Source organism: Ovis canadensis, chromosome 3 (assembly GCF_042477335.2).
Source record: "Ovis canadensis isolate MfBH-ARS-UI-01 breed Bighorn chromosome 3, ARS-UI_OviCan_v2, whole genome shotgun sequence".
In the NCBI taxonomy this organism is placed as follows: Eukaryota; Metazoa; Chordata; class Mammalia; order Artiodactyla; family Bovidae; genus Ovis; species Ovis canadensis.
Window position 1 is genome coordinate 103,384,239 of NC_091247.1, and position 288,358 is coordinate 103,672,596.

Sequence of the window (288,358 nt, forward strand, 5' to 3'; positions counted from 1 at the left end):
TGATCTGCAATCTACATGTCTAACAAGTTCCCAGGTGATGCTGGTCTGGGGATGATACATGGAGAATCACAGGTTTAGCTGGTTTTCCCTGATTCTGCCAGCTAAATAGCCTGTCTCCACTTGCCAAATGCCCAGGTCTCTCTAACTCCCCAAAGGGGATTAGGGAGATCTGTTGCTAACTGGAACTTCAGAAAGGTCCTCGGTGATAGTTCCTTCAGTTTCTTTTCTTTCTTTCCTGTTTATGTGTGCACAGCTTGCAGAATCTTAGTTCCCTGACCAGGGATGAACCTGGGGCCCACTGGTGGTGAAGACTCAGAGTCCTACCCACTGGACTGCCAGGGAATTCCCAGTTCCTTCATTCTCTCCTTCTCAAAGAACATGGGTCTGGGGGGAAAGAGAAAGATGAGGTGATGACAACCCCGGGTACTCTCCATTACAGTTTACCAAGTTGTACGGTCAGTTCTTCGTTTATTATTATTCTCCCAGCAGTCTCAATGCCCTTTCCTGGGAACAAACTTCCACCATTACTGCTCTGGCTCTCAAAGTCCATCAGGCACAGGGAGGTTCGGATATGGTAGGCCCTAAATACCTACACAGCTATTGGGGTTTGGGGGCTTAAATAACAAGAAGACGAGCTTATAAACACTGTTAGATGCAGAGACCTGTGGAAGAAACTTGCGCAAGAGAAAGGCCCTAAAGCTTAAGCTTCATTAGCTTCATGGGAATCAGCCTCTGATCAAACAGGTCTGTATATGTCTAAGCTCCAATTACAGACATATGCTTAGTTCCCATGGGGCTCCCGAGCCTCAGGCTAATCAGAGGACTTGGTTGATTCCTGTGTAAGAGAACCTAAGCATTTAATGGTTGAAGAGGCTTGCCTGCCTTGAAACTGGTAATGGGGGAGGAGCTACAGGCTCCTTGCACATTGAAGATAAGTTTTGACCCTGCACTCACATACTTATCTTTGAACTCGATTTCTTCAGTGAGTTGAAAGCCTTCGATCTACAAACATGGAAACGCCCACTTAGAGATGATACTAATTATTCCTATTTAATTACATCAAGAACAAAATTCAATTCTTACTCTAAAAATCAGAAAAGTAAAATTGCTTTTCAAAATCAGGGTAAAAGCTCTTAAAAAATATAAAGTGCTTGCTTGACAAAGAAGACGACTGCAGAGGGTAGTACTTTTGAGTTTCTTTTGCATAGCTTCTTGAAATTTTATTTTTCCCACGTAGTTTGTTTCAGGACGTATTAGCGGTGGACTCGGCTTTAGTACACAGTCACTCGACAAATCCAGCTCAGCGTTAAGTGAACTGCTCTGTAGTTAGGGGAAGTTACTAAGAGAGTTACTAAATTAGGAGTGAAGGGAAGTTACTAATTGATTAAAGAGAAAGTTTGTAGAGAACAGCCACGCCCACGAAGAACCTTGACCTAAGACGAAAAGGGCCTCTAAGAGGCATGAGGTGGCTTCCTGATTTGTGCTGGGCCTTGAAGGAAATAGGTGAATAAAATATATTAAGAATTATTCCAAGTTGGAGAAAGTCAGCCACTGCCACTTTACACACACAGCAAAGGGCTTTCCCACAGCAAACTCGGCACAATCCAAGGGCAGGAGGATTCCACGAAGCGTTCCAGAGTACTGTATCTTCAAGGGTGCAAAGATGAACAGTGCAGGTCCACGTCCCCAAGGCAGCGCCACCGGGAAACTGAAGCAGGTCCCGCGTATTCTCGAAGCGGCTGAGAAGCGGGGGTGCGGCCTGGGGGAGTCACTGGAATGGATTTTCCGCGTTGGACTTCGAGGTCTGGATATGCACTCAGTTCTGTGGAAGGATCTCGCATTGCAGTACAGAGGCTGCAAGGGTTTGTTCCCTGCTTCTCAGCTGCCGCCCTGCCTCCCCCAGAGCCCCGAAACCCCGCCCCACTCCCGCCCCCGCCCCAGGGCGGCTGCGCGGCCAGGCCCCACCCCCCCCGTCCCCACGTGATCGTCGTCCCTGCCTCCGCGAAGCGTGGGCCGCCATCACAAGTTCTGGCGACTGGGCCCCGGCCGGCCTCCCTCCTCCCCCTTGCCTGTGGGGGCATCAGTGACAGGTTGGGTTTGTGTTGACCCGTCCCGTCTGGCGTTTGGAGCCGTGGGCCTCTGAGAGCGGGACGAGGAGTTCGGACCGAACAACTCCGGGGCGGACGGACGGACCGGCGGGCTGCCCAGGTGACGGCACGGCGGGGGCGGTGCCCAGAGCCGCGCCCCGCCCCTCGCAGGCCAGCGCCCAGAGCCCGCGGCCCGTGCCCGTTTCCAGTATGGCCGCCCGCTGTGCTTGACCCGCGGCCTCTCCGCTTCGACTCCCCGTGGGCGATGCTGAGGCGGAGGCCGTGACTGACACGCTCGCTCACACGCACGCACGGACCCAGACCCACGTCCGGAGCCCGAGCCCTGGGCCCGGAACCGCTGTCTCCCCCCGGCGCCGCGGCCAGAGCCCGGACCACGGCTCCCGCGCCGCCGCCGCCTATCCGAGAAGGACCGCGCCGGACCTCGAGCGCGGCGGACCCCGGCCGGCAGGGATGGGGAAGCGGGCCGGAGAAGGAGCAGCGGGATCCGCCTCCGCTGCCTCCACGTCCGCCGTGGCCGGTCTGGAGCCCGCGGCCGGCCGCGGCGGGGGCCCCCGGAGCGCAGCCGCCGGCCTCCTGGGAGCGCTGCACCTGGTGATGACCCTCGTCGTGGCCGCGGCGCGGGCCGAGAAGGAAGGTGGGTGTCAGCCGGCCGGCATCTCCCGGGCCCGGCCCCGCGGCTGTCACCGCGCCCTCGCGGAGGCCGCTGCCGGGCTGCGACCGGGGAGGAAGGGCCGCGGCTCGCGGCTCCGAGGGCGGCCGGGCGCAGGGCTCGGTCCGGCGCGAAGTTGCTCGGTCGACTCTCGTCCCGAGCCGGGAACTCGCAGTTCGGATGCCAACTTGCGGCTTTGACCGCACGGAGTTGCTCTTGTTCTCCGTGATTCTTTCCCCTCGTCTCACCCTCGTCTTCCCCCTTGTCTCCTGTCACTTCCATTTCAAAACTTCCTGAGTTCTCGTGTATTCTTGCCACTTGGCCCACTAGGTAGGAGGGGCATATTTTTAGACTTGATTGTTGTTAATAAGCAAATTTCAGGACACTTTTTTTTTTGGTTGCGGTTTTAATAACGGCGTGCGAACAGAGCTCACTTTAAATTGTAAAAGTAGCGAGACTGGGGGACAGCTTGCCAAATTTTACTTTAGATTTGTTTAAACGTTTTTGGAGGAGGAATCTTCTGTCTTCAGCTTCCCTCTTAAGTATCGGTTTGCAGTATTGATGATTGTTTAGCTAACTGTTCTCTAATATTTTTTACATACGTAACTGGGTGTCATTGTTTTTAATATGAAAAACTTTAAAAACCAATGTCAAGCTTCTAGCTTGCAAACCTTTACCTGTAATTTACAATTAAGGGCTAACTAAGTCTTATTTTTAGAAAACTCTGGTTAGTATTGTAAGACTGTAAACCCGGTGCTTTTCCGGGGTTAAAAATGATTTTGTAACCTAGAAGCCCAGATTCGCAATTTTGTTGGCACTACCTGTTTTTGAACCTGAGGAAATGAGTGACCACAGAGCCTTCATGAAGAAATCACTAAAAGTGAATGGTTTTTAAAAAGCTAAGCAAGATTTGTTAGTTTAGCTTCCATTTCACACTAAACTGCCACTGCAAGGGAAGTAATTTCTTGCCACAGTGAGTTGAGGGTTGACGTTCTACTTTACAACTAAAGTCACTTTTTATTGTTATAGAAGGCAACAGCAAAGCAAAGCAAAGCAAATTCATGTTAAAGTGCCAGGTGCTTCAGTTTACTGGGTTTTTTTTTGTTGTTGTTGTTCAGAACGGTATAATTAACTCTTAAGCAGTTTAGGTTAACATAGGAGGAAGTTATTCAAAGAATTGCTGTCTGTAGAAAGGATTCATCTACAGAGGCAAGATTATTTCTTGAATGAAATATTGCTGCTTTAGGACTAGGCAGGCCTGGGGTTGTCACAGTTCATCTTTGGTTACACATCCGCAGTTGATTGGTTCTCGTGTGGCTGTGGCACCCAGCACATCCTGGCATGTAGTTGGTGTGTCCAGTAAATCTGAAATGGTACAATAAGTTAAGGTCTCCTTGAGTGTAAAGTAGTGCTTGGCAGGTGTCCTGGTTTTTGTCTTCCTTGGATTACCTTGCACAGTGCCACGCACACAATAGGCATTTAACATTTGTTTGAGGGAGTAATTATATTCATGGGTCCGTTAACACAGGGAACTAAAATGATTGAGTCCAGTGAAACATTTAGTTTGTATTGTCCTTCTGCTTATTTTTCCAGCAGCCATTTTTTATGCTAATTCTTGTTGTATACTTAAGAAAAATGCTTTGTTTGAGAAATGTCAGACTAATTCATATTTGCTAGTTTCCCTTTTGTATGGTGTATAAGTCTTGGTACATCTCTCTAATACCCATAATTGTAAGGGTCAGGGGAGGAGAATTTGGGCCCCAGTGTACAAGAACGAAAAGATGGGGCTGAATCAGCCAGTGGTCCTGGCAGAATCAGACACCTTTTGTGGCCTGTGTTGTGTCTGTATGAACAATTTGAACAGAGAAATTATCTATTGAAGATATTGGCAGTACTTAGTTAGAACATAGGACTCTGCCCATTATGAATGGATCTGCTTCTGATGAAATATTCCAGGAAGAAAGCTCCAAAATTGGCCAGTGCTTTCAGTCTCCCGGGTGATCAAATTCTAATAGTTTTTGTTTGAGTAAGTAGGAGAAGTGAGATTGGTTTTCTTACATGAATGTGATACCACAAGTTTGGCCCCGTTTGCCCCCTAAAGGGTGCTGTTTTGAGTTTTTTTCTCAGCAAATCTGAGCAGATTTCTGAAGGTAGCTGAATTCACTCTGTCCATTTACATCCTGAGGATTTTTGGTGTGGTTTTATTTTGGTAGTATAAACTACCTTAAGTTTTTGAAGCTAAGACTTACCTGCAATTTTAATGACGGTTCTTTGGGTATCTTGTATGTTAGTATATTTCTGTTGCAGCCGAATTTCACTGGAAAATCTTCAAAACTAAGTAAAACTCATCATCTAAAGAAAAGCAGCAGAAATTCCTAGATTACCTAATGCAGAGTTCATGTTTGGACCAGGTGGTGTTAATTTTAAGTCAGAAGCATGAGGCAACCTTTGTCTTAACATCCTGTATGTCTTCAGTTCAGTTCAGTCACACAGTTGTGTCCGACTCTTCGTGACCCCATGGACTGCAGCATGCCAGGCTTCCCTGTCCATCACCAACTCCCGGAGCTTGCTCAAACTCATGTCCCTTGAGTTGGTGATGCCATCCAACCATCTCATGCTCTGTCGTTCCCTTCTCCTCCCGCTTTCAGTCTTTCCCAGCATCAGGGTCTATTCCAGAGAGTCAGTTCTTCGCATCAGGTGTCCAAAGTATTGGAGCTTCAGCATCAGTCCTTCCAATGAATATTTAGGACTGATTTTCTTTAGGATTGACTGGTTGGATCTCTTTGCAGTCCAAGAGACTCAAGAGTCTTCTCCAACACCTCTGTTCAAAAGCATCAATTCTTCAGCTCTCAGCTTTCCTATATGTCTTAACACTCCTATATTTTAACATCTGTCTTCACTGATCTGAGGGTGTGTTTCACGAGTCTAGAGAAAAGGGGACCTTTGAGGATGTTTTGGCTGTGCTCTGTATGTAAGGACTTTGAAAGGGTTGTCCAAGGTAGAAGTTACTGTAATTATTACAACTTAATTGCTTGTTCTGGATTGCTGGCAGTTTTCCCTGAATCTAAGATCTAGATATTCAGAAGAGTGCAAATAGGGGGATGGTGTAGTGAAAATATATTAAAAATATAGTGAAAATATGTGTGTATATGTTAAACGTCTAACATTTAGTAGTAGTTTCATTTGTAAGTCTGCCCATTCATTATTACCAACAAATAAAAGCTTTTTAAAAAGGCATCATGCATGCAAAGTCACCTCAGTTGTGTATGACTCTTTGTGGCGCTATGGACTATAGCCCTCCAGGCTCCTGTGTCCTTGGGATTTCCCAGGCAAGAATACTGGAGTGGGTTGCCATGCTCTCCTCAAGAAAAAGCATCATATATCATCTGTGATATAGTTTCATTGTGAAATGTGTTTGGGGGCATGGTTGTCTTTTAACTTTTTATAAATGTCGAGCTACATTGTATGTATCTAGTAAATGTGAAGTTGGGTAAATTCTCAGGAATGTGATTGTTTTAGTCTGGTACAGTTTCACGTTATTACCACTAACCGGCGATTTATGGCAGGGTGGAGTTGGGATAGTCTTTCTTAGCACTTTTAAGTTTGTCTACCAGATACTTTTGTTTCAGGCACAAATTTTTGTTTTAAGCTGTGTTTGTGACAGAAGTGCAGAAGGAGGGTACAGAAGTATTCTGTCTCCAAAGCATATGAACAGAAAGTGCTTAGGAATAAAAGCAGGAAGAAAAGAGATAAAAAACCTAATTTGGTCAGGTTTTTTTGTCTTAGATGGTAGATTGATCAGGAGTGGTATTTACTTTCTTTTTATTGAACTTTTGCTTTATAATATAAACATGTTTTTTAAGAGTGATTTTCTAAAGATGACAAAAAGTGAGATGTTTCCATCCTTTGCATGAGGGTAGAGTGATTACTTTTTAATTTAGAGCCTAATAAGTAGAATATTCGTTCATGTTGTTTAGTCGCTGAGTCTTGTCTGACTCTTTTGCGACCCTGTGGACTGTAGCCCACCAGGTTCCCCTGTCCATGGGATTTCCCAGGCAAGAATAGTGGAATGGGTTCCCATTTCCTTCACCAAGGGATCTTCCCCACCCAGGGGTCAAACCCAGGTCTCCTACATTGTCTGGAGGATTCTTTACGACTGGGCCACCTGGGAAGCCCGTATTCATTCATAGTGCTCCATTAAGGAACTTCAGTCACTTGCTTTTTACTAAAAGCTGTTCATTACTGCTGAGATCTGTGCTGGGCAGCAATGAAATACTGTCATTGAAAACAGTGTGCTCCCTCTTTCTCTTGCTAAGGACTGTTTTCCTCCTCTTTGTAATCCTTGCCACCATCCTCAGAGATCCATGCCCCCCCAAAATCAACTTTTGGGGAGTAGGTATAAAATCATTAATTTGTAATCATCCAGAGTAGAGTCATAAGCTAAGCTACTCTTGGAGAAAAATGAAATCGTTGCCAGGTGCTTGATATTTTTTAAGTTCTCCTTCCTCTGCCTGTGGCTTGAGCTCTCTGATTGGCCCCGTCAGTGGGAGATGCCTTTTTTCTCTGGCTGAGTTTTTCCTTATCTGTGGTAAGCAGCATTGGGCACTGTCGATAGCTTCTTCTTGGAACTTCTCTCCCTTCATTTCTGTGACTTTGTACTTCTTGGTCATCATCCTGCCCCGCTGTCAGTCGCGGCTCTCTGGATGCCCGTTTGGCTATCTTCCCTCTCTTGCATGTCTGGCGACCAATACACACTGCTTGTGTCCAGAGCAGAATTGTCTGATGCCACCTCCAGTTTCCCAGTTTTTATTAATGCCATGATTATTCTGTCTGCCACGTTGGTCTCAAGTGGCATGTTGGAGTGTTAACTTCCTTGGGCAGCTTGCCCACAGCCTCCAGGCTGGGGCACTGCTGGGGATCCTCACCTCCCAGCTGTCTCCACTTCCCTTCATTCTGCCATCCCTTCTCCAAATTTGTATTGTCTTTGTTACTCAGCTGTCATTTATTTTGGTGCTTAATCAGGTACTGCCTCATTGAGCTACCTAAATTCCTTTATGGGGGTCCTTCTTCACCCAGACCAGAATTTCTGTGGGGCAGAACCTCTGTCAACATCTGCAGTGTGGACAGGGCAGGCGTTTAGTTTTAAACAGAAGTTTGCCTCGAATAACCTCATCCTCCTGTTCTCGTATCTGAGTTCTGGATTGAGAGTCCAGAGTACAGGAAACCTATACTTGAACTTGGGTTCAAGTACCATTAGCAGTTCTGCCCTGGTAAGACATAGAGCGATGCCGCATTTTTCTTCCCTGCATGTTGCTTTCCCTTGTAACTAAAATGAGTAACATACACTTACCTAAACCATCACTTTTGTTACTTCTGGATTTTAAGATTTTAGATCCTCATAAAACCCCAATTTACAGATCATGAAACAGGCGCAGAGAAATTAAGGAATGTTTCCAAGGTAACAGAGCTGGTAGGCATTTAAGCTCGGGTTCCTTTGCAGGCCATCTCTGCCTTGAGCCAAGCTATTCAATTCTAAATGGGTATATAAGGTAGTAGGTTTTGTTGTATACCAACTGGTTAGTGAACAGTCCTGGACTTCCCAGTGGTCTGCTGGGTAAGCATCCACCTGCCATTGCAGGGGATGGGGTTCAATTCCTGGTCCAGGAAGATCCCACATGCTGAGGAACAGCTAAGCCCGTGTGCGACAACTACTGAGCCTGTGCTCTAGAGGCTGGGAGCGGCACCTACCTGTGCACCCAAGAGCTTGTGCTCCGAAACAAGAGAAGCCACTGCAATGAGAAGTGAGTGCTCTGCAATGAAGGGTAGCCCCAGCTCTCTTCATCTGAAGTCCTCACACAGCAACAAAGACCCAGAGCAGCCAAAAAAATAAACTAAAAAAAAAAAGAACTGTCCTGCCAGTTTGTGCAAAACCAGCATGTTAAGTATTCAAGTGAGATGCAGCTTTTAAAAAAACAAAACTGTAAACATTCGTAACACTTTCTGTCAACATTAACGTTGAACATCTTTGTGCCAAGCACTGTGCTGATTGCTTCACAAGCCTCATCTCTCTTAATCCTCACATTTAGGCCACGTGGGGGCCACCACAGTTGCTCTTCCTACTTTCCGTGAATCTGTTTGTTCTTGACGACAATTCCTCTGTTGCCGTCATTACTGCTTGGAGTAGGGAAGGGGTGGTGGTGGTGTGTGTGCTTGTTTGTGATAGTATAAAACAGAATTTTAATCTCCAGTAAAATGAGACAGTATAATATGGAATGGTTCTTCTTGTGCATACAATTTAGAGGTCAGTTTGGAAAATTTTTTAATTTCACAAAAAATTTCATGTTGGTTGTAAAAATGAAACATTGTAAAATATGGATGAGCAAGTTGAGAAAGGGCTTCCCTCGTAGCTCAATTGGTAAAGAATCTGCCTGCAATGCAGGAGACCTGGGTTCGATCCCTGGGTCGGGAAGATACCCTGGAGAAGGAAATGGCTACCCACTCCAGTATTCTTGCCTGGGAAATCCCATGGAGAAAGGAGTCTGGTGGGCTGCAGTCCACGGCATCACAGAGAGTTGGACACGATTTAGTGACCACACCACCACCACCAAGTTGAGAAAATTTCTGTCATCTGTCAAGTAGAAAGAAGCAGTATCAGTCACGATCTCTCTTCCTTCTCCCCCCACCTCCCTGCTCCTCAGTTAAACAACAGATACTGCCATGTTGTCTTGGAAGTATCACTTGATGCATCTCAGCAACACCGTGGGAGGGGTGCCAGCTCTCCCGCATTAGCTCCTGTGTGTGTGTTCTGTCATGTCTGACTTTTTGCAGCTCTGGGCTCCTCTGTCCATGGAATTTTCCAGGCGAGAATCCTGCAGTGGGTTAGTTTTCTTCTCCAAGGAAACTTCCTGACCCAGGGATTGAACCTGTGTCTCCTGCATTGGCAGGCGGATTCTTTACCACTGAGCCACTGGGGAAGCCCTTCTTTAAAGTCCTTGCTCACTTGGCAGTAAAAGATGCCCCTTTGTTTAGTTGATTTTTAAATATCGCTCAGTTCAGTTCAGTCACTCTGTCGTGTCCGACTCTTTGCGACCCCATGAATCGCAGCACGCCAGGCCTCCTTGTCCATCACCAACTCCTGAAGTTCACTCAGACTCACGTCCATCGAGTTGGTGATGCCATCCAGCCATCTCATCCTCTGTCATCCCCTTCTCCTCCCGCCCCCAATCCCTCCTGGCATCAGGGTTTTTTCCAGTGCGTCAACTCTTCGCATGAGGTGGCCAAAGTACTGGAGTTTCAGCTTCAGCATCAGTCCTTCCAGTGAACACCCAGGACTGAGCTTCTTTAGAATGGACTGGTTGGATCTCCTTGCAGTCCAAGGGACTCTCAAGAGTCTTCAACACCACAGTTCAACAGCATCAGTTCTTTGGTGCTCAGCTTTCTTCACAGTCCAACTCTCACATCCATACATGACCACTGGAAAAACCATAGCCTTGACTAGATGGACCACTGTTGGCAAAGTAATGTCTCTGTTTTTGAATATGCTGTCTAGATTGGTTATAACTTTTCTTCCAAGGAGTAAGCATCTTTTAATTTCATGGCTGCAATCATCATCTGCAGTGATTTTGGAGCCCAAAAAAATAAAGTCTGACACTGTTTCCACTGTTTCCCCATCTATTTGCCATGAAGTGATGGGACCAGATGCCATGATCTTCGTTTTCTGAATGTTGAGCTTTAAGCCAACTTTTTCACTCTCCTCTTTTACTTTCATCAAGAGTCTTTTGAGTTCCTCTTCACTTTCTGCCGTAAGAGTGGTGTCATCTGCATATCTGAGGTGATTGATATTTCTCCCAGCAATCTTGATTCCAGCTTGTGCTTCTTCCCTGAATGATGGAGTAGGTAAAAGATGTATCTCAGGTTCAGAGAGAGGATGGATAGAGCTCCAGGTGAGATACTAAGATCACATAGGCTTGAAATTCTGGGTGACCCAAGGCAGGATTCTGCTTATGAACCCAAGTTGAAGTGTATCACGAGAAAGGAATTCTGGGAATCACCATTCCACTGTGCATGGCAAGGAGATGGGGTAGGAAGAATATACCAGATTCACTCTGTGAGTTATCTACATTAATGAGGAAGTCCAGAAGAGGTAGAAACAGTGATTCAGAATGTGGCTCTGGTCATCTCCTGCTCTCTGGCTGTGTGACGGCAGGTAAGTAAAGTTAACCTCTGCCTGTCTCAGGTTCACTATCTTTAGGATCGGGGTCGTAAGAGATAATAGTACGTGGAGTTGGACTTCCCAGGTGTCGCTAGTGGTAAAGAATCCGCCTGCCAATGTTAGAGTCTAAGAGACGCGAGTTCCATCCCTGGGTCGGGAAGACCCTCTGGAGGAGGGCACAGCAACCCACTCTAGTATTCTCGCCTGGAGAATCCAATGGACAAGAGCCTGGCAGGCTATAGTCCATGGGCTTGCAAAGGGTCGAACATGGCTGAAGCAACTTAGCATGCATGCTCATGCAGAGATTTACCACAGTACTGGGTGTCAAGCCCTTAGCACAGTGCCCAGCACATGAGGGAAAAAAAAAATTGGTAAGACTGAACACTTTTACACATTTGCTGGCCATTTGTACTTCTTTTCTGTTGTTTGATCACATCTTTGTCAATCTTTCCATTGGTGTTTGAATTTTGCTTTTTGACTGAAATGAACATTTAAGGAGTTCATATTTTTTCCAGTTCCATTAACATTTGGATTATTTGTTTTAATTTTCTATCTATTATTTTTACTTAAAAGTTTATTGACCAAATATGTCACTTTTCCTTCTTGGTTTCTGCTTTTGTTGTTATGTCTAAAAAGCTCTGTGTATAAGGTGATAGATTCACCAGTATTGTATCTTCATGCTTCTACTTTTAAATGCAAATCTCTATTTCTTCACAGTTTGTTGCTATTAGGGAATCTATTTTTCTCAAATACTTAGTTGTCTTAACACCACTCATTGAATTATACACAGGATTTCCTTTTCATGTAAATTGTATTGCATTCATGGATCTGTTTCTTTATTTTCTGGGTTTTTTTTTTTCTTCACAGATACATTTGTATATTTCTATTTTAAATTTAAGTACTACATCTTTCTGCGATGCACCTCCACACTGGCTAGTTTAAATAAAGGGCTGTATCCTGACCCTGACGGGATAATCACAGAAAACTAATCAAGTTGATCACATGGACCACAGCCTTGTCTCACTCAGTGAACCTAAGAGCCCTGCCATGTGGGGCCACCCAGGATGGATGGGTCATGGTGGAGGGTTCTAACAAAACATGGTCCACTAGAGAAGGCAGGGGCAAACCACTCCAGTATTCTTGCCTGGAGAACCCCATGAACAGTATGAAAAGGCAAAAAGATAGGACACTGAATAACTCCCCAGGTCAGTAGCTGCCCAGTATGCTACTGGAGCTCAGTGGAGAACTAACTCCAGAAAGAATGAAAAGACAGAGCGAAAGTGAAAACAATGCCCAGTTGTGGGCGTGACTGGTGATGCAGGGTCTGATGCTGTAAAGGGCAATATTGCATAGGAACCTGGAATGTTAGGTCCATGAATCAAGGTAAGTTGGAAGTGGTCAAACAGGAGATGGCAAGAGTGAACATCGACATTTTAGAAATCGGTGAACTAAATAAAATGGACTGGAATGGGCGAATTTAATTGAGGTGACCATTATATCTACAACTGTGGGCAAGAATCCCTTAGGAGAAATGGAGTAGCCATCACAGTCAACAAGAGTCTGAAAGGCAGTACTTGGATGCAATCTTAAAAATGACACAATGATCTCTGTTAGTTTCCAAGGCAAATCATTCAGTATCACAGTAATTCAAGTCTGTTCTCCAACCAGTAATGCTGAAGAAGCTGAAGTTGAATGGTTCTATGAAGATGTACAAGACCTTCTAGAAGTAACATCCCAAAATATGTCCTTTTCATCATAGGGGACTGGAATACAAAAGTAGGAAGTCTAGAGATACCTGGAGTAACAGGCAAATTTGGCCTTGGAGTACAAAATGAAACAGGGTAAAGGCTAACAGAGTTTTCTCAAGAGAGCGCACTGGTCCTAGCAAACACCCTCTTCCAGCAACACAAGAGAAGACTCTACACATGGACATCACCAGATGGTCAATATCAAAATGAGATTGATTATATTCTTTGCAGCCTGAGATGGAGAAGCTCTGTACAGTCAGCAAAAACAAGACCGGGAGCTGACTGTGGCTCAGATCATGAATTCCTTATTGCCAAATTCAGACTTAAATAGAAGAAAGTAGGGAAAACCACTAGACCATTCAAGTATGACTTACATCAGATCCCTTACAATTATACAGTAGTAGTGATTCAAGGGATTAGCTCTGATAGACACAGTGCCTGAAGAACTATGGATGGAGGTTTGTGACACTGTACAGGAGGCAGTGATCAAGACCGTCCCCATGGAAAAAAAAATGCAAAAAGTCAAATTGGCTGTCTGAGGAGCCCTTACAAATAGCTGAGAAGAGAAGCAGAAGGCAAAGGAGAAAAGGAAGGATATACCCATTTGAATGCAGAGTTCCAAAGAATAGCAAGGAGAGATAAGAAAACCTTCCTCAGTGATCAATGCAAAGAGATAGAGGAAAACAGTAGAATGGGAAAGACTAGAGATCTCTTCAAGAAAATTAGAGATACCAAGGGAACATTTCATGCAAAGATGGGCTCGATAAAGGACAGAAATGGTCTAGACCTAACAGAAGCAGAAGATATCAAGAAGAGGTGGCAAGAATACACAGAAGAACTATACAAAAAAGATCTTCATCACCTAGAAAACCATGATGATGTGATCACTCACCCAGAGCCAGACATCCTGGAATGTGAAGTCAAGTGGGCCTTAGGAAGCATCACTATGAACAAAGCTAGTGGAGGTGATGGAATTCCAGTGGAGCTATTTCAAATCCTAAAAGATGATGCTGTGAAAGTGCTGCACTCAATATGCCAGCAAATTTGGAAAACAGTGGCCACAGGACTGGAAAAGGTCAGTTTTCATTCCAATCCCAGAGAAGAGCAATGCCAAAGAATGCTCAAACTACCACACAATTGCACTCATCTCACATGCTAACAAAGGAATGTTCAAACTTTTCCAAGTCAGGGTTCAACAGTATGTGAACCAAGAACTTCCAGATGTTCAAGCTGGATTTAGAAAAGACAGAGGAGCCAGAAATCAAATTTCCAACATCCATTGGATCATCGAAAAAGCAAGAGAATTCCAGAAAAACATCTACTTCTGTTTCATTGATTATACCAAAGTGTGTGTGTAGATCACAACAAACTGGAAAATTCTTAAAGAGATGGAAATACCAGACCACCTTAGCTGCCTCCTGAGAAATCTGTATTGCATGTCAAGAAACAACAATAAGAACTGGACATGGAACAACAGACTGGTTCCAAATTGGGAAAGGAGTATGTCAAGGCTGTATATTGTCACCCTGCTTATTTAACTTATATGCAGTGTACATCGTGGGAAATGTTGGCTGGATGAAGCACAAGCTGGAATCAAGATTGCCAGGAGAAATATCAATAACCACAGATATGCAGATGACCCCAGCCTTGTGGCAGAAAGTGAAGAAGAACTGAAGAGCCTCTTGATGAAAGTGAAAGAGGAGAGTGAAAAGGCTGGCTTAAAGCTCAACATTGAGAAGACTAAGATCATGGCATCTGGTCCCATCACTTAATGGCAAATAGATGGTGAAACAATGGAAACAGTGAGAGACTTTATTTTCTTGGGCTCCAGAATCACTGCAGATGGTGACTGCAGCCATGAAATTAAAAGACGCTTGCTCCTTGGAAGAAAAGCTATGGCCAACCTAGACAACATATTTAAAGGCAGAGACATTACTTTATCGACAAAGGTCCGTCTAGTCAAAGCTATGGTTTTTCCAGTAGTCATGTGTAGATGTGAGAGTTGGGCCATAAAGAAAACTGAGCACCGAAGAATTGATGCTTTTGAACTGTGGTGTTGGAGAAGACTCTTGAGAGTCCCTTGGACGGCAAGGAGATCAAACCAGTCAGTCCTAAAGGAAATTAGCCCTGAATATTTGTTGGAAGGACTGATGCTGAAGCGCCAGTACTTTGGCCACCTCATGCAAAGAGCTGGCTCATTGGAAAAAGACTCTGATGCTGGGAAAGATTGAAGGCAGGAGAAGGGGACGACAAGATGGTTGGATGGCATCACCAACTGAATGGACGTGAGTTTGAGCAGGCTCCGGGAGTTGTTGATGGACAGGGAATGTGTGCTGCATTCCATGGGGTTGCAAAGAGTCAGACAAGACTGAGTGACTGAACTGAACTAAATTGGTACAGCCACTATGAGAAACCGTACAGAAGTTCCCCAAAAACCTAAAAATAGAGCTGCCATATTATCCAGCAGTTGCACTCTTGACCATGTATCTGCAGAAAACACTAAATGGAAAAGGCACAATACCCCAGTATTCATAGCTTCACTATTTACAGTGGCCAAGATATGGAGACCACCTAATGCCCATCGTCAGATAATGAATAAAGAATGGGTGTGTGTGCGTGTGCGTGTATATGTGTGAATATGTCAGCAGTATTTTGCAGTTTTCAGTGTAAAGGTCTTAACTACCTTTCTTTGGTCAGATGTGTCTCCAAGCATTTTGTATTTTTTTTACCATTCTAAATGGTATTTTAAATTCTGTTTCTGATTGTTTATTGCTAGAATATAGACACAAACTGATTTTCATATATTAATTTTTTTGCACTTTTTATTTTATTTTTAAAAAATTTTTATTTTTACTTTATTTTGCTTTACAATACTGGATTGGTTTTGCCATACATTGACATGAATCAGCCATGGGTGTACATGAGTTCCCAATCCTGAACCCCCCCTCCCACCTCCCACCCCATATCATCTCTCTGGATCATCCCCGGGCACCAGCCCCAAGCATCCTGTATCGAACATAGACTGGCGATTTGTTTCTTGCATGATAGTATACATGTTTCAATGCCATTCTCCCAAATCATCCCACCCTCTCCCTCTCCCTCAGAGTCCAAAAGTCCGTTCTACACCTCTGTGTCTCTTTTGCTGTCTCCCATACAGGGTTATCCTTACTATCTTTCTAAATTCCACATATATGTGTTAGTATACTGTATTGGTGTTTTTCTTTCTGGCTTACTTCACTCTGTATAATCGGCTCCAGTTTCATCCACCTCATTAGAACTGATTCAAATGTATTCTTTTTAATGGCTGAGTAATACTCCATTGTGTATATGTACCACAGCTTTCTTATCCATTCATCTGCTGATGGACATCTAGGTTGCTTCCATGTCCTGGCTTTTATAAACAGTGCTGTGATGAACACGTGTCTCTTTCAATTCTGGTTTCCTCATATATTAATATATACGTTTCCTTTATTCTCTAATCCTTGTAAAAGACTTACTAATTTCAATAGGTCTTTTGTAGATTTCATTGTAACTCTACCTAGATGATTATGTCTGAAAATAAAGGCAGTTCCTCTTTCCCAGTCTGTATACTTTTTATCTTTCTTGCCTGATTGTACTGGCTGTAACCTCCTGTGCAGTGTTTAATAGAAGGAGTGGAAATCCTGATGTCTGGTTAGATGAGGGTTTTATCAGGAATGTACATTGCATTTATCAGCTTTTTATGTAGCTGTTTGGATTTTGTTTTGTTTTTAATAATACAGTGAATCACTAACCTTGAGTTTCTCAACCTAGACCATGATGTATTATCTTTATAATATATTATTGGTTTTTTTGGCTAAAATTTTGTTTAGCATTTTTTATGTCTGTAGTCATGACGAATAGTATTCTATTTTTTTTTTTTTTGTAATATCTTTGCTTTTGGTATCAGAGTAATACTGGCCTCATACAAATAGTTGAGAGGTGTCTTTTCCTTTTTAATTTTTTAAAAGAGTCAGCATAGGATTGGTGATATTTTCTTCATAGTATGTGGTTACCAATCAAATAATACCATTGAAATTGTCTGGGCCTGGAATTTCTTTTCAGGTTTTTTGTTGTTTTTTTTTTTAACCATAATCTCAACTTTTAAGACATAGGGATGTTTAGGTTATCTGTCTTTTTCTACTGAGCTTTGGTAACTAAAATCTTTTAGAGATTTTGTCCACTTCATTTAAGTCGTTAGATTTATTGAAAAAGTTGTATGTCGTGTTCTCCTGTTATCTTTTGAATATTTGTAGAGTCTGTGCTTGTGACACTTCTGTCGTTCTTGATATTTTTAACGTGTGTCTTCAAATTTTTCTTGATCTGTCTGGCTAAAGTTGATCAATTTCAGTATTCTTGTTAAAAATAGATTTCACCTTTTTTCTCTCTCCCTTATTCTTTCATAGTCTATTTCTGCTAAGATTTTATTGTTTCCTTTTTTCAGCTTCATTACTTCTGGTGTTTTAAGGTGGAAACTGAGATCTTTTTTTGATACCTTTGGGGATTTACCAGGGATCTTTTTGTCATAGCAATGCATTGTTACTGTTTTCGATTTTCATTCAAACTGTCGATGATTTTTTAAAAAGATTTGCATATGTATGTGCATGCATATACATACACACATTTATTTGTATATGTTTATTTACATTTAGTTTATATAATTTAATTTCTATGGTTAACCTGTAGTTACCTTTTCTAGTGATTTTCATTCTTTTGTATATTTTCACCAGGTATCATTTTCTTCTGCTTGAAAGATTTCCTGTAACAGTTCTTGAAGTGTATCTGCTAATAATGATTTCTTTGATCTTAGTATGTCTGCAAATGTCCTTACTTTGCTTTTATTTTTAAAAACAATTTTTGCTGTGTATAAAATTATAGGTTGAAATGTTTCTTCCTTTTAGTTCTGTGGAGTGACCTTCACTTTCTTCTCCCTTGTTGTTTCCCATGAGAACCTTGATGTTCGTCTTTTTTTTCCTGCAAAATAATTTTAATACTTTGTGCCTATTGATGTTCCTCTTTATCTTTGTTCCTATGTATGTAATATTTCTTTTCTTTTGATGAATTTAAGATTTCCTTTTTGCAACTTGTTTTAAGCAGTTTGACTTGATGTCCCTTGGTATAGTTTTGTTTTGTTTTTTCCATGTTTGTTGAATTTGTTGATCTCTGGATTTATTTTTCATGAAGTTTTGGGGAAATTTCAGGTATTATTTCTTCAAACATTTTTCCTATGCTTTTGAGGACTCCAGGTATTCACGCATTAGGCAGCTTGAAGTTGTTCCCACAGCTCACTGTACTACAGTTTTTCTGTTTTTCATTGTGTTTCATTTTGGATAGGTACTGTTGGTATGCCTTCAAGTTCATCAGTCTTGTCTTTTCTGCCTTTTATTCCATCCAGTGTATTTTTCATCTCATACATCGTAGTTTTCATCTCTAAAAGTGTTTGTCTTTTTTATATCTTTTACTTCTCTGCTTGTCAACTTTCTGAACATATGGAACACATTTATAATACTTTTCAATGTTGTCAGCTGACTCTAACACCTGTGCCAGTTCTAGGCTGGTTTCAGCTGGTCGCTATCCCGGTAGTTCTTGTTTTCTTCGCTCTTTGTGTGCTTGATAATCTTTAACTGGGTGCCAGACAGTTCAGATTTTACTTTGTTGGGTGTGGTGTTTTGGATTCCGAGGAGTATCCTTGAAAGAGCTTTGTTTTCTGATGCAGTTAACTTATTTGAGAACAGTTTGTGATCTTTCTGTGATCTTGCTTTTAAGATTTGCTAGGTGGGTCATGAGCAGTGTTCAGGCTCCAACTGGTCATCTTCCACAGCTGAGGCGAGACCTTCCTGCGTCCTCAATGCAGAACCCCATGATGTATGGTTTTCCAGTTTGACTGGTGGGAGCAGGCACTGTAAGTGGCTCTGTGAGTTGCCCAGCACTGTTTCAAATACTTTTGGGTGGCTCTTTCCCACCTTAGATGTTGATCCATACTTTACTTAGTATGGAGGGTGGCCCTCTGTAGTTCTTTAGGAGGCTCTCTCCTTCCTGGTATGAACTCATAGAGCCCTATGAACTCTCACTGCCTTGGTTTCCTTGGACTTTCATCTCTGTCTTATCAACTCAGAGAGTCCACCAGGCTCTCACAGATTCCTCTTGCTGTGGCCTAGTAACTCAAGGCAGTGAGCTGGGCCCGTCATAGGGCTCACCTTGTTTGTTTCCCATCTCTTAGAGGTTGTCGTCTCTATTGACTGATACTTAGGGTCTTTTCCTGTGTTTTATCTGAGTCTTTGGTTGTTTCCGGTGAGAGGGTATGGTTCCTGTGACTCCTTCATGCCCAGAGATAGAAGTCTAGACATCTGCTTTAGTTATTCTCCAGTGTAGCCAGTGTTATTACTTTCAGGTGTTATTCCCAAGCCTGTTACTGCAGAAGAAATTTTGATAATTAATGTCAGGTTGCTTAGTGGTGACAAACATGCCTGCCCGTGCAGGAGATGCAGGTTTGATCCCTGGGTCGGGAAGATCTCCTGGAGAAGGAAATGGCAACCTACTGCAGTATTCTTGTCTTCTCCTCATGGACAGAGGAGTCTGGTGGGCATAGTCCATTGGGATCACAAGGAGTAATACACAACCTATCAACTGAACAACAACAATTAATATCAAATCAGATTGTAAAGTCAAAGCTGTGGTTTTTCCAGTTGTCATGTACAGATGTGAGAGTTGGACCATAAAGAAGGCTGAGTGCCAAAGAATTGATGCTTTTGAACTGTGGTGCTGGAAAAGACTCTAGAGAGTCCCTTGGGCAGCAAGGAGATCAAACCAGTCAATCCTAAAGGAAATCAACTCTGAATATTCTTTGGAAGGGTGACGCTGAAGCTGAAGCTCCAGTACGTTGGCCAGCTCATGCGAAGAGCTGGAATCATTGGAAAAGACCCTGAGGCTGGGATGGATTGAAGGCAGGAAGAGAAAGGGATGGCAGAGGATGAGATGGTTGGATGGCATCACCGACTCAATGGACATTGAGTTTGAACAGACTCCAGGAGTTGTTGATGGACAGGGAAGTCTGGCGTGCTGCAGTCCATGGGGTCGCAAAGAGCTGGACATAACTGAACAACAATGGTGTATTAGTTTCCTCTTGCTGCCGTAACAAATAACCACACACTTAGCGTCTTAAAAGAACACTAATTACCCTGCCGTTCTGGAGATCAGAAGTCTAAAATGGACACCACAGGTGAAAATCAGGGTGTCGGCAGGTCTGTGTCTCTTCCAGAGCTTCAAGGGGAGAAACTGTTCGCTTGGCTTTTCAAGCTTCTTAAAGCCACCACAGCCCTTGGCTTCAGCCAGGTCCTTCTTAGGCTGCCGTCTCTCTGTTCCTCCCTTTTCTGCTTCCCTCTTATAATTTTAAGGATGCTGGGCCCACCCAGATAATCCAGAATAACCTTATTATCTTGAAATCGGCTGACTTCATCTTAGTTCTGTCTGCAACCCTATTCCCTGTTGCTTTGTGATCTAACATATTCACGGTTTCCTGAGTAAGGGCATGCGCGTCTGGGACCGGGCAGGGAGTGTGTTATTCTCCCTCCCACAGATAGATGTCTTTCAGCATCCTTCTCTGCCTCACACATTTTTCTTTCTTTTTATGGTGAAGAAAAATCTCCTAGGGATTTTCTTCTTAACCTACATACATTAAAAAAAAAATGATTAGAAATAGTGCCCAGTCATGTCCAACTCTTTGCAACCCCATAGACTGCTGCCTGCCAGGCTCCTCTGTCCATGGGATGTCCCAGGCAAGAATACTTGAGTGGGTTGTCACTTCCTCTTCCAGGGAATCTTCCTGACCCAGAAATCAAACCTGCGTCTCCTGCATTGGCAGGTGGATTCTTTACCTCTTGGTCCACCTGGGAAGAAACAGTGGAACTCCATAAACCTACACTTTTAAAATTGTGTTGGATATAGCTTGTCTAACGTACATAATATTTAAAGGTAATTTAATTTAATTTCAGGTACAATTCATATATTAATTTGTATGGATCCCTTGCTCAAGTTGTGAATTGAGAACTTTTCAGCTCATTGTATGTGGCAATCTATAGAAGCTTCTCAAGTTTGTGAAGTTAATTTCTTGCTACAAATGTAATTTTAGGCAGGTGTCAACATACCTTATACAGCAATGTTTTTTCTCTTAAAATCGTATGATGATATATCTGTCCAACCCCCCCTGCCCAAATACACACTTAACAGTTAACTTCTCATGATGTTGCTTTTTATCACGCAGAGCAGTCTCAATTGGCTGAGCAATCTGTTCTTCCACCTGGCTGGGTTCTTCCTGGGGTCTGGTGCCTGGTAAATAGACAGGATGAAGGCTTTGCAGACGGATGACTTTTCTTCACATATTAGTTTATCATTTACTAGCTGTTTGTGTCCTGGGGACAAATTATTTAATTGTGGACTTTTCTCAGCTATAAAATTGGCACACGCATGCTTAATAGAGTTGCTGAGGCACTTTACGGAGGAACTCAAATGTTAGTTTTTGATATCTTTCCTACTTCCGTACATTTTTTTCTTCTTTTTCTATGCTGTTTCCTTTGGCCCTTTTCTCTGTTTTCCTCTTCCCACCCCTTTCCCCCGTGTACGAAAAAAGAAATTGTGCCTAGAGCTTTTGTCTCTTGGGTCAGATCTTAATTCCGTCTTACTGCTTATTGAGCAGTTCCTTGGTGACAAGGGAAGCCCCAGGATACACCCCGCAGAGGTGGCGATTTCTTTAAGGTGCTGAGTTATATTTTAATGATGTATGCAAATTTTGCATTCCATTTTATGCTGAAAACACCTTTTCCTAAGTGAATGTTCCTGGAAGATGTTTCTTGCTTCCTACTTCTGGTTCACAGCTGTACGTACATTCCTGGAAGCACTTCTTTACTGGCCACAGCAGTGCTATTACAAAGCAATTCTCAGTCAACACAGAGAAAGGAATGGAACATTGCCAGGACCTGGGTTTGCAGTGGGGTCTCATTTGGACCCTTCTGCTTCCTGCACAACTCACCACTCGGCAAGTTGTGAGGGACTCTGAGTAAAGGTTAGAGAAGTGGGCAATTCTGCATCCCTTACGGTCACATCAGGCAGTCCAGTGTTGTGCGACAGACTGTTCTGGAAGTGAAGGCATGTGGTGGCCACCAGCTACTTGTGGGAAAAGGCGTTTGACTTTCAGTTTCGTGGTTCTTTTCTTATAGCTTCTTCCCACATCAGTTTCTGTTTCTCTTTTTTTCAAATCTGAGCAGGTTGTTTACAGTGATATATGGGTGACATTCACCACGTGAGTATGAGTGATATATGGGTGACATTCACCACGTGAGCATGTTGATAGATTTCTGAATCGTCGCATGAGTGCTCCAAGCCGTTTCAATATCTATGCAGAAAGATACATCCAGAAGTATCAGAGAAGGCCTGAAAGCGTCTTTCATCAGATTCTGAAAAGGAAATGTTTTCAGAAACATAAAATAGGCACTTGGGTGTCTACAGACAGAGGGGAAGAAAGAAAGAACAGGCTAGCAGAGGGAGGTCTGTGGAAGGAGTTGGGTGGGTAGCAGAAAGACCGCAACAAGGTGAGCTTGGCCGGGGGCCCGGAAGAAACTGATCACAGAGCAGCAGCTGTCTGTCTAACCTCTCTCCCCCCGCCACAGGCGGGTGCTGATCTTACGGTGTTCGAGGTGATTTCTCTTCATAGCTTTTGAACGATTGAAAATAAAAGTCTTAATTTATGCATACTCTCTGGTCATAACATCAACAAAGTACACTTTATCAAGTTAAGTCCTCTAATTCAGCAGCGTAAGTGTTGTCATTTCCTGTTTGTTCTCATGGGAAGGCTACACGTTGGAAACTGGCCTGGTGGTGAGTTGGGGGAGGGGTCCCATCCCCCCTGGTGGCTGCTGTCTGTCTGCACCGCTTACAGGCCAGTGGAAGCTGTTGGGAGTCATGCTTGCTTTATGCATGCTTTCTCACAGGCACGTGCCAGCACTGCACGGCAGACTTTCTGATTTATGTTTTGGTCTGAACATCTCCCTTCTGGGCTGGAACTCATTCTCCAAGGTCTGGTTGCAGGGAGATAGGAGTGCCCACTGTTATCTGCCTTGTGCATGAACGTAGCATGTGCTTAGTACATGTGACTCAGTGGGAAATTGAATCACAAGCTGACAGGCCAGTTCACAACCCTCTCTGTTCATCTCAGAACTTCATGTTGATCTCTTTAAAGTTGTGGTTGTTGTTCAGTCGCTAAGTCATGTCCAACTTGGTGCCATCCCACAGACTGCAGCACACTAGGCTCCCCTGTCATTCACCGTCTCCCGGAGCTTGCTCAAACTCATGTCCATTGAATCAGTGAAGCCATCCAACCATCTGATCCTCTGTCATCCGCTTCTCCTTTTTCCTTCAGTCTTTCCCAGCATCAGGGTGTTTTCCAGTGAGTCACCTCTTCGCATGAGATGGCCCAAGTATTGGAGCTTCAGCTTCAGCATCAGTCCCGCCAATGAATATGTAGGGTTGATTTCCTTTAGGAATCTGTTAAAAGTTTCATACTTAAAATATTAAAACACCACATTGGTTTGTTTACTTGTTCTTAAACACCGCTTTTACCTGGTAGTCACATCTCAGTTCTTTTTTGATCACCAGATTAGGCTGAACACTGGCACATTCTTTTATTAATTTTTATGCAGTGGGCACCATGTGCTCGGTGTCTAGAAAGATAAAGACACAGTTCTGGCCCTGCAGGAGCCTCCATGTCAGGAGTGAGCAGGCCTGCAGACAGACACACACGTTCCAGGTCACAGGTACTCAGGCCAGGCCAGTTGATTTGGGTAGGTCTGTCCGAGTGTACGTGACAGAGAGCCTCAGCTGGGAACCGTGAGAGAAGATGCTCATGTGGTCCAGTCTACGTGGCTCTCACCAGGACCTCCTCATAAGCAAAGTGTTGGGTTTTGAGTAGAGCTTTGGGCGTCTCTAAATCAACACATTTTGAACTGACCTTGCTTAGAATAAGTAATTTATTTCGGGGTCTTCGGCTTGACACTGTAGCTTTGTTATAGTGTGTCTCCCAAAGGAAGTTGTAGATTGCTCTTTCCTCCTCCCTTCCTTCCAACTTAAAAAAAACAACAACCCTGAAAAATGATGTAAGACATCCCAACGGGATGTTTCATATGGGGACACAGCACGATTTGATGAAAAGCAGTACGGCTCTAGTTCTTACTCTTCCTGTGACTTCGGTCAGATTTCTAACCCTGTTTCCTCTTAGGAGAGGTTGAAGAGATTAAACTTCAGGGGTGAGGTTGCTTAATAGATCTGTCTACCGTCACCTTTCCTCCTCTAATATCAACTGTCCTGAGCAATCCCCATTGCAAGCTTTGGATTAGCGAGTGTACAGTCTTTAATTATAGGTAATTTGTTAATTACCTATTAAAATTCCTTACTTCCATGTGGTCTTTAATACTTTAATTTTTTTATTCCCTTTCCCTTTCTGCCAGTTGGCCTGTACCCAAAAAATATAAGTAAGTGGAGCCCTCTCGAGCCTCCCATCGTGTCATCACACATGTGAACATCCCCACACCGTCCGGTTTTCAGCAGCGCTTCCTTTTCCATCAGTATATATCCGTCATGCAGCCAGCGTTCAGTGAGCCTGCAGCTGGGCTCTGGGAGTGTGTTTGGGAGTAAGACATAGTCATTGGCTTCCAAGGATTTCTTGTTAGAGAGACTGGCATAAAGAAATAAGTACAGTATAAGGTTAAAGCTGCATATCAGGATGGTGTGTTTGACAGGAGGGACTTGGGTGAACCGTGTATATAAGCCTGTGCTGTTCACCATGGGTAGCGGAGAAGACAGTTCCAGAGAGGCTGTCTGGTCTGGAGGACCCAGGCTTACAGTGACTCAGAACACGGCTCTGTAGTTCCGTTCAGCCCACCCTGTCACCTTTGTTGTTTCACGCCATGGGCCGGTGTGGCTGAATTCAGACCTGTAAACACTCCTGGAAGAGTCCGTCACAGCAGGCTCCCGTCTTTCTGGTAAGTGATCAGTCTTGTCATCTTGCCTGAGGAGCCTGGCTGCCTGTGTAGAGACTAGACTTGGAAATACCGCCTTGACCGTGCCCTTGAGAGGATTTTCTAGCCCTCGTGCCTCAACTTCCTGTTCTGCTTCAATGAGAAGGGTTGGTGCACCTCCCTTCTAGGTTTGGTGCGAGGACTGCATTGGGTCATCTTGGCATGGAGTAAGTGCTGGGTGGCTGCTGGCCCTTGTTGGCGCCATACATTCTTGCTACGCACCAGCCTGGACGACTGTAATCCCGAGAGAGCCAGACTGACTCCTTGGTCTGAAGGTATTCCATGTATTCAGCGCAGCAAACATGTATTGAGAGCCAAGGAGTGTGTCAGACACTGGCTTGGTCATTGAGGCTGTGGAGATGAATGAGAGGTGATTTCTAGCCTCAGGTTCTTTACACTTTTCATTAGTGGTGGACTCTGCCAGAGTACTTTTGAGATCAGGACACTCAAAGAATTAGATTCGAAAAGTGGAAGAAATAAGAAAAGTAGAAAAGTGTTCTCTCTTTCAAAGGACAATTCCAAGTAATGTCAGTAAAATTGTTCCTTCCAGACCTTATTCCACCCCAGAAGGACTTCATCTGAGGTGGATGCCAGACACTATGCAGGCTTAAGATCTGCCGAATGAATGTTGCATTGGGCAGAAAATCAGCCAACTTCCTCTGAGGTTTCTGTGTTCAGTGTGTGCATTCTGTCAGCTCAGGTAATCAGGTGGTGTGTCCTACTAGATATCCGTGGCAGAATTTTCTTTTGTGACAAGGGAAGAAAAATACACCCCTGTCAACTTAATGATGACAGGTCCAATTAAAAATCAAATCTTAATAGTCTTGCTTAAAGCTTCTCTTTAGTTTCTAAGTTCACTTTTCTTTTTTTTAGATTCTCTCTCATGCTTTACAGAATTTTCCTTACATGACTCTTCTTTCTCTGCCCGTTTAGATTTTTAGATCCAGTTGAAAAAGCCACACCAGAAAACTTAGTTAATGCTGTCTGTATCTTATCTTTTCAGTTAAAACATTTCTCTGTGGGCAGACTCAAGAAAGGTAGAAACTAGCTTTCAGAGCTAACTAGGTTACAGTCTAAATTCATTGGAGAATTTCTTCAGATTTCCAGAAGCAGGGATTTTCATTACACTAGGGAATATTTAAACAGCCTGTGCTATTTGTGAGATCAGATGAGTTGTTACCCAGTCATAGGGCTTGTCACACCCTCCAGGTTCATTCTTCCTGGTTTCCACCGTGTGCTTAGCTGAATGGCCCCATAAATGGCCCTGAGAGTTGGTGCTTAGTAAGTGGAGGCTATTATGTGCTGGACACTGTACACAGCAGTGCCTGTTTAAACAAAAAATATAAATGCATATTTTATAGATGAGGAAACTGGGTTTTAACGGCCATGAGTCAGTGTTTCCCAAACTTTCTTGATAGTAGTTAATCATGCCTTCCTATTTTAGAGACTGATATCTTCCTTCCCAGGATTTCTTGGGATTAAATAAGGGTAGAGCATGCAGATTTGTCTAGCTCGGTTCTCGGTATGTACACGACATTCAGTAGAAGATGTTGGACGTTTGACTCTGGCTGTTCTTCTCTTCCGGCGGTTTTCTGTCTGGGAGTGGAGGTGTGTAAGGCAGCCCAGTCTGACTGCAGAAGGATTGCTTTCGTCAGGGGCGTTGCTTCTTAAGCATGTGTTTACCAGGCTCCATTCTGAGTTACCTGTGACCTTTGCTTTCCTCGGCAACATGTATGTGACTATTTTAAGGAAATTATGGAAAATATTGACTTCTTCCTTAACTGTAGTCCCCTGTGTGGGACTAAATTTACTCTAAAGGGGAGGTATGTGACTTGCATACCAATGTCAGTAATAGGAAGTGACATGAGCAAAGTTGCGAGGAAATTGAGGTCAGAGATCAGTTGTGAAAAAACTCAGTGTAAAAATAGTGTCATAAAAATTCTCCCAATTTCCTAAATTTAACAGTAGTGTTTTTGAACTTGTCAGCAGTGGTCTCCTTTATTTTCGTTTTTTTTCTGGGGACCTAGGAGTCCTGATTGAGAAAGAAAAAGAAACCTTTGACGCAGCTGTATGTGGTGAGGGTGTGTAAGGATTGCTGCCGTCCCATTGGCAGACCCGTCAGGAGTGTGAGCACTTCGTTTACTGGTGTTCTTGGAAGTAGTTGGAGTATTGCAGAGCATTATTACGCCTGTGTCACTTTTGTGTAAGCCTGTGGGTCAGAAAACTGAATTGAGGAAAATGTTTATTTGGAAAGGACAGCTTATTCTTTCAAACATTAATTCTGTACCTTAACAGCTTGTACTCTTAATAGAAATTTACCACGGTGCACTTGCATAAAATGAACATCTTGTTATACTTGATGTAGTACAAGCATTTAGTTTTTAGTGAAAATCGTATTGTTCTAGCAATCTTAAAACTTTTTAGAGCAGACTGCTTACTGGGACCTTTTAAAAAAAAAGCCATTGAGAAGCAGCACAACTCCTTTTCTCTCCACTTAACACAGAAGAGATTAAGACAGACTGGGTGAAGCTGTGTGCCCTAGGGGCATTGTGGCTGTAGTGACAGGGACTTAAAACAGCCCTGTAAACTTTATTGAACTTTTGTCAGCTTTCCCTTCTTTATGTTTAAGCAGTTATATTGAAGTATAGTTTGCATATAATAAAAGACACCAGTTTTAAGTGATTAGTTTCACAAACATACACAGTCATAACACTTTTTTCGGACTGCATTTTCACATGTATGTTCCATCGTTATCTCAAATCCTGTTATGTCCAAAGTTGGATTAAGCCTTTTCCTTTCATCATACTCCCCTCAGAGCTCGTCATCACTTGGCTTCAGTTGAACAGACATTTCAGTTACCATCCTGCAAAGCTTCTGTGTAATACTATAAAATGCAAAACCCCAGGAATGTGATTCTTCAGAAGTAGGCCCAGGATCTCCATCTTATTGAATATTGAGCCATTTTGATACAGGCATTCAACAATGCCACATTGAGAACCGCTGTTTCAGCGATTAATTTAAAGGTTAATTCTTGTACTAGTTCACCATGGGATTCCTCTACCTTGGTTTTTTTTTTTTTTTAACTTTTTATTTTGCATTGGGGTATAGGGCTTCCGTGGTGGCTCAGATGGCATAGAATCCACCTGCAGTGTGGGAGACCTAGGTTCAGTCCCTGGGTTGGGAAGATCCCCTGGAGAAGGAAACTGCAATCCACTCCAGTATTCTTGCCTGGGAAATCCCATGGACAGAGGAGCCTGGCGGGCTACAGGCCATGGGGTCTGAGAGAGTCTCACACAACTGAAGACTTAGCACACAACTTAGCCGATAAACAAACAATGTTGTGATAGTTTCTACTCACTTCCCGTCCAGGCTGCCACGTAACATTGAGCAGAGTTCCCTGTGCTATACAGTAGGTTCTTCAAGAAGCCGGTCTTACTGAGGGATACCCTGGAAGTGTGGATGGTTGTTGAGAAGCAGCCTGAACTTAAACTCTGCAGACGGGAAGACCTGAGCTCTCAGCTTGACCTTGTCGTTTACCTGCTGTGTGACCTTAGCGATTACTAGACAAATGGAAAAATAGCACGTAACTTTCAGGGCTCAGCATGGGGGTGTGGCTCAGCCTCGCTTCCCTATCCAGCCTCTTCTCTGATTCCTTCCAGTGCTGCCTAAATCCAGACCTATGAAGATGACGTTTTCTGAGAGTACCATAATTTCTTACACGTCTGATGCCTGCACTCTGTGGTGCTCTTTGGTAGGGGGCCCTGCCTTAACCTTCTCTCTCACTGGTTCTTCACACGAAACTGCTACTTGGAGACACTTGCAAAGCCTTGTGGCCGAATTTGGTGCCCCTAGTTCTTGGTTTGCTTGTGTTCCCTCTGAGTCTAAAGCTCCTTGAACATATGCAGTGTGTAGCCCTCCCCCTTGCACAGTGCCTGAGTGTAGTAGTTTCCTGTTAACAGTTGTCTTGTTTCTTTTTTTTTTTTTAATAAATTGTCATAGTATCGCATTAACTCATTTGTATTTTGGAGGCCCTGTTCTGAAATTTTCTTCCTCATTTGATTGTCAACATACTTGGCAGCCTTGTGAACAGGCAGAAAACTTTCCAGTACATTTTCGAAACAGAAAATGTATGTCCTTTTGGAATACAAGTTTTAGCAACTAAAGCACATTTCCCCCCTAGTTTTGAAGAGTTAACTTGTTTCTTGTTTGAGTCTGTAATTGACTCATCCCACAAGGAGATCATAAATTAACCTTGCCCCTCCCCATCCTAGGAGTTAGTTGGTATTTTCTGTTTATGGCCAGTAGTTAAAATGCCAAAAATGGTATCCCTAGCTTAGAAGCAAGCTGGGCAGAGTAGAGGCAAATTAAGATTTGTGCTTGGTGACTTGAGAGGAGAAAGTAGGCATAATGACATTTCTATATTCATGTAATCAAAAGTAAAACATACATGAATAAATATAAAAATATATAAAAATTCATCGTAATATTAAAGTTTATATTTAAGTAATATATAGAATACTTGGGTACAATAAGATTTTTTTTTTTTAAAATTTGGAACCTGCCAAATTGGTGTCTTAATTTTTACTCTTGTAAAAAGCTTCACATTTATTCAAACATCCAATTTTATTTTAAAGTTAATTTTTTTTGTTGGTCAATTTTTTAAACTTAGAATATAAATTGGAGGTAGGCAGTAAGCTATTAAAGACTGTGTACGTGCGTGCTCAGTTGTATCTCTTTGTGACTCCAGCCAGGTTCCTCTTTCCATGGGATTTCTCAGGCAGGAATACTAGAGTGGGTTGGCAGTTCCTGTTCCAGAGGATATTCTCAACCCAGGGATTGAACCCAAGTCTCTTGAATCTCCTGCAGGAGATTCTTTACCACTGTACTGCCTGGGAAGCCCTATCAAAGACTAATAAAATTATTGAACCTTACATTTACAAAAGATCCTAAGTTGTGAAACCTTCTGATCTGCAAAACCTGGACCCATTTCTTCCCTTTGGTATATGCTGCAAGAGAGACTCGTGCACATGCAGAACAGAAGACATGTCTGAGAATGATCCTGGCAGTACTGTATGTAACAGCACACATAGTCAAAGGCTGGTGTGTCTATGGGCAGAAGTGTAGGTAAAAACGACACATTCATATATTTGAGTACAATATATGTTATAATGCGTAAGCTTCAGCTGCATGGATAAATTTCAAAACATGCTGTTAAGAGAGTGAGTTGGAAAAATAAATATTGCTGCAAGATACTATTTATGAAAACTATAGAAATGGGAAAAACTAAAAATGATATATTTTTAGAGCTATATATATATGTTAAAACTATAAAGAATAGCAGGGTAATGGGAAACATAAAATACAGGATAGCTATTACCTTGGTGGTGCAGGTAGGAAGGAGTATCAGTGGGAGAGACCACCTGGGTGACGGCAAAGTCGTTTTTAATACTTCATTTCTGAAGCTGGATGGTGGGTATACTGATGGCTTTGTTAATAATCTTTAAACCATTCATGTTGTTTCATAATGAAAATTTCTAAGAGTTGTAAAAACCTACAGCTAAAACTCAGTAACCTCATTAAGGGCAGTGACTGGTGAAATAGCCCTGTTCTCATATCATGCATTCCCCTTGCTGATGGTGAGACAATCACATTAATGAATGTTATTTAAACTATTCTGACTTAAATCAAGTTAATTTCTGGAGCCTAATAGAGTAGGAGTGGGTTGCAGCCCTTGAAATAGTCACAGTTATTTTGAATATATCTTAAATTTCTGTTAAGATTGTCAGGTCTTAAGGGCCTGAGGTATGAAAAGAGAAGCTGTTTCAGAGAAGTTACTTAACATGTCTGTGTCCCAGTTTTCTCAAAAATGTTTACTGTGTATGTCCCTTGACTTCCTGATGTCCGAATCTGTTCCTCTTTCCTTGCTTAGGATAGAAGACACGGCGGGCGCACAGAAAGGATAACTGTGGTCCGGGAGAGGTCATCATCGTTGCATCCACAATAGGCTGCAACTACCTGGAGCAGAAACGTGCTCTCAGAGAGTCACTCAGGCCGCTGTCACCTCTGGTGAAAGTCTTAAGCATGCCTGGGTCCCTAAGCATACCTGGATCCCTGACGCCGTTCATGCTGGGGCTAGAGACAGAGGACCTCATGTCCTCCTTAGCTTTCCTTTTGGCTCAGCATCTGATCAGTGAACTTCTTGCCTTCAAGAACCTACCAGTTTCTAATGCTGAATTTGTTAAAAAATTTTTTTAAATAATTTTAGTTACTTAGATTTGGTTGCTCTCGGTCTTTGTTGCTGCACTGGCCTTTCCCGAGTTTTGGTGAGCAGTCTTCTCAATTGTGGTGGCCTCTCTTGTTGTGGAGCCCAGGCTCCAGGGTGTGTGGGCCTCGGTAGTTGCGGCTCCTGGGCTCAGTGATTGTGGCACACAGGCTTAGTTACTCCCCGGCATGTGGGATCTTCCAGAATCGAACCCATGTATCCTGCATTGGCAGGCAGGTTCTTTACTACTGAGCCACCATGGAAGCCCCATGATGCTTAACTTAATAACAAGTGGACTAGGATACATATGTATTTTTAAGCAAATCCGTATAATCCATTCTGCAGAAACTTGCCAGGAATGCCATAGAATGAATCAGACCTGTCTGTGACTTTCCTGCCCTCTATCAGAACATTAAGGAACATCCCAGAATCAGATTTAGAAGTAGAGCTCTTAAATGTCTGCCATACTTCTCTCCCATGAAATGTTATTAAAACTTTTTAACTTGTTGAAAACAGATTATTTCCCCTCTCCCACCTTAACTATTTCTGTGGCTTTTGGTGAGTGAATTAGTCTCTTTGGGCATACTTTTTTTCACATAAATTGAAGCAGTTGCATTATAATTCTCTACACATTCAGGTAAATAGAAACACTCCCTCTGATCGTAAACGGAATTAATATAAAATTTAATGTTTCTCTTGCTTTATTAGCAAACTTACTTTACCATGGTATGTTTGTTTGTATGATAGACTATTTCAGGAAAATATATCATCTGTTTTCTAAGGCCTTTGGCTAACATTAGCTCAAACTACTTTTTACTTTGCTCTTGAAATAAGTTCACTTAAATAATATTTTCCTCGCTAACCTCAACAGCCTGACATAGTATTTCTTTTTGAGTCTCAGTCCTCCTTTTCATTTCCAGTATTTTCTTAGCTATACATTTAAGAAAAGCCTTTTGTGTAAATCCACTTGGAACACCACTAGCTCTTTATTTTCTTTTCTTTGGAAATTGTAAGTATTGTAGTTAAATTATGGGGCTCTTATTCTTGCCCCAGAGACTTGATTCCATCCATATTCATTTCCTTTTTTCCTCTTCTCAACTCTAGTAGATTCTTTTTAAAACTGTGGGTGTCCAGTTTAAAAACCCATTTGGTTAATTTTTCCTTATCTGGTTCTGATAGATAAAGCCTTGATGTTCCCCCTTAGCAGCTGAGCTAATGGAAGCATGAGCAGGACTGCAGGCCAGATGATCTTGAGAGAGAGGAGTGGCGGGAAAACCTAGAAAAAAGTGTCTTTAAAACAAGAAGATGGCTCTGGTTGTTTGCTGGATAACAAAAATATCAGTGTTCATGAGTTTTAATTTTAAAGAGTAGTATAAATTAAATTTTAATGAAAAAACATTACTTAGATATACCTTCTCCAAAAACGAAATTATTCATCTCCTAGAAGATTACACTCTAAGACCAACGTGCAAGATAGATAACTATTGACATTTTATATATAAACAAGTTCTTTTATGTGGATTAACTCTTCTAACTCCAGTGCTCATCGGTGAAGTGTACACCCCCTTCTTGGCTTAAATGACCTGGAAGATGGGAGGAAATCCAGTCTTATAGAAATCTGAAAGAAAAATAGCAACCAGCAGCAATGATAATGATAAAATAATTATAAGGTTAATATCATAAATCCTTACTCTGTGCTTGAAACTTAGCATTTTGTGTGCACTGCTGTACTTAATACTTACAGAAACCTAAGGATATACACTGTGTCCTTGTGTGCATATTATAGAGGAGGAAACCGAGGTTTGCAGGGGGTTTTGCACATTTTTAAGATCACATACACAATGGGGAAACTAGAATTTTATGCAAATTATTGTCCCGGAAAACAGACATTTAATCAGTTCTCTGTCTTGTAAAGAAAGAAACAAAAGGCTGTATCTTGAAAGGCAATTGACAGAAGATGTTTGGATATAAAGAAAAAATAATATGTGAATCTATACAGACAATAGACAGCATTTAGGAAAGTGGATTGGGACTTCCCCGGCTGTCCAGCGGTTCAGACTTTGCCTTCCAGTGCAGGGGATGCAGGTTCCATCCCTGGTCGGGGAACCAAGATCCCACATGCCCTGGGGCCAAAAAATGCAAAACATACCAGAAGCAATATTATAACAAATCCAATAAAGACTTTAAAAATGGTCCACACCCAAAAATCTTAAAAAAATAGAAAAGTGGGTAATTTTTCACTTTTGTTCACAACTCTGGATAATGATACTTAAGAATAGATTTTTACTAGTCTAGTATGCTTATTGAAGATGAAAAATTTAATGCTGTATGAGAGTCTTGAGTAAATGAAACTCATCAGTTCCATTGATCAACTAGGATCAGCTTTCCACTGGCATGGAGAATTTTCGTGCTATCTCTTTCATGAATTGTTTCTGTAGTCTACAGAAAACCTTAGCTGAGTTTAAACCTAACAGATTTCTAGTTTCTAAAGTCTCTTAATTCCCACTCTTGCCAGAAGATACACTTTTCTTCTCAGTGCCCCAATCTAATTTAGTTGGTGCTCTGATCCTGAGCCACTCCAGTGTTTTTGCCTGGAGAATCCCAGGGACGGGGGAGCCTGGTGGCCTGCCGACTATGGGGTCGCACAGAGTCGGACACGACTGAGCGACTTAGCAGCAGCAGCAGCTCTGATCCTGGAGCCTAAAATAGAAGGCAGAACATTCAAGTAGTAAATAGATGAATCCATAGAAACAAAGTGAGAAAATGATGACAATGAGATCTCAGAGCAAAAATGTGAAGAAAAATTTAACTGACTTGGGGCTTCTTTATAAAGAATGAGGAAGCAAACCATGAAGCAAAATAGAAGAAAACGGTTCTGAATATAGCAGATATTTCTTAAGAAATACCGTACAACCAGAGGATGAGTTAAATCTCGGTAGCATAAGACAAAGATTCTAGATTAAAATATACCTGAGAAATGAGATAGAGGAAAAGAACAATTGACTTGAGCATTTTTTAAAATACGTTTTATTTATTTATTTTTGACTGTGCTGGGTCTTCATTGCTGCAAATTTTTTCTAGTTCCAGCAAGAGTGGAACTCTTCATTGTGGTGTGCAGGCTCGTCATTGCAGTGGCTTCTCTTGCTGTGGAGCGCAGACTTCATAGTTGCGGTTCACGGGCTTAGTTGTTCTGGAGCATATGGTATCTTCCCGGGCCACAGATTGAACCCGAATCTCCTACATCGGCAGGAGGATTCCTTACCACTGAACCACCAGGGAAGCCCCCGATCACTCTTAATGGAGATGAGTCTGCTGAAAAGGGCAATAGAGGACACCCACTGTCTGCAGCAGAAGGGTGTGATACATGTCAGCCCAGGAGGACCAGGGTTTTCATCCCCACTCCCAGAGTCTGGAGAGAACATAAGGATAGGAGAGAGAATAAAGATCTGAGTCCTGCAAAAACTAGAGTGTACCTGCCCAAAGTGTGGAGTCATCTTGATGTTTACAAACAGAAAAGCTGTTAACTATAAAGTTAATCACAACATACAGGTAAGAAACCCTGTTCTTCTGTTAGCCAGCTGTTTCTCTCAGGCAGCTTTGGGATACAGACATCTAACACCACATTGTCAAGGATTCTGACCATTGGGAAACAGTGATTATTGGATGGGATGTCAGATAGACAGGAAGCGAAATTAGCTAAAATATTTATAGGATCAGAGTCTGCAACAGAGATAGAGAATCTGTATTCCCCTTCTGCTTACTAATTGCTTCTAAAACGAGTTTACTTGTTTCTACATGCAGGTATTGGATACAACTATTAAAAACATGCAGTTTTAAATCACTGCAGTCTCGAGAGTGTGCTAGGAGTATTTTTGGAATAAAGATCTCTATTATGTGTCTGTTAAAATAGTCCTCTCATACAGAGATATCTGATTGATTCTTCTTTTTCTCCTCTTCCCCGCCTTCCTTTTTTCCTTCTCTTCCCCGCTTTCCTTTTTTTCTTCTCCATTTGATACTTAAAATTGATTATATTTTTTAAGTTTTTATTAAAATTGATTATAAATTAATGTCTACTATCTCCTTTCTCCAACTATGACACTACTCTAAAATAAGATTTGAGGAGTATTTTAGAAAATGGAAGGTGTATACTTACATAAAGTTACAATTTTGGAGAACGCACAAATGTTTGTCATTAAAAGGGCTAGTTTAAATGTATTAAGATTACCGTCTTTTCCTCTATATTCAGAGTAAGGATCAATCTTAAACATTATAAAAATTAATTAAAATAAAACTTGAAGAAATAAATGTGTTACTTTTAATGGAATTCTTGCTATAGTTACCTTTGCAGACTAGTATTAATGAAACTTTAGATATAGTGAATGGGTTTGGGGAATTGAGATATCTATTTTCTTATCTAAGATGCCAGGATAATCATCTTAGTAAAATAAAGAGCCCAGTTAGGGGCGTTCTCATTTGTAGATACTGATGAAGTTTACATAGACTGCTACGATTTTTAACGTCAGAATGCACTAAACAAGGTCAGTGAGTGAGAAAGGGAAGTGCCTCTTTGTGTTTCAAAAGCCTTTCACCTATGGAGCCAGGTTCTGCTCCTGCCCTGACCTGGCTTGTGGTAGCTTTCCCAGTTTGGTATCTCTAGGTATTGCCAGGCTCTAAATTGCCCTAGAGAAGGGAAAAGCTGCTTCAAATGTTACTCATTTTTTGTGTGTTCATCTTATATCCTGCTACCATGCTGAACTCACTTATTCTAGGAGTTTGATGATTTTTCTTTTTCCTTTTTTTTCCCCTGTAGATCCCTTTGGGTTTTGTACATAAACTATCATGTCATCTGCAATAGGAACCATTTTATTCTTCCTTCCTGATCTGTATGCATTTTACTGATTTTTTTAATTGCAGTGGCTGTAATTTCTAGTACTGTGCTCTAATAAGATTCGTGAAAGCAATATCCTCACTTTTTCCCCATTCTTCAAGGGAAACCATTGATTCTTTCACCATTAAGTACTGATGTTAGCCATGGATTCTTGCAGATGCTCTTTATCAAGTGGAGAAAGTTCCACTCTGTTGCTAGTTTACTGAGAATTTGTGTCATGACTAGGTGTTGGAGTTTGTCACATGCTTTTCCTGCATCAGTTATTTTGATCATATGATTTTCTTTTCTTTTTAACTTTGTTAGCATTATTTTTTACTTTACAATATTGCATTGGTTTTGCCATACATCAACATGAATCTGCCACGGGTGATTTTCTTATTCAACTTTTGGTATGGTGAATTTTCTTGACTGATTTTCAAATGTTTCGCATATGTGAAATCTCATTTGTTCATGGTATATAGTTATTTTTACATATTGCTAGACTCAGATTGCTAGTATTTGTTGAGAGTTGTTCTAAGTTAATTAGGGATATTGGGCTGTGATTTAGAATTTTTTAATCTGTATATTTGTATGGTTTTGGTATCAGGGTAATATTAGCCTTTATAGCATGAATTGGGAAGTATTCCCACTTCTTTTTTTTTTTTTTTTTTGGAATAGATTATGTAAAACTGATGCTAACTCTTCTTTAAATGTTTGATAAAATTATCCAGTAAAGCCATCTGTGCTTGAGAATTTCTTTTTTGAGGGAATCTCTATTGCCGAATTCAGTGTGTTTAGTAGCTACAAGCGTATGTGGGCCTTCTATTTCATCTTAGCTGAGTTTGGGTAGCTTGTGGGTTTTGAGAAATTGGTCCTTGTTTGCTGCTGTTGATTTTATAAGCACAGAGTTCCTAGCATTCTCTTATTAATCTTCTAGTGGCTGCAGCAGTCACAGTGCCATGCCCTGCTCTGTTCCGGTTGTGGGTGACTTGTGTTTTCTCTTTGTTTCACTCTTGCTACAGGCTTGTCAGTTCTGTTGATTTTTGTTTCATTCAGTTTGTGTTATTTTCCTATTTTCAGTCTCATTGATTTCTGCTCTTCTTTTTATTATTTCCTTCCTTGTATTTCCTTCGCGCTTATTTGCTCCGCTTTTTCTGGTCTCTTGAGGTGGGAATGCAGAGTATTAATTTGAGACCTTCTCTTTTCTAATGTGAGCATTTTAATGCCATAAACATGTTCTCTTTTTTTTTTTCTCCTGTTTTTGATGTATTACGTTTTTGTTTTTATTCATTTCTCTGTATTTTTAAAGTTCTGTTCCTTTTTGGCCCATGATTTATTTAAAAGTATATTGTATATTGTTTTTGATCTATTACGTTTTTGTTTTTATTCATTTCTCTGTATTTTTAAAGTTCTGTTCCTTTTTGGCCCATGATTTATTTAAAAGTATATTGTTGAATGTAGAAGTGTTAGGGTGTTTTTATGTTGCACTTTTGTTATTGATTTGTTGTCTGATTCCACTGTGATTGGAGAACATAATCTGATTTCAGTGCTTTTGAAGTTGTAAATGTTTGTTTTCTGACCCAGGAGTTGTCCAAGAAATTGTCCTGTCTTGAGGACTTCTCCAAGGTATCTTGAAAGGAATGTGTATTGTGTTGGCAAAGGCTGTGTGGCCTATGAATGTCAGATCCTGTTGGTTGATGGTGTTCGGGTTTTTTAGTATCTTTTCCTTATATGTATGTATGTTCTTTTATATCTTATGTATCTCTTAGTTTTACCAGTGAGATGTTTGATGGGAGTGAGATGTTGAAGTCCTTGAATATAACTGAATTTGTCTATTTTTCCTTTTGGCTTTTCCAGTATTTGTTTCATTTTGCAACTCTGTTCTTTGGTGCATACACATTTGGGCACAGTATTTATTCATGGTGAATTGATTCCTTTATCTGATGTCACTCTTTGTCCCTGCTCTGAAGTCTCTTATATCTGATATTTACATAGCAATACCTTTAAAAAAAAAGTTAGCATGATAAATCTCTTTTTAACCTTTACATAATACAAAATCTGTTTCTGTTGTGTTGAAGTATATGGTTGGATAATCATTTTAATCATTCTGTCACTTCCTGCCTTTTAATTGATGCATTTAAACTGTTAATTTTAAAGTGATTTTTTATGTCAGTGCTTAATTCTTCTTTTGTTTCTTATTTTTCTGTTTCTTTTTGTCTTTCTCTGAGTTACTTCAACATTTTTTAGAATCCATCTTGTTAAATATATTTAATATGTCACTTTGTGTACTTTTAAGTGGTTGCTAACATTAAATTGTGTATTTTAACTTAACACAGCCCCCTGATATCAATGTTTTACAACTTTGACTGCAGTATTAAAACCTTGATTTCATTGAGATTCCATGGCCCGTAGCACTTTTTTTCCCTTTAAATAACACCTTTACCACTTTAAAAAATATAATTTCCTAAAGTATTTCTTCTCTATACATTCTGCTCAACTGATGTCATGATAATTTTATCTCAACCATCAAGTATGATTTAGGAGATTATTATTTTAATGTTTGGTGGGTTTTTTTGTTTGTCTTTGTTTTTTTAGTTTTATAGGTTGGATTTCCACCCCCCCTTTTTGAATGTTAAAGAACTGTTGCATTCCTTGGATAAACCCTATATGGTAATGGTGTATTTATCCTTTTTATACATATGGGGTCGCACAGAGTCGGACACGACTGAAGCGGCTTAGCAGCAGCAGCAGCAGCAGCAGCATACATTAATAGGTTAAGTTTGCTGAAATGTTAATGAGAATTCTTGCATCTGTACTACTGAAGAAAGTTGATCTGTAGTTTTTCCCTTCTTTTAATGTCTCTGTTTTTGGTATCAGAGTAATGTTGGCTTCCTAAAATGAGTGTGGAAGTTTCTCCTCATGTGTGTTTGGAGAGACTTTGTGTTGAATTGGTACTTTTTTCTTCCTTAAGTATTTGGGAGAATTCATCAATTTCTGTGAATGGGCCTAGAGTTCTCTTTGTGAGATTTTTAACTACAGAGTAAACGGTTCTATGATGACCTACAAGACCTTTTAGAACTAACACCCAAAAAAGATGTCCTTTTCATTATAGGGGACTGGAATGCTAAAGTAGGAAGTCAAGAAACACCTGGAGTAACAGGCAAATTTGGCCTTGGAATATGGAATGAAACAGGGCAAAGGCTAATAGAGTTTTGCCAAGAGAATGCACTGGTCATAGCAAACACCCTCTTTCAACAACACAAGAGAAGACTCTACACATGGACATGACCAGATGGTCAACACTGAAATCAGATTGATTCTATTCTTTGCAGCCAAAGATGGAGAAGCTCTATACAGTCAGCAAAAACAAGACCAGGAGCTGACTGTGGCTCAGATCATGAACTCCTTATTACCAAATTCAGACTTAAATTGAAGAAAGTAGGGAAAACCGCTAGACCATTCAGGTATGACCTAAATCAAATCCCTTATGATTATACAGTGGAAGTGAGAAACAGATTTAAGGGCCTAGATCTGATAGATAGAGTGCCTGATGAACTATGGAATGAGGTTCGTGACATTGTACAGGAGACAGGGATCAAGACCATCCCCATGGAAAAGAAATGCAAAAAAGCAAAATGGCTGTCTGGGGAGGCCTTACAAATAGCTGTGAAAAGAAGAGAGGCGAAAAGCAAAGGAGAAAAGGAAAGATATAAGCATCTGAATGCAGAGTTCCAAAGAATAGCAAGAAGAGATAAGAAGGCCTTCTTCAGCGATCAATGCAAAGAAATAGAGGAAAAGAACAGAATGGAAAAGACTACAGATCTCTTCAAGAAAATTAGAGATACCAAGAGAACATTTCATGCAAAGATGGGCTAGATAAAAGACAGAAATGATATGGACCTGACAGAAGCAGAAGATATTAAGAAGAGGTGGCAAGCATACACAGAAGAACTGTACAAAAAAGATCTTCACGACCCAGATAATCATGATGGTGTGATCACTAATCTAGAGCCAGACATCCTGGAATGTGAAGTTAAGTGGGCCTTAGACAGCATCACTATGAACAAAGCTAGTAGAGGTGATGGAATTCCAGTTGAGCTGTTTCAAATCCTGAAAGATGATGCTGTGAAAGTGCTGCACTCAATATGCCAGCTAATTTGGACAACTCAGCAGTGGCCACAGGACTGGAAAAGGTCAGTTTTCATTCCAATTCCAAAGAAAGGCAATGCCAAAGAATGCTCAAACTACCGCACAATTGCACTCATCTCACATGCTAGTAAAGTAATGCTCAAAATTCTCCAAGCCAAGCTTCAGCAATACGTGAACCGTGAACTCCCTGATATTCAAGCTGGTTTTAGAAAAGGCAGAGGAACCAGAGATCAAATTGCCAACATCTGCTGGATCATGGAAAAAGCAAGAGAGTTCCCGAAAAACATCGATTTCTTCTTTATTGACTATGCCAAAGCCTTTGACTGTGTGGATCACAAGAAACTGTGGAAAATTCTGAAAGAGATGGGAATACCAGACCACCTGACCTGCCTCTTGAGAAATCTGTATGCAGGTCAGGAAGCAACAGTTAGAACTGGACATGGAACAACAGACTGGTTCCAAACAGGAAAAGGAGTACGTCAAGGCTGTATATTGTCACCCTGCTTATTTAACTTATATGCAGAGTACATCATGAGAAACGCTGGACTGGAAGAAACACAAGCTGGATTCAAGATTGCCGGGAGAAATATCAATCACCTCAGATATGCAGACGACACCACCCTTATGGCAGAAAGTGAAGAGGAACTCAAAAGCCTCTTGATGAAAGTGAAAGAGGAGAGTGAAAAAGTTGGCTTAAAGCTCAACATTCAGAAAACGAAGATCATGGCATCTGGTCCCATCACTTCATAGGAAATAGATGGGGAAACAGTGGAAACAGTGTCAGACTTTATTTTTTGGGGCTCCAAAATCACTGCAGTTGCTGACTGCAGCCATTAAATTAAAAGACGCTTGCTCCTTGGAAGAAAAGTTATGAGAAACCTAGATAGCATTTTCAAAAGCAGAGACAGTACTTTGCTGACTAAGGTCCATGTCTAGTCAAGGCTATGGTTTTTCCTGTGGTCATGTATGGATGTGAGAGTTGGACTGTGAAGAAGGCTGAGCGCCGAAGAATTGATGCGTTTGAAGTGTGGTGTTGGAGAAGACTCTTGAGAGTCCCTTGGACTGCAAGGAGATCCAACCAGTCCATTCTGAAGGAGATCAGCCCTGGGATTTCTTTGGAGGGAATGATGCTAAAGCTGAAACTCCAGTACTTTGGCCACCTCATGAGAGTTGACTCATTGGGAAAGACTCTGATGCTGGGAGGGATTGGGGGCAGGAGGAGAAGGGGACGACAGAGGATGAGATGGCTGGATGGCATCACGGACTCGATGGACGTGAGTCTGAGTGAAGTCCGGGAGTTGGTGATGGACAGGGAGGCCTGGCGTGCTGCGATTCATGGGGTCGCAAAGAGTCGGACACGACTGAGCGACTGGACTGAACTGAACTTATTTAGTATATATAGGGCTATTCACGTTAACTGTTAATTTTTTTAAAAACTGATCTTTGGCATTTTGAGTCTTTAAAGAAATTATCCATATTACAATCTGAATTGTTGACTGTATTGACAGAATTTTTAGTGATGTTCCCTACTGGCTTTATAGGAAGTGTAGTTGAGTCTAGTCTTTCATTTCTTGCATTTCTAATATGTGACTCCTCTTCACTGTCAAGTCTGACTAGAGGTATATCAATTTAATCCATCTTCTCAAACAAAACTTTGATTTCTTTGATTTTTCTTTATTTGCTGCTATTTTGTTGATTTACATTTATTTTAGGTTTAATTTGCTCTTCATTTTCTAATTTCTTACATTGGTCACTTCTTTGGGCATGTGGAATAAGAATTATATTGATAAGGCATGGATGATTCTTACCTAATACTTAGAATGTAATATGTACTGTATACATATCTGCAGTGCAGGTATCACATGTATACACCATAAATCTCTTAGTATGTGATTGCATGTTGGACATTCTCACAAGGTAAAAATCCCTGCACAATAGTTGAGTTTGCATGTTGATTGACAGTTTTAAGATGGCTACAATATCACTTTCGTCACAGACACTTAAGCAGTTTATTATTTTTGTCCCAATCTGTGGCAGCAGTTGGTATACCAAATGCCTCTACAACCAATATTTCCAATGGGTATAAGTAACAAGATTTACTTACTTTTATTTTATTGTGGTTTTATTTAAAAGTGAATATGTTTAAACATTCAAATTTTTATAAATCTTGTATAAATTACTTCCTTTTTTGTAGACTTTTTATTTGGAATGTTTTCAAACGTTCAAGAAATTCCTAAGGATCAAAATAGAATTAAAAAAATATATACCTTTATGGTGCTTCACCTGTTGCTGACAGTTTGCCCCATTTGCTTTTTCATTTGCTATGTATTCTCCCCTCCCACACACACATGTGTACATCAGAAAATGGATTTCTATACATGAAAGGACTACAGAGCTTCAAGCTCTCCTGGAGTAGGATTGTGTCCCATGGCTCCACAATATTTGAAATGCCATTCAGGCAATCTGTTAAGCAGGACATTAGGGAATAGCACCAGAGCCATGCACTGCCCTTTTGCTGCGTTGTTTTAAAATATTGAGATATAGTTCTTTGAGACAGAATCCCATATCATAAATTCATGCTTTTAGAGTATACCATTGAGCATTTTAGTATAGTCACATTTTGTACAGCCATCCCCACGATCTAATTCAAAATATTTTCAACACCCCCAAAGAGAAACCTCGTACACATTAGATTCACACCCCATTTCCTCCTGGCCCCTAGCAACTGTTAAATCTACCTTTATTTCTATGGATTTTCCTATTCTGGACATTTCCTGTAATACATGGGGTCTTTTGTATGTGGCTTCGCTCATTTAGCGTTACGTTTTCAGGGGTCACCCATGTGGTGGCGTGTGCCGGTAGCTCATTGTGTGTGTGCGGCTGTGTGGCTGAGAAATACTCTGTTACGTGGGCTCACCACGTTTTGTCTGCCGTTCCTCTGGCAGTGGACGCTTGGGGTGCTTCTCCTCTCTGGCTATCATGAAGAGTACTGGTGGGACACTGGTGGGTGAGTTTTTGTACATATGTTTCTAGTTCTCTAGTTTATGGATGAGTAGAATGGCTTTGTCTGTGGTAACGCTGTATTTACCTTTTTGAATAACTGCCAAACTGTTCTCCACAGTGGCTATTCCACTTTTTACTCCAGCCAGCAACTTAGAGCTTTGCAATTTATCCACACCCTCACCAATACTTACCATTGTCTGTCTTTAATTATTGCTGTCTTAGTGTGTGTGAAGTGGTACCTTGTTTTGGTTTTGATTTGTATTTCCCTGAGGACTGATTTTGAACATTTTATGTGCTTATTGGCAATTTGTCTTCTTTTAGAGAAATGTTTATTCAGATCTCGTCTTTTTTTTTTATTTTTAAAGTTGAAATATTTGTCTTTGCGAGGAGGGGTTGAGTTCCATATATTCTGTGTACATAACCCTTAATGGGTAAATAATTTGCAAAAATCCTCTGTCCTCTGGGTTGTCTTTACACTTTCTTGATAGTGCCCTTTGAAGCACAAGAATTTTAATTTTGATGAGGTCCAAGTTATGTGTTTTTCTTCGCTTAGCTATCCTAGCTTCAGAAACATTGCCTAATTCAAGGTTATGAAGATTTACCCATATTATCTTCTAAGAGTTTTAGAACTTTAGCTCATACACCAAGGTCTTTGCTCCTTTCGAGTTAATTTTTACATACAGTATGGGGTAGGGTCCAGCTTCCTCCTTTCACCTGTAGATCCCGGTTGCTCTAACACTACTTAACTGTCCATTCTTCTTGGTGCCATAAATGAATTGATCGTAAACATGAGGGTTTCTTTCTGGGTTCTCACTTCTGTTGATATCCTTGTTTATCTTTATTCCTAGTAGCGCACTGTCTTGATTACTGTAGCTTTGTAGTAACTTTTGAAATCATGAAGTAAGAGTTCTCCACTGTGTTCTTCTTTGTCAAGGTTGTTTTGGCTATTAAGGATTTCTCTCAGTTTCTTAAGAGCTTTAGGATCAATTTGGGGGAAAAGTGGGATTTTGATAATGATTGCATTGAATCTAAGATAGGGAGTATTACAGTCTTTACATTGTTAAGTATTCCAGCCTGTGTCTTTTCTATTTATTTAGGTTTTTAATTTCTTTCATTGAAGCTTTGCAGTGTAAAGTATATTAGTCTTACACTTCATCATGATGTATAAGCCTCTATATATGTTGTTAGAAGCATATTTTGTATTTTCTTGAGGACTTGATATCCATATGTATAAGGGATATTGAGCTATAGTTTTCCCTTTTTTGTGATAACTTTATCTGATTCTGGTATCAGTATTAAGGCCTCAGAATATGTTGGGAAGTGTTTTCCCCATCTGCTCGATTTTGGAAGTTTGTGAATCCTTGGTATAACTTCTTCTTTGAACATTTGGTGAAATGAAACCATTTGTCCCTAGGCTTTACTTTGTAGGAAGACTTTTAATTAGAAATTCAGTCTCTTGTTACAGGTCCATTCAGGTTTATTCTTGACTTAATTTCAGTAGTTTGTGTTTTTCCAGGTGTTTGTCCACGCATCTAATTCATTGGTGCACAATTGTTCCTAGTTATTCTCTTATTTATAATCTGTTTCTATAAGATTGGTAGGTGCCTTTTATTTCTGTAAAGTCGATAGCTGTTCAGTCGCTCAATTGTGTCAGACCCTTTGCAACCCCTTGGACTGCAGCATGCCAGGCTGCACTGTCCTTCACTGTCTTTCAGAGTTTGCTCAAACTTGTATGCATTGAGTTGCTTATGCCATCCAGCCGTCTCATGACATATTTCTACCAGTTATTTACAACATTCATTGTTTTCATGACTTAAAGAAGATGTCTGGAAACAAGCTCTGTATCTAGTCATCATTTGCCATATTCAGAAAAAAGAATCTCTACCTAAAAGGAAAAAAAATTATATTATAAATTATCCCTAATTATAGTGGAGAAAGATTACCTTTAAAGTGAAGATATTTTTGTCTTATTCTTTACTAAAGTGCAGTGGGGAAGTAAACTCAGTTTCTGATTTTGAGTATAATGATTAAATAACTGACGCACTGAGATTTTTTTCCACAGAAAGTAAATGTCTTTGTTACTCTCAGACATCATAGTGATGTAAGTGAATATGAGAAGCTTAAAGTACATCCTACTGAGCTCAATTTCATAGAGTAAATCTAGTAGAATCCTAAAAGCCAGAAGTTAAGCCCCCTGTGTTTATGCATCCTGCTTTCCTCCCTTTGTATAGGAATATATGCCTGATTTTAAAACTGAGGTTGCTTGAAGGTACTGCTGGTGCGAGCATTAGCATCACTTTATGTTGAAAGTAAACAGTTCTTGGTGTAGAAGCTTAGGTTCTGAGGTCCCATGGTTGAAATTTATGGCCCCTCTCAAGCCACTTTCTTGCTGAGTGACCCTGAGCCTAACCTCACTGAGCCTTTATCTTCAAATGGAGTCCATAATATCTGTATCATGAAACTGGTTTGGCGTTTAGTGACACAGTGATCGATAATCATCAGCTATTTTCCTTCTGCACGAGGTCTTCGCTGTGGCACTCGGGCTTTCTCTAGTTGCAGCGCACACGGTCGCTCTAGCTGCAGTGTGGCTTAGTTGCCATGCGCCATGTGGGGTCTTAGTTCCCCAGCCAGGGAGCAAACCCACATCCCTGCTTTGGAAGGCAGATTCTTAACCACTGAACCGCCAGGAAAGTCCCCTAGACATCATTCTTTCTTCTACATCTGGTTGCTGCTCTAACTGGAAAACACTGGGACAGCTTAGAATTCCATTAGTGTATAAAATAAGGGACAGAAATTCTCAGGAGAGGAAGTAACTGTCCTTTGTGGTTTCCAATCTAGAGATGTGGCAATATGGGGATTTGAGTTGCTTGGGTTCCTTTTTATAATTTATACCTTAATAACTGTTAACACATTAAATGACTAAGTACATATCTAGTGTCACTTCTGCTTTTCTAGACATATAAAGTTATTAAGATCGATCACTTAGAGTAAAATACTCTAATTTATTTTATGCCAGAGTTGAATCCTGTTCATTCCTACATGCTTCAAGGAAAGCTGTTGATGTATAACACAATATTCTCCTTTCAGGACTTTATAATAGCTGCTGATCTTTTTTTTTTTTTTCCCCACCTAAGGTATCTCATGTATTTTTTCTTAAAGCTCCTAATTATATTATTAAATTAGGTATTATATACCCAAGTTATATTACTACTTTTCTATATTTAGGAAAGCTCTCATCAGTTAGATAAAGGTCTGACCTTGATTGTTGATGGAATCTTACGTGATGGTTGTTGTATCATAACTAATGTTGTTTGGTCACTAAGTTGTGTCTGACTGTTTGTGACCCTGTGGACTACAGCACGCCAGGCTTCCCAGTCCTTCACTATCTCCTGGAGTTTGCACAAACTCATGTCCATTGAGTCAGTGATGCCGTCCAACCATCTAATACTCTGTCGCCCCCTTCTTCTCCTGCCCTCAATCTTTCACAGCATCAGAGTCTTTTCCAGTGAGTTGGCTTTTGGCAGCAGGTGGCCAGAGTATTGGAGCTTCAGCATCAGTCCTTCCAATGAATATTCAGGGTTGATTTTCTTTAGGATTGACTGGTTTGATCTCTTGCTGCGCATGGGACTCTCAAGAGTTTTCTCCAGCACCACAATTCAAAGGCATCAGTTCTTCGGCTCTCAGCATTCTTTATGGTCCAACTCTCACATCTGTACATGACTACTGGAAAACCATAGCTCTAATAGCAGCCACCAAATGCAGCACATTTCTGTTACTTTGTTTGTTTGTTTTCTCTGCTAGCTAATGGAAAGCTTCTAACTGGGAGTTAGTCAGTGTACTCACACAGACATCTCAGAACTAGCAGTAACTTTTTGTCTGCCACATTGTGAGTGTCTGGCTGTTTCAGTTAATTCTTGTTAGGTCATTGTGTCCTTGCATCAGTATACCTGTTTGCAACAAGAGCATAACAAAGCTTTTCTGGATCATCTAAAATGTCACTTTATGTTAAAAGGAGGGGGAAGTGATGAGAAATGAATGGGTATGCTGGGCATAGCCTTTTATTTCACAGTCCTTTTTTCTTAATAGTCTGTTGCTTTATTTGGATATATTTTTGTGTACTCCACATGTGCTCTATGTCAGTAATTCCCTTGTAGCCATTAGCTCTGATCTTAGTTTGGAAATTCAACCTTAAGCTAGGACTAGAGAGAATCAGAAGTAATTCATTTGTATCAGTGGATGCAAATAATCAGTACTTGTGCCTGAGCAGAAAGATGAAATTTCATTCACACACAGAATTGTTGAATGTTCTCTGTATATGAAGAACTGGTGAGGAACCCTTGCTCCTCAGGGTAGAGCAAGTTGGCACTGAGGTTGAAGAGAAACACGAGAAATGGAGGGACAGGGCTTTCCACAAAATAAAATCAGGGTGCTATTATTAGAGTAGGAAGAAATGGATGCTCAGCAGGCAGCAAAGACATCATCCAAGTAGGTAAAGTGATGTAATTATTTCACTGGCATCTTGGCTGCCCCATGACTTTCAGCTTTGGTCATACTGGAAAAGCCAGGTACATGGGTTAGACAGTAGGCTTCTTCCTGAATACACAAAGACCAACAAAGAGGACTCAGGGAGGGTCATATTAAAACAAGTAAAACACCACTGTTTTGTGGGTTTAAAAAAATAGGCTTTCATTTTAGAACAATTTCAGATTTACATAAAAATTCCAAATATAGTACAGAGTTGCCATATACCCCTTGCCCAATTTGGCCTATTATTAACATCTCATACTTATATGGTCCTTTTTTTTTTTTTTTTTTGCAATTGAACCAGTTTTAGTACATTATTATTAAATTCATATTTTATTCAAGTTTCCTCAGTTCTTACCTAAATGAAAAGTTTTTCCCTTTTCTTTTTAAGAATGCCATCCAAAATACAGCATTACATTTAGTAATCATGTCTCCTTAGGCTCCTTTGATCTGTGACCGTTTCTCAGACCTTTCCTGTGTTTGATGACCTCAACAGTTTTCAGGAGTGTGCTGATCGGGTGTTTTTCTAGAATGTCCCTCAGCTGAGATTTGTCTGATGCTTTTCTCACGATGAGTGTGGAGCTACGTGATTTGGGGAGGAAGACCTTAGAGACAGAGTGCCATTTTCGCTTCAGCATATCAAGGTGCTGTCCCCGTGGCTTTTACTCTGGATGTTGATCTCGATCATCTGACTGAGGTAGCATTTGTCAGCTTTCTCCATTGTAAAGTTACTCTTTCTTTCCTCTTTTCCATACTGTTTTCTTTGGAAGGGGCCACCATGGGCGTTCATGCTTAAGGAATGGGCAGTTATGTTCCACCTTCTAAGGAAAAGAGCTTCTACATAAATTATTTAGAATTCTTCTCCCCCATTATTTACTTATTTATTCATTCATTTATTTATACCAGTATAGACTGATAAATACTTATTTTATACTTTGGGTCTTAATCCAGTACTACTTGACTTTATTGCTCAAGTTGTTGCAGCTTTGGCCATTTGGGAACTCTTCCTATTTACTCTTACATCTCTCTGACATAGCAGCATCAATGGAGGGTTTTTTGTTTTGTCTTTTTTTTTTTTAAGTACTTTCTTTCTGGCACAAGTTTCACCTTTTGTATCTCTCCCCCCAACCCAAGTCCTAGATTCAGCCATTTCTGTAAGAAGCCCCCATTCCTTTTATTGGAGAATGGTATTAGGACCCAAGATCTGTGTGCTATATATATGCTTTTTGCTGTTAGGTTGTAATATATGTATGTGTACTATCAGTGTATAGGCACATCAGTAAATGTTTCTATAGGTAACCATCTGTATCTTTGTTATGCTCAACATCAGTTTGTGCAATGTTGTTAACTCTAATCCGTTACCAGGTGGATCACTCTAGCCTCCTTCCCTTGCTTTTTTGTGAACTCTTATTCAAACAGTAAGAATTCTTGACAATCACCATCCACCATTCATATATTTAATGGTTGAATTCAAGAATACACGTAGAGCAGCGTCAGGATGGTTAACCCAAACCATAGGGGAAATCCCAGGGCTGATCTCCTTCAGAATGGACTGGTTGGATCTCCTTGCAGTCCAAGGGACTCTCAAGAGTCTTCTCCAACACCACAGTTCAAAAGCATCAGTTCTTCGGCGCTCAGCTTTCTTCGCAGTCCAACTCTCACATCCGTACATGACCGTCTTACTGATTCTACTCATTTTCAAATTACTTAGGTCAGCACCTTTCACCTCACCCATTTCCGCGAGATGGTTTCGTACTTTTAGAATAGAAATAAGTGGTTTTGTCACATGCTGCAGTCTGCCCTGGGATCCCGGATCTCCTAAAATGATTTTTTTTTATTGCTTACACTAGGTTCACTATGTTGTAAAGTTCTGTTTTTAATAAATGCATAGGGTCATATGCATCTCACTTTACAGTATCATATAGAAGGCTGCTTTGAAAAATTCCAGATAGTTTCCTTATTTCACCCTTCCTTTCTCTCCAAACCCCTCATAACCACTGATCTGATTACCATCTTCCAGAATGTCATATACTTAAAATCATAGAGCATTCAGCCCTTTCTTTTACTTTTTATCACTGAGTAAATACTCTAACAACAAACTGGTTCCAAATAGGAAAAGGAGTACGGCAAGGCTGTATATTGTCACCCTGATTATTTAACTTATGTGCAGAGTACATCATGAGAAACGCTGGGCTGGAAGAAGTGCAAGCTGGAATCAAGATTGCCAGGAGAAATATCAATAACCTCAGATATGCAGATGACACCACCCTTATGGCAGAAAGTGAAGAGGAACTCAAAAGCCTCTTGATGAAAGTGAAAGAGGAGAGTGAAAAAGTTGGCTTAAAGCTCAACATTCAGAAAATGAAGATCATGGCATCTGGTCCCATCACTTCATGGCAAATAGATGGGGAAACAGTGTCAGACTTTATTTTTCTGGGCTCCAGAATCACTGCATATGGTGATTGCAGCCATGAAATTAAAAGAGGCTTACTCCTTGGAAGGAAAGTTATGACCAACCTAGATAGCATATTGAAAAGCAGAGAGATTACTTTGCCAACAAGGGTCCGTCTAGTCAAGGCTGTGGTTTTTCCAGTGGCCATGTATGGATGTGAGAGTTGGACTGTGAAGAAAACCGAGTGCAGAAGAATTGATGCTTTTGAACTGTGGTGTTGGAGAAGACTCTGAGAATCCTTTGGACTGCAAGGAGATCCAACCAGTCCATCCTAAAGGAGACCAGTCCTGTGTGTTCATTGGAAGGACTGATGCTGAGGCTGAAACTCCAGTACTTTGGCCATCTCATGTGAAGAGTTGACTCATTGGAAAAGACCTTGATGCTGGGAGGGATTGCGGGCAGGAGAGGAAGGGGACGATAGGGGATGAGATGGCTGGATGGCATCACTGACTCAATGCACATGAGTCTGAGTGAACTCCAGGAGTTGGTGATGGACAGGGAGGCCTGGTGTGCTGCGATTCATGGGGTCGCAAAGAGTTGGATACGAGTGAGAGACTGAGCTGAACTGAATACTCCATTGTATGGATAATCTACATTTGTCTCTGTTGTTGTTATTTAGTTGCTAAATTGTGTCTGACTGTTTGTGACCCCAAGGACTGCAGCATGCCAAGCTCTTCTATCCTCCACCGTCTCCCATAATTTGCTTATATTCACGTCCATTGAGTAGGTGATGCTGTCTAACCTATGCTAGCTCATCCTCTGCTAGCCCCTTCTCCTTTTGCCTTCAGTCTTTCCCAGCATCAGGATCTTTTCCAGTGAGTTAGCGCTTTGCATCAGGTTACCAAAGTATTGGAGCTTCAGCTTCAGTATCAGTCCTTCCAACGAATATTCAGGACTAATTTCCTTTACGATTGACTGGTTTGATAGCCTTGCAGTGCAAGGAACTCTCAGGAGTCTTCTCAGCACCACAATTAAAAAGCATAAATTCTTCAGCACCTAGCCTTCTTAGGTCATCCAGCTCTCACATCTGTAAATGACTACTGGAAAGCCATAGCTTTGACTATATAGTCTTCTCGGCACCACAGTTAGAAAGCATCAGTTCTTCAGCACCTAGCCTTCTCTTCCAGCTCTCACATCTGTACGTGACTACTGGAAAACCATAGCTTTGATTATATGGATCTTTGTCGGCAAAGTGATGTCTCTGCTTTTTAATATGCTGTCTAGATTTGTCATAGCTTTCCTTCCAAGGAGCAAAACGTCTTTTAATTTCATCACTGTAGTTAACCATCTGCAGTGATTTTTGGAGCCCCTTAAAACAAAATCTGTCATTGCTTCCGCTTTTTCCCCTTCTATTTGCCCTTAAGTGATGGGACCAGATGCCATGATCTTAGTTCTTTTGATGTTAAATTTCAAGTCAGCTTTTTCTTTACTCACCTATTAAAGGACATCTTGATTGTGTCCAGTTTTCAAAGGTTATGAACAAACCTGCTTATAAGGAGTTGCTTGCAGATTTTTGTGTGGACATAAGTTTTCAAATCATTAGGTAAATACTTGGAGCACAGTTACTGCAGCTAGTTGAACTTTATTTCATGCTTTCTGGCAGTATAGCAGGAATAAATATTTTGTGAGTGGCTTACATAGTTTGTAGGTTGTTAAAACCACTTTCTAACTGGATTGTTTTAGTTCAAGCATTTCATAGTTACTAAAATCCTGAAGTGTTAGTTATATTTTCCTCTTTAACCATTACCATCAAGCAGTAGTATGTTTTAAAAGTGTTAACTTGTAGCAATTAATTTTAAATTAAAAGATTTTATTTACATGAAATTTCTTTTCCTGTTAAGTGACAATCTGTTTTGTTTCCATCACAGCATTTATTCAGTCGGAGAGCATAATAGAAGTGCTGCGTTTTGATGATGGAGGGCTTCTACAGGTAATTTTATTTTAAGTTTGAAGAATTATTCAAGGCTCATTGTCAAGCCTTGAATAAAATCTGATTATTATTTTTCTTTTAAAATGTACTTGGTTCAAATGCAATATATTGTATGAGCTTTATATGCAGGCAGGTCAGTAGAGTCTTGGGTAATAATACAAACCTTCTTAGCTGTGTGAATTATCTTTAAATTAAATATTTGTAGGGGATGTTGGGAGGATAGGTGGCGAGTGTCAGATCAAGAGCAGTGGAATTGCTGGTAAACTCTATTGAGTATGGAGCCACTGAGGAAAACACATGAATTCGGATGTTGGACCTTAGATGCTTATCTGGAGGAGAACTCCAGAGGGTATATGTACTGTGGATTTACATTTATGTCATCCTTCCCCTAGCCATCCTAAGCCATGTCTTTAAATACATTGTGCATAAAATTAGAAGGTGTAATCTGATAAAAATCCTATCCTTCCTTTCAGATCTAGCTCACATATCACCATGAAGCCTATTTTAGTCTTCCCAGCTCAAAAATCAGTTCTAGGATTTCAGAGCTGAATGAGACAATAAATGACATTTTAACCACTCCTGATTTTCATGGCTGCTTTTCCCCTTTCTTCAAAACTTTTAAACCATATTCTGTGCTTATCCTATAGTATCACCACCTTCACAATAATAACATGTGTTTTCAAGTGTCATGTTATTTGGTAACATGACTGATAATTTGTTACTTTTTATATTCAAGGGAAACCAAGGTTTAAAAGATTTAGAAAATTGCTCAAAATGTCATGACTTTGCAGTAATGGGACTGGTATTGGAATTCTGTTCTTCTCACTTCGGGTGTGGAAGAAATACATTTGTGATTGTTCATACCGCTACTACATGATAGTGCCAATCATGTATTTGTTTACTTAATTATAAACTAAATACATGACTTAAATATGGTTCTGAAAAAAACATTTCCTGAAGCTCATAATGAGGGCAGGAAAGTAAAAATTAAGTTTGATCAAGGCAACAAATAATTCTGCTAGGGGCTTGGAGTAAGATTTCTGTTTGTGTTGTGGTGTAAATTTAGGTTTTAGGCACCAAGCCAGACAAAGAAGCAAGAAAAAAGGTGATGGGTCGTAAGGTTCTTTTTCTCTGACAGTGAAGCAAATAGATGCTTTGGACAACAACTGTTTCCCTGCTTCTAAACTTCTAGATAAACTTACTCTGCTTTTACCTAAGAGACGTTAAGAGACACGTACATCAGGCACTGGCTGCACTGTGCCTACAGAATGTCTTTTTGTGGCTTTTTATATTTTAAAAGTGAATAAAACAAGATATATAATGATCTCTGGGTTTGTAAAGCCACCTCGTGAGAAAGTGGTCTTAGTCTCTTTTTTCAGTGCTTTAATCTCTTGCAGGGTAAGAACTTGGAGAGCCTGTAGGAGTGACCATTTAAAATATCTCCTTTCTGGTGATTTGTAGGATCTAGAGAGCAGGCGACTCAGTACTGAATTTCTGAAAACAATTTTCCAAATGTAGTTATTTATTACTGATTAAAGGTGGATTTATGTCTTTTAGGAACTAGACATATGGGTTGCAAGTGGAAAATTCTGAAAGCTTGACGTGTTTTGCTGGTGGTGGGCTGTCAATCCATACCTAAAAGGACTTGGGTATGGAAGAGCTTGTCACCTGGGATGTCATTTGCTCATACTCTTTGGATCTGCTGCTATGCTTGGACCAGAGCTTGGGGGTGACCTCAGAGTTCTATACCAAAGATAAGATAATTTTAGACTGCAATGTTAAGGGCAGGTAGTACTAAAGTGCTAGACTCAGCCACAGTGAAACCGCATGGAGACTCCAGCAGAGTGCCTGGTGTTGGGGTGCTATACATAACGGATCATATATCTTCAACTAACAGAATATTAGACCCTTTGAATAGAAATGTGTAAGAATCATTCATTTTAATGTTGAAGGATGTTTCCTAGGAACAGCAGTTTTGATTTTGACACAATGTCATTCTTTCTGGCAATAACTTGCCATTAAGTTCAGCTGTTTCTTAAACAGCTCCTGGTTTCTTGTGATTAGAACAACAGTATGTACACGTAGTATTTCTGTGGCAGGATACATATCAGGTTTCTCCAAATTAAATTAAAGCTAAAGCAAGAAGAGAGTCAAAGCAGCAGCTTTGTTTGACATGATTGAAAATTAGAATTTTGCCTGAGAGCGTTCCCTCCCAGATTGTGGAATTTATGTTATATTTTTGTGTTTTGGCTCACAGTGATTTTTTAAGTCCTAAAAATTAATTGATGGTAAGTCAATAAAAATTGTTCCAACTCATAAAAAATTTGCTAGAAAAATGGACTTGATTTTCTTGTTTTCCAAAGATAAGGAAGACGAGGCTCATAAAAGTTAAATAATTTGCTCAGTGTTGAGTTGTTAGAGCAAGAACCTGGCATCTAGTAATTACGCAGCTTCCTGGTATCAGAGCTCGTTCCACAGTAGGACACGTGGGCAGTTCTTTCCAGTGCATCCCTTGTGTTACCACTGGTGATGCCAGGGTATGATGAGAAATCGTGGCAGTGTTCTTAGCCAGTGTGTTCTGTAAGTGGTGCTTTGGCATTGTCATTCCCGGTTGACAGGGCTGCTAAGCTTTGGTACATAGAACAAGGAAGCTGAATTCATTTCTTAGATGAGAACAAGATGAGCACAAATACTTGAGGATTCTTCCTCAGGATCTTGCTGAGAACCCCAGCTGACACATAATCATAGAAAAAATCTGTTGAGGAGCAGTGTGGAGAAAATTATAGTAGAGAACATAGTTGACAGTGAAATGCTACAAGTTTTATCTCTGAGATGAAGACTGGGTTAGAGATGCCCACTAAATACCACTGATACTCAACATCATCCTAGTTGTAGCCAGTAAGGCAAGAAAAATAATCAGAAACTTAAAATGATTAGAAAGGAGTAAATAAAATGTTATTCACCTCAGATTAGGATAAGTTTATGAAGGTAATCCAAAGTCTGGAGATAAGTTATTAGATTCAGTAAGCACTTTAGCAAGTTTTCTGGTTAACAGTTGATATGTAAAATACAAGCACATCTTTACATTTTATGTTGAACCATATGAATTAAACCCCTTTTATAGATCAGAAAAGGCGACAGAGTCCAGCCCAACTCATACATATATGGATACTTAAGTTATGAATCACTGAAGAATGTTGGGGAACACTCAGTAAAGGGTGCTGGAACAAGTGAACATCTGTATGGTAGAAACATCTATGTTTCTCCCATATAGATGACAGAAATACTGTAACTGTTTTGGAGCTCTGGAGTCTTTTGAAGGCTTATAACTTCAAGGGGAAGGCTTGAAGTAAATTAAAGTGGAATATAGTCCATTTCAGCTCTTAGCATAAAAGCAGTTACCCATCCTCCCCCGCTGGCCCCATGGCAGGCAGCTCTGCAGTGTTTGTCAAACAGCTTGCCCACACCTTGCAGGAGCCTGGGTGGCCAAAAAAGGACTCTGTCCTCCAGGTATTGGGGATCCCTGTCCTGACTGCTGCTTTTGATCTCAGAGGTTAGACAAAGAGGCAGGTGGCCATTGTTGTTGCAACTCCCCCACTGTTAAAAAGTTCCTCATCCTTAAGTGACCTTCCAAAGCTATTGCATAATTGGCAGAAATGAGAAAAATCATTTTGAATGTTCAGGGAAGGGCCTGGGTTCATAAAAGACCTGAGAAGACCTTAAGATTAGGCCTCAGGCTTATCTTTGCATAGATACAGCCTGCAATAATTATAAAACCAAAAACAATAAACAGAAACAAGCAGGTGGCAAACTCTGGAAAAGGAGGAGAATCTGACATCCAGAGTCATTACATTATTGGATTCAGATATCCAGGTTTAAACAAAAATCACAGTGTGTTAAAAAAAAAAAAAACATGAAAAATGACTCATTCAAACAAAAAATTAATCAACAGAAACCATCTCTGAAAAAGACCTGATAGCAGGTCTACTTACAAATTTAAGCTAGATATACTTTAAAAACAGTCATTTTAAGGATGCTCAAAGAGCTAAAGGGAGATGTGGAGAAAATCAAGAAAACAACATATGAACAAAATGAAAATACCAATAGAAATATAGAAAGCCTAAAAAGGAAAAGAGGGGCACGCTATCACGATGGCAGCACTGGCAGCCCTAGCTCTCGTTCTTGTTCAGAAACACTGACATGACAGCAACTGTTGATGCCAAACCCTTGAAGAGAAGTTAGAATCCACGTAAGAAGCACAAGTACCCCTAGAAGGGCACAACCAAGAGCAGTCGGGTTTTTCTGGTAAGAATAATACTGGCTTTCCTTTAATCATTCATCTTTTTGTTCCTCAGAATCAAGAATTTCCATAGTCTTATCTTCCAGTTTGATGATTCTTTCTTCTGCTTGCTCAAATCTGCCTTTGCATCTCTCTAATGAAGTTTTCATTTCAGTTATTGTACAACATTTAAGTTTTGTGAGATGAGTAAGTTCAGGAGATTTAGTGTACAATATGGCTGTAATAATACTGTGTTATATGCTTGAAATTTGCTCGGCTAGTAGTTCTTAATCATTCTCACAAAAGAAAATTTTATAAAGTGATCATTTCACAATATATATGTATATTAAAACATCACATTGTATGCCTTAAATGTAAATAATTTTTGTTTTCCAATTATACCTCAGTGAAGCTGGGGAAAATAGAAATCAAAAAGAAAATTGAACTGGAAGTACAGTAACTGAAATGAAGAACTCTTGATTCTGAGGAACAGAAAGATGAAGAATTAAAGAAAAGTCACTGGATCCTGTGACCATCAAGTGGACCAACATATGCAGTGTCCTAAAAAAATAAAAAGACAGAACACTTGAAGAAATAATGGCTGAAAATGCCACAAATTGATGTGAATGTAAGCATCCAAGAAGCTCAGTGAACTCCAAGTAAGATGAACTCAGAGGTGCACACTGGGACATGTTAAATCAGACCTTTAAAAGACAAAATCTTGAAAGCAACAAGAGAAAAGGGACTCATCACATGAAAAAGATCCTCAATAAGTTATCAAGAGATTTCTTATCACAAACTTTGGAGACCCGAAGGCAGTGGGCCCCATATTCAAAGTGCTATAAGGAAAAGACTATCAACCAAGAATCCTATTTCTGGCAAACCCGCTCTTCAGAAGTGAGGGAGAAATTAAGACATTTCCAGATAAATGAAAGCTGAGGAAGCTCATTACCATTAGACCTAACTCTTGGCAGAAATGCTGAAGAGAGTCCTGCAGGTAAAAATGAAAGAACACTAAACGACGTAAAGCCATGTGAAGAAATGAAGATCACAGTAGAAGTAAAAACATGGGCAGCTTACAAGCTGGTATTATTGGAACGGTGGTTTCAAACTCCACATCTGGTTTTCTACATTATTTAAGAAAAGAAAACCTAATAGTCTAAAAGCAATGATTAGTGCCACTTTGGTTTGTAACTTCTAACTTCACGTTTTGGTTTCTACATAAAGAATAATATACTTAAAATAATTATTTGGTTTTGGATACAAAGTATATAAAGAATAAATTTTGTGACATCACCAACTGAAAGAAGTAGGGATGGAGCTGAAAAGAAGGACAGATTGAGTGTGACTGAGTTAAAGCTGATAAAAATTCAAATAAAAGTGTTACAACTTTAGGATATTTGATTAATCCACATGGTAACCACAAAGAAAATAATATAGGAAATACACACAAAAAAATTTAAACATTTCACTTCGAAAAAGTCACCTGAGACAAAAGATGACAGGATTGAAGGAAATGAGGGATGAAAACAGTGTAGGGCATGAAGAAAACAAATAGCAGAATGACAGAATTGAAGCGACCATTGAGGCTAAGCTGGTATTAGTTCAAACAAGTCTGTTGTAAATTTAACGTACAAATTACAGTCTCCACTTAGGGTAATGCTAAGAAAATAACATAAAATATGTGTAAGAGGAGATGCGTGGCCAGCTTCAGCACAAGCTGAACAATTAAGCTAAAAGAAGTCAGTTTTAGACATACAGAGTCTTACCAAGGATATGTTGGAAATTCCCTGGAAGTCCAGTGGTTAAGACTCTGCACTTCCACTGCAAGGATGCCTGGTCAAGCAACCAAGACCCTACATGCCACCTGGCACAGCCAGAAAAATGAAGTCTCTGAATGTTGCCAAATGCCCCTGGAAGACAAAAATTGTCCCCAGTTGAGAACCACTAGGTTACAGGGATAAACATATATTATTTTTGTGATCAGCGAATTTAGTAATATTTGAAAACATTGCACATATATATGTTTGCTATATACACATATACAAGATAAGCACATATACAAGGCTTCCCTTGTAGCTCAGTCGGCAAAGAGTCTGCCTGCAGTGCAGGAGACCCGGGTTCGATCCCTGGGTTGGGAAGATCCCCTGGAGAAGGAAATGGCAACCCACTCCAGTATCCTTGCCTGGAAAATCTCATGGACAGAGGAACCTGGTGGCTTGCAGTCCATGGGGTCACAGAGTCAGGCACGACTGAGTGACTAACACAACACACATATATGTTTGCAGAGTCTTTTCCATTTGTTTGGAAGAGTTTCCTCTCTGTATCCCTGTGGGATGCTCTCTGAGAGAGAAACAGGGCTCAGACTCCTCTGGAATTGGGGCCTAACAGTGAGGTAGGCTGAGGTCGGAGCCCTTAAATGCTGTGGAAGGGTGGAGTCTGAATGGTGGGCAGGAAGGAGTCTGTGCTTACCTTTGTGGATAGACACAGTGCAAAGATCATCATCAGCATGTCAGGCGTCACCAGCTTCATGTATTTGTGATTCAGTGAAGTTTACTTTGCAGTATTCTAAGTATGTCTTCTGTTTGATAGAAGATACAGAAAGACACGGCACAGGCGTTTTCTGGGGCCCTGAGTACTCCTGACAGACCCTTATCTCTGAGCATGAAGCTCAGAGGTTTCTGCTAGTCACATGGGGAAATAGGAAATCTGAGTTTCTTGTAGGGATTGCTTCACAGTTTAGAGAGCTAGCCATCTTTTTCATATGATTACTGGCCATTTGTTTTTCTTTAAGTGAATTGCCTCTTGCTCTTGTTTCAGTTACAATATTCTTTCCCCCAGTTTCTTTATTTTTCTTTCTTTTTACTGTTATAAAAATACTTGCAAGATCTTTTCATTGTTGCTAGTATAACGCTTGTTTGCTTGATTTTTCTTTTTTGGGGAGAGAGGGTGGATGTATTTACCCTGTTTATTTTTGCCCATTCTTCAGCTTTTGCATCATTTTGTATTATATTTGCAGTTCATAGTTGAGACTTTGCTTTTTTGACACGATCCTTTTGGTTTTCTTAATAGAGAAGTTTATCTCATTTAATCATACTGTATATGTGTTTAATCTAGTCCATCTAATTTTTATACTTGCCTTTTTATCTCTTGATTTAGAGGCTTAATTTTGATATGTATTTAAGATGTTTTTAAACCTTTATTTCTTAAGTTACTTCATACACACAGTAGTGACTATTATGATTTTCCCTTTTCTCTCAATATTTAGAGTTTTATTATTGGCATGTGCTGAGATCTTTATTCTTGTTTGTTATAGTTAAACAACTTTACTATTTTGTGGCTTATGCCTCAAAAACAATATTTACTTTCGGCTTTGCAAACCATATTTCCACAGTTCCTTTACTGTATCTGCTTATCTTTCACAAGACAGCTTCCTTATTTGCAATTCTTCATGAGTAATCTTCTTGGCCAGATTTTCTTCATGAAGATATTTTTTTCCCCTTCAGAAAGTATACATGGATGATACACTTCTTAAGTCTCCTTTCTGTCAACTCCAGATGGGGGCCACAGACCTGGAATTCTTAGATAGTACTTTTTTATTCAAGTAAAGTGACATACAGAAAACTGTTTAAAGTGTACAGTTTGGAAAGTTTGACTATACCCCTGTGAAAGCATTACTACAATCACAATAATAAATATATGTATCGATGGCCCCCAAAGTTTACTTGTGACCCTTGGTAATCACTTCACCTTCACTCAGCTTCAGTCATCAAGGCATGGTGACCTACAATAATGTTCAACATGGGAAAACTGTCCATACTAAGGGTTTGCAAGAACGTGCAATAATAGACTTTCATACACTGCTGGGGGGAATGTAAAACAGAATCATCATTATAGAAGAGGCTTGGCAATTTCTAAAGTTAAACTTAAAACACCTACAAATGTGACCAACCCACTCCACTCCTAGATAACTGCCCAAGGGAAACAAAAGCATATGTCCAAGTACAAGAATGTTTGTAGCATCTTCATTCAGAGTAGGTCCAATATTGGAACAATCCAGATTTCCTTCAACAGATGAACTGACACAGTCATCAAGACAGTGTGGTACTGGCACAAAGACGGAGACATAGATCAGTGGGACAAAATAGAAGGCCCAGAGATAAGGCCACACACCTGTGGGCACCTTACATTCGACAGAGGAGGCAAGAAGATACAGTGGATTAAAGACAATCTCTTTAACGAGTGGTGCTGGGAAAACTGGTCAACCATTTGTAAAAGAATGAAACTAGAACACTGTCTAACACCATACACAAAAATAAACTCAAAATGGATTAAAGATCTAAATGTAAGACCAGAAACTATAAAACTCCTAGAGGAGAACATAGGCAAAACACTCTCCGACATAAATCACAGCAGGGTCCTCTATGAGCCACCTCCTGGAATACTGGAAATAAAAGCAAAAATAAACAAATGGGATCTAATTAAAATTAAAAGCTTCTGTACAACAGAGGAAACTATAAGCAAGGTGAAAAGACAGCCTTCGGAATGGGAGAAAATAATAGCAAATGAAGCAACTGACAGACAACTAATCTCAAAAATATAGAAGCACCTCCGGCAGCTCAATTCCAGAAAAATAAACAACCCAGTCAAAAAGTGGGCCAAAGAACTAAACAGACATTTCTCCAAAGAAGACATATGGATGGCTAACAAACACATGAAAAGATGCTCAACATCACTCATTATCAGAGAAATGCAAGTCAAAACCACAATGAGGTACCATTTCACACCAGTCAGAATGGCTGCGATCCAAAAGTCTGCAAGCAATAAATGCTGGAGAGGGTGTGGAGAAAAGGGAACCCTCTTACACTGTTGGTGGGAATGCACACTAGTACAGCCACTATGGAGAACAGTGTGGAGATTCCTTTAAAAAACTGGAAATAGAACTGCCATATGACCCAGCAATCCCACTGCTGGGCATACACACTGAGGAAACCAGAATTGAAAGAGACACATGTACCCCAATGTTCATTGCAGCACTATTTATAATAGCCAGGACATGGAAGCAACCTAGATGTCCATCAGCAGATGAATGGATAAGAAAGCTGTGGTACATATACACAATGGAGTATTACTCGGCCATTAAAAAGAATACATTTAAATCCGTTCTAATGAGGTGGATGAAACTGGAGCCTATTATCCAGAGTGAAGTAAGCCAGAAAGAAAAACACCAATACAGTATACTCACACATGTATATGGAATTTAGAAAGACGGTAATGATAACCCTGTATGCGAGACAGCAAAAGAGACACAGATGTATAGAACAGACTTTTGGACTCTGTGGGAGAGGGCGAGGGTGGGATGATTTGGGAGAATGGCATTAAAACATGTATACTATCACGTAAGAAACAAATCACTAGTCTGGGTTTGATGCAGGATACAGGATGCTTGGGGCTGGTGAACTGGGATGACCCAGAGAGATGGTATAGGGAGGGAGGTGGGAGCGGGGTTCAGGATTGGGAACTCATGTACACCCGTGGCAGATTCATGTTGATGTATGGCAAAACCAATCCAGTATTGTAAAGGAAAATAAAGTAAAATTTTTTTAAAAATGAAAAATAAAATAAAAATATTGAGTAGTTTTCTTATTATTCAGCTTCATAAGTTCGCCATATGTTCAGGATACAAGTCCTTCATCAAATAGGTGGTTTGCAAATATTTTCTCTTCAGTATGTGAATTGCTTTTTCATTTTTGTAACAGTGTCTCTTGGTGAGCATATTTTCACTGAAGTCCAATGTGTAATTTTTTTTCTTTGATGACTAGTGTTGTTTTTTTATACTATTCAGAAAATCTTTGTCTATTAGAATGGTGCAAAGATAATCTCCTGTTTTTCTGTTAAAGCTTTATAATTTTATGCTTAGAACTGTGATTTATCTAAAATTAATCTGAATGCATGGTCTGATACAAGGATAGTGAAAAGTGACAGTCATGTCTGACTCTTTGTGACCCCATGGATTATAATCTGGCAGGCTCCTCTGTCCAGGGAATTCTCTCAGCAAGACGACTGGATTGGGTTGCCATTTCCTTCTCTTGGGGATCTTCCCAACCCAGGGATCAAACCCAGGTCTCCTTCATTGCAGGCAAATTCTTTACCATCTGAGCCACAGGGAAGCCCAATACAAGGCTATAAAGCTCATTTTCTTCCACACAGCTTTGTCCATCTGTTCCAGCACCATTTGTTGCAAAAATATATGTTTCTCTGTTGAATTACATTGATTCCTTTGTTGAAAACCAAGTTGACCATAAATGTGTGAGCTCACTTCTGACCCTTCTCCAGTTCCATTGAACTGTTTGTCTTTCTGCCGGTGCCACACTGGTTTGATTACTGCAGCTTTTTTTATTTTGGCAGTAAAATATACGTAACATAAAATTACAGTGTTAACCATGTTTAGGTGTATATGTCAGCGTTGTTAAGTATGCATGTGTTTGTTTCTGCATCAGCACCGTCTAGCTCCAAAACTTTCTTGTTCATTCTGCACTGAAACTGTGCCCATTAAATGATTCCCCGTTCCCTTTACTGCAGCCCCTGGCAGCCAGCATTCCACTGTCTGTCTCTGACTTTGATTGCTCTGAGGATCTCATGGAAGTGGAATCATGTCGTTTTTGTCCTGGCTTATTTCATGCAGCCTAAGTGTCAACTTAGTCTTCAGGGTTCATCCAGGTAGTAGTGTGTATCAGAGTTGCCTTCCTTTCCAAGGCTGAACAGTGTTCTTCTGTATGTGTAAGCCACCTTGTGTTTTTTTTCATGCATCCGTCGATAGACACATGGGCTGCTTCCATGTGCTGTAGTTGTGAATAATGCTGCTGACCATGGGCGTCTAAATGCCTGCTCAGTCCCTGCTCTCTGGTGTTCAGTTCTTTGGGGTATGCACCTAGAATTGTGATTGCTGGCTCTTCTAATCTATTTCCTACACTACAGCCAGAGTAATGTCTTTAGCACTGAGGTCGTCTGGACCATGTCTGTCTCTGTCTCCTACAACTTCAGACCCCTTGTACTGCATTTAGAGGACAACACGACCCAGACTTCTTACCAGGGCACAACATAACCGGGTGCCGCCTTGCCTGCAGCCTCATTGCTGCTTCTCTCCCTCTTCTCTCTGAGCTCCAGCCGGATGAATCTGCCATCTGTCTTGCGCACCCATGCTCTTCCTGCACCAGGACCCTTGCAGGTGCAGTGTTCTCCACTGCCACACAATCCCGCTCTTCAGTATAAATGTTATCTCTTGGAGACAGGCCTTCCCTTGTGACATATTTAAGCATGTTACCTATTTATTTTCTTTCATAGTGTCTTTCCAGATGCACAGCAACTTTCTGAAGTCCTTGATTCAGTGTACAAATATGTATTTTGTTTAGTTTTAAAATGACTGACTCCCCCGATACCTCGCGCTCCATGGTGGCAGGAACCGTAGTACACCAGTCCCTAAGTACAGCTGGGAAGCGGTGAACTGTGAGAGTCGCATGCAGCCTCACAGGGGTCTCTTCTCATAGAATGTACTGGTTTGGCAAACTTCTAAAAATCAAATATCGGTACTTTGTATTATTTCCATGTCTGTTTAAAATTTAATCCAAATTGTTCTCTCATTTGAATAATAATGGCGTGACAGTTCATTTCACATGATTTAGGGATCAGATGTAACCTGAAAGTGAGTATAAAATCAAAGCTGAAGCTGTAATAAAATATGTGGATATTCTGTATGTCTGCAGTATAAACATTTGGTTTCTGTGTTTTCACCATCATTTTCTTCCTTCACAGACTGAGACAACACTTGGACTCAGTTCATACCAACAGAAAAGGTAAGGAAGTAATATACATGTATTTCTTTTTCCTCTTTTATAAGATTTATTTTTAATTGGATGATAACTGCTTTTTAAATATATAAAGTTTCATATATTCACTAAGATACCGACATACTTTTAGTTCTTTCTGGGAGGATTCCTGCTGTCCTTTTCTCTCATACTTGTTTGGTGAAGAAAGAAAAGCAGATTATAAATCACATCATATCATGTATTTCAAGTATTGCATATGGAAAACCAGATTTAAATCTGAGCTTGCATGTCATCACATACAGAGTGGTTTACTTGTAGCTGAAACACCCCTTGCTTTGGAAGAGGCTCAGCTTTACAGCTCTCTAATGACGTCTCCTGTGGTCCAGCCACTTTTTATGGACTGTGCTTCTGTCTTCAGTTATCATCAAGGGTCTGCCTGCAGGCCCCTAGAGGAGGAGGTTGTCCTGTAGTGAGAGAGGGTTCTCATCTCAGGAGACCCTAACTGGTTGTCTTGTTGAGCCCCCTTGTTTGATACATGAGGACTCTAAGTCTTAGAACCAAGAGATGTGCTAACCAAGGTTAGACTGGCAGAGTTTCAGACAGAATTCCTTATCTTCTGATTACTAGCCCTGTATTGCATTCTCTTTGATATTCTTATAACGGAATCCTTCAGCATTCACTGTTTTCTCTTTTAGCGGGAAGAGAAATATAGTGTTAGTTCAGAATTAGAGGGGGAAGTGCTTTGAAAGAGGAGCAGAGGAGCCAGGGAAGGCAAGCTGTCACAAGGGAGCTTATACCGTAGGGAGGCGGGGGGAGCATCTACATGGCCGGCTATTAGTCTGCCCTGTGCTGGGGCTGAGGATACACTCCCTTCCTCGAGACGTCTTGAAGGACAGTGGAGACACCGCTTCCGATGAGCTTATAAAGCACAGGTATGGATGAAATGACAAAATGCATTCTCTTTGTGAAAGAAGGCAGCTTACTTGAAGAGTATATTATAATCAGATGATAGAAGCCTCAGGGCTTAGTTGTAGGGAATCAGGGGGCCTAAGACGCAATTGTGTGCCTCACGTGGTATCTTACTCTCATCATCAAATCAGTCCACAAGGCCCAGGTCACAGCTGAGGTGAAGTTAGCTTCTGACTGCAGCTTCTGGTCTCCAGCCTGGGGTGCTGCTTCCCCCAGGTTCTCCTTGGGGGAACCCACCAGTTTCCACTTGGCAGAGAGATTGCTGAGATGAACACTGTGTCTTTTGACCTCCTGTAGTCATTTCTGCGGCTTTTCCTGATGGTTCAGTGGTAAAGAATCCACCTGCCAATGCAAGAGACGTGGGTTTGATCCCTGGGCAGTAAGATCCCTGAGCAGTGAGATCCCCTGGAGGAGGATCCCACCCCATTATTCTTGTCTGGAAAGTCCCATGGACAGAGGAGCCTGGGGTCGCAAAGAGCCGGACGCGATTTAGCAATTAAACAGCAGCAGCCATTTCTGTGCTGACCTCTCTCTTTTTGTGTCCCAGCCGTTAGCCCATGCGCTGCTCGGTGACTTCTCTAGTGAGCCGAGAGCTTCAGCCCCATCCTTCCTTGTGATGTCCTGAGTGAAAACCCTCAGTCTGGAAGTGAAACGGAACCCCTGCTCCAGGGAGGTTTATCCCATGAAAAGCTTAGTCCCCCTTCCTGCCTTCATCTGCTTCAGCCCCAAGGACTTGCAGGATCTTCTGCAAAGACATGAGCTCTGCTTTCTTGATCTCAGCATCATGGGAAGTAGAATTATGAAAGACAGAATTTTCCAACATACCTTTATTTATATTTTTCTCCTTCCTGACTCACCCTTTTGTTTTAATACAGTTATCAATTACTTGATAATGTTTTGTTTAAAAACGTGCTGACTGCATAATAGAATGGTGGGTAATGTGCCTGTAGTGTTCTGTCAGTGTTTTTCTGCTGAACACCAGAACGTTGTGATGAGTATCAGTAATGGTTTAATATTGTTAACATGAGGCCACCTTTTATAATGCCTTCTCCTAGGATTGTGGAGCCATGTGTTGGGAGATTAGACATCAAGAGCCTTGAGTTCTATATTCACCAGCTGTGTAGCCTTGAGAGAAACTACTCAAGTTCTGAGCACAACTTTCATTTGCAAACTAGGGAAGATCATTTCTTGGCCTGATCTATCTTATATGTGATGTAAGGTTATGCTTTATGTAAGGTTGCTGTAGGGATCAAATGAGAAGACTTACTCGGCATCAGCAATTGCAAACATGAAAACGTTATATGAATGTAGGTTGTGGGTGTTTGCTAACGTATTTTTTCAGTCATTCAGCAAATATTTACTGGGATCTTTACATACACCAGGCATTATAGTAAGAATTGATATGGGTGAATTTAACTCAGATGACCATTCTATATACTACTGTGGGCAAGAAGCCCTTAGAAGAAATGGAGTAGTCAACGAATAGTCGACAAAAGAGTCTCAAATGCAGTACTTGAATGCAGTGTCAAAAATGACAAAATGATCTCCATTTGTTTCCAAGGCAAACCGTTTAATATCACAGTAATCCAACTCTATGCCCGACCAGTAATGCTAAAGAAGCTGAACGGTTCTATGTAGACCTACAAGACCTTATAGAACTAACACCCAAAAAAGATGTCCTTTTCATTAGAGGGGACTGGAATGCAAAAGTAGGAAGTCAAGAAATACCTGGGGTAACAGGCAAATTTGGCCTTGGAGTACGGAATGAAGCAGGGCAAAGGCTAATAGAGTTTGGCAGAGAGAACGCACTGGTCATAGCAAACACCCTCTTCCAACAACACAAGAGAAGGCTCTATACATGGACATCACCAGATGGTCAACACCGAAATCAGATTGATTGTATCCTTTGCCGCCAAAGATAGAGACGCTCTATACAGTCAGCAAAAACAAGACCGGGAGCTGACTGTGGCTCAGCTCATGAACTCCTTATTACCAAATTCAGACTTAAATTGAAGAAAGTAGGGAAAACCACTAGACCATTCAGGTATGACTTACATCAAATCCCTTAAGATTATACAGTGAAAGTGAGAAATAGATTCAGGGGATTAGATCTGATAGACAGAGTGCCTGATGAACTATGGAATGAGGTTTGTGACATTGTACAGGAGACAGGGATCAAGACCATCCCCAGGAAAGAGAAATGGAAAAAATCAAGTTGGTTGTCTGAGGAGGCCTTACAAATAGCTGAGAAAAGAGAAGCAAAAGGCAAAGGAGAAAAGGAAAGATACACCCATTTGAATGCAGAGTTCCAAAGAATAGTAAGAAGAGATAAGAAAGCCTTCCTCAGTGATCAATGCAGAGAGATAGAGGAAAACAATAGAATGGGAAAGACTAGAGATCTCTTCAAGAAAATGAGAGATACCAAGGGAACATTTCATGCAAAGATGGGCTCAATAAAGGACAAAAATGGTCTGGACCTAACAGAACCAGAAGATATTAAGAAGAGGTGGCAAGAATACACAGAACTATACAAAAAAGATCTTCACTACCCAGATAATCACAATGGTGTGATCACTCACCTAAAGCCAGACATCCTGGAATGCAAAGTCAAGTGGGCCTTAGGAAGCATCACTACAAACAAAGCTAGTGGAGGTGATGGAATTCCAGTTGAGCTATTTCAAATCCTGAAAGATGATGCTATGAAAGGGCTGCACTCAATATGCCAGCAAATTAGGAAAACTCAGCAGTGGCCACAGGACTGGAAAAGGTCAGTTTTCATTCCAATCCAAAAGAAAAGCAATGCCAAAAAATGCTCAAACTACCACACAATTGCACTCATCCCATTCACTAGTAAAGTAATGCTCAAAATTCTCCAAGCCCAGCTTCAATAATATGCGAACCGTGAACTTCCAGATGTTCAAGCTGGTTTTAGAAAAGGCAGAGGAACCAGAGATCATATTGCCAACATCCGCTGGATCATCAAAAAAGCAAGAGAGTTCCAGAAAAACATCCCTTTCTGCTTCATTGACTGTGCCAAAGCCTTTGACTGTGTGGATCACAACAAACTGTGGAAAATTCTTGAAGAGGTGAGAAAACCAGACCACCTGACCTGCCTCCTGAGAAATCTGTATGCAGGTCAGGAAGCAACAGTTAGAACTGGACATGGAACAACAGAATGGTTCCAAATCAAGAAAGGAGTACGTCAAGGCTGTATATTGTCACCCTGCTTATTTAACTTCTATGCAGAGTACATCATGAGAAATGCTGGACTGGAGGAAGCACAAGCTGCAATCAGGATTGCCAGGAGAATATCAGTAACCTCAGATATGCAGATGACACCACCCTTATGGCAGAAAGTGAAGAGGAACTCAAAAGCCTCTTGATGAAAGTGAAAGAGGAGAGTGAAGAAGTTGGCTTAAAGCTCAACATTCAGAAAACAAAGATCATGGCATCCGGTCCCATCACTTCATGGCAAACAGATGGTGAAACAATGGAAACAGTGACAGACTTTGTTTTTGGTCTCCAGAATCACTGCAGATGGTGATTGCTGCCATGAAATTAAAAGACGCTTGCTCCTTGGAAGAAAAGTTATGACCAACTTAGACAGCATATTCAAAAGCAGAGACATTACTTTGCCATCGAAGGTCCATCTAGTCAAAGCTATGATTTTTCCAGTAGTCATGTATGGATGTGAGAGTTGGACCATAAAGAAAGCTGAGCACCCAAGAATTGATGGTTTTGAACTGTGGTGTTGGAGAAGACTCTTGAGAGTGCCTTGGACTGCAAGGAGATCCAACCAGTCCATCATAAAGGAAATCAGTCCTGAATATTCATTGGAAGGACTGATGTGGAAGCTAAAATTCCAATACTTTTGCCACCTGATGTGAAGAACTGACTCATTTGAAAAGACCCTGATGCTGGAAAAGATTGAAGGCAGGAGCAGAAGGGGACAACAAAGGATGAGATGGTTGGATGGCATCACCAACTCAGTGGACATGAGTTTGGTAAACTCCAGGAGTTGGTGATGGACAGAGAGACCTGGCGTGCTGCATTCCATGGGGTCGCAAAGAGTCGGAAATGACTGAGTGACTGAACTGAACTGTGTGTGTTTGTTAACACCCACCGTTTTGTTGGTCATTCAGCAAATTTGTTCAGTCATTCAGCAAACATTTCCTGGGATCTTTACATACACCAGGCATTATAGTAAGAATTGATGATTCAGTCATTGTGTGTGTTGTCTGTTGCTTTGTAATAAATTACCTCCAAACCTAGAAGCTTAAAGCGGCAGACGTTTATTACCTTTCTATTTCTGTGAATAAGAAACTTGAGAACAATTCTGGCTGAGTAGTTGGGGATCTTCATGAGGGTCTCTCCTGTGATTTCAGCCAAGACATCATTTGGAGTTGCAGGCATATGAAGATGTAGGCCCAGTGGGTCCTCTGCAAGATGGCTCACTCACGAAACATTAGCAAAAGGCCCCAGTTCCTTGCTGGCTGTTGGCAAGAGACCTTCATTCTTTACTCTGGGGACCTCTGTGTCATGTGTCACAGCAGCTGACGACGCTAGAGCAGATCAAAGAGAGAACACAAGGAGAAAGCCACGGTGTCTTTTCTAACTGAGTCCTGGAAGTCACACACAGTCACCTCCACCATGTTTCATTCATGGGAAGTTACCCCCAGGGAAAGCAGAACTAAGCCCCCACTACTTGAAGAGAGGCCTATCAGAGAATCTGTGATCATATTTTAAAACTACCGCAGAGCTGAATAGACCAGGTAGTCAAGACACCTGCCCTGGTACAACCTGTGTGCTAATGGGGAAAACCGTAAGCCACCAAGTAAATGAACAAAACGTCAGCTCAAGAAAAGTCTGGGACAGACAAGACTCTATTACTTCTTCAGATTTGACCATGAGGAGGGTCTCTCTGAAGTGATGTTTCAGCTTATCTGGTGAAGTCTTAGGGCAGAGCGTTTCAACAGATGAAGAGCTAGTGCAGGTGTCTGATGTTGGCCGCAGTGTTGATGTTATTATATTGTGTTGTTACAACAGCTGGAATTGTTACTGTGTGCAGTTAGGTAGGAAGAAATACATGTGTGTATCTGTGTGTGTATGTATATATGCAGTGTCCACAAGAAGAGCCAGAGTCTTCTGATCTTTAAGTTTCCTGGTGTCTCTAGGATAAAAGCCAAAGACACTGGACTAGGGAGTACTTTTCAAATTTAGGATGGTTCAGTTCAGTTCAGACGCTCAGTCGTGTCCGACTCTTTGCGACCCTGTAAATCGCAGCACGCCAGGCCTCCCTGTCCATCACCAACTCCTGGAGTTCACTCAAACTCATGTCCATCGAGTCCATGATGCCATCCAGCCATCCTCGGTCGTCCCCTTCTCCTCCTGCCCCCAATCCCTCCCAGCATCAGAGTCTTTCCCAATGAGTCAACTCTTCGCATGAGGTGGCCAAAGTACTGGAGTTTCAGCTTTAGCATCATTCCTTCCATAGAATGGTTGAGGCTCTTTAATTGTATCGTTTGCTTTTCACTAATACTAACTACAGCCATTTTGGTTGCTTGCGGTTAACCATCAGCATCTAGAAGATTGTAGTCAGATCCAGAACTTGCTAATATCTGTTTTAAATTCTGTGAAAAAGTTAATGTTCTAAAATTGTTTCTCAAGATTTCATTTGGGTGTGTACTTAACGTTTATTTTATAGCTCTGGAGCTTTTAGCTGTACATGAAATGACATATATGCAAAAAATAGTACCACTTTGCATACATCTTGAAGACTGTAGTAATTTGATGGTAGACTTAATCCCAACCATATCAAATATTACAATAACTCTGAGTGGTTTCAACACTAATTGTCAGACTATATTAAGGAAAGATCTAAGCATATATTGTCTACAAGACATGTAGTGTAGTTTTCAGTTTAATTTTTTAACGATTTGTTTTGAAATAACTTTAGAAAGTAAATACAAAAATAGTACAAAGAGTTGTGCTGCTGACCTAGATTGATTCCCCTAGTAACGTTTTACCACATTTGCTTGATCATTCATCATCTCCCTCTCCCCCACGTCTTTCCTCATCTCTCTTTCCCCGTCTCTCTCTCTGTATATGTATATGTGTAATTATTTTTCTGAATCTTTTCAGACTCAGTTGTAGCCATGATGCTCTTTTACCCCTGAAAACTTCAATATATATTTCTTATAAATAGGTGCATTATTTTGTAAATAACAGTAAAATCAGGAAATTAGCATTTAAATATACTAGTATTTAATCTACAGACCTTACTTTAATTTTTTCAATTGGTCTGTTTATGACTTTTATTTTAAAAAGTAAAGAAATATTTAATAGAAGAGGCTAGAGTGAACTACTCCCCCCGCCCAAATTTTGTTTGTTCAGTGAAGTCTATCCTTCATTTCTGAATGATGGCTTTGCTGGGTATTGTATTGTTGTTTGATAGTTATTTTCTTTCAACATTTTGAATATGTCATTCCATTGTCTCTCTGCTTACAAAATTTCTCTTGGGAAAGCCACTTGAGCGGTAGCCCCTCCTTATCTGTGGGACATACATTTCAAACACTGCTCTGTTCCTGCAGGTGGTACTGAACACTGAATATACTCCATTTTTTCCTATACTGACACTGGGTCACATGTACAAAAGGGTACAAGGGACAAAGGGGAGTCACGTCTCAGGGCAGAGCCAGGCAGCACGAAGTTGCATCATGTTCCTCAGAGAGGTGTGCAGTTTAAAACTTAAGCATTCTTTATTTCTGGAATTTTTCATTTAGTGTTTTCAGACTGCAGTTGGATGCACGTAACTGAAACTGCAGAAAATGAAGCCACAGCTGAGGGGCTACTGGAGCCGTATGTGGTGGGGTGTGCTCCTTGTATGTGATGTGTTGCTTTTGCTGCTTCCAAGATTCTCTCTTTGACTTTTGACAAGTTAATCATAATGTGCCTTTTCAAGTTCAACCTGTGTGGGGTTCTTTGGGCCTCAGAACCCTGGATGTCCTTTCATCTCCCCACAGCACTAGGGGAGGTCAGTGTCTCCCTTGGGCTCTCCCCTGCCCTAGAGAAACTGCGGTACAGGGGCCCTCTCAGTGCAGCGCTGCCGCAGCCCGGCAATAAGGAGGCAATATGAGCAGATTACAGCCTTTTCTCTTACTGTTCTAATACACTGGGGGTTTTGTTTGCTTTTGAGTTTTTCTTTCTTTTTTCCTCTGTGGTCCAGAGATGTTCTCTGGGCTCCATACTAGAAGTAACCAATCATATTCCAGAGGTGCAGAGCCCTGGAATCTGCATTTCTACAAGCATCCTAGATGATTAAGATTTAGGTAGACCACAAATCATTCATTAAGAAATACTGGGCCAAAGAGTACCCTTGGTTTAGGTAGTAATTACCCCTAGGAAAACATTTTAAATTTCATAGTTCACGCACATTCCCAAAGCTCTCAGAAGGTACTATATGCTTTATTTAGGAAGGTCTTGTATGCAAATAATCACAATGGTGTGATCACTCACCTAGAGCCAGACATCCTGGAATTTGAAGTCAAATGGGCCTTAGAAAGCATCACTATGAACAAAGCTAGTGGAGGTGATGGAATTCCATTTCAGCTATTTCAGATCCTAAAGATAGATACTGTGAAAGTGCTGCACTCAATATGCCAGCTAACTTGGAAAACTCAGCAGTGGCCACAGGACTGGAAAAGGTCAGTTTTCATTCCAATCCCAAAGAAAAGCAATGCCAAAGAATGCTCAAACTACCACACAATTGCACTCATCTCACATGCTAGTAAAGTAATGCTCAAAATTCTCCAAGCCAGGCTTCAACAATACACGAACTGTGAACTTCCATATGTTCAAGCTGGTTTTACAAAAGGCAGAGGACCCAGAGATCAAATTGTCAACATATGTTGGATCATGGAAAAAGCAAGAGAGTTCCAAAAAACATCAATTTCTGCTTTATTGACTATGCCAAAGCCTTTGACTGTGTGGATCACAATAAACTGTGGAAAGAGATGGGAATACCAGACCACCTGACCTGCCTCTTGAGAAATCTGTATGCAGGTCAGGAAGCAACAGTTAGAACTGGACATGGAACAACAGACTGGTTCCAAATAGGAAAAGGAGTACGTCAAGGCTGTATATTGTCACCCTGCTTATTTAACTTCTTTGCAGAGTACATCATGAGAAATGCTGGACTGGAAGAAACACAAGCTGGAATCAAGATTGCTGGGAGAAATATCAATCACCTCAGATATGCAAATAACACCACCCTTATGTCAAAAAGTGAAGAACTAAAGAGCCTCTTGATGAAAGTGAGAGAGGAGAGTGAAAAAGTTGGCTTAAAGCTCAACATTCAGAAAACTAAGATCATGACATCTGGTCCCATCACTTCATGGCAAATAGATGGGGAAACAGTGGGAACAGTAGCTGACTTTATTTTGGGGGGCTCCAGAATCACTGCAGATGGTGACTGTAGCCATAAAATTACAAGACATTTATTCCTTGGAAGTATGATCAACCTAGATAGCATATTCAAAAGCAGAGACATTCCTTTGCCAACAAAGGTCCGTCTAGTCAAGGCTATGGTTTTTCCAGTGGTCCTGTATGGATGTGAGAGTTGGACTGTGAAGAAAGCTGAGCGCTGAAGAATTGATGCTTTTGAACTGTGGTGTTGGAGAAGAGTCTAGAGAGTCCCTTGGACTGCAAGGAGATCCAACCAGTCCATCCTAAAGGAGATCAGTACTGGATGTTCATTGGAAGGAATGATGTGGAAGCTGAAACTCCAATACTTTGACCACCTAATGCGAAGAGCTGACTCACTTGAAAAGACCCTGATGCTGGGAAGGATTGAAGGCAGGAGCGTAAGTGGACGACAGAGGATGAGATGTTTGGATGGGATCACCGACTCAATGGACACGAGTTTGGGTAAACTCTGGGAGTTGGTGATGGACGGGAAGGCCTGGCGTGCTGCAGCCCATGAGGTCGCAAAGAGTCGGACATGACTGAGCGACTGAACTGAACTGTGTGGTTAACTTTGACCTTGACAGTTCACCAAGAAACATAGATTTCTTGTATCTCTCCAGTTGTTCTCTCACTTGAAGTCAGAAAATAGCCCTTATTCATCTCCTTATCTCGAAATAAGCAGTTAATAGTTTCATGAAAATAAAAAATTTTATTGTGGCTTCCAAAACAAGTGCAATCACTGCAGAAAGCATAAGATCATGTTTTACTTTTTTAATGTCTCCGATTCTGTTTCTTTGGAAGTGACAAAGGGCACCATTTTTCATACTGCTTCTCCAGTTTATTTTTCAACCTTATAGATTTGTAGACACTTGCTTTTTAAAGCGCTCAACAGTGTCATGGCCATTCTAAATAAACAGTAGCAACCATTTCAGTCAACTGTGGGTACACAACAGCTGTGTTGTTGGATTTTTGGTTTTGTTAAAATAAGTTTATATGCCTGTGACAATTCGTGTTGTACCCACTCAACTGTTAAATTGTTCCTTAGATAGAGATCTGCTGTTGTCTTGAAAATACACATTTATTTATGAGGTAATCGTCTGTTATATATTGTTCCCTCTACCTCATATTCCGGGAGCACCCTATAAATGTCACAGTAACAGTTGCTGGACACCACCTCTTTGGAACATTTTATGGTAGGTCTTAGTCCACATGAGGCATAACAAAGGAAAACAAGGTCCGAGGATTTAAAAGGGAGAAATAGAATTGTTGTTACTTCCAGGTGATTTGTATATAGAGATAATCCAAGATAGTGGTCATTTTAGCAACACCACATACAATGGCAGGGGAAGGTCTAAGAGAATGTGTGGATTGTTAGAATTGACTCACCAGAATGACTAGATTTAAGATCAGTTCCCTCAGTCAGTAACTGTTTAGTATAAAGCAGTAACCATGTGTATCTATTAATATCTGCGTACTTGACATATCCATCTAGATAAGTGTAAATGTCTGAAACAATACTCCTGAATGCCTACCCACTGCCCTTCCCGGCTTCCAGCCCACTCTCTCGTGTCATGGCTGAGGATCCAGTGTCTCCAGCCAGAATCTTAGTCATCCTGATGCCTGTCTCCTTTCCCTTACTCTTCACAGTCAGTCCCTCAGCATGACACTTGCAGCGTCCACCGCCGCCTCTTGCCGTCACCCTCGGGCACAGTGACCATCCCCCCCTTCTCTGAACAACTGCAGGGCTTCCCTCTTGGGCTCCTGCAGTCTTCTTCACACAGCAGCCGGAATTAACCTTTTAAATGTGTTAGTTTAAAGGTCATGTTACTTCCTTGCTTCAAGCATGTAGAGGCTTACTGTTAAACTGAGAATAGAATCCAAATTCCTACAATGAGACCTGGCCTCTGTAGCTCTCTGATCTCAATTCTGGTCTCTTCTGCCTGCTTCCAGCACTGCAGCCGCGTCAGCCTCCCTGTTCCTCAGTACTCCAAGGACACCCCTGCTTTCTTCCTCCGGTCTTTACCTCTCCGGTCTCAACGCGTGTCCCTCGTCAGAGAGACCATCTCTGTTTCCTGCTGCGTTCGATTTGTCTTTATATGTTGGGCATCGTCACGTGATAGGTTCCACTTTTGTTTTCCCTACTGGGATGTTAGTGCCATGAGAACAGGCTCTGTGCCGTGTTCCCATAGCCCCAGCCACTAGACGGCCCCTGACATTCAGGCTATTTGTGTCAAGTGAACGGGTTGTGCACTTTTCTGCCCCCCTTCCCTGACCACTTTAGACATTTCCACTTGCAGTTCTCGGTTCTGTGAGAGGAAAAAAAAAATGTCTTAATCTCCTTTGTATCTCTAGCTTCTAACAGTGTTAATATATATGAATTAATGACTTACACATAGTTACTTTTTACATTGCAATTTTTTCTTGATTGGATGGAGATTACGTAAGTTTGAGGTTCATACTGTTAAAACTGGTGAACTGATCAGTATCATTATTTTAAGGGAGCAGAAGAGTATTCTTGTTACAGTATGTTTTCTAAGAAGGGCAGAAATCAACAGGGAATAGATTTTGTGCCTCTGGCTATAAGGTGGCAACTGTCTTGTGAGGACTTGTGCTCTCATTGTCCCAGTGTCTTTAGTTTTGTGCTCTCAGTTCAGTTCAGTTCAGTTCAGTTGCTCAGTCGTGTCCGACTCTTTGCGACCCCATGAATCGCAGCACACCAGGCCTCCCTGTCCATCACCATCTCCCGGAGTTCACTCAGACTCATGTCCATCGAGTCCGTGATGCCATCCAGCCATCTCATCCTCTGTCGTCCCCTTCTCCTCCTGCCCCCAATCCCTCCCAGCATCAGTCTTTCCCAATGAGTCAGCTCTTCACACGAGGTGGCCAAAGTACTGGAGTTTCAGCTTTAGCATCATTCCTTCCAAAGAAATCCCAGGGCTGATCTCCTTCAGAATGGACTGGGTGGATCTCCTTGCAGTCCACGGGACTCTCAAGAGTCTTCTCCAACATCACAGTTCAAAAGCATCAATTCTTCGGCACTCATCCTTCTTCACAGTCCAACTCTTACATCCATACATGACCACAGGAAAAACCATAGCCTTGACTAGACGGACCTTAGTCGGCAAAGTAATGTCTCTGCTTTTGAATATACTATCTAGGTTGGTCATAACTTTTCTTCCAAGGAGCAAGCGTCTTTTAATTTCATGGCTGCAGTCACCATCTGCAGCGATTTTGGAGCCCCAAAAAATAAAGTCTGGCACTGTTTCCACTGGTTCCCCATCTGTTTCCCATGAAGTGATGGGACTGGATGCCATGATCTTCGTTTTCTGAATGTTGAGCTTTACGCCAACTTTTTCACTCTCCTCTTTCACTTTCATCAAGAGTCTTTTTAGTTCCTCTTCACTTTCTGCCATAAGGGTGGCGTCATCTGCATATCTGAGGTTATTGATATTTCTCCCAGCAATCTTGATTCCAGCTAGTGCTTCTTCCAGTCCAGCATTTCTCATGATGTACTCTGTATATAAGTTAAATAAGCAGGGTGACAGTATACAGCCTTGACATACTCCTTTTCCTATTTGGAACCAGTCTGTTGTTCCATGTCCAGTTCTAACTGCTGCTTCCTGACCTGCATACAGATTTCTCAAGAGGCAGGTTAGGTGGTCTGGTATTCCCATCTCTTTCAGAATTTTCCACAGTTTATTGTGATCCACACAGTCAGAGGCTTTGGCATAGTCAATAAAGAAGAAATCGATGTTTTTCGGGAACTCTCTTGCTTTTTCCATGATCCAGCGGATGTTGGCAATTTGATCTCTGGTTCCTCTGCCTTTTCTAAAACCAGCTTGAACATCAGGGAGTTCACGGTTCACATATTGCTTAAGTCTGGCTTGGAGAATTTTGAGCATTACTTTACTAGCATGTGAGATGAGTGCAATTGTGCGGTAGTTTGAGCATTCTTTGGCATTGCCTTCCTTTGGAATTGGAATGAAAACTGACCTTTTCCAGTCCTGTGGCCACTGCTGAGTTTTCCAAATGTGCTGGCATATTGAGTGCAGCACTTTCACAGCATCATCTTTCAGGATTTGAAACAGCTCAACTGGAATTCCATCACCTCCACTAGCTTTGTTCATAGTGATGCTTTCTAAGGCCCACTTGACTTCACATTCCAAGATGTCTGGCTCTAGATTAGTGATCACATCATCATGATTATCTGGGTCGTGAAGATCTTTTTTGTACAGTTCTTCTGTGTATTCTTGCCACCTCTTCTTAATATCTTCTGCTTCTGTTAGGTCCAGACCATTTCTGTCCTTTATCAAGCACATCTTTGCATGAAATGTTCCCTTGGTATCTCTAATTTTCTTGAAGAGATCTCTAGTCTTTCCCATTCTGTTCTTTTTTTCTATTTCTTTGCATTGATCGCTGAAGAAGGCTTTCTTATCTCTTCTTGCTATTCTTTGGAACTCTGCATTCAGATGCTTATATCTTTCCTTTTCTCCTTTGCTTTTGTGCTCTAGTAAAGTATAATCTTACATTTGATCTTTTCCTTCTTGTGTTTGTCATCTTTAATGCTCAACACATGTAGAAGATTATCAAGCAGCACAGAGTAATGGTCTTTTTTGGTGAGACTGAAAACATCTTTAACCTTATTTCTTTAAGCTCAGTTATTCCACCAGTTAGAATATTTAATCTTTATTGAATTGAATTAAAGCTAGATTTCCTACATTTTCTGTATGTCCTTGTTAATTTCTAATGTATTTCCAAATGAAATTGCTCTATCATTTGAAGCTTGTGTTCTTCTGAATTATGGAGGTAATGAAATAAAGTAGTCTCACAAAAATAAGTTTTGCCCTTCCATCATTTCTTAAAATGCAACAGAAAGATAATCTACTATTTAGAAACTTCAGTGGCCAACTTTCTCACTTTCTTAGTTTGTAAACAGATAACTTTAGGTACCTGGATCACCCCCACCAAAGTCATTTATACTTTGCATCAATGTTTGGTTGTGGTAATGTCTAATAGGTTTGCTAGTCAGGGATCTGTTTTAGTGAGAAGTTCTAATATCAAGTGGAATAGTTAGAAATGATACTCAAATATTTAGGCCAAGATGTCATAGATCAGTATGTCCTGAACTCTCAGATTAAAGATTTATTTCAGTTCCTAGGAACTTCTTTCCCCAAATTGATTTTTGTTTAGTTCTTTGCCACTTTAGTTAAAATGGGATCGCAGGGTTTTTTCTATTTGTATTGCCTCCAGGTACAGTTAGTTGTGTTAACTATTGTTCGTTGTACCTCTATCAGAAAATCCAAATGAACATATAAGGTATATAGTTACCCGTTACATCAGCCAAATAAATTTTAGCAGTCTACTGGAGTATTTTCTGTTTCCATATTCCTTTGAATAGGAAAGATACTTTAAAAACGTGCATTTATTTATTTATTCTAATATAAAAAGCACATATTTCTAATACATTAGACTCCAGTTTTCTAGATATTCTGTCATGAAAACTCAAGTGTCTGACTTTGGTTTGGGGAAATACATAGTTTGCAAAATTGCTTCTTAACGCTGTTTTCTTTTTACTTACAGTATATCTCTGTACCGGGGTAACTGCAGACCTATACGATTTGAGCCGCCAATGCTGGATTTCCATGAACAGTAAGTTCAAAGTTTTTTTTTTAACCACAGTTTTCCATGAAACCATTATATGTATTTTATGCATGTATGTGTCTTGCCTTTTGCCTGTGATATCTTGAATGATAAAGTTACATGTTCATCAGGAAAGTAAATAACCTCGAATACAGTTGAACATGGGAAGGACCTATTATGAGTCTAGCATATACTCTTCACTTTTGAAGTTCAAAAAAATTTACACTTCGGAGTCTCTGGTTCAGAGGATCCTATCTTTAGAAGCAACATTAAACTTAGGGTTACCTTTCTGATTAGCACTTAATTTCCATCTTTATTATTTAACATTTTTTCCTTGTGGATATAGAAGAATATATTAATTTGTTTGATACATATACTTTTGAGGTACAAACTTTTATATGTCTTCAAATAAATAATACTATCACCAACCCAGGAAGCCAAACAAAAGCAGGTCCTAAAGGAAGCTGTGATTCAACCAAAGCTGTTCAAACATGGTTCTGCTTACCTTCTACCCCTGGGTCTCAGGTTTTGCACATCTCAGGTACCCTGAGGGGAAGACAGGTCTTCAACCCATATTTGGTTCCAACTCAGTTTAGCAGTTGGGAAAAGAGAACATCTTAAATGATATGACTACTAGAGTAATGCTACTCTGATAAGCAAAAGAAGATGATGATCATTTTTAACTTAAATTTTTTTGTTTGCCTTTTTTTTATAATTTTTATTAGAGTAAGATTGATTTACAATGTTGTGTTAGTTTCAAGTGTACAGCCAAGTGAATCAGTTACACATGTACATACATCCTTTCTTTTTTAGATTGTTTGCTCTTTTAGGCCATTACAGAGTATCGAGTAGAGTTCCCTGTGCTCTACAGTTCAGTCCAGTTCAGTCGCTCAGTCTTGTCCGACTCTTTGCTACCCCATGAAGCGCAGCACGCCAGGCCTCCCTGTCCATCACCAACTCCCAGAGTCCACCCAAACCCATGTCCATCGAGTCGGTGATGTCATCCAGCCATCTCATCCTCTGTCGTCCCCTTCTCCTCCTGCCCCCAATCCCTCCCAGCATCAGGGTCTTTTCAAGTGAGTCAGCTCTTCACATCAGATGGCCAAAGTACTGGAGTTTCAGCTTCCACATCAGCCCTTCCAATGAACACCCTGGACTGGTCTCCTTTAGGATGGACTGGTTGGATCTCCTTCCAGTCCAAGGGACTCTCAAGACTCTTCTCCAACACCACAGTTCAAAAGCATCAATTCTTTGGCACTCAGCTTTCTTTATAGGCCAACTCTCAAATCCATACATGACCACAGGAAAAACCATAGCCTTGACTAGACATGGACCTTAGTCGGCAAAGTAATGTCTCTGCTTTTGAATATGCTATCTAGGTTGGTCATAACTTTTCTTCCAAGGAGTAAGCATCTTTTAATTTCATGGGTGCAGTCACCATCTGCAGCGATTTTGGAGCCCCCAAAAAATAAAGTCTGACACTGTTTTCACTGTTTACGCATCTATTTGCCATGAAGTGATGGGACTGGATGCCATGATCTTCGTTTTCTGAATGTTGAGCTTTAAGCCAACTTTTTCACTCTCCTCTCTCACTTTCATCAAGAGGCTTTTTTTAGTTCCTCTTCACTTTCTGCCATAAGGGTGGTGTCATCTGCATATCTGAGGTAATTGATATTTCTCCCAGCAAAATTGATTCCAGCTAGTGCTTCTTCCAGTCCAGCGTTTCTCATGATGTACTCTGTATATAAGTTAAATAAGCAGGGTGACAGTATATAGCCTTGACATACTCCTTTTCCTATCTGGAACCAGTCTGTTGTTCCATGTCCAGTTCTAACTGTTGCTTCCTGACCTGCAAACAGGTTTCTCAAGAGGCAGGTCAGGTGGTCTGGTATTCCCATCTCTTTCAGAATTTTCCAGTTTCTTGTGATCCACACAGTCAAAGGCTTTGGCATAGTCAATAAAGCAGAAATCGATGTTTTTCTGGAACTCTCTTGCTTTTTCCATGATCCAACATATGTTGGCAATTTGATCTCTGGTTTTTCTGCCTTTTCTAAAACCAGCTTGAACATATGGAAGTTCATGGTTCGTGTACTGTTGAAGCCTGGCTTGGAGAATTTTGAGCATTACTTTACTAGCATGTGAGATGAGTGCAATTGTGTGATAGTTTGAGCATTCTTTGGCATTGCCTTTCTTTGGGATTGGAATGAAAACTGACCTTTTCCAGTCCTGTGGCCACTGCTGAGTTTTCCAAATTAGCTGGCATATTGAGTGCAGCACTTTCACAGCATCATCTTTCATTTTTATCGAGAGACTTTTTAGCTCCTCTTCACTTTCTGCCATAAGGGTGGTGTCATCTGTATATCTGAGGTTATTGATATTGAGTGAAAAAGAGTGAAAGGAGAGTGAAAAAGTAGGTCCTTATTAATTCCTTATCATCTGTTTTATATATAGCAGTGTGTATGCCTCAGTCCCAATCTCCCAATTTACCCTAAGCCCTCTTTTCCCCCTGGTGATTGTAAATTTTTCTTCTACATCTGTTGCTCTGTTTCTGTTTTGTGAATAAGTTCATTTGTACCATTTTTTTCAGATTCCACATATGAGGGATTCCATATGATAATCTGTCTTTCTCAGACGTCACACAGTGTGGCGATCTGTAGTCTCTAGGTCCATCCCTGTTGCTGCAAATGGCATTGTTGGCTTTTTTATGACCGAGTGATGTGCCGTGTGTATATGTTCCGCATGTTCTCTAGCCGCTCCTCTGCTGATGGACGTTTAGGTTGCTTCCAGGTCTTGGATATTGTAAACGGTGCTTCAGTGAACATTGGGGTGCAAATATCTTTATGAATTATGGTTTTCTCTGGATATATGCCCAGGAATGGACTTGCTGGATCGTATGGTAGATCTACTTTTAGTTTTTTAAGGAGCCTACTAGTAGCTATACTAATTTACATTTCCACCAGCAGTGTAAGTGGCCTCCCTTTCCTCTATACACTCTCCAGCATTTATGAGAAGAAAATAATTTAAAGGGAAAGGTAGTAGGAACTGTATGCAGAACTATTGAGTCAATAAATGAAAACTGTCATTTCTTTTTAATGTTGTCAGTGTTGTCGTTAACCATTTTCTAGTAGTAAAGACATTAAATTTAAATAATTTCTTAGCAATCTCAAACCTAGAATACTTGAATATATCGGTCATACTTGTATAGAACCATGGTAGAGCAGTTGGCAGAAGAGCTGTCTGCTAGCAACTCCATCTTCTCAGGTGTTTACATTCTTACAAAGATCATGGGTTTAGGAGGGGATAAAGAGAAGTTTGTGTGCTTCCTTCTGTACTGTTAGATGGAATCAATGTTTGCAAATAGTCGTCATATGAAGAGTTAAACTGACTTGTGGGTATTGGATTTAAAGACCATAATGTTCAGATAGGAAATACATCACTCTTGTTCTTGTCCTGTAAAAAGGTTGAGGTACAATGTTGAGGCAAGAAAACATAGGGTTCCTAATGTGATACAGTCTCCTTCTGTCAAATGCAAGATATTTAATGAAACATGCCATGCACTTTGATCTTCAGCAAGAAAGTTCATTATTTTAAAAACAATGATGAGTAAAATTGTCTTTAAGTTTGTTCTCATCCTGAGTGAATCAGAAGAGGGGTTGATATTTATGATGATACCGTGAGCCTGGGGTCAGAGGAGATCAATGGACAGTAGCAAAACTTAAAATCTAATGTAGTGAGTTTTCTTACTTTGAAAAGCTTAGCAATAACCATTCTAGAGAGATTGTTTCAGAAGTTAGACCCAGTGTTTTTCACTTCATTTTTTAAAAGGGAGTTTTAAAAATTTCACGAATCCTTTAAGATAAAGAAGTGTTCAGGTATACTAAATATCTGAATCGGAATTGGTAATGCCTGTTTCAAATTATCTGTCACCCAGCACTTTAAAAAATGCACCATCCTCCAAATAGAAGAAATTGAGATAAAGTCAAGCAAAATTCTAGACTAGTTTTAACCCTTTTTGGATCATGGTTTTGTTGTTGTTTTTTTTTTAAAGAACGGATGAAAGCTGTGGCAACCTCTTCCTTCCTTTCCCCAATGCTTACATACACACAAAGTAATATTTTACACACACGTTCAAGGGTTTTATAGCCATCCCTCTCGAAGTCCATATCTGGATCCTTAAGAGCCAGTGAATTCCTGTTCTAGACCACAGAGTATTAAATCACTACTACAGAATTTGTTGGGGTTTTGCCTGATGGGCTGGCCATACATGTTCACTGTAGTAAACTTGGAAAATGCTTATTAAGAGAAGGAAGAAAAAAATTACCAGTAATCCAGCCACTCAGAAACATTAACACTGAACTTTTATCCTTTAAGTCCTATTTCTGTGTATCTGTATTTATTTATTGAGTTACAGAAGTATAATATTTTCTGAACAACTATTTTATAAGCTGCTTTCTAAACATAATATACCATGCCTTTTTTGATTCCATCAAATTTTATTTTATAGTATGTATGCATTTTGAAAATTGCATAAATAGCAAATTGTATGTATGCATTTAAAAAATTCGTTTATTGTTTTAAACTTTTTGTTTTGTAATCAGTACTGAAACTAATGCTTTAAACACAGCCATGACTTTCAGAAGACAGTCCAAAATTATGAGATGAAAAGATACGCAAAATGTGAAACCTTTTTAGTTAAGATTTAGTCTAGAGAATAATTGAGTGTCATGCTCAAAGAGAACTGATAGGAATCAGTGAATTGATGTATAGCCAGAGAGGAAATAAATGAGATTTCTTTAAGAGACTGGTGCTGACCCCAGAGAACTGGAAATGTCCTGAGCTGAGAGCAGCTGTTGATGCTCTGGTGAGCATGTGCGGACAGACAGATGAACCCCAGGACAGACAAGCGTCGGGTCATACAGTGAGGAAGAGTGCGAGAAGCCGCACGTGCGCCCTTAGGGACAGCACAGCCACACTGGGCTGCTTCCCAAAGCAGCACCTTTATATGCTGCTGCCAGAAGTCAAAGTGAAAAACAAATTCCATCCTTAATTTAGACTTTTCTGTGTCCAACCTGAGAGCCCTGAGCAGAGTTTGTTTTTATCTTGTAAAGTGGATCTCACAGAAGTGAATCAGTGCAAGTAGGAGTTAGGAGCAAATGTGAACAGGTGTATTAGGATTCAGTCAGAGGAGTAGATCCAGTCAGAGATTTTTATATGTGTGTGTGTGTGAGAGAGAGAGAGTATATGACTGTATGTGTTTATGTATGCAGAGTTTTTGAGGAATTGACTTACATTAATATAATTGCAGGAGCTGGTTAAGCAGGCCCACAGTGTCCAAGGGCAGGTACCCAGGAAGAGACAGTTGCCTTGGACTGGATTCCAAGGAAGCAGGGCAGTCACAGATCCAGCTGTTGTTGGGAGTCTCTTAGCGAACGCAAGGGCCAAACTCTCTTTGAAAGCTCCAGGTGTGTTATGCATACTTTAAGAGGCTCCTTTCTCGGAAAGGAATTTTTCATGGATGGTTTCATGCAACCATACAGAAAAGTAGAACAGATAGCAAATATATTCTTAAACTAAATTCTGTAATTAAAACCTTTCATATGTTCATTTTTTTATTGATTTTTAAAAATCACTTGTAGCAGACCTAATATTTCATTCCTGTAGGTTTTGGCAAACATCTCCACATATAAGGGCATTCTTCATAACCATAGCACCAAGCTTGCCAGGCTCCTCTGTCCATGAGGGTTCTCCAGGCAAGACACTGGAGTGGGTTGCCATGCCCTACTCCAGGGGATCTTCCCAACCCAGGTCTTCCACACTGCAGGCATATTCTTTACCACCTGAGCCACCAGGAAAGCTCATTATTGGTGTTCTAAGAAAATGAACAATAATTACCGAGTGCCGTAATTCCTCTGTTTTGGTCAGCTACGGTGCTGTAGTTGTTTGGTTTGAAGTGGTAGAAATTTAACTGCAACGAGTTGAGGCAAAGATGAGGATATACTAGAAGGAATTCCAAGGACCGCAATTTATTTGTAGAAAGTTCAGAGTCGCAGTGGCATCTGGGAACAACAGGATGCACGGTATCCAGTACCCAGCCCCTTCTCCCTGTCTCTCATCTGTCCTCGCTTGCAGTCGGCTGCTTCTGTCTCACCGCCTGTATCCTTTTCCTACAATGAACAAATCAACTGACTGCTCTTCTCGTAGCCTCCCTCCATCAGGGAATAATAAAGCTGCTTTTACTTTAGTTTGAAAAATCTCAGAGTAGAACAGTCATCACCCTGGCACAGGTGAAGTAGCCACCCACCCTACCTCTCAGACAAGGACAGTGTTTGGTAGTGGATGTATCTTCCAGGGGGTGTCTCTGTAATTATCAGGGTTTCACTCAGAGAAAGAATAGTCCACTGTGGGCAGCAGCTCCAGCTGAAGTCCATCACAACTTCCCTGGCCTGGCGAGCCGCTGATGACCTTCTGAAGGCATCCTCTCTAAAGCATGCCTTCCCCAGCCTGCCTAGCAGAGGCAGGCACTGCCCCCCTCACTGCTTCTGCGCTGTTGTGTTCACTCCACTGAGCTGGGTTGGATCCCCACCCCAAAGCTGGTTTAGTGTCCAGGCTAATTCACCAGGTGGCTCAGTGGTAAAGAATCCGCCTGCCAATGCAAAAGACATGGGTTCCATCCCTGGTTTGGAAAGATCCCCTGGAGGAGGAAGTGGCAACCCACTCTAGTAATCCTGCCTAGGGAATTCCATGGACAGAGGAGCCTCACAGACTACCATCCTAGGGGTTGTGAAGAGTTGGATACAACTTAGTGACTGACATGCAGTAAAACTTTCTGGGGAGAGCAAGGTAGGCGCCCAAGGTCTGAAAAATGGCTGAGAAAGGAGACTGGCTTGAATCCTGCGGTTAGGGGGTGAGGCTGGGTAGATTTACATGGTCTGAATTTCTCAGTAGATCCGAGAGAGAAACTATACAGGCTTTCCTCTAGGCCTACCCAGATGTGGGGCATAAGGTGAAGGGACATTGTGGGGCTTGAAGACTATTTGTAGTCAGGCATCAAAACTAGAGTGGGATTCTTCATTGTACTCGACATCCTCTCCTAACTTCTGTCAAAGCATTGGTTATTGTTCTGATTGTTTCTTTTGATGTCTGTTCTCCTCCTAGACCAGACTATCAAGATGAATTTGTTGTTGGTCAGTTGCTAAGTTGTATCTGACTCTTTGTGACCCCATGGGACTATAACCTGCCAGGCTCCTCTGTCCTCCACTGTCTCCCAGAGTTTGCTCAAATTCGTGATACACACTATTTATCTTTATTTATTTAGCCTATATTTCATACTTAATACATGCCATACATTATCTTCAAGTCCAACAAGATTGTCTGCTGATTTCTTCTGTTACAGTTAAATTTGTTTTGTTTTTAAGTGCTTTTGCTGGACTTCAGTAAACATTTGCTATACTTTTTCTTCTTGATCCAGCTATGTGCAGATTTAATTAATGCCCGTGCTGTAAATGTTTCATTAGCTTCATATGTCTGAGTAACTTTAAGACTTGAGAAGTACCCTTAACCGAACATTTTTTGTTTTCCCAGAAATTGTTAAGTAATCAGAAATCATTGCTCACTATACTGTACTTTTACTTATGCACTAAAGTTTTTGCCTTATGTTTTCTGTGAACTATTTCTACTGCTGTGGTCATTTTTGCTAAACCAGAAGTCACTCTTCATTTCAAAACACCCTTTACGGTATCTGGAAGAACTTGTGAATTGGATGAAATTTACCACTCCAGGTTGTCAACCAGGGTCTCCAAGATGGTTTCCTGTCCTTCAGCAAAGACACAACTCTAGTTCTGTGGCCGCTGACTAGCCCTCCAGGGCCTGAGTCCTCTCATTACCCTGCCCATCCCTGCTGTCCTCTAGGTCTTTGATGCTTGATCAAATTAACGTTCTTCAAAAGTAGGCTCTCTTTGTTTTCATCCATTTTGTTTAAATGTATTCTTTCATTCTGCCTTTTTCCCCCTTTTCCTTTACCTTTCTCTCCCCTTCTTTTCTTTCCCCTTTTTCTTCTCTGTCTGTAACAGTTAGCCTGGAGAAATCTTGGACATGACCACCCTCCCCTTTACTCACCCCGCTAGTTACATATGCCAGTGCTGTTAAATATTTTTCTGTTTCCATAACAACTCCTTTTTTCAAACATTGACTGTAGTTTTAAAAGATCTTTGGGTGAGGACTTGTTTCATTGAGTTCTTTGGTTTATGTAATTAAGTGCAGAAAATCTTGTTTTCAAGTCTAAAGTTTAAAGTAGAGACTTAGTGGCTTTCTAAAAATGTGTAAATTGAATAAACTTGCTATAAATGGAGGTCTTTACTGTCAAGTTAAAGTCAGTTTATGAGAGCCATTTCTCCCTAATCACTTTCTGGTATTCCGAGAAAATCAAATAGGCCGTCTCTTCTAAAGGGCTGTTTGGTGCTTTTTAGCTTTCCTATTTCCCACTGTTCTACCAACACGCCAGTTCAGCCTGAGGGTGCTATGCTCAGATGTTCAGTCGTGTCCAAGTCTTTGTGATCTCATAGACTGTAGCCCACCGGGCTCCTCTGTCCCTGGGATTCTCTCAGCAAGAACACTGGAGTGGAATGCCATTTACTCCTCCAGGGGATCTTCCTGACCCAGGGATCAAATCTGCATCTCTTGCGTCTCCCCTGCCCGGCAGTCTCTTTCCCAGATACGCTCGAGGCGCTGGTCGGGTTCTGCGGTGGCTGAGTGGTGCAGAGCACTGCATGCTGATTCAGCGCAGCTTCCTGCCAGAAGTGCCGCTGATGGACCTCTCTGCCACTGCCACTCATAAAGTGTGTCTGAGGGCAGCTGCTCAGCCATCTCTTCAGCTATTCTGTGGCATTGCATTGTCATCTTTCTGTGGCTAGAAAAATTGCCATTGACCGCAAAATTGCAGCTTACTCTCCAAGCTCGCCTCTAATTCATGAATGCCTCTTCCTAGTTCTTTTGGGTCTCAGACTCTTGTAAAATACGGGCAGCTAGTCAGAAGCTCTGCCCTGTCAGCCCAGAGAACAGCTGTAAAATCTGCTTGATTTATCTCTCAATAATTCACAGTAACCCTCTTGGCCCTACTTTGAAGCACCTGATAATAGAAACAAGCAGGACCAGCACCAGCAAAGCTTTGAGAACCTTCGTCTTGTTTTCACGTCTTACCTGTCTCGCCAAGCAGTAGCACGGGATGTCTGTGACAGGAGGAGTCTTACGGTGGCCTCCAGGTTCCTCGTTCCTAAGGAGCACATACACCTCCTCCCAATCATATTCAAGCAAACACTAATCTAGACGTTGCTGTAAAGAATTTTGAAAGTGTAATTGAAGTCCCAAATCAGTTGACCTTTAAGATTGGGGAGGTAATCTGGGTACTTGACCTCATCACACGAGCCCTCTAAATCTGGCTGTAGCAGTCAGAGACAGAAATGTCAGAGGTATTTGATGCAAGGGAGTTTCCTTCTGTTGGTTTTGAAAATGAAGGGGCCATATGGCCAGATACTGAGAGCAGCCCAGACTCTGCCAGCAGCCTGCATGAACTTTGAGCTCTGATGCCCGAGACCCCAAGTAGATCCACCTGTCATGCTCTGCCTCGACCTGTGCCTGACAGAGTTGTCAGATGATAGGTGGGTGTCACTTTCACCCTCTTAGTTTGTGGTACTTCGTTAGGCAACATAAAAAACTGACGCACTGCCTATTTATTTACAAGTAAATTTGTATTAGTACTTGACCATAGTTTTCCACGGTTTTAGTGTGGCCTCTCTCCTTAGTCTCCTACTTTATCGAGGAACCTGAGGCGATGGAGAGGCAGGGAGAGCTGTTTGTATGAGTTCTGTAGGCAGGTCCATCCAAGGAGTACAGCCTCTGCTTCCATGGTGTGGACCTATAGCTGCAGAAATCCTGCTCCCATGCGATGTGTGACTGAAATAGCCTGCTGACGTACTCCGGATGTCTCTGAGCAGCATAAGGAGATGACTCTTCTCCCCTGAGCAAGGGTTCATTTCTGGAGGGTGTGGTCCAGGGCCTCCCCTCTTTGATCGCTAGAAAAAGAGCACGGCCAACTTCAGCAGCACTGCAAAGCATGCTTTCTGACCCACCCCCACTTCCAGGCTCCTGGCACCTCTAGCCTTGTTTCCTTACCCACGTCCTCTCCTGTAGCTGGCCATCTTCAGTCCAGTCTTCTTCAAGGATGCTCCATGTTACCTGTCTGTCTTACACCATGTCTATCTCATCTAAACTGAGATTGATTGCACTGGCATCGCAGGAGGGAAAACATTAAGAACAAATTCATAGGAGAAACACTGGTTACCAGGTAGTGTATAAAACACTTGACTTTTAAGAGCACGTCTGTTGAAAGGGCTTCCTTGATGGCTCCGACAGTAAAGAATCTGCCTTCAATGCAGGAGACCCAGGTTCAGTCCCTGGTTTGGAAAGGTCCCCTGGAAAAGGAAATGGCTGCTCACTCCAGTATTCTTGCCTGGACAATCCCATGAATAGAGGAGCCTGGAGGGCTGCAGTCAATGGAATCACAGAGTTGGACATGATTGAGCGACTAACACACACACAAACACATTTGCTGAAAAAAGCATAATTGGTGAACTTACAGGGTGTGAGGAAGACATGGTTATTTCTCTGCATTTTCATTTCACTTACATGTGTGCATAAGGCTGGAGGAAGGAGAGTTTTCCCTTCCATGTTGTCTTTGTAAAGCTTCTCCTTGTCGCAACAAGGCCAAAGTTTGAAGCCCCAGCTGGATCTGTACCTGCTCTTATTCTGTGGTTCTGTGACCCCTGCCTGAGATGAGTGAGCCTGTTGGTTAAGAGGTCTGGTTCCTGAGGCAGGAGGAGGCCCATGAACTGGGGATCCTCAGGACACTCGGCCTCCTTCTTCCTCACCATAATGCATTGTTCCAGACCCTCCTCTGGGTGCCCTCTATCCCCGCCTCAGCAACAAACCTTGGTTCATCTTCGGATCTTTCCCTCGTGGCTGAGGTTTAAACTACAGAAAGATTCAGGGCCTCATGAGGGCTGGCCTGTAAGCCATGGAGCAGTTCTGGACCAGGTTTCTGCTTCCCTGCAAAGCAGGAAACTCTTCTGTGGGAACCCACCTCTCAAGGGCCATCTGTGGCACAGCCTCCTAGGGACTGCTAATGGAGTACATCTTCTCCACAGCCTTCTCACTTTGGGCAAGAGCTGGCAGCATCTGCAGTGCTGAGCGCTGAGAGTGGGGAGTCTATCTAGGTTTAAGCTTCAGAGACACCAGAAGGCATTTAACATCAACAGCAACAAAACCTCATGTCAGCATTATAAAGAAATTCTCAGTGGTGTGTAAAATGAAAAGCAGCACAAACCATCATCAGACCCTTAGAAACTGTGCTAAATGTTGACAAAAGACAGTGAAGAGTTCTTATTTATATAATTTGTGGACCATACGCATATGAACCTGACTTTTTAGGGTGGCATGGGAAGACTCTTTGCCATTGAGCCACCAGCAAAGCCCTGACATGGAAAGAAGGTGGTGCTCTCCCGCCCGGGGAGAGGCGCACTGTGTAGAGCGGCCCGAGTCAGCCGTAGGTGAAGCTGCAGAAGAGATGAGTAAAGCGGCGGCCTGTCACATTTCATGTCAGCTTGAGTGACACAGAATACGAGAGTAGCTCAGAGTACGAGAGTAGCTGAAATGTGACTTAACGCGCAACTTTAGATGCAGTGATCACTGTTGATATTATGCCCTCTCCTTTTTCTTTCTTAGTTTTGCCAGGTAGCTAATAATTTATTAGTCTGCCCCCAAAATGGTAATTTTTGACTTCATATATCATCTCTGTTTTATGTGTTTTACTTCATTGATTTCCACTCTTATTTCTGTTATTTCTTTTCTTCAACTTCTATTGTTTAATATGCTATTCTTTTTCTAATGACATGGATGCTTAATTTTTAGGCTTTCTTCTTTTTAAATGTGTATATTTACACATGTGAATTTTCCTTTAAGCACAACTTGAACTGTATACCACAAAATTTTAATAGTTAATGTCTTCATTTCGATTCATTTGCAAGTGATTTTTAATTTTTATTCAGACTTCATCTTTGATGCATGCGTTGCTTACACATGTTGCTCTCTTTATTTGTAGAGAATCTGTTTATCTGATTTCTAGTTTAATTGGGCCAGGACTAGAAAATTCTGCATGTAAAGAATTATGGGGGCTTCCTTGGCTCAGTGGTAAAAAGAATTTGCCTGCCAATGCAGGAAACTTGGGTTTGACGCCTGGTCTGGGAAGATCCCACGTGCTACAGAGTAACTATTGACCCTGTGCTCTAGAGTCTATTGACCCTGTGCTCTAGAGCCGGAGGGCCGCAACTAGTGAGCCCACGTGCCTTAGAGCCCGTGCTCTGCAACAGACCGCCGCAGTGCGAAGCCTGCACCGCATGAAGACCCGGCACAGCCAGGGATGCATAAAAAGTATTAAAAAAAAAAAAAAAGTAAAACAAAGAAATATAACAAAACAGAAACAGACTCAAGGACGCAAAAAAATTAACAGTTGCCAGAGGGGAAGGGATATGAGTAGGGGAAAAATATGTGAATGGGATTAAAAGGTACAAACTAACATTTATAAACTAAAAGAAGTCACAGGCTTTATTCTATGTAATGTACATCACAGAGAATATGCTCAATATTTTATAATAAAATTATGAACAAAGAAGAGAAACGACAAATAGGAAATAACTAGCAAGGTGATAGACTTTAATCATAAAAAATTGCATTTAATATAAATAGTCTAAACACACCAGTTAAAAGACCAAGATTGTCAGATTAAAAAAGCAAGACAAAACTAAACATACAACAGAAATCCAAAATACAGGAAACAAAATTGACAGAACTAAAGGGGAAAACAGACAGTTCGGTAGTAATAGTTGGGGACTTAGATACCCCACTTTTGATAATGGCATTTGGAAAGAAGTAAACTATCTATTTTTAGATATTATCTCCTTATATATACAGAATCCTAAGCAGTCCTCTTTTTAAAAATATGGAATAAATGAATTCAGGGAGGTTGTAGGATATCAGATCAAAATGTTGTTATTGTTCTGTTGCTAAGTCATGTCTGACTCTTTGCAACCCCATGGACTGTAGAATGCCAGGCTCCTCTGTCCTCAACTATCTCTCAGAGATTGCTCAAATTCATGTCCTTTGAATCAGTGATGCTACTAAACCATCTCATTCTCTGCTACTGCCTTCTCCTTTTGCCTTCCATCTTTCCCAGCATCAGAGTTTTCTCTAGTTAGTCAGCTCTTCACATTAGGTGGCCAAAGTGTTGGAGCTTCAGCCACAGTCCTCCCAAGTGAATGTTCAGTGTTGATTTCCTTTAGAATTGACTAGTTTGATTTCCTTGCAGTCCAAGGGACTCTCAGGAGTCTTCTCCAGCACCACAATTCTGAAGTATCCGTGTTTTGACTCTCTGCCTTCTTTATGGTCCAGCTCTCCCATGCCTACATGACTGCTGGAAAAACCATAGCTTTGACTATACAAATGTTTGCTGGCAAAGTGATGTCTCTGCTTTTTAACACCTGGTCTAGATTTGTCACAGTGTTCCTTCCTAGGAGCAGGCGTCCTTTAATTTCATGGCTGCAGTCACCATCTGCAGGGATTCTGGAGCTCAAGCAAAGAGAATCTGTTACTGCTTGTATTTTCTCCCCTTCCCGTGATAAGACTGGATACCATGATCTTCGTTTTTTTTTCAGTGTCAAGTTTCACACCAGCTTTTCCACTCTCCCCTTCCACATTCATCAAGAAGCTCTTTAGTTCCTCTTCACTTTCTGCCATTAGAGTGGTATCATCTGCATGTCTGAGGTTGTTGATATTTCTCCCAGAAATCTTGATTCCAGCTTCTGATTCATCCAGCCCAGCATTTCATATGATGTACTCTGCACAGAAGTTAAATAAGCAGGGTGACAGCGTACAGCCTGGTCGTACTCCGTTACCAGTTTTGAACCAGACCATTGTTCCGTGTCTGGTTCTAACTATTCCTTCTTGAACTGCATACAGGTTTCATCAGGAGACAAGTAAGGTGTTTCGATACTCACATCTCTTAAGAATTTTCCGCAGTTTGTTGTGACCCACACAGTCAAAGGCTTTAGTGTAATCAGTGAAGCAGAATTATATGTTTTTTTCTGGAATGCCCTTGCTTTCTCCATGATTCAGTGAATATTGGTAATTTAATCTCTGGTTTCCCTGCCTCTTCAAAAGCCAGCTGAAACATCTGAAAGCTGAAACATCTGAAAGTTCTCAATTCACATACTGTTGAAGCCTTGCTTGAAGGATTTTGAGCATACCCTTGCTAGCATGTGCAATGAGTGCAATTGTATGATAGTTTGAACATTGTGGCTCAGTGGTAAAGAATCCTCTTGCCAATGCAGGAGACTTGGGTTTACTCTCTGGGTTAGCAAGATCCCCTGGAAATCCAGTGTTCTTGTCTGTGAAGTCCTATGGACAGAGGAGCCTGGCAAGCTACAGTCCATGGGGTCTCAAGAGTCAGACACAACTTAGTAACTAAGCATCAGATACAAAAATATTTTATTTCTATGTACTAACAATGAACAGTCTTAAAATTAAGGCAATTTCATTTATAATAGCATCAAAAAAAATAAACTATTTAATACTTATATATAAACTTAACAGAAGTAATACTATAAACTAAAAATGACAAATCATTATCAAAAGAAAAAAGAAATTAAAGGACTAAGTGTGTGTGACCTGTCCCATACTCATAAGTCAGAAAACACAGATGAGAATGGCGGTGCTCCCTAGCCTGATCTGTGGGTTCAGCACGGTCTCCATCAAAATCAGTCTACTTTTTTGCAGAAATTAGCAAGCTGGTCTTAAAATTCACATGGAAATAAAAAGGATCCAAAATAACCAAACAGTCTCAATGTTTTAAAAGGAGACCAGCATTGGAAGACTGACAGTTCCTAATATCAAAAACTTTCTACAAAGCTTTAGTAATCAAGACCCTGTAACTCCAGAAATAGAACTTTACATGTATTGTAAATTGGTTTTGACAAGGGTGCCAAGACTGTTAAATGAAGAAAGAATAATCTTTGCAACAGATGGTGATGCTAAGACAGCTAGATATCCACATGCAGAAGAATTGAGTTGGATCTCCACCTCATACCCTACACAAAAATTGATACAGAGTGTGCCCTAGAGCTGAATGTAGATGTGGCAGAGCTGAACTAGGAAGCGTCAGAGGAAAACACTGGAACATGTCTCCATCGTGCAGGGGTTTCTTAGGTACGGCTCCAGAAGTAAAAGTGACAAAAAAATAAAACATACAGATTGGATTACATAAAAAAAACTTTCATGCTGCAGATGATACCATCAAGAAAATGAAAAGATAGCCCACAGAATGGAAGAAAATATTTGCAACTCTCTCCTAAGAAACTTACATCCATCATATATGAAGAATTCTTACAGCTTCTTAAATTTTATTGTGTGCATAATTGCAGGGTTTCCTTATCTCTCCTAGTTGACATTTCATTATCAAGAATTAGTTCTTTTTTTAAAATTTGGGTTTTGCCCATTTTTTGTCCATATTCCTCAGATATTCCTACACTATTTTCCAAATATTGCCACTTCTATTTATGGCCTACATATCTGTTTTTCTTTTGATTTTTATACTCTGTCTTTTAAAATGTTCTAAATATGTATTCTTTCTTGCCGAATTCTGAGCTAAATTGTCAATCTCATCTTCTCAGCCATGAAGAGATTTTTGTCTCCGTAGCCAATCTGTTACCTATGTTTATTGCTAATATTTTCTCTTGTTTTCTATGTGATTATCTCATTTTGCTAGTATCTTGCCATATTTCTCTATGTATGCTCCATTATGCTTATTTTTAATTCTTGGTTTAACTTTTCCAGCTTGAGGAATGCACTGTTCCACATATAAAGCAATTCTAGCTCTGCCGCCTACTTAAAATTTGAGATTTATACAGATAAAATAAAATTTCAGAAAACATAGGCCAAAACAATTGTATAAGAGGATGTTGTAAAAGTGTAATTGAATTAGAACATGAGGGTTTTGTTTCGCACAGCGGATAGGCAGGAAAGCAGAGCAGAGACATTGGTAAAGGTGTGGCGGTCGAACACGGAGCCAGCCTGGCCCAAGCGGCGGAGACGTGAGGAGCCATTGTTTAGGCTGACGCCAAGTGACAGGGACCTTTATAATCCTGAGGTCAAGATTGGGGCAGAGTGGGCAGGCTCTCCCACACACACTTTCACCACGCGCCTGGTTCTGTGCTAGGCTATATGAGGATACACAGTGTGTGTATAACATAACCTTTGTTGTTAGAGTACTGATAATCTTGTTGAGGAAATAAGACAGGTGTCAGGTAGGGAGCACTCTGGAAAAAAATGTAATTTATATTACATTAGAATTCTCTTAAGCTGTCGAGTGAGACAGCCTGTACAAACATGATTAGCAATGGAAGTACCTAAAGGACTACATACCGAGGAGGTTTCACTTTTAAGACAAACTATACCTTGGATCCTAAGGAGAACATTGCAAAAATCTATGGATATCAGATCTTGAGTGCGTGCTTTTTATTGTTAGAGCAGGGACCAGAGCCAAATGACTTGGATTCAAATGAGGTTCCAAGTATGGCTTTAGGCATGTTATTGTGCTGTCTGTGCCTCGGTGTCCTCGCCTGTAAAATGAAGATAATAGCTCCTAACTCATGAGGCAGGTCTACTCACATACCTTTGCCACTAAAGTTTGCCTTCTAAATTGAAGAGCATTTATCAGTGGAATTTGGGGAGAGAAGGAGAGGATTCAGAATTAGAGAGGCAGGTAGTGTTGCAGGAAGAAAGAGATCTGACCATTTGGTTCCTTGCCTGCTTCCCCCTCGACTGTAAGCTTTATCCGAGTGGAGACTTGCCCCCTTACCTCCCAGTACCTGGCTCAGTGTGGCACATACACTTGGCACTCAGAAATTTTATTTGCTGAATAGCTAATGAATGCATTTTATGTGTAATTTTAGATATAAATCAGTGTAATAAGTCTGCATTTTTGGGTATGTATTTGTCTAAATAATTTTGATGATTAATTTTTTAACACTCAGAAATTAACTCTAGCACTGTAGCTTGTCTTTGAATATTTGTAACCATTTTCTTTTTGTTTTTACAGACCAGTTGGAATGCCAAAAATGGAAAAAGTTTACTTACATAATCCTAGTTCTGAAGAAACTATTACTTTAGTATCAATATCTGCTACAACATCACATTTTCATGCATCATTTTTTCAAAATAGGGTAAGTTTCTCCACTACATTTGATGTTTCTTGAGTTTGAAAGTGAAATGTCTAAATCTTTTTTATATAATTTTATCTTATTGTAACTAAAATCTGATTTGAATATTTCATATTTATTCTGGACTTCAGTTTGTCCCATTTCCTGAAAATTACCACGTCTGCTCTTCAGCACACATTGTTTTCTTAACATGAAACAGCCTGACAAATCAGCTTTGAAATGTAAGCACACTGGAAAATGTAGCGTTCACGTCTTCAGCTGGTTTTCTTTCCCTTACTGCTGCTGCTGCTAAGTCGCTTCAGTCGTGTCCGACTCTGTGCGACCCCATAGACGGCAGCCCACCAGGCTCTCCTGTCCCTGGGATTCTACAGGCAAGAATGCTGGAGTGGGTTGCCATTTCCTTCTCCAGGGCATGAAAGTGAAAAGTGAAAGTGAAGTCGCTCAGTCGTGTCCGACTCTTGGCGACCCCATGGACTGCAGCACACCAGGCTCCTCCATCCATGGGGTTTTCCAGGCAAGAGTACTGGAGTGGGGTGCCATCGCCTTCTCCGTTTCCTTCCTAATAATAGGTAAATCCTCAGCACTTGTTGGTTCTCTTTTTCTGAGTGATAAAGCATCAGAAACACCCACTCATTAGCTTGTGGTTCTGTAAGTCACCTTTCAGTTGGTTCTTTGCTCCAGGTTTCGTAAGGTTTTCATTAAGATGTCAGCTGGCCTGAGTCCTTGACTTGAGACTCAGGGGAAATCCACTTCCGGATTCGTTCACATTGTCGGCAGAAACCGGCTCCTTGTGCTTGTAGGACTGAGGTCTTGTTGCTGGCTGCTGACCAGAGGCCTCTCCTGGCTCCCTGAGGCACCCACTCTCCTCGTCTCCGGCTTCAGACCAGCACTTGTGCGTCACGTCTCGCTCATGCTTCGGAAATCTCTGGCTTCCTCTTCCACCACCAGTGGAGAAAGCTCTGCTTTCACCGTGTCATTGGGTCAGGATCACCTGGCAGTCTCCTTACTTTATTAACTTAGAGTGAGCTGACTAATAATCTCATTGTATCTGCAGAATCCTTTTTATCAAATAACGCAAACCACAGGTGTGATATCTCCTCATATTCACAGTCACAAAGTGAGGGCAGGAAATTTGGGGGCCTGTTTAGGATTCTGTCTACACACGTATCCTCTAAAATTTTACTTATAATCATTTTTATAGATACTGTGCAAACTTGTTTCTATAAAAAAAACTTTGACAAAAAATCGATCTGAATAAATTTTGAATTTGAGAGACTGCATTAAGCTTTAATATGTAGACTTCCAAAATAATTACCTAAATAACAAATATCAGAGGAAAGTAAATTAACACAGTCTAATTTCATCTTCCCAGGATTTTCCCTGATGCCTTTGAAGAGATATAACTAAATAATTAATTTTTAGTGTATAAATTTTCATCAGTTATTTCAATTTTTGCATTTCTTCTTTCTAAAATCCTGTTTTCATCACATATTGTTAAGTAGCACCTTCTAGTGTAAAAACAAGGCATATAATCTTGACATTTTTAAAATTGAAAACTATCTTGTAAGCAAGGAATGGATAAGTCAGCATATTTTGATGATAAAGTTTTAACTTGCTTATTGTGCTGAGTTGTTCTTTATTTTTGTAAATGTACTGATGGTCTCAGCAGTTGGATCCCAGTGCTAGGGGAGATGTGTGTGTATGTTCACCTAGCCTGGTACCCTCGTTCTGCCGATGAAGAGCTGAACCCTGATGGCCTTGCCTGTCGTCGTGCAGTTAGTGACAGGAACCAAGGTGAAGGCCTAGGCATGCTGTTGGCGTCCCCAGGGCTTTGTGTCACATGAAGCTATGGTGTCAGTGGCTCCTGTACGTTAGTCTGTGTATGGAGACTTAGGAAAAATGGAATCATCCAGCTTGCAGGCATTGCCAGAGTGGAGAGACATGTTGGGTTAAAAGGCAGACCAGTAAAGTGACATGAAAACAGTTTAAAAGTAGTTTACAACTACACGACAGATTTTATTTTTATCTTGTTAACTTAATTTGCTAATTCAAGCAGTGTTTTGTTGTTTTTAGCATCAAGCTTCATCCTTGTTAAAGGCCAGGGTTTTTACGTTTTTAATGTTCCTGTCACAATACACAGCAGACCAAATAGATAGCAGAGTTACAGATAGCTTCTTACAGGGGCTGTGTAGACAGTGCAGACCGAGTGGACTGCGAGGTGGCCTGCGGAGCACACGGCCCCTCCAGAGGACCAGCCTCTATTCCCCTCCAGCCAGGGGTGGCCACATGGGAATGTAAGCTCATGCAGTCATGATTTTCCAAGAAGAGTCAGAAACAGGGGCTTGTATATGATAATCTTCCGATATTTACGAATGATAAATGAAGTCAATTTTGAAAGACAGTGTAGACCAAAGAAAACAAGTAAAGGTCACCAATTTGACATTTCTGGACTGGCTCTCTTAGGGACTTACTTCAACACATGAATCTTACGCAAACGGAATAGTCTCTCTGAAGGTTCTTTAAAAGATAAACCCACTGTGTACGCAGTCAAAGAACAAGGTAAAAGCCAGTCTGTGTGTTCCACTGTCAGGAGGTGGGATTAAACAATGAAATAATTCACACCTATCAGAATTTACGTGGAGGTGCTCTAGATTTAGCTTGAAGCAGATAGCCAAAATCTGTGCTGTCTTAAGTTGTTATTTTCTTATTCTCCTTGATTTTCATCTTTATTCCCTACAGTAAGATATTGACTTCAGAAGCTCAAGAAGTGGAGAGGTGGAATTAACTCTTGAGAAGAGGGAACCTTATTTCTCTTCCACTTAATTTTATGCCTGTCATCGGAGCCTTTGGGGAAAAATAAGAGTTTCTCGTGTCCAAGAGAGCAGGCCCTTTCTATACATTTATCCTCAGTCTAGTTGTCTTGTCATCTTAGAATTCCTGGTCAGATCATATTTCTTTGAGAATAAAACATTTTTGTAAGTCACTTAGGTTTTTGACTTTTTACCAGTATCATACATGCATTAACTAACCAGTAGGAAGCACAAAAAGGAGTAGTCATTATTTAAAAGGCCAAGTGTTACATAACCATTTTTTTTAACCACATAATACATATTACCTGGAAGTCAAGAACAAGGGTAACAAAAGGAATGTGGTTGCATGACAATTTATTTTTCTATATATAACTCCTAATAATTATTTGTGGTTATAATTATGTTGATTAACTATAATTGTCTACAATTAAAATTACATAATATTAAAACTGCAGTTTAGACCTATTCATCTCCATGGCTAGACTGCATATTGGCCATAAAATACATAATGTATGGCTTGTTATAAAGAATACAGAGACTTTTAATACTCTGTAATAGTCAAATTTTGATTAAGATGAGATTTGGGTCCCTTATTAGTAAGCAAAGAAAAAGTATTTTTCCTTGGTCATATAGAACCTTTTGTTTGATTACCTTTTTGAGTTAATTGAAGATTAACTAGGATAACTTTGCTTCGACCCATGGCTAAAATGAAGTTTTTACTCGTTTATTTTAGTATGCGTAATAATCTCTTCTCATGGGTTGAAGGTCATTATTGGCTATTAATGATAATTTTTAATTATATATAAAGACCTGGATATTTTTAATTCTGTTTCAGGTTAAATTCTGATATCCATGCATGTTATTAGAAATTGAACAAAACATGGTAGAGCCAGTAATATGCAAATATTATTATACAGATAATAAAAAGAATCAGATTTGTAACTGTTTATATGGAATAATATGTTAATATGTAAAAAAAGCACATTGTAGAATAGAATATGATGCCATTTTTTATAAAATGTACAAAATCTTCCCTCAAACAGCATTCATCCCCTTAAACAACATCTCTCCAATTTCGCCACCACCCAGAGTCTGGTAACCACCATTCTGCTCTGCTTTCATAAGTTCTGTGTTTTTAGATTCCACATGGAAGTGATTGTTTTTCACTATCTCACTTAGCATAATGTCCTCACAGCCCTCCGTATCACAAATGGCAGGATATTTTGTTATGGCCAAATAATACTCCATTGGATATGCATACACAGCACAACTTCTTTATCTATTCGTGTGTTGCCAGACACTTAAGTTGTTCCCATACCTTAACTATGGTGAATAACGCTGCAGGAAACGTGAAAGTGCATGTATCTCTTCAGTATCCTGTTTTCATTTCCTTTGGCTTTATACGCAAGTGGGATTATTAGATTATATAGTGATTCCAATTTTCATTTTTTGAGGATCTCTATACTGTTTTCCATGGTGGCTGAAACAACAATTACAGTCTTACCAGCAGTGTGAAAGGACTGCCTTATATCCACATCCTCACCAGGACTTTTCTGTTGATGACAGTTGTGAGCTGATATCTCATTGTGGTTTTGATTTGCATTTCCCTGGTAATCAGTGATATTGAACATCATTACATGTATCTGTTGGCTATTTAGATGTCTTCTTTGGAAAAATGGCAGTTTAGTTCCTCTGTGCATTTTAAAATCAGATTGGTTTTTTGTTATTGAGTTGTGTAAGTTCTTTATATATTGTGGGTATTAACCTCTTATCCATTATATGGTTTGCACATATTTTTGTTTATTTATTTTTGGCTGTGCTGGGTCTTTGTTCCTGCACATGGGCTTTCTCTAGTTGCAGCAAGTAGGGGCTACTCTCTAGTTGTGGTGCACAGGCCTCTCACTGAGATGGCTTCTCTTGTTGCAGAGCACAGGCTCTTGAGTGTTCAGTTCAGTCGCTCAGTCATGTCCGACTCTTGGTGACCCCATGGACTGCAGCTCGCCAGGCCTTCCTGTCCATCACCCACTCCCAGAGTTTAGCCAAACTCATGTCCATTGAGTCGGTGATGCCATCCAACCATCTCATCCTCTGCCATCCCCTTCTCCTCCTGCCTTCAATCTTCCCCAGCATCAGGGTCTTTTCAGATGAGTCAGTTCTTTGCTTTGGTGGCCAAAGTATTGGAGTTTCAGCTTCCACATCAGTCCTTCCAATGAACACCCCGGACTGATCTCCTTTAGGATGGGCTGGTTGGATCTCCTTGCAGTCCAAGGGACTCTCAACAGTCTTCTCCAACACCACAGTTCAAAAGCATCAATTCTACAGTGCTCAGCTTTCTTCACAGTCCAACTCTCACATCCGTACATGACCACTGGAAAAACCATAGCCTTGACTAGATGGACCTTTGTTGGCAAAGTAATGTCTCTGCTTTTGAATATGCTGTCTAGGTTGGTCATAACTTTCCTTCCAAGGAGTAAGCGTCTTTTAATTTCCTGGCTGCAGTCAGCATCTGCAGTGATTTTGGAGCCCAAAAAAATAAAACCAGCCACTGTTTCCACTGTTTCACATCTATTATAAAGTGATGGGACTGGATGCCATGATCTTCGTTTTCTGAATGTTGAGCTTTAAGCCAACTTTTTCACTCTCCTCTTTCACTTTCATCAAGAGGCTCTTCTTTACTTTCTGCCATAAGGGTGGTATCATCTGCATATCTGAGATTATTGATATTTGTCCCGGCAATCTTGATTCCAGCTTGTGCTTCTTCCAGCCCAGCATTTCTCCTGATGTCCTCTGCATATAAGTTAAATAAGCAGGGTGACAATATACAGCCTTGTTGTACTCCTTTCCTATTTGGAACCAGTCTGTTGTTCCATGTCCAGTTCTGACTGTTGCTTCCTGACCTGCATATAGGTTTCTCAAGAGGCAGGTCAGGTGGTCTGGTATTCCCACCTCTTTCAGAATTTTACACAGTTCATTGTGATTCACACAGTCAAAGGCTTTGGCATAGTCAATAAAGCTAGAGTGTTCAGGTTTTGGTAATTTTGGTGCATGGACTCAGTAGTTGGGACTAGAGCATGGGCTCAGTAGTTGTGATACAAGGGTTAATTTGCCCCACGGCATGTGGAATCTTTCTGGACCAGGGATTGAACCTGTGTCCCCTGCATTGGCAAGTGGATTCTTAACCACTGGACCATTGGGGAAGTCCAGTTTACAAATATTTTTTCCCATTCCATAGGTTGCCTTTTCATTTCATTGATGATTTCTTTTGCTATGTAGAAGCTTTTTAATGCATTCTCTTACTGATTTTTTGCTTTTGTTCCTCTGCTTTTGATAGCATATTGTAATCATAAGGAGTTTTTTCCCTATATTCTTCTAGGAGTTTTATCCCTGTGTTTTCTTTTAGGAGTTTAGTGGTATGAGGTTATATATTTTAAATCTTTAATCCATTTTGAGTTATTTTGGAGAGTGCTGTAAAATAGGGGTCCAATTTCATTTTTCTATGTATGGTTATCCAGTTTTCCTAACATCATTTATTGAAGATACAATGTTTCCCTATCGAGTATTCTTGGCTCCCATGTCAAATATTAGATAAACAGTATATGCAAGGGCTTATTTCTGGACTCTCTATTTGTTCCATTGATCTACATGTCTACCTTTTTTCGGAAGCATACTGTTTTAATTTCTTTAGCTTTAGGGTGTGCTTTGAAAGCAGGAAGTATGATGCCTTCAACTTTGATATTCTTACTATTGTTTTCTATTTCTCTGCAAATTTTAGGATTGTTTATCTATTTCTGTTTAAACTGTCATTGGTTTTGATAAAGATTTCATTGAATCTGTAGATGGGTTTGCTTAGTATGGAAAGTTTTAAAATATTAACTTTTCTGAGCCACAAAGGTTATCTTCCCATTTGTTTGTCTCTTACAGTTTCTTTTATCAAGGTCTTACAGTTTTCATCATACAGATCTTTCACCTCCTTGGATAAATTTATTACTAAGTATTATTTTTGATACTACTGTGAATAGAAAAGGTTTTTTTTCTTCGTCAGATGTTTCATTATTGGTGTGTAGCCTATACACCAGTTTACCAGTACAGTGGTTTCTATGTATTGATTTTATCTCCTACATCTTTATAGAATTTGTTGGTTAGTTTTAGTAGTTTTTTGTTGAGTCTTCAGGATGTTCTCTATGTAATATTGTATCATCTGCAAATAACAACTTTTTCTCTTATTTTCCACTTCTGATGCCTTTTGTTGTCTTGCCTTAATTGCTTTAACTTAGGCCTTCCAGTACTGTGTTGAATAAGACTAAGAGTGGGCACCCTTGTCTTGTTTCTGATCTTAAAGAAAAACTCAAATTTTCATCACTGAGTGTGATGTTAGCTTTGGGTGTTTGTATATGGTCTTTATTATATCAGAGTATGCTTCTTCTGTACTCAGTTGAAGGTTTTTATCATGAAGAGATATATTTTTGTCAAGTGCTTTTTTGTTGTGTGGCTGGATTTACTTGGCTAATAATTTTTGAGAATTTCTACATCTGTATTCATCAGGGATATTGTTTATAGTTTTCTTGTAGTGTCTTTGTCTGGCTTTGGTATCAAGGTAATGCTGGCCTCATAAAATGAGTTTGGAAATGTTCCCTTGTCTTAATTTTTGAAGAGTTTGAGAAAGATTGGCATCAATTCTTCTTCAAGTATTTGATAAAATATCAGAGAAGCCATCTGGTCCTGGAGTTTTCTGTTTGGGGAGGTTTTTGATTACTTATTTGATTTCCTTACTTATTGTTCTATTGAGATTTTCTATTTCTTCCTGATTCAGTCTTGATAGGTTGTATGTTTCTAGGAATTAATCCACCAGGCTGCTCTCTTACCCCGAACCCAGGAGAGGTCACTGTCTCATGCAGTGTTGCCTTAGCATGGGTTGGGGAGTTGACCCTGGGAAAATGCCTCTTACTATCTCCACTGCAACCACATTCTTTTTTTTTTTTTTTTTTTTTTTGCTTCCAGTGGCGTGCTGGAATACGTCCTTGGGAAAGGTAGACTCTGCAAGCCATCTCTTGTCCAGTGTTACCTTCCCAGGTCAGGTTCTCTCCCAGCTGCAACTAGACAGGATGCGGTGGGCTCATTGGTTCCGCAGCCTGTGCAGAAGTCTGTTTGTGTCCAGATACGCAGGTGGGCAGGATGGCTCCCAGGTCTTCAGGTATATGGCACCGGATCCCACAAGTCCCACAGAGGCACTTCTGCTGTGGATGGATATCTAATATGTTGTTTTAAAGGGAACGAAAGGGAGGAATGTCTTACACCACCAGATTTAAATAGGAGAGTCAGGGAAGGCTTCATTCAGAAGGTGACAGTTGAAGACTGAATGAGATGTATACAGGGAAGTGGAATATATGGAAGACATTTCATACACAGGACTCAGTCAGTGAAGTCTCTGATATGAAAGCATGACTAGTGTGCAAAGAGGACAGTGTGGCTAGACCAGAGTGAGCAAGGGTGAGAGAAGTAAAGGGGTTGTGGTAGGGGGCAGACTGCTAAGGGCCTTACAAGGTGTAATAAGGATTTGCGCTCTGATCCTGAATGACATAGGAAGCTATCACAGGTTTTGAGCAGAGGAATGAACGATAGCTTTATGTTTTATAAAGGATCACTGTTTATCAGAAATAGACTCAAGAAGGGCAAGGGGAGAATAAAGGACACTAGTTATCTTGGCTGTTGCAGAATATCAGGGTTATTATTAGTTTTAGATTATTATTATTATAAACTAATATCAAGATTGCTCTAAGCAGAGAGAAGAAATGAAGAAAGCTGTGCGATTTGGGATGTATTTTGAAGACAGCAGCAGAATTTTCTGAGGTGGAATTGAGAGGAAGAGAAGCGTCAAGAGTGACTCCAGAGATTTTGTCTTGAGCGGCTGGAAGGACGGAGTTGCCATCAACTGAGATGGGAAAGGCTGAGAGCAGGGCAGGTTTCCAGAGTGTAGCCAGTAGTTCAGTTTTGGACGGATTAGATTTGGCGTGTCTCCTAGATGTCCAGGTGGAGGTGCCAAGTAAGCAACTGGTATTTAAGTTTCGTGTGTGAGGGAAAGGACTAGGCTTAAAACAGAAGTGTAGGCAACATATAAGTGTAAATCAACTATATTTCAATTTAAAAATAAATTTTAAAAAAGAGTAGCTTAACAGTGACCCCCTCTCCCCACGGCAGCCACCACTCTCAAAGGAAAAGAAGAAGCATTCACTGGAGGGAGGACTATTCAGAGGCTTTTATTTGTTGGTTTGTTTTCACATTCTGGTTTGAGTTTTTCCAATTAAAATAAAATAAGAAATCTGAAGAAAAAAGTAGGAGTCACCGGTAAAGATGGGAAGCCCGGACCTAGGTGAGATCACCAAGGGAGCAGGTGGTCAGGGACTGATGTGGTACAAAGATGGAAAACTTCACTGCAAATAATTTAAAACCGAAGTTAGCACATGTTGTGCTGCCTTCGTTATCTTTTCCTACTGTTTTCTTTTTTCTTTAGTCATACTGAATGTATTTTAAAGTTTGCAGCAAAGGGAACAAAAAGATAAATTGCAGCAAATCTGATGAATTTCTACAGGAAGATTACATTCCTGAGCCTGAGTTTATTCTGTTTCATCACCGTTCTGTTACATCCTTAAGTGTCTTTTGGAAGTAGATTTTCCCTGTTATTTAGAAAATGAAAAAAAAAAAAAGGAAATAATTGCTCTGTGTGTTTCTTGAGGCATCTTTTTTTTTTCTTTAGTTGAAGGATAATTGGTTTACAATATTGTGTTGGTTTCTGCCATATATCATCCAAATCAGCCGTAGAAATGCACGTGTCCTCTCTCTCAAGCCTCCCTCCACCTTCCACCCCATCCCACCCCTCTGGGTTGTCTCAGAGCAGCAGGTGGGAGCGCCCTGCGTCATACAGGAGATCCCCACTGGCTGGCTGTTTCACGTACGGTAGTGTATATGTCTCAATTCATCCCCCCTCTGCTTCCTCCGTTGTGTCCAGTTTTCAAGTCTTTAAGTAATAAAGAGTTGATTGGATAGTGGGAACTGTCAGCGAACCTGTACTCTTGTATCCAGGCTTCTTTTCCCCCTAGGATATAAATGACATTGTGAAGTAAAAGCTTCATCTTCCTTTTTACTCTTGGTCATTCTATCTGGGGTTTTACCAGTTTTGCAGACCTTTTTGAAGCATCAGCTTTCAGTTTTCCTGATTTTTCCATTTTCTATTCCATTATTTTCAGCTCTTGTCTGTTTTAGTCTTCTTTTGCTTATTTTGGGTTTAATTTATTCTTTTTCTAGTATTTCAGGGTGGAAACATAGACTATTGATTTGAGACATTTCTTTTCAAGATAAGCGTGTAATGCTATAATTTTCCTCCCGAGTATTTCCTTTAGCTCAGCTCCCAAATTTTGATATGCTGTGTTTTCATTTCCAGTTGACTTTGAATGTTTTAAAATTTCCTTTGTGACTACTACTTTAACCAGCGGGTTATTTAGAAGTGTATTGTTTCATTTCGAACTGCTTAGGGGTTTGCCATATATCTTCCTGTTACTGATTTTCGGCAAGTGTGGCCTCCATCTGCATCTACAAACTCCAAAGCTTCTATGTACCATGTTGTGTAGCCCACACTCAATGTTTAGCAATGCATAAAAATTTTAGCTGAATTCATTTTACTGTCTTGAATGCTAACCTCATCTTCTTCCCATTATCTGCCTTACTGATGTTCCCATCTCTTCTTGAAGGTGTTTGTCTTTCCTTAAATTGGGGGCTGGTTGATACACAAGAAAGGTTACCATTTTTCAGATGATTTTTGATTTTATAATACAGGAAACATGCTCTTCCCAGCTTTCTACATCCAAAGCAGAAGACAGAAGTCTCAGTGCCATAGATTTTAAGCTATAATTTGGGAGCATTTAGAGTTCTAGCCACAGAGGCAGAAAGAGAGAAGTTAAGGACTTTGCATATTAAAATGCAGGCTTCATTGCAGGCAGAACTGCATTCATAGTCTCAGAGACTTTGTGAAGCAGCCCTATCGTCTGCTGTAATAATTTTTTTTTTTTTTTTTTGCTTTACAATACTGTATTGGTTTTGCCATACATTGACATGAATCCGCCACGGGTGTACATGAGTTCCCAATCCTGAACCCCCCTCCCACCTCTCTCCCCATATCATCCCTCTGGGTCATCCCAGTGCACCAGCCCCAAGCATCCTGCATCCTGTATTGAACCTAGACTGGCGATTCATTTCTTATATGATGTTATACATGTTTCAATGCCATTCTCCCAAATCATCCCACCCTCTCCCTCTCCCACAGAGTCCAAAAGTCTGTTCTATACATCTGTGTCTCTTTTGCTGTATTTGCAAACCACAGTGACATTTTCAGTTTGCTGAAGGTCAGAGGAGGGGTCTCCTCTCTTCTCCTTTCTTTTATAATGTGCATTGCTGGCACTTTTTGTGCCTTGTGTGAATGGGTGACGGAGGTCAAAGGGTTGAGGCTGGGCTTGTTTACTTATTAGAATAGCACAAGTGGCTGCTTAGTAGTAGAGTAGAACATCTATATAAAAAGCTCGGCTTCAGCTCATCTCCTCCTTGATCGTCTGATGTTGAAAGAGCCTGTAATTAGGCACTTCATTCCAGCCTGATGATTACTGAATGAACAGAATCCAAAGGAACCATCTGTTGTACAGGGTTTTAGAATTGTGATTGACAAAGATATGTGAAAGCCGATATGAAGACATCTTTTTTTCCATTGCAAAATAGTTTGGCTAATTTAAAACGTAAACTTTGGGGAGGAAAATGCTAGTTTATGGAAATGATTCTAAGATGTTTTAGAGAACTTGAGCTGTCTACATGTAGACACTATGATCTGATACTTTTTTTTTTTTTTTACTAATTTAACTTACTGCTTTTCTTTTTCAGAAAATTCTTCCAGGAGGAAATACATCATTTGATGTAGTTTTTCTTGCAAGAGTAGTGGGAAATGTAGAAAATACTTTATTTATTAATACATCTAATCATGGGGTATTCACTTACCAGGTAAGAATCCGAATGAAATCTTTATTATTTATAAAATACAGTTTTCATCTTCATCCTATCATACAACAACATCTTAGGAACTCTTTTCAAAAACTCATGATCAGGGAAAATGTAAGAGTTTAGAGTTAGAGCATTTTTATGCTTTACAACTGCATTTGTGAATATCCCTATTCAAACCAGACTGAACAAATGATCTTTAAGAGCTACAGCTAAAGTGTTCATATAAGATTGGTTGGCAGAAGAACAGGTAAAAATATTTTCACAGTGCCTCTAGATTTTTTAAAATTTTTACTTTTTGCACACTTATGAAGTGATAACAGTTTCAGGATTAAAAGATGTGTCCCTGTTTTTCTTTGGTAACTGTTTAAATTTTTCATCTTCCCTCGTGGCTCAATTGGTAAAGAAACTGCCTGCAATGCAGGAGACCCAGGTTCAATCCCTGGGTCAGGAAGATTCCCTGGAGAAAGGAGGGGTAACCCACTCCAGTATTCTTGCCTAGGAAATCCCATGGGCAGAGGAGCCTGTCGGGCTACAGTCCATGGAATCTCAAAGAGTCGGAGACGACTGAGCAACTAACACTCTATGTGTATAATCATCGTTTGGATTATTAAAGAAAGTTAGTGTTTTTCTAATCAATTTTTTTTATATAGCAAGATTACAAAGAAATAATTTATTTGGCACTGTTCTACACACTTTACATGCACTTCTGTCTGCATTACAGATACTGTCCTTCTCATTTTTTTAGATGAGGAAGGTGAAATTTAGAAAGGGTAAGCAGTTACACTTATGCTACCGGTAAGTTGTTGAGCAGGGATTCAAATCCATGTCTTTATAGCTACAAAGACTATCCTATTAACCACTGAGCTGTACTGCCCATGGAACTCAGATCCTTCCTGAGCTAATATCTTACTTTGCAGTTTTTATGCTTGTTTTTGAACATTTCTTCTCAGCTACCCAGAATGCTTCATGTATTTTGTAAATTATTTGTGTATTTTGGAAATCACTGTCAGAGTAAACATTCATATTAGTCAGACATCATGTCTTATGCTTATTTATGGTGAGTAAGTCTTTAATAGTCATTTGGTAGGCATTCAGTAAACTTTGGAAGCCTTTATGGATGAGTGACTTTGACGTGCTCTACAGAGCACTTGGCATATACTTGCTGAATAAATGGAAAGAGCTCCATGAGACTGGAGAGACCTGTGCCCTCCAGAGGCACCCCCAACTGACCTTGGGCGACCTGAGGTCGTGGTCGGGTGGTTCTCAGGGTGCGCCTCACTGCGCACATCTTCACCTCCCCACACCGAGTCTTTCACCACATCTTGCTCTTAAATGTCTTTCTCCTCTCCAGCGCCGCTGCTGTCTCCCAGGCCGGCCCGCCCTCCCTTTCCCTGGGTGACACAGAGCCTCCTGACCGTCTTTCCTCTCCTCCACAGCCCCTGCCACAGTCCATTGTTCATGCTGTAGCCATTGATGGTCTTCTCTGAACATAAACCACATCTAGTCAGCCCCTCACGTAAATCCTATGCTTTGACACTGCTCTTAGAGCAAAATGCACGCTCCTGAGCAAAGCCAGCAAGGCTCTAAGGGTCTGACTCCCATATTAGCTCTCCCATCTCATCCCATTTGACCATGGTTCTCATCTTTTCCTTTGTCTCCCGACAAGCCAGGCCTTTTCCTGCCTCCAGCGCTTTGCCTATATACTTCTCCTTGCTGAAGATTCACTGTTGCTTCTTTTTGTCTTTCAGCTGACATCAGCTCACGTCACCTCCCCAGCCACCCTCTCTGAAAGAATTTTCCTATCCTCACTCCAGCTAGCTGCTGTGTATCACATTATCCTTTTTTAAAAAGCTTTTTACTGTTATCTGCCCCTCATACTAGAATTTAAGTTCCATAAGGACAGGCACATTGTACATCTTGTTACTGTTGAATTATTCACAACTGTACATGCTTGTGCCCAGCACATCATAGGCACTTAATAAGTGTTTGTCATTTGAGTGACTGGCTCACCCTGTTGGTCAGCCCACATTCCTATGTAGGAATGACCTGGGACTGGGCTTGGTCCTTGAGAGATTGTCTGGGCCCTAGAGCCATCTTCAGGTGATTGAAACAGGGAAATCTTAGGATTCTCTGTTTTTCTTCTGTCTCTCCATCACTTCATGAAGGACTGCTAGCAGGTTAATTTCTAATATATTATAGAAATCATTCCAAATGTATATATATGTTAGCGACATGTATATAAATATGAATATATATATTCTTGAGATATATGTATATCTCATATCAGCTGATAAGTCAAGTACAGAAACTACATGTCCTTTTTAAAAGAATTAAGATTTTGCCATAAGTAAATTCACCAGTTTTCCCTAAATCAATCAGTTGTAACTCTAAAAATGTAATCTAAAACTATAAAAGCTACTCAGATTGCTTTTTTTTTTTTCCCACTTGGAAACAGGTATTTGGTGTTGGAGTTCCAAATCCATACCGATTGAGGCCATTCCTTGGGGCCAGAGTCCCTGTGAATAGCAGTTTCTCACCTATAATAAACATACACAATCCTCACAGTGAGCCTTTACAGGTGAGTTTATGACAGTGACTTTTTAACATGTTTCACTTCAGTGGAAATTAATGCTTAGCGTGAAATCTCAGTCTTTTACAGTTTTTAAGATTACCTAAAACAGGTTTTTAAAATGTATGCCAGTATGTAGTAATGAAGCAAGATATTCTTTTAATGCTGCTTGTAATCTGAGATTATATCAGTCTGGTTATTGAATGTTTGGAACCATTTTTTAAATGACTGGTTTCTCTGGTGTTAGTTTTAAGTGGCTCTACATTTAATTTAAAGAGAGTTTTCATCTATATGAGGCCCCCTACTTTTCTTGCTTGAGCTCCTTCTGGCCCAGTTTAAAATTTTAAATCCACTATTTGTATTTATTTCTAGTAATACTAAATTTTGGATGATGGCAGCCTGGAAATTAAAATCCAAGGAAAGGATAATGTAGAACCATTGATTAAAAGCCAGCTTATTTTTTTACTTTGAAAAATCCAACTCCTTTTCTTGCCCAGTCTTTCAGTAATCATATTTCCACCTTTGAAATCCCTCCTCACTCAGCCCTTGTCTCTAACACGGTGGCAGTGCCTGGTGTTGCTCCTTCAGGTATTTCCGCAGATCCCCGCCCCAGCTCCCCAGTGACTTCTAGCCATGGACGTTTGTTGCCATTGTAGCTTCTAGCTGTGCTGTCTGTGTGGAAGGATATGTGGATAATTTGCAGAATAATGTTTACTCCCAGGGCCCGTGGGGTTCTTCGGGACCAACACTGAAGAGCTGAGCATATAGCTTGAAAATAGCAGGTGGAGAATAAGCACTGCATGTTGTGTGAGCCGCTGAGCTCTGACGACGAAAGTGGGTTTTGTCATTCTGGCACTCCCTGGTAGAAAGGCTCATAAATGGTGAAGAGGAAAACGAGGAAGAATACAATGAGATATTCAGATCTGGGTTTGTGAAATGTCTGGAAATTGTATGCTGAGGTAGCAAAAAAGGGTTCCCTGCAAAATCAACTGCCATTGGGTGAGGATAGCCATTGATGAAAACACTCCCCCCACATTTTGGTTATATGTGCTGAGTATCTTCATCGTGAAAGAGGAAAGTGCCTTGTCTCCTGCTTTTACAAGTGAGAAAGAGTTCCTCTCCATCATCGGTCTTCGTTTATATCCTTTTGCTGCTTTGGGGAATGGTGTTCTTTCCCTGTTTCAGCTAACTTTTATCACAAAACTATACAGAAACCTCGTAAATTCGTGCTGCTCTCTTTTCTTGACTGTTTTTGAGTCCAAGAAATAAGGATTGTCCTCTGGTTCTCTCAGGCCCTGCTGTGTGAGCTGACACGCACAGCTGCAGCACCAGTGTTACAGAGCCCCAGGGGTATACCGCTGCCGTGGCTGCCCCACCGCGGGCTGAGGGTCTTGCTTTCTGCTGGGAAAGATGGAGGTCACCCTAGTTACCATACTTAAGTAGCCTTACAGTCTGTGTCTTTGCTCCTCAGCCTTTTGAGGCATCAGACTACCTTCGAGAACAACTCTCTCTGAGTTCAGTACGGAATTTTTTCCCTTGGCTTGTCTAGTCCTTTTCCAGTCATGTAACATTTCAGTTGAGTGTCTATCTCAGTGCACTTCTCATCAGCACACAGGAGAGCACATGGAAAGCCAGGGTTGCTCTCTCAGAACCAGCAGATTGGGATCTCCTGGCAGTTCAGTGGTTGAGACATAGCTTCCAGTGCAGGGGCACTGGTTCAATCCCTGATCTGGGAACTAAGATCCCACATGCCACAGGGTCCTGTCAAAAAAAAAGAAGAACCAATAGATTGTCTCTGGAAAGCAGTTTTATTTTTGTTTTTGAGAGAAAAACTCCAAGTCCCTTCCTGATGGACACTGTTTACTTGAGGTGTAATTGCCATATAACACTGTGTTAAATTCAGGTGAACAGCGTAGTGACTCAGTATCTGTATCTATCACAGAATGATCGCCACAGTAAGTCTCGTTAGCAACATCACCACACGTGATTATAAAAATTTTTTTTCTTAGGATGAGAAATTTTAAGATCTGTTCTTTTAGTAACTTTCAAATGTACAGTTACAGTGTTATTATTAATTATAGTCACTGTCCTATCACACTCCGCTGACTTAATTGCTTTTAAAACTGGAAGGTTGTGTGGAAGACACTCTTAACCCGATAGTCCTGTGTGTCATGAACGTGTCCTCAAATTTAAGAAAGTATTGCAAAGCAAGAAATTACACCTCATTTGTTCTTTATACAACACTAGCACACAAGTATGTTCTCACTGAAAACTATTAACAGTTCCCATGTGTGAGGCAGAAGTCCCCTTGAACTTGCTGCCTTCCAGTCCAGTACTGTCCAGCAGAACTTTCTGGTGCAGTGGGAGCGTTCTGTATCTGCTCTGTCCAGTACTGGAACCACCAGCCACTGGGCCTGCTGAGCACGTGAACTTGTGGCTAGGGTGGCTGAGGGCCTGAACCTTCAGTTTTATATCCAGTGATTTAAATGTAAATAACTAAGGCAACAACCTTGTCTAACTCAATGAAACCAAGCCATGCCTGCGGGGCAACCAAAGACGGGCGGGTCATGGTGGAGACGTCTGACAGGTTGTGGTCCACTGGAGAAGGGAATGGCAAACCACTTCAGTATTCTTGCCTTGAAAACCCCATAAACAGTATGAAAAGGTAAAATGATAGGATACTGAAAGAGGAACTCCCCAGGTCAGAAGATGCCCGGTATGCTACTGAAGATCAGTGGAGAAATAACTCCAGAAAGAATGAAGGGATGGAGCCAAAGCAAAAACAACACTCAGTTGTGGATGTGACTGGTGATAGAAGCAAGGTCCGATGCTGTAAAGAGCAGCATTGCAGAGGAACCTGGAATGTCAGGTCCATGAATCAAGGCAAATTGGAAGTGGTCAAACAAGAGATGGCAAGAGTGAACATCGACATTCTAAGAATCAGCAAACTAAAATGGACTGGAATGGGTGAATTTAACTCAGATGACCATTATATCTACTACTGCAGGCAGGAATCCCTCAGAAGAAATGGAGTAGCCATCATGGTCAACAAAAGAGTTTGAAATGCAGTACTTGGATGCAATCTCAAAAACGACAGAATGATCTCTGTTCATCTCAAAGGCAAACCGTTCAGTATCACAGTTATCCAAGTCTATGCCCCAACCAGTAATGCTGAAGAAGCTGAAGTTGAACGGTTTTATGAAGACCTATGAGACCTTTTAGAACTAACACCCCAAAAAGATGTCCTTTTCATTATAGGGGACTGGAATGCAAAAGTAGGAAGTCAAGAAATACCTGGAATAACAGGCAAATTTGGCCTTGGAATGCGGAATGAAGCAGGGCAAAGACTAATCGAGTTTTGCCAAGAAAATGCACTGGTCATAGCAAACACCCTCTTCCAACAACACAAGAGAAGACTCTACACATGGACATGACCAGATGGTCAACACCGAAATCAGACTGATTATATTCTTTGCAGCCAAAGATGGAGAAGCTCTATACAGTCAACAAAAACAAGACCAGGAGCTGACTGTGGCTCAGATCATGAACTCCTTATTACCAAATTCAGACTCAAATTGAAGAAAGTAGGGAAAACCGCTAGACCATTCAGGTATGACCTACATCAAATCCCTTATGATTATACAGCGGACGTGAGAAACAGATTTAAGGGCCTAGATCTGATAGATAGAGTGCCTGATGAACTATGGAATGAGGTTCGTGACATTGTACAGGAAACAGGGATCAAGACCATCCCCATGGAAAAGAAATGCAAAAAGGCAAAATGGCTGTCTGGGGAGGCCTTACAAATAGCTGTGAAAAGAAGAGAGGCGAAAAGCAAAGGAGAAAAGGAAAGATATAAGCATCTGAATGCAGAGTTCAAAAAAATAGCAAGAAGAGATAAGAAGGCCGCCTTCAGTGATCAATGCAAAGAAATAGAGGAACAGAATGGGAGAGACTAGAGGTCTCTTCAAGAAGATTAGAGATACCAAGGGAACATTTCATGCAAAGATGGGCTCAAAGGACAGAAATGGTCTGGACCTAACAGAAGCAGAAGATATTAAGAAGAGGTGGCAAGAATACACGGAAGAACTGTACAAAAAAGATCTTCATGACCCAGATAATTACGATGGTGTGATCAATCACCTAGAGCCAGACATCCTGGAATGTGAAGTCAAGTGGGCCTTGGAAAGCATCACTACGAACAAAGCTAGTGGAGGTGATGGAATTCTAGTTGAGCTATTTCAAATCCTGAAAGATGATGCTGTGAAAGTGCTGCACTCAATATGCCAGCACGTTTGGAAAACTCAGCAGTGGCCACAGGACTGGAAAAGGTCAGTTTTCATTCCAGTTCCAAAGAAAGGCAATGCCACAGAATGCTCAAACTACCGCCCAGTTGCACTCATCTCACATGCTAGTAAAGTAATGCTCAAAATTCTCCAAGCCAGACTTAAGCAATACACGAACCGTGAACTCCCTGATGTTCAAGCTGGTTTTAGAAAAGGCAGAGGAACCAGAGATCAAATTGCCAACATCCACTGGATCATGGAAAAAGCAAGAGAGTTCTAGAAAAACATTGATTTCTGCTTTATTGACTATGCCAAAGCCTTTTACTGTGGATCACAATAAACTGGAAAATTCTGAAAGAGATGGGAATATCAGACCACCTGACCTGCCTCTTGAGAAATCTGTATGCAGGTCAGGAAGCAGCAGTTAGAACTGGACATGGAACAACAGACTGGTTCCAAATAGGAAAAGGAGTACGTCAAGGCTGTATGTTGTCACCCTGCTTATTTAACTTCTATGCAGAGTCCATCATAAGAAACGCTGGACTGGAAGAAGCACAAGCTGGAATCAAGATTGCTGGGAGAAATATCAATCACCTCAGATATGCAGATGACACCACCCTTATGGCAGAAAGTGAAGAGGAACTCAAAAGACTCTTGATGAAAGTGAAAGAGGAGAGTGAAAAAGTTGGCCTAAAGCTCAACATTCAGAAAACGAAGATCATGGCATCCGGTCCCATCACTTCATGGGAAATAGATGGGGAAACAGTGGAAACAGTGTCAGACTTTATTTTTTTGGGCCCCCAAATCACTGCAGATGGTGATTGCAGGCATGAAATTAAAAGACACTTATTCCTTGGAAGGAAAGTTATGACCAACCTAGATAGTATATTCAAAAGCAGAGACATTACTTTGCCGACTAAGGTCCGTCTAGTCAAGGCTATGGTTTTTCCTGTGGTCATGTATGGATGTGAGAGTTGAACTATGAAGAAGGCTGAGTGCTGAAGAATTTATGCTTTTGAACTGTGGTGTTGGAGAAGACTCTTGAGAGTCCCTTGGACTGCAAGGAGATCCACCCAGTCCATTCTGAAGGAGATCAGCCCTGGGATTTCTTTGGAAGGAATGATGCTAAAGCTGAAACTCCAGTACTTTGGCCACCTCATGAGACGAGTTGACTCATTGGAAAAGACTCTGATGCTGGGAGGGATTGGGGGCAGGAGGAGAAGGGGACGACAGAGGATGAGATGGCAGGATGGCATCACTGACTCAATGGACGTGAGTCTGTGTGAACTCCAGGATTTGGTGATGGACAGGGAGGCCTGGCGTGCTGTGATTCATGGGGTCGCAAAGAATAGGACACGACTGAGTGACTGAACTGAACCACATGTAACTAATAACTGTTGTTATCACCGCTCCTGCCCTGAAAAGCTTCGTGTAACCTCGGTGTGTCTCCTCAGGCCTTTCTCTGTGTGCTTGTGTACAGATACAGGGGCACACTGAACTTAATGTTCCTTGTGAGGTTTTTTTTTTTTTTACATAAATTATCATTTGTATATATCATTGGCATCCTTTTTCCCCTAAACTTTATTAGAAATAGCTAGCAGTAGACTGAAGGTCAGGAGTCTGTTGTTCTAGTTTAAAGGTTATCTTCCCTTTGATTTTGTATTTAGCCTTTATCTGTCCCTGTTTCCATATTCCCTTCCCTCTTGTCAGGACTCAACCTTTTAATCTTGTTTCAAACATTGTTAGGCTTGTTTCCTGAATACCTTGGAAGATTTCTAAATGAAATAACACGTGGTGTTTTCTGGTTTTACAGAAAAAGTCCTATAAGTCACCCCATCAGTTAAGGCGCTGTTCGTGTTAGCCCAGTCAGTACTGAAGGGGAACAGTAATACATTGGAAGGCAAGTAATAATATGCAGACAAGATCATAGCTCCTTAGTCTTGGGTAAATCATGACTGTAACAACACCACACACCAAAACCAAAAGCCTTTCAGCATACACTAAAGTATTGCTCTTTGTCCTGCTTTGTCCTTTTTTATGTACTCCTGGTTTGTGATAAAGACAAGTAAAGGTTTTCCACCCATTCTCATTCTTCACCCTAGATTTGCGTTTAATTAAATATACTCTTTATTTTTAAGAGGCAGGATAACCTTCCTTTAAACAAAAGGCTCCTTTTTTTTATACGGGCAAAGAGGCATATGACCCTTCTGTTCCTTGCTGTTTACCCAAGAGAAAGAAAAACAGATGTCCACACAAAAACGTAGTGTTCAAAACAGCTTTATCTGTAACGACCAAAAACTGGAAACAACCCAGATGTTCATCAGCAAGTGAATGGATCTAGAATTGTGGCATATCCATAAAATAAAAAAAGAAATGAACTGTTAGTAACAAAACAGTGTAATAGATCTCAAGATAATTACACTGAGTAAAAGCAGCCAGACATAAGAGTATACACTGTGTGCTCCCATTTATATAAAATGCTAGGAAACAGACTAATTTTGAGTGGCCAAGAGCAGCTCAGCGGTGCCTGGGGATGGGAAAGGGCCGAGAGTGGCAGGTGGATTGCAGAGGGTGTGAGGAAACTTTGGGAGGTAAAGGGTTTATTTAATATCATAATTATGATGGTAGCTTCATTCCATCTTCATGTACATGTCAGAATCTATCTCGTTGTACACTTTCAAAATGTAGAGTTTTATTGGACATGAATCATACCTCAATACGGCTCTTTTTTAAAAATATGTATTGTTACGGCTGATTTGCATTGTTGTATGGCAGAAACCAGTGCAACACTGTAAAAAAAAAAAATTAAGAAATTAATCAGCTAAAAAAGAAGCATGGGTGTAGGTACACGCCTGCGCGCATTAATGTCTCCACAGAGATACTAGTGGTCCCTGTGATTTTGCTCCCAGAGGACATCAGATCGTTTGATCCTGCATTGATGCTGTTGCCTGTCGATACGATACGCTCCTCACTGTGTCACAGTTAGGATTTCCCGGGTGGCTTGGTGGTAGACAATCTGCCTGCCCATGCAGGAGACACAGGTTCAATCCCTGGGTCGGGAGTACACCCTGGAGTAGGAAATGACAACCCACTCCAGTATTCTTGCCTGGAAAATCCCATGGACAGAGGAGCCTGGCAGGTAGGCTGCAGTCCATGTGGTCGCAAAGAGTCAGACACGACTGAGCGACTGAGCGCGTGTCGCAGTTGCAGCGGCTATTAGATCTGCTACTGGGTCTTGTTGTAGATGTGCGGATAAAGAAGAACTTGCGTTACTATAAGAAATACAGAATGTGTGTTTCTAAAATTTGATCCTTTCTAGAAACTGTTTCCTTGGGAAAATACAAAAATATATGTCCTCCAGATGGATTTTCTAAAATCCAGTCTCTGAAACAGCTACACTATTTCTGAGTTTGATATTTCAAAGCTACCTGTTTTAATTAAATATTACACCATTGCTTATACATACGGGCACTACCTCTGATGCTGCGACACCATACTTATCCTACCAATACTTATCCTTTGTATCTATAAGCATCTTTTAAATTTTTTCTGATAGATGCAATTAAGCCATCAAACATTTCTGCATAACAGCAAATCACTTGCATCAAGAATATGATTTTAACTTAACCATTGTGTACTCTTCTGTCTCAGGTTGTAGAAATGTACTCTAGTGGAGGAGACCTTCACCTTGAACTTCCCACAGGGCAGCAGGGAGGCACCAGGAAACTGTGGGTGAGTGCAGACATGTTCTCGCGTGAGATCGCTTGAAACCAGTTATTTCCTTACATGCACCAGAAAACACGCAACTGCTCCTCACCCAAAGAAATATGGGTGATGTTTCCATAGTTACTGTCTTAGCATTAAATGTGTATCAAATGTATTTGAAAACTGGAGAGACTGAGAGAGTAGAGTGGTATTAGTCATTTTTGGAAAGAGCAGTGAACAAAATTGGTGGAACCTTTAAACCCCTGTGTGGAAAGGAAGAGATTTTAACTATTCTTCTGCAGAATAATATTGGTAAAGCTGTCTCTGAATCTAATGATTTATAATATGCTTTACACTAAAACTGAAAAAAAAAAAAACACAAAAACTGTGGAAGGGATTCATGGTATTTTTGAAGGTACATAATTGAACATTCAAACTTATTGTTGATGGTGGAGATGGCATTTGCAGAGGGAACATAGGCCCTTGTGATGACTTAGAAACTAAATTCTTAGGTGATCTCTCAATACATCGACATTTAATGCTGTTGAAGATGTATCAGTAGTTTGTGTAAGTGGTGAGAGAACCACTTTCTCTTGGAGAATATTGGCAAATGTTAACCAGATTAATGAATATGTAGCGATTACCTCATTTGCAAAGGTTGCTGCCATAGGAGGATTGTTTTTATTCTTTAATGTTGTCTGCTGCTGCTGCTAAGTCGCTTCAGTCGTGTCCAACTCTGTGCGACCCCATAGACGGCAGCCCACCAGGCTCTCCCGTCCCTGGGATTCTCCAGGCAAGAACACTGGAGTGAGGTGCCATTTCCTTCTCCAATGCATGCGCGTGTGCTAAGTAGCTTCAGTCGTGTCCAACTCTGTGTGACCCTATGGACAGCAGCCCTCCAGGCTCCTCTGGCCACAGGATTCTCTAGGCAAGATTACTGGAGTGGAGTGCCATTGCCTTCTCCGTTAATGTTGTCTACTCAGCTTTAATCAGAGAAGGGAAAGGCATAGAGTATGCAGTGCTTGTCGCTAAAATCACTGCTTATCCATAATTGAAGACACGTAGACTTGACCGCATGAATAAGTTCTGAAGATCAAAGTTTCTCTGTTAATTGCTCTGTTAATTTGAAAACACGCCGCCTCTTGTTTCTGTCATCTGACCAGTCTCAACCAGGGAAGGAAGGGATGTGCAGGGGACATTTTTTAGGATGTTAACTTGCACATTTAGAAACCAAATTGTCAGTGACTAAGTTAACTCCTAAGACATAGAAACGCTCTAGCTGATAGAAAGGTATGTAATGGACAGCCTTTTGATATCCTTTCACAAAAGTGTTTTGCCTTGAAATTATGATTTTGTTTGAAAAAACTTTAGGAGAAATTGTGTATAAAGCAATGCTTTATATAATTAATTATAAGGTATTAAATTCGTGTTATAATTCTAAATAGAAGAACTAAGAATTTACTGTGATGAGCTTCCCAGGTGGCGCTAGTGGTAAAGAACCCACCTGCTAATGCAGGGGACATAAGAAACGCAGGTTCAATCCCTGGGTTGGGAAAATCCCCTGGAGGAGGACATGGCAACTCACTCCAGTATTTTTGCCTGGAGAATCCCATGGACAGAGGAGCCTGGCAGATACGGTTCATAGAGTCACAAAGAGTTGGACATGACTGAAGCAACTTGGCACACACGCTGAAGTGGATTCCAATAAACATTAGAGAATTCAGATTTCTAGTTAAGAACTGTAATGTAGCAGACATGGAAAATTGTTTTAATATTCTTAGCAGCTACAAGAAAAAATAGTGATTCTTATTCCTACAAATCTAGAGTAAGATTGGCCTAGAGAAGGCAGCTGGCCTTGACCTCACTCCCAGCCTGTTTCAGTGAGCAAAGCCCAGAGACCAGTCAGCTCCTGGAGATGAGGATGTGGGTGATCCGTTTCTCATGGCCCCGAGAGGGTTCCAGTCACCTCTTTTCTACTTTGAGTCTAGAAAGTTAAGAGAATGGGGGCAAATGAAGACCAATACATTCTGAACCACAGGGATTTCCTACGATATGCCAAAAGGTGTATGCAGAGAAACTCTGGAACTCTGCCCAGTGAAGCCAGTTTATTATAAAACCAGGAAAAGATTTGTACCTCAAAAAATTTTTTTTCCAGTGATTCTTCCTTCTAGTGTATATGCTGCATTCTCTTCCTTCTAGTATACATGGATGTTTTTACGAACCTACTACTGTGGGCAGGAATCCCTCAGAAGAAATGGAGTAGCCATCATGGTCAACAAACGAGTCCGAAATGCAGTACTTGGATGCAATCTCAAAAACGACAGAATGATCTCTGTTCGTCTCAAAGGCAAACCATTCAGTATCACAGTTATCCAAGTCTATGCCCCAACCAGTAACGCTGAAAAAGCTGAAGTTGAACGGTTTTATGAAGACCTATGAGACCTTTTAGAACTAACACCCCAAAAAGATGTCCTTTTCATTATAGGGGACTGGAATGCAAAAGTAGGAAGTCAAGAAATACCTGGAATAACAGGCAAATTTGGCCTTGGAATGCGGAATGAAGCAGGGCAAAGACTAATCGAGTTTTGCCAAGAAAATGCACTGGTCATAGCAAACACCCTCTTCCAACAACACAAGAGAAGACTCTACACATGGACATGACCAGATGGTCAACACCGAAATCAGATTGATTATATTCTTTGCAGCCAAAGATGGAGAAGCTGTATAGAGTCAACACAAACAAGACCAGGAGCTGACTGTGGCTCAGATCATGAACTCCTTATTACCAAATTCAGTCTTAAATTGAAGAAAGTAGGGAAAACCGCTAGACCATTCAGGTATGACCTACATCAAATCCCTTATGATTATACAGTGGAAGTGAGAAACAGATTTAAGGGCCTAGATCTGATAGAGTGCCTGATGAACTATGGAATGAGGTTCATGACATTGTACAGGAAACGGGGATCAAGACCATCCTCATGGAAAAGAAATGCAAAAAAGCAAAGTGGCTGTCTGGGGAGGCCTTACAAATAGCTGTGAAAAGAAGAGAGGCGAAAAGCAAAGGAGAAAAGGAAAGATATAAGCATCTGAATGCAGAGTTCCAAAGAATAGCAAGAAGTGATAAGAAGGCCTTCCTCAGTTATCAATGCAAAGAAATAGAGGAAAAGAACAGAATGGGAAACACTAGAGGTCTCTTCAAGAAAATTAGAGATACCAAGGGAACATTTCATGCAAAGATGGGCTCGATAAAGGACAGAAATGGTCTGGACCTAACAGAAGCAGAAGATATTAAGAAGAGGTGGCAGGCATACACAGAAGAACTGTTCAAAAAAGATCTTCATGACCCAGATAATTACGATGGTGTGATCAATCACCTAGAGCCAGACATCCTGGAATGTGAAGTTAAGTGGGCCTTAGAAAGCATCACTATGAATAAAGCTAGTGGAAGTGATGGAGTTCCAGTTGAGCTATTTCAAATCCTGAAAGATGATGCTGTGAAAGTGCTGCACTCAATATGCCAACAAATTTGGAAAATTCAGCAGTGGCCACAGGACTGGAAAAGGTCAGTTTTCATTCCAGTTCCAAAGAAAGGCAAGGCCAAAGAATACTCAAACTACCGCCCAATGGCACTCATCTCACGTGTTAGTAAAGTAATGCTCAAAATTCTCCAAGCCAGGCTTCAGCAATACATGAACCGTGAACTCCCTGATGTTCAAGCTGGTTTTAGAAAAGGCAGAGGAACCAGAGATCAAATTGCCAACATCCACTGGATCATGGAAAAAGCAAGAGAGTTCCAGAAAAAACATTGATTTCTGCTTTATTGACTATGCCAAAGCCTTTGACTGTGTAGATCACAATAAACTGGAAAATTCTGAAAGAGATGGGAATATCAGACCACCTGACCTGCCTCTTGAGAAATCTGTATGCAGGTCAGGAAGCAGCAGTTAGAACTGGACATGGAACAACAGACTGGTTCCAAATAGGAAAAGGAGTACATCAAGGCTGTATAGTGTCACCCTGCTTATTTAACTTCTATGCAGAGTACATCATGAGAAACGCTGGACTGGGAGAAACACAAGCTGGAATCAAGATTGCCAGGAGAAATAGCAATCACCTCAGATATGCAGATGACACCACCCTTATGGCAGAAAGTGAAGAGGAGCTAGAAAGCCTCTTGATGAAAGTGAAAGAGGAGAGTGAAAAAGTTGGCTTAAAGCTCAACATTGAGAAAACGAAGATCATGGCATCTGGTCCCATCACTTCATGGGAAATAGATGGGGAAACAGTGGAAACAGTGTCAGACTTTATTTTTTTGGGCCCCAAAATCACTGCAGATGGTGATTGCAGCCATGAAATTAGAAGACACTCCTTGGAAGGAAAGTTATGACCAACCTAGATAGTATATTCAAAAGCAGAGACATTACTTTGCCAAGAAATGTCCGTCTAGTCAAGGCTATGGTTTTTCCTGTGGTCATGTATGGATGTGAGAGTTGGACTGTGAAGAAGGCTGAGCGCCGAAGAATTGATGCATTTGAACTGTGGTGTTGGAGAAGACTCTTGAGAGTCCCTTGGACTGCAAGGAGATCCAACCAGTCCATTCTGAAGGAGATAACCCTGGGATTTCTTTGGAAGGAATGATGCTAAAGCTGAAACTCCAGTACTTCGGCCACCTGATGGGAAGAGTTGACTCATTGGAAAAGACTCTGATGTTGGGAAGGATTGGGGGCAGGAGGAGAAGGGGACGACAGAGGATGAGATGGCTGGATGGCATCACGGACTCGATGGACGTGAGTCTGAGTGAACTCCGGGAGATGGTGATGGACAGGGAGGCCTGGTGTGCTGCGATTCATGGGATCACAAAGAGTCGGACACGACTGAGCGACTGAACTGGAAAAGTTATGCTACTTACGTGCTAAGAGCGTTACTGAACACATTTGTTGAACTGTGGATTTGCGTGGGAAGCTTGTTCTGTTATGTTTTAAACTAAAGGAGAGCCAAATCTGTGTTCCCTTAGTTATCATTTAAAGAGAATCCTGTGAACTTCTAGAAAAGTGGTTTCTCTTTGATGGTGATGTGTTTATTGTTTAGAGGATTTGGACTGAAATCCTCCAAACAAGCACACCAATCCAGCAAAAAAGTTGGACTCTACCTTTTAACAGTGACTTTGCAGCTGACAGTTTGTGTTCATATAATTTTATCTCTTTTTTGTTTTGCTCAATTTTATATACCAAACTTCATCAATTTTATGATACACATGTTTTTATCATTTATCCTCCAAAATTGGACTGTGCAGTATAACCAGTGAAATGAATGTGTTTGTTTAATTGGCAGTATTTTTTTCTATATAAAATAATAATGCATCTTCTGGGTGATGTCATCTTATTCAGTAACTGTAGTGGTTTTGCTACATTCTGGTCTGTTAACTTGTCAGGAAATTCCTCCTTATGAAACCAAGGGAGTGATGAGAGCCAGTTTTTCATCTAGAGAAGCAGATAATCACACAGCATTCATAAGAATAAAGACAAATGCTTCAGACAGCACAGAGTTTATCATCCTTCCGGTTGAAGTGGAAGTTACAACAGGTGAGTGGATGACTAAAGGAGCATAGTTTGTCTTCAGCACATCTTACTCTGGCAAAATGAAATATAATTGTTTACTCTTCTTTTTTCCAAGCCCCTGGAATTTATTCCTCAACTGAAATGTTAGATTTTGGCACACTGCGAACACAAGGTAAAAAAAAGAGATAGTGTCATTATAAGTCTTTTTAAAAAATCCCTGTATTCATCGCTAAATGGCTCTCCTTTAACTCCTCTGTAGTTAGTTCAGCTTTGAAAGTTATTTCTCAGTGTATTACATGATCTTGTAGAAGTCTTCTTCTGGGAAGTCAGAGCCCTTAGGGGTTTACACCCCATTCTTCTGAGGGATGCCATTGCTTACCAGATAGGAAAACAGTGTCATGGATAACTTAAGTCAAGTCTTCTAAACGGAAGATTGAGGCAGAAAGTAGTTTCTTAATCCAGTTTCTCACTTATGTAGTTATGCTAAATCTTTTAATTGTAAAATAAAGGAAATAAAAAGATTTACTTCTGAATTTTTGTTTAGATATGGATTAATTCAGTTGCATTATAATAATGTAATGTTAGAAATCAATCCCTGAGGTCAGAGAACGAATTCAAATTCTAAAACTGAAAATGACCAAAAAGGATTTATTAAAAAAAGAAGGCATGTAATTACAGGCTTCCTCCTGTGGGGCCATATGTAATTGAAATTTGGTTGTTTACGATTGAAGACCCATTCTTGAAGGTTAGATTTGGTTTTAATATAATAATTTCATATTGTACTTTATTGAATTGCTTCATTGTGCTTTGCTGGAAAACTAAAAGATTGATGATTATGTCAATTTGTTTTTTTGATCTGATTGTTTACTTCTTATAGTACTCACTGTCCTTAAAAGTAAGGCAGTTCCTGTCTAGGAATGTGCTTGTCATTCTACTTCACATTCTAAAATATATTTAAACTGATATAAGAGAAAGTTTCTAACTTGTTATAGAAAACATACCACTTTAAGAATGTTTCTTTTCCTCAATTTTAACAGATCTACCAAAAGTTTTAAATCTTCATTTATTAAATTCAGGAACAAAAGATGTACCAATAACAGTAAGTTTTTGCTTATATTTTTTCCTAATTTGCATATTCTTTGTTTTTAAACTTATAACAAAGTTATAAAATAAACTTCTGCTCTAAAGGATATCTATTTTGTGGTGACCTGGTGACACTTTGGTTCAAAATAGAGTATAGGAAACCTGTTCTGCCTGTCTGATCAGATTTGAAGGATGAGAAGGGCATGTGAACAGTCTTCTCCAAGGACTCTGAACTAGAGTTCATGAGGTTCCTATTTAGACCTGTGGATTCTGATGAATCCTAGGATCTGTGTGCTGTGTATAAAGAAAATTAGGTTTTTAGACTTAAGGTATGGTTAAGTAAAAAAAGAGATATATGATTCAGATGAGTTGGAAGGAGAAATCAGGAAGCAGAGAAATGTGATAGGTAGTGGTCGAGTGCTGTTAACCCGTGACACAGGGGCCCCTTCTGACTAGCATCTGCCATAGTTATCCTCGGTAGCACCCTGGAACCAGGTCCTCTCACTGTCTCACGCATACGCGTGGAACAAATGACTTTGATGCCTTGTAGTAGAATTGGCGTGCCATGCGGTGGTTTGAGGGAGCTAGAGTATCCAGATTTTGCTTTAGCCCATGACCTCACCTGAGCTGAGGTCCCCAAGTTACACAGAGAATAATGGAAGAGGAAAGCATCTTTTTATTATAACCTGTGCTGGTTGGTGTCAGAAAACGTATATTCAGAGAACTCTGATAAAAGTGAGATAGATCAGATGGGCTTTGAGACTTAGAGACCATTGTCCATTTCCACCCAAACCCAGAATTTTCCACCAACTGGTGGTTAGAGACCAAGGAGAAGAGGGTATACAAACCCCAAGTAATAGGAGAGATGGTCACCCCAGGCAGCCACATTTTAATGCACAGTGACCTTGCTTACTGGGAGAGTTTTGTCAGACATATGACCTAGTATTTCTTGCTTGGTAGGAGACTTGGGAGTGAGTTAGGGGAATGGAGTCTGTAAGGAGCTTCCCCTAGGATACAGTGGAGCTGAAACTGCCCCAGCCTGAGGCTCCTGCCACTCCAGTGTTAGGCCTGCTACGTATACTGGGGTCATGCCCCTGCTCCCTGCCTCAGGGAGGTCTTCCATAGATGACAAGGAACAGCTCCTTTGACCCTGCCATCCTGATAATCTATTTTTCTTTAAAAAACAAACAGTGCTGACTATTGTTGCTATATTGAGAGGTTAGGGATTAGTTTTGGCTCTTTAATCTGTCTTGAAGTTTTCACGAGTCTATAGAAAAATGAGCAATGTGAATGTTTATAAAAATATGAGTGTGTGTATATGTTAACATAATTAACATGAAGTTGTGAACACCCTTTCTGGATAAGGACCATTCTAAGATAATATTCTTACTTTGACATTAAAATATTTGTTGTTTTATAAATAAAGGTAATACATAGTTGGAGAGAATTGTTTGGATTTTGTTTTTTTAATAGAATGAGTGGGAAAGTATTCTTTCCTCTTCTGTTTTTGGGGAGAGTTTGCGAAGGATTGGTGCTAATTCTTCTTTAAATATTTGGTAGAATTCACCAGTGAAGTCGTCTGGACCTGAACTTTTGTTCATGGGATGTTTTAAAATTACTAATTCAGTCTCTTTACTTGCTATAGGCCTATTCAGATTTTCTATTTCTTCTGGAGCCAGGGTCAGTAGCTTCTGTCTTTCTAGGAATTTTTTCATTTCATCTAAGTTACCTAATTTGTTGGCATACCATTGTTCAGTGTTTGCTTGTAATACTTTTAGTTTCTGTGAGGTAGATAGTAATGGTCCATCTTCCATTCTTGATTTTAGCAATTGTAGTCTCCTCTCTATTTAAAAAAAATTTTCAGTCAGTCTTCACTAAAGGTTTGTCAGTTTTGTTGACCCTTTCAGAGGACCAAGCTTTGGTTTTGTTAAATTCCTCTATTATTTTTTGGTTGAACATTAAACTACCCTTTGTTTTATGAATAAAGGTAGAAGAGAGTAGGAATTTCTCCTTTTTCCCCTCATCCCCAACATCCTCACATTTGCAAAAATAAAGTTAGACTTCCTTACACACACAGTCACACATTTTGGGTTTTACCAGTGAAATGAAAAGGCCTAAGAATCACCACTCTATTATAACATTTCAGAGTCTCACTTTATACTCGGAGTTGTGATTCTTTTTGTTCAGACTTTTCCAGTTCAGTGTATCAGAGTTTCCTCCGTCATGGGGTGTGACTCTTTCCGCTCAGTCTATCCAGGTTGCTTTGACTACAACCTGCTTCTGGAGCCCGACTGACAGCAAGGACCGCAGTTACCACATGGTGATGCTGTGCACATACCTCCCTTTCCTGCCCACATGCTAGAGGCCTGGCCTCTGGAGAACCTCCTGAAACTCACCATCTGGCTTCATGCTAGGAGTCCCCTTTAAAGTCAGTCGTGCACATGCGTATAGGTCAGACTCTAGGCTGTGGGTGGATGGCCTGTGTTGCCTCAGTTTGAGGCATCAGATAATTATTATTTTGTGTGTGTTCTGCCTGCTGTATATCTCTTACTGGTTTCTTTGATCCTGTGGATTGTCTTGCACAGAGCAGGAGTTCTCATGCCTGTTGGGCAGATTTCAGGCCTGAAGTCCTGTCTCCATCTGTACAGGCTTGGGAGCTTCCCTGGTAGCTCAAATGGTAAAAGAATAAGTATAAATAGGCCCACGTTCCTACTTTTTTATTAAGGAGTTTTAGAATACATTGTAAGTGAACATTTTTTCTCTCACCATGAGTTAGGCTTTGTGCTAAGTTCTTTACATGGATTATCTTTTGATGCAACTCTCCTGTAAGATACACAGGTCCTTCTTTTCCAAATAGGGAAAATGAGTCCGACCTTTTAAAGTAACTGAATTCAGCTATTTAAATGCAAAAGTTCAGTTCATTCAGTTGTGTCCAACTCTTTGCGACCCCGTGGACTGCAGCACGCCAGGCTTCCCTGTCCATCACAAACTCCCAAAGCTTGCTCAAATTCATGTCCTTTGAATCAGTAATGCCATCCAACCATCTCATTCTCTGTCGTCCCCTTCTCCTCATGCCTTCAATCTTTCCTAGCATCTGGGTCTTTTCCAGTGAATCAATTTTTGCATCAGGTGGCCAAAGTATTGGGAGTTTTAGCTTCAGCATCAGTCCTTCCAGTGAATATTCAGGACTGATTTCCTTTAAACATTGACTGGTTGACTGATTGACTAGTTGGCTCTCCATGCAGTCCAAGGGACTCTCAAGAGTCTTCTCCAACAACACAATTCAAAAGCATCAATTCTTTGGCTTTCAGCTTTCTTTATAGTCCAACTCTCACATCCGTCCGTGACCACTGGAAAAACCGTAGCTTTGACTAGATGGACCTTTGTTGGCAAAGTAATGTCTCTGCTTTTTATTATGCTGTCTAGGTTGGTCATAACTTTTCTTCCAAGGAGTAAGCGTCTTTTAATGTCTTGGCTGCAGTCACCATCTGCAGTGATCTAAAAAATAAAGTCTGTCAGTGTTTCCATTGTTTTCCCATCTATTTGCCATAAAGTGATGAGACTAGATACCATGATCTTAGTTTTCTGAATGTTGAGTTTTAAGCCTACTTTTTAACTCCTCTCTTTCACTTTGATCAAGAGGCTCTTAAGTTCTCCTTTGCTTTCTGCCGTAAGGGCAGTATCATCTGCGTATCTGAGGTTATTGATATTTCTCCCAGCAATCTTGATTCCAGCTTGTGCTTCTTCCAGCTCAGCGTTTCTCATGATGTACTCTGCATATAAGTTAAATAAGCAGGGTGACAATAGACGTACTCCTTTCCCAGTTTGGAACCAGTCAGTTGTTCCATGTCCAGTTCTAACTGTTGCTTCTTGACCTGCATTCAGATTTCTTAGGAGGCAGGTCAGGTGGTCTGGTATTCCCATCTGTTTAGGAATTTTCCAGAGTTTGTTGTGATCCACACAAAGGCTTTGGCGTAGTCAATAAAGCAGATGGTTTTTTTTGGAACTCTCTTTTTGATGATCCAACAGATGTTGGCAATCATCTGCCTTTTCTAAAACCAGCTTGAACATCTGGAAGTTCACGGTTCATATACTGTTGAAGCCTGGCTTGGAGAATTTTGAGCATTGCTTTGCCAGCATGTGAGATGAGTGCAATTGTGTGGTAGTTTGAGCATTCTTTGGCATTGCCTTTCTTTGGGATTGGAATGAAAACTGACCTTTTCCAGTCCTGTGGCCACTGCTGAGTTTTCCAAATGTGCTGGCATACTGAATGCAAAAGTTACATGAAAGTATACTAGGTATGCTCATCAATCAAGTTTTTATGACTGCGTCATTTTAATTCTGTATTCAGTATTCCTATTAAAAACCTATTGGTTTATGTCCTAGATCTACATCTGTGCCTGCCTATATATGTTTTCTTCTAACACCTGAAGCCTATACTCTTGCTTGTGTTTTGGTAGATTTGTTTCCTCATTCATTCATTCATTCCCTCATCCACTCATTCAGTAAATATTCAGTAAGTATCAGCTGTATGCCAGCTTCTGTGCTGAGTGCTGAGGATACAGCAGGGACGCAGAGAACCAAGGTCTTGCCCTTACTGAGCTCATCTTTTTTTAGCTGGGAGACAGACAGACAGGTATGCAACATTATTGTAAACTGAGAAATAAACTGAATGGCGTGTAAGTTAAGGAAGGAGTTGGTTTAGGTAGCGCTGTCTCTGAGGAGCTGACATTTGAGGTAATAACTGAAGAATGAGAAAGCAGGCACCTGTAAGGAAAGCAGAGCTGGTGGACAAGTGTTCCATCACAGGGATGAGCAAGTGCAAAGACCTGAGGGGCTGCTGTAAATGTTGAAACTCACTGGGCTCAGATACAAAAGACGGGCTGGAGGGTCGAGCAGGGTTTCCTGGACTCTTGGGAGGGGTTTTAGTTTTACTATAAGGGCAATGGAAAATTACGGAACTTTAAGCAAGGGTGTGATATCATTTGATCTATGTGTTATTAAAGTCACTGTAGCTGCTTTTTAGAGAATGAACTGAAGAAGGTTAAAAATCTATTGCAGTGGTCCACTTGAGAGATGATGATAGCTTGGACTTCTTGCCTTATCAGCCAGGGGATGAACCCGTCTGCCATGGAAACTGAGTATTAAGAGAGCTTCCCAACGTTTTTCTGTAGTATGCCAGACCTACAGACTGGTGCATATTAGAAAGGTCCCTGCCTCCTTCCCTTCAGGGAATTCAGTGTCTCTTCATTTTTCAAGATATAAGACTACTTCCCAGGTGGTGCAGTGGTAAAGATTCCACCTGCCAGTGCAGGAGATGTGGGTTGGGAAGACCCCCTGGAGAAGGAAATGGCAGCCCACTCCAGTACTCTTGCCTGGAGAATCCCGTGGACAGAGGATTCTGATGGGCTACAGTCCACGGGGTCACAAAGAGTCTGACATGACTGACCACACACACACACTATAGTAAGCAGTTCCTGATATAAGCTCCTCACCATCAGTAAGCAAGACACCCAGGTTCAAGCCTTCCTGACTCAGCTTGTCTGTGGTGCAACTTTGAAAATAAAGGTTTCCTCAACATTTATAAAACATTAATGCTATATAAATAATGGAGCAGGTTTGCTTGAGGTGTCTTAAAACACCTTTGTATGACATTTCCTTGCTAATTAATAAGAAATCACAGGTGCCCTTAAATTTATCTCTGTCAGCTTGACATAAGTCTTAGAAAATCTGTGCACCTACTGTTGAAAATACAATCACTGTACACCAGAAGGTTATTATTATTATTGTTATTTTTGCTTGCTTAAAGCAGCTGAGTCGTTTCAGAATGTCCTGAGCCTGGTGTCTCACTTGAGACTTACTGAGCATAGTTGGGTATGAATGTCGTGAGAAAGACTGGAACTAAATTTAGAGCCTGTGCAGGCTGCCTTTCCTGGGAATCTTGCCACATTTTTTCCGCTTCTCAATTATCTTTAAGTAAACAACAGTTAGTGACTGATGCTGAAATATATCGTTAGTATAAATATGCTTATTACAAGTTTCTGATTATTTATTACTTTTCATTTAAAGCCACCAGAATGAGCCAACTGTTTTAAGTCTTTCATTTATTTTGCTTTGTTTTTGTTTCGGGTTTTAACTGATTGGGGTATTTTTTTCTTTTAATGGTAGTAAGTGAACACTTCAGACCATTTGTATAAAACATGAGTCAATTGAATATTATTTTACTATTAGTGTAAATAATATTACTATTAGTAATACTACTATTGAGGTAATATTAATAATATGGATATAAACTTGTCCTCTGGTAAGGAAAGTCTGAAAGTGTGTTTCATATAAGAAAAACATTTTTTATCATCAGCTAAGTTCTTACTACTTAACAGTGACTATATGTAAGAAATACCATTGCTTAGCTGTTTCTGGCATGGGCTCATGCTTATTACTGATGAACCGCAGCTTACAGTCTTTAAGCGTGTTTGAAAATGGTCAAGGTTCCATTGCTGCTGTATCACAGTCAACAGAGCAAGTGAAAGAATTAGGGACCGAATGTGTCCTCTGTAAACTGCAAAGCTTTACGTGATCATCTCTCAAAATAAATCCTGACCTTGGGATAAATATGACTAATTTGAAGAAAAACAGCAAAATTAACAGAATCACATTTTTTAGATAGATGAAAACCTTGTTGTTGTTTAGTTGCTAAGTCATGTCCAACTCTTTTGCTGCCCCGTGGACTCTAGCCCCGCGTGGATTTCTCAGGCAGGAATACTGGAGTGGGTTGTCATTTTCTTCTCCAGGGTATATTCCTGACCCAGGAATTGAACCTACAGCTGCATTGGCAAGTGGATTCTTTACCACTGAACCACCAGGGAAGCCCCTGATGGAAGCTTAGAAAATACCTAATCCAGTCCCCTACGATTCTACAGGTGGAAGAAACATGGCCCAGAGTAAATTGCAGCCTACAGAAATTTACACTGCAGGTTAAATAGTTAAAATCCTTTTGTTGTAAACTCATCACTCTGGGTTTCTGTACTGCTTTCCTTTCCTTAAGAAAAAATACAGTAGCATAGTATGATGAAACCAAATGAACTTTCTCCAGTTACCTTATAGTCAGGCTGCTTTGTTTAACTGTTAAAAATACATATCAATATATATACACATGCATACCCTTCAAGGAAGGAAAAGATTCATACTTTTAAATGACTGCTAATAACAGCAGGATTATTGATAGCAAATATATTGATATGAACCCATCAGCCCCCCCCATCCCCCCATTAGAGATTCAGAAGCAAAGTAAGAGTTCTCAAAGAAGAAAAAAGATAGATAAAATGCTGGGAAAGCCTGCAGCCAAGAGCTAAGCCAATTAAGATTTCCAGCACAGAAAACCACAGGGTCCTCCTGAGGACCGTCATCCCAGGCCCAGTAAAGACACCCTGACAGCTGAGTCACTAACCAGCAATGGGAGGGGCTAGCTGGAACTAGGAAGCAGTATCTGCCATCTCTCTGTAGGTAACCAACTTTGTTCCCTGTGATTGAAACGGTGCAGGGGAGCATTTCCTCTCGCTCTCCTAAGATGCTTCTTGTGCCTTCGAAGGACTGTCCTTCTTTCTCTTTAGGCACATTTGTTGTTTAGTCACTAAGTCATCTCCAACTCTTCTGCAGACCACAGGGAATCTTTCTGACGCAGGGATTGAACCTGTGTTTCTTGAATCTTGTGCACTGGCAAGCCGATTCTTTACCACTGAGCCACCTGGGAAGCCTAGCTTTTTTAATAGAAAATTCAAACTCTTTTAAATTCAGCTCTTTTAAGTTGAAAGCATTCTGACCTGTTTTAGGTTGCACATTCCTGCCATCCACTTCACCATTCAGCCCCTCAGCCCTTGTAAACCCTGAAGGTCCTCTCTTCTTAGATGTGAATTAGACATTCATTTAGAAAAGAAATACCTTTTTTCTTTATTATGTATTTATACTCATTGCCCTAGTTTGACTTTAGAGTTTTTAATACTCACTTGTCTATCACACATTTTTCCTTCTGGTCATCATTTTATTTCATAAAGACTGTCCAGTGAAATTGAGATTGTATCATTTAGCCTACTCCATTTAAAGTGACCACTTAAACTTTTCAGATTTTGATTCTGCTTCACTTTTCCAGTATACTTTTCAGTATAAACTGGACCACTAAACTAAAATAATGCAGTGTAAATTTTTCTCTTTGCAGAGTGTTCGACCTACACCACAAAATGATGCTATCACTGTACACTTTAAACCAATTACATTAAAAGCTTCAGAAAGTAAATATACCAAGGTAGCAAGTATTAGTTTTGATGGTAAGTATTTAACTTTTTCTAATAGAGTGGTCTTATTTTGATAACTTAGACGACATCTGTGTTGACATCTTAATATAAAAACCCAGGCCATTTTACAGTTAGATTTTATAATACTAGTCAGATTGGTTTTTCTTGTAATCATGAACTCTTATTTGATTGTTTCTTGAAAGTAAATATTATAATTTCATAAACCTGAATTAGTATTAGCAAATACATTAGGATTGCAATTAAATTTTTGTTAATCTAGGCTCTTTCATATACATATTTATTAAGCTTTGTCTTAATTATGAAGTCATTAATTTTTGTAATTGAGTGATACATATTTGAATTTCAGAAGCACATTTGAATTTTAGAGCAGAAGTGAAGTATTTTCTATAACATTTCCATATTTTGGCTTTTATAAACAAGGCAGGCAGTCCCATCTAAATTAAAATGACAACCTTTATCATAGAATTGTCAAGTTAGATAACAGTTATTTCAAGCATGTATGTTGTGTATTTTGACTTCTGAAATGTTAACTCAGCCTTTAGCTTGTTTTAATAGCATGTTTTTATTCAGTTCTGCCTACTTAATTAGGAGATGTACTGCATTTACTATCATAAAATGTTTTGAGTAGTAACTTAATGGCTGTCTAAATGTGTGATTAAATTTAATAAAAGCTGAAACTCCAAATGGGGCTTTTCTCATAATGGCCTAGCCAAGTGAGGAGCCCTGAAGCTTGAGCTTTGGCCTCATGATAAAGCCATCTTTGCTCATAATCCACATTTTATAGCTAAGCTTCTCATCAGGAGAGAATGTTTGGCCACTGCGGACCCCCCTGAGTGGGGCCCAATGTCTGTGAGGCGTCTGCGCTCACTCCTCTCACATGGAAGGCCTGGAGCAGCTGCACACTTGGCTGCCAACACAGCATTCATCCTACGAGCTCAGAGAAAACGCCTGAAGAAATTGAGATTATACACATGGCGCACTTTCAAAAACCAGCTGTCAAAAAATAATCAGTATTGCAGAAGGCCTGATGGCACAGATATTTCCGCATGTGTGATGAGTGGTCTTCTGTGTTGCTAAGACACCAGCCATGACCGCCAGTTACCAGTGTCAGTATCAGCAGGTACATTGTCTTCCCTTACTGAGAAAGAGTTTCTGGCCCTCAGAGCAGACAGGTCTGGTAGGTCCAAGAAGGCAGGGCGCACGCTAGGGCAGTGCAGCGGTGCTCCTGTGCTGACAGCTGGTAGCTGCTCCCACAGGGAAATGGACGTCAGGAGTGGCACTTCTTCTGAGGTCACAGAGTCTAAAATAAGTGTTTCTTAAAGAGACTATGTAAAATTTAGCACAGAGACAAGAGAAGGCATCTTTTAAAGTAAGTGCTACATTTCTTAAAAGTGCTTTTTATTTATTTACTATAAAAACTGGCAGATTTATTCTGCAAGGGCCCATTTTTCAAGAAGCTCAAGGTGAAGGTGGGAGAGGAGAGGTTTCCTCCGCTTCTCCTCCCCCTCATCTTTGAAAGTAGTTTTCATTATCATGGAGAAATCCCTCCACTTCCCACTTGCTCCCTCCTCCCCCACCATCACCCCTAGATTACAATACAAATGGTTTTACCACTGAGATTCCTGTGAAAATCATCCATCAAGAAATGCACTTTTTACTTAACTTTGAAAATGTTCAGGGGGAATTCCCTGGCGGTCCAGTGGTTAGGATTCAGCACTTTCACTGCCATAGCCCTGGTTCAGTCCTGGTTGGGAAGCTAAGATTCCACAAGCCCCACAGCACAGCCAAATTAATTAACTAATTATAAAAATAAAAAACATAAACATTTCAGAAGGTGCCATGAATATTCACTCTGCAGTGTTGACTTACCATGTAATCATTTGACTCATGAAGTCATGATTCCTTATGATTTTTAACTGAATCTTCTTGACACTTTGACCACTTCATTTGCTAAAATATAACTTGATAAGGTACTATGAAATGCCTAAATTATGACCCTTGTTATCAGCCTTATGTCAAAATAAAGAACAAAAAAAAAAAAGCATCCAGAAATGGCTGTACAGTAAAAGAAAGAAATGGGGCTTAATGGGAGGTTTAAAAATCTGAATTCACACTGTCTGTACGTAGCCACATACTAGATGTCATATCATTATTTTGTTCCTTTTTTATGCTAAAGTTGGATAACACACATTTGCAGAACCTACATATAAAATTCTTCTCATAAGTGGAAGTGTTCCTGAAGTACTTTAAAGGAGATAAACATAAACAGCGTCTTTATTTGCTTTGAAAGGAACATCTATTGGGTACCCAGATTGAATCCAACTATTTCTGTAATTCCAGAAGGAAAATCAGAAGTGATCCAAAATTTAAAGGTTTTAACTTCATCTGTGAGAACAGTATGATGGCAGGGAGAGTATATATCTCATAACTCTTGGCATTTCTTGCACCAGGCTACTTTATCGGTATTTATAGCAAGATTCTGACCACACAAGAAATGTCATTTCTTAATCAGCTGTGAACCAGCAGTTCTCAATTTGGAGACATTTGGCAACATCTGCAGACACTTTTGGGTAATGCAGCTGATGTCTCGCAGATAGAGGCTGTCTTGACGGCACTGCCCAACATCCCGCAGTACACAGGACAGCCACCCCACCACCCACCGCACCTCCCACCCCGCCAGCAGAGAAATAGCACCAAGGTTGAGAATCCCTGTTGTGTGTAAAGCCAAAACTTATGGTAATAGAGAAATAGCTCAGATTATAGTGTTTTCCCTCCTGAATGGTGTTCACTTGCTAGTTCCTTACCTATTTATCCCATTACAGGAAAATTGAAATATCTTTCCATTTTTGAATGGAAAATGTGATATTTGACTTAAAATGTTGTCACTGTATTCTGTGTGCCAGTTTGAAAGCTCACCGTCTTTTTAAGATTTTGATCCGTCCACGCAGAGTCACCCTCCTTCTCCTCTATGTAAACGCGTTGGTAGTGGAAGGTGGCAGATTATCTTCTGTGCTTCCTTTCAGCATCAAAGGCAAAAAAACCATCTCAGTTTTCTGGGAAAATCACTGTGAAAGCAAAGGAAAAGAGTTATTCTAAACTTGAAATACCTTATCAAGCAGAGGTTTTAGATGGGTGAGTTTCTCTTCTAAATAAACTTTGTAACTTTTTTTTACTAATCAGTAAATTCTGTTTTCCTGCTCTCTGACTTTAGCAGAAGCAGTAGGCAAATTCACATAAACTCCATGGAATGAAGTATTTAAAAAACTTCAGCCGTAAAGGAGAAAAATCTTCTGTATTTTGTTCATTTTTTATTTTATTTTTTTACTTTAAGAAGAAAGTAAATGGGATGATATGATTTGGGCTTAAATGAAATCCTAATGATTCCATAATACAATAGAAAAGTGAATCTGTGATTTTTAAATCACTTGAAGCATTTTGTTTCTGTAATTATTTTTGTAACATGCAAATGACTATAGCTTGTTTATTAAAGTATATTGTCACTTGAAACAAAATCATTTTTATTCTTTTATAAACCTGTTAAACACTGTTCTAAAATTATAGCTTTTTACAAACAGGTAATAATATATGTAGTTCACTTTCTACTTTAACCAGTAATAGTTTCATGGCCAGCTTAGTAGGGACTTGTCTTAACAAAGCTGGTTGCAACTGAATGATAAACATGGTTTTTCTTTTAAATAGCTTAAAACTTTTTTTTGTTAGTACATTCTTGATGTTCATTGTTTGGTCACATATAATGTAGTAGCAAATAGTTCTTTTTATTACACTGTAATGAATTTTCTTTTAAATCATATGGTCAATCACTAAAATATTTATAGTCTGAATCCTCTAACAACAGTCCTTACTGCTAAATGTAAATTATTACTCACCACTAAAGAACTTGCATTATAAATTCACATGTGAAAATGAACATGATTTGTTTCTGTTTTTTTCAAATAGTTATTTGGGATTTGATCACGCTGCAACATTATTTCACATTCGAGACAGTCCTGCTGATCCTGTGGAAAGGCCAATTTACCTTACTAACACTTTCAGCTTTGCGATCCTCATTCATGATGTGTTGCTACCAGAAGAAGCCAAAACAATGTTTAAAGTATGTTTCTGACCCCTCATACTTTGGATTTTACCAGTCTACCAAGCAAATGGTACTGACATGCTTTTTTTCTCTCCCATCATCCCCTAGGTTCACAACTTCAGCAAACCAGTCTTAATTCTTCCCAGCGGATCAGGCTACATTTTTACTCTCTTTTTTATGCCGTCCACATCATCCATGCACATAGATAACAACATTTTACTTATTACCAATGCCTCTAAGTTTCACTTACCTGTGCGGGTATATACAGGTTTTTTAGACGTAAGTATGTTATCTACCTTTTAAAATTTAAACTCCCTCCACATCTTTGTTTTTTTCAGCTACTATTAAGTAGTTTTATTGCAGACACTTAAATTTTGCTGTTTTTTTGTACTTAACAAGTTGTTCTAATTCCTCCCTAGTCTGTGCTTCCAAGATGTTCACCCTCCCAGCAGCCATATCTCCTCATGACACAGTTGACTTCCCTAGCTACACCTCTGTTTAGATCAGGTCTACTCCTCTTGATTTTGCTTTTAAATTGTTACAGTCATGGGCAAGCTAAAAACAAACTAAGCAGAAGGAACATAATAAGCAAAAAAAAATTAAAAAATACTACAGGGCAAGTGAAAGGGAATTATGTAGGGAAGAGGTGACCAAAACTGAAAACACAAGCCTGAAGAGAAGAATCAGATAAGAAAGAGGGAATCTGGTAGAAAGACACAGATGGAATAGTCATCTAAGTAACAGCAGGAAAGGAAACAGAAGTCTTTCTAATATAGAAAATAAGCCAAGCGGGGCGGGGGAAATCCAAGCAAAGCTGTCCTTAGGGTAATCCATGAAAGAAGCTTGGGAAAGAAAGAAAACTGAGGTAAAAGATGAAAAGAAAGCAAAAAGATAGAAGTGTGGTCCTCCAAAAACCTAGCATCAGTAAGAACTTTAGAACCAAAGGGACCTTCGGTATCATACCACTGACACTCCGTCTATATTTCTTCTGCTTAAATGATCACTGGCTTAAAACTGCTTTCATGAACGCGTGAAGTTTGCAGAGACTGGGGACTTTTTGCCTAAATCTCCTGGGCTCCACTTAATCTTACCTAGTACTCAAAATACTTCCATTATACAAAGTTCTTAATTATGTATTATGTACGTGTATATTTACATAAAATGTAGGAACCCTAGTGTACCTTAATACAGTTACTTTTTCTTGAAGTGTTACTGTTACATAAGTGTAACTTTACATCTAATCTAGTTCTTTTCTGTCTTTCCAGTACTTTGTATTACCCCCCAAAATAGAAGAGCGTTTCATAGATTTTGGTATACTGAGTGCGACGGAAGCAAGTAATATTTTATTTGCCATTATAAACAGCAACCCAATTGAGGTAAGAAAAATCTGTTGTTATTCTGAGTCACATGTAGAGATTTTATGCTAGTGCTGCAATAATTGCTTCCATATCTTTCTCTTTTAAGTTGGCTGTAAAAAGCTGGCATATTATAGGAGATGGTTTATCAATAGAACTCGTAGCCACTGAAAGAGGCAATAGAACTACAGTCATCTCAAGCCTTCCAGAGTTTGAAAAATCCTCTCTATCAGACCAGTCATCAGTAAGTAAGCTTTTCTATTGTTTCCTTAAACTTAGGTGTGTGTCTAAATCTCAAGTAGAAGACTATTCCTCATGATATTATTTTTAATATTAATTTATTTATTTGACTGTGCTGGGTCTTAGTGGCAGCATGTGAACTCTTAGCTGTGGCAAGTGGGATCTAGTTCCCTGACCAGGGATCAAACCCAGGCCCCCTGCATTGGGAGCACAGAGTCTTAGCCACTGGATGACCAGGGAGGTCCCTCCTCAGAATATTATGAGGTTCATAACAGCATTGGCTATTTGATGTGGAGAGGACCCCATAGGTAATCTGCTCAGACTCACTCCTTTCATAATAGCACTTGAGACTCGAAGGAGTTAAGAAACAGCACAGTTACCATTAGACAGGAGCAGTTTCCATGGGTGCTCAACGAACTCTGCTCATTCAGTTCTCTAGGCGAAAGAAAGACCCCTGCACGTGAGTAGAAGTTGTTTTCAGTTCTGCAGTGATATTTCTGTTCAGTTCTCTGTATTGACTGGAGGAGAGTATCAGTGAGACAAACATCATTTGTTTGATCTCTGTGTGGCTCTCCTCGTACATTCTTACTCTGTTACGTACGGTTGGTCATAAAAGTACGCGAGACAAGAGCAAGTGAATGTATCAGTCTAGGCCCTCACCACTGCTGAAAAGGAATCTCAGAGTTTAAACTTACTCAGAGCAGAGTTAGTAGGATCACCTGTGCGACTTGGAAGGAACAGAATATAACCTCCTCTGAAGGTTAGGGTACAGCTTCTCATGGCAGTTTTACAGAAGGAAAAGCAGATGTCCTTATGCACAGGGATTGTTGACAAAGACCTTTCCGTGCAACGCCATAGGCCATAAAGATGGATATAAACATTTTGTATGAGAAAGATTCCCCAAAACAGGTTTTTTAGAGAATAATTTGGCAATGTATACCACTCCTGGAACTTCTTCCTGTGGAAGTCATTTAAAGAGCCAGAAGCGGTGAGAATACAGATGTTTGTGATAGCAGTATTAATAATTCCAGATAACCAGAAACAACCAAATGTATAAAGTCGCGATTTTATGATTACATATTAAAACAGATAAGCTGTAAGTAGGATTGTATGTAAAAAATTTGAAAAAGGATTTATGAAAAAGTGGGAAACAGTACTGGATAATGTGTATACTGGATAATGTCTATTTTAATCGCACCTGTGTGGCATTCAAGCTCCATAATCAGATACTGTGATGGATACATGGGTGTTGGGTATTTGCATTTTAATAATTTATAATGTTTTAAATTTGACTCATAAATAAAGTCTCCTTTTAAAACAAAAAAGAATATGCCCATGACAAGTAATATTTGTCACTCCAGCTGAGGTTTTATTTTTAATACAAATAGAATGCTGAAAAAGGATAATAATGAGACCAGCTATTAATGTGTTCATTTCAACAATGAGGTTAAAGTAGATCTAATGTATGTAGATTTAATCCGAGATGGCTGAATTATACTGTTTTTCATAATACAGGATAAATTAATACTCTCAGGACTCCGGATCATTTCCTCCTACAATAGCACATGTTAACACTTATTTAAATTTGAGGGGTCCACTCAGTAACATGGAACCTGCTGGCAACTTTGGGGTTTTAAAATTCACTTTTATATAAAACTATATAAATATAAGAGATGGGCATGTACACACTGCTATATTTAAAGTGGATAACCGCCAAGGGCCTGCTGTAGAGCAAGGGAACTCTGCTCTCTGTTTTGTAGCAGCCTGGCTGGGAGGGGAGTTTGATGAGGATACATGTATGTGCGTGGCTGAGTCCCTTCTCTGTGCACCTGAAACTCTCTCAGCATTGTTAATGGGCTGTACCCCAGTACAAGATAAAAACTTAAAAAGAAACTACATAAATATAAGAACCAAGGGATAGAAAGATGAGATCATTTTTATGAACCCTTCCTTACTTAAAATAGGAAGTTGTAGTGAGTTGCCAGCTTCAAAATAACAACTCCGCAAAATGTAGATTTTTTTTAAGTTTGTAATTTGTAAAGTTTAAGTTGTAAACTTTCAACTGTTGTCCAGCTGTTTTCCAAAAAGCCAAACAGATGAAATAAATTAGCGTCCTATTCCTTATGGAACACACACTGTCAACAACTCTCCATGCTCTTCAGACACATGCTCTGATTGGGGTGGTCAGAGTCACGATGAAAACAGTAGACTTGCACAAAACCAACCTAGAAATGCTTCTGAAGGGGGAAAGTGGGTGCGTTCGGTGCACCCGCATTTGTTATTTGGTGGTCAATGTAAATTCCAGGTAAAGTATAACTACTGCTGACTAAAGGACAACTTCACAAAATGAATTTCACGGTTTTTCGGAAGTTTCTCGATTGAAAAGATTAAGCACCGGAAATATCAGCAGATAGCTTGAGAAAATAAGTGAGATCCACGTTCTACGTTCTGCTTTCTTTCAAAATTGCATTGCTTAACTTTTCCTTCTTTCCTTGATCTTTTGATGTTTTCGTGTGACCCAGTCTCAGTTGATCTGAAGACATGGGTATTAACACGCCAAAACTGAATTCAGAACTGGGAGCAGGACCAGCTTTGCATGTACTTGTGCCCTGGTGTGGCTTCTGAAAGGGGGGGAGGCTGCATCCTGCTGCTGTAGCCTGCGCCCGCTTTGACCATGCAGGTACATGACTGGGGGTGAGGCCCACACACCCCGCCCCCGCAGCTTAGCAGCTGAGAATTCAGCTGCTCCTCGGGGAACCAGCTTTCTCAGTAGCCCATGGAGTAAGTATAATAGGTAAACATCCAGAGATGGGCGTTATTTATTTTGAGATATTTGTACATGATGGTGTGTTAATTCTGTGTTAGCTTGTTAGGATTTTGAATTCCTAACCTGTATGAGTTAACACTGATTTAAAACTGAAGGGTTTTTGTAGCTTTCTTTTCCATTTTAATAGAAAACTTCAATTAGCAAGGCTAATGAGGGATGTACTTTCTACTCCATACAGGTAATACTAGCTTCAGGATACTTTGCAGTGTTCAGAGTCAAACTTACTGCAAAAAAACTGGAAGGAATTCATGATGGGGCTATACAGATCACGACAGACTACGAGGTAAGGAATGTATTTACAGGGATTCAGGTCAGTGGGGTCTTTCTGAAAAAGTCAGTCCTTTTTTTTGTTTTTATAGAAACAGAGAACCAAGTTTATTCAAAAAGTTATAGTTTACCACTTTGATACTTTTAAAAGCTTAAGCTTCTGGGAATAGTTTACAAAATAATGGTTTTCACTAGCTCATAGTTTTCTGATAAAACCTGAATCTCTTGACTAAAAGCAACTTCAGAAAAATGCGTTTGGCACTTTTAGATTTGCTGTTAGAATGGCTTACAAATGGCTGTAGCATTACATGGACCCTGGCTGAAATTCTTGAGGTTAGCTCTCTCTCTTTCTGCGGTCATAAATATCCTGCTGTGTAACATTGCCAAAAAGGAAGATACAATCAGGAAATCATATCTTAATTTGAGTTCGCACAATTATGTTTACATGAGTCATTCTAAGTCAGGAACCAAATGAAAATCAGTGAACTTTTTAAAGACTTTGTGGGATTGACATGTTGCATTCAATGAGATTTTTGAAGGGATGTGTTTCTGCCAAGTCTAAATATTTTTATGTGTTCTTTTAAAGTTCTTGGGAAGTTGAGCACTGCTGAATTCAGCAAGCTACCTTTGTTCTCCTGCCTGTTTTCAGCACAGACAACCCCTGCCCCCCATGAAAGCAGACTCATTCAGAATAAATAGAATTGGTCTTTTAGTAATAAATGATATGTTGGGAATATGTAAAATTAATTATCTCTGAAAGTGAGGAATCGCATTTATCACTTTTGATAAAAATAAGTACATTTCCTTAGCAAAGTATTCTTGTGAGTTCCAAATAGGGTGTGAGTTGAGAAAAACCTGGAATATTCAGCTCGTTTTTTAAAAAAATCAGGTTGACATTAATTTATTGCTACGTACAAAAAAGTAGAGAGCTATGTAGCTTTTAAAAATGCTGGATTTTTCATGCATTGTTTTAAGAGTATAGTTGGACTTTCCTTTTTAAATTAATGATCTGCAAAATCACCCGTATTATGAAAAATCTGTTCTTCATTCCTTCCCCGTTGTTTGGTCTTGTTTACCTTGTTTGCAGTGAACCACTGAGAAGCACATGGAAAGGTATTTCAGTGCATTTTGTGCAGTACATGGATAGATTAAACAGTATCCATGGGTGATTTTAATTTTGCTTACCAGTTGGTTATTGCTCATGTAAGTCCCAAGATTGGTTGTTTTAAATCTCCTAAAATAGTGCAACAACTGCCAGGTCAGTCTAGGACTTACACACTTATTTCTCTGTGGTTTGTTTCTTCCCTCCACAGATCCTAACAATTCCCGTGAAGGCTGTGATCGCAGTGGGTTCTCTGACTTGCTTCCCAAAGCACATGGTTCTTCCACCTTCCTTTCCAGTAAGACAGTTAATTTGTAGATTTGTTAATTATCTTTCTTTCTACTGCGTTTTACTCTGGTTAAACTGTATATAATAAGAGTTAGACTTAATCTCACCACATTCCCTGATAGCTCAGTTGGTAAAGAATCCGCCTACAAATGCAGGAGACCCCGGTTTGATCCTTGGTCAGGAAGATTCACTACAGAAGGAACAGGCTATGCACTCCAGTATTCTTGGGCTTCCCTTGTGGCTCCGCTGGTAAAGAATCCACCTGCAGTGCGGGAGACCTGGGTTCAATCCCTGGATTGGGAAGATCCCCTGGAGAAGGGAAAGGCTACCCACTCCAGTATTCTGACCTGGAGAATTCCATCGGCTATATAGTCCATGGGGTCACAAAGAGTCAGATACAGCCCAGCGACTTTCGCTTTCACTTTTCACCATCATTGATCTCTTTTTACTATGCATTCTCTTAATTTCTTTGTCTTTTAATACCAAATTTTAGACCAGTGGGTCTGATCATTTTAGGCGCTCAGGCTCCTCTGTCCAAGGGATTCTCCAGGCAAGAATACTGGAGTGGGTTGCCATTTCCTCCTCCAGTGAATCTTTCCCCCCCAGGGGCCAGTCTGTTGCATCTCTGGTATTGGCAAGCAGATTAGTTACCACTGGTGCCACCTGGGAAGCCCTGATCGTTTCAGACTTCTCTAAAAATCTAGGAATCAGGCTATAAGATTCTGGTTCTGTATTCAACAAAAAAAAGGAAAAGGTTATAATATGATTCTTATTGATGATTATTTCAATCACATATATATTTTTTAATCTGGCACCCTGGGACTTCCCTGACAGTCCAGTGGTTAAGACTCAATACTCCCAATGCAGGGGCATGCGTTTGATCCCTGGTCAGGGAACATGGTGTGCTCCATGACAAAAAAATAAATCTCTCTATTAAAAAAAAGTAAAATTGGTACCCTGTCACAGGAAGAGATAAGCACGGTCATTGGTAATGTAATGATTTAATCTGTGTGCTTCATTTTAATACGATGCCAGCTAACCTATGTTTTTAAAAGATGTCTAATTTCTCTTTGGCACAGATAGTATTTTTTTTATATAAAGAAAATACTTTTTCTGAGAAAAATCTGATTTTTTTTTTTGTTTCTCGTTTAGCTTTGGATTTTTAGAATTCAGTGATTTTATAATTATTTCATCCTGAATTTGGTAACTTTTAAGGGAGCCTGGCCTTGGTATAAACAAACCTTTCTTAACAAACTGATAGTGACTGTTTCCTTCATTCAAAGCTAGTTCTGCACCTTTGTTATGTGAGCACTTTTACTTTAATTCATTTTTACCTAATTGCAGAGATTTGACCTGCCAGTTTCTCTGTAACAGGCCTTAAAAACAACAATGAAATACATATATTCAGAGGAGGGCCTCTGATTACAGATTTAAAGCTTATCAACTTTTGAATGTTCTAAGGGTCCTTTGAGCTTTGGTCTTCCGTAAATATGTCTGTCTGTTGTAAAGTGTGTGTTCTGAAGAAAATCCAGCCATTTACAAATGAATTTGTTTGTTTTCTTCCTTCAGGGGAAAATAGTTCATCAGAGTTTAAATATTATGAATTCCTTCTCACAGAAGGTAAAGATCCAACAGATACGATCTTTGTCAGAAGATGTGCGTTTTTACTACAAACGATTGCGGGGTAATAAGGAAGACTTGGAGCCAGGGAAAAAATCAAAGGTTTGAACGCATTGTATTTGCAGATTCCCATCTTTTTGTCCTTTGTTATTGTGACCTTCCATGGATTGGGGATTCATGGTTCTCCTGTGCCCCTTTATAGATTGCAAACATTTACTTTGATCCTGGATTGCAGTGCGGGGATCATTGCTATGTCGGCTTGCCTTTTCTGTCCAAATGTAAGTCATCTTACTGTTCTCTCACGCCTTCACTCCCTCCCCAAGGTACTCCCGTTAATGATAGGCTGCTGCTTCTAAAGCCCACCCCTACATCTCGATGCTGTAGAAATCATTTGAGGGGCAGAGTATGTCATACCATTTGTCCCTGTGTTTTAGCTGAACCCAAAGTCCAGCCTGGCATAGCCATGCAGGAAGATGCCTGGGACACTGACTGGGATTTGCATCAAAGCCTGTTCAAGGGATGGATGGGAATAAAGGAAAACTCAGGTCACAGGTAAGCGGTTTTGCTGTATGTAAGTGTTTGAGCTGCCTTTACCAGTTTGAAACATGATTATCTAAAGTTATTCCCGTATTTGGTTATTTTATTTCTCTGTAGTGCCAAAAATGTGCCTAATCTTCAGAAAACCATACTGAAACATCTTGAATGGCCATTGTGATTGTGTATTTCTCAGAAGGACACACACTACCATTTTTGTCTTTATTTCCAGTGCTCTAGATGGAAAGTCACAGAAACTCGACGAAGTTGTCCTTGTGTAGGATGAGTTCTGTGTTGTGCTTAGTGGATCAGTCATGTTCAACTCTGCAACCCCATGGACTGTAGCCTGCCAGGCTCTTCTGTTCATGGGATTCTCTAAACAAGAATACTGGAGTAGGTAGCGATTCCCTTCTCCAGGGAATCTTCCATACCCAGGGACTGACCCTGGGTCTCCTCATGCAGGTGGATTCTTTAGCATCTGAGCCACCAGGAAAGCCCAGCTTCCATAGCAGACAGCTATTTGCATAAGAAAGAGTCTACCTGCCTCTGACCTCTGTTCAAAGCAAGGAAAGACTTTAAAAGTTGAACCTCACCATAGGAGGAGTGTCTCTGCTCCTTATGCAAAGAACTGCCTCCTCCCTTTCGAGTGCTGAATCTGCTAGGGTTCAGGTGGAGAGTGTTCACATTGACAGATCAGTACCATACCTGGATTCAGAAGCAAAGACACATTTATACGTAGCAATTTAGGAATTTGACCTTTCTGTGTACTTCCAAAGACAATTTGACTTGAAAACTGATGAACACTGTTCTTCTCCATTGGCTAATTTGAAATATATTTGTCAGCATCATCAAAATCTTCCAGTTTATTCTAACATAGTATTTTCAAGCCATGAACAGTCAGATCTGCAGGTTTCTGTGTATCTGGACTACCTGCTGTGAAGGGTTTTCTTAAGGCAAAAAGAGAGGTAAATTTTACCTTTAAAATGGTTAAAATTAGTACAAAGAGACTTCTTCTAATGAACTCACTGCTACTGCTGCTGCTGCTAAGTCACTTCAGTCGTGTCCGACTCTGTGCGACCCCATAGACGGCAGCCCACCAGGCTCCCCCGTCCCTGGGATTCTCCAGGCGAGAACACTGGAGTGGGTTGCTGTTTCCTTCTCCAGTGCATGAAAGTGAAAAGTGAAAGTGAAGTCGCGCAGTCCTGTCCGACTCTTAGTGACCCCGTGGACTGCAGCCTACCAGGCTCCTCCATCCATGGGATTTTCCAGGCAAGAGTACTGGAGTGGGGTGCCATTACCTTCTCCATTAAGAGAACACTAATTCAGACACTCCTTGGCTCTCCAGTTTCCATGATAGACATGGAATATAGGTCGCCTCTGTATTTTAACACCCAGTTATGAATAAATGACTGGTAGTGCTGCCCTTGGCTCACCTGCCAAGGAACCTCTTCACCTCCCAACCACCGAAACCCCTGCCTTTGTCTCTGTGAGCCTAGTGTTCCCCACTGAAGACCCAGGCTCCCGGCCTGCCCTGAGCTACCAGGTCACAGCTGCATAGTGAACGTGGCATTCTCCCCACTCCTGCCTCTGTGTTAACTTGTCAACAGGCATATCACAGAAAATTCAGTACCAGTATTCTTATAAAACTGGTACTCTCACCAACATTATGGTACCATAATTCAGTGCTCTTACAGTATAAAATAGGCTTCAGTGTTTAGCCCCCTCTGTAGTACTGTTTCCATAGGGAATGTGTTCTGAGTTCTAAACAGCTGGTTTATAAACACTTCTAAGTAGAGAAATAGTCAGATGAGGTCCTGAATATTGCTTCATATATATGTCTACACAAAACCCTCATATATATTATCGTTTCAACTGACATCTTCATTGCAGAGTAAGACTTTGTGGGTTTTTTTCTCAAGTGGGAAAGGAGCCATATGCCAAGCAGTGTGCTGCCTTCTCATTAGTTCAACTGAAATATTTAGCTGCTGTTGGTATCTAGATCTTTCCACTAAACATGCAGGATCTTTAGGATCCCCATTATATCCTGTCATCTGGATATGCCTGGCTGGTCACTTGCACATTCAGTATGGAAACAGTGCAGGTGATCGGTGATAGATGGTTTGCTCTCTGTGCCGAAATAGAGACCTCTTCATATGTGTCTGTGAAAACAGAGTAGAATGTTAGGAGCAGGTAAACCTGTGTTTATTCAAGGCCAGAATAAAATTTCTCAAGTACACAAGCCTAATAGAATCGCCTGTATTGAGAAAACTCAGGCATTTCCATTTGATACAGTGACTTACAAATTGTGTCTTCTAGATTGAGCGCTACGTTTGAAGTAAATACAGACCTTCAGAAAAACATCCTGTCAAAAGTTTCCGCCGAGCTCTCCTGGCCATCCCTCCTCAGCTCCCCCCGGCTCGTGAGGTTTCCCCTCACTAATACAAACTGCTCTTCAGTGAGTATCCAGAGTGCCATGGGCCTTTGGAAATGTGTCATAGTGTGATGAAGTATCTGCTCTTCTTTCTAATGGGGCAGATCTTTCACTTACCACCTCTTTATTTTGTTTAAGGAAGAAGAGATTATGTTAGAAAACCCTGCAGATGTTCCCGTCTATATTCAGTTTATCCCCCTGGCTTTATATTCCAGCCCTTCCATCTTTATAGATAAGTTAATATCAAGGTAAGCATTACTTCATATCATCAAAATGTTTCCATGTGAACAGTGAATGATCATTTACACATTTAAAACTTGGTTGTTGTTCAGTTGCTAAGTCTTTCGGACTCTTTGTGACCGCATGGACTACAGGTATATTATTGTCTATAAAGTAGAAACGTCAGGATGTTCTTAAATTAATGATTACACAGGATTGACTCCTTTGTGGCCACAGCACTCTGGATTGTCTGTATCCCACAGAAGGTGTTCTGGAGTCTCACGAGCATTTACCTCCAAATCTTTTGTCTGATAGAAAGTTGTCAGTGTTGTTCAGTCACTAACTCGTGTCTGACTTTTTGCAACCCCATGAACAGCAGCACACCAGGCTTCCCTGTCCTTCACTATTACCAGAGTTTGCTCAAACTCACGTCCATTGAGTTGGTGATGCCATCCAGCCATCTCATCCTCTGTCTCCTGCTTCTCCTGCCCTCAATCTTTCCAGACATCAGGGTCTTTTCTACTGAGTTGGCTCTTTGCATTGGGTGGCCAAAGTATTGGAGCTTTATTGCAGCTCATAAACAGTAGATTTGCTTAGAGAAATCTTGCATCTATAATTGAAGTTGAGAGAACGTTCTAGGGAAAGAACGAGATATTACATTAAGCATCTGGAAGAGCTTCCAGTTTAAGACAAGAAGGAATCATGTAGAACTCCTTCCTACAACAATATAAAGAGGAAGCAGGTGGAGCCTTTCAAAATATTTTAGTTTTAAAACTGAAGAATCAACTGTAAGTTGTAGCTGCTTTTTGAAGGCTGTTAATCTGATAATATTGATCTCAAAATCTGCTGAAAGGTAAACACAGTCTTGGTAATTATTCTGCAGCCGCTTTAACTATGATGCTATTCACAAAGAATTATGTGTGTTTTTTAATTTCAGGTTTAACTTAAGTAAGGTGGCAAAGATCGATTTAAGAACACAAGAATTCCAAGTCTTCAGAAACAGTGTAAGTATTCAAACTTCATACGATTGCAAAGAAGTAATTTTATGATATGACCGATGCAATGTGGAAGGAAAACATTGACCATCCTTAAACTGCCTGAAAGGCAGGTTACTGAAGAAGTTCTGAAGAGTCCAGTAATTCTTCTAGAGGCATAAAGTCCAGGAGGAGTGGGTGGGATTTAGACCACCAGGAGGCATGCTGTGTAGAAGGTCCTCTTTGTGGGCATTAAACGTTAAGCCCATAATAATGGCTGCCAGGACCTCTGAGAGGATGCCAGTGAGGTGTACAGACTAATGCCTGATTGCTTCTTATTAAGCCTCAAATATTGAGCTTGGTCATTTAAATTTTTACTTTGGAAACTTTGTAATAAAACTGTAAACTCCGTGAAGGCCAGACCCATGGCTGGCTGTATTCATACTTAGCACAGTAGCACTTACAGTTTTCCCTCAACAGATGCTTTTGAACTGCTGAGTGCATACACAGGCTGGTTTGTTCTAGGACCAGATAGTCTCTGTCACGCAGGCCAGGCTGAGCAGCCACTAACCCACCCATGATTATGTAGGAACTTAGAACTTCCTCGTGTCAGTCAGGAATCGGCACTCGGAACTAACGCCGCTTGCGAGTCAGCCCAAGTCCCTTGGCCTTTGTGCGCTTCCTCCTGCCCAGCTCGTCTCGTCCAGCCTGGACAGCCTGTGCACGCGGCCCCGCTGGCTGTGAGCTCCCCCGGGTCCAGCCCCCTGATTTCCCTGACTCCTCACTCACACCCATGTTAACTTTGGCTTCTGTTTTGTTTTCCATGTGTGGTGCCTTGTTTCCCAAATCCGGGTATAGGCTCCTAGAGGACTTGTCTTCTGCTTATCTTAGTTTTTCTCACATTTATAAAACGAAAGGTGTTGAATGAATAAGAGTGAGAGTCTAGTTAATCTTCCACCATCTGAGTGACTTTGATGGAAACAGTCGTCTGCCCCTCCCTTCTCTCCTCGCTGTGGGCCCTCGCCGTGCACAGGTCCCAGTCTGTCAAGGAGCTGTGACTTGGCTGCTTCCCATTTGGAGCAAGGGAGGTCGGCCTCTGGGGCCATCATGCCTGTGTACCTCCTAGCTTGGTCACCTCACCAAGTGTGTCAGCCTTTCCAAACTTGAGCCTCTGTTGCAATGTGAACTTAATAATCTGGATGTTACAGGGGTTTTTAACAGATAAACCAACATGGAAGCCCTTAGATGAGTCGCTTGGCAAATAGGAAGCCCTTGGGGAATGTGGACTGCATGAGTCAGCCTGGGCTCACAGGCGAGAATGGAAGGTTTTCAGCATTCCCCAAGTACCTAGTGCGTGTCAGCATCATGTGGGGCGCATTCACGCTTGTAATTTCACATAACCATTACAGCAGACTGGCTGAGCTGTCACTAACCACCCTAAGAGATCAGTACTTCACATGGTCTGCTGGTGGCGGAGGAACGGAGCTCAGGGAGAGGAAGTGGCTTGGCCGAGTTCATACCTGCGACGGCTGGCAGGGCCAAGTTCACATGTAGCGCCCCCAGAGTCAGGGAGCCCTTGCCCAGGCTTCTTTGGCACATGGGCGTTGCTGGTTAGGAATCACTGACTGCTCTCCAGCCACATGTTCTATGGTTTTTGAAGTATTTGTGTTCTTTCCCATAATTTTATGTTTTAATCTATAAAACATATATTAGCCAGACCTTTATCGGATACTTTTTATAGATCTATTTTTAAGTCAGTCTTATATAAGAAAGTTATTTTTCTAAGTAATTTTCAATTTTTTTTTCTGCTGAGTAATAGGTAGAACACTAGGCTGAAATTTAGAGTTTCATATTCTAATCCATGCCATTCTCTTAGAATCATTTTTATTTTCTTTGTTTCCATCCATAAAGATACCATAAAATAATGCCATAAAAATAATAAGTTCAGGGTTATCCAAATATCTAGATATTATCCAGATATCTAAATGATAATATCTGGAAAGTTCAGTAACCACAAATTCCGTTCACTCTGCTTTTATAAGGAGAGAAAATACACATAAGAAGTAAATGACCTAGAATTTGCGTTTCTTATCTTACCAAATCTTTGGTGGTACCTGTAAGATGTAGGTACTATAAGAGGTAGGAAGATGAATGAGAATGCCCTAGATCCCAGAAATTTATTCTAAATAAGAAATTCTGGAGGAGGTCTTTGGGTCAGCTTCAAATAAATTCTCTCACAGTTCTCTACGGTGCTGTAAAACTGTGGATCTAAAATTATTTGATCTCAAGATTCCTTTACAGTCTGAAAAATAATTTAGGACTTCTGCTTTATCTCAGTTTTTAAAAATTATTAAGGACTCCAGAGAGGTTTTTTGTTTGTGCGGGTAATATCCGTCAGTATTGACCGTATTAGAAATGAAAACTGAGATCCTTAAAATAGTGATTTAATTCATTTAAAATAATGATAAGCCCATTCTGTTCGATAGATAATATAAAAACAAAAAAACGGTTTTGCAATAAGAACAGATCGTTTTACATTTTTACAGAGCTCTTCAGTGGCTCTCAGACTTAATATACAGATAGATTCTCATGTCTGCTTCTGCATTCAGCCTCTTATGATATGTTGTTTTGGTTGAAGTATATGATAAAGATCTGACCTGACCTGACCTGACACATTCATGTAATTGCAGAAAGGATGTCTTAATTGTCTTTTTAGCTACCATAACACTATATACACCAATCATTTGGGACATATTGGTTCACTAACATATGCAGAGCTTCCAAATGTTGATACAATTCACTCTGAAGTATGCAAAAGATCATGTTCATCCCTATAACTGTGAATCTCATCAGGGAATTCTTTAACTGTTGGGAAGCTCTCAAGTTCACAAGGCCAAAATTCTAAATTACCCTCAAACAGTCGAATTTTACCATTGGCGACAAATGCTTCAGTTGCTTTCCTTAAAGGAACAGATGGACTTCATTTTTATGAAAACGTCTGCTAATTACTCCAGTCTGAATAGTCATATATTGACTCTCAGTCATTTTTCAAATAGAAATGGAGCCCCTTGAGGAAGGAGCTAGTTCTCTTGGCATCTCAAACAATAACTCTTCCAGACAGCATGGTTCAGCATGCTGCAGGGGGCGCTGCAGGCATACTTTGTTCTATCACACAGTATTAAAAAACCTCATGCTCAAGGGTTGAGATTTAAGATTAATATTTATTATGAATCAGTCACAGGTTTTGGCTTTTGTTTTTGTTAGCTGTAAGTACCTGGCAGTGAAACCGTGGCTACCAGGGAGGTTTGATAAGGCTACCTTGCTTCTAGCTAAAGGGTCAGCAATTTTACTTACCCACCATTGCTTTTGCGTTTGCTGGTCATCAGTGCCAATGTTAACACAGTGAAAAGGCAAAGAAGTTTGGTCTGTGTTGTGAAAGTAGTTTTGACACGCCTAAAGAGACCTCTCAGATCCCCAAGGGACTACGCATCCCTCTTCACGAACCACCACTATGAAAATTACTGAGTGTTAGCCCAGAGGTATCACAAAATCCTAAAGTATTTTCCATGTCATCAGAATTTGTTTGTTGGGAATATAGGTATAGTGTATAATGTGTTTGTCAGTTACTCAGAACAGTTTATTTAAAGGGAACCTATTCACCAACCATTTGGGAGCAGTTAGAACATTGTTGTCCTAGTAGACATTGACAGAGAAGAATTTTCGATGCAGGAAAAAAATAGCCACCTCAGAAGAGAGAGTTGAAAAGTAGTGTGCTTCACAGAGTTTATTAGCTATGAAATTATGTCCATAGAATCATGCTGTTGAAATAGATCTGTATATAATAGAAAATCATAGAAAATTCACTCTCCTCCCACAGGTTAGCAGGTAGATAGAGTGCCATGGACATTTATACCCAAGTACTACCAGCCCTTCCACCCCCAAAAAAGTTTAATGTTACTTGAAATCAGAGCAGTGTTAACTATGATTTTTTTTTTTAGTAAAAAGCAAATCTTTTTAATCTTATCTGTAACTGTCAAGAAGTCATATTTTGATTATTAAACTGAACTTATTATTTGAACTTAAAATCATCAAGTGTTTATGAAACAATAATAAGGGGCTTAGCTTTCAAAATAAAATTGAAAGAGAGATTGATATGAATTGGAAATACCATCATAAATAAAATGATGCGGCCTTAAGACTGTGCAGCCAATACCCTTCTGAGGGGAGAGGCAGGAAAACCATGACTGACAGGTGAGGGGCAGCACCAGTAGGCCTTCAGGGCGCTGGGCGCTGGCCACACAGCTGCTCGCTTTGTGCTAAAGCGTTGAGCTGCTCATCTCTCAGGTGTGTGTCCTTTTCTGTTTTTTTGTCATGTTTCAGAACCTTTAAAGTTAAAAGATCTGTACACAAAAACAAATGGTTAGTACAAACATGAAGACTCTGGTGACCTGGGGAATAAAACCCCTTTTGGGACTTAATGCAGAATATGAAGTTGTCATCATCAGTTGCTCTGCTTGCCAGCTATCCAGGATCTAAATCAGAAGGGATAAATTTGTTTTTATAGTTAGTCATTTTGAGAAACTAATACTCGGCTGTGGATGGGGTAAAGGGAAAAATAATTTTCCAGAAAATATGCTAATGACTCTTGTTTGTTTGCCCAATGATTCAAGGCTCACCCACTGCAGAGTTCAACAGGATTCACAGAGGGCCTCTCCCGACATTTAGTTTTAAACTTAATTTTAAAACCTGGAGAAAAGAAATCTGTCAAAGTAAAGTTTACTCCAGTTCACAATAGAACTGTTTCCTCCCTAATCATAATCAGGTATGTTCTGTGATTTAAGTGTGGGTTGACCTCTAGTACTTACATAAGAGTCCTTTCTTGATTTGTTTCAGTATTAATATTTGCATTAATTTATTTATGAAACAGGGTATTCATTTTGTCAAAAATATGCACACACACGCACACCACGCCTCATGAAACATAATGTTGTGATTGTATTTTTAGCTAAAAGACACGAATAGTATCTTACTATACCATGTGTGACTCTTGAAAATGTAAAACGCTTGCTCTTCGTCATGTAAACATTTTTAAATTTTTAAAGTGCCAATGTTTGACCGTTTAATGTGTTAATCTTCACATTGTTTATAAAGTAGCAGTAAAATTCAAGATCAAGAGATTATGCAAATTTAAGGGGAGCACAATCTGGGCTTCTTCTTCTTATGTAGAAATAACCTGACTGTGATGGATGCTGTGATGGTCCAAGGACAGGGGACGACCGAGAACTTGAGGGTGGCAGGCAAGCTTCCGGGCCCAGGGAGCTCCTTACGCTTCAAAATCACAGAAGCACTGTTGAAAGACTGTACGGAGGGTGAGTGTTCTTGTCATAGGTACGTGCACAGATTCCAGCGTTCCTTTTCAACAGTAAGTAATTCCAGAAACAGGAACACTGTTTCTACATGGGCATGTGCATGTATGACTGATGAGTACTTGAGACTTCAGGGGAGAGCATCCGGACTCGCTTTCAGAGTTGTTGCATTTGGATCTTACAAGCTTTGAAGTATCAGTCTTCATTGCATACCTTAGCTGATTTACTCTGAATGTGAAATATAAAGCCTAGTTAAACTTCCACCATCTAAAATGACTTAACAAAGAAGAGAACTTCCTGATGGAACCTGGGTAGTGGCTCATCCCTTTGGCCTGAGGAGCTCCGTCATAATCTCTGGGATACATTTGTGAAGGATGTGTTATCGTCACTTGGACCTGGTGCACAGGACAGCAAGATTTATACCCCTCATTTTTTTCCTTTAGGTATGAGACTAAGGGAACCCAATTTCACATTGAAAAGAACATTTAAAGTAGAGAACACAGGACAACTTCCAATTCACATAGAAACCATTGAAGTCAGTGGGTACTCCTGTGAGGGATATGGCTTTAAGGTCGTCAATTGTCAAGAGTTTGCACTAAGCGCCAATGCCTCTAAAGACATAGTCATTCTGTAAGTATTTTCTCGTAAGATGATGAATCACTAAATCTTCTTTTTTTCCCCACTTAGTCTTTGGTTATTTCTCCATTTCTTTGTTTTCAAAATTGTGGAAACTCCAAAGTAGATCAGATAATCTTAGAAACCAGTTCCAAAATTATTTTCGATTTTTGCACCTTATTTTATGTCCCTGGATATGTTCCAGTGTCTCCTGGTTCATTGTCTATGGAAAATTGAATAGAATTTGTATCCTGCTAGTGTGTAAAAGTTGTATAAATTTTAAATATGTTGAATTAGTTCATAGTGCCTTTCAGGTCTCCTATATCCTTCTGCTTTTTTGCCTATTCTTTCTATTAATTTTTGAGCACTTGATACTGAAACTCCAACTAAAAAGCTTATCTACTTAAATAATTATATAGTGGAACTATAAGTATGTGTGTGTGTGTGTGTGTGTGTGTGTGTATAGTGGAACTGTATGTAACTTTATTTGAAGTCTCCTGTAAATGTGTTATCATGCTTTCATAATTTAAAAAATACTTAATTTTAAAAATGTTCAAGGTTTTGTAGAGAAGCAACTGTAAGAGCGTTCTCTGTGTAGAGCAGACACCTGTATCACACACGTGCAGGTTTTCCACGTGTGTGATAGTTTGGTCAGAAAACAGTGTTAATGCCTACATGCGTAATAGTTGCAGCATGTTTTAACAGTTGATAACCTGTTATAAAGTTTTACAAAGTAAAGTGTAACCACTGTCCCTTAGTTGAATGATAATTTCATGGTCTTCAGTGGACCTTTACTTTGTTAGCGCCTCTGTCACTCCATGTAAGGCATAACACTTTGCACCTGAAGGAACAGTGGGGAGTAAGACACCTCTCCTCAAGGTGCAGATCATGTGGTTGGAGAGCATACAGTTAACACAAAAAGAAAATCATTAGGACAGAAAGCGGTGCTTGAGGAGATGAACATCAGTAGGGCTAGGATGGGTTTCTTAGGGGGAAAAAAGGCATTATTGCGAGTGTATCATGGGAGAGGAGAGTGAATTAAATACAGAAAAAAGAAAGGAAAGAAGCTCAGAGACTTCTCTCTGAATTAATAATTATGGAAAGTCAACCAGTGTTCTCTTTCTATATAGTTTCTCTATCCACAAAATAAAGTTGTTTTGGTTGTTTAACCTCATAGGACAATACTTTGTCCATCTGAAAATGAGAAAGTTGAATAAAAGTGCTAGTCTCTAAAATTCAGTGCTGTTTCAGAGGTATTATGTTTAAGCTGGTTGCAGCATATTTTTAAGAACCTAGCCTCACTGCCACCTTTGTGTTTCAGGTTTACTCCTGATTTCACAGCTTCTAGAGTCATCCGTGAACTGAAGTTTATAACAGCCAGTGGCTCTGAGTTCGTGTTTGTATTGAATGCATCCCTTCCTTACCATATGTTAGCAACCTGTGCAGAAGCCCTGCCCAGGCCCAACTGGGAGCTGGCTCTGTACATCATCATCTCAGGAATAATGAGGTACTCATGTCTTCTTTCGAGGTTGGTGTGTATGTATCACCTGACGCTGTTGATCATGGCTCCACCTGTGTGCCAGGCGCTGCTCTGATTGCCAGGGATCCACCCAACGAACAAAAGAGGCAGCCCTCGAGTCAGGCTTACAGACACCAGTGGGAGCAGTCAGACCCAAATAAACCCTTCTCGGGCGACATATACAATAAACCAGAGCCTTTTCTACCTATAACATTTGTTACACACATACAGTACAGCTTAATTTCTTAAAAAAAAAAAAAAGCCTCATAATTTACCAGGAAATTACTTGATTTGGGCATATAAAATGTACTCAAACATAATAGTTTATTCTAATTGAGTCATATACCTAAACAACATAAAACTGATGAGAAATATTTTTTAAACCCTCAGCATCCTCATCTTTTTTCCAGTCTGTTTCTTTATTTTTTAAGAACGAGATATACTCGCCTCTCAATTAACTCACATGTTTACCTAACACATCCTTCAAGGGAAGAGAGTTGGCCTAGAGAACTAAAGAGCTGCTTCTTGGCAGAAGGAAAGGTCCCCTCCAGTGTCCATTCTGATTCAAGTGGTTACTTCCTCCACACAAGCCTCCCTGCACATTGGGACACTAGAGAAGTCTGTGGGCAGACTTTCATCCAAAATGCCTTTGTCTTGTCATAGGCATTTTGTGTTTTTTATATTGTTTTGTACTTTACCAAGAAACTGTGCCCTTAGTATCAAGTCCTGTTGCTCTTGCGCTAACACAGGAATCCGGATTCTCCCCTCTTCTCCCCCTGCAGTGCGCTGTTTCTTCTGGTGATTGGAACAGCCTATTTAGAAGCTCAAGGAATTTGGGAGCCCTTCCGAAGGCGGCTGTCCTTTGAGGCCTCGAACCCACCCTTTGATGTGGGGAGACCATTTGATCTCAGGAGAATCGTTGGTATTTCATCTGAAGGAAAGTATGTGTACCTGCTGGGGATAAATTCTCTAATATGCATAGATTTGGCTGATGTAATTAAAAGAAAAAAAATGTTTCTTCTTTTCGTCTTTGCTCGGGGGAAGAAATTGTAATACCCTATGTGTCACTCTCAGTTACTAAGAACTCTTAGAAGATACCAGGTTTTTATTATATTGATGAGGGTTAAAATATTCTACCTGAGGTCAGTGACTTGCTGCCCGAGTTTTCAGATAGAGCAGACCCAGTAGAGTTGTGGAAAGTATCCTGTTTCCTGTCATGAGTAGAACTGCCCAAGGGTCATTCGTATATGCAGTGGCTCCACTGATGAAGTACGTGTGATTTTTTTTTTTTTAATTTACTTCTGTACTTCGATGTACCGGGTCTTAGTTGTGGCACATGGAAGCTTCATTCGTCCCTGAAGGCATGCAGGATCTGTGCTTGTGGCATGCAAACTCTGAGCTGTAGCACGTGGGATCTAGTTCCCCGACCAGGGAACAAACCTGGGCCCCTTCTGTGCGTTGGGAGCGTGGAGACTTAGCCACTCGACCACCATGAACATCCTATAATTGTCTTTTGGTCTTAGATCTCATAGGTTGCTCTTCCTGATCCTTTTTTTTCAGCTTGAACACACTCAGCTGTGACTCCAGTCACAGTCGGGGCTTCTGTGGAGCAGGTGGCTCGGCCTCCCGGCCCGGCGCAGGGAGTCATAAGCAGTGTAGCCCGTCGGTCCACCCGCACAGCAGTCACAGCAATAGAAACTCGGCTGACGTGGAAAACGTCAGAGCCAAAAACAGTGCGAGTGCCTCTGGCAGGACTAATGCCCAGGCGGCGAGCAAAGCCAGCCCGCTGGTCTTGGAGTCCCACGGCGTGGCCCAGGGTCACACCGCAGGCCGGAAGTCCAAGGGGGCCCGACAGGGCCAGCACAGCGGCCAGCACCACGGCCACAGCCCCCTGGAGCAGCACGCGCCCCCGCCGCTGCCGCCAGTGCCTCAGCAGCAGGAGCCGCAGCCCGAGAGGCTGTCCCCTGCGCCCCTCGCGCCCCCGCCCCGCCCAGAGCTCCCCGGCAGCACCCGGCACAGCTCCGAGGACTCGGACATCACCAGTCTCATCGAAGCCATGGACAAAGACTTCGAGCACCACGACGCCCCGCCCCTAGACGTGTTTACAGAGCAGCCGCCTTCACCCTTGTCGAAAAGCAAAGGTAACCATACCTCCTCACTTCTGGGACAGCGTGACACTCAAGGGGACAGCCACTGCGTGTGTAGGGAGCTATCTCAGTCGTAATTGTGGTGAGCAGCTAATTTAGCAGGTGTTCTTCTGGCTCACATTCATCTCTGCCCTTGGACTTCAGCTCTTTCGCATCAAGATGCAAATAGAAGTATCCGAGTGTCATAAAAGACACCCATATCTCTTTTACCAAAGTACTAAACACTTAGCAAATTCAGGAATTTGTTGGACATCTACTGTTTTCATTTTCATTGCCTGTGATGACTATGTTACAGTGGTAGGTTGAGTTTTTTTTTTTCCCATCATTAAAATGGTTTTTAACACAGTGGTAAAATGGCAGTCATCTTCCTTTTGACCCAAAAATAGGATTTCTGTACAACCTGCGCTTTAGAGCAGGGATTGGCAAACCACAGCCCGTGGACAGAGTCATCACCTGTCCTCGGGACCAGTGTGCCTGTTCTTCACACATTGTCTGTGCGGCTTTCGTGCCGCAGCAGCAGAGGCTGTAAGGGCGGAAACCTGAAAGTGCTTACCGTCCGGCTCTTCCCAGAAAAAGCGTGCTCGCTCCTGCTTTAGAGCGCCTCGTGCTGTTTTCACCCCAGGCGGCTCAGTGGTAAAGAACCCGCCTGCCAGTGCAGGAGACGTGAGTTCCATCCTTGGGTCGGGAAGATCCCCTGGGGGAGGAGATGGCAGCCCACTCCAGTATTCTTTCCTGGAGAATCCCGCGGACAGAGAAGCCTGGCGAGCTATAGTCCATGGGTCACAGAGCGCCGCACATGACTGAGCATGCATACGTGCGTGCTGTATTAATCATCTGTCTCTAAGCAACAGATTGCCCCAAAACCCAGTGGCTTAACCCCCATCATTTACTAACACAGTTTCTGGGGGTCAGGCCTCTGGGCACAGCTTCGCCAGGCTCTCACCAGTCAAGGTGTCGCCTGGGGCTAAGGCTGGTGGACCTGCCTCCAGGCTCACTTGGGCGGCTGAGAGCAGGATTCAGTTCCTCGTGGCCTGTTGGACTGCTGGTCTCAGTTCTTTGCTGACCACGGCCAGCAGCCTGTTGGGTCCTCTCTGTAGGGCAGCTCAGTGCAGGTGGCTTTACCAGAGCAAGCAGGCAAACATTCGAGAGAGAGAATAGGCTGGCAGACAGGAGTCTCCATCTTCTGTGACCTACTCTTGGAAGTGACCTCCCATCACTTCTGCGGCGTCCTCATGAGGAGTGAGCTCAGCCACGCTGAGAGAGTTCCACGCGAGCGTGGCGTTGGGCTGCCTTCATAGAAGCCTACACACCACACATGCACAGGCGGGCTTCTTTGTAACTTCCGGAGTCCATATGTGAAAAACGGTGAACGGCCTCTGGCTGTATCTCAGTGTATTCCCTTTACAGCCTGAGCTTTTTCGTGGTTTACTCTCTTCTGTGGCAGCCATGCTAATGTTATTCTAAGCCTATTTCAGTACCCCCTCACTGATGTACCAAGAATTGGTTTGAACAGGGTACTTGGCAGCCCTGAGAGGCCAAAAGAAACCTGACCCTACAGAGTCCAGGAGTTTTAGAAAATCTCTTAATTCCAGTTCTGTACAGTCTTCATAGAATTACTTGCATTTGGGTTTATAAAATAGTCAAAAGTCTTGAATAATATTTAACTTCTTACACAGAAATCGTCTTTGTTGTTGTCTCATTTTCCTAACACATTATTGACCAGAAATGTTTCCGTATTCACTTACATAAGAAATTGCCAGCCACTGGCATTCATTTCTGCAAAAATTCCCTGGTCGATAATGAGTAAATAGAGCTTACATATTTTAGGGTAATTTTTACAGTAATATTAAATGGATGCTTAAGGTTCCTCTTTTGAAAATTAGATCTGGTTACATAATGTGTTTTTCCCTTATCCGGAGCATAAGTAAAATAAATATATATTATCTTTTCTTAGCACGAAGAGAGGCTCTGGCAAAGTGAACCCCTTGTTCCTTGGTCTAAGACAGCCCTCTGACACCAATACAATGGGCCTGTCTTTTCTTTTCAGGGTCATTCATCTAGAACATAAACTTTATTTTATTTTATTTTATTTTTTCATCTAGAACATAAACTTTAAAATTAAAAAAATGTTCTTTACGTTTCACAGTGGTCCTAGGGTTGACCTACTAAAAGCTATTCAATGATGGAGGTGATTCTTGAGGCCACAAAGAGACAGTGACTTCTGGCTTCACATGAGCAGCCACCCCTTTTGATATCCTTCCCAGCACTGCTGTTGGGAAAGAAGGAATGAGCCAGGTCTTCGTGTTGTTTTTTTCTTCAATAAGTGTTTTTATTGAAGCTCAACATACATGTAGAAAATCAGTCTTTTAAATGAACTTTAAAAGACGGGCATTGATCTTGGGGTTGCAGAATAGTGCCATAGTGCTCATTTGCTCAGTCGTGTCCAGCTCTTTGCAACCCCATGGGCTGTAGCCCACCAGGCGCCTCTGTCCATGGGATTCTCCAGGCAGGAATATTGGAGTGGGTTGTCGTTTCCTCCTCCAGGGGATCTTCCCGACCCAGGGATTGAACCTGCATCTCTGGCGTCTCCTACATTGGCAGGCGGATTCTTTACCAGTAGTGCCGCCTGGATGCTCTTGTGGAACAGTGGTATTAATATATCATAAAACCATCAGCTGGTGGAATCTTTATCATCTCTCTAAAGCTTACCCAACACCCCTGCCAAATAGCCTGTGTGTTTACATTAAATATGTAATGTTTCTTTCCATTCTTCGGCACTTCTCTTTGCAGAAGTGCCCTGTTCTCTCCCCTGCCCTCCCCAAAATCTCAAAGAAATCTTGTAACGAGCTTCAGGGAAGTCTGGCTTTTTTAGACTGTTGAGAATGACCCCTTGTCATAGGAACAGGGTCTCCCCAGCCCTCGCCTTCTCTGGGTTAGACAGCTTGGAGTTAGACATCCAAGTTACGAGTTATGAATTAGACACCCTGTCTCTTCTCTATCACCCCTGCAGTCACTGCCCCTCATGGAAGAGGGCCCCCAGAAATACGCTCCTTTCATGGCTGGCCTGAGCAGGGCCTCTGCAGCCGGACAGCCTAGATTCTGTATTTCTCTGGTTTTTCCTCCCGTAACATGTGAGCCCTGGGGACTGGCTGGGCGCATTGCTGGAATGAGGGTTAAAACCCGAGAATGCACTGAGCCAGGTGCGGCTGCTTGCAGTGTCTGCATTCACTGCAGAAACCGCGGGATCTGTCGCCACCCTGGTGTCTGTCTGCCATTGGCAGTCTGAGGGGCGGCCTTATCGCAGGTGGGGGGCGCCAAGTGCCATGGGGTGGCGAGGCCAGGCTCTGCCACTTACTGTAACTCTGTGATTTGGAGAAAATTAATTCAAAAGTTTGAGTCTCTGGCGTCCATCAACAGTCACCGTAAGGCATCAGGGTTTTAAAGAACATATATTAAGGAGACGCATTTTTAAGTGACATAGAATGGGTTCAACAGTGGCAGATGTGGCTTCTGCAGCTGTGCCCAGCCCGCCTGCCCAGGTGGCTTCATGGGCGTAGTCCAGGGGGTTGGCATCCTCCCGTGGATTTCTCTGCTGCTCTGTTCCGGTTAGGGTGGACGCTCCTTGAGGGCAGGGATTATGCTGCTGGTTTTCACTGCCGCATTCCCAGGACACACAGCGCTATAGTGCAGCAGGCACTCAGATGTTGTGGGCTGTTTTCTTGTCTGTCTTAGGAGTGTCCATATTAGTTAAAATAATAGGCCTTTTGCCCCTCTGTTTTACCCTCTGCCCATACATAGCAGTGGCTGGACACTGTCCAGTGGCTTCCTGTAATTCCTCCTCACAGGACTGTGAGGTCCTCTCCCCGAATCTGCAGATGAGAGGGCAAGGTCAAGGAGCTACCAACGGGAGGGCCGGAATTTGTACTCGGCCGCCAGGGTTCTCGGCACCCCACAAGTGACACACGTGGCAGCTCGTGCCGTGTCAGCGCCAAGCTCCCGTCTCCAGAGAGGCTTGACGGGATCTCTGGTTCCCACTTCCCTGACTTCTCAAAACCGTATCATCTCGGGGATGTAAGAGTACAGGTGACCCTTGAGCAGCAAGGGCTTGAACTGCATAGGTCCACTTTTACGTGGATTTTTTCCAGCAGTAGAAGCTACAATACCACGGGGTTCCCTGTTGGGTGAGTCTGGTTGCAGAGGAGCCACCGATGTCAAGGGCCGGCTGTAACCTGCGTGCGGATTAACCCCCTGTTGTTCACGGATCAGCTGTCTTCTAGAGACACACAGATTTGTGAAAACTAGCGAGTTGACAAAACTCATTGAACTGTACACTTAAAATGGGTGTATCTTATTGTATATCACTTATGTCTCAAAAATTGTTGATCTTGTAAAATATTGTTATCAGAAAGTCAAATGTTAATTTGAGAAGCTTTAGAAGAGAAACAGAGAAACCGTTACTAATCAGAGTTCAGCTGCTTCAAAAAAACCGTTTGAACAGCTGTGTTTTCCAAGCTGTTTTAATATCAAGGGTTCTTTTACTTTGACTCTCACCCCCAGGGAAAGGAAAGCCTCCTCAGCGCAAGGTGAAGCCCCCCAAGAAGCAGGAGGAGAAGGAGAAGAAGGGAAAGGGGAGGGCCCTGGAGGACGAGCTGAAGGACTCCTTGGCCGACGATGACAGCTCCTCCACCACCACAGAGACCTCCAACCCAGACACAGAGCCTCTCCTCAAGGAGGTAGGCCAGCCTCGTGGGGCGGGCTGGGCGCAGAGTGGCCGGCGAGAATGTGTTCCTTTCCCCCGGGGACGAGTCAGGAAGCCTGCTGATAAGGTCGAAGAGTTAGGAATCGGAAAGTTAGGGCCTGTCTGGACTAGTGACCACTCTGGCTCATGAAAACTGTCCCAGATGTTAAGCATCAAAAAAGGATGGGAAGGAATCACACTGCTTTGCTTTGATTATATTGGCTGGGTCCTGTTGTACCACCACTGCTACCAAGTAAGCCCTGGGAGCAGGTAGAGCGGTGGCTGTGACCCAGGCCCCAGGGGTCCCCACGCTCCGAGCACTCTCCCAGCACACCAGGATGGCGTCCTCACTCCCCACGCTCAGCTCCAAGGGCGTTGTGGGCATCAGGGGTCATACTGCCAAATGCCTGGACACCGTGGCCGTGCGGTAGATGGAGGGTGATGTTACTGCTGTGATTGCGTCGGAGAGCATGTGTTATAAGGTATGAGGAAAAGTAAGGGTGTAATTCCCTTTGGGCCTTTTTATTTCTAAACAACCATATTTCAAATTTAGAATGAGCCAAATAGAGCCTTTAATATTGTGGGGCTGCATTTCTGTTTCAGTCTTAATCTGGTGGCTTAAGGAATCGTTTCTTACAGACCTCCAGCAGTGTCATCCTCACCTGTTAACTTTTAAAGTCGAGTCTGCACGTAACACTTCCTGTCGCTGCCCTCACCTGTGCAACCCTGAGGCCTGGCAGCTGCTCTGGGCCCGCTCAGCGCTGTCTATGGCTGGAGCTGGCACTCTGTGCCAGCTGCTGCAGAGGAGCAGACGGCCAGCTCGTGGTCCTCAAGTGGGGTCTCAGCCCCTTGAGACAGGAACCTGGCCTTTCTGTCCTCGGCGGTTTCTCAAGCACCCAGCACGCAGATTCTCAACACGTGTTTGCTGAGTGCATGGGGAGAAGAGGGCTGGAAGAGACACGCGAGCAAATGACCTGCCAGGTTCGTAATCTAGTTGGGAAGAAACTAGAGTGTGTGTTTCACACACAAAACAGGCGAATGCATCAGTAACCAAGAAGGAAGAGCAGAGGCACTTTAAGCATCCGGACAGCGTTCTCAGCACAGACTTGCTCCCCAGCTTTGCTGCCCCTTCTCTCTGCCTCTCCAGCATCTGCCTGAGCACTCCTCCAGAGCGCCTCTCCAGCACTCTGCCCCCACCCCCGCCAACACTCTCCCTTCTCTGAGCTCATCTCTGCTGGTCTCTCTTGCCCCGTCATGCGCTTTCTCATAGACGCTGCTCAGGACCGGCCACCTCCATGCCTGTTGCCATTCTCCCTGCTGAGCAGTTTTTATTCCTCCCCCTCAGCGCTCGTTGCTGCTGCTGCTGTTGCTTTCAGTCACATGCGGGATTTACTTCCCCGTCCAGGGATTGAACCGGTGCCCCCTGCAGTGGAAGCTCAGTCTTAACCGCTAGACCGCTGGGAACGTGCCCCTTCAGCACTCTGGCCTCCAGTGTCTGCACTCTCGTTTCTTTGTGACTGATGCATTCGCCTGTTGTGTGTGCTTTCTTCCCAGGTAGATTACAAACCTGGCAGGTCATTTGCTCTTGCACATGTGTCTTTTCCAGCCCTCTTCTCCCCATGCACTCAGCAAACACGTGTTGGGAACCTACATAATGGGCATTTAAGAAACAGCCATGAACATAAGAAGAAACAGCCGTGGACAAAAAGGCCAGGTTCCTGTCCTCAGGGGGCTCACGGTCTGCAAAGTTCCCGATGAGTCAAGTGGTCCGGGAACACTTCCTGCATGACTCAGCGTAGTCTCAGAAGGTGCTGGGGCAGGAGGGCGTTGTACCCCTCTCTGCCATTAGGTGGATGGGTCTGTGTGACCTGTGAAAATCCAGGCTGCCTGAGTTGCAGCCTGACCCTGTCGCGTGGACACTCACCTGCCCTTTGGTGGGAGCTCTCCACCGCTCCCAGCAGCTCTGCCCTTCAGCCGAGGGTGTCTCCCCGCAGTTGGCCCTGTGCGCCCTGACACAGCACCAGGTTTCTGGTTTTCTTTTTTCACTTCCTGCCCATGCTGTGTGTGGTCTCTGCACGTGAGCAGTGCACGCCCGCTTTCCAGGTGGCTCCAGGCGGGGTCACCGGTGCCTGAATGGTGCCTGCCCTGCTCAGAGACCAGCCCCTGGGCTCATGTGTGGGCGTAGCGGCAGCTTCCCCTTAGTCGGGAGCGCCAGGTGCAGTTCCCCTGCGCGCCTGAACTAGGACCCAGGGGCAGCGTTGCGGGGCTCGTCGAGCAGCACAGCGCTGAGCAGCACCTGGGCTGTGGCCTTCTCAGCTGACGGGACAGCTCCTCTAGGCTCCAGTCCCAGCCAGTGAACATTTCTGCATGAAGATGCAAGTTGATCTGTGTCTGGTGTCTCCCTCCTGTTAGACTCTACCATCCTTGAGGGAAGGAACTGGGCCCTCCTGGTAACCCTGTTGCCTGACACCAGCGGGGTGACCAGGGAAGGATGGTTGAACGAGTGAGTGAATAGCTGGGCCCCCTGGATGGTGAGCCTCTGTTGGCATCCCAGCTACTGTTGGTGCTGTTGACAGTCGTGTGTTACCGTGAACACCTGGGCACGCTGACGCCTGTGCTGTCTGCCCCCCCTGGGGCTTCCTCCTGCACAGGATGTGGAGCATCAGCAGGAGCGTGTCCCTTTCTCCTGCAGTCCTGCCTTAACTTTCCTGTGAAAAGGACAAGGTTTTGCTCCCCAGTGCTTAAAAACAGGCTGTCAATCTGTTGCTCCCGCCGCCACCTTCTACTCTAGTCAGGATGTGAGTATAATTCTAAGTGACATGCCTTATAATTCAGACCCAGTAAAACATAATTATTCTAAATCAAAGGCTGGAAAATTGACAGAACCACAGTTGAGAGCAATTTGAAGAAACGAGCTTATCCTTTGTATACTTGTGATATATGTATCTTCTCCATCTTTGGTGTTGTGTCTCTGCCTTCAAATAGGACTATATCAGGCATTCTTAATCTTACTCAGCAATTAAGTATCCTTTTTTTTTACAGGACACAGAAAAGCAAAAGGGAAAACAAGCCATGCCTGAAAAACAGGAAAACGAAATGTCTCAAGTGAAACAGAAGAGCAAAAAACTCTTAAATGTTAAGAAAGAAATCCCAGCAGATGTGAAACCCAGGTGAGAAAAGTGTATGATTCCAGAGAAGTGAGGTATAAGTAAGAGAAGTTACTGGGGAGAACTCAGTACCGGTTTTGTCTGCTTGATTGGCTTTTCTGGGGTTTTTTGCAACAAAAGCTGTGTTCCTCTGGGTTTTTTCTGCTGCCCAGAGTTCACTGTCACTGGGGAGGGACAGGCACATGCTTCTGAGGTCAGACGTACAAAAGCCAGAGTTAAAACTTGTTAAAAAAAAAAAAAAAGAGGAGGACCAGTGGTTAAAACATATGCTTCTACTGCGAGGGGCATGGGTTCAACCCCTGGACAGGAAACTTAAGATCTCACATGCCACGTGGCTCAGCCAAAATAGGGGCGGGTGGGAAGGAATGGAGGAGAAAAATACAGTTGGTGATTTGCTCCCAGGCAGAGAGCCATTTCACTTCTGCCCAGAATGGACTTGATGTTCCAGCCGCAGGTATGAGCGTAATTTCTCTCATAGGAGCTCTGGGTCTGCTCACTCACCCAGGGCTGTCATGGGGATCTGGGCTCCAGGGCTGTAAAACTTGGAAAAATTCATTCTTAGCCTGTGATTCCCAGGTGGCACTAGTGGTAAAGAACCTGCCTGCCAATGCAGGAGACGCAAGAGGCATCAGGAAGATCCCCTGGAGAAGGGCATGGCAACCCACTCCAGTATTCTTGCCGGAAGAACTCCACGGACAATCTAAAGGGTCGCAAAGAGCCAGATACAACTGAAGCAGCTTAATACATGGCACGTACATCCTTACCTTTAAAAAAAACAAAGTGCTCAGGGCAGATATTACCACCAGACAGTTGCCATGAAGTAGCTCCCGTCCAGTCCCCTGGGCCAGGGTCCTTGGGCCCCACAGGGAGGGCGCCCACAAAATGTTTCCCCAAGGAAATGAATGATTTGAACTGTTGGGTTATTATTTCCTAAGGTTACTTCATACTTTCATTAAACTTTGGGTCTAATAAACTAATCCTGGTTTTAGAGCTGTTAACAAAGATGGCCTTCTGCAGGGAAGCCAGTATTGACCTTCCTCTCTGATAAGTGGACATCAACCCAGGAAGTGGGAGGGGATTATGTATAAATTAATAAAGGAAGACATGGTTTGTTGTCATCAGAACTGACCGTAGCTTTGCAGAAAGTCTGTTCTTACTCGGATTCTAGGAATAAAGCTTGAACTCTGCAAAAACACCAGTAAACTGGACTCTGTCCCTAGATGATACAGCTTAACTCGACAGGGCCAGCTTGTCCTGTAGAACCGGAACCTAATCAGAAATTAGTGATTACTGCATAAAAATTTAACCTTGTCCCTGAATTTAAGAAGCAACACAGTACATGGCAATATTAGTAATGGAGTATTTATACTTAAAGTTACCCTTTTGTGCAAAATGTTAGTTGAAGTGGCCTAGCTACACAGTTTGTTGAGAACAATCTGACCTGGTTAGAAGCAGTGTCAAGTGGAATAATGGCTCATGCACTTGACTCTGCCCTGAGGGGAAATCAGCCTGAGACACTTTGATGCTAATACTCTGGCGCCCCAAGACAGGAATAACAGCCCTAGCCAAGTGGCTAGAGATTATTCTTCTGGGCCTTTTTCAGGCTTAGTTGACTGATGATATGTTTCAAAGCGTTGTTGCTCAGTTGCTGAATCATGTCCGGCTCTGCGACCCCATGAGCTGCACCACGCCAGGCTTCCCTGTCCTCACTATGTGTTGAAAGTAGAAAAATGCAAATTATGAAACACCCTAATTTTTACATATCCTGAGATCTTGTGAGAATGGAATGTTGTGCTGTCATTGTTAGGATCATAAGTTTAAAAGCCCAGCTTCTGAGGATTATCTTAGTGAAACCAGTCCATAGGTGACTGTCCCCATAGGGACACCATTCATTCTCCTTGATGCCCGAGCTCAGTACATTTAAAACAGATTGTACAAATGCATGAATCCTCTCATCCTTCTTCCAGTGACTTCTGTTGTATCTGATCTTCTTAGGAAGTCAGTTGACTGTTAGCAGATTTGACTTTGAGGATTTGTGAGACTCTGCTTGATACCACAACTCTGCAGGGGGTATTGAGGGAGTTTGCTGGTATTCCCAGACCTAGAGCTGCCTACTCCCCAGCCCCCAGTCAGGAGGCAGAGTGAGAACTCACATTTTTTTTAAAGATTTCATTTATTTATTTGGCAGCACCAGGTCTTAGTTGCAGCATGTGGGATCTGGTTCCCCGACCAGGGATCAAACCCGGGCCCCCTGCATTGGAGCACAGGGTCTTAGCCACTGGATCACCAGGGGAATCTCAACTCATGTCCTCTTGATGTATGTAGTTAACAGAGATCATTACCAGAAGACAGTTTAACCAATAGGCTCTAAAGGGTCTTTTTAAATTCTCTTTGTCAATCATAAGTAGAAAGCCAGATTTATAAAACTGTAGCCTTAATAGTCTCACCCATAAACAGTGCATTTTTTCATGTCAGTTCGTTAGCCCACCTAAAATTCTACTCATTTGGGTGGACCGAGCCCTTTGGATTTTTGCCTTTATACTAATTCCAAATGTAACAACAATTTATGATAGAAAATTTGTGAAATATAAAGAAAGAATGAAAAGAAAATGATTGTGACCAACTACCTTATATAACGTTTATAAAACACCTCTGTTAAAATTTATGAAATCATGCTTTATATACCACTCTTCTGTCATCTGCTTACCTTTTTGAAAGGAGGGGGCGCATGCTAGTGATGGACTCTGGGGTGCCATTGGAAAGTCTGAGCTGTCCTCACGTTTGCAGTCTGGTGTGAACTAGCTTGGTGGACGGTGCTGGGCCCAGAGCCCAGCAGAGATCTGCTACCCGCTAGGAGGGTGAACTCGGAGGGGTAGTGGAAGGAGGCTGTGGCGCTTTAAGAACCTGAAGGGCGGGACTGTGAGGGAGTCGGGGGCAGAGTGCTGGGTCGGAGTGACACCCCTGGAGGCTAGGGCAGCAAGTGCACTAGGTGGGAAATGTCAGACACTGCCCACTTTAAGAACCTTTGCATTGATCCGTGAACTCTGTGAAGTTTTTTAGTGGAAAGCCAGCTGTCAGCTCAGCCTTGAACCGACAGCTTTGTGGCCGTCACCAGAGCCCACTGATGATTTTTAGAGTAATTCTTGTAAGGGGCCACTGGATTCCCTCAGCTGAAAGGCGTCCTTCTGTTGGGCCACATCAGTCTAGCTCCTCTCAACAGAGAGGCCTCCTTGATCTTGGTGGGCAGCACGGAGGCAACTTTGTGGAGAAGGGTTTTATGGTTCATGGTTTCCATTGTTCACCATACTGCCTTATGTGGGCCGTCTCCCCAGGTCATTTCTCCTAAAGATCACTTCTCTCTCAGCAGACTTCGGTGTTTTCTTCATCAGGCTGTGGAAACTTAAAAATAGCCCTTAAAACTTAAAGTTGTCTCCCATTTTACCTTGCTGACAGGAAGTTCAGAGCCAATTAATTGTCCTATTTATACATGTTTATTATGTTAAGCTTACCTCTTAATATTTTAGAAGTAATATACTCTAAATAGATCAGTGAAAATAATATTTAAGTTTTGGCCTAAGATGAACCCTGAGTTCAAGAATAGAGAAGAATATTTACCCTACCCACTCGGCCTAGACCTTAGGCAAATAAGAGAGTCCTGCCGCCCTGCCGTGGGCTTTAGGGGATTTGTGGGTCACCCAGGAACTAGGCCTGGTCCGCTTAGCCCTGGCTCACTGCATGGGTTCCATGGGAAAGTGGGTTCAGAGTTTGGAGTCACGGAGCCTTTGACAGCTCTAAGTCTGAGACCTTTCAGAGTCCCCATATTCAAGAGTGCTGCGGGCAGCCCACACACTGGGTGAGGAGGCTCCGGGGGGTGAGACTCGCTCATGAGCAGAATGACTGTGGCTAGCAGCTCCTACAAGGCTAGTTTGTGCGAACAGCTTCCTACACCTTGTCTGAGGTCGGCGCTCCGACCCGTTGCATGCCATTAAATGATGGACCTCGTTCCCTGTCTGTTGTCAGAATAGCAGAGGATAAGTCTGTCCATGTCTTCTGAGCTGTATTAGAAGTGCTTGGAAGGCGGCCAGCCCTCAGGACAGTGGGTGGATAATGCATCAGGAGGCCAAATGAGTCAAAGAAGCTGTTGAAATTGTAGCCGGATCAGTGACTTCTCCCCTCAGCTCTGAAACAAAGCGCTGTGTTTGAATGTCCCATCCACGGTTGTCTTTCAGTTCTTTAGAGCTCCCGTATACTGCCCCCTTGGAGAGCAAACAGCGCCGGAATCTCCCAACCAAGATTCCTCTTCCAACTACGTTGACCAGTGGATCCAAACCGCGAAGCTCCCAGAAAATGAAAGGTACTTTCCTTTCTCATCGTACAGGTGGTCTGACGATTCGTTGTATGAGTAGTAGTTGGTTGTGAGTTCACAGTATTCAGAAGTCGTCAGGCATAGATGGATTCTTGTTCTCATCAGAACATTTTTTGAAATTGGCCTGAAAGAAAGGGATGGTCCTCCGTCATGGCTTTCTTTTCTGAATTCTGGACAGGTACAAGTAAGTTAGTGGAGAGCAGGCCACCTGCCCTCGCAAAGTTTCTCCCAAACAGTCAAGAACTAGGCAACACCAGCAGCTCAGAAGGTGAAAAAGACTCTCCACCGCCAGAGTGGGATTCCGTGCCTGTTCACAAGCCCGGCAGCTGTAAGTACAGTGCTCCCCACACCCACAGCGCGTCCGGGTCTGGGCGGGAACACTGCAGGGAGACCAACAGAGGAGACCCAGGGTCTGTGTGCTGGAGCCAGTTCGTAGCAGCCAGCAGACACATTGGTAAAGAGCCTGCGAGTAGTTAAGTGTGATCGGCCGTAGAGTAAGTGTTCATAGCAGAGCAGTCAGGCAGTTCAGGGAGCTGCTTCACCACCCCCGTGCTTCCCTCTGCACGACACGGAAAGTTCCAATAGAGCAGTGAACCATCCCGAGAAGGGCTGGGCATCCCGGCACCTGGTTACTTTCTCGTATGTTTCCAGCGTAACCCCTTGTGTAAGAAGGTTCCCGCTTTACCACATCTTCTCCGAAGACAGCCTGTGTGAAGGCGTTAGTTTTCTCACCAGCTTCCTGACCTTGTTCCCTGGGTCTAGCCTGCAGGAAATCGTGGCAGGAGCACTGTCTCCTAGAATAGGGTGGAAGCCCTCAAGCTCTAGATATATAGGACCTGGAGGAGGAGAGACCAGCACAGCCAGGGCCTGGGGGCAGGGCACTGGTGATCAGTCCTGTAAAGCTGATCAGTCTGCACTCAGCCACCGTATCAGAGTGCCTCCATTGGGCCCATGTGCAAAGGGAAAATCAGGGGTGAGTACCAGGTTTGAGGTCACAGGGGTTTAGAGAAGAGGGGTGATTGGAGGCCAGTGAGTTGAATGAGGGCAAACAACTTGGGTGAGGTAGGCGTTGAGCACAAGCCTGAGTAAATACGCCCTGGAGAGAGACACTCCCTGGGTTAAAACCTGCAGCCCCGTATTTGCTATGAAACTTTCTGGAGCCTTTTTAGTACTTTCTTCTTGCCTGAGATGAGGGAGAGACTCCGAAATCCCTGGTCATTCAAGAAATGAGTTGAACGAGTCTCTGGGTCATCCCGGGGTCCAGGCTGCTGTTTTCAGGCCCTTAGATCCCCTCCGAGGTTTCAACAGGACACTGGTGCTCGGTTTGTACCCTGTGATGGGGGCCGTTTCCCCACAGAGGAAGTTGCGTTTCAGTGTAGGGAGTAAACTCCGTGTTCCCAGGGAGCCGTTTCACTGGGCTGTGTGAAGCCCAGCGAAGCCTGGGGGTGTTATGCAGGGAGGCGACGTGCGCGTCAGGTCAGCAGACGTTCAGGCAGGCGAGGAGCGGAGATTCTTCCAGCGAGCAAGGGTGAGGGGACAGGTGGAAACGGTGGGTGAATAGGGGCCGGCCCCATGGCGGAAGCGTGGGGAGAGCTTTTGGGGCAGGTGCACAGCTGAAGATGGGAAAACTAACTTGGGCTTTGAAGAGGGGGGGCCTGGACACAGCCAGGATCACGTGAGCTCACCTGGTCCCCAGCCCCTTGCCTGTTGGGAGAGGCACGCAATGCTGGAAGGAAGGGGAACCACCCACAGAGCCAGCTTGATTCTGAAAGTGAGGGGTACAGGCCCTACCGGGTGGGCAGAGAGCAGAGCAGCCCATCCTTGCTCTGCAGGCTCGAAGGCCGGCCAGAGGGACCGGAGGAGCAACACACTGAGCTGGGCAAAGCCTCCCGGGCTGGGGGAGGAGACTAGTGGCATGCTAGGCCAGGGGTCGTGCCAGGGCAGCTGGGTGAGTAGGGTCCCCCAGAGACGGAGCCTGTGGAGGCCAAGCCCTCTCCTCGCACCTCGTGCCACAGCACCAGGGCACACGTGACGGATGTGCAGGGTGGCACTTGTTCCTGATAAGTTATGTGTTTCCATTGAGTGAGTGCAGAATCTCTTATTTTCTGTTTTAAATTTTTGAAACAGCTGTGCTTTAAAGGGCAGCAGGAATAGAGTATCCTTGTAAAACAGGGACCAGGCAGGCCCACAGAGCGCAAGGGTCCCCCTGGGGGAGCTGGGGTGCTCCCGGCCCCACACCTGTGAGGTTGGGACTGTGTAGTAGTCCAGGGTCTTCAGGTCCAGGCAGAGACTCCACCTGCCCGTTCCTGCCAGTCTGAGGCGGGAGGGGACCTCACCCCCTAGGAAGGGCCTGCAGAGCTGGGTCACAGTGGGGATTCCGCAGAAGGCAGAGAAACAACACATGTGAAGGCTGTAGGTTTTTTCTTGGGAGAAGCACTTCCGTTACTGTCTTTAATGTTAGAATATCAAAAGCAACTGTTTTTTAAGACTAAAAATCCAAATGTCACAATTGAGACTTTTTCATTTTAATTTGCAGCTACAGACAGTCTTTATAAACTCTCTCTGCAAACCCTCAACGCAGACATCTTCCTGAAACAACGCCAGACCTCGCCGCCGCCCGCCTCCCCCTCACCGCCCGCTGCACCCTGCCCGTTCACGTCCCGGGGCAGCTACAGCAGCATCGTCCATGGCAGCCCGGGCAGGTGGGCTCGCGGCCCCTCCCGCGCCGAGCTGGGGCCGGTCGGGGGGACCCTCAGAGGCTGCAGACGGCCATCCTGCCCTGTGCAGGCTCAGCCCCGCTCCCCAACCCTCACCTCAGGGTGGCCCCGTAGAGTCACGGTCTGGTGCAGGAGCCAGAAAGCACATCCTTCCTGAATGAAGTCCCACGAGCTGGGCTGAGAGTCGAGGAAGCAGGTTTATGGGCCGTTTGCTCTGAGCCTGTGGCGGGTGAAGGTCGCAGTGACAGGGCAGGGCCTGCAAGAGCCGAGCACACGGGAGGCACAGCCCGACTGTTAGTGAGGCCGTGACCTGGACGGGGGCGCGGCTCACAGACTGAGGGCCTGTGCTGCTCCCCGCCCTGCGTCCTCCCGGCCGGGCTCCTCACCCGCGCCCGGCGCAGGGACGCGGCAGCGGTGGTCGGCCCCTCCTGCCTGGTGGCCCGCTCCTTGTTCCCTCCAGAAGGGGCTGCCCCGCCTCTTTTCCTCCCCTTCTCTGCACAGCCCTGACTTTCCACCTGACCGCAGTCTCGGGCCTGGGCACCCAGCCCTGCTGGAGCCCCAGCCCCTGGGCCACGAGTCTCCGGGGCCAAGGGGGCAGTGCCAGCAGGACTGAGGGGCTCTCGCCTCGCTTCTTCCCTCCAGCGACTCTAAAGCAAAGCAGCCAAGCGGCAGCAAACACAAACTGACAAAAGCCGCTTCTCTCCCGGGCAAGAATGGCAACCCCACTTTCGCCGCGGTCACGGCTGGGTATGACAAGAGCCCAGGTGAGTGGCTTGGCACCAGAGACCAGGCACCACTGGGCCTTGGGCCTGGGCACATATCTGTGGCCCGGCTGCCTCCTGCTGACTCGGAGCCCATTATTACAGGTGGGAACGGCTTTGCCAAAGTCTCTTCAAGCAAAACAGATTTTTCTAGCAGCCTTGGCATTTCACACACTCCTGTTGACAGCGATGGCTCAGACAGGTATGGTGGCCCGTCGCAGTTGGGGTGGAGGCAAGCGGGCTTCTCAGGCCAGGTGCGTGTGCCCTGAGGCCCCTAGATGACAAGCAGATGTTTGGTGGGGGTCTCTGCTCCCTCCTGGGCCCCCTGACAGGGGGGGAGGTGCCCGCAACACAGCCCACCCCCTCGGAGGGGGGCAGGTGTGTGCCCGCCTTCTGAGGCTCTTCTCGTCCCTCTCCGTCATCACAGTCATTGTGGAAAGGCTGTGGCCTCACCATGAGAGACAGGAACCAGACTGTGAGAGGGAGGGCACGGGAGCAGACCCCCGGCAGTCATTGCGCGCTGCCGCTCTTGGAGCAGAGCAGCCACGGGGGCCTGGTGGCATGCAGGCGCCGCCCCGGTTCACTTTCCTGGATAGAACTCCCGCAGTGAAATAATAAAAACTTCAAGTAGACGCCCCGTTCTACCTGCTTGATACTAACAAGGAAACGAATCCTAGATTTGAAACAGTTTAATAAATCTTCCATCGCTAAAAGGTAGACAAGGAAGAAATACCTCTTTTCTCCACAGAATACTTGCTCTGAGCCGGGCTCCCAGCCTGTGGCAGAGTGGCCTGAGCTCTGGGCCCTCCGTGGCATGGAGCGGCCTGCAGTTCTCCCTGCTGTCTGTAACATGCGAGCGCCCGCTGAAGCAGGGCCTGCCGTGTGTGCAGCTGTGGGCGACGGCTCTGTCTCCATGGGCCGTCACATTCTTGTGTGCTGTGTTTCTCTCTCCCAACATTCAGCTCAGGTCTGTGGAGCCCCGTGAGCAACCCCAGCAGCCCTGACTTCACACCCCTCAACTCGTTCTCAGCCTTTGGGAATTCTTTTAACCTAACTGGTGGTGAGTGTTTAAACCCTGGACCATGACTAATGAGCCATGGACAGATGGAGGGAGGAGACTGTGGTGGCCGTCTGGTGGCCGTGTTGGAAAGATGCGTTTCCCTCGCGCGCTGTCGGGCAGCCGTGGGCGTGGCCGTGGGGCTGACTCCAGGAGGTGGGTGTGCCTCTGCTGCCCTGCCCTGGGCGGGCCCCTCCCCACACCCCAGCCTGAAGGTGCAGTGGGTCTGTTCCATGCAGTGGAGGTCCCCGCTGGCTTATGTTCTGCAGAACTGACTTAAGAGCTGCAAGAAAGTTATGTGTCTGAGAGGTGGCTCCTGGCTACGCTGGAGCTCCTTATTTTTCTTGCTGTTGAGAATTAGAGGCAGTGATGGGTTTCCTATTAGCTGTGATGGTGTTTGCACGTGACGGTCCAGTGAAAGACGTGGGTGAGGTTCTGAGGTCACGGGCAGGGGTCTGGGGCGCCCCCCCACCCCACCGTGAGTGGTGGGGGCTGCTGGAGTGGGTGCGATGTAGACCCCTGAGAGGACACCCGACCTGCCCTGGGAGCATGGCCGGATCCAGCGCACACTTGCCTTTGCTTCCTCTCTTCCAGAAGTGTTCAGCAAGCTCGGGTTATCGCGATCGTGCAATCAGGCCTCGCAGAGGAGCTGGAATGAGCTGAGCAGCGGCCCCTCCTACCTCTGGGACTCGCCAGCCACAGAGCCCAGCCCTTCCTGGCCAGCCAGTTCCGGCTCCCCGACCCACACGGCCACAGTGAGTCCTGGGCTTGCTCGGCCTGCCTGCTCAGGCAGCATCACAGCTGCCGCTGCCCCTGGGGTGATGCTGACAGATAAACGGTAACAGCAGCGTGAAGGCGCGGGGGCACGCTCCCCCGTCCACTGCTGCGTCCTCATTTCTGCCAAAGTGACCGTCAGTTCTCTTCAGAGCCGAGATGGTCCAGAAGTTACAGGAGGAAGGCTGAAACGCTGAGGCTTGATCTCTGAATTCTCTCATTTCAGCCTCTCCCAACCTGTAAGTTAGACTGCAGGGTGACTGGGGGCCCATCTCGGGTCCCGCCACCTCCAGGTCAGACGGTGCCTGAGCATGGCACATACTGGGTCCTGAGAGGCCCATGGCTCGAGCTATTTCTAGGTGCGTCTGTTTATTTCTCAGCTAAATGGTTCTGCAAAGGTCATGCGCCACAAAAAATAAATGATTCCTGGTTTCAGCTTTGACAAAATCATGACAGAAAAATAGGATCCCATTGTGATTACTTCTTCATCCTCAGGAAAACTCAATTAGATGTACAAGGTTTAACCAGTAGGTATCTTAACTCCCCCAGTTCCAAAGTTTGTCTTTACTCGTAACCATTCTGGCTTCAGTTTTACAAGCATCTTAACCGTTCTTTTAAAATGGGTAGAACCCTTTGAGACCTTGCAGGCCATTATTGATGGGTCTTCCCTGGTGGCTCAGAGGGCAAAAGAATCCACCTGCAGTGCAGGAGACTTGGGTTCTGTCCCTGGGTCGGGAAGATCCCCTGGAGGAGGAAATGGCAACCCCCTTCAGTATTCTTGCCTGGAGAATCCCACGGGCAGAGGAGCCTGGCCAGCTCCAGTCCATGGGATCATAAAAGAGTCTAAGCAGCTAACACTGTCGCTTTCTTTTCATTGCTGGTGCAGCCTGTCCAGCAGCTCCATGTGGTGCAAAGGTGGCCGGGCGGCTCACAGCCCCGTAAACTTCACCTTCCGAAACGGGCAGGCTGCACTCAGCCCACCGGCTGTGGTGGGCGCCCCTTTAGAATTTCAGAACCATCCGCTCGGGCGCTGAGGTGGCTGTGTGCATAGAGCATTCATTTAGAGTGAGCAGTGAGGGGGGCCTGTGTTCTAGCCCGTCTTTAGCGTCACCTTCACCGCTTTGCCATCTGCCCCCTTCACATCTGATGCTCAGCGTCGTCTGTTTTGTCTCGTCAGCCCATCCTTGGCAGCACCAGCAGCCTGTGGTCGTCCACTCCGTTCAGCAGCTCCATCTGGTCCAGCAGCCTGCACAGCACCCTGCCCTTCACCAGCCCCACCAGCGCGTTGCCGGGCATCAGCCTCATGGGCCCCGAGAGCACCCCGGCAGCTCACACGTCCTCTGCCGCCAGCCCCACCGACGACCTGGGCCAGACCTACAACCCCTGGCGGATATGGAGCCCCACCATCGGACGGAGGAGCTCAGACCCCTGGTCGAATTCGCACTTCCCTCACGAGAATTGAAATTAGGCAAAAAAAGAAAAATAAAACAGTGGTGGCCCCTGTCTAGACCATGATGTGCCCATTTCCAAGACATCTCGAAGGCTCTCCCCGCTGTTGCTGCCCACTCCCCACCCTCCTCATCTCTGCAGGGCAGGCTTATACCACTCGCTTCTTTCAGATCTTTCTTGCAATTATGATAATACGAGATTTGCTGTTGTGCTTTTAGAGAAAAGCCTGGACTCAGCCACAAACTCCAGTAAGACCTGTACATCTGAAAACCTTACCTGTTATCAGCTGTCCACCACCTGTCTTCCTCCCACCTTATCTATCTGTGTGAACACCAATTTGATATTACAGCTAAGGGGACAACTCAAGTTGATTTCAGAAGTCCTGGCATGTGACAATTTTATTAAATTACCAAGGTTGGTTTTTTAATAATTTCACAATATTATATGCCAAGATCTAATTTTAAAAATGTATGAGGACTTTGTGCTGAAAAATACAGAGTATTTTTTTAAAATAAGGCTGTCTCGGTTTAAAAGCAGATTACAGAGATGTTAAGTCAACTTTAAGAACAGTGAATGAATGTTAAAACATTCGGCTGAGACCATCTGCATTTTCTGTGCTGTTTGTACTTGAGGTATGTAACCTTTGTATACCTGGATTTATTTTCAAGATGAACTGAAGTGCACATCGCCAAGTCTTGAGATACAAGATTGAAGGTGTATTTCTTAAAAATACAACTTTATGTTGTACTTTGAAATAAATGATGCTTTTTTCAAAAGCCTTGAATTTGTTGTGTGTCTTTTTTTTTTTAAACACAGACTATGCATATGTTGGAGCTGTCTCACCCTAAAGTCAGTCATGCTATCAGCGCCTCATTCCATGGAGTTGGACTTGCTGTGGCTGGAAGCTCGGTGGCCTAATTAAATTCTGAGTATTTCCATAGTATTCCCTCAAGGCCCTTGAGAGGAAAAAAGCTCACACATCTAAAAAGAAGTGTTCGACCCTTTTCCAGTTTTCATATTCCCACAGCTCCTCCAGGTGGTGCCTGTAAAGACCACACAGTTACCGGGCAAGTTCCACAGGCCGTAACACATGAGTTTGGTTTAATCTCTCAGAAAGTGCTGCCTGCTTCAGCAGGCTTCTCCTGTCGTCCTTTTCCTGGCCTGTGAAGCTAGCCTCTGCTGGGATAACTGGAGATGCTAGACGTGAACGTTCTGTGTGGGGTCAGTCACGCCACAGAGAAATCCAGCCTTCCCTTGGAGGGCAGCATGGTGAGCTGAGACACCGTCCGGAGAGATTCTGAGCCTGGCCTTGTCTGTGCTCTGCCTGAGACTCCGGACACCAGCTTCCTGTCCGTTCAGAGCTCAGGCGTGCCAGGCTCACGGGAGACCTGGGCCTTGGACCTGCGTCTGCCTAGCAGGCACTTCTGTGTGCAAGCGCAAAATCTCAGGAATCCTAAACTTGCATCTTTGGAAGAATCACCTGAAACTCCCAAATGCCGCCTTTGACCCCTCAGCATCCTCATCCTCAGGCTTGAGAATCACGTGGAAAGGGGAAAAGCACAAGAGTTCGCTGTTACCTGGGTTTTTCAGAGAGGCAGGTATTTGAGAGGCAACCTACTCATCAACCAAACCAAAGCTTTTGACCAGATGCAGCCTAACATTTAGCTGCAAAACTGGGCAGCATAGTAGCTTGCTTTGTGCCAGGCCAAGGCTGAGTTTAAAAGTTTGTAACGTGGGTTTCCGTGGTGGCTCGGATGGTAAAAGAGTCCACCTGTACATGCAGGAGACGTGAGTTCAATCCCTGGGTTGGGAAGATCCCCCCCCAGAGGAGGAAGTGTCAGCCCACCCCCAGTACTCTTGCCTGGAGAATTCCATGGACAGAGGAGCCTGGCAGGCTACAGTCCATGCGGTCACAAAAAGCTGGACACGACTGAGTGACACTTTCACTTCAAATGTAACAATAACATTGGTTATAAATTTTTATATATTACTGCAATTCCTGAAAATATGTTAACAAAATATCCAGATTAACCTTAAAAACAGACTGAAATTAATCTTTAAATGTTGTTAGTTTCTGAAAAACTGATAGAGTTTTAATTTGCCCTTATTTTATGTCAGTGGGGAACTAAATATGCAGATAGTTTTGGACGATAGTATGTTTTGCCATCTCAAAATCTGAGAGTAATTGAAATAAGTACTCATAAAATATTAACTTCCAGTTTTTACACTTCTGTCTAGAAGGAAGTCTTATGTCTGAAGGAAAAAGTACAGGTTGATTACTATTATGAGTCATAATGTAGATGGTGATGCTAGGTGCAGTAATGCAGAAACTTCACATATGCACAGGGTAATAGATGTGATTGTCTTGATTTTTTTAAAGTTAAAATTCATCTTAATAATTCAATGTGAAACAGTGCTAATACTGAAAGGTTAATATTTTAAAGCTACAGAAAAGCTCTAAATCATCTCCTTTATGCTGTGTGTGCTCAGATGCCCAGTCGTGTCCGACTCTGTGACCCCGTGGAGTGTAGCCCACCAGGCTCCTCTGTCTGTGGGCTTTCCCAGGCAAGCATACAGGCGTGGGTTGCCGTTTCCTCTCCAGGGGATATTCCCCACCCAGGAATTGAACCCGAGTCCCTCACAGCTCCTGCACTAGCAGGCAGAGTCTGTGTTTTTTCTTGATTGTTTATTTGGAGGATAATTACTTCACAACATTGTGATGGCCCCTGCCATGCACTAACAGGAATCGGTCCTATGCAAACGTGTTCCCCACTTCCTGAACCTCCCTTCCGCGTCCCTCCCCACCCCATCCCAAGTTGTCCCAGAGCACTGGCTTTGGGCATCCTGCTCCATGCATCGAACGCACACTGGTCATCTGCCTCACAAATGGTCGTGTATATGAAAGGGAGAGTCACTCAGTCACGTCCCACTCTCTTCGACCATGTGGACTGTAGCCCGCCAGGCTTCTCTGTCCGTGGAATTCTCCAGGCCAGAATACTGGAGTGGGTAGCTGTTCTCTCCTCCAGGGGATCTTCCCGACCCAAGGATCAGACCCAGGACTCCTGCGTTGCAGGCGGATTCTTTACCAGCTGAGCCACAAGGGAAGCGGGAAGGTATCTGTTTCAATACTATTTTCTCAAATCATCCCACCCTCAGGCAGGCACATTCCTTACCAATAGTATTTATATATCTATATACACTTAAATGCATACAAATAAATGCATATTAATCCTTTTTACATTTGTTTTATGTAAATAATGTACCAAAGGAGTAAAATTAGTATTTGGGTTTTTTTTTAATGTGAGATGAGTGGGTAAGTATACCAAATAAAGAGACAAAATTGTTAACTCTGAGTACTTTTTTTACGTACACTTAATAATTTTGTTGGGCTTCCCAGGTGGCTCTGTGGTAAAGACTCCACCTACCAGTACAGGAGATGCAGGTTCAATCCCTGGGTTGGGAAAATCTCCTGGAGGAAATGGCAGCCCACTCCAGTATTCTTGCCGGGAGAACCTCACGGACAGAGGAAACTGGCAAGCTACTGTCCATGAGGTCTCAAGAGAGTTGGCCACGTCTTGGCAACCAAACAATATCTAATTTTGTTAGAGTCCTTTGAACAGCCCTGACTTAATTTTATTTGTTCTTAAAAGAAAAGGCTATCACAGACTTAAATTCACTCTTAAAATATAGACTATCCAAGAAATTAAATCATACTCTAATGACTGAAATATTTGCCTGTACCTGGATAAGTTGGCAAAAAAACCCTAAAAGCAAATATTTATACGAGTCGTTTAAATAAACGGAGGTGGGGATGAGAGGGTGTCAATCCACCAAATTTGAATGGTTTAGAAACAAGGAGGCTGATTTTCTTTTTGCCTGTACCACATGGCTTGCCGGATCTTAGTTCCCTGAACAAGGGACCAAACCAGGACCCCTGCAGTGAAAGCGCTTAGTCCCGACCACTGCTGCGTCAGGTAACCCACAGAGAAGCCTCTAAGTTCGGCGAAGCCTATTAAACTTGTGTCAGCTACAAACTGGTACTTGCCTGGGTGCTTGCCATCTACCTGTCTGCCTCTACAAAGATTAAATGATAGGCTGCTGCAGCTGCTGACCTTCAACATCCCCTGCAGGAATTCAGGGTGCAGAGCAGAAATGAGGCCTCCGTGCTAAGGGGGAAAACTGGCAGGATAGGTCTTCAGATAGATTTTTTTCGGGAGCTGATTTTATGAGCCCAATTCTTGTATCTCCCCATATATAGAAAAGCACTAAAGTCCCTCATGGTGACAATTATTCCTCGTGACTAGCAAAGCCTCACGAGACCAGTAGAAACTTTAGCAAACTTTGTGCTTGACTACATGTACTCCCCCTTCACCAGACTCACATAAATACTGACCTTCCGCCCCTGCCACTTTGGAGCAGTGTCTCAGAGCCGTCTGAGGTGCTGTCTCCTAGGCTAAAGTCCTCATTTTGCCCCAGATAAAACGAGCTCACAACTCTCACATCGTGCATTTTCTTTTAAGTCAACAGTTGAATGACAAAAACATTTTAGATACTTTCCTGCTTTTTAAGAAAATGCCTATAGCGACAGTAAAAGAGGGCTTTCTAGGTGGCTCAGTGGTATAAAGAACCCACCTGCAATGCGGAGATGCAGGTTCCATCCCTGGGCCGGGAAGATCCCCTGGAGGAGGAAACGGCAACCCACTCCAGTGCTCTTGCCTGGGGAATCCCATGGACAGAGGAAGCCGGTGGGCTAGTCCACGGGGCCCCGAGAGTCAGACACGACTGTGACAAACAACAGTAAAAGTCACAAAGAGCTGATAAGGCTTGGGCTGGCCACCACGCTAAAGGGAAACACGCCAGTCATCTTGCTGGCGAGGAAAGCTGGAGAATTTCAGAGATGCTGTGTACCAACTGTCAGAGCAGAAGAGATTAGAAAAAAAAGATGGGAGAAGTCACAATGCACGTTATATCTTAGGATAGCTGACTTACGCACCAAAAATATTTACAATGGAGTTGAATAAAATTTTTCATGATATAATCCATAAGAGCAGAGATAGATTAACAATATTCATCCATCACTCACAGGATAATGTTAGAGGTATTACCAAGGATGTCTCCAAACTATATCCTCCCCCAAAACAAACAATCCTGACAAAATGTAAAGGAGACCAGGGGCAAAACCAGAAGCTTGAAGGTACTTTACACACCTCCAAGGGGATGTCAAACACGTGCCTCCTGCCAGGGACTACAAATGCATTCTGACTGGTGTTTATTTTCAACTGTAGATTGAAATTTTCCTTGTGAGGGCACCATAGACCTAACTAAGGCCAAAGAAACCCGAGACAGTGCTTAATTGTTTCCCAACCTGGAAAATTCCTGGTTACCTCTCTGATAACAGAGTATCTTTTTTCTAGTACTGTTACTAGAAACACTGTTTTGCCTTTAATCCAGAAACTTCACTCTCTTCATGTTGACAGTCCTCTAAAAAAAACAGAACTAATGATATTTTAAACTAATAAATACCAAACCGCTCAGAAACCTTAAAAACATTTTAATGTAAAAAGATTACACTAAGATTTTGCTGGTGATGCAGTGGATAAGAATCTGCCCGCTGATGCACAGGACACAGGTTCGATCCCTGGTCCGGGAAGATCCCGCATGCCACAGAGCCGCTAAGCCTGTGCTCCGCAACAAGAGAAGGCCCACAGTGAGAAGCCCAAGCACGGCGAAGAAAGAGTAGCCCCCGCTCTCCACAACTAGAGAAAGCCCGCAGAAAGCAACAAGGACCCAGCGCAGCCAAAAATAAATAAAATCATTTTTTTAATTAAGAAAAAAGTTTAAAGATCACCAGTAGCATAGTTTATAAAATTGATCACCTCCAGGGCCCAAGCTAGCTCCCTATGAATTAATAACATGCCACCTCAGGGACTTCACTGGCAGCCCGATAGTTAAGACTCCATGCTTCCATTGCAGGGCCACAGGTTCAATCTCTGGTCGGGAACTAAGATCCCGCATGCTGCAAGACTGAGAACAGGAGGAGAAGGAGACGACAGAGGAAGAGATGGTTGGATGGCATCACTGACTCAGCGGACACGAGTTTGAGCAAACTCCAGGATACAGTGAAAGACAGGGAGGCCTGGCGTGCTAGTCTTTGGGGTTGCCAAGAGTCGGGCCACAATGCGCTCTGCAGCTCTTATTACAAAAGTGAAGACAGAAACAGCAAATCTTCACAAACAGATCAAAGCTTAAACAAGATGCCCTACATCTATATGGCGGATTGTTACCCAGTCATTAGAGACCAGCACCGAGGTTAGGAAATGATGCCGCTGGTGCCACAGGGATGGATCTTGAAGGGTCAGCACTAAGGGAGCTCTGCCAGACACAGGAACATAACAGCATATGGCGTCCTTTCTGGGCAAAAGAGACAGAGAAACAAAGGAACAGATTTATAGCCCAGAGAAAACCTGAGAATTCGAACAGCTCAAACAAGGGTCCCCCAAAAGAAAACAGGGCCAGGTGTCAGTTACAAGTGGGGACTACCACGGACGCAGAGGTCTGATCTGCACTAGATGATGCTCACAGATTACCAGCATCCTTCCTCCTGTCCTTCACCCGTATACAGAAATGTGGGTCTCCAAGGGATCACGCATGAGGATATCTGTTCCGTCCTTCCGCATATACACCGAAAACTGCCTGTGAGACAGAAAATTCGCAAGGGCCTAATATTCAGCACCGTGTTTGACCTTGTACAATAAACTCTCCCACCAGAGAATCCAGGAAAGAGGAGATCCTCTCCATGGTTGCTTCCCTGCGGAATCAGGGGCTGTGCATGGACCAGGAGCACAGCATGGCCCACGGACGATACTCCAACATGCTATCAGTGTATTGTTACAGAAAAGGAAAGGAAGGTGGTGCTTTGTGTATCCCTCGAATGTCCCTGAATTGATTTCAATAACATGCCAGGAACCTGAGCAGGGTTGGGTTCAAAGGCTGGACTGGGGAGGGCTAGAGACAGCCTGGCAGCGTGCCCTCAATTAAGCCCCTTTTAAATCTATACGATCTGCTTGTCTCTGGCTGGGACCAGACTCCCAAGAGGGACAGAGGCCCTGGGGACCTTGGAGGCAACAGTCAGCTAGCCTGCAAGGGTGCTGGTGCTGGAGTTCCCAACGCAAGCCTCCTCCTGACAGTCTAACCCCCTAGGCACCAGAGCACCCTCACCTGCGAGCTGTGGCCGGCGCTTACATTAGTCTAACGGTTCGGGATGTGAAGCATTAATGGAAGGAATGGTGAGACGCAAGTCCATAAATGTTTGCTCAGGTATATTTCACTCGAATTCAAAACCCAGGAAGCTGGCTTTGCCTAAGGCTCTGTTTGACCCAGGAACCAGAGGTGGGTGGGACTAGTGCTGCCACCTTGTGGACACTGCCTGTAACTACACCGGCACCACAGTAGCTTACTGCAGCTACTGCTACCGGAGAAGGCAATGGCACCCCACTCCAGGAGCTTACACGCGCCTCTAATTCACAAGGCCGAGCGGGCTGTGAATGACAACAGCCGCCCTCAGGACCTGTTCTGCAGCGTATATTGCAAAGATACATTCCAAACACAATGGACATTCTGGTGGCTAGTGGCGCAGGTACACCCACACAAACTTTAAGGAATGACAGCAAGCACAGTACCACACTCAGGACAAAACGCTCCGTATCCCTAATGACAAGGAATGCCAGTCACATGGGCAATGAGACATCAAATCCTCCCAGTCAGATTAGGCGTCCGCATGAGGCTACAAGCAATAAATGCAGGAGAGAGGCTGGAAAAAAGGGAATCTCCTACACTGTCAGTGTGACCGTACCCTGGCAACTCCCAGTAAAATGGACAGTCTCCAAATGCCTGCAAAAAAGCTATCACGAAGGGCAAAGCCTAGGACCTAGCATTCCCACCCCTGGGCCTGGATCCCCAGAAATCCATCATGTAAACACGTCAACACGCACCGCAGCAGCATTCACAGAAGCCGAGAGAGAGAAACAGCACAACCCTCACCGACACATTAAAGTTCAACAAGATGTGCTACACACACAGGATGGACCATTACTCAGCCACAGAAAACCGCTCCTGAAAGATACGACGCCCCCTGGTGGCCACAGGGGTGGAATGGAAGGATCGTGCCCTAAAGGGACTCGGCCAGACAGCGGAGACCACAGGACCACACGACGTCCCTTCTGGGCAGAAGAAAAACCAGAAACATAGGATCGAATTTACACCCAAAGAGAGACCCTGAGAATTCTAACTCATAGCGAAGGTTCCAGAGAAAACAAAAGTGAAGGGATGGGGACATCTTAAGGGGTTGAGGCTAGCATAAACTGAGAACTCTGTATCTGTCACAGATAATCCACCAGGACTATCAGCTTTCTTACTTTAATCTTTCATTCATTTTTCAGCACACACACAGAGACCTCTGTCTCTGACTCATCCACAGAAATGTCAGTCTCTAAAGATAATCCACAGAGATAATCTCTTTCCTTCCTCATAGACACTGAAAACTGGGGCTGAGATAGGTAATCCCCAAGGACCTTGAGCTCAGCAGTTGCTCAGCCTTCTGAAATAAGCTCTAACACATAAATATACAAATAAAAAATATTAGATACACCCTATGGTTGCCTCATACCTGAGTCGGGCGTCTGGGCACTGACAAGCACAGAATGACCACTCAAGTATACCGCAACACAGCAGGGCATGATGTTAAAGGAAAAGAAGGGAAAGCAACACCCATTTTATTCCCTGGAACCTCTCTTATTGGGCATTTATCCTACAACAGGAGTGTGGACTGGCTTGTGTCCTACGTCTGGACAGGATGGAGTCGAGACACCCTGGCAGGGTGCCCTTCACTGAGACCCTTTCTAAACCTCTTGTGTCTGTCTGGCTCCGGCTGGGACCAGAATCTGGAGTGGGATCAAGGCCTGAGGGATCTTGGAGGCAATACTCAACCAACCTCCACCTCTCCTGGTGCCAAGTTTCCCAGCCTCCTTCCCAGCGTGCAGCCTGCTAATCACCTTAGTATCTAGAGCTGGGTGCACTGGCCCCACTGGAATTAGTTAAAATTCAGGGGTGCAAAGCTTTCACTTGAATGCGCAGCCCAGGAGCCTGTGAATCCCTAAGGCTCTGGCTGCAGGAGGATACGTAAGTGGATATGGGAAAGTGCTGCCACCTTGTGGACATGTCCTGTAATTACACCTGGACCACCCGTGCTTATGGGCACCGGGCGCACATAAGGCCTAGGGGGCTGTTTATGATAACGGCTGCCCCTAGGATATGTCCTGGGAGCGGCTATTGCAGAAATACACGTTGACCAAAATGTAATTTCAGGAAGCCAAGTGCCACAGAAATTATGCTCACACCACTTAAGAAAAAAGGAAAACAAAACCTAAACTTCAACAACAAACCAAGATGATCTGCATTCCTGATGACTGCAGGCCTGTCCATCAGAAGCACAACGGGAAATCAGATCCCATAGTCCAGTGGGCATCCTCACAGGACTGCAAACAATAACTGTGGGAGAGAGCCTGGAGGAAAGGAAATCCCCTACACTGTCCGTGGGAATATACAGTCGACACTATAAGGACAGCCTCTGAACACCTGCCAAAAAAACCATCAATAGAGGCTGTGCCGAGGGTCTGACATCCCTACACCTGGTTCTAGACTCCGAGAAATCCATCAATGAAAAAAACACCAACATCCCAACATGCACTGCAGCTCTAATTACGAAAGGCAAGGCAGGGATAAAGCGGAATCCTCGACAACAGATGAAAGCTTAAGCTGGATGTGGTGCACCTATACGATGGATTGCTATGCAGTCGTAAGAAACCGGCACTGAAATTAGGAAATGATGCCACTGCTGCCGCAGGGATGGACCGAGAAGGATCATACGCTAAGGGAACTCAGCCAGACACAGGAAGACTACAGCATATGATGTCCTTTCTAGACGAGAGAAATACAGAGGAACAAAGGAACAGATTCACAGCCCAAAGAGAGATCCTGAGAATTCAAACTGAAAGTTAGGGCCTCCCAGAAAGAAAACAGTTAAGGAAGGACCAAAGATTAATTACAAGTTCGGGACTAACCCTGACCCCTAACCCTAACCCCAACCCCTAACCCCAACCCTAACCCTATGTGTTTGTAACACATAAACCTCAAACATTATCAGCTTCCTTCCTTCCTTCCTCCCACCTTCCTTCTATACCCACAGAGCTTCCTGCCTTCACCTATACACAGAAATGTGGATGTCTAAGGGATCGTGCACAGAAATTATCTCTTTTGTCCTTTCACATATACATCAAAAATTGCACGTGAGATAAAAAATTCACAAGGACGTGACGCTCAGCACATTGTTTTTTACCTTCTGCCATAAATTCTCTGACAAAAGAATCCAGAAGAGAGGAGATATACTCCACGGTTAGGTCAGTCCCGAATCAGGGGTCTGTACATGGCCAACAAGCACAGCGTGGTTCATGGACTGTAACATAGCTTCGGCTCCTTCTTAAAGAAAAGGAAAGGGAAGCAATGCCTTGTGTATTCCCTTGGATGTCCCTGGATTGATTGCAACCACATGCCAGGAACCTGAGCAGGCTTGGGTTCCAGGGCTGGACTTGGGTGGGGTGGAGACAGCCCATTAATCCCATTTTAAAATCTATGCTGCCTGCTTGTCTGTGGCTGGGACAAGGCTCCCTAGAGGGACAGAGGCCTTGGGACCTTGGCGGCAACAGTCAGCGAGTCTGCAAGTGTGCTGGTGCTGGAGTCCCCAGAGCAAGCCTCCCTCCTGACAGTGCACCCTCCTGGGCAAAGTATACGCTCATTGGGTGCTGCGGCGGGGCTGAGCTTGCTCCTGCAGTCCAGCATATGAAGCATTTGGAGGATTAATACTGAGACACACGCCTGTAAATGTTTTACTCAGGCATACTCCACTCAAATTCACAACACAGGAAGCTGAATTTGTAAGCAACTGTTTGACTCAGGGACCAGAGGTGGACAGGAATAGTGCTGCCACCTTGTGGACGCTGCCTGTAACTAAATGACACCGCACGTGTGTGTGTGCGCGTGCGTGTGTGTGCGTGTGTGTGCACGCACGCGCTTAGTCGTTCAGTCCTTCCGACTCTTTGTGGCATCATGGACTATATAGCCCACCAGACAAGAATACTGGAGTGGGTTGCCATGCTTTCCTCCAGGGGATCTTCCCAATCCCGGGATAGAACCTAGGTCTCCCGCATTGCATGTGGATTCTTTACCATCTCAACCACCAGGGTACTTGTATACGGGCAGCTCTAATTCACAAGGCATAGGGGGCTATAAATGATAACAGCTGCCCTCAGGACCCATCCTGCGGTGGGTATTGCAAAGATCAATTCTGAGCACAATGGACTTTCAGGTGACCAACTGGACAGGTAAATTTTCCAAGACAAATTTTAAGGAAAAACAGAAAAAACACATAATAGGAAGCTCGGGACAAAATGTTTAGTCTCCCTAATGACTGAAGGAATGCCAATCAAATGGACACGGAGAAATCAAAACCCACCAGTCAGGTTAGCCATCCTCATGAGGCTACAAGCAATAAATGCCGGAGAAGGTCTGGGATAAAAGGGAGCCCCCTACAGTATGGCTGTGAATGTACACTGGCAACTCCCAGTTATTAAATGGACAGTCTCCAAACACCTGCAAAAAAGCTATCAAGAAAGGCTAAGCTGCTAGGACCTGACATTCCCACACCTGGGCCTATATCCCCAGAAATCCATCATTCAAAAAGAGGCATGCACTCCAGTAACATTCACAGGAGCCAGGACACAGAACAGCACAACCCTCACCCACGCATTAAAGCTTCAACAAGACGAGCTACATATGCAGGAGGGACCATTACTCAGCCGCAGAAAACCGCCCCTGAAAGATGGATATTACGCCCCTGGTGGCCACAGGGATGGAAACAGAAGGATCCTATACCAAAGGGACTCAGCCAGGCAGCAGAGACCACAGGACCACTCGAGGTCCCTTCTGGGCAAGAGAAACACCAGAAACACAGGATCGAATTTACACCCAAAGAGAGACCCTGAGAACTCTAACTCATAGCAAGGGTTCAGAAAAAAAATAACACAAGTGAAAGGATGGGTAAGAATTAGGGGGTCGAGGCTAGAGAAATCTGTGTCTGGCATAGATGACCCACCAGGATGATCAGCCTTCTTGTTTTCTTCTCTCGTTTGCTTTTCTATGTACACACAGAAACCTCTGTCTCTGAACCATCCACGGAAATGTTGATCTCGAAAGATAATCCACAGAGACTCTCTTCCTTGCTCATAAACTCTAAAAACTGGGTCTGAGATAGATAATCCCCAAGGACCTCGTGCTCGGCAGGTTGCCCGACCCTCTGCAATAAGCCCTCTGACAAAAACAAAAGACAAACAACAAACAACAACAACAAAAACCGAACAAACAGAAATACAGATACACCCCATGGCTACGTCATACCTGAGTCAGACATCTGTACACTGACAAGAAGTACAGAATGGCCGATTGGTTCTCCTGCGACATAACAAGAGCCTGATGTTAAAGGAAAAGAAAGAAGAGCAATGCCTATTTTATTCCCTCGAACCTGCCTTATTCAGCATTCGCCCTATACCTGGAGTCTGCACAGGCTTGTTCCTACCTTTGGATGGAGTACGGTTAAGACAGCCTGGCAGGTTGCCCTTCACTGAGACACTTTTGAAACCTCCAGTGTCTGCTTGGCTCTGGCTGAGACCAGAGTCAGGAGTGGGATCAGACCTGGAGGATCTTGGAGGCAACAGTCAACTAATCTCTGCCTCTCCTGGCGCTGAGGTTCCCAGCACAAGCCTCCTTCCTGAGAGTACAGCCTCCTAGGCACCTTAGCATCTAGAGCTGGGTGCTTGGCCCTGTTGGGATTTATTAAAATTCGGGGATGTAAAACTTTAGGGGGAGTGAATAGTGGGACACAAGACCTTTGGTGTTTGCTCACACACATTCCACTCCAGTGCACAACCGAGGAACTTGACATTCCCTAAGGCTCTGGTTGCAGGAGAAACCAAAGGAGGGTATGGGAAAGTGCCGCCGCCTTCTGGACATATCCTGTAACTATGACTGGATCACCAGGGCTTATGGCCCCCTGGAGTACACGAGGCATTGCTAAGTCGCTTCAGTCGTGTCCGACTCTGTGCGACCCCATAGACCGGCAGCCCACCAGGCTCCGCCGCCCCTGGGATTCTTCAGGCAAGAACACTGGAGTGGGTTGCCATTTCCTTCTCCAGTGCATGAAAGTGAAACGTGAAAGTAAGGTTGCTCAGTCGTGTACGACTCTTTGCAACCCCATAGACTGCAGCCCACCAGGCCCCTCCATCCATGGGACTTTCCAGGCAAGAGTACTGGAGTGGAGTGCCATTGCCTTCTCCAACACAAGGCATAGGGGGCTGTCAATGATAACAGCTGCGCTTAGGCCTAGTGCTGGGGTGATTATTGCAGGAATAAATTTTAACCAGAATGGAATTTCAGGAAGCCAAGTGCCATGGTAAATTATCCTCTTACCTTTGAAGAAGAAAAAAAAAACTAAATCTAACCCTCAACTACAAACCAAGATGCTCCTCATTCCTGATGAATGCAGGCATGTCCATCAGAAGGACAACGAGAAACAAATCCCATTAGTCGAGCTGTCATCCTCACGGGAATACAGACAATAACTGCACTACACTGTTGGAGGTAATAGACACTCTTGCCACTCGATATTAAGGATCAGTTCAGTCGCTCAGTCGTGTCCGACTCTTTGCAACCTCATGAATCACAGCACACCAGGCCTCCCTGTCCATCACCATCTCCTGGAGTTCATTCAGACTCACGTCCATCGAGTCCGTGATGCCATCCAGCCACCTCATCCTCGGTCGTCCCCTTCTCCTCCTGCAAAATAAACTATCAAGAGAGACTAGGCCAAGGACATTCCTACCCCTGGCTCTAGATTCCAGGAACTCCATCGTTCATTGTGCCCTATATCCTTCTACTTCCCTGTATATTTATTCTATTAATTTTGGGGAGTTTGACAGCCAACTAAAAATCAATTTGTCTTCCTAAAAATAATTGTAATATATAGTGGAATTTTGTTCTGTATTTTCCAAGTCTCCTGTAAATGTATTAACATATTTTCATAATTTCAAAGGGAAAAAAGTTGTCTACCCAGACAACACCACAGTGCTACAATAACAAAGCAGTGTGGTACTGCACACAAACACAGTCCTACAGATCAACGGGCAGGATAGTGTGCCAAGGAACAAACCCACACACCCACAGTCAATTACTCTTTTTCTCTAGTTTTTCTTTTCATTTTTAGTCAATTAACCTTTGACAAAGGAGGCAAGAATATACAATAGAGAAGACAGTCCACAAATAACAAATGCTGGAGAGGGTGTTAAAAAAGAAGACACGCAGTACGCTGTTAGTGGGAGTGTAGATCGATACGGCCACTGTGAGGAACGGTGCGAAAGTTCCCTAAAAACTAAAAGCAGAGCTGCTGTTCGATCTAGCCATCCCATTATTGTGCATATATCCAGAAGACAAAAACTTGAATTATAAAACATATATGCACCCCAGTGTTCACTGTGGCACCATTTACAATAGCCAGGGCATGGAATACGCTATCATATATAAAATAGACAAGCAACAAGGATTTACTATACAGCACAGGGAACAACAACCAATATCTTATAATAACCTATAGTGGAAAACAATTTTTAAAAAGAGACTATATTTTTCTGAAATTGAGCTGCGTGAATTGCTTGTACATTTTTGAGATTAATTCTTTGTCAGTTGCTTCATTTGCTATTATTTTCTCCCATTCCAAAGGCTGTCTTTTCACCTTGCTTATAGTTTCCTTTGTTGTGCAGAAGCTTTTAATTTTAATTAGGTCCCATTTGTTTATTTTTGCTTTTATTTCCAATATTCTGGGAGGTGGGTCATAGAGGATCCTACTGTGATTTATGTTGGAGAGTGTTTTGCCTATGTTCTCCTCTAAGAGTTTTATAGTTTCTGGTCTTACGTTTAGATCTTTAATCCATTTTATTTTTGTGTATGGTGTTAGAAAGTGTTCTAGTTTCATTCTCTTACAAGTGGTTGACCAGTTTTCCCAGCACCGCTTGTTAAAGAGATTGTCTTTTCTCCATTGTATATTCTTGCCTCCTTTGACAAAGATAAGGTGTCCATAGGTACATGGATTTATCTCTGGGCTATTTTGTTCCATTGATCTATATTTCTGTCTTTGTGCCAGTACCATACTGTCTTGATAACTGTGGCTTTGTAATAGAGCCTGAAGCCAGGCAGGTTGATTCCTCCAGTTCCATCCTTGTTTCTCAAGATTGCTTTGGCTATTTGAGGTTTTTTGTATTTCCATACAAACTGTGAAATTATTTGTTCTAGCTCTGTGAAAAATACTGTTGGTAGCTTGATAGGGATTGCATTGAATCTATAGGTTGCTTTGGGTAGTATACTCATTTTCACTATATTGATTCTTCTGATCCATGAACATGGTATATTTCTCCATCTATTAGTGTCCTCTTTGATTTCTTTCACCAGTGTTTTATAGTTTTCTGTATATAGGTCTTTAGTTTCTTTAGGTAGATATATTCCTAAGTATTTTATTCTTTTCGTTGCTATGGTGAATGGAATTGTTTCCTTAATTTCTCTTTCTATTTTCTCACTATTAGTGTATAGGAATGCAAGGGATTTCTGTGTTGATTTTATATCCTGCAACTTTACTATATTCATTGATTAGCTCTAGTAATTTTCTAGTGGAGTCTTTAGGGTTTTCCATGTAGAGGATCATGTCATCTGCAAACAGTGAGAGTTTTACTTCTTCTTTTCCAATTTGGATTCCTTTTATTTCTTTTTCTGCTCTGATTGCTGTGGCCAAAACTTCCCAAACTATGTTGAATAGTAGTGGTGAAAGCGGGCACCCTTGTCTTGTTCCTGACTTAGGGGAAATGCTTTCAATTTTTCACCATTGAGGATAATGTTTGCTGTGGGTTTGTCATATACAGCTTTTATTATGTTGAGGTATGTTCCTTCTATTCCTGCTTTCTGGAGAGTTTTTATCATAAATGGATGTTGAATTTTGTTAAAGGCTTTCTCTGCATCTATTGAGATAATCATAAGGCTTTTATTTTTCAATTTGTTAATGTGGTGTATTACATTGATTGATTTGTGGATATTGAAGAATCCTTGCATCCCTGGGATAAAGCCCACTTGGTAGAAAAATAAACAACCCAATCAAAAAATGGGCCAAAGAACTAAACAGACATTTCTCCAAAGAAGACATACAGATGGCTAACAAACACATGAAAAGATGCTCAACATCACTCATTATCAAAGAAATGCAAATCAAAACCACAATGAGGTACCATTTCACGTCAGTCAGAATGGCTGCTATCCAAAAGTTCACAAGCAATAAATGCTGGAGAGGGTGTGGAGAAAAGGGAACTTTCTTACACTGTTGGTGGGGATGCAAACTAGTACAGCCACTATGGAGAACAGTGTGGAGATTCCTTTAAAAACTGGAAAATAGAACTGCCGTACGACCCAGCAATCCCACTGCTGGGCATACACACTGAGGAAACCAGAATTGAAAGAGACACATGTACCCCAATGTTCATCGCAGCACTGTTTATAATAGCCAAGACATGGAAGCAACCTAGATGTCCATCAGCAGATGAATGGATAAGAAAGCTGTGGTACATATACACAATGGGGTATTACTCAGCCATTAAAAAGAATACATTTAAATCAGTTATGATGAGATGGATGAAACTGGAGCCGATTATACAGAGTGAAGTAAGCCAGAAAGAAATACACCAATACAGTATACTAACACATATATATGGAATTTAGAAAGATGGTAAGGATAACCCTGTATGCGAGACAGCAAAAGAGACATAGATGTATAGAACAGACTTTTGGACTCTGTGGGAGAGGGCAAGGGTGGGATGATTTGGGAGAATGGCATTGAAACATGTATAATATCATATGTGAAACAAATCACCAGTCCAGGTTTGATGCAGGACACAGGATGCTTGGGGCTGGTGTGCTGGGATGACCCAGAGGGATGGTACGGGCAGGGAGGTGGGAAGGGGGTTCAGGATGAGGAACACATGTACACCCGTGGTGGATTCATGTTGATGTATGGCAAAACCAATACAATATTGTAAAGTAATTAGCCTCCAATTAAAATAAATAAATTTATATTAAAAAATAAATAAAATAAAAAGAGACTGTATACACACCAAGGGAACATTTCATGCAAAGGTAGGCATAATAAACGGCAGAAACAGTAAGGACTAACAGAAACAGAAAAGATTAAGAAGAGGTGGCAAGAATACACAGAAGAACTGTACAAAAAAGGTCTTAATGACCCAAATAATAATGAAGGTGCGGTTCCAAACTTAGACCTGACATCCTGGACTGTGCAGTCAAGAGGGCCTTAGGAAGCATCACTATGAACAAAGCTAGCAGAGGTGACAGAACTCCAGCTGAGCTATTTCAAATCCTAAAAGACGATGCTGTTAAATTGCTGCACTTAATATGCCACCAAATCTGGAAAACTCAGCACTGGTCACAGGATTGGAAAAGGTCAGTTTTCATTCCAATCCCAGAGAAGCACAATCCCAAAGAACATTCAAACTGCTGCACAACTGCACTCATCTCATATGCTAGCAAAGTAATGCTCAAAATCCTTCAAGCTAGGCTTCAATGGTATATGAACCGAAAACTTCCAGATGTCCAAGCTGGATTTAGAAAAGGCAGAGGAACCAGAGATCAAATCACCAACATCCATTGGATCATAGAAAAAGCAAGGGAATTCCAGAAAAACACCTGCTTCATTGACTTCGCTAAAGCCTTTGACTGTGTGGATCACAACAAATTGTGAAAAATTCTTAAAGAGATGGGAATAACGTACCACCTTACCTGCCTCCTGAGAAATCTGTGCACAAGTCAAGAAGCAGCAGTTAGAACTGGACAAGGAACAATAGACTGGTTCCAAACTGGGAAAGGAGTATGTCAAAGCTGTATATTGTCACTCTGCTTATTTAACTTATATGCAGAGTATATCATGAGAAATGCTGATCTGGATGAAGCACAAGCTGGAATCAGGATTGATGGGAGAAATATCAATAACCTCAGATATGCAGATGACACCAACCTTATGGCAGAAAGCAAAGAGGAACTGAAGAGCCTCTTGATGAAAGTGGAAAAGGAGAGTGGAAAAGTTGGCTTCAAACTCAACATTCAAAAAACTAAGATGAGGGCACCTGGTTCCATAACTTCACGGCAAATAGATGGGGAAACAATGGAAACCATGACAGACTTTATTTTCTTGTGTTCCAAAACCTCTATGGATTGTGACTGCACCCATGAAATTAAAAGATCCTGGAAAGCAAGCTATAACAAACCTAGACAGCAAAGACGTCACTTTGCCAACAAAGGTCTGTACAGTCAAAGCTACGGTTTTTCCAGTAGTCATATATGGACGTGAGAGGTAGACCATAAAGGAGGCCGAGCGCTGAAGAACTGATGCTTTCAAATTGTGGTGTTGGAGAAGACTCTTGAGAGTCCCTCAGACAGCCAGAAGACAAAACCAGACAATCCTAAAGGAAATCAACCCTGAATATTCACCGGAAAGACTGATGCTGAAGCTCCAATACTTTGGCCCCCTGATGTGAAGAGCTGACTCACTGCAAAATACCCTCCTGGGAAAGATTGAAGACAGGAGGAGAAGGTGATGACAGAGAACAATATGGTTGGATAGCATCAACCATATGGGTTGGGACATGAGTATGAGCAAACTCTGGGAGATAGTGAAGGACAGGAAGCCTGGCAGGCTGCAGTCCATGGGGTCGCAAAGAGATGGACATGATTGAACACCAACCAATGCACACACACATACCCACACCTATAACTGAATCGCTTTGCCATAAGTCTGAAACTAACATAATATTATGAATCAACCACATTTCACATTTAAAAAAATCAATTGGCCATAGATGAATGGGCTTATTTCTGAACTCTCTTTGAGTGATGGAGAGCTCATTTCCTCTAAAATCAACTCCTTTCAGATCAGGTAAACTCTCATCATTTTCCCAAAATGGAGCTGAAGTCTGGCTTCCCTGGACCCTCCCCTGATCGTCTCTATTCTGTCTTTGGAGAACCTCTCCTCCCTTGTACTCTCAAAACCCTGAGGGATTTAATAGATCAGCTGCCCCAGTCCAGAGCTTTCCTCCATGGGAGGAAGACATATTTATTAGGCAGCTACTGTGTTCCAAACACATGCATTTTCACCACTTCACACTCATCACCACCCAGAGAGATAAGTGTGATTATTATCCCCATGTTACAGATGAGAAAACTGAGGCTCCAAGAAGTTAAGTGACCTACTTGAGGTCAGACTCCAGACTTCATACCTTTTCCTATGTACCAGGTTAAACCTTGTCAGTTTTCATTTCACTTCTGCCAAGGACATAGTTTTGAGTTTGTTCTGCATGCTGAAGGTGAGAGGTCAGTCTCCAGCTCACAGAGCAAAAAACAAAAAAGTGTCTACAGAACACACTGCCAGCAATGAATCAGAGCTGAGGTGAGCACTGAGGCCACCAGATGCAGAGGAGTGGAGAGGATTAAACATGATTATAATCCTCCTTTCCAGCCCTGTGTGCTTGAGCAGGTCACGCTAGCTCCCTGGGCTTCCATTTCCTCACCTGTGAATCGTCTACAGATGATGCAATTGAACTTTCATTCAAAGTAGCCAACCAAGTACACACTGAAGACTACCTGTTCCACTCCGAACACTCAGGAATGACAGGAAACACTGAGATGAACAAAGACCATAGCAGGGGTGCCCAATGGCAAGGGCTGAGGCCCCCACCCACCCATGGGAGGCTGGGACCAGTGCAGGAGCGCCTCATACATGGGGCCAAGGACACATGCTCCCAAACCACCATGCCTGGTGCACGTGAGAGGCTGCCCAGAAGCGATGTATTCACAGCCAGCTCATGGAGTTTCCCCCACTCCTCAACTGGAGGAATTGACATCTGAGGAAGCAGAGAAAAAGAACAGTCCACAAGGGGCTCAACACTGCTGGGCACACACCAGAGAACCACAGCCCCAAAGACACATGCGCCCCAACGCTCACTGCAGCACCGCTGGCAATATCCAGGACAAGGGAGCAGCCCAGATGCCCGTCTATGGAAGAATGGGCAAAAGATGTCCACATGCATACAGCGGAATAGCACTCAGCCAGAAAAGGGACAAAACGGGGCCATCTGTAGAGACACGGATAGACCCAGAGACTGCCACACAGTGAAGTAAGTCAGAAAGAGAAACGCAAATATCACATATTAACACATACGTGTGGGATCTAGAAAAATGGTAGAGATGACCTTATTTGCAGAAATAGAGACACAGACATAGAGAACAGACGTATGGACCCCAAGGAGGGGATGGATGGTGGGGTGAAATTGGGAGGCTGGGACTGACGCGTGTACACATTTGATACTCACATAGAGTAGATAGAGAAAGTGTTAGTCACTCAGTTGTGTCTGACTCTTTGTGGCCCCATGCACTATTGCCCACCAGGCTGCTCTGTCCATGGGATTCTCCAGGCAAGAAGACTGGAGCGGGCTGCCATGCCCTCCTCCAGGGGGTCTTCCCGACCCAGGGATCCAACCCCGGGCTCCTGTGTCTCCTGTGGTTCCTGCACTGGCAGACAGATTCTTTACCACTGAGTCACCTGGGAACCCCTTTAAAGCAACCATACTCCAATAAATTCAATAACTGAAAAGGGCTTAACATCAACTATATTTAAATCACTCAAAGAGATAAAGGATGGAGTAAGCGTCATGAGAGAATAGGAGACTATGAAATAGAAACAGGCAGATACAGAAGACCCAGAGTTAGACATAAAAAGTATAATTGATGGAATAGACACTCAGTAGACGGGGAATGGACGCGGAGCTGGGGAGGAGCTCAGCCAGGTCTCATCAGGGTTCGGCGGCAGATACGGAACTAGAGCCGAGACTGGATTCTGGGAGGGAGGGTCTCTGAGGAGGGCAGGTGTTGTTTTCCTCTCTCTTCTTTCTCATTTCTCTTTTCTCTCCTTGAATTGTAAGGCTGGTGTAAGGGCTGAACTCCATAGCCCCTTTCTAGTTGAGAGACAGGGCTTCTGTTCCCAGACTGGGCCGGGGAGACAATAGGTTTCCCTTCGGGGTGGAGAGTTAGCAGCCCCCTCCCCTGGAACTTGAGTTAAATCAAACAGAACTCTTAATTTCTGAAGAGAAGTTGGTTAAAAGCCTAGAAAAGCCACTAACAGAATTGCCTCTTTGAAAGGCAAATACTGTACGGTATCACTTACATGTGAAATCTGAAATACAGCACAAAGGAACCCAGCTATGAAGCAGAAACAGGCTCACAGACGTAGAAAGCAGACTCATGGTTGCCGACGGGCGGAGGAGGGACTGACTGGGACCTGCAGATGCAAACGACGCGCATAGGATGAAAGGACAGGGTCCTACTGTACAGCGCAGGGAACTATTTCAGTGTCCTGGGAAAAACCATAATGGAAAATATAAAAAAGAATGTATATAAATATAAAACTGAGTCACTCTGCTATACAGCAGAAATTAACACATCATAAATAAAAAAAAATTTTTTTTTTTAAAAGTCTCTTCTGTATTGGCCATTGGATGCTGGGTTTGTATCTTAACCTCCCCGAGCCTCGGTGTCCTCATCGTAAAATGGGTATGAGGGTCACCACTATCATGAAAATTAAATGGGGATGTATCAGACATTCCCCACATCAAGCTTTCTCACACAGAACATCTCCTGGGGCTTCACAGCTCTGTCCTTTGAGCTCAAAGACCCACCCCCAGACCCTAAGAACAGAGCTACAGGCACCGAGAGACCCCAGCCTCCAACATAGAAGAGAAGTATTTAAAACTGCAAAGGGACATAAAAGGAGAAGAAAAAATAAGAATCAAAAGAGGGCAGGGAGACTGCCGCACAGCTTCCCCACCCATGGGGCCAGAGCACAGAGCTTTGCTTTTGCTCCTGAGATGACGCACATTTTCTGCTCGGTTTGAGGCCTCATAATACAGGCATCTCTGAAATCATTGTCTGACCATGCCACAGACACAAGAAATGTTGATTTGTCTTCGTTTACACAATACAACATAATCTTTCCCATCTGAAGTTCAAGAAGATTTCTAAAATTATAAAACCCATGCTAGGAAGGACGCGGCCACATGGAAATGGCAAGGAGCAGAGAATCGCGTAGGAGGGGTTGGGGGAGGGTGGAGTAAGGAGCCTCCGGGCACAGCAACTAGAAAATACGAAAGTCCCTTGTGTCCCGTGAGGGCACCTGCTCCAAGGAATGGAAGAAAATATTTGCAAATTGTATGACCAGTAAGGGATTGATATTCAACATATATAAACAGCTCGTACAACTCACCATCAAAAAAACAAACAACCTGATTTTAAAATGGGCAGAAGAACTGAATAGATAATTTTCCAAATAGGAAAGGCAGATGGCCAGCGGTGAAAAGGTGCTCAACATCACTAATCAGGGAAATGCAAGTTAAAACCACAATGAGATATCACCTCACACCTGTCAGAATGGCTATCATCAAAAAGAACCCAAATCACAAGTGTTGGTGAGGATGTGGAGAAAGGAAGCCCTGTGTGCTGTGGATGGAATGTAAATTGGCACAAACAGTATGGAGAACAATACGCAGGTTTCTTGGAAAACTGAAAACAGAACCACCACATGACCCAGCCTTTCCACTCCTAGGTGGAGCTGAAAACCAGATTTAAAAAGATGCGTGCATCCCAGTGTTCACAGCAACACTGTTCACAATCGCCACCTAAGTATCTATCACTATTTATAACTGCCACCTGAGCATTCACCAAAAGCAACCTAAGTATCCATCAGCGGATGAATGGATAAAGAAGACGGGCTTTAGCCACAATGGGCTTCCCAGGTGGCTGTGGTAAAGAATCCGCCTGCAATGCAGGAGACATGGGTTCAGTCCCTGGGTCAGGAGGATCTTCTGGAGGAAGAAATGGCAACCCACTGCAGTACTCTTGCCTGGAAAATTCCATGGACAGAGGAGCCTGGCAGCCTACAGTCTGTCAACTACAAACTGGCGCTTGCCAAGGGCATTTGCCAGCTGCCTCTGCGGAGACTGAACTCTGTGCTGCGGCAGCTACTGACCTTCAGCATTCCTGAGGGGGCTCAGGGTGGAGAGCGAGGCGCTCTGGGCGTCAGGGAATCTGGTGGGACAGGTCTTTGGATAGTTCGATATTTCCAGGAACTGATCTCATGACCCCAGTCCTTGCACCTCTTTGCATCTAGAAAAGCCCTGCGTCCCTTCCTTCGTGGCGACATCAGCTCCTCGTGACTAGCAGAAAACCTGTTGTATAGTAAGCACTTGATTGCACTGAGCTCCCCTCCACCAAAGCCTTATACCCTGACCTTCCCCCACCACCTCTAGGGAGCAGTCTCTCCGAGCTGTTGAGGTGCTCTATCCCGGGCTGCAGTTCGTTTTGCCCCACATAAAACTCTCAAGTTGTGTTTTTTTAGTCGACAAGTCCATAGGGTCACAAACAGTTGGACACACCTAGCACGCGCACACACACATACACACACACAGTGAAAGAGCACTAAGCCACGGGGAAAAAGAGAAACCTTGCCATTTCCAACATCATGGATGGACCTGGTGGGCATTATCAGTGAAACAATTAATGCAGAGAAAGACAGATACTGTGCAATATGACACACGTGAGATCTAAAACCTACAGCAAACTGGGAACACAACAAAAAGCAGCAGCCTCGAGGACATAGAGAGCAAACCAGCAGTGACCAGTGGGGAGAGCAAAGCAGGGAGCAGCGAGACAGGGGGAGGGGAAAGAGGCTCTTAAGCACAAAATGAGCTAAAAGGACACACTGCACAATACAGGGAATATAGCCAACACTTTAAAAATGGAGGGTAACCTTGAAAAATTGTGAATCACTATTGTACAACTGTAACATATTATTACACATTGACTATACTTCAATTTCAAAAAAGAAGAAAAAATTATATAATTCATGCACCATGGGAGGGTGGGGGAAGACGGAGAATAAGTTGCTTTCTGGCAGAGAAACTAGGAAATACAAAAGAAAAGGTCACTTGTCTCCCAAGGGGTCACAGTTCCAGCATGATCCCTTGGCTGGCCTCGGCATCCCTCCTCAAACACAATGTTCCAGCCATTCTAAACCTCTTTGGGTTCCCAAAAGGATGTTCTCTGCCTTCCACATGCTGTTCCTTGTGCCTGGAACACTCTTTCCTCACCTCTTCCACAGCCAGATTTCACTCATCCTACAGGGGACTCAGGTTAGACGTTACTTCCTACATGGAGTCCACCAGGCTGACCTCCTCTCAACTAGGTCAGGAGCCACTTCTGGACTCCCGGGGTCACACGGCCTTCCACCATCACTGCAGCTGACCTTGAGTCTGTGTACCAGGGACACATATCGCCACAGCAGGCATGGGATAAATACTAGAGGAGTGAAATATCTGGAGAAAGAGGTGAGCTTGGTGTGGTCAGGGGACTGCGGGGAGAGGGGTGGAGGTCCAGGTTGGGGTCAGCATTTGAAAGGACATTCTAGCTCACAGGCCAGCCTGGCCGCCTGGGTAGGTAATGAGCTGCTCATCACAGGACGTTACACAAGGAGGTGTCAGCCACTGCCTCCCACAGCCTCTCTCCTTCCCCCCCAAGGAGCCTTAGCCAAAGGCCAGCCCCCTCCAGGCTCTGTCCAGCGCCCTCTGCTCCCAGCTGCTCCATGGGCCTTGGACCCCCTCCTCTTGTGAAGAAGGCCACAAGGGATCACAGGGGCTGTTCCCACAGCTTTGGGCAGCCCAGCCATTCCTCAAAAGGCCTCGAGAGCCCTGACTCATGATGAGAAGGTTCCCACGCATGAAAGCCTTAGAATGAGTCCCACCTGGGCCCAGCCAAGCCCATATCCACCAAGACAGCGGGCATTACATGGGAGCCACGTTTGCAGACTGAGCTAGTCCGTGCTCAGAGCCTTGTGTGTGCCCAACCCCAGAGCTTCCCGCCTCAGCTGGAGTGAAGGCAAAATTCCGCACACTCTGTCCCCACCTTCCACCTGACCCACTCTGCTTAGCCGCACTGGCCTCCTTGTGCCCCAGGGCCTTTGCACGAGCTCTTCCCTCCCCCGGAACACTCTTCTCCCACCCTACCCGCCCAGATATCAGCGTGGCTAGGGTCTCCCCTGATGCTCACAGTCCTCTCGGTCCCCAGGGGAGAGTCCCTGCACCTGCCCAAAGTCTGTGGCTGAGACCCCTGACCCCATACACCCAAGGCCAGTCCAAGCACCCCCTGGACTCAGCCTTAAGGTTCAAAGGAAGGAGCTTGATCAAGGGTTCTCTGGCACACAGCATCCAGCTCTTTCACCCCACATAAACCTATGACTTCAGTCCAAGGACCAGGCTTCCTGGCAGGGGTCCCACCTCTTCCCCTGTGAGCAGGGTCCAGAGCCCTGCTATAGCTGGTCCACGTATACAGTAAGCGCTCAGCACGTGTGAGTGGAGAGGAGAAGTGCAGGTGGGGAGATGGAAACAGAAATGTGGGCAGAACAGAGAGAAAAACAGAGAGAAGGAAAGACGGGGGGAGCTGATCTCCACTAACTGCACCCCCAAGACAACACACACAACACCCAGACTGCAGCAGATAGCAGCCAGAGACCTGTAAGGGAGACTGCCCACAACACACACTCAGCCGCTCACTCAGCAGCTGGAACTCCCCAGGACCCCCTAGACCCACCACCAGCCATGGGGGGAAAAGGCCCAGCAGCAGCCAGGCTCCCCACACCAAAGACGAGGAATGAACACCCAGCGGCCAAGGACAAACACTGACCTCCCAAAGCTGGAGACAGCCACCGACCTCCCAAAGCCAAGAGCAAACGCTGACCTCCCAAAGCTGGAGACAGCCACCGACCTCCCAAAGCCAAGAGCAAACGCTGACCTCCCAAAGCTGGAGACAGCCACCGACCTCCCAAAGCCAAGAGCAAACGCTGACCTCCCAAAGCCAAGGACAAACGCTGACCTCCCAAAGCCAAGGACAGCCACCGACCTCCCAAAGCCAAGGACAACTGACCTCCCAAAGCCAAGGACAGCTTCTGACCTCCCAAAGCAGAGCAAACGCTGACCTCCCAAAGCCAAGGACAGCCACTGACCTCCCAGAGCAGAGCAAACACTGACCTCCCCAAACCAAGGACAGCCACTGACCTCCCAGAGCCAAGAGCAAACGCTGACCTCCCCAAACTGATGACAACCACTGACTCAACAGCCAGGGAACCACCCCACACAGCAACCAGAGCTTTGTACCAGCACAGTTACCCTGGATCTTTACAACTGCTTCCCCAGGACAGTCAGCCCTCCACAGCAATGCCAGGCTCCCCATTAAGAAGCCCCACATCCTCTACAGCCAAGCCCAGGAACAACTACCCCAGAGCCATTCAACAGCCAGACCCTCCCTGGCCTCCAACACGCTCTCTTCTGAGCCCTCGAGCACAGCCCCAGCCCAGCCACACTGCACAGCCCGCCCCCAGCCAGTGGTCGTGTAAGGACCCAAGATAACAGAGCATTAGCAGAGCTGCTCGTAGCCTAGGACTGGCCTTTGGTCAGTGTCAGGGCCACGGTCCTGAATGACAGGAAAGCCCAGAGGCTGCGGCACGCAGACAGCTGAGCTGTGGGTGGGGGTCAGGGGGTGGGGGTGACACCCACAGAAGGAGCAAAGAAAGAGGACAGAAAGAGGTCAGAGCCTGGTGATGAGAAAGGGCGAGAAGAGGGAAGAGGTGGCCCGTGCTGATCAGGGGGTCACAGCTGAGGCCCTTCCAAAGAGGAGCTCAGACTCCACACAGCAGCTGTGCTCGCCCCTGCCCCTTCCCTGGGCAGCCCCTTCCCTCTCCTCCCAGGGCACTGAGGTCAGAGGAAGGAGAACCCAAGAGGAGAGAGGGGGGGACCTTCAGGGTTGAGAAGCCCAAAGATGGGAATCAACAGAGACCACAGTGGACAGAGAGATGGGGCAGAAAGAGAAGGGGGACGGCTGTAAGGGACTTAAGACAGAAGCTGAGACGGAGCCGAGGGGACGGAGTGCAGAGGACAGAGAGACAGACATAGGCAGACAGTGCCGGATGCCACCCCAAGAGCAACCAGCAGCCCCCAGGATGCCGGCGGGCTCAGCCAGGCCCGTGCCTACACACGGGACTTCGCTCCCGGCTGTGTCCCACTGAATCCTGAGAGCCTTTTGTGGCCTCTGAGCGCCTCTGTATTGGAGGGCGTCACCACACTTCCAGAAAGGTGACACCCAGGTCCCACCTGCAGCTGGCAGCTTCCCCAGCGACCCCACATACACACCTGGTGTCTTCCCAGGGACCAGAGGCCGGCTCAGGCCCAGAGGAGGTCACCAGAGGGCAAACAGCCCCACGGGGGAAGGCAAAGAGCGAGGAAGGTCCTCTGGGCCAGACACTTGGGTGGACCCACAGAAGAGGCCTGGGTTGACCAGGGCTCCCTACATTTGAAGGGCTGGAGGAAGGGGAGGCCTTTCTCTCTTTTTTATTTCCCAGGACTCTCCCCTGCTCAAGCACCCTCTGTGTCTCCCCACTGCCATTCAGGGTTTCTAATTCTTCAACCTGGATTTACCTTCCCTTTCTGGCCAAACCAGAGAGATTAAGTAACGTCCCCTAGTAACTTACTCATATTTTAAATACAGTAAGAGTTTTGTGGACATTAGTAAAATACTGAAAACCATTCAGGCAGAAGGAACAGGAATTACAAAGGCCCAGAGGCAAGCACTGACATCAATGTTTGGGGAACCCTGGAAGAGGTCAGAGCTGCTCACAGGAAAGACTCTTCAAGTGGTTGTGGAGGGAATGGATTGCAGGGCACAGGACTAGGGGCTGTGAGACCAGGCGGGGAGTTGTGAGTTCTGCTCCAGGCAAAAGATAACTCAAATAGGGCAGCAGGTGAGAGCCCGGTTTCAGAAGCTGAGCCACCGAGGCTTGGGGAACACCGCCATCTCGTGGTATCTTTGTGAAACTGCACCTTCTGTCACTGGCTCCAACTGTCATTTATTGCGAGCACAACAGCGCTCTCCAGCCTCACCCACTCAGTGCACGAGTCTGAGCAATCTCTGGAAAATACTGAAGGACAGGGGAGCCTGGCCTGCTGCAGTCCATGCGGTCACAAAGAGTCAGACACGACTCAGCAACTGAACAACAGCATTGTCCAGTGTATTTGACACCCAGGGTGATCACTTGTTTCTCCCCATAAAGTATTTTCAGCAATAATTACAACATGAAACAATAATAATGACCATAAAAGAAATGCAGACAGCGAAAATGTTTTCCCTTGTGATATAATACTTTATGTAACAATGTAAATAATTATCCAGGAATAACAAGTAAACAAATAGTAAAACTAAAATACCTGCAAACAGTATAACTTGGGAAGCCACAAAACAGTACTATTGATGTAACTTGATTTGTTCATTCATTTGAAAAGTTAAAAAACAATTTTTGCATTTTAATGGTGTTAAAGTCAGTAATACAGTTTATGAACTAATATATACATTTACCAAATAAAAGAATATATCGCATGGTTTGCAAGCCTTCACGGCTTTAAATTTTAAAGACAAAAATCTCCAAGTGGGTGCACAAAATGGAGGTAATTCAAGTCTGTGTCTTTATCTTTACAATTGCTGTGCTCTCCTTGCCTGTTGTCAATCTTTGCAGGAAGATACAGTCTGGCAGGGCTTGGAAACCCTCAAACAATTCCAAACGATGACAGATTTACTCTCCAAACAAACACAGAGCTGAGAGTTTGTGTGTCTGGGGTTGACTGTAAAACTGGGAGTTCTCTCAACTACCTTGCAGGTAGAATGCAAAGTTCATGAAAGAATATGCTAACATGAAGCTTACACGTAATCATTACAACTCCATAAGCGGTAAAAATCAGAGTGAGGTCTATACCTAAGTTAATAATCCCAACCTCAATTTCCTGGTTTCGACAATGCACCCACATCACCAAGGTTCCGGGGCCGCCTCCTGGGTGCCCCCTGCCCGCCCCCGCCCACCCAGGTCTCGGGCTAAGCCTCCACACAATCCTGAAGCCCCAGTACCCCCACCCGCACCCTATAGTTCTACAAAAAATCCTCTGACTTTCTAGAGCTCCACAAACAGAAAGAAAGAAAATCTATCTTCCCCGAAGCCGCAGAAAATCTCCCTGGTATTGAGGGGGATTCATGGCCGCCCTGGAGCCCTCCGTTCTTTGAGGCCAGGGAACTGAGCCCGGGGCCAACTGCAGCTGAGGATGAGGGGGAGTGAGTCCAGAAAAGACATGCAGGGACCTGGCTTGGTTTCACCCACTGGGTGGATTCTGAGCTCCAGCACCCCAAATTTCCGCGTGAGGAAGCTGAGGCAGCAAGGGCCTGGAGATGGCCTTCTCTGGAGCAGGATTGAGCTGGGACTGAGTCGGCAAATGGGGCATCAGGTTGATAAAGATTCCCAGCTGCGACTGCCTGGCCCCAGGGAAGAGAGGAGGCAGCTGAGTAGGCGGGACAGAATGCTGGAATCACCTGAAGTGAAGTCGCTCAGTCGTGTCCGACTCTTTGCGACCCTGTGGACTGTAGCCCACCAGGCTCCTCCGTCCATGGGATTCTCTGGACAAGAATACTGGAGTGGGTTGCCATTTCCTTCTCCAGGAATCACCTGAAGAGACTTTAGAAGCGCGGGTTGGGGCGTGGCTGGGGGAGGTGCCAGCAAGGTGTTTAAGTCTCTGCAGGTGATGGCTCACATGCAGTGAACACGGGCAGCGCCTATTTCACGCCGTCCATGAAGGTCAGCAGTGCCCCGGCCCCTCAGCCCCTAGGCTCACCTCCCACAAACCCCCAACTCACAGGAACATGTTCCCAGGGCAGAGGGGTGGGAAAACCAGCCCCCCAGACCCACACAAAAACAGCTGCTTCAGGCAATTCTCAAGGACCCCTTGCATTGACCCTTTCCTGGTCCTCCCAGCCCCACCCCAGAAAGAGGAGGGATCCCAGACAAGGGAGAAGCTGGAGTTTATTCCAATGATTCCAGGTCTTGCAGCCTGAGGACTCCCAGAGTCTGTCTTTCTGGACCCAGAGGAAGGAGGGTCCCGGCTGTAAGCAACAACCCCTCAGCTCAGGGATCCCCGTAGATCCCAGGCCAGGACCATCTTCCCCAGGTCTTGTTTCCTCCCCCAGCCAGAGGGGCCAGGTGACCGGGCTGGGAATACTGGACCAGCGTGGGCCAGAGAGAAGCTGAGCCGGGCCCAGCCTGGAGGTCCTGGGAGAGAGCTGAGGGCACAGGAGAAGAAGCTGGGGGTGTGGGGGCCTCAGGCCCTGGGCCGGGTGGCGCTCAGGGACACACAGCCTGAACCCCATTTGCACAAGCGGCGGGCTCCTCTGCCTTGCTGGCCAAGCTGTAGTAGTAGTTGCGCATGCGCTGTTCAACGGTGGCGAAGTCCGGGCGGTCCTCCCACCTGTGAGGGGTAGCGGAGATCCAGGTGGCTGGCCACACCCCCAGAACCCAACTTCAGCTTGTGGGTGGGCATGCAAGAGGTTCAGAAAGCACTGGGGCAGGGGTTATTGGGGGGTGGGGGGCGGGGGGAAGTCTGCGTGAAGACGATTCAGGGGTTGCCCTCTGGCATGAGAGGACTGACATCTGACATACAGGATGGACAGGAAGCGTCCTGACTGCTGAAGACTTAGAAATGAGAGCTCACGGAGTGTTGGGGTGACAACCTGACTCCAGGAAGCTGGGACACTGAGTGCATGTGTATTGGGGCAGGGTGCTTGGGTGCTAGGTGTGGGCTCACGTGGATGCAAGTATGCTGCCCGGCATGGAAAGGAATACTGGAGTGTGGAGGGGGGTGGGTTCATCTAGTGGAGATTCCAGGTATTAATGTGTGAAATTTCCATGAATTGTGTTGGAGTGTTAGACACTAGCCTCTTTGGATATTGAGGTGTTGGTGTATAGAGCATTTCCTGATAGAGGCTGGCTTAATATATATTGGAGTAGGAATGGTCTAATCCTTTCTTATTAATTTATCATAATTTTGTTGTTCAGTCGCACAGTCCTGCCCAACTCTTTGCAACCCCATGGACTGCAGCACGCCAGGTTTCCCTGTCCTTTACCATCACCCAACATAAATAGGGATCTACTTATTGGACTGGCCGAGAGGAGCTACCCCATGTCGAAGGAGTGGCGGCTGTGTGGGCGCAGGAGGGCTGAGAGGAGCTACTCCATGTTTAAGGTCAGGAGGGGCGGCCGTGAGGAGATACCCCTCGTCCAAGGTAAGGAGCAGCGGCTGTGCTTTGCTGGAGCAGCCGTGAAGAGATACCCTACGCCCAAGGTAAGAGAAACCCAAGTAAGACAGTAGGTGTTGGGAGAGGGCATCAGAGAGCAGACACACTGAAACCATAATCACAGAAAACTAGTCTATCTGATCACACGGACCACAGCCTTGTCTAATTCAATGGAACTAAGCCATGCTGTGTGGGGCCACCAGATGGGTCATGGTGGAGAGGTCTGACAGAATGTGGTCCACTGGAGAAGGGAATGGCAAACCACTTCAGTATTCTTGCCTTGAGAACCCCATGCTGCTGCTGCTGCTAAGTCACTTTAGCTGTGTCCAACTCTGTGCGACCCCATAGACGGCAGCTCAACAGGCTCCCCCATCCCTGGGATTCTCCAGGCAAGAACACTGGAGTGGGTTGCCATTTCCTTCTCCAATGCATGAAAGTGAAAAGTGAAAGTGAAGTCACTCAGTTGTGTCCGACTCTTCGCAACCCCATGGACTGCAGTCTACCAGCCTCCTCCATCCATGGGGTTTTCCAGGCAAGAGTACTGGAGTGGGGTGCCATCGCCTTCTCCAGAGAACCCCATTAACAGTATGAAAAGGCAAAATGATAGGATACTGAAAGAGGAACTCCCCAGGTCAGTACTCCAGAAAGAATGAAGGGATGGAGCCAAAGCAAAAACAGTACCCAGCTGTGGATGTGACTGGTGACAGAAGCAAGGTCTGATGCTGTAAAGAGCAATACTGCATAGGAACCTGGAATGTTAGGTCCATGAATCAAGGCAAATCGTAAGTGGTCAAACAGGGGATGGCAAGAGTGAACGTCAACATTCTAGGAATCAGTGAACTAAGATGGACTGGAATGGGTGAATTTAACTCAGATGACCATTATATCTACTACTGTGGGCAGGAATCCCTTAGGAGAAATGGAGTAGCCATCATGGTCAACAAAAGGGTTCGAAATGCAGTCCTTGGATACAATCTCAAAAATGACAGAATAATCTCTGTTCATTTCTAAGGCAAACCATTCAATATCACAGTAATCAAGCCTATGCCCCAACCAGTAACACTGAAGAAGCTGAAGTTGAATGGTTCTATGATGACCTACAAGACCTTTTAGAACTAACAGACAAGAAAGATGTTCTTTTCATTATAGGGGACTGGAATGCAAAAGTAGGAAGTCAGGAAACACCTGAAGTAACAGGCAAATTTGGCCTTGAAGTAAAGAATGAAGCAGGGCAGAGGCTAAGAGTTTTGCCAAGAGAACGCACTGGTCATAGCAAACACCCTCTTCCAACAACACAAGAGAAGACTCTACACATGGACATCACCAGATGGTCAACACCGAAATCAGATTGATTATATTCTTTGCAGCAAAAGATGGAGAAGCTCTATACAGTCAGCAAAAACAAGACTGGGAGCTGACTGTGGCTTAGATCATGAACTCCTTATTGCCAAATGCAGACTTGGTTGAAGAAAGTAGGGAAAACCGCTAGACCATTCAGGTATGACCTAAATCAAATCCCTTATGATTATACAGTGGAAGTGAGAAATAGATTTAAGGGACTAGATCTGATAGAGTAAAGAAATAGAAGAAAACAACAGAATGGGAAAGACTAGAGATCTCTTCAAGAAAATTAGAGATACCAAGGGAACATTGCATGCAAAGATGGGCTTGATAAAGGACAGAAATGGTATGGACCTAACAGAAGCAGAAGATATTAAGAAGAGGTGGCAAGAATACACAGAAGAACCGTACAAAAAAGATCTTCATGACCCAGATAATCACGATGGTATGATCACTCACCTAGAGCCAGACATCCTGGAATGTGAAGTCAAGTGGGCCTTGGAAAGCATCACTATCAACAAAGCTAGTGGAGGTGATGGAATTCCAGTTGAGCTATTTCAAATCCTAAAAGATGATGCTGTGAAAGTGCTGCACTCAATATGCCAGTAAATTTGGAAACCTCAGCAGCGGCCACAGGACTGGAAAAGGTCAGTTTTCATTCCAATCCCAAAGAAAGGCAATGCCAAAGAATGCTCAAACTACCGCACAATTGCACTCATCTTACACGCTAGTAAAGTAATGCTCAAAATTATCCAAGCCAGGCTTCAGCAATACGTGAACCATGAACTTCTAGATGATCAAGCTGGTTTTAGAAAAGGCAGAGGAACCAGAGATCAAATTGCCAACATCCGCTGGATCATGGAAAAAGCAAGAGAGTTCAAAAAAAACATCTATTTTATGGACTATGCCAAAGCCTTTGACTGTGTGGATGACTATAAACTGTGGAAAATTCTGAAAGAGATGGGAATACCAGACCACCTGACCTGCCTCTTGAGAAACCTGTATGCAGGTCAAGAAGCAACAGTTAGAACTAGACATGGAACAACAGACTGGTTCCAAATAGGAAAAGGAGTACGTCAAGGCTCTATATTGTCACCCTGCTTATTTAACTTATATGCAGAGTACATCATGAGAAATGCTGGGCTGGAGGAAGCACAAGCTGGAATCAAGATTGCTGGGAGAAATATCAATAACCTCAGATATGCAGATGACACCACCCTTATAGCAGAAAGTGAAGAGGAACTCAAAAGCCTCTTGATGAACATGAAAGAGGAGAGTGAAAAAGTTGGCTTAAAGCTCAGCATTCAGAAAACGAAGATCATGGCATCTGGTCCCATCACTTCATGGGAAATAGATGGGGAAACAGTGGAAACAGTGTCAGACCTTACTTTGAGGGGCTCCAAAATCACTGAAGATGGTGATTGCAGCCAGAAAATTAAAAGACGCTTACTCCTTGGAAAGAAAGTTATGACCAACCTAGATAGCATATTCAAAAGCAGAGACATTACTTTGCCGACTAAGGTCCATCTAGTCAAGGCTATGGTTTTTCCCGTGGTCATGTATGGATGTGAGAGTCGGACTGTGAAGAAAGCTCAGTGCAGAAGAACTGTGGTGTTGGAGAAGACTCGAGAGTCCCTTGGACTGCAAGGAGATCCAACCAGTCCATCCTAAACAAAATCAGTCCTGGATGTTCATTTCATTGGAAGGACTGATGTGGAAGATGAAACTCCAATACTTTGGCAACTTCATGTGAAGAGATGACTCATTAGAAAAGACCTTGATGCTGGGAAGGATTGGGGGCAGGAGGAGAAGGGGACAACAGAGGATGAGATGGCTGGATGGCATCACTGACTCAGTGGACATGAGTTTGGGTAGGCTCCAGGAGTTGGTGTTGGACATGGGAGGCCTGGCGTGCTGCGATTCATGGGGTCGCAAAGAGTCGGACACGACTGAGCGACTGAACTGATTTATTGGATTGCTTGGATGTCTGGGTGTTTCAGTGTGACAGGTGTTGTCCTGTGGAATAATTGACGTTGGGGCAGTAAAGGTATCAAATATTGGAATGCCTAAGCACTGCATGATTAGTGAAGGGTGACAGCTTGTTTGGATGCATGTTACTTGTGCTTGGAAGTGGAGATACTGATGATGTTAGGGATTAGGGTGTTCAAGCACTGGACTTCAACCAGATGGAGGTGGGGGATATTGAATATTTGGGGGCTTCAGTGTTGACCTGAATGGGCAACTATGTGTTGGCTGATGGGGAAGAGGAATTATATTATACAATGGAACATTACCCCATGCCCTGAGTATTGGTGTCATATTTTGGGTAATAGTACTGACTTGTTTGAATCTTGCAGGCTTGCTTGAGTGCTGGCTGAGGGGGACTGAGGTTTTAGATGCTGGAGCCCTGGGTGTCCACAGGTAGGGTGTTGGGGTGCTAGAGCATTTTAGGGTCTATGTGTTGAAGAGCTGAACATAAACGCAGGGGAGTAAAGGTACTGTGGGTTGGAAAGGCCAAGAACTGTGTGGGTCTTTGGCTGGGAAGAGTGATACTTGACTGTTGGACACCACAACCTCCTGCCCCAGGCCCAGGTGTCAGTTCAGCCAGGTACCCTCCCACCCGCTGGCACTCACTTGTAGGTCCAGCAATCGCTCATGAGCTTGTACATCTCAGGGGGACACTCTGGTGGGCACTCCATCCGCTTGCCCTGCTCGATGAAGGCCATGACCTCCGGGCCCTTCATCTTCTGCTCAAGCCAAAGTCAAGTGCACGTGTGAGTAATCAGGGCTCCCTCCCCCAGGCCCCCTTCCCACCCAGCCAACCACCCGCCTCTGCCCACGCCTGCCTTGTAGGGCTTCTGCCCGTAGGAGAAGGCCTCCCACATGGTGACTCCATAGCTCCAGACGTCGCTGCGGCTGGAGAACTTGCGGAAGTTGATACACTCGGGCGCATACCACTTGAGCGGCCACTTCCCGGCTGAGCGGGCCTGGGAGCCAGGAGATAATGCTGAGCGAGGGCTCGGGGGCCCGCCACCCCCAAGCCCCCTCCACCTGGGCATCCCAGGGCTGGGGGCTCACGGTGTAGTAGCTGTCGTCGGCACCCAGGGCCTTGGAGAGCCCGAAGTCACTGATCTTGGCGTAGTGCCGGTTGACCAGCAGGACGTTGCGGGCCGCCAGGTCACGATGCACAAAGTTCTTCTCTTCCAGGTACTTCATCCCCATAGACACCTGGTGCAGCAGCTCTGCCACATTGCTGACGGGGATCTCCTCCCTAATGAGGGGAAGAAGGGAGCAGCTGGGAGAGGACGCCCAGTCCCCAAGGGGGCGAAGCCCAAGTCTGAGCCTCTGTTCAACAGGAGCTTCTTGTGCACCCACTCTGTGCTAAACATGGGGCGGGGACACACCCAGTGTGTGAACAAAACGGGCACAAACTTTTGCCCTCATTCAGGCTTTAAATTCTACCCACCATGATCCCCAAACTTAATACATTTGCCTGCATACCCTGTGTGCCCTCAGGGAGTCTCCTGGGCATCTCTAAAATAATAAAGTCAAGCTCCTAATTGTTCACAGGTGCACACACACACACACACACGCACACACACCCCTTTCATCTTTTCATGTACTCAAGCCTTGCCCTCAGCTCCTCTTCTTCACACACAATAGTCAATCTATCAGCAAACCCTTGCTGCTCTGCCTTCAGAATTCCCCCAGTATTCCCCAACTTCTCTCCACGTCTGCTTCTGCCACCTGGACCAGCCCCCATCATCACCAGCCTAGACCTGAACAGCCCCCTCTGTCCTCACCCACCACGGCCTGTCCCTCACACACTGGACTCAGGCCCTGCCTCTCCTCCTCTGCTCACAGCCCCCACAGCTCCCACCTCACTCAGGGTAAATGTCTGAGTCCTCCCCATAGCCAACAAGGTCATGCATCATCCACCTTGTCACACCTCCGCCCATATCACCTCCCCGCTCTCCTGCACTCCTCTGCTTCACCCTCAGGGCCCAAACTCATGGTTCCTCCACCACCCCAGGCGCCTCAGGGCCTTTGCACCAGCCGCCCACTCTTCCCCTACAGCTGCACTTGGCTGCCTCCCTCAGTTTGCAGAAACCTCGCATTCTCACTTCTCACCTCTCAGCCTGACACTATATACTTTATTATAATTATTATTAAAGCCTCTCTTCCTCAACCAGAATAAGGGCAAAGAACTTTGTCTCTCTCTTCAGTGATAATCCCAAGTGTTGGTAATAGTCCCCGACACAGAGAAATTGCCCAGAAACACCTGTGGAATAACTGAGTACCTGAGCTGGGACCCGTGAAGGCATGTGCTCCAGCGAGAGTGCGGTTTAAAGGTCACATGCCTCCATGAATGTAAAAGATTCTGTCCTAAGGGTAAGAGTTTGAGGCATGAGGAAACCAAATGAAACTGCAATTCCTTTGTATTAGAGGTTGGCCAAATTTTTTTCTCTAAAAGACCAGAGAGCAAGTATTTCAGCCTTTGCAGGACACATACAGTCTCTGTCACATAGTCCTTTTTTTTCCTCTGGAGACCTTTGAAAATGCAAAACCAGGCTATACAAAACAAACCTGGCTGCAGTTTTCTGACCCTGCTTTTCGGTCAAAGACAATCCGCCATCACAGTGGATCTTGAATTGGCGGAGAGAGCTGGGGTGGCTGAAGCAACAGAGCTAATACTCACAAAGCTCCTACAAGGAGTGCTAGGCCCTGTTCTGAGCACTTTATAAATATCAACTCATCTGATTTCAAGGGCCCCTGGAGGGGGCATCGCAGGTTTTCAAACAACGAAACTGAGAGACAGAAGAATTCAGAGGCCTGCCTGGAGTCACAAGAGCGAGTGGCGCGCTGAGACTCAAACCTGAGACCTGTCAGGGGCATAAGTGTGAGCGGCAGGTGCAAACGTGTCTACGAACGTGGGGAAATGAGTGTGGAGCACACCTCTGGGTGGACAGGCTCAGCCCCCAGTCCCAGACGCCCGCCAGCCCAGGGGCTCACTTCTTCCCGACCAGGAACTTGTGCAGGGGCCCACCGCCGGCCATCTCCATGACCAGCATGAGGGCCTCGGCCTGGCAGACCCCGATGAGCCGCACGATGTAGGGGTTGTCCAGCTGGTGCATGATCTGCGCCTCCCGCATCATCTCGTCCTTGTCCCCCTTCTCTGTGCTCTGTTTCAGCACTTTGATGGCCACGTCGATCTGCTTCCTGCCGCGGCACAGGGAGGGGCACCGCCTGAGCCCGCACGGGCCTGGACCACTCACTCCCTCATCCCCACCGGACCTGCCTCTCTTCTCCCCAGACTCGTGTAGTGGCTGCTGTGCTCTGCCGCCTAGACCTCCCCGTCACTCAGAGCTCACAGCCTAGCCCCTCACCAAAAAGAACCGGTTCAGTTTCACCCTCCCCAGGGGCAGCCTATATCCAATGACCTGCATGTATCCAATGGCTGATCAATGGAGGACGCGAGGGTTGGCCCCTCTGCAGCTCCCCTGCGATCAGCCAAGGACTCCACTGTGACTGCAGCTAGCCCAAACTCCCTCTGCCCCTAGCCAGCTCCTCTCACTCCCTCTCGGGACTGTCCTGAACTCTCCCAGGTAAGGCCCCCTCACAGTCAGTCTGAAGCCTCATCCTGGCTCCACCCCACAAGGCCTGGAGAGGCCAAGCCCCTCTGCCCCACCCACAGTGGTTCCCCAGCCTAGGCGGGGAGCTCACTTGCGCATACGGTAGACGCCCTGGCGAACTGAACCAAAGTTGCCGCAGCCAAGTTCGATGTCAGCCATGAGGAGGTTCTCACGCTTCAGGAAGAGCTTCTTGTTTTTGAGCTCCTCGGGGTCGCTGTAGGGGCTCTCATAGACACTGGTGTCCATGGGCATCGTTCGCGGCTTCTCTGAGGACACTAACCGCGCTGGGCACACACACAGGTACTCCCAAGTCAGGAGCAGGGGAAGGGACGGGGTGGGAGGGGGACAGGACAGCCTTGGCGGGCCCCAGGCACACGTCGCACCGTGCACATGTGTGTGCTCCTGGTCGCACCAACTGTGAAGCCACATCTAATGTGCGCATGTAATGTGTGCACTGGCTAGCGTGTGCACAGATACGTGGCCCTGTGTGTTCACACACGTGCACCCACAAACTCTCTCACCCATGCCTCGGTGTGTGACAGGGGTCCTAAAGTGTGTCTACACAAGCGACCATTAGTGTGCCAGCTGCAGTGTGCACATCGTGTGTGTGTGTGCACTGACATGTGTGCACGTGTCGTGCCCACCCTTGTCTACGTATGAACCACACAGCCATACAGACAAGGACTCCAGGTGAATCTCTGTGTGCACAGGCTCGCATCCGTACGTGAAACACACGAGCGTCTGTGGCAGGCATGTTAGGTATGTGGGCTGTGGCGTCTGTCTTCCTCGGTTCAGAGCCCAGCTCCACCCTGGCCCGCTGTGGGACCTGACAGTCCCTGCCCTCCTCTCTCTTCTGGAAAATGAGAATAATGACTATGACCGCCTCTCGTGGTTTGTTAGAGGATTCCGCAAAGCTCATGCACTCAGTGTGCTAGAGCATGGATGGCACAGAGTGGGTGCTGAATGGATGTGTTTCTATACCCGAGGCTGCCTGGGCACAGCCAGGTGTATCCCTCTGTGAGTCAGCATGCCCCCGGGCACATGCACACAGGTGGGCGTGATGCGTATGCCCACGTGGACACCTGCAGGCACGCTCTGTGCCCAGGGCAACCCAGCCCACTGCCAGAGGTCAGGCCTGGCCTAGGCCCCTCCCTTTACACACCCCAGGGCCTAGCCAGGATCCCGATCTCAGCCTGACACGAACGCCCACACACCCTCACCTCTGCCGGCTCACCTGGTTCAGGGGTGTATCCATCTGAGTTGAGAGTGTCGATCCGTCTCTGAGGCTGAAGGCCATGGGGTCAGCAGGGCCTGAGCTGAGGGCACCCAGCCCCTCTCATGGGCCCACATCCTCTGAGGACTCCCAGGGACAGTGCTGGGGGGCCCTCTTCTGTTCCATGGCAGCCCCACTCTTCCCTGCCACACCCCACCCTGGGAACAGGACCCATTGCCCACTGTGCTCCATCCCCAAGGCCCCAACCCTGGGAGGCCCCTGACTCACCTGGGTGAATGTGGACGGGTGGGCGGGGAGTGTAGGAGCAGCGGCCCCTGGGGGAGCCGAAGGGACAGTGAGGAGGTGGACTGTGGTCTCCCGGCCCCCGCCCCCCACCACTGCCGCCCCACTCACCTGAGCTGGCACTGCTGTTGGGACAGGCCTCCTTCAGGCAGTAGATGAGCCCATCAGCCTTCAGCTTCAGGTACTCCACCAGCTATGGGGGGGTGGGGTCAGGGCTGGGATTCCCCTCTTCCCCAGGAGCCTGAGCACCCCCAAATAGCCTCTCCCCTACAATAGGGCGGGTGAGTGGCTTACCTGCCACAGTGTGTCAAATTTGGTCCCCTCGGGAATGCAGTATTTGCCCGCCTTGTCCTGGCTGATGAGGTAGTGGTACACAGTTTTCCCATAGATCAGAGACAGCGCGTACGTGCCTGGCTCTTTCCGGGGTCTCAGCCTGGCAGGAGGAGGAGGGGGTGTCACCCCGACAACCAGCCAGGCCCCTGGTGGTTCCCTCCTAATGGAACTCAGTTCCCACACATACACCGTAAGGGCTCTGCAGCCCAGAGCCTCATGGAGAAGTGGCAGGGGTTGTGGGAACCAAGGTCAGGCCCCACTTGACCTCCAGAGCTACTGGTAAGAGACTCTGGGTGGGGCTGGGGGAGGGGCACCGGGGCGACCAGAGAAGAGAACCATGCTCATAGTCATCCAAGCACAGGCAGCGGGCCACCCGCAGGGGAACACTGGACGCCCGTGGTGGATTTTCAGCCCTACATAGCCTAATACCCAGCCACCCCAGCTGGATACTTGGCCATTCAGGGGGCAACACTTGGCTATACACTGGGGACGCCTGGTTCTCGGTGGCCCAACATCTCGCCACCCGTGGCCACAAGTGGGTGGGGGAAGACAGCTGGCCACTCATGGTGGGATATTTTTCCATCTGTAGCGGACACAGAGTCACTCATGGGGGACACACAGCCTTAAGACCATTCTCCTGGGGAGGCAAAGCTATTTCTATACATTGAGCGATAAAGGTAAGCACAGGTCCCTGGCTAGGTCATAGGGCAGCTGCTGCTGCTGTTGCTAAGTCGCTTCAGTCGTGTCCAACTCTGTGCAACCCCACAGACAGAACCCCATGTCCCTGGGATTCTCCAGGCAAGAATACTGGAGTGGGTTGCCATTTCCTTCTCCAATGCATGAAAGTGAAAAGTGAAAGTGAAGTCACTCAGTCATGCCCGACTCTTAGTGACCCCATGGACTGCAGCCTACCAGGCTCCTCCGTCCATGAGATTTTCCAGGCAAGAGTACTAGAGTAGGGTGCCATTGCCTTCTCCAGATCACAGGGCACCTTCATACAAATCAGAACAAGTCACCTCATCATCACAATAGACTCATCAATTATAACAGATGGCCTTTAACAGAAGGAGACCCTTGATTGTACTCTTCTGGAAGTTTGCCAAAATAAATGTTAAAATCTTCCATGTCTATGAATGGGAATGGAGCCCGTCAAAGAAGGGGTCTTCATGCAGTAAGAACCTGTCCAACCACACACGTGTGGATGTGCATGGACGAACACAGACGCACAGGCCAGTTTAGGGTGCCCTGCACCCTCCCATCCCGTGGTAAAACTAGTCAGCATCCTGGCACAAGGTTAAGTGTAGGTTTCCAGCAGAGGAGGGAGGGCAGCCGTTCCTGGGGTCTCTGGCACTGTGGAAGTTGTGGACAACTGACGAATAATCTAGAGGATTGAGCTGAGTTACACAAGAGTCGGCCAGCAGCACGCAACAGGAAACAGTCATGGGATAACCCATGTGGGTACCCTCAGACTGCACACTCCCAGGGCTTGGGTCCTGCCCGTGGACAGCCATTCAGGGGACAAATATTTACTAAGTGTTGAGCACATGCCAGACACCGTTCTAAGGGCAGGAGTCCAGTGGTGAACAAGACAGATGCGAGTTCACCTTGCAACCCTTTCTTAGGCCAAAGGGACAGAGAAATATCCCTTAAATCCCCATGGCAAAACCTGAGGGAAGAATGGAGGGGTGACTGTGAATATCCCATCCATTCCCAGATAGTAAGTTCCCAAAAGAACAATTCAATGAAGGCTGACATGGTTCCCAGGCCAGCTCACAACACTCGGGGACACCTGGAGAGACAGGAAACAGGTATGTTGGGGGGAGCAGGGGGGGACCAAAGTCAAGGAAGAGAACCCTACAACAAACTGAGAAATGCAAGTGTCCCACAGAAACAAAGGAGCTTCCATAATTAGACTGGCAGGCTGGCCTGGAGGTAATGGCCTCTAATTTCTACTGCTCTCCGTTTGAGAAGTGAAAATACGTCATAAGTCCAAACTCTTAAGATTTTTGAACTGACAACAAACTCAATGCCCAGCCACTGACCTGCAAACGTGTGTGGAATATTGGGGAAAAAAAAAATACAGCCACAATATTGCGCATTTCTTCCCATCAACAGATGGACTCTAGTTCTGTATGTTTTGAATCAGGGCTTGACCACATGACTTGCTGTGGCCAATAAAATATTAGTAAACAGGACACAGGAAGAGGCTTGAAAAGTGGTTGAGCACTGGGGCTTGCCTGCCCTTTCTTGCTTTTCCTGTTAACCCTGCAACCACCACTGGAATGAGTCCATGCTAGCCTGTTGGGGGAGCCACACAAAGAAGAACCAAGGCACCCCAGCCTGCCAACTGCCAGACTTGTGAGTGAGGCCGTCCCACACCTTCCAGCGCCAGTCAACCCTCCAGTTGTGACCACACAAACAAGTGCAAAAGAAACCAGCTGAAGAACCACCCAGCTGGACTAAGCCCAAAGAGCCAACCCACTGAATCAAAGATGAATAAACAACTAGTGTTTTAAGCTACAGCACTTTAGGTTGGTTAACAAACACAGCAAAGGCTGACTGATACACTGTCTTTGGGACAAGACATGAGCGTTCACAAAAGAGCAGCTGCCAGTCCCATACAGGCAAAGACACTCGCGTGTTCACCAAATACATTTCAATACCACAAATGCTACTTTGTTTACCAAAAATCTACCAGTTGGTGGCAGTTCTCTGTCCTTGAAGTTCAAACCTGAACTTAAAAACTAGAGGTACAGGCTAACACATCAACTTCTAGCTCCACCTTTAAAATGAAACATAGAGGGCTGCCCTGGTGACGCAGTGGTAGAGAATCCGCCTGCCAATACAGGAGACTCGGGTTTGCTCCCTGAGTTGGGAAGACCCCACAGGGCACGGAGCAATAAGCCAGTGCGCCACAACGATTGAGCCTGTGCTCTAGAGCCTGGGAGCTGCAACTGCCGAGCCCACATGCCCCAGCTGCTGAAGCCCAGGCTCCCTAGGGCCTGCACTCTGCAACAAGAGGAGCCACTGCCACGAGAAGGCCACGCGCCACAGCGGAGAGCACCCCCGCTCTTTGCAGCTAGAGAAAAGCCCGTGCAGCCACGAGGACCCAGCACGGCCAAAAACAGATAAATATTTACCAAATAATACATGGAGCCTGATAACGGTGATAGAAATAAGCTGCCACTTATGAGTATACTTGCTCAGTTCTTCAATATTTGTCCTTTCATCTCACCACGTTCTCCACAAGATACCCACCTTGTGCTGTAATTACCCACATTTTGCACATGAGGAAGCTGAGGTTCAAGGAGATTACAGCTCTTGCCTCAACTGCACGGTTGGTTTGGGATGGAGCCAGGATGTAAACCCATTTCTGACCCTACAATTGATTGCTGCATGGGACTGACACCCCTGCCTTATAACAGATTCTCTGTGCATCTCCAACAAGTTGCTTTTCCTCTGTGTACCTCAGTTTCCTCACATGTAAAATGAAAGAACAGAACTGACTCAGATGTTCTTATCCTGAAAAGGGCTCCAAAAATGAGGTTCAGGATTAACCATGATCTTGTATAAGTGTGAGCCACTCAGTTGTGTCTGACTCTTTATGACCCCATGGACTGTAGCCCACCAGGCTCCTCTGTCCACAGGATTCTTCAGGCAAGAATACTGGAGTGAGTTGCCATGCCCTTCGCCAGGGATTCTTCCCAACCCAGGGATCGAACCTGCATCTCCTCACTGCAGGCAGATTCTTCATGGTTTGAGCCACCAGGGAAGCCCATGATCTCATGTAGCTGTCTGCAAAATCTCTGGGGGTAAACATGTGTTGGGGATTATAAGTAGCGTTCAGCTTCAGTACAATTCCCAAAGGGGCCTGTGGTCCATTAAGAAAAACTTAATGATATAGTCTTCAAGGCCCTTTCCAGGGTTCAGGTGTCTTTTTCAGTTGAATCAATCAGGACCACAAATGCTGTAAGTAGGCAGAAAGGAAGTGAGCTTTGGCAGCAAAGAGCATTCGGTATAATTCCATCCGTTTGCCAGCAGCTCTGAACAGTGGTCAGTGATAAGTATGGCCCTGGTCTTGATTCCTGGCCACAGGGGCCTGTGACTTTCCATCACACCTGCACCCTCTTGCAGAACTAGACCAGTCCTGGGCTTATCCCCGGCATCATGATGAACTGGGGTGTTCCTTCATGAGATTTTGTGCCTACAGCTTTGACCTTCAGTCCCTAACTATCCACATATTGAGAAAGCAGTTACTGATGACAGGAACTGCAAGAAGAGCCTACGACAGCTTCTGCCCAGAGCATGCCTTGCCTAACTGTCCAGGAGTCTGGCTCACTGTAGCGGCTCTTGGTCTCAACATTGCCCTCCCTGGGTCATGTCCCTCATAATGTCACTGCCCCAGCTGTTTCTGAACCCCAGCATCAGCCTCAGTCTATGCTGTATCCAGATCCTAGCTCCCTCAGCCTCACTCTTAGAAAATAGTCTTAAGCTGTTCAGAAGCCATCTTGCAGCTGAGTGTTATCTATAACATGCATTCAAGAATTCCCTCAGAAGTTTTGCAAACTCCACTTCAATTTACAGCCTAGTGCTGTTATGTAGGGTGAAAAAAAATATTGTATTATTTGAAGATTATATTTTTTTATTATTATCACAAGAATCTTGTAGGGGGATCCCTGCAGATAATCTGGTGCACATGCTCAGGCCTCACAGGGGAGGGGAAATCAAGGGGAAAAGGTCAGTTCCTCCAAGTGGGGTGGCCCTGGGAGAGGAACAGCCCTGGGGGAGGTGGGTGAGAGCAAGGATGCAGTCAGGCAGGATCTCAGGCCAAGAAGGGACCATGAGAAGGGAGGCCCTCAAGAATTCACATCTTAGGGGAGGATGCTGCACTTCCTGAGGCCACAGGAAAGGGACAGGCACCAACTTTCTCTATGTCTCGGGACCAGAGTGACCTCAGCTGACATCTGGATAACTCCTGCTTGAGAGAGGAGCCCAGGTCCTGACTAGAAAGCAGCAGCCCCAGCACAGGGCTGTAAACAGCTTTAGACTGACCCTTTCATAATAACTAACTCATAGACAGCCACATGGTTCAGCCATGGCTCAGGCTCAGGCAGAGACACTGCATTTCCCCACATATACTAACATCCAGCGCTTTTAGTATATGCCAGATACTTGACTTTTGCTTGTTGTTGTTCAGTCACCAAGTTACATCCGACTCTTCACAGCCCCAAGGACTACAGCATGCCAGGCTTCCCTGTTTCACCATCTCCCAATTTGCCCAAGTTCATGTCCATTGCATCGGTTATGCCATCCTGCCATCTCGTCTTCTGTCGCCGTCTTCTGTTTAAGACTGTTTAACACATATTAATTGGTGTATTCCCCTAACAGATCCTTGGGTTAGTACTATCGTCATCCACAGAGCAGTTTCAATGCTCCCTCAGGGCTCCGACCTCACTCAGGGTCAAAGCCAAAGTCACCTCCCTGACCTCACCCTCTCCCACTCCATGCATGCATGGGTGCTAAGTCGCTTCAGCTGTGTCCAACTCTGTGTGACCCCAGGGACTGTAGCCTGCCAGGCTCCTCTGTCCATGGGATTCTCCAGGCAAGAATACCAGAGTGGATTGCCGTTTCCTTCTCCAGGGGATCTTCCCAACCGAGGGATCAAACCCACGTGTCTTATGTCTCCTGCATTGGCAGGCAGATTCTTCATCACTAGTCCCACCGGGGAAGCCCTCCCACTCCAGATGTCACTTGCTCAGCTCCAAGCACACTGGCCTCACTGCTTCTGGAACACGCCAAGAACCTCCTCCTGGTCTGAGTACTTGCCAGAAACACCTCCCAGAGAGCAGACAGCCCACTTATCACCTCCTTCGGTTCTTTACGCAAAAGTCACCTTCTCTGGCCACCTAAGCTCAGCTTGCAACCCCCTGTCCATCTCGCCCTGCCCAGCTCCACACACGGCACTTGACATACTCTATGTTTTAGTGATTCCTCGTTTTTTGTCTGCCTGCTCCGTAAGGACATTGGATTTGTGTCTGTCTTGTGGTGACTGCAGCCATGAAATTAAAAGACACTTACTTCTTGGAAGGAAAGTTATGAGCAACCTAGATAGCATATTCAAAAGCAGAGACATTACTTTGCCAATAAAGGTCCGTCTAGCCAAGGCTATGGTTTTTCCAGTGGTCATGTAAGGATGTGAGAGTTGGACTGTGAAGAAGGCTGAGCGCCAAAGAATTGATGCTTTTGAACTGTGGTGTTGGAGAAGACTCTTGAGAGTCCCTTGGACTGCAAGGAGATCCAACCAGTCCATTCTGAAGGAGATCCAACCAGTCCATTCTGAAGGAGATCAGTGCTGGGATTTCTTTGGAAGGAATGATGCTAAAGCTGAAACTCCAATACTTTGGCCACCTCATGCGATGAGTTGACTCATCGGAAAAGACTGATGCTGGGAGGGATTGAGGGCAGGAGGAGAAGGGATCAACAAAGGATGAGATGGCTGGATGGCATCACCGACTCAATGGACGTGAGTTTGGGTGAACTCCGGGAGTTGGTGATGGACAGGGAGGCCTGGAGTATTGTGGTTCATAGGGTCGCAAAGAGTCAGCCAAGACTGAGCGACTGAACTAAACTGTGCGCTGCCACGCCCTCAATGCCTGGAACAGTGCCTGGCACATAGTAGGTGTTCAGTAAACATTTGGTGAATGCAAAAGAGATAATGCAAGCAAGCAGTTCTGATACTTGCCCAGCGAGCCCAGCTGCTAAGTAGCAGAGGCTGGCTTTCAACCCAGGCCGCCCAACTCTGGAGTCACTCACACTTGTGACCACAGGCACAACCCCTCATTACCCACCTGCACACTGAGATCCACCCCAGCCTCACCCCCCAAAACCCCAGCCCCAAGCCCCACATACAGGAACTTGCCGTCGGTCTGGGAGCCCGAGTAGAGTTTGCGCTCGGCCTCCTCGCGGGTCAGGCTGCTGTGGTACCAGGGCATCCGTTCGTGAGCTGTCGTGGCAATGAGCTTCTCCACCTGGGGTGCCTGGCTGATGATGGCTTGCTCCAAGGCCTCACCCTGGGGAAGGGAGGGTGAAGAAGACGTGTAAGTGTCGTTAAGTGCGTGCCACAGGACCCCTCTTCCATCTGGACACTCCCAACTCAGGCACGCCTCGGACGTCTTTTAGGCTGATGAGGACAGCCACCCCTCCTCTCATCTCCACGGTCCCGCTCCCATCCATCCAGGCCCCGCGCACAGGCCACGGCCCAGGCCCCGCCTTCTAGTAGGCCCCACTGTCATCTCCCACTTGAAGGCCTGACGCTGGTAATCGGGCAGTGCAGGCTGTCGAAGACCACAAGCCACTGCCCCTGCCAGCCAGCTCACCCCAGGGCACTGCTCCCACCATCCTTTCTTGGACCCCGCTCCCAGCCCAGGACCCCGCTCCTTAGGTCCCGCTCCCAACCTCGTCCGTTCCGGACTCAGAGCGACCTCAACTTTCCCCGACTTACGCTTTGCCTCGGATAAGCACCATAGCGTCGCTCAGGCCCCTGCCTCCGAGGTCTCCTCCCCACCCGTCTAGCATCTAAAACGGGCGCAGCGAAGCCCAGCAAAGCCCAGGCTGGCGAAGACTGCCGCTCTCACCAAGTCCCGTGGCTCCGGCGGCCCCAGGGCCCGCCCTCCTCGGCCCCACCCTCTCAAGGCCCGCCCCCGGCTCCGCCTCAAGCCCCTCCCCTCCCCGCCCACCAAAGACCCGCCCCCTCCTGAAGCTGCTGCTCTCGGGCCGCGCTCTCCCAGGGCCCGCCTCTCGGACCCCGCGCTCTCACCTCCAGCTTCCAAGTCTGGCGCACGTAGTCGCGCACCATGGCATCGCGAAGGTTGTCGAAGACGCCGGGCTGCGGCTCGAGCCCCGACGGCCGGTTGCACGGCTTGCGCAAGTTGCAGGGCAGCCCGTCGGGGTCGCGTGAGTAGAACTCGCAGAGCTCAGCCGGGCCGCAGTGCGCCTTTCCGCCCGCGATGGCGTAGGTGCCGTTGAGCTGGCGCTCGATGGGGAAGTGGTGGAAGCGCACTTCGTGCACGAGCGACAGCACATAGCCGCCCAGCGAGCGCAGACACTGCCGCAGCAGGAAGAGCCCGTCGGCCATGCCCGCCAGCTTCAGGTGCTCCTCGGCCTCGGCACGCGAGATGCTGCCGTAGAAGAAGGGCAGGTGCGCCGCGGGGTCCGGCATCGCCGCCGCCGCCCTGTGCAGGGTGCGTGGCCTTGCGCCTCTCCAGACCCTGTGGGTTCAAAACGGGATTGAGGGCACGTCAGGGCCTTGGTTTCCCTTCCTGAACCCATCCATTGGACCCAGAGATAGGAGGCTGCTGCTGCTGCTAAGTCACGTCAGTCGTGTCCGACTCTGTGTGACCCCATAGACCGCAGCCCACCAGGCTCCTCCGTCCCTGGGATTCTCCAGGCAGAGACCCCTTATTAAAGGGCATCCGTGAACTGTGCAGCACAGCTGTGTGTGCCAGTTGTGCAGAGCCTCATGTGTGCCGGAGTCAAATTGGAAAGGAGCCTTACCCTGCTGGACTCAGACTGGGGAGTCCCAAACCAGCCTTTGACTTTTCAGACCTAGTACGGAGCACCCAGGCACCCCTCACTGGCCTGCACACACACGCACCGGGCACATCTATCTCCCAAACACATGTTGGATTCTTACTGTGTTTCAGGCTGGAGATATGGGTGAATAAGACAGACATGGTCTCTGCCCTCCTGGAGATGACAGTCTGAGGGAGGGAGGATGCAACAAACAAAGAGACAAAAATAATAATTACAGATTGAGGTCAGTGTTTTAAAGAAAATACAGTGAGACCAAGAAAGAAGCTGCTGTAGCCGGGATGGTCACAATCTCTGAGGACGTAGCATGTGAGCTGAGATCTGAAGGATAGAGGATCCCGCTTCTCAAAAAGCATCAGGCAGAGGGAACAGCAAGTACAAAGGCCCTGCAGCTGGAACACCCTTTGCTCACCAAAGGAGCTTGACTCCATTAGCCTTCCACAACCTGAGAAATGTCCCTTTGCCCTGCCCCCTCTGCCTTCATGAACTGAGTTTGTAGAAAGCAGAAACTGGTTTGAAGCTATGGCTTTTCCAGTAGTCATGTACGGATGTGACAGGTGTACTATAAAGAAGGCTGAGAGCCGAAGAATTGATGCTTTTGAACTGTGGTGTTGGAGAAGATTCTTGAGAGCCCCTTGGACTGCAAGGAGATCAAACCAGTCAATGCTAAAGGAAATCAACCCTGGAGATTCACTGGAAGGACTGATGCTGAAGCTGAAGCTGCGGTACTTTGTTCACCTGATGCAAAGAGCCAACTCACTGGAAAAGACTCTGATACTGGGAAGGATTGAGGGCAGGAGGAGAAGCTGGCAACAGAGGGTGAGATGGTTGGATGGCATCACTGACTCAGTGGACATGAGTTGGAGCAAACTCCAGGAGATAGTGAAGGACAGGGAAGCCTGGTGTGCTGCAGTCCATGGGGTGGCAAAGAGTCGAACTGAGCCATCGAACAACACATAAACTAGTTCAAATGAAAATATATTAGGATTTAATACCAATGTGAACTTTGATATGGCCATTAAACAAAATAAAGTGTGTGACTGGAAAGTATGACCTTTTGTGGTGAGGAGGAATTAAGGACATTTAAATAAATAGATATCTGGAGAGGCAGATAACCTAAAATTGCCCACTTTCAACTTTCCACAGTGATGGTGATGTCTGATATCTTGAGAAGCACTGTTACACAGGGTTACACAGGTGTCTGAGTCACTCAAAATTCAGACAATGTATCAACTTGTTCATTTCATTGTATTTGGGCCTCTCAATTTTACAAAGCACCATAAGGGACATCCCTGGTGGATGAGCCTTTAAGAATCTGTCTTGCAGTGCAGATGACATAGGTTCAATCCCTGGTTGGGTAACTAAACTTTCACACGCCGTGGAGCAGCCTAGCCCCTTCGCCACAGCTACTGGGCCCACACTCTGGAACCCAAGGGCCACAACTGGAGAGCATGCACCGCAGTGAAAGAGCCCTCATTACACGACGGAGATGCTGGGTGCCTGTCACAACTAGGGCCGATGCAGCCAAATTTAAAATAAATTTTAAAATATATATTTTTAAAGGCACCATAAAATATTGAACCCCAGTCAATGACCTGTGTGCAGAAATATTTAGGTGTGATGGGTAGTGTAGTGATGACTGTAATTTATTTTGAAAGGAAGGCATCCAAAAACAAAAGTTGATGTATGGATAAATAGATTGATATAGTTGAGTCTTGCCATCTGCAATATTTCTATAAGGTATCGAATGAGGAAGTACTAAGCCGTTGCTTCTAGAAGAAATTCAGGGTTAAGTTCCTTTAAGTCTCTGGTCACAAAATTTTCATCAACAGATCAGTATATAACCTTCTTTTATTTACTTCTGTTTAAAGACACCTTACATAATTATATTGACTCATTAGCACTGAACTCTTGGCCAACAGCCCTATAACTATAAGCTTATTCAACACGTACTTTTTCTGGGAGGCATAGCTCAGTCTTTCTGCACTTCGGAACACTAAACAGCGCCTCAGTGCTGCCCTGGGGGACCACTGACACAGTGAAATTACAGACAAACAGCACAAAAATGTGGTACCAAACAGACTGTGAGAAAGAAGGCTTGTTTACAACATGAGCTGAAATGAGAAGGAAAAGCACTGCCTTGCTCAGCCTCGGCAGGAACCAGCATGTGGGTTGACGCAAATTTCACACCGCTCTGCACATGCCCTTCAACAACCGTGAAAGTGCAGCGAGCATGAGCTTAGAGGTTACAAATAAATTTTAGCAAGCAGGCGAGTTGGCAGATACAGAATGCAATAATAATGAGGATCAAGTGTATGCGATGAAGCAAATATAGCAAAATCCCACTGTAGAATCTAAGAGGTAGATAATTTTTGTACAACGAATTGTTCTCATTTTCTGTATGTTTTTAAGTTTTTATATAATGTTGAAAAAATTATGCCCATAACAGTTTCTGGTTTTCTCTACTAAGATGGGTCCAGTTAAGGCCACCCAGGCATAGTTTTGCATTCAAGGAAGGGTCCTTGGACACCTTTCTTAGTTCAGCAATTATAAGCAGGGGGTGGAAAGAAAGCTTTTGTGGATTGAGAAAGGCTGCCTTTCCCTGGTGTTCAGGAACATGCAAAGACAGGCACTGGGACTGAGTGAGAATCATTGGAGGCCTGAATCAGGGCAGCTGGAGGAGGGGCCAGAACCAGCTTTCTAACCAGAAGCCTTCTGACGCTGGGGTTGCGAGGGCCAGAGTTGGGGGTCCAAGCCCTGGATGTCCCAATAGTTATAGGCAGGTGATTAACTAGGGACCAGGAGATACAGTCACCATCCCATTAATTGTTTTTGTTGAGTTGCTAAGTCGTGTCCGACTCTTTTTGACCCCATGGCCTGTAGCCTGCCAGGCTCCTCTGTCCATGGAATTCTCCAGGCAAGAATACTGGAGTGGATAACGATTTCCTTCTCCAGGGGATCTTCCCAACCCAGGGATCAAACCTGTGTCTCCTGCAATGGTAGGAAGATTCTTTACCATTGAGCCACCAGGAAAGCCCCCATCATCCCTTAAGAGTGTTTAAAGAATCGGAGGACTTCTTCACCGGTGGTCCAGTGGCTAAGATTCTGAGCTCCCAAAGCAAGGCTGGGGGGAGAGGGAGGCGAGATCCATCCCTGGTCGAGGTATTATATCCTACATGCCTCAACTAAAGATCCTGCGGCAACTAAGACCCGGCACAGCCAAATAAATAAATAATAAAAATTTTAAAATAAAAGCGTCGGTTCAAAATGAATAACCAACAAGGACATGGAACTTTACGGCACAGGGAACTCTACCCAGTATCATGTGGCAGCCTGGATGGGAGGGGCGTTTGGGGGAGACTGGATACATGTATATGTGTGGCTAAGTCCCTTCACTGTTCACCTGAAACTACCACAACATTGTTAATCAGCTACACCACAATACAGAATAAAAAGTTTAACATTTGAAAAAAACAGAGTCAGGAGGGCTTCTGGGTATTCATCCTGGAAAAATGGAATAGGCTCGCACAAAGACCTGCACAGCAGCGTTTACAGCAGCTCTGTTCACGACTGCCAACACGTAGAAAGAACTCAAAGGCTTCCCTGGTGGCTCAGATGGTAAAGATTCTGCCTGCAGTAAGGGAGACCCAGGTTCGATCCCTGGGTTGGGAAGATCAACGTTTTCCAGCAGTTGAAGAAAGTGGGAGTACATCCCATGGGAGATCCTACTCTATCATGAAATGGAAGGACGTGGTGATGCACACACATGAATGAACCTGAAAGGCATCATGCTGAGAGCAAAGGGCCAGGCTCAAAAGGCTACAAACCATCTGGTTCCATTCAGAACTGCAGCAGGTGCAGGCTGCCGAGGCTGCAGACCTGCTGGGAAGTGGGGGTGTCGGGATAAGGACTGATTACAAAGGGGTAAGAGGGAATTCAGAAGAATAGCCTGTATCTTAAGATAGTTTCTCAGCTGTATGCCTTTGTCAAATCTTACAGAGCTTTTCACTAAAAGGGATAAACTTTACTGTATGTAAATGATTATTTATGTAAAGAGAGGACAGGCCGCAGGAAACTATAGACACGATTGCGCGTGTGCTCAGTTGCGTCCGACTCTGTGACCCCGTGGATGGTAGCCCACCAGGCTCCTCTGTCCATGGGGTTCTCCAGGCAAGAATACTGGAGTGGGTTGCCCTTTCCTCCTCCAGGAGATCCTCCAGACCCAGGCATTGAACCTGCATCTACACGTCTCCTGCGTTGGCAGGCGGATTCCTTACCACTGCGCCACCTGGAAAGCCCACATATAGACATACCAGGCGCTAAAAATATTAATTAAAAAGGGAAAAGAGCAGGCTGTCTACACTCCTGTCATTATCTGCTCCCCCCACCTCCACCTGGCTGCCCTCCAGCTGCCAAGATATCACCACCTGATGGGCACCAGGCACCCTCTTCGAGGCTGGGTCCCCTGAGTGATGGACACTGTGACCAGCCCCCCTCCTGCTTGAGCATCACAGCTCTCTTGAGTCCTTCACCGACTCCCCAGCTTGCCCCCTTCCTCTCTGATGGTTCCTGTTCTCTCTCCTTCCCCATCCTCTGTTCCCGACTCAGGCCATTCTGTCTCTGCCTACCCGTGCAGCTGCTCCCACCTGTCTAGTCCAGATCTCCTCCCCTGTGGTCTCTTTCTGCTGCTATCACCGCCTTTGATCTCCACCAGCTGTTTTCTATTAATAAAACCTGAGATCCAGATCTAACTCACATAGTGCCTGTGGTTGGCTGAACCCCACAGTCTGTTTCCCACACGAGCTGAAGCTCTGGGGTCTGCAAGTTGCTTTTAGGTAGTTCTTCCCTGGGGCCTCCCTGGCTCAAGAAGCTACTGTGTGGGACTTCCCTGGTGGCCCAGTGGTTAGGACTTCACCTTCTGATGCAGGGGGTGTGGGTTCAGTCCCTAGTAGGGGGAGTTAAGATCCCACATCCCTCGGGGACCAAAAACCCAAAACATAAAACAGAAGCAATGTTGTAAGAAATTCAATAAAGACTTTAAAAACAACCCACGTCAAAAAAAAAAAAAAAATCTTAAAAAAAATAAAAAGGACCTACTGTGGCTCCCTCCGGCCTACATCACTGAATCTATTAATAACTGAATTCCTCGGCCCTTCCTTTGCTCCAGCCAGGCTGTGCTATCAGTCTTTCTTCAAATTCACTTCCGTGCTTGAATCCATGCACTGCCCTCCACTGGGTACCTCCTCCCCACTCCTCTCTGCTCCCCCAGTCCAGCCAGCCCAGCCGGGCAGACTCACAGCCCTGCTCCTCAAGGGGATCAGAACCTGAGTCAAGGCAGCAAAGTGGAGGTTTCTCCAGGGACAGCGGGAAGGGGTGGGGGTGGTGAAGCTGGCCTCTGGGGCCGGAAGCTGCGGCAGGAAACTGTCGACCACACGGTTTGAGAAGCTCCGCCCCGCGGTGGCCGCAGGTGCAGCCTGGGTAGCCAGAGGCAGGTTGGTGCGGAGGCGGGAGTGGGGAGAGGCCGGCCCTGGGGACCCCGTCCAGGGCCAGAAGTTGTGATGGCCCACCTTGTCCCAGAGGCCGGAGCCTTCCCATGCATCCTCAATTTTATCCCCACTTCCCTGTCTCTTTGTCAATAACAGAGACAGCAGTAACCGCAGCAGCTTCCAGAAGGGCATGGCTGGTCTGCAGCCTCCTGGAGGACCAGATATTTCTGTCCTGAGCCAAGTCCCCACAGACTGCATGACTCTCCCAGGAGACGCGCCCACCATACTCTCCCACTACGCTCCTGCCCAGGCTAACTCCCTCCAGCCTCCCCTTGAGCTTGCGAGCTCCTCGTGAGCTCAAAAATGCTCATCTGGCCTTCCCAGAGTTTGCAGCTCCATCAGGAGACCACTAGGCTCATTCTCACAGCCCAGGCACTGTGGGGAAGGGGGGAAACCGTGATCCTTGGCTAAACAGCTCTGTCTGAAATTCCACCCTCAAGCCTCCTTTCTGGGGAAAGGTGGGGTTAAACCCTATCTGTTCCAGGCACAGGATTCCCAAATATATTTCAAAGGAAAAAAGGTCAAGGGACCAACTGCATTTTGAAAAGTTGTGGGGAGCATATTTGCATATTAAAGGCCCTGAGAAGACCTGCCAGGAAGGACCCTTTTTAGCTTTGTTTAATCCCCACACCTAATGAGAAAAGCCCACTCATTGGAAAAGATGATGCTAGGAAGGAAAGATTGAAAGCAAAAGAAGAGGGAGGCAGAGGATGAGATGGTTGCACAGCATCTATGACTCAAGGGACATGAATCTGAGCAAACTCCAGGAGACGGTAGAGGACAGGGAAGCCTGGTGTGTTGTAGTCCATGGGGCTGCAAAGAGTCAGACATGACTTAGAGACTGACAAAGGACAACAATCCCCACACCCAAGTAGCAGAGCCTGGAAGCACTACTGTCGCTCTGAGCCTCCAAAGCCCCAGTTAAATGTCTACCTTGAGACACGAGGGGGGAGACTGAGGGCATCAGGCTGCCAACAGAATGAGATGATCCAACTGGACTTGGCAGGGAGGCAGCGGGCAGTGGCAGCAGTCAGGTCGGGAGGCCCTGTGTGCCACCCACAGCCCGGCATCAACAGCGTTCCCACCCACGGCGCTGCTGGAATGGAGGCACAGCCCCAGCTGCCCAGGCCGCCTCTCATGGACCCCAGTCCTCTGCCCGAGATGCCACGTCCCCCCGAAGCCACATTCCCTGCCTCCCAGTCCACAGGCCAACAACAGAGGCAGCACAGACATCTGTCAACTAGCGAAACGCCAACTTTGTCGCATCCCGCGTCCCCAGGACAGTGGTGAGCACCGTGCCGGGGATGGCGACAGGCTCCTTCTCTTTTTCTGACACCATGGCATGCGATCTGATCATGGGATCACAGGTCTCTGGGTAGCAGCAGTGTGGATCTGAGTGGGGAGGTACACTCGCCGAGACCCACCTGGAAGACAGGGCCAGCGACGGTGCCCAGTGCTGGGGGGCTGTGAGGACCCCATGAGGCAAGGCTTGCCCAGCGCTGAGCACGGGCCCAGCCCACTCGTCCTATAGCCTCCTTTTCTGCTTGCAGCCCTCCAGGACTCCCGCCTCACTCAGGCTGAAAGCCCAGGTCCCTACAGCAGCCCCAGAGGCCATGCACAATCTGCCCCGCCAGCTTCCTGTCCTCACTCACTCCCCACCAGCCACAACGGCTTCCTTACGTTACTTGTTGAGAAAACTGGAGAAACTGGGCCTGGTCCAACCTCAGAGCCTTAGCACCAGCTGTTCCCTCTGCCTGAACATCATTCCCTCAGCCTCTGTCACGTCATTCGGGTCTCAACCTCCAAGAGGCCCTCCCTGACCTCTCTCTAAAACCACCTCCCCTTCTCTGTCACTGACCCAGTGTCACTGCTCTTTGCCACTGAAATTGGGATGTTCTATCAGCTTGTTGACACAAGGCCTGTGTCCCCTGCCAGCATGTAAGCCTGAGGAAAGTGGAGACTGTCTTATCGCCTGCCTGGGCCAACCAGGCACAGAGTAGGTACCCAATAAACTTTGGTGGTGGGCAGAGGCTACCCTCTGACACCAGGTACCTGAGAGGGTATGTGGCCCACTGTGGTGGGCGGGGACACCTCTGCAGGTTCTTGGAGCTCGGCAGTCTGATGAAGGAGGAGAGGCGATGGGGGCTTCCCTAGGAGAGAAGAGGGAACGGCGGACCTAGAGGCCTCCTTCACTAACGGAGGGTGGAAGAGGAGGGGACCCATTGGAGTAGACTTTGCACAGGCTGTTCCCTCTGCCTGGAACAGCTTGCACACTCAGCCACTAAGTCGTGTCTGAGTCTTTGTGACTCCATGCACTGTAGCCCGCCAGGCTCCTCTGTCCATGGGATTCTCCAGGCAAGAGCACTGGAGTGGGCTGCCATTTCCTCCTTCAGGGGATCTTCCCGACCCAGGGATCAAAGCCACATCTCTTGGGTCTCCTGCACTGGCAAGTGAATTCTTTACCACTGAATCACCTGGGAAGCCACCCACATGTTTCTCCTAGCCACGGGCCTCAGGTCCCCTCAGCTGTCCCTTCCACGCAGAGATGTTCCATGATCCCCGCCTCTTTCCCTCGCTGAGTCACCTACTCTGTCCTCCCAGGGCCCCATCCTCCCGCATCATAGCCCTGATGGCCATGTATGATCAGTGTCTCCGTCTGCCCCACAATCTCTGACCAGCCCGAGCTCCCCAAGGCAGAGCCTACACCCGTCTGGTTTTCACTGTAGCTCCCACTGCCTCCCAACGAATATTGTCAAATCAGCAACAATGACAGTAGCCTGTATGCTGAAGACTTTATGACACCTCTTCTAAGCATGATCTGTTTAATCTCACCCTCACTTATCCCCATTCCTCAGCTAAAAAATCTGAGGCTTGGGGAGGGTAATGTCATGTTCAGAGTCATGTGGCCTAAGAGTGGCAGTCAGGATTTGAACCCAGCAGCCAGCACTAGCCACTCCAGTGCATGGCCATAAGGAAAGCGGCATCCGCCGCTCTGAGCTGGGTCTCCAGGGCTCCCACGCGTGCCTGGCCCAGGTGTTGCTGCACTCTGAGCTGCCTATGACCGTCAGGGTGCAGAGTGCTGGGCTGCTGCAGGGTCGGGCACAGGTCCTCAGACCTCAAACAGACTGTCTGTTGACTGACTAACAGTGCCCCAAGGCCAGCTCCCCACCACCACCACCACGTCCCACCAGCTCCAACCTCTGCCGCCAGGGTTCTCAGGGCTGTTGTGACCAGAGCAAGGAGCTAGCCTTCTCTGGGTGTCAGGCTCTGTGACTGTAAAAGGGAGATGGGAAAAAGCTTAGGGGATGGAAAAGGTGGGAGGAGTCGGGACGACAGAGCCTGGCTGCGAGATCTCATGCTATCCGTGCACTGCAGCACGTTTAGCAGCATCCCTGGCCTCTGTCTTACTAGATGCCAGTAACACCCACCGAGTCGGGACCAAAAATGTCTCCAGATGGTATTGAATGTTCCCAGTGGGGATGGGGGAGGCAAAATTGGCTCCAATTAAGAAGCACTTCCTTGGGACTTCCCTGGTGGTCCAGGGGTTAAGAATCCACCTGCCAGTTCAGGAGACACACGTTCAATCCCTGGTCCAGGAGAATCCCACATGCTGTGGGGCAACGAAGCCCATGGGCCACAACTACTAAGCCTGTGGGCTGCATCTACTGAGCCCCCGTGCCCTGGAGCCATGCTGCACGACAGGAGATGCCGCCACGGCAAGAAACCCCCATAAGCCCCACCCCACAGCTAGAGTGTGGCCCCCAACTGCACAACTAGAGAAAGCCTGAGAACAGCAGTGAAGATCTAGTGCAGCCAAACAGAGAAATGGATAAATTTTTTAAAAATAGTGTTTGAAAAAAAAGAAGCACTTCCTTGACCCTATGCTCTGGGAGGGGTGGGGAGCAGCCAGCATGGAAAAGGCTGGTTGCTGCAGCCCCTTAGGAGACCCTCCAGGAGCCACGAGACCACCCTGAGCTAGCGATAAGAATAAAGACCGTAACATTCTGCGTACACAGCACCGCCAGCACGGCAGGCACTCGAGAGCAATTCAGTCGCCTAATCCTGACGGGAACACTGCGGGTGGAGAATTCGTGGGTTTGGGACGTGAAGGAGGGACAGAGAAGGAAATAGCCGAAGGCCGCCCGGCGCACACACAGTACGGGTGGCAGAGTCGGGCCCTGAATCGGCTTCCTGGCTCCAGAGTGCACACGAAACGCCCTCCGTCTGGGCCACCTGCCTGCCCAGCATGGCTGCCCGTCCCTGACAAGGCTGGAGGCCAGGCAGCAGCAGGAAAAAGAACTGGCAGGAGAAGAGCCCCCTGCGGGTGACACCCAAGGACTTGCTCTCAGAGGACGCGGGCCCTAGTCTCTCAGCAAAGCTTTATTAAGCACCTACGGTGTGCTGGCTGCCCCGGCTGAGACAACAGTAACAAAGTTCGGGGACTTTCCTGGTGGTCCAGTGGTTAGGAATTGGCCTTGCAATGCAGCAGACACAGGTTCAATCCCTGGTCTGGGAACTAAGACTCCCACACAAGCCCCCACGCTGCCACTGCTGAGCCCGCTTGCTCTACAGCCCGAGAGCCACAACTAGTCTGTGCTCCGCAGTGAGCGATCCCACCTGAAGCATCGCAATCTCGAGCGCCTGCTGCAACTAACACCGGAGGCAGCCAAGTAAATAAACAAATATTTAAAAAAAGAAAGTTCCAAAGCTCATCTTGTGCTGCTCACCACACGAACCCCTGTTCCTTCCTGCCAAGACCCTACCCTGCCTGGGACAGCTTTCCCAACCTCTCACCCAACAGTCAGGAGCCAAAGAGCCAAGCACATACTAGGCACCAAAATTTGCTTCTGCATTTAAAAGATGGGCAAACTGAGGTTCAGAGAGGCCAAGCAATTTGCCAAGGACACACATCAGCTGAGCAGGATTCAAGCTGTTTACTCCTTCACCTCTGCCTCCCCTTTAACCTGAGCTGCCTACCAGTGGTTGGAGGCTGCCCTGGGCCCCCTCACAGAAACCATCCAGCATTTGGATGTTTCGGTTCACAGCCCCGTTGATGCGCCCTCATATTCCTGAGCCTGGGGACAGAGCACATGTTCGCTTTCTCTGGACATTTCTCTGCTTCCTGGAACTAACGTTGTCTCACTGATGGGGCCCTGCAGGAGGCTAGGGACTGAGCTGGCATCTGTGGGGCCGCTGGATACACACGTCCACGGCCACTCAGCTGGCGCTCTGGAGAGAGACCTCTTTCCCTCAGGATGGTCACAGGCCACGTCTGCTTCCTTCTCCCATGGGACGCCACCCACGAGAGCCCCACAGCCCTTCTGGTACTCCAGTTCCTCCTGACTCTCTCCTCCTTCCTCCACCAGACCCAGGCCACCCCTAGAGATGGCGGCTAGCTGCTTCTTCATCCAGAATGACTTACCTGGGGATGTGCTGATGGATGCCAAGGCCCGGGCCACGTACAAGGTGTCAGGTCCCAAAGGCACCAGACAACTGGTTCTAGATGAAGAACTGGGGTCCGAGAAACCGCTTTGGGCTTCTCTGCAGCCCGAGCCCCCAGCCTGGGCCCCCACCAGCTAACCACCCCCTCATACACCCTGGCCAGGTGTAAAGAGGTCATACCCCACTAGGGTTTCTCACTCAGGTCGGGGGGTGTGGAACCTGAGTCCCCCTCTCCCAGCTGCCCCGGGAGGCCCTGCAGTCGGAGGCCGTGCTGGACACAGAAGGCCAGAGGACAGCCACTCACCTAGATGCCCCAGAAGATCAGCACGCCCAAGCGGGGCAGGGACGGGCCCGGAAGGCCTGGTGTGCTCTTGGAAGCCCCTTTCTGTGAAACTCGGCTTATTTCCTTGATGCGCAAATAGGAAATGGGGCCGTGTTTGAAGTTTACGTCAAAGTCACAAAGTGCTGTGTTCAAGGAAAATCGCGAGGCCACGTGCTCCGGGGAGGGCAGAGGGCGCTTCCCGGGCCAAGCAGGGCCCACCCAGCAGTGGGAGGAATGGGGCGAGCCACAGGCAGGCCTACACTAGCAGGATGCGTCCAACAGCATCCCCCAAACCTGGGGAGGGGGAGAGGGGGAGGCTGTGTGCTGGAGAAGCCAAGGGGCAGGGGCAATGGGAAGGGGATCCCCCAGACTCGCTAGAAACTAGAAAGCCCTTACTTTCCCCTCCCGAGGGGGTGTGGACCTGGGGCCTGACCATGGCTGAACTGCTCACATGAGTTATTTATTCCACAAGCAGGTGAAAGCTGGAGAGAGGAGAAACCTAAGAATTAGGTCCAGACTGCAAAGGCTCAGAGCACTTCCTTTGTGCTCTCCATCAGGCCAACAGCGACGGCCCTGTCCCTGCCCTCAGATGGCTCACAGGCTCAAGGAGGGGGCAGCTGAGTCCCCAGGGAGGCCAGAGCTGGGAGGGCAGAAACTAGACAGTGCGTGCGCACAGGGGAGCCCGAGGCAGCCCAGTGCTGGGGACAGACTCTAAGAGGGATCGGCTGTGTTGTCAAGGCTGGGAGATGGTGTGTCCCCCCAGGGCCCCCCGGATCCCAGCCCAGCCCTGCGCCCTGCGCCTGGCCGCTGACCACCTCCTGCGCTGCTCACAGCCTCTTCTCATCCTTTCTTCCCATGTTAGCCCGCCCTCTGACCACGTGACCACCCTCGCATCTGCTCCCTCGGCCCACACAGCTGTCGGGCGGCAAGGCCGCGTCCGTCCTGGTATCCACTCTGCCCCATCTGCCCTCGGTGCCCCGAGACCTCAGGGGCTTGCTCACCCACAGCTCCCTGCCTTCTTGGACGATGGGGACCTCTTCAGTGGCCCCTCACCCCGGGGCCTCAGGGACCTGTGTGGGGCTGTCCTAGGCCCGCTGTTGACCCCAGGAACCCTTCTTCTCTTGTGCCCGAGCCCTGCCAGAGGAGGGCTGGGCTCAGCTCCCCAACAGGCCTGGCGCTTCCTCCACGCTTTACCCCAGGTCTCCTTTCCTGGGGCCCTCTCCGCAATCTCTACTACCTCCCAGTTCCCTAAGCCCCTCTCTCCCCACTCAGGAAACCTTTTCTCTAAGCTCCAGCTTCCCCTACATATGTGTGTGCACTCAGTACTCAAGTTGTGTCAGGCTCTCTGTAACCCCACGGACTGTACCTGCCAGGATCCTCTGTCCATGGGATGCTCCAGGCAAGAACACAGCTCTGGGTTGCCATTTCCTCCTCCAAGGGCTCTCCCCAACCCAGGGATCAAACCCATGTCTCTTGCATCTTCTGCATTCCAGGCTGATTCTTTACCCCCTGAGCCACCAGGGAAGCACCCCCACCCATAGATTTCCCCTAAAACTGTTTTTGTTAGAAGCCTCCCCTTTCCCCGGGGACAGATGCAGATGTCAGGATGCAGAAAGGCATCTTTGTTTCCATCCTGCATGCTCTTTTCCCAGGGTAGTGAGGAAAGAACACCCCAGAGAACTGGAGAGGAGCGAAATCACAGCATCAGAACCACATGGTCTACAATAAACATAGTAACTCTTACTGAGCACTTACTATGTGCCACACCACTGAATGAATCCATTTTCCAGATAAGGTAAGTGAAATCCAGAGAGGTTAAACCACCAACTCCAAATGGCCAGACGTGATAGAGCAGGGCAGTCTGGCCCCACAGCCTAGGTGATGATGGACACAGGAGGAGGGAAGCTTGGCTGTAAAGCAGCTCCTGTGGGGCCGGCCCACCTAAGAGCTGGAAGGTGTGCAGCCTTCCCATGGGGCACCAGATTCCAGGGTCTTAAGGCCTGAGAAAGGGGCTCCCAGCCTCAGAAAGGCACTGGCTTAGCCACCCACTCATCCCCTTCCGTCCCAGAGACCACGTCCTGAGGGGCCCAGGCCAGCTGGGTGCTCAGACAGTTCTGAGATGGGCCTGCAGATAAGACCATGTGTTTTGCCAAAGTGAAGGGCGGTGGATGTGTCTTCTGAATGCACAGAGGAAAGAGTGAACGGATGGAAATGTGGGCTGGGAAAGTTGCGGTGCGTTTGCCCTGCGTGGGTTTGGGTAAACATGCACTTGAGACATGCAAGGAGCTCGGAAGAAGCTGATCACTCACTTTCACACTCCCCGGGGCCGTTGGCCAGCCGTGTCCCCACCTGAACTCTTTTTCCTGACCTCTTCTCCCGTGCCTGACTCCTCCTCCAGGTCTCTGATTAAGTGCAGCTTCCTCCAGGAAGCCTTCCCTCCTCCTCAGACTGAGTGATATGAGACTGTGCTGGTTTCACTTGCCCCTGAGCCAGCCAAATTTAGTTCCACAGCTAAAAGGACACCAGGCCACTGCGGGGGTGGAGGGGACATCCGGCAGGGGGGTCGGAGGCTTCAGGCTGCCAGAGAAGCCTCATAGCTCAGCCCAGTGGTCCTCCCGGGGCCCGTCCTGAACGCCCTCCCTCCTGGGTGTCTTCAGCCGTGCAGCACCTGCCTTTCCTCTGGGTGGTCAGACAACATGACTTTTATCTACTTGCTCATGTCTGGTTCTTCCACTTACAGCTGAGGGACCTTGAGCAAGTTCTTTGACCTCTTGGTGCCTTCGTTTCCTCGTTCAGGAATAGGGATGATAATGGTACCCACCCCCTGAGCACTAGAGCAAATGCCACATTATCACCGTCATCCTCATCACCATCACCACCTGCATCTCTCTATAGTGTGCTAGTGACTGCATGTCCAAGGGCAAGGACGGGATTTCCTTGCACCCTCCAGGGACTCTTGAGTATAGCATCCTTTCAAGAGAAATTTAGGATTCTAAGAGTGTAAGTGACACCCACACCACACCACCACCCCCCGCCAATAAAATCACTCCAGTCTGGCTTAAGTCAGAAAGTGTTAGTCTTCAGTTGTGTCCAGCTCTTCGAGATCCCATGGTCTATAGCCCACCAGGTTCCTCTGTCCTGGTTCCTCTGTCCTTGCCATGACCTTCTCCAGGGGATCTTCCTGATCCAGGGGTCGAACCCAGGTCTCCAGCATTGCAGGCAGATTCTTTACCATTTGAACTACCCAGGAACAGAAGAGAATCAATTTGGTACAGCAGCCATGTGCTTTGCCCTCCTCTGAGGGTCAGCAAATAGATGCCTCCTTCTTATTAAACATCCAAAGCACAATGACAGTGTCATCTCTTTAGATCTGTCTTTGGGGCCTCCCTGTTTATTTAACACTGAGCACCTACCCTCTGGCACACTCTGTTCAAGGCACCATGGAGCTGCTGTGAACAACACAGGTAGAAATCCCTTCCCTTGGAGGGACAGTTAGGGAGTCTGGGATGGACATGTACACACTGCTATATTTAAAATGAGTAACCAACAAGGACCTGCTGTATAGCACAGGGAACTCTGCTCAGTGTTACGTGGCAGCCTGGATGGGAGGGGATTTGGAGGAGAATACATGTATGTGTATGATTGAGTCCCTACTCTGTTCACCTGAAATTATCACATTAACTGCCCGAGTCCAACTCCAGCAGCCAGGGATTCAACCTGAAGAGGTGAACGGTGTCGGCGACTGAGGCAGCCTCTCAGTTTTCTATGGACTGCCTGTTTATTCCAAGTTTAAGATTCTCTTTTATACTTTTACAAAAACATTAGGCCAGAGGTTTGACATTTTCAGTTCCCCCTCTCCCAGATTTATTATCTCCATAAATCATTGTTGCTCTTCAAACAGAGTTCCTGCTTGAGTGATTCTTTGGGAATCAGCCTTATCATCTATTATCTACCTCTTCTAATGTGTCCTATAGTTGACTTGTGATTACATTGTAACTCATGCTACATTCCTCAGTTTACTACTTATCTTCCTAAATCCTGTTTGCCCCTAGCATCCTGAGCTCACTCCCTCTTAAACAGGCTTCTAGCTACAGTGTCTCTAGAAATTCCCAACTTCTATAAGCTATAGTAAAATATGCTAACTTTACAACATTCCTTAAATCTTTAACTTCTATTTTAATTATTTCTAAGCCCTAAATTCAGTAAACTCCTTAGCCATAAACATTTTCCTCACAAATAGGCTTCAGATAGCAATCCCTCCCATGGCCTCAAGCTACGGCCTATGTGCTCATCCTGGAACACTCTTTTGTAAAAGTCCTTGAACAAATGTCAGTGATTAACTTTATGAATTATTTTCTGAGCAATGCTGCAGAAGGCTTTGTGCCTTCTCATGCTCCTCTCAAGACCAATAAGCACCTTAATATTCCTTTTCAGTCAACTCAGCCGAGGAGAGGAAAAGACAAGTCAGAATTACAAGGCCTAACTCCTTCATCCCGGGATCCGTGCCTGCGGAATGAGGAGAGGGGGCTGGGGACCGTGCCTCCATTTTGTCAGTAATGCCTAACGCAGCTCCAGAGAATTAACTGGTTATAAACAAAACAAAATAGAGCTTTTAAAAATAAAATCAATTTAAAAATTAAAAAAAAGAAAACCCCTTCCCTCATGAGGCTGACATTCTAGTGGAGGAGATAGAGAAGTAACAAAATAATCAATATTCTACAAAATAAATTAAATCAGAAAAAGAATAAAATCAGAAAAGGGCAGGAAAGGTGCACAGTGTGTGGTTTTGAACAGAGAAGCTAGGGCAGGCCTCACCAAGGGGATAATCTCTGAGTCGAGACTTGAAGGAGGAGGTGCAGGAGGGAGCCAAGGAGATATTGGGGGAAGAGCATTCCAGGCAGAGGGAACAGCAAGCACAAAGGCCCTGGGGCACTGGGGACTGGACCTCTGTGAGGCGAAGAGTATCTTGTTCCTGGTTACATCTCCAGCAACTGGAATGGCAGCTGGCATATAACAGAGTCAAACAAATACAGCATGCTGCTGCTGCTGAGTCGCTTCAGTCGTGTCCAACTCTGTGCGACCCCATAGACGGTAGCCCACCAGGCTCCCCCATCCCTGGGATTCTCCAGGCAAGAACACTGGAGTGGGTTGCCATCTCCTTCTCCAACGCATGAAAGTGAAAAGTGAAAGTGAAGTCGCTCAGTCGTGTCCGACTCTTCCCGATCCCATGGACTGCAGCCTACAGGCTCCTCTGCCCATGGGATTTTCCAGGCAAGAGTACTGGAGTGGGGTGCCATTGCCTTCTGGTGGATGAAAAGCCTAGGTATGGACCTCAGGACCAACTTGCTCAAGGCTCATATGATGTTCTCAGGGTTATCACTTCCTCTACCTGTTGGCTCAGACAACTTTCTCTCTGTGGTCCAGGATAGCAACTCAGCCTCAAATCCCACTCATGAGCAAATGTCTGTTTCTCAGTATTCCCAGCAAAAGCCCCTTTTGAGCAAAAGCTCAGTGGCTGAGTGGATCACATGTTCCTCCCCTAGTCAACCCCTGAAACCAGTGGATTGAATGAGAACTGGTCACAAAGCCCATCCACACCTCACTGAAGTGGGGGGAAGAACCCAAAGGGAAGTTGGAGGCTACGACTGGAAGGATGCTAGACAGGTGAAGAGTCAAGGTTTCGCAGAATAATCATAACAGCTCATGCTCTAAAGCCCGTGAGCCACAACTAATGAAGCCTATAACCCTCAGCCCGCGCTCCACAAGAGAAGCTACTGCGGAGAGCAGCCCACCACCACCACAAAGAGCAGCCCCCACTGGCCGCAACTAGAGACAAGCACTCTTGCACAATGAAGACCCAACGCAGTCAAAAACAAACACAAATTTTACAAATCGTAACAGCTAAGATTTCTTTTTTCCTTTGGATTGAGCACAGCTGTGTGTTGACCCAACTACAGTGCATTTAATGCTCACGACATCCCCACAAAGCAGGTTAGCCCCATTTTACAGATAGAAAAACTGAGGCCAAGCAGAAACTGAAGCTTGAGATCTCACAGCTAGTATAGTGGCAGAGCCTGAGGTCTTCCCAGAGTCTCTCCAAGGCTCTGTTCTGAAATCCCCGGTGCTGTCTGCTGACAACCCCTCATCATGCCAGGGCCAGGCTGGCTGGACCAACCACTGAGCTGGAGGTGGAAGCCCTGAGCAGACTGAGAACACAAAGGGAGCAGGCTCTCTGGCACAGTAAGAGGGAGAGATGGCACAAGGCAGGCTCCAGCGGGCCCGCAGGCATGGGGAGACCACTGGTGAGGGCTAGAGGCACGTGACCCCAACTCATTTCTCAAACGGAAGTGCAGACAGGGGGAGGAGGCCAGCGGGAGGGTGGGCTGCCTCTCTGGGCTGGGGTCCCGAGAGGTCAGGATGAGGGTGGGATGAGAGCAGGGGCGCAATCTGTTGGGAGCTCAGGAAGAATCTGATATTTATGGGGTGCCTGCTGTATACCCACGCCTGACAGCCACGTCTCCTTCCAGGCTCAGGAGGGCACTGGCAGCCTGCTATCAGGAAGCCAGTCCACCTGCTCTCCCCACATCCCAGCACCCAGCCTCACACAGCAACCGGCACATGGAGGAGGTAATAAATATGTGCTGCTGAATGAACTACCCAACAGCCCCGTAAAGGAGATAAATTCCTACCCCACTGCCAAGATGAGGAAACCGAGGCTCACAGAAGGTCAAAGCAGGGACAGTATGGGGGTCCAGCTGGGCCCCACTTCCCAGGGGAGCATGTTTGGGAAATGCTGGAGCGGTGAGGTCTGGGGGCAGATGGACGTCAGGTGGAAGTGGCTGGCCAGGCACCCAGAGACCTGTGGGGTAACCAGGGCCCTGCTCTCACTAAACTTTAGCTCTTCCCCTCCCTGGCCTCAGTTTCCTTGTCTGTGAAATGGGAACAATCACACCCACCCATGATGAAAGGGCTAGCTCACTGACACAAAGACCAGAGCCACGCCATCTCCAGCATGAGCTCTGGGAGGATGGGGGAGTCGGGGGTATTTGCCGCCAGGGAACTGTGTCTGGTACAGGGAGGTGCCCGCTGCACGCTTGCTTGATGGGGACAAGTATATTGTTGTTGATGGTGCTGCTGATGCCAGCTAGGCACAGCCCCTTCCCCACCCCTCTGCTGCGTTCACCCAGACCCCCCGATTCTTCCTGTCTCCCTTTTCTCATTCCTTCCCCTCCTTACTCCCACACTCCTCCATTCAAACTACCCCCGACAATATACAAATCAAAAAACTCCTCCATCACCCCATTTCTTTACTCTTCCCCTGCACCCCAATCTTCCTTTCTCCTCCCCACCCACCCCCCTGTTTTTCTCCCCTCCCCCCACATCATTCTTCCCTAACCCTCCTTTTCCCCAACAGTGCCCCTGCGCTCCACCCTATTCTACCTTGTACCCTTCCCCAACCTTATTCTCCCATCCTGTTTACACCCAATTCTTCTGCCCATGCCCACCCCTCCCAACCCTCAGGGGCACCAGGTCTGCTGGCAGGGAGTTTTCATGGAAGGCCCTCAGGAAGTGCCTTCCCCTCACCTCCTTCCCTGCCTCCTCCCTCCCTAGTGGTGACACTTTTGGGGGGCTGGGGTGATGCTGCTCAGGCCAGCAGAGGATGGGCCCAGGGCTCCCCTCCAGCTAAACCCAGGAAACATCAAACCTGCTAGCCACCACCTCAGGGTCTGTGCCAACACCATGCACTTTCCTGGAAGCCCTAAACACAGCACTGCACGCTCCTCACTGCCTCAATCCCGCGGGGCCCCCAAGGCCAGTCCTACAGGCCCTCAAGACTTAAACATCAGAGACAGTGTGTATGGCCATGTATCTGCTTTTTAGGATTGCCACAGTCAGTCACCACCAAACCTCACAAATCTCTCATCACATTCTGGAGGCCACAAGTCTAAACCCAAGGGCTTCCCTGGCGGCTCAGTGGTAAAGGATTCGCCTGCCAATGCAGGAGACATGGGCTGGATCCCTGGTCTGGGAGGAACCTACATGTCTCGGGGCGAGTAAGCTCCTGTGGCACAACTATTCAAGTCCACTCTCAGAGCGCGGGCGCTGCAACAAGAGAAGCCACGCAGCAAGAAGCCTGCAGCCTCAGCGAGAGAGCAGCCCCCACACACCACTAGAAAAAGGCCTGCGCAGCAGCGAAGGCCCAGCACAGCCAGGCAGCCAGCTTTCCTAAGAAAGAAGAGCCACAGCGAGTCTGGAGGCTTTAGCACAGTGGTCCCCCAACCATTTTGGTACCAGGGACCGATGTCGTGGAAGACAATTTTTTCATGGACCGGTTTACGGGGATGGTTTGGGGATGATTCGAGCGCATTATATTGATGGTGCGCTTTAATCTAAAGCTGCCGCTGATCTGACAGGAGGTACTGGTCCACGTTTGGAGGCTGGGGACCCCTGTTCTAGGGCGGACATACTGCCTTACCTCTTCCAGCTTCTGGTGCCTGTCAGCAGTCCTCGGCTTCCCCAGCTGTGACCACCTCACTCCAGCCTCTGCCTGTGTCTCCTCCACCTGTCTGTCTTTCCTCTTGTCTCTTATGACACTTGTCCTTGGATTTAGGACCCACCCAGGCAAACCAGATTATCTCATTTCAAGATCCTTAATTATAAATACAGAAAAGAGTGGATGTACATGTATAACTGAGTCACTTTGCTGTACAGCAAAAATTAATACAACATTGTAAGTCAATTATAGTTCAATAAAAAATAAATTAGTAAGGCCCTTAACTTAATTATATCCATAAATATCCATTTCTCAAAGAAAGGAATACTCACAGGGGTCTAGGCATTTGGATGTGGACATATCTTTTTAGGGATCACCATTCAAACATATTCAGGCTATATCCAAGCTAGAATTATGTTAGCTTGAAAGGGAGACAGAGCAGCTGTTGAAATCTCATTTCCTTTGTTCACAAATGTTGAGTGGCTGCCGGTGGGGTTGGTGCTGGGTGAGAGACAAACTCTGGAACAATTTATACTTAATTGTCATTCCATGCTTGCTGCTGACCCTAACTTGGTTGGTAACCACTGAGCCTTCTAATGAATTTCTAAAGAATAATGAAGCTACCCCCAAGCATTTACTGTGCGTTGGTTACCCTAACACTGATGATAATGCTAAGATACCCAGAAAAAAGAGAGGGGCTTTCAAGGGGGCCAAGAAGCCCAGCACAGACAGCTTGGCACACACAGTGGGTACTGCACAGTACTGAATTCAGTCTTTCTTTTATCTTCTGAAGAAACATCTTCTGTCCCTAAGAGCAAAGGGGGAAATGATTTACTATCTATAAACTGGTTAACAGATGTAAAGTGCCGGGCCTAGTATCCGATTGACAGAGATGTGGTCATTATTACTCATTTTAGGCAATGTGGACTTTCATGCTGACTCTGACACTTGCCTGTCCCAGCTTTGCAGTGCAAACAAGGCAAACCTTAGGCTGTCCATTGTGTAGAAGAGGAAAGGCCCACAGAGGGGAGATGAGTTGAGGTCTCCTAGAGTGGCCAAGATTTATCTAGTTACATCACAGTGCCTCTCTGTGGAGAGGGGGCCTAAGGCAGAGCTGGGATAAGTCAGGTCGTTGAATGAGGTGCCAAAAGTGCGATCTGAGGCCAGGTTAATATTTTTAGAAATGCTCAGGGGGACACCAGCCAAGTGAAGTCAGAAAACCAGACTGAGCTTTTAGCCACGAAATGCCTTGCGTGAGGGGCAGAAACCAGGGACTTTTTGGAACAGGGGTGAAAGAGCAGATCTGAAGAAAACCCAGCAAACCTACCATGAGCCAGTTTCACTCAGGGACTGTCTTCGGAAGGGTCTCCTCTTACAGTCACTGGTCAAACTCCAAGTTCTCCAAGTGTGGGTGGATCAGATTCAAAGGGACGGTTACATGTGTGGTGCTTCCTCTTAACTTTTTTTTAAAGAGGACAGAAGATCCCAGTTACTAAAGGGAAGTCCTGAGGAATTGGACTGAGATGTAGGTTAGAGAGTCTAAAGGGCTCTCCCATAGCTGAAGTCAGTGGAGTTTATCCAGAGATATTAACTTGGACCTAAAGGGTCATAATGACTTCTTGAGCTGGTCCATCCTCCAGGCCAAGGCCTGGGCAGATCCAGTAGGATTCAGATAGAAGAAAGTGGGCTGATATTTCACTGGAGAGACACAGGTGCCAAGAATATCCCACTCATAGCCAACCTGGCCTTGACCCTCCCCCATTCCCCATAGCTAAAAGCTTTGGGGGCTCCTCAGTTTTGGAGGGCAAACGAGGAAAACCAGAGCTGGGAAAACCATCTACCAGGCCTGCCTTTTCAGAACCACCTCTGTTCCCTTGGGGCTGCTTCACCCACTCTGCCTCCCCGAAAAAAGGAGATCAGAATCCTTCCTATTCATTCCTTCTCAGCAGGTCCCAAGGGGCCTTCTGGAGACTCAGGAGACGACAGGGGCTAGGCTACTCAATGGTTACAGCACAAACTCTGGATCCAGATTAGAGGCCAGGATACCCCCTTAGCTATATGACCTCTAGCTAGTGAATTTATCTGTCTGGGTTTTCCTTTTCTCTAAATAAGAGGAGGACGACCATGCTTAAAAGATAAACAAGATTGACAAACCTCTGGCCAGCTCACCAAGAAGAAAAGAGAAAACTCAAATAAACAAAATAAGAGACAAAAACAGAGACCTGAAGCTGAAGCTCCAGTACTTTGGGCACCTCATGTGAAGAGCTGACTCATCGGAAAAGACTCTGATGCTGGGAGGGACTGGGGGCAGGAGGAGAAGGGGACGACAGAGGATGAGATGGCTGGATGGCATCACGGGCTCGATGGACGTGAGTCTGAGTGAACTCCGGGAGTTGGTGATGGACAGGGAGGCCTGGCATGCTGCGATTCACGGGGTCACAAAGAGTCGGACACGACTGAGCGACTGAACTGAACGGAACTGAACAACTGATGTTTCAGAAACACAAACAACCATAAGGGAGTCCTGCGAACAATTATACACCAAAAACTCAACAACCTAGAAGAGATGGACAGGGACAAGTTTCTAGAAACACAGAGCCCACCAAAACTGAATCAAGAAGAAACTGGTAATGTGAACAGACTGATCACTAGAAGTGAAAAAGAATCTGTAAGTAGGGAAGTCCCTGGTGGTGCAGTGGTTAGGACTTGGCACGTTCACTGCTGTGGACTGGGTTCAATCTCTGACCAGGAAACTTATATCCTGCAAGCCATTCACTGTGGACCAAAAAAAAAATCTGTAGTTTTAAAACTTCCTACAGACAAAAGTCCAGGACCAGATGGTTTCACAGGCAAATTCTACCAAACATACAAAGATGAACTTACACTGATCCTTCTCAAACTCTTCCCAGGAAAATGAAGAGGGGGAAACATTCTCCAAAAACATCGTATGAAGCCACCATCACATTGATACCAAAATCAGATAAAGATACCACCAAAAAAAATTATAGGCCACTAAATTTGATGGATATAGATGCAAAAATTTTCAACAAAATATTAGCAAATACTGAGTCCAACAGCACGTGAAAAACATCATACACCGTGACCAAGTGTGATCTATCCCAAGTTCAAAAGGATGGTTCAATATATGTGAATAAATGTGATATACTACATAAACAAAAGCCAAAAACCACATGACCATTTCAATAGATGCAGAAAAAGCATTTAACCAAATTCAACATCCATTCATAAAAACTCTTACCAAAGTGAGTACAGAGGGAACATATATCAATATAATAAAAGCTATTTATGACAAACTCATTACCAGTAAAATACTGAATGGCTCACAGCTGAAAGCCCTCCCACTAAAATCTAGAATAAGATAAGGATGCCCTCACCTCTTCCATTCAACACAGTATTGGGAGTCCTTCCTAGCCACAACAATCAGACAAGAAAAAGAAATAAAAAATATTCAAATTGGAAAGGAAAAGGTAAAATTGTCATTATATGCAGATGACATGATACTATATACAGAAAATCCTAAACAAGCCACACAAAAATTAGTAAAACTGAACAACGAATTGGGCAAGGTAGCAGGATTTAAGATTAACATACGGAAATCAGTCACATTTCTTTACACCAACAATGAAATATCAGAAAGGGCATATTTTTAAAAATATATTTTAAAATCATACCCCAACAAATAAAATATTTAGGAATAAACCTGACCAAGGAGGTGAAAGACTTACACATTGAGAACCATAAAACATTAATAGAGGAAACTAAAGATGACTCGGCAAATTTGGAACACTCAGCAGTGGCCACAGGACTGGAAAAGGTCAGTTTTCATTCCAATCCCAAAGAAAGGCAATGCCAAAGAGTATTCAAACTACTGCACAATTGCACTCATCTCACACGCTAGTAAAGTAATGCTCAAAATTCTCCAAGCCAGGTTTCAACAGTATGTGAACCGTCAACTTCCAGATGTTCAAGCTGGATTTAGAAAAGGCAGAGGAACCAGAGATCAAATTGCCAACATCCGCTGGATCATCAAAAAAGCAAGAGAGTTCCAGAAAAACATCTATTTCTGCTTTATTGACTATGCCAAAGCCTTTGACTGTGTGGATCACTATAAACTGTGGAAAATTCTTCAAGAGATAGGAATACCAGACCACCTGACCTGCCTCCTGAGAAACCTATATGCAGGTCAAGAAGCAACAGTTAGAACTGGACATGGAACAACAGATTGGTTCCAAATAGGAAAAGGAGTACATCAAGACTGTATAATGTCACCCTGCTTATTTAACTTCTATGCAGACTACATCATGAGAAATGCTGGGTTAGATGAAGCACAAGCTGAAAAAAATTGCTGAGAGAAATATCAATAATCTCAGATATGCAGATGACACCACACTTATGGCAGAAAATGAAGAACTAAAGAGCCTCATGATGAAAGTGAAAGAGGAGAGTGAAAAAGTTGGCTTAAAACTCAACATTCAGAAAACTAACATCATGGCATCTGGTCCCATCATTTCATGGCAAATAGACTGGGAAACAGTGACAGATTTTATTATTTTGGGCTGCAGAATCACTGCAGATGGTGACTGCAGCCATGATATTAAAGGACATGTGCTCCTTTAGGAATAAACCTGACCAAGGAGGTGAAAGAAAAGGAGGAAGAAAAGTTATGGCCAACCTAGACATATTTAAAAACAGAGACATTACTTTGCCAACAAAGGTCCATCTAGTCAAAGCTATGGTTTTTCTAGTAGTCATGAATAGATATGAAAGTTGGACTATAAAGAAAGCTGAGCACTGAAGAATTGATACTTTTGAACTGTGGTGTTGGAGAAGACTCTTGAGAGTCCCTTGGACTGCAAGGAGATCCAACCCGTCCATTCTAAAGGAGATCCAACCCGTCCATTCTAAAGGAGATCAGTCCTGGGTATTCATTGGAAGGACTGATGCTGAAGCTGAAACTCCAATACTTTGGCCACCTGATGCAAAGAGATGACTCATTTGAAAAGACCCTGATGCTGGGAGGGATTGAGGGTGGGAGGAGAAGGGGACGACAGAGGATGAGATGGTTGGATGGTATCACCGACTCAATGGACAAGAGTTTGAGTGAACTCTGAGAGTTGGTGATGGACAGGGAGGTCTGATGTTCTGCAGTCCATGGAGTCGCAAAGAGTCAGATATGACTGACCAACTGAACTGAACAGAGAAATGGAAAGAAATCTCATGTTCTTGGATTGGGAGAATTAATAATGATTGCTAAAATGGTCATACTACCCAAAGTAGCCTACAGATTTAATGCAATACCTATCAAATTATGCAAGACATTTTTCAGAGAGCTAGAACAAATTATCTTAAAATTCATATGGAGTCATATAAGGGCCAGAATTGCCAAAGCAATCCTGAACTAAAACAACAAAGCAGGAGGCATAACTCTCTCAGACTTCAGAAAACACTGCTGCTGCTGCTGCTGCTGCTAAGTCACTTCAGTCATGTCCGACTCTGTGCGACCCCATAGACTGCAGCCCACCTGGCTCCCCCATCCCTGGGATTCTCCAGGCAAGAACACTGGAGTGGGTTGCCATTTCCTTCTCCAATGCATGAAAGTGAAAAGTGAAAGTGAAGTCACTCAGTCATGTCTGACTCTTCACGACCCCATGGACTGCAGCCTACCAGGCTCCTCTGTCCATTGGATTTTCCAGACAAGAGTTCTGGAGCGGGGTGCCATCGCCTTCTCTGTCAGACAACACCACAAAGTTACAATAATCAAAACAGCACGGTATTGGCACAACAGACATGAATCAATGCAACAATCTAGAGAACCCAGAAATAAACCCATTCACCTACGGTCAATTAATCTTCAAAAGGCAGTGAGAATATACAACGGGGGGAAAGTCTTTTCAGCAAATAGTGTTGGGAAAGTTGGACAGCCACATGTAAATCAAAGAAGTTATAACACTCCCACATACCATACACAACAAGAAACTCAAAATGGCTTAAAGACTTAAATATAAGGTGCATACTGAGTTGATTCAGTTGTATCCAACTCTTTGCAACCCACCAGGCTCCTCTGTCCATGGGATTCTCCAGGCAAGAATACTGGAGTGAGTTGCCATGCCCTCCTCCAGGGGATCCTGCTAAGGATTGAACCCGTGTCTCTTACGTTTCCTGCATTGGCAGGAGGATGCTTTACCACTAGTGTCTCCTGGGAATCCCAAAATATAAGATATGACATTATAAAACTCCTAGACGAGATCATAGGCAGAACATTCTCTGACATAAATCGTACCAATGTTTTCTTAGGTCTCCCAAGACAATAGATATAAAAACAAACAAATGGAACCTAATTAAACTTAAAAGCTTCTGCACAGCAAAGGAAACCATAAATAAAATGAAAAGACAACCTACAGAATGGGAGAAAATACGTACAAGCAGTGTGACTGATAAAGGCTTAATTTACAAAATATATAAGCAGCTCTTATAACTCAGCAACAAAAAACCAAACAACCGAATTGAAAATTGGGCAGAATATCTAAGTAGAAATTTCTGCAAAAAAAAGAAATACATGTGGCCAACAGGCAGTGGCAACCCATTCCAGTATTCTTGCCTGGAAAATTCCATGGACAGAGGAGCCTGGCAGGCTATAGTCCATGGGGTTGAAAAGAGTGGGACATGACTGAGTGACTAACACTTTCACTTTCAACAGGCACACAAAAAGATGCTCAACATGGCTAATTTGAGAACTGCAAATCAAAACTATAACGAGGTACCACTTCATACTGGTCAGAATGGCTGTCATTAAAATGTCTACAAATAACATGCTCCTCATAGATGTCTTGGGCCAGGTCCCCCCATCCCTTGATTGGGAACTTTGCTTAGGCCACAGCCCTTTCTTGAAACTCTGACCTCAGATTTCGCTCCTGTCCTTGTCCTTCCCAGAATGACTAAGACCCAACCCCAAGAGTATGCCTGTGGGCTGGGCTCCCCCATCGCCCCTATCACATTCCCAGACATAAGAAGGTGTGCGTCCCCTTCAGGTGACATGGGAAGGCATGGACGGCACCTGGAGCACGTGCCCTGAGGGACCCCTGTGGCCACAAATGCAACTGTAGGGCAACCTCCTCCAGCCTCAGGAACCCCCTTCCAGGAGACAGGAAGGTATCATCCTTCTCTCCGGACCCTGCCTTCCAGTGTAGGGGCAAGAACTGCCTGAGCTATAATGGCCACTCTCTTGCTCTTGCAACACCAACCTAAGTTTCCTCTTCCCTCCTGTCTCCTCTGGACCCCAAGCCTCAGACCCTTGGCCCCTTTAGTAATGGAGACACAGAGGCATAAACTGACTACCAGAGAGCTTCAGCTGGCTGTTTGCATGTTTTCAGAAATCTGTGATAGCCATGCCTGATTCAAATATCTCTGATTGCCTCGTGTATTTTAGTATCACCTGGATATTAGTTGTTCAATTCATATCTGTTCAATGAATGGCTGAAAAAAACTAACCAATGTTTTAATAAATAAATAAATCCATTATTTTGTCAGGTTAGTCTCTGGGGAAACGTGCTAAGCCTCCTGTATTAGCCATCAATGCTGTTACCATTATGAGCAATCTGTGGTCAAAACTGTTTTCTTGGTCCATTCAAAACTGAGAGGAAAAGGTACATGTTTTAGGGTGCACCTCACAGCCAGAAATCCAAATGCCTTTCCACGCGTCTGGATGGAGAATCGCCTCACGTCGCAGCTTTAGGTGCTGGTGCCTGGGCTCACCACCTGGCTTAGATACCGGAATTTAACTTCAACCGTTTCTGTTTTCCTGCATGTTTTTTGGTCTTCTCGTCTTGAGACTTTTGCCACCAAGTCTTTCCATTCATTATAAAAATATTGTATGTGATGTCTGCCGGAGAATGCCTAAAACAAAACACACAGAAGCTGTACTCCACAGCTAAATGTGTAGCAGTTCGTAACGTCTATTCCTTGGGAGGCAATAGAGGCTGACATTTCTGAGCGGGGCGGAGTCTGAGTACTACCCATCAGAAAGGTGTGCCATGTGTGAAATTCATTTTGCCTCTGGGAATTATGGAGCCTCTGGAAATGTCCTCCCCCATCCTCAACTTTCTCATAACCAGCCCAGGCTCCTCACAGCTTTGCTTCTTGTCTTTGGAGCGGAGCTGCAGCCTTCACTACTTCTTTTGACACTTCTGAAAGACCCAGGAAGGAAATGGTGAGTCTGATGGATAGGCCCCTGTCAGAACCATGAATCGGGTCAAGCTTATTCCCAGGAGCTCTTTCAATCTTCTCTCTCTAACATTTGCCATATTCGGGGCTCCCCTTTCACTTCAAGGGACCCGCTGCTGCCTCAGAGGAGAAAGGTGTGTGGTGGTGGTGGTTGGCCTGAAAGGGTTATTGGTCCTGGGAGCCTCGGCATTTTACAGGACACTTTTAGGGAAAGCCGTGCCATTGTGGTAGGGAAATGTAAACACTGCACCATGGCCCCCTTTCCCTGCGGACAGGCTGAGTATCCAACACAGTGGTGGGCAGGACCTGAGCGGCCCTAGGAAGCTGCTCTTTCCCGTGTGTGTCCCAAGGGATGCAGACTGAGGCAGATAACTTCGAGGTACCGCTATTGCAAATGCATAAGGTTGTAAACCGTTTGTTGTGCCTGCTCCTGGTCAGAGCCACTGTGCTTGAGCTCTCCCATCGGGGGGATAACTGAGGGATTTATCAGCTAGCACAGGAGGACACTAGTCAAGACGGCCACAGTTGGAACAGAGTCCTGGAGGGTTCCCTGCTGTGCCAGACATTAATCCCTCCTTTGCTGGGTCATGGGGAAGACTGGGAAGTCTGGGGAGGTCCTGGGGAAGGGGCTGTTTACCAACCAGTAGAGGCATCTTTCAATATTCTACCAACCAGCGCTGCTGCAGGAGCGTGAGCGAGCCTCTCCTCTCCTCCGAAGCCTCCCTCCCCACACTCCCGGAGCTGGGCCTTTCCATTCCTTTCTGCCCCCACGATCCTGTTTTCTGACCTTTCCGCCAGAGGCTGTCCCTTCTCCTCTTTCAGTGGCCCTCAGCATAAGAAGCGGTGTGGCCTGATCTGTGGTGGCCTTCAGAGGCCAGGACGGCCCAGACCAGGAAACCCCAAACCCAGCTGTGCATCGGAACCAAAGGCAGGGTGTCCAGGAAGCACGCCAACCAGTGCTGACACACAACCAGGCTCGGAGGCCCCACCCTCCCCTGGGATCCGGGGTCAGAGGACGCTCTGGGCCGACGCTGGCACAAACACCTGCGGGCTCCTGGGAGGAAGGCGGGCGCTAAGAGCCACTCACAGCGACTGTCTCTTCCTGACGTACGTGACCAGTGCCAGCAGCAGCAGCGCCGTGGCCGCGACAATTCCCACCACTGAGACGGCGGCGACAACGATGTTCTTCTGGAGGAACTGCAGAAGCTGTGAGCACGGCATGCCCCTGCTTGGAACATCTAAGTGAGAAGACACACGGCCGAGTCAGCAGAGAGCGGCCATCCCATACACACCCGTGGCACAGCCTGTTGGTTCTGCTTGGAGCCCGGGTGAAAACCTCAGCTGCTGGCTCCAGGAGTCCTCTTGGGGAAGCAATGGGCTACGTTTAGGGAAAGACCTTCATGACCTCTTTGGTGGTGAAGGTGAGATGCTGAGGGTATGAGTTAGCGAGGAGCCAAGCGACCGGTTTGGAGGAGGCGAGGAGAGAAAAAGGTGAGAGTGAAGATGGAGGGAGGGGGTAGGACCACCATAGGAGGTGAAAGTCCTGCCGCGATGGCTTTTAAGAAAGAGAGTAAAAACCATTAAAAAGGAGTGAGATAATGCTGCTCCCAGCAGCATGACTGGACCTAGAGATGACCATACTGAGTGAAATAAGTCAGACGGAGAAAGACAAATACCATGCACTACCACTTACATGTGGAATCTAAAAAAAAATGAGGACTGATTTAGAAAACCGAAACAGACTGACATAGAAGACAAACGTTTATGGTCACCAAAAGGGGGGCAGCAGGGATAAATCAGGAGTTTGGGATTAGCAGATATACACTATTATATATGAACTATATAAACAACAAGGCCCTACTGTATAGCACAGGGAACTATATTCAATGTCCTATAGTAAACTGCAATGAAAAAGAATCTGAAAAAGAATATGTGTGCGCGTGTGTGTGTATATATATATGTGTGTGTGTGTTTATATCCTGACTCACTTTGCTGTACACTAGAAACTGATACAACATTGTACATCAACTACACTTCAATAAACAAAAAAGGAAAAACAGAGTCAAGTCTCCAGTGCAAGGCTTTTACAGGGTAAAGATACGGTCTCTTCTCTGCTGCCCGCCATTCCCAGCTTCAGGAAGCTCTGCCATGCACACTATCTGCCTTGCGTGTGTGTGGGTTTGCGGGAATTTCATGACATAAGGCAAACATGATGCCAAGCTCTTTCGACTCTTGAGGACTTGCAGAAAGCTTGAGGGTAGATTTGGAATGTCCCTGCATGTGGGCTGGGGACTACAAGGCAATCTTAGCTAGAGCTCAAAGGAAGGTGTCCACAGCTGACATTGGGGACTCAGAGCTTCGGGTACCTCATTTGTAACGTGACCCAAAACCGACACAGGAACCAGGGAAATGGGGCACGGAGGTACGATGATAGAAATCAGATGTGGAGAGCTGCTGAGGGGAGCTTAGTGATGCAGGCAAGAGGATGCTGGCCAAGGGCCTTCTTGGGATTTAGGGAGACAACTGGGGCACCTCCAACTCCCCACCTTCATCAGCTATATGTCAAGAGGCAGCAGCAGCAGCAAGCAGCTCTAAGGGCTCTGCTGGGATGATTCAGCATTTAATCCCTGAGAGTTAGGAAGTGACAACCAGCTATGATTTTGATAGTGGGTGGCTATGTGGAGGGAGCGTCCTGGGCTTGGTACCAGCACATTGCCATGCTGGGTAAGTTTCTATCCATTCTGAATGGGCCCAGCTCAGGCTATCCAAGGTGAAGATCAAGGACTAGGTTAACCTTTGGCATGTAATCCCTCCTGCTTGTTAGAAAGCATCAGTGCTCAGTAATGTCAAGGACTGCAAACATGATGCCGATGTTATGAGTGACCCTGGCTGTGTAGAAACAACATCAAAGTAGCATCTTTGTGAAAGTGAAAGTGAAAATATTGCTCACTCAGTCATGACCGACTCTTTCGACCCCATGGACTACAGACCACCAGCTCCTCTGTCCATGGGATTCTCAAGGCAAGAATACTGGAGTGGGTTGCCATTCCCTTCTCCAGGGGATCTTCCCGACCCAGGGATGGAAGCCAGGTCTCCTGCATTGCAGGATTCTTCGTCATCTCAGCCACCATGGAAGACCATCTTTTTGAAAGGGTAGGGGCAAATTCTTGGAGTTAGGGACTTCCCTAGCAGTCTAGTGATTAAAACTCTGCTTCCACTGCAGGGGCGCTGATTCAATCCTTGGTCAGGGAACTAAGGTCTCGAACACCTCGTAGCATGGCCAAAAGACAGATTTCTTTTTTTAAATTTCCTGGAGTTAATTCAATTCATAATTTTAACTGCTATCTGTATGCTTTTGTGAGTAAATTAAAGGTGTCCTGACATTTAGTCTGTTCCATTAAAATACCATGAAAGGCAAACAGACGCCTTCTGAAGACATCCATACTGAGGCATCTTTTTTAGCTCATGCTGTGCAGATTGTTATTAATACCTGGACTGACTGCTTCTTGAAGCGTCCCTTTACTGATGGTCGTTGACTGCGTATCACTCACATCCCTGTTGACTAGAGAGGATTCTTGATCCCTCTGCTCCTCTGCAATGTGATCTACAAAACACAAACACAAAACGTGTTCATCTAAAAACAGCCAGCAGGCTGTGACTAGTTCTGTTTCCATGATGAAAGTAAATGCCTCCAGAGTCAAAGTGAGGTGTCAGGAGAAAGGTCCAAATGTACATCAGTGTTTGGGGTTTTTTTATTTATTTATTTTTGGTTGCACTTGGTCTTAGTAGCTGCAGGTGGGCTTTCTCTAACTGAGGCACACAGGCTCCAGAGCGTGTGTTGTTTATTTTTTTAACCTAACACATTCCTGGATAGACCCAGGCCATGGTTCTCACCCTGGGGTGTGCATCAGAATCACCAGGAGGCCCTGTGAGAACACAGACTGCTAGGCCCCACGCTAGAGTTTCTGATTCAGTAAGTTTGGGGTGTGGCACCCCAAGTGATGCTGGCACTACTGGTCAGGGGCCACACCTACAGGACCTAGCAAGAGCCTTTCAACTAGTTGCCGAGCCTCTCCGACCCCAGGGTTGACTGGTATAAACAAGAGATAATAAGACCTATCTCCCTGACAGTATGATGTTTGTGAAAACAATTCATAACCACAAAATACTATTAAACAATGTTTCTTGAGGTATGTGGCCAAGATGGCGGGATAGGAAGACCCTGAGCTCATCTCCTCTCATGAGTAGGACAGAGTCACAACTATTTGCAGAATGACCATCTATGAGAATGACCTGAAGACCAGTGGAAAAGATTTCCCACTACTGGAGATGTAAAGAAGGAACCATGGTGAGACAGGGTATAGTCAGGACGGACTCCGCAGGCAAGGTGACCTGCAAACAGGAGTGTAATCACAACTGTGGATCTTCTCCCCAAGGAGCAGGGGCTCAAACCCCACTTCGGGCTCCCTAACCCAGGGCTCCTGCCCCAGGAAGATGAGCTTCCTGGCTTTGAAGGCCAGCAGGGTTTGCAAACAGAAGAGATAAACGGTTGTAGAAAACCAGGGACTTCCCTGGTGGCCCAGTGGCTAAGACTCCATGCTCCCAGTGCAGGGAAGGCAAGGTCGATCCCTGGTCGGGGGCTGGATTCCACATGCCACAGTTAAGAGTTCGCCTGCCACAACTAAGACCTGGTGCGGCCAAATAAACAAATACTAAAAAACAAACAAAACAAATGAACAAAAACCAACAGAGACCCTGCTCTTATAGAATACACCCAAAATCTCAGTCCCAGCACAGAGGCAATAATTTGAAAGGACTCTGGTCAGAGCCCCTTGTTGATCTCAGAGAGGCTCCCAGAGAGGGAGGAGGCAACAGAGACCCCCCTGAGAACACAGACGCTGGCATAGCCATTTTGGGGGACTTGCTCTTCCACAAGGACTCTGGGACTGGCAAGCGCCATCGTGGAGGTTTTGAGTCCCCCCTCTAGTCTATCAGTGCTGGGGGCTTGCCTGCTCACCATTGGACTGGCACCAGTCCCAGGACTCCTGGGCTCTGCAGCCAGCCACACCAGGACCCAGTGCCACAACACCAGAGGGCCCGAGGCAGGGCCTGGCAGCCAACTGAGTCAAGGGCCAACCTCACCTACCAGCACCCACAGTAGCCAGCCCTGTCGCAACCGAAGAGCCCGTCAAGCCCACAGAATGGGCACTGCTAGAGCACACAGCTTGGGTGACCATAGGGAAGTGGACTGTGGGCCCCTTAGGAAATCTCATACATAAGGCCACTTCTCTAAGAAAAGGAAACATGACTGACTTACTTAACACTGAGAACTAAACACAATTATGTAAAATGTGGAGACATATGAAGATATTTCAAATGAAGGAATAAAACAAAACCCCCAAAGAACTAAGCAAAGTATAGAGAAGCAACCTAACAGATAAAAAAGGTCAAGGTAGGATCATAAAGATGTTCAGTGAACTTAGGAGAATTATGAACACAGTGAGAAGTTTAACAAAGAGTCAGCAAATATGAAGAAGAAACAAACAGACTTGAAGAATAATAACTGAAATAAAAAATACACTAGAGGGAACCAACAGTGCATTAGGTAACACAGAGGAACGGGTCCACAAACTGGAGGATTGAGGAGTGGAAATCACCCAAGCTGAGCATGAAAAAGAAAAAAGAATTTTAACAAATGAGGATAGTAAATGTTAAAATATAATATATTCATATGTTATGTTAAATAATGTTCATATGTTATGTTAAACTGAATATAATATGTCAATATATTAATGTTAATGGAGAAAAGACAATCTCTTTAACAAGTGGTGCTGGGAACACTTTCTAACACCATACACAAAAATAAACTCAAAATGGATTAAAGATATAAATGTAAGATCAGAAAATATAAAACTCCTAGAGGAAAATATAGGCAGAACACTCTCTGACATAAATCACAGCAAGATCCTCTACGATCCACCTCCCAGAGTAATGGAAATAAAAGCAAAAATAAACAAATGGGACCTAATTAAACTTAAAAAGCTTTTGCACAATAAAGAAAACTATAAGCAAGGTGAAAAGACAGCCTTCAGAATGGGAGAAAATAATAGCAAGTGAAGCAACTGACAAAGAATTCATCTCAAAAATATACAAGCAGCTCATACAACTCAATACCAAAAAAAATAAATCCCCAATCAAAAAATGGGCCTAAGAACTAAACAGACATTTCTCCAAAGAAGACATACAGATGGCTAACAAACACATGAAAAGATGGTCAATATCACTCATTATCAGAGAAATGCAAATCAAAACCACAATGAGGTACCATCTCACGCCAGTCAGAATGGCTGCGATCCAAAAGTCTACAAGCAATAAATGCTGGAGAGGGTGTGGAGAAAAGGGAACCCTCTTACGCTGTTGGTGGGAATGCAAACGAGTACAGCCACTATGGAGAACAGTGTGGAGATTACTTAAACACTGGAAATAGAACTGCCTTATGACCCAGCAATCCCACTGCTGGGTATACACACCAAGGAAACCAGAATTGAAAGAGACACGTGTACCCCAATGTTCATTGCAGCACTGTTAATAATAGCCAGGACATGGAAGCAACCTAGATGTCCATCAGCAGATGAATGGATAGGAAAGCTGTGGTACATATACACAATGGAATATTACTCAGCTATTAAAAAGAACACATTTGAGTCAGTTCTAATGAGCTGGATGAAACTGGAGCCTATTACCCAGAGTGAAGTAAGTCAGAAAGAAAAACACCAATTCAGTATATTAATGCATATATATGGAATTTAGAAAGATGGTAACAATGACCCTATATGTGAGACAGCAAAAGAGACACAGATGTAAAGAACAGACTTTTGGACTCTGTGGGAGAGGGCGAGGGTGGGACGATTTGGGACAATAGCACTGAAACGTATATTACCATATGTGAAATAGATGACCAGTCCAGGTTCAATGCATGAAGCAGGGCTCTCAAAGCCAGTGCACTGGAGCAACCCAGAGGGATGGGAGGGGGAAGGAGGTGGGAGGGGGGTTCAGAACGGGGGGACACATGTACACCCGTGGCTGATTCATGTCAATGCATGGCAAAAACCACCACAATATTGTAAAGTAATTAGCCTCCAATTAAAATAGTTAATTAATTTTTTAAAATAAAGTAAAATAAAATTAAAATATTTCAAGAAATGAGGATATGTTAATATATTAATATGTATGTTAAATAAAAAATATTTCAAGAAATGAGGATATGTTAATATATTAATGTTAATACATATGTTAAAAAACATTTCAAAAAATGAGGATAGTAAATTTTAAAATATAACATGTTAACAGATTGTGTTAAATATAATATGCTAAAAGACTCTGATGCTGGGAGGGATTGGGGGCAGGAGGAGAAGGGGACAACCGAGGATGAGATGGCTGGATGGCATCACTGACTCAATGGACGTGAGTCTGAGTGAACTCCGGGAGTTGGTGATGGACAGGGACGCCTGGCGTGCTGCGATTCATGGGGTCGCAAAGAGTCGGACACAACTGAGTGACTGAACTGAACTGAACTGAACTGAATATATTAATGTGTGTATCCTTCTCCAGGGGATCTTCCCAACCCAGGGATCGAACTCAGGTCTCCTGCATTGCAGGCAGATTCTTTACCAACTAAGCCACAAGGAAAGCCCTTAATATATACTAATGTGTGTGTGTATGCTAAGTCATGTCCGACTTTTTGCAAATCTACAGACTGTAGCCCGCCAGACTCCATGTCCATGGGATTTCCCAGGCAAGAATACTGGAGTGGTTTGCCATTTCCTTTTCCAGGGGATCTTCCCAACCCAGGGATCAAACCCAGGTCTCCTGCATTGCAAGCACTGAGCCACCAGGGAAGCCTGGAATATATTAATATGTATATTAAATTTTAAAATGTTTCAAAAAAATGAGGATAGTTTAAGAAACCTCTGGGACAACATCAAGAAAGCTAACATTCACACTGCAGAGAACAAGAAGGAGAAGAGTGAAGAAAGGGGCAGGGAACTTACTTGAAGAAATAATAGCTGAAACTTCCCTAATCTGGGAAAGGAAACAGACATCCAGGTCCAGAAAGCACAGTCTCAAACAGGATGAATCCAAAAACGTCTGCACCAAGATCTAAAGCGGCAAAAATTAAAGAAAAAGAATATACTCCAATAAAAATAATTTTAAAAGAAAAAAATAAAGAGGAAACCCACAAAGCGGCAAGGAAAAAGCAATTTGTCATGTATAAGGAAACTCCCATAAGGGCTATCGGCTGACATTTCAGCAGAAAGTTTGCAGACCAGAAGGGAGTGGCATGATGTTCAAAATGGTGAAAGGGAAAAACCTACAACCATGAACAGTCTACCCCGCAAAGCTATCACTCAGATTTGAGACAGAGATAAAGAGTTTTACAGACATGTGAAAGCTACACTGAAGCAGTTTTACAAGAAAACTTAGAGGGACATCTCTAAGCGGGGAAAGAAAAAAAAAAGACCACAACTGGAAATATGAAAATTACGAAAGGAAAAATCTCATTGGTAAAAGCAAACATATAGTAAGGTAGTGGAATAACCACTTATAAAGATAGTAGGAAGGTTAAAAGACAAAAGTAGTAAAATCATCTACAGCCACAATAAGTAAGGATACAGAAAACAAAAAGGTGTAAAATCTGACGTCAAAAACATCAAATATGGTGAGGGTGCAGGAGTGGAAACTCAGGACCGTCGGAATGCATTCGAACTTAAGAGATCATACTCAACGGTGAAAAGCTGAAAGAATTTGCTCTAAGATCAGAAAAAGACAAATATGCCTACTCTGCCCACTTTCATTCAGCACGGTATTAGTCCTAGCCAGAGAAACCAGACAAGAAAAAGAAATGAGAAATTCAAAGAAACAACTGGAATCTACAGATTCAATGTAATTCCTATCAAAATACCAATGGCATTTTTCAAGGAACTAGGACAAATAATTCTAAAATGTGTATGGGAAAAAAAAGAATGAAATATTGCCATCTGTGGCAAATGGATGGACCTAGAGATTATAATACTAAGCAAAGTAAGTCAGACAGACAAAGATAAATATTATACGATCTCACGTATATGTGGAATCTAAAAAAATAATACAAATACACACACACACACACACTGAAAAAAAAAAAAAAAGCAGAGGAGTGAAACAGATGAGGGAGATTAAGAGGAACAAACTTCCAGTTATAAAATAAGCATGTCACGAGGATGTAATGTACTGCACAGGGAATATAGCCAATAATATTGTAGTAACTTTGTATGGTGCCAGACAGCAACTAAACTTGAGAGGTGTGAGTTGCTCAGTCGTGTCTGACTCTTTGTGATGTCATGGACTGTAACCCGCTAGGCTCCTCTGTCCATGGAATTCCCCAGGCAAGAATACCTGAGTCGGTAGCCATTCCTTTCTCCGGGCTATCTTCTCAACCTAGGGATCGAACCTGGGTCTCCTGCGTTGCAGGCAGATTCTTTACCACTTGAGTCACCTGGGAAGCCCAGTAACTAAATTTATGGTGATCATTTTGTAATGTATAAAAATATTGAACAAGTATATTTTATACCTGAAACTAATACGATATTTTAAGTCGATTATACTTCCATTTTAAAAAGAATGCTTCTTGAATTGCAAGGTCAATGCAGAAGATTAAATACACTCAAATATTCATTTATTGGTAGAGGGACCACCAAATGGTTTAATAGAAACAGACAGGGCTGAAAACCTGCAGCTAACTCTGCAGATGAATCTGTCTAGGAAGTATGTGATAACAGCCTCACGTGGTTAAATTATTTCTGGAGAAAGAAGGAAACTTGTTTCTTATTCAGTTTGGCTTAGAAAAAGAGAGAAGATGCGCAGATTAATATGACTGGTAATTACTTGACTTTGGAAATGCCAGCCTGCCCAATCAGAGTTGAGAAATTAACCACCACAGACAGAAAACTCTGGATAACATAGATTTAATCTACTAAGCGGTTGTGTTTGCCTTGCTCTTTCATAGCGTTGTTTAAAAAAAAAAAAAAAAGATGGACTTGCCACTTAAACACAAATTTTGACACTCCTTGTCTCTGTAACACAAAGACAAAAAGCAGAATCAGGAGCCACCACCTGCACTTATCACCAATATGATCATAAATTCTCATTTACCTGACGATCTTCGGAGAGTTTGGGAGATGTTTTCCACGTGTGGTGGGTTGTGATTTTGATCAGCTGTTGGATTATTTTCTGTGAGGAAAAAAAAATAACCACAATTACCAAGGTTCGCCAAATACGGTCAATTTTCAAGCTCTATTTCAACTTTAGAAAGCCATTAACTGTGAGAAAAGCAGCAATCCATGACAAGAGCAAGTACAAGGAGCAACCCCCCTTCCCCCTCTTCCTGCCGGCCGCTTTTCCACGGTGGAGTCGATCCAGCTTGTCCGTCAGTAACAGCCTAGACCTGGTAAAATCATCTTGAAGGAGCCCAGAACCAAGAAATTCTGGCTTTGTTCTTACGGAAAAGCTGAAGTTTTACATTCTTAGAATTTCTCTGGGTTTTGTTTGTCTTACTCTCAGGAGGCTCTCGCATAGAAATGAGCCTTTGCTTGTGTTAGCACTTTATTGCTACACTGTTATTGAAGACTAAGCTCACTTCAGTGGAGCTACTGCTAATCATTAAGGGCTTGAACTCTCCACAAACCTGGGCTCACTCTTTCCAAGACACTTCACTGCTCAGAAGGATAATTTCTTCACCCCTCTTCCTAGCCAGCCGTCTTTTTTACCAGTGATTCTGGTTTTTTGAAAGGTCTGCTAAGGAAGAGATGCAGACAGTGTGGTCTGGGATTTCCTGGTCCCCACAGAGTAGCCCAGAGTGGCTCCTGGCCTCTGAAGAGGGGTCCAGTCAGCCTTCTTTTCCTGTGGGGTGTCACCTTCTCCATTGCCTGCAGGGGCTCCTCAGACCCCTTCTTTCTTCACACCCCCCTACTCAAAACACCTTATGAGGCAGACCTGCTCCTCGTTTGACCTTCCAAAGTTCCATGCAAGTACAACCGAAAACGCTTGTTTTGGTGGCAGGGAGTGTGTGGTGCTAGGTCCCTGCTGTGGCGCGTGGGCCTCTCTCTACTTGCGGCAAGCAGGCTTAGTTGCCCCATGGGCATGAGGGATCCCTGCCCCAGCCAGGGATCGAACCTGAGTCGCCTACATTGGAAGGTGGATTCTTCACCATTGGACCACCACGGAAGTCCCTAAAACATTTTTTAAACACCTTCAGTTATAGCAGGTTTCTGTCCAGCAATTATTAATGACACCGATTCTCTTACTAGCTGTGAGCTTTTGGAAGACAAGAATGCCCTCTCCAGCTCTCCGGTTCCTGGCAGAATGCTGACCACTGAGAAGGAGAGCGCTAGGTAGGTCTCAACTGAGACTGCGACTGCAAGCAACCTCATGAAAGACCCTGAGCCAGAACCACCAGCTATACCTGTCTTGCCGGCCAAGACTGTAGTTGTTTGAAGGCTGAAGAGCACTGGAGGCTCTGCGTCCAAGGTGGCTCACACAGCTGTTGGCAGAAGGTCTCACCTCTACACCGGCTGTAGGCAAGAGGACTCAGCTCCCCGTCACAGGGGACCCCTTGGAACTGCTGGAGTGTCTTTACAGCATGACAGACAACTTACCCCCAGGCGAGCAGTCAATCCCAGACACAGCCAGGCGGAAACCCCAGTGTCTTCTATGGCCTAATCTCAGGAGCGCCACATCACTTCTGCCATATTCAGTCATCAGAGGGAGGTCACTATGTTTAGCCCACAAGCGAGGGAATGGAGATGAAGCTCCATCTTTTGAAGGGAGAGGTATCAAAAAATTTATGGACATATTTTGAAACTGCAGTTTTTGTGACCCTTTGTGACCCCATGAACTGTAGCCCATCAGGCTCCTCTGTCCATGGGATTTCTCAGGCAAGAACACTGGAGTGGGCAGCCATCCCCTTCAGGGGATCTTCCCAGCCCAGGGATTGAACCTGCATCTCTTGTGTCTCCTGCACTGGCAGGCAGGTTCTCTTATCACTGCTCTACCTAAATCACAGGAAGAATGAAATTTTCAAGGAAAACCGTTGAACGAAAAAGGAACATTCACTTGTGTCTATATGAACGAGGATTTTAATCAGCTGCCTCTGGTTTGGTGTAAGAATTGTGGATGGAGAGAAGTAACCACCTTACAGAGGCGTCTACACTCTGCGGGAAGACAGGATCTAGGTATACAACCTGGACCATTAAGCAGAGACCCCTGAAGGATTCCCAAGATATTAGATTGAACCGCGTGAAACTGGAGATCTTTGACAATTTTTGACCTGAAAAACAGTAAGTTCAAATGATTCAACCTAACATTAGAGTGAGGTTTTCTAGTCTACATATTTCTCCTGATTTTGAGACTCCTAGAAACCCAGCATTAAGGATTACCAAGATAAGTGTGATGATCAATCTGTAATGTGATCCTTTGTTTACAAAGAAAATAGAGAATTGGCTTCACACCAAGTTTAGATCGATCTCCACACCTTGGGGATCTGGGAAGAGAGAGGAAAATAAGTCCATTTTGTACTTAGAAAGTGGTCAAACATCCAGTCAAGCTCCTCTCAAGGAGAAAAAGCAATAAAGCTGATGATCGATCGGCAGTTTTAGAGGTGATGTCATTTTTGGTAATAGGCAAAAGTTGAAATCTACCAACAAGACCAGTAGGGACATGCCTCAAAGGTCTGAGGGGGGTGGCACATTTTTCCCACGGGACCAAGCTTAACTGGGCACCAGGGACTCCAGGCCACGTCCTGTGTCACAGGGGGCAGCAAGTGCTCACTGTGAGGCCTGTGTTTGACAATTCTTTCATACGGCGATCACTTGAAAGGAAAACCCTGCCCTCACTGCTCTCCACTCGTAATGTTTCCAGCAGGGGGAGCCCACTCAGCAGAAGACAGAAGGAGGTCCTGCCCTGGGAATACTGGGCACCCGGTCTACTGAGAAAATGTAAGGACTCGTCATGAGCAATGGCAAATTATGCTCAGTGTCGTGTCTGTGAAACTCTTTTGCCTAAAAGTTCTTCCGGGTGTCCTTAAAAGGGACCCTGGGTAGTCATTTCCCAGAAAACCGGGATGATGTGGACTGTGTTGATAAAGCCACTCTCGCCAAGTGTGGTCCTCAGCACAAAGACATCCTCTTGCTTCTTTCAGTACCAGGTACCAAAGAGATGCCCAACCATATCTAATTTATGACTATCATGCAATTTTCAGAAGGAAATGTGTAGGGCAAATTCAGGGATATTAGAACTATTTTTTTTTTTTTAAAGAGAATTCTGTGGTAAATTGATCTTCGAAAACCATCTAAGCCAATGGTTCCAAATGCCAGGGGCTGGCGTCTGACCGACTGTAGCCAAGTCACTCAGAGAATATGAAAGATGTGCAGAACCAGGACTCCACTTCTAGAGACTCCTGGTCACTTCTGGAAATAAGATCCCCTGGAGAAGGAAATGGCAACCCATTCCAGTATTCTTGCCTGGGGAAATCCCATGGACAGAGGAGCTTGGCGGGCTACAGGTCAGGGGATCACAAACAGTCAGACATAATTGAGCCACTAACACTTTCTACTTTCTGGAAATAAGGATTTTTTTTTTTTTGGCAGGGGGGTGGGGGGTGCGGGGGGTGGCATGTGGGATCTCAGTTCCCTGACCAGGGATCAAACCTTCGTCCCCTGCATTAGAAGTGCGGAGTCTTAACCACTGGACCACCAGGAAAGTCCCAGAAGAAGGATATTTAATAAGCTCTTTCCATTCCACAGCCTCTTCCCTGTGGCTGATGCATAGTTGGGATTGGGAACCACTGAACTAGTTTCTCTTTCTGTGCCCAGGAAAGACTACAGAGTTGCCAGCTCAGACAGTGGCATATTTGGCCTTTTTTTTTTTTTTCTTTCTTTCTTGGCTGCACCACTCGGCTTTTGGGATCTTAGTTCCCTGGCCAGGAATTAAATCTGTGCCCCCTGCAATGTAAGTATTGAGCCTAACCATTGGACTGCCAGGGGAAGTCCTGATTTTTCCTTTTAGATCTTTAAATCTGTCAAGGGAAGAAATGCTGCATGGGATTCTAGTTCCTTATCCTGTCTTCATCCCCTTTGCTTTCATCCTAATTGGATCTGAAATGAGTCTGCTCATCCTCTGAAGGGATGGAGACAGCCCTCCGGGTACCCCTTCCAGGAAGTGCTCAGCCCCCCGGGGTAGGGGAGGGACTACACTAGTAAGTTTGGGAGGATTCAGGTGCTTGTGATTGGCTCCTTTCTCCTTCCCCCTCTCTCTAGCTCTCTACCTCTGTCTCTCTGCAGAGAGCAAACATTTTGATCTGCTTCTCTATGCTATGAATTTTACAAAAGCCACATCCCTCGCGGAGGGGAGCTGAAGAAGGCATAGGTATCCTAAACCTTGCCAGTGATCACAGCACTCTAGGATAGTTTCAGGTGAAGCACCCCATTAGCCAGCCAGGTATTCCTGGAGAAGACAGTCTGAGTTCCATCTGCTGGAGCTTTAGCTTAGTGGCACACTTTGTTCTGAACTTGGGCAAAAGGGAAGAAGAGGTATTACTTATTGATCACTAACTCCAATTTTATCCATCTGCATTTACCGTTATTGGACATCCTGCCTGTGCTGTCAAAGAAAAATTCTGGTTCATGAGAATTCCCATCAACAGTTGCTCCTGTGATGATGAAACACATGAAAAAAAAAATAGAAAAATCTTTATCAGTATACCCTCAAAAGCACCTTAGGCCTCTACTTTCAGTGTTTCTTTAAAAATTATTTCTCATATTATTTTCCATTACGGTTTATCTCCGGATATTGAATACAGTTCCCTGTGCCAGACCGTAGGACCTTGTTTTTATTCACCCTAGTTGGCATCTACTAATCCAAGCAGCTCCCAATCCAGGGCCGAAATGCTATTGTAGAGAGCAAACTGTACTTGGAAATGTGTTTGGAAGTTTGTATGTTATTGTGGAGAGAAGCACCAGCTAGTTGCTGATTGTAGAGGCCATGGGAATGGAGCCTCAGAAATCGAAGTTCACATCTTTAGCAAAAATTTCAGCACAGCACTCACTCCTCTGCTGTCGGGCCCTGCTGGCAATTTCTGACACACGATTCCGTCCTTGTGACCTGTGATCTGCCTTAATCCCCAAAGTGTCCTTCAAAAATAATAATGTTATGAAGCTGCTTTACACTTCTGTTATTTCTACAGATGTCCCTAGGGCAAGTGATTTTCGTCCTTGATCTTATCCATGGAATGAGGCTCTAATGACTGCACCAGCTCTCACCCAGGCCTGGAATTACCCTCAAGCCATGTCACGCACATGGAAGTATAAAGCGTGTTCAGCAAAAAGTTATTACACCACTCAGGGCTCTGGGTGTGAGAAACAGTAAACCCCATTTGCAATTCCAGTCTCTATCCTCTGAACAGCCTCCAGAAAGGAAGAGCTTGTCTGACCCATGAACTTGAGGGATTTGCCCCAAATAGGGCGATAGTCACACTTTCATCTTGGAGGTTTATAGAGAGAATTTCAGACAGTTCTTTCCTTCACATCTCAATTTGTCTTTTCCGCACAAGTAGCTGTTCTAAAGAATGGTAAGATGATAGCACAGTGCTTCCAACACAGAATAAAAGCCAACAGAAAAACACACACTTAGAGTTTTAAGCACATATACTTGCTTTCTTTTGTGTCTCTCTTTGTAATTGATCTGCCAGCTGCTGCTCTTGTTTCTTCTAATGGAACTTTGGAAAATACTTGCACTAGAATTTCATCTCAAGAGAAGTAAATAAAGGCGTATTAATATCAGCAGTGGTGTTACAATTTTTTGTAAAAAAATTTTATAATTTTTCTCTCTAAATACAGTGAATAAATAATACAAACTCAACAAATAAATGAAATTACACTTTCAAAGTCTTTCTGTTGGGAAGGGAACTTCTAATGACATAAATCATTTCTGAAAAATTGTGATCCCACTAGATGTCCTGGGCAGTAAAAATTGTCCACCAAAGATATGTGGCTAGAAACTTTCTCCCAAATCTCATAATATGGAGTGTCATAATTTTCCTTCTTATTCTTGTCATTTTGACCCACCTCTGACACTTTCCCTAGGACAGCCGATAAAAATGGGTGAAGTCTGGAGGGTAAAAATAAAGCAGAATACATCTTTAAGCCAGAAAAACCTCTCTGCGTATAAAAGAAATCTGTTTATAAACTGTTCCTAATTTTTCATGTTACAGGTTTTTTAATATATGCATTTCTTCTTCCATTTTTAGGGCCTCCCTGGGGGCTCAGATGGTGAACAATCTGCCTGCAATGCAGGAGACCTGGGGTCAGTCCCTGGGTTGGGATGATTCCTTGAAGAAGGGAATGGCAATCTACTCCAGTATTCTTGCCTGGAGAATACCACGGACGGAGGAGCCTGGTGAGCTACAGTCCATGGGGGTCACAAAGAGTTTGACATGACTGAGTGAGTAACACATTTCACTTTCCAAATTTATTTATTTATTTATTTATTTATTTATTTTTGACTGTGCTGGGTCTTTGTTGCTGCTCAAGAGCTTTCTCCAGTTGCAGCGAGCAGGGGCTGCTCTTTGGCGTGATGCACAGGCTTCTCATTACAGGGACTTCTCTTATTGTGGAGCACAGCCTCTAGGGCATGCAGGCTTCAGCAGTTGCAACACAGGTTTAGTAGTTGTGGTGAATGGGCTTAGTTGCTCCATGGCATATGGAATCTTCCCGGAGCAGGGATCAAACCCATGCCCCCTGCATTGGCAGGCGGATTCTTATCCACTGCGCCACCAGGGGAGTCCCCTTATTTTTTAACAATATTTATTTATTTATCTGGCTGCATTGGGTCTTAGTTGCGGCAGGTGGATTCCCTAGCTGTGGAGCATGGGCTTAGCTGCTTCTCAGCATGTGGGACGTTAGTTCCCCAACCCGTGTCCCATGCACAGCAAGGCCGATTCTTAACCACTAGACCACCAGGGAAGTTCCTCTCCTTCCCTTTTAAAAGTTTCCAGTCTTCTACTTTTCCCTGGGGACAGCAGTTTTGTTTGTCCTTCTAAGTTGACTTTGCAAAGCCACAGAAAATAGTTATCACAAATTCAGTTTATTTTGTGTATATTCTGAATCCCTTTTCAAGAGCTGTTGGTACGTTAGTACACTGGTGAGGGGTCTACTCACAGATGGACTAAATGCTTACAATAAGGACACCAAGTGTAGCCATCACATTCGCTCATTCAAGATGATGAGTTCTCACAGCCCCTTCCTTGATGAATGCAATGACCTACCAGTTCCTGAATGATTGCTCAGAGAGACTCTGGCAAGTTTATTGGTGGCCCACCAATGCCAAGGTCAACACTGGCCTGGCAGTGGGCATGTCAGTCGACCCAAGGGGGTGATGGGATCTCTCGAAACTCTGCACCAGACACCATCTTCAGATGCACCCACCCCCTTTTCACACATGCGGGGCTGGATTCAGAGACACAGGGGAGCTGCTAAGAAGAGAAATGTGCTCTCATTCCCAGATGGGAATTTCTGAAAGCCTGGATAGAGTGACTGCAAGAGCTATCTGCATCTACTGGATCATTCAACCATGGTCACTTACCAACGACCAATTAGCCAGACTTATTGATCCTTATCTCACACATGGAATAAGGGCAAACCCGGAATTCCTGAAATGCTTTATCTGCATCAGCTGAGATGATCATGTGGTTTTTTATTTCATTCTGTTAATGTATAATAGTATGCTACATTGATTGACTGATTGATTGACTGATTGATTTTCCTATGTTGAACTGTCTTGGTGGTGGTTTAGTCACTAAGTTGCGTGGGACACTTGCGACCCTGTGGGCTGTAGCCAGCCAGGCTCCTCTGTCCCTAGGATTTCCCAGGCAAGAATACTGGAGTAGGTTGCTATTTCCTTCTCCAGGGGACCTTCCCAACCCAGGAATCGAACCCATGTCTCCTGCATTGCAGGGGGATTATTTACCTCTGCGCCAGGGAGCCACCAGGGAAGCCCGAACTGTCTTAACTTCCAGGAATAAATCCCACTTGGTCGAGTGTATAATCCTTTCAACGGGATGATGGATTCGGTTTCCTAGCATTTTGTTGAGGAATTTTGCATTTATATGCACAAGCGATGCTGCTTTGTAGTTTTCTTACAGTGTCTCTATCTGGCTTTGGTATCAGGGTAACACTGGCCTTTTAAAATGAGTTGGGAAGTGTTCCCTCCTCTTCAGTTTTTCATTGTTTCATTTTCATATATTTGTGCATTTTCTAGTTTTCTGTTATAAATTTCTAGTTTCATTCCAATGTGATCAGGAAAGATACTTTATGTGATTTTAATCTTTTTCAATATATTCAGGAGTTGTTTTGTGGCCAAAATATGGTCTATCCTGGAGAATATTATATGTGAAATTGATAAGAATGTATTTTCTGCTGTTGTTGGGTGGCATGTTCTGTATAAGTTTGTTAGGTCTAATTAGCTTATAGTAGGGAAGTATTTTATTTTTTATTGATTATCTAGCTTATCTATTATTTAAACCAGGATATTAAAAGTTTCCAAGTATTACTGTAGAACTATTTCTTCATTCAATTCTGCCCATTATTGGTTCATATATCTGGGGGCTCTGTTGCTGTGTACATATGTGTTTATAACTGTTATGTCCTCTTTCTGAACTGAAATTCTTATCAATATATGTGCTTCCTTGTCTCTTGTAAACTTTTCTACTTGAAATCTATCTTTTTAGCCACTTCAGCTCTATTATTTTGGTTAATATTTGCATGGAATGCCTTCTTCCATTGCTTTACTTTCAACCTCTTTGTATCCTTTTACCCTGAGTCTCTTGTAGACAGCAAAGAGATCCTTTTTTTTTTCTATCCAATTTGCTACTTTCTTCCTTTTAATAAGCACCGAATTCATTTACATTTAATGTGATTACTGATGAGGGAATTCACTAATGCCATTTAGCTATTTGTTTACACTTACATATTTTTTATTCCTCAGTTCCTCCACTACTACTTTCCTTTGGGAGTTTTTCGGTTTCCTGCAGTGTTACATTTTGATTGCATCCTTCATACCTTTTCCTGTATTTTTTAATTTTCTTCATATTTACCTTGAGGATCACAATTAAGATGTTAAACTTATAACAACCTAGTTTATTTTTTTCAACAACCTAGTTTAAAGTACCAACTTAGTTTCAATAGCATACAAACACACTGCTCATATATTAATACATCTCCATCCCTCCCCTTTTATGTTGTTATTATCCTAGATTACATCTATAGACATTGCATGCCTATTAGCATAGATTGTTATAAATCTGTCACAAACATTAGTTATAAACCTATTACATAATTGTTTTATGCCCTTGTCTTCTAACTCATACTAGAAAAAGAGAAAAGTCACAAACCAAACCAAAATGACCATAATATTGGCTTTTATATTTACCTATACAGTCACCTTTACCAATGTTCTTTATTTTTTTCTTATGGCTTTGAGTTACTGTCTAGTATTCCTTCATTTCACTCTGAAGCACTCTCGTTAGTATTTCTATCAGGTCAGATCTCTTAGCTTATGTTTACCCAGAAATGTCTTGATATCTCCTCCATGATCAAAGAATAGTTTTGTTAGGTACAGAATTCTTGGGTGACAGTACTTTTCTTCTAGGACTTCAATTATGTCATATTACTGCTTCTGGTTTCCAAGATTTTTGTGTTGAAGTCAGCCATCAACCTTCTTGAGGATCCTTTGTACATAATGAGTCACTTCTCTCTCTGATGCTCACAAGAGTCTCTTTGTCTTTTGGTTGCAACAATTTCACTATGTGCTTTAGCGTGGCTCTCTCCCACCTACCCAGCCCGGAGTCTGTGAATTCGCATCTTGGATGTGAGTAGTCATCAGATTTGGGGAGTTTTGTTAGAGCATTGCTTCCTGACACTTTTTGTCTCTTGCTCGCTTCTCCTTCTGGGACTTCTAAGGTGTGATAACATGCTGGCACTCTCGATGGTGTCTCATGGTCCCTTGTGCTCTGTTTATTCATTTCTTTTCCTCTCTCCTTCTCAGACTGGATTATTGCAACGGTCCCAGGTCAAAGTTAAGGATCCTTAATTCTGCCTGCTCAAATCTGCTGTCAAATCTCTCCAGTGAGTTTTTCATTTCAGTTACTGTACTTTGCAACTTCAGATTTCTATTTGGCTCTTTTTTATAATTTTATTTGCTTATTGATACTCCTACTTTGTTCAAACATTGTTTTCCTGATTTCTGCAAGTTATTTGTCTATCATTTCCTTTACTCATTAAACATATGGAAGACAGTTGATTTAATATCTTTGATGAATAATTCCAATTTTTAGGCTTCCTCGGGGATGAGTTCTATCCTTTTTTTTTTTTTTTTTTTTTTACCCTGTGAATGGGCCATTCTGTCCTGTTTCTTTGTATGTTCTGTAAATTTTTTTTGTTGAGAGCTAAACATGCTGAGTATTATATTTTGGTAAATTTGGAAATCTACTTCTCCCAGTCCTCAGGGATGGCCAGTTTCTGCTTTCAAGGGCTACAGCCTTAGTTGGGCTAAGCTTAGCTTGGCCTCTCTGAACTGTTCTGGCAAAGTGTATTCCTTATTGAGTCTGGGTTCTGAGTTTCCAGCCCCTCTGTCTGCTGTCACTCAGTGACCTGACAAAGCTTGCCTTAAGTGTCTGTGTTTCAACAGGAGAAAAAAAACAAAAAACGCCATCTCTTTCATCCTTGACAGAGTTTCTTGGAAGCCTCTTCAGGTCGTGAAAGTGAAATGACGACGAGCCTCGGTGCCAGCCCTCAGTGATCAAAGGCAGTGATCAACATACACTCAGGTTTCTGAAGGACAAGGTTCCCCGTTCTGGCACCAGCAAGCACACTGAGAATGTGGGCTGCCAACCACCTGGCTGCCTGCCATGGGGCTGGAAGGTGGAGAAGGGTACGCTCTCAACGGAACACTGAAATTCACTAAAACGTATGAGGCTCTTCAGGACAGTGCCAGTGTCCAACTGATATCTTATGCTCCAGATTAGTTGCTTAAGATAGTTCTTCCCAGCTCAGGTGTAGCTTTGGTTAAGAGGTGTATTCCTAGAACATCCTACCCCCACCATCTTCTCTCTGCTGCTGCTGCTGCTAAGTCACTTCAGTCGTGTCTGACTCTGTGCGACCCCAGAGACGGCAGCCCACCAGGCTCCCCCGTCCCTGGGATTCTCCAGGCAAGAACACTGGAGTGGGTTGCCATTTTCTTCTCCAATGCAGGAAAGTGAAAAGTGAAAGTGAAGTCGCTCAGTCATGTCCGACTCTTCGTGACCCCATGGACTGCAGCCCACCAGGCTCCTCCGTCCATGGGATTTTCCAGGCAAGAGTACTGGAGTGGGGTGCCATTGCCTTCTCCAATCTTCTATCTAGGCCTTGGTTTTTCTCAAATGTTACAAGGGAGCTTGGAAGAGATCAATAAGAACCAGACTAGAATCACCTGGAGAGCTATAATAAATACTGATGCAAACATCTCATCCCACCCCAAGCAACCTGATTACTTGTCTCTTTTTTAATAATCTCCCAGGAGATTCTCATGCTCAGTTAGGGCTAAAGACCTGGGAGAAAGTCTGTCTCAGCCCCAAGGCCTTGCCATCTCTACATGTGCAGAAATCACCCGGGGACCTCATCCAGACTGGTGTGACGCAGCTGGTCCAAGCTGGAGTCTGACACTGCACTTCCAACAGCTCCGAGATGGTGGCCCTGCACTGCTACATGGGACCTTCTTCAGGGAGCAGAATCCTTTCGGCTGTTTATTTTCTATGTTTTGCTTAATTTCTTGAGATTCTGGCATCGAGGAAACCTGTTTTAGCCTCAAGGCAAAGCACTTTCCTTCTCATCAAAGCAGCAGGGACAGGTTATCTGGGAGACCACCACGGATAAGCACGAGATTCTACAAACACAGCCTGACCATTTCACATGGGAGGGATACCTACCAAACAATTTAGCCAAATGTTCATCTCTCTTATTTGAACTCAATGCAAAGTCGGTTTCTCTTGAGCTCTTTTGTGGAAGATAACCTATGGGAAAATAAAGCTTAGCTGTGAGTCAATCTTTTGCTGGATCGGTGCGTGATTCTTTTGAAATTGACACTCTCTTGGATGGTATTCTGAGAGGAGCATCCTGCACTTGGCCTGCTCTAGGGGAAGAGCACTGGACTTGGGTTCTGGTATGACATTTGAACACTGTGTGACCTTGGACAGTGAAGTTCTGTGGCATTTGACTGTCTCATCTGAGGCTGGAGGGAAAGACGCGGACCACAGGAGGGCTATGGGAAGGAGAAGGAAATACACCGATGTGACCATCAGACTCAAACTCAGTGCTATTATCTGTGATAGACAACAGTAAACAGAGCTGGTTCCAAGCAAGGGTATGCTCAGTACTCAGTCATGGGAGGAACAGAGACAGACGGACACACGTCTCAGTGGCTCTTCAACCAAAACTCTCCCCTCCACAGGCAATGAGGCCAAAAGTCAGTGTCGTACCATTCTGGAAATGAGATGCTTTCTTGCTTTGGAAGAACAAGAACAATCCTGCTGCATACTCTGTACTAATCTTCACTGTAGGTTTACACTTAGGAGGGGCCTGGGGGCCTGAGGTCATCCAGACTTGACTTGTTTGATAAACACAAGGAATTCCTGAAGTTGTCATTCGGGATTGAAAACAATGAAGTTGCAAACAGTGATGGACTGGGTCAGCCATCTGCCCTAAGACAGCATGGATGGGTGTTAAGACTTCTACTGACCCACATGTGGCTACATCAAGGACATGAGCTAATTGTGCCAAAAGACTATAGAAACCTGTGGAGATTTTGAGCTATATTATCAAGCTTTTTTAATGAAGGTTGTGATGTCTCAGGCTCTGAACACATTTTCTTGATTCAAGATCAAGGTCAATCCTTTTCTCTGGCCCCTGGGGAGAGGGCAAACCTATCAGGGAGATTATATTTGTGCCCTAATGAAGGTGCTTCAGGCCAGAGAAGCCATCTATTCTGAATGCCACAGAGGATTCATGAAGTGTCTGCAAGAATATGAACTTTTAACTCAAAACCAGCGATAACACCAGTTTTCTCATGGTTTCCTCATAATCTGCATAGCCATTGAGTAATCAGTGCACATGGCAACCTTCAACTCTACACAGAGACAATTGATAGGAAGGCCCACCTCATGCATGCCGTATGATTAAAGTATGACTACTATGATCCAGTAAATGACAAACACCCGTATCTCTGTTAATGAGACACTGCTGAATTACTAGGAATAGACACACTTGAGCACTTTAGAAAGCAAGCACTTTCTCAAATGTGTTCAACACACAGTGTCAGTCAATGGTGTGATAAGATATTGTGCGGGACACACCATCACTATCACACGGTACAAAATTCACTGTTTTAATCATGTGGTTTATAAAATGCACTGGAAGGGGTGTTAGTTACAAAACAGGTTTGCCAACAGCTTTGTAATTTCAACATGGCATGCATGCCTGGCTTATTCCAATAAATATTACCTAATTTTAACATTATCCTAATACACATAGTGTCACCTTAAAGGACTCAAAGTCCCTTGTGTGATGTGGGCTAATGTCCATGTTTTGGGCATCTGTGACCAGCTTCTTCCCCTCAGCTTTCGCATTTGAGCATCAGTGTGAACAGAGAAATCAGCTTGGCTTCTCAGTGCAAATGTTTTCCAGTGGCTACAATGGGGCCAATGATGGGAAGGGAAGTGGGAGGGCTTCCTTCTCAGAAGCCAGTGAGTGGAGCACATGTGCCCTAAACTATGAAGGGCTGCTGAATAGTCATTACAAATTTTACCAGAAATAAAGGACACCACTAGGAAGTCTAGTTCCTGTCCCCTGAACAGCCTCCAGAGTGAGAGAACCTGTCTGACTTTTAAACTTCAGGGATCACCCCTAAATGCAGGGCGATTCATACTTTAGCCCATAAATTCCATAGGCAGCAATTCTTTCTTCCATATCTCAATTTGTTTTTGCCCCATACCTACCTGGTTTAAGGAATGCTAAAATGATAGAGTAGTAAGAATAATACAATACGGGCACATCTTGAGACATTGCAGGTTGAAATTTTTTGTTTTCCAGTGTGTAAAAAAGTTATGTCTTCACTGTAATCCGTAAACATGCAGTAGCATTGTCTAAAACAATCAGGTACTTAATTTTTAAAAACTTCATTGCTAAAAAATACTAACCATCATCTGAGCCTTCAATGAGTTGTAGTAATAATATCAAAGACCACTGATTACAGATCACCATAACAGATACAATCATAATGAAAAAGTTTGAGATATTGTGACAATTACCAAAATGTGATGCAGAGACACTAAATGGGCTCATGCTGTTGGGGACAACAGCACCAAGAGACATGATCGGTGAAGAGTTGCCCCAAGCCTTCAGTCTGTAAACACACAGTATCTGCCAAAAGCAGTAAAGCACAGAGCAATAATATGCAGTCTGGCCTGCACATCAGCCTTCAGAAACATGTGTACTTAGAGTTTTAAAGACATATACTTGCTTTCTTGCATGTCTCTCTTTGTGATTGGTCTGTCTGCTGTTCTTCTTGTTTCTTCTAATGGAACTTTGGAAAACACTTGCAGTAGAATTTCATCTCAAGTGAAGCAAAGAAAGGCACGTTAATACCAGTTATCTGGGATTAGCATATTTTGTTCTGTAAGTACCTCAAGTCGTCTACAAATATGGTGAATAAATGATGCAAATGCAATACAATGCCTTGTCTTATAAAGGGGAACTTGGTCTATCTAAAGCATTTCTGAATCATTGTGATTACACTAGATGTTGATTCAGGAAACACTATCCTTTGTAAATGTGCAACTACAAATTTTGCCTCGGATCTCATTATATTTAACGTCATGATTTTTCTTCTCGCTCCTGCTGCTGCCATTCTCCCCTCCTCCAAGACTGTCCCTAAGCTGTCCCTTTATAAGAACAAACCTCTTCCCTGTTTCCACAAGATACACATCATTTTCTGCCACTGAAACCTAATGTCTCTCCCAGAAAGCTTCTCACAGTGAGATCCTTTTTGGCACAGACCTAGAAGCAAATCCTGATTTTATTGTTTAGCAAGATGTGATCTTGGGCAAATAACTCCACCTCTTTGAGCTTCAATTCCCTCACTGGAAGGATGGGCACATGATTATTTAATACATAGAATGTTTGTGAAAAGTAAATAAAACGATGTTTGTAAAAGCACTTAACACACAGCGCCAGGGTGAGGACCATGCAACAAAGGCCGAGTATTTGGAAACTACTGATCATCACTTACTTATAAGAACCCCCAGGGCTTCCCTGGTGGCCAAGTGGGAAAGAAAGTGAAGTTGCTCAGTCGTGTCCGACTCTCTGCGACCCCATGGACTGTAGCCCACCAGGCTCGTCTGTCCATGGGATTTTCCAGGCAAGAATACTGGAGTGGGTTGCCATCCACCTGCTAATGCAGGAGACACAGGTTCGATCCCTGATCTGGGGAGATCCCACATGCCGCAGAGCAACTAAGCCCATGCCACACTGCCGAGCCGGTGCTCTAGAGCCCGGGAGCCACAACTACTGAGCCTAGGTGCCACAAGCAGTGAAGCCCGCGCACCCTAGAGTCTGTGCTGCGCAACTAGAGAAGCCACTGCGAAGAGACACCTGCACGGCACAGAGAGTAATCCCCTCCCTCTACAACTAAAGAGAAGCCCACACAGCAAGGAAGACCCAGCACAGTCAGAAATCAATCAGTCAACAAACCTTGAAAACAACACAGACCCCCCAGATCAGCTCATATTAATTGCTTGTTTCTGCTCAACAGAACCCTGTGCAAGTGGAATGATATGCAGGAAGAAGAAAGACATAAAACACAAAGAAAACAAAGATGTTAATATGTGACAGAAAAAAGAGGTATCTTCCACAGCATTCCATCACCAGCCACTTTCACCTCCTTTCATGCCTAATTATGATCAGAGCCAAAGGGACGGGACCTCAGAAAAAACACTTCCTTTCCACCCTCCCTGGCAGGAGGGAGGGCAGTGGGACATGCGCATCTCTTCCAAAGACCCCTGGGACCCTGGAAAACGCTTAGACCTTCAGATGGATGCAAAGGTAATGCTGGGGCTGCACTTCCACACCCCCTTTACCTCCTGTCCTGAGAGCAGATATGGATAGACTTTTTTCCCAAGGAAGACACGTAGACGACCAACAGACATGTGAAAAGATGCTCAACATCACTAAGCATCAGTGAAATGCAAATCAAAACCACAGTGAGACATCACTTCAACCTGTCAGAACAGCTATCATCAAAAAGACAACGAGGGCTTCCCTGGTGGTTCAGTGGTAAAGAATCTGCCTGCCAATGCAGGAGACACGAGTTTGATCCCTGGTCCGGGAAGATTTCACATACCATGAAGCAACTAAGCCCGTGTGCCACAACTGCTGAGCGTGTGCTCTAGAGCCTGGGAGCTGCAACTCCTGAGCCCATGTAGGCAACTACTGAAGCCTGAAGGCTCTAGAGCCTGTGCTGCGCCACAGTGAGAAATCCCTTCTTACAACTAGAGAGTACCCACAGTGAGAAATCCCTGCTTACAACTAGAGAGTAGCCCCTGCTTGCCATAACTAGCAAAAAGCCTGCACGCAGCAACAAAGGTCCAACACCGCCAAATAAATAAATAAGACAACAAATAGCAAGTGTTGGTGAGGATGTGGAGAAAAGGACCCTCATACACTGTTGATGGGAAAGTAAATTTGTGTAGTCACTACAGAAAAAAAGTATGGGGAAAAAATTAAAAATAGAACTGCCATACAATCCAGTAACTCCACACTTGGGTATTGATCCAAAGAAAACAAAAGCACTAATTAGGAAAGATAAATGCACCCCTATGTTCACGGTCAAGACATGGAGACAACCTGAGTGCCCATGAATAGATAAACGGATAAAGAAGGTGTAGCGTGTGTGCATACACAGACACAGATTGTGCTCAGTCACTCAGTCGTGGCCAGCTCTTCGAGACCCCATGGACTGTAGCCTGCCAGGTTCCTCTGTCCACGGAATTTCCCAGGCAAGAATATTGGAGTGGGTTGCCGTTCCCTTCTCCAGCGACCTTCTCGACACAGGGATGGAACCTGTGTCTCCTGAATCTCTTGCATTGGCAGGCAGATTCTTTACCACAGAACCACCTGGGAAGTCCAAGAGTTCTCATGAAGAGAAAAAAAATCTTTTTTCTATCTCTTTAATTTTGAATCTATGAGATGATGGATGTTCACTAAACTTAGGATAATCACTTCCTGATGTATGTAAATCAAATAATTATGCTCTATACCTTAAACTTATACAGCGCTATATGTCAATTATATCTCCATAAAAGTGGAAATGACATAAAATGAAATGAAATGCAACCTAAATTTATGTATCGAGAAATTAGAAAAGGGAAATTGCCTGGCAGTCCATTGGTTAGGAATTAGCCCTTCACGGCCAGGGGCCCAGGTTCAATCCCTGGTCAGGGAACTAAGATCCACAAGCCACGTGGCACAGCCAAAATATTTTTAAATAATAATTTTTAAAAATGTTTTAAGTGACTACAAAAAGAAAAACAAGGTAAGCCCAAAGTTAGAAGAAGAAAGGAAATAACAAAGATTAGAGCAGAAGTAAATGAAATAGACACCAGAAAAATAACAGAAAATTTTACCAGGAATAGGAGTCAGATTGTTGAAAAGATAAAAATTGACAAACCTCTGGCTAACCCAACCAAGAAAAACATAGAGAAGACTCAAGATCATAAAAGAGGAGACATTACTACTAATAGCACAGAAATGCAAAGAATAATAAGAAATCGCTATGAACAACATATATCAACAAACTGGAACTTAGAAGAAATGGATAAATTCCTAGCAATAAACTTACTAAGACTGAATCATGAAAAAAAAAGAAAATCTGAATAGATCAAATAATGAACAAGGAGACTGAATCAGTAATCAAAAACTTTCCAACAAAGGAAAGCCCAGGACCAGATGGCTTCACTGTTGAATTTCACCAAACAAGGAAGAAATAATGCCAAGCCTCCTCAAAATATTCCAAAAAATTTAAAAGGTAGGAACCCTCCCAAACTTATTTTATGAGGCTAGCATTATTCTGATACCAAAGCCAGATAAGAATACTACAAAACAAAAACAAAACTATAGACCAATATCACTGATGAATGAATACAAATGCCAAATTCTCAGCAAAAGGGTAAACTGAATTCAACGGCAAATGAAAAGGATCAAGGAAGGGGATTCAGTTCAGTTCAGTCACTCAGTTGTGCCCAACTCTCTGCGACACCATGAATTGCAGCACGCCAGGCCTCCCTGTCCATCACCAATTCCCGGAGTTCACTCAGATTCACATCCTTCAAGTCGGTGATGCCATCCAGCCATCTCATCCTCTGTCGTCCCCTTCTCCTCCTGCCCCCAATCCCTCTCAGCATCAGGGTCTTTTCCAATGAGTCAACTCTTCGCATGAGGTGGCCAAAGTACTGGAGTTTCAGCTTTAGCATCATTCCTTCCAAAGAACACCCAGGGCTGATCTCCTTTAGAATGGACTGGTTGGATCTCCTTGCAGTCCAAGGGACTCTCAGGAGTTTTCTCCAACACCAGTTCAAAAGCATCAATTCTTCGGCGCTCAGCTTTCTTCACAGTCCAACTCTCACATCCATACATGACCACTGGAAAAACCATAGCCTTGACTAGACGGATTTACCCCTGAGATGCAAGGATGGTTCAACATACGCAAATCAATAAACATGATATATTACGCTAACAGAATGAGAGACAAAAATTGCATGATCATCTCAACAGATGCAGAAAAACCACTTGAAAAAACACATCATCATTCCACAATAAAAACACTCAGCAAATCATGTATGGAAGGAACATACCTCAACATTATAAAAGCTATATATGGCAAACACATAGCTAATACCATACTCAACCATGAAACGTTGAAAACATTTCCTCTAAGATTAAGAACAAGACAAGGGTGGCCACTCTTATAGTGCCCACTCAACATAGTACTGGAAGTCTAACCAGAGCAACCAGGCAAGAAACAGAAATAAAAGGCATCCAAATCATAAAAGAAAAAGTAAAAGCGTCTCTTTTTTCACAGTTGATAGGTGGCACTAGTGATAACCTGCCTGTCAATGCAGGAGACATGAGAGACACAGATTGGATCCCTGGGTTGGAGAGATGCCCTGGAGGAGGCATGGCAGTCCACTCCAGTGTTTTTCCCTGGAGAATCCCATGGACCGAGGAGACAGGCAGGCTACAGTCCACAGGGTCGCAAAGAACTGGCCATAACTGAAGCAATTTAGCAGGCATGATCATATATAGAGAAAATTCTAAAGACTCCATGTACACACAAAACTGTTAGAACTAATCAACAAATTCAATACAGTTGCAGGATACAAAATCAACATTATGTTGCATTTCAATATACTGACAATGAAATATCTGAAAAAGAAATATAGAAAAAAATCTCACTCACAACAGCATCACAGACAATAAGACATTTAGGAATAAATTAACCGAGAAGGTAAAAGATCTGTCTATACAGTGAATAGTACAAGATTTTGATGAAATAAATTTAAAGACACAAACAAATTGACATATATCCTGTATTGATGGATGAGAAGGATTAACATTGTTAAATTGTCCACACAATCCTAAACCATTTACAGACTCAATGCAAGCCCTATCAAAATTCCAATGGCATTTTTTCACAATCCTAAAATTTATTTGGAACCATAGAAGCTCTCAAATAGTGAAAACAATCCTGAGAAGTAAGAACAAAGCTAGAGGCATCACATTTTCTGATTTCAAACTATATTATAAAGCTCTAGCAATCAAAATAGTATGGTACTATTATATATATTGACACAGAAACCAATGGAACAGAATCAAGAGCCAAAATAAACCCTAGCATATACAGTCATCTCATATTTGACAAGGGATCCAAGGAAAAGACAGTCATTTAATAAATGGTGTTGAGAAAACTGGATAATCACATGCAGAAGAATGAAACTCGATCACTATCTAACACCACTCACAAAGTTTGACTCAAAATGGATTAAAGACTTAAACATAAGAACTAAAACTATATAGCTGCTAGAAGAACCACGGGGCAGCTAAGCGCATAAAGAGAAGCTGGAGCGCCGCAATGAAGTTCTACAACAAACGATACTGCATGCCGCAACTAAGATCTGATGCAGGCAAAAATTAATTGATTAACTAATTTTTAAAAATCTAGAAGAATCATAGAATAAAAGCTTCTTGACATTGGTCTTGGCAACAATTTTTTGGATATATCAAAAGCACAAGCAACAAAAAAGCAAAAATTAGTAAATGAGACATCATCAAACTAAAAAGCTTCTGCACGGCAAAAGAAACAATCAACAAATGAAAAGGCAACCTACAGAATGGGAGAAAATATGTGAAAATCACAGAGCTGTTAAGAGGCTAATATCCAAAATACATAAAGGATTTATACAACTCAATAGCAAAAAAAAAAAAATCAATCTGGCTTTTAAATGGGCTGAGGAATGGGATAGACATTTTTCTGAAGAAGACATACAAATGATGAACAGATACGTGAAACAGTGCTTGACACCACTAACCATCAGGGAAATGCAAATCAAAACCACAATGAGATGTCACCTCACGCCTGTTAGAATGGCTCTCATCGAAAAGACAAGACGTAACAAGTGCTGACAAGGATGTATAGAAAGGGGAACTCTTGTGCACTGTCGGTGGGAATGTAAATTGGTACAGCTGCTGTGGGAAACAATATGGATGTTTCTCAAAAAGTAAAAATAGAACTACCTTAATCCACTAATCCCACTTCTGGGTATACATCCAAAGAAAATGAGAACAGTATCTCAAGGAGATAGCTGCACTCCCATGTTCATTACAGCGTTATTCACAATAGCCAAGATATGGAAGCAATCTAAGTGTCTATCAGTGGATGAATGGATAAAGAAGAGGTAATATGTTTTATACATACAACACAATAGAATATTGTTCGGCTATGAGAAAGAAGGAAATCCTGCCTTTTGCAACAGCCTGAATGGATTTTTGAGGGCATTATGCTAAGTGAAATAAGTTAGATAGAAAAACAAATGCTCTGTGATCTCATTTATAGGTGGAATCTAAAAGTCGAACTCACAGAAACGGAAAGTAGAATGGTGGTTGCCAGGAGTCAGGGGTCAGGGAAATGGCGAGATATAGGTCAGAGTCCAAACTTCCAGTGATAAGATGAGGATGTTTGGGGGATCTAATATACAGTGTGGTCATTACAGTTAATAATACTATTTCAGATACTTGAAAGTTGCCGAGACAGTAGATCTTAAATGTTCTCACCACAAAAAAAGAAATAGTTATTATGTGACACGATGGAGGAATTAGCTAACACTATAGTGAAGTCACTCAGTCATGTCCAACTCTTTGTGACCCAATGGTCTATAGCCTACCAGGCTCCTGGGTCCATGGGATTTTCCAGGCAAGAATACTGGAGTGGGTTGCCATTTCCTTCTCCAGGGGATCTTCCCGACCCAGGGATCGAACCCAGGTCTCCAGCATTGCAGATAGACACTTTACCCTCTGAGCCACCAGGGAACACTATGGTGTTACTGAATTTGCAATGCATTGGCGTATCAAATCATCACATTTACACCTTAAACTTACATGAGATTATGTATCAGTTCTAGCTCATAAAGCTGGAAGTGCATAAGGTGATTGTCTTTTTAGGAACCCACGTGGGAAATGACTTACTATTAGTAGCACTGTTTGGGGGTAAAATGTGGTCTAACTTCAAAACTGCTGCTCCTGCTAAGTCATTTCAGTCGTGTCCAACTCTGTGTGACCCCAGAGACGGCAGCCCACTAACAAGGTCAAAATAAACATTTGAAACCTAAATTGTACAAATAGGACTTCTCTGGTGCTTAAGACTCCGCATTCCCAGCACAAGGAGCCCAGGTTCAACCCCTGGTCGGGAACTAGATCCGTGTGCCAGAGCTAAGAGTTAGCCTGCTGTAACGCAGACAGAAGATTCCAGATGCCACAACTAAGAACCCACGCAGCCAAATAAGTAGTGAATAAATAAATAAAAACATGTAAAATGGCTAATGTTTGCATGGGGATGACCCAGAGAGATGTTATGGGGAGGGAGGTGGGAGGGGGGTTCATGTTTGGGAACGCATGTAAGAATTAAAGATTTTAAAATTTAAAAAATAAAAAACTAAAAAAAAAAATAATAAGTAATCTGTAAGGGTGCTTTGAGTCCCTGTGACTATTTGATTCCCTTACTAACTATTCATCCAATTGTTTTAACCAATTATTCACTAATGATTCTTGTTTGAATAAAAGATTACATTGGTGGCTGCAAAAATAAAAAAGATAATAATGATATTTTAAAGGTCAAAAAAAAATAAAAAAATAATAAAAATAATAAAAAGAATAAAAAAATAAATTGGACAAATAAACTCTGTATAACATACATAGTAGGCACTGAATGAATGATTAAATATTTTAAAGCAAACAAAGCAAAGTAGACAGATCTGCCTCCTGGTCTGGGTCCCTGAGCCACTCAGACACTAAGGAGAGGCATAAGCACACACAGACAAGACCAGACACGCCAACACAGCCGCCCAAGGGCAACGAGACAAGGGTCAGCAGCATGCGGGAGAGGAAAGTCAGCTCAGCCAAGGCAGCAGGGGACAGACGCTAGGCTGAATGGCCTGCAGGAGAAAGCAGTGGGCCCTGTCGGGTAGGCTGAGCTCTGAATCCAGCAGACAACAATATTTAATAAGGTCCCCCTCAAGGTCGC

The 288,358-nt window shown here is 44.1% G+C and overlaps 3 protein-coding genes across 5 annotated transcripts; 1 reads left to right on the plus strand and 2 right to left on the minus strand.

The window, feature by feature from the left end:
- The first annotated feature begins 1,030 nt into the window (after positions 1–1,030).
- On the plus strand, positions 1,031–179,243 carry TMEM131 (transmembrane protein 131). The gene is made up of 41 exons (XM_069583900.1): positions 1,031–2,742; positions 51,926–51,987; positions 64,079–64,119; positions 79,105–79,173; positions 96,365–96,488; positions 108,215–108,331; positions 110,787–110,909; positions 118,838–118,918; positions 124,323–124,473; positions 124,565–124,621; positions 125,487–125,548; positions 133,745–133,853; positions 136,865–136,973; positions 137,799–137,952; positions 138,043–138,213; positions 139,200–139,310; positions 139,399–139,533; positions 142,535–142,639; positions 143,937–144,023; positions 145,583–145,735; positions 145,836–145,911; positions 146,068–146,185; positions 148,484–148,622; positions 148,737–148,846; positions 149,755–149,821; positions 154,462–154,613; positions 155,018–155,160; positions 155,601–155,787; positions 157,094–157,279; positions 158,074–158,232; positions 158,852–159,432; positions 163,996–164,171; positions 167,219–167,346; positions 171,573–171,697; positions 171,888–172,037; positions 174,246–174,411; positions 175,069–175,190; positions 175,293–175,389; positions 176,150–176,247; positions 176,839–176,999; positions 178,196–179,243. The coding sequence occupies exons 1-41, from the start codon at positions 2,559–2,561 to the stop codon at positions 178,478–178,480; spliced, it is 5,631 nt and encodes a 1,876-aa protein (XP_069440001.1). The 5' UTR covers positions 1,031–2,558; the 3' UTR covers positions 178,481–179,243.
- Positions 179,244–206,947: 27,704 nt separating this feature from the next.
- Positions 206,948–238,800, minus strand: ZAP70 (zeta chain of T cell receptor associated protein kinase 70). 3 transcript variants are annotated; one of them, XM_069583903.1, is made up of 14 exons: positions 238,639–238,773; positions 238,315–238,403; positions 226,574–227,024; positions 225,667–225,827; positions 218,719–218,857; positions 218,536–218,617; positions 218,410–218,456; positions 218,143–218,194; positions 217,000–217,192; positions 216,289–216,495; positions 214,354–214,546; positions 214,122–214,262; positions 213,910–214,022; positions 206,948–209,108 (listed from the first exon to the last, which is right to left on the minus strand). In XM_069583903.1, the coding sequence occupies exons 3-14, from the start codon at positions 226,973–226,975 to the stop codon at positions 208,985–208,987; spliced, it is 1,854 nt and encodes a 617-aa protein (XP_069440004.1). In that variant the 5' UTR covers positions 226,976–227,024; positions 238,315–238,403; positions 238,639–238,773; the 3' UTR covers positions 206,948–208,984. The 3 variants fall into 3 exon arrangements, with proteins under 3 accessions (XP_069440004.1, XP_069440002.1, XP_069440005.1); XM_069583901.1 differs by lacking the exon at positions 238,315–238,403 and having other exon boundaries at positions 238,639–238,800; XM_069583904.1 differs by lacking the exons at positions 226,574–227,024; positions 238,315–238,403; positions 238,639–238,773 and adding an exon at positions 226,259–226,432.
- A 14,642-nt stretch (positions 238,801–253,442) lies between these two features.
- Positions 253,443–265,916, minus strand: C3H2orf92 (chromosome 3 C2orf92 homolog). The gene is made up of 5 exons (XM_069580584.1): positions 265,751–265,916; positions 265,583–265,660; positions 258,882–258,995; positions 256,479–256,629; positions 253,443–255,064 (listed from the first exon to the last, which is right to left on the minus strand). Exons 1-5 carry the CDS (start codon positions 265,770–265,772, stop codon positions 254,932–254,934), a joined length of 498 nt encoding a protein of 165 aa, XP_069436685.1. The 5' UTR covers positions 265,773–265,916; the 3' UTR covers positions 253,443–254,931.
- Positions 265,917–288,358: the final 22,442 nt, after the last annotated feature.

Bases quoted from the DNA above. Each gene is read 5' to 3' on its own strand.
- TMEM131 (XM_069583900.1), top strand. From the start codon at position 2,559: ATGGGGAAGCGGGCCGGAGAAGGAGCAGCGGGATCCGCCTCCGCTGCC. The intron at 137,953-138,042 runs GTATGTTTCTGA...ATCATCCCCTAG, and splicing joins AAGCCAAAACAATGTTTAAA to GTTCACAACTTCAGCAAACC. The intron at 139,311-139,398 runs GTAAGAAAAATC...TTCTCTTTTAAG, and splicing joins TAAACAGCAACCCAATTGAG to TTGGCTGTAAAAAGCTGGCA.
- ZAP70 (XM_069583901.1), bottom strand. From the start codon at position 226,975: ATGCCGGACCCCGCGGCGCACCTGCCCTTCTTCTACGGCAGCATCTCG. The intron at 214,547-216,288 runs GTGAGCCCCTGG...TCCCCTCATTAG, and splicing joins AAGTTCCTGGTCGGGAAGAA to GGAGGAGATCCCCGTCAGCA. The intron at 209,109-213,909 runs GTGAGTGCCAGC...TACCCCTCACAG, and splicing joins AGCGATTGCTGGACCTACAA to GTGGGAGGACCGCCCGGACT.
- C3H2orf92 (XM_069580584.1), bottom strand. From the start codon at position 265,772: ATGGATTGCTGCTTTTCTCACA. The intron at 265,661-265,750 runs GTTAATGGCTTT...TTTTCCTCACAG, and splicing joins GGATTGCTGCTTTTCTCACA to AAAATAATCCAACAGCTGAT. The intron at 256,630-258,881 runs GTATTAATAACA...CTTCTCACTTAG, and splicing joins TCAAGAAGCAGTCAGTCCAG to ATGTTCCAAGCAGGGGCATG.